The 204,334-nt window shown below is 40.7% G+C and overlaps 4 protein-coding genes and 1 pseudogene across 8 annotated transcripts in view; 2 read left to right on the forward strand and 3 right to left on the reverse strand.

Annotated features, from left to right (window-relative positions):
* The window catches only part of khdc4 (KH domain containing 4, pre-mRNA splicing factor), a 50,993-nt gene extending 13,067 nt beyond the window's left edge, over window positions 1-37,926 (reverse strand). For both annotated transcript variants that reach the window (XR_015425145.1, XM_022251106.2), the window contains exons 1-12: window positions 37,709-37,926; window positions 32,585-32,704; window positions 31,975-32,155; window positions 28,510-28,611; window positions 26,639-26,718; window positions 25,245-25,297; window positions 22,672-22,883; window positions 12,162-12,245; window positions 10,294-10,479; window positions 9,187-9,280; window positions 8,670-8,803; window positions 7,499-7,624 (exon numbers count right to left, since the gene is read on the reverse strand). Coding sequence is in view for 1 of the 2 variants with exons in the window: in XM_022251106.2 (XP_022106798.1) it covers window positions 7,499-7,624; window positions 8,670-8,803; window positions 9,187-9,280; window positions 10,294-10,479; window positions 12,162-12,245; window positions 22,672-22,883; window positions 25,245-25,297; window positions 26,639-26,718; window positions 28,510-28,611; window positions 31,975-32,155; window positions 32,585-32,595 (1,263 nt within the window). In the remaining variant the exon portion in view is untranslated. The remainder of the gene's footprint in view (window positions 1-7,498; window positions 7,625-8,669; window positions 8,804-9,186; window positions 9,281-10,293; window positions 10,480-12,161; window positions 12,246-22,671; window positions 22,884-25,244; window positions 25,298-26,638; window positions 26,719-28,509; window positions 28,612-31,974; window positions 32,156-32,584; window positions 32,705-37,708) is intronic.
* A 33,692-nt stretch (window positions 37,927-71,618) lies between these two features.
* LOC110987628 (uncharacterized) lies at window positions 71,619-99,890 on the reverse strand. Its single transcript, XM_087136786.1, has 3 exons — window positions 99,465-99,890; window positions 91,878-91,979; window positions 71,619-76,880 (listed from the first exon to the last, which is right to left on the reverse strand). The coding sequence occupies exon 3, from the start codon at window positions 76,816-76,818 to the stop codon at window positions 73,858-73,860; it is 2,961 nt and encodes a 986-aa protein (XP_086992912.1). The 5' UTR covers window positions 76,819-76,880; window positions 91,878-91,979; window positions 99,465-99,890; the 3' UTR covers window positions 71,619-73,857.
* A 7,105-nt stretch (window positions 99,891-106,995) lies between these two features.
* On the reverse strand, window positions 106,996-111,017 carry LOC147799138 (uncharacterized; annotated as a pseudogene).
* A 640-nt stretch (window positions 111,018-111,657) lies between these two features.
* Window positions 111,658-160,442, forward strand: pik3c3 (phosphatidylinositol 3-kinase catalytic subunit type 3). Of its 2 annotated transcripts, XM_022250488.2 has the most exons (19): window positions 111,659-111,893; window positions 117,782-117,970; window positions 121,850-121,907; window positions 123,362-123,447; window positions 124,782-124,992; window positions 126,024-126,122; window positions 126,822-126,893; window positions 128,773-128,877; window positions 130,934-131,212; window positions 131,408-131,544; window positions 135,169-135,289; window positions 145,346-145,513; window positions 146,617-146,733; window positions 147,701-147,967; window positions 148,577-148,711; window positions 151,469-151,800; window positions 152,213-152,303; window positions 157,275-157,400; window positions 158,423-160,442. In XM_022250488.2, exons 1-19 carry the CDS (start codon window positions 111,823-111,825, stop codon window positions 158,435-158,437), a joined length of 2,679 nt encoding a protein of 892 aa, XP_022106180.1. In that variant the 5' UTR covers window positions 111,659-111,822; the 3' UTR covers window positions 158,438-160,442. The 2 variants fall into 2 exon arrangements, with proteins under 2 accessions (XP_022106181.1, XP_022106180.1); XM_022250489.2 differs by lacking the exon at window positions 117,782-117,970 and having other exon boundaries at window positions 111,658-111,893.
* Window positions 160,443-166,238: 5,796 nt separating this feature from the next.
* LOC110987622 (arrestin domain-containing protein 3-like) lies at window positions 166,239-202,002 on the forward strand. Of its 3 annotated transcripts, XM_022250490.2 has the most exons (8): window positions 166,239-166,480; window positions 166,737-166,859; window positions 178,509-178,643; window positions 184,850-185,085; window positions 189,180-189,362; window positions 190,353-190,553; window positions 190,891-191,017; window positions 199,797-202,002. In XM_022250490.2, exons 1-8 carry the CDS (start codon window positions 166,438-166,440, stop codon window positions 199,967-199,969), a joined length of 1,221 nt encoding a protein of 406 aa, XP_022106182.1. In that variant the 5' UTR covers window positions 166,239-166,437; the 3' UTR covers window positions 199,970-202,002. The 3 variants fall into 3 exon arrangements, with proteins under 3 accessions (XP_022106182.1, XP_022106183.1, XP_022106186.1); XM_022250491.2 differs by lacking the exon at window positions 166,737-166,859; XM_022250494.2 differs by lacking the exons at window positions 166,239-166,480; window positions 166,737-166,859 and adding an exon at window positions 167,020-169,171.
* Window positions 202,003-204,334: the final 2,332 nt, after the last annotated feature.

Raw genomic sequence — 204,334 nt, forward strand, 5'->3', positions numbered from 1 at the left:
CATTATTTAGCCTGTGAGGCATTATTCAGCCTGTGTGGCATTATTCAGCCTGTGTGGCATTATTTAGCCTGTGTGGCATTATTTAGCCTGTGTGGCATTATTCAGCCTGTGTGGCATTATTTAGCCTGTGTGGCATTATTTAGCCTGTGTGGCATTATTTAGCCTGTGTGGCATTATTCAGCCTGTGTGGCATTATTCAGCCTGTGAGGCATTATTTAGCCTGTGTGGCATTATTTAGCCTGTGAGGCATTATTTAGCCTGTGTGGCATTATTCAGCCTGTGTGGCATTATTTAGCCTGTGAGGCATTATTTAGCCTGTGTGGCATTATTTAGCCTGTGTGGCATTATTCAGCCTGTGTGGCATTATTCAGCCTGTGAGGCATTATTTAGCCTGTGTGGCATTATTTAGCCTGTGAGGCATTATTTAGCCTGTGTGGCATTATTTAGCCTGTGTGGCATTATTTAGCCTGTGAGGCATTATTTAGCCTGTGTGGCATTATTTAGCCTGTGTGGCATTATTCAGCCTGTGTGGCATTATTCAGCCTGTGAGGCATTATTTAGCCTGTGAGGCATTATTTAGCCTGTGTGGCATTATTCAGCCTGTGTGGCATTATTCAGCCTGTGTGGCATTATTCAGCCTGTGTGGCATTATTTAGCCTGTGAGGCATTATTCAGCCTGTGTGGCATTATTTAGCCTGTGTGGCATTATTCAGCCTGTGTGGCATTATTCAGCCTGTGTGGCATTATTTAGCCTGTGAGGCATTATTCAGCCTGTGTGGCATTATTCAGCCTGTGTGGCATTATTCAGCCTGTGTGGCATTATTCAGCCTGTGTGGCATTATTCAGCCTGTGTGGCATTATTCAGCCTGTGTGGCATTATTTAGCCTGTGTGGCATTATTCAGCCTGTGTGGCATTATTCAGCCTGTGTGGCATTATTTAGCCTGTGAGGCATTATTTAGCCTGTGAGGCATTATTTAGCCTGTGAGGCATTATTTAGCCTGTGAGGCATTATTTAGCCTGTGAGGCATTATTTAGCCTGTGTGGCATTATTTAGCCTGTGAGGCATTATTTAGCCTGTGTGGCATTATTTAGCCTGTGTGGCATTATTCAGCCTGTGTGGCATTATTCAGCCTGTGTGGCATTATTCAGCCTGTGTGGCATTATTTAGCCTGTGAGGCATTATTCAGCCTGTGTGGCATTATTTAGCCTGTGTGGCATTATTCAGCCTGTGTGGCATTATTCAGCCTGTGTGGCATTATTTAGCCTGTGTGGCATTATTTAGCCTGTGTGGCATTATTTAGCCTGTGTGGCATTATTTAGCCTGTGTGGCATTATTCAGCCTGTGTGGCATTATTCAGCCTGTGTGGCATTATTCAGCCTGTGAGGCATTATTTAGCCTGTGTGGCATTATTTAGCCTGTGTGGCATTATTTAGCCTGTGAGGCATTATTCAGCCTGTGTGGCATTATTCAGCCTGTGTGGCATTATTCAGCCTGTGTGGCATTATTCAGCCTGTGTGGCATTATTCAGCCTGTGTGGCATTATTCAGCCTGTGTGGCATTATTTAGCCTGTGTGGCATTATTCAGCCTGTGTGGCATTATTCAGCCTGTGTGGCATTATTTAGCCTGTGAGGCATTATTTAGCCTGTGAGGCATTATTTAGCCTGTGAGGCATTATTTAGCCTGTGAGGCATTATTTAGCCTGTGAGGCATTATTTAGCCTGTGTGGCATTATTTAGCCTGTGAGGCATTATTTAGCCTGTGAGGCATTATTCAGCCTGTGTGGCATTATTTAGCCTGTGAGGCATTATTTAGCCTGTGTGGCATTATTCAGCCTGTGTGGCATTATTTAGCCTGTGAGGCATTATTTAGCCTGTGAGGCATTATTTAGCCTGTGTGGCATTATTTAGCCTGTGAGGCATTATTTAGCCTGTGTGGCATTATTTAGCCTGTGTGGCATTATTTAGCCTGTGAGGCATTATTCAGCCTGTGTGGCATTATTCAGCCTGTGTGGCATTATTCAGCCTGTGTGGCATTATTTAGCCTGTGAGGCATTATTTAGCCTGTGAGGCATTATTTAGCCTGTGAGGCATTATTTAGCCTGTGAGGCATTATTTAGCCTGTGAGGCATTATTCAGCCTGTGAGGCATTATTTAGCCTGTGTGGCATTATTCAGCCTGTGTGGCATTATTTAGCCTGTGTGGCATTATTCAGCCTGTGAGGCATTATTTAGACTGCCCATGTGCATGAGGCAGACACCACCCTGATGTCATGAGGCCGGATATTAAGACTGTGGGTTTCATTGTCCAGAGAGGTCAGCCATTCAGGGTTGGCAAACTTGATGGCTGACATGGCCCATCTGCTTAAAGTGTCTCTGATTGCAGTCGAAGGGGCTTTACTGAGGTAATGAAAAGTTGAGAAAGTGTGCCTCTTTACTTCTAAATCCTGGCCAGATACCATTCAAGAATTCGAACAGGGCACCATGGTTTATCATCAGTAGACCCGAAGTGATTAGTGATGTATTCTGCTGTCGTAGATTTTGCCATTTGTGTGGCGTCTGCCCCTTGCAGCCATTTCGGCAACTTCATCAGACAGGCCTTCTCCCTGCCATGATCACTGGACATATTGGCCAGCAGGTCAAGTGGCGTTCTGCTTGCTGCGGGTACAGAATGTTGGACTTAGGTTGATGGAGAAGGTCTGGTAACATTTGGAGATGAGCAAAACCTGATATACATGTAGGAGTTGGTCAGCCGAGGAGACCGGGGCTGGTAAGGCCAGAGCGGAGTGATGAGAAGGACTTGGCAATGTTCTTGCTCGATTTTGGACAATATTGCTGGAATTTATGGATATGAGGGGAAAGGCATAGCCGAGCATCCCTTCTCAACTGACAGGAAGAGCATCTGATGCTCAAGCTTGTGGGTGAGGGAAACTTGAGCAGAACACTGGTACATGCAGTTGGGCATTCTCCGCTGAGGCAAAGAGGTCAATACGTGGTCTGTTGAATGCCTTCAAGATTGACTTGGCCACATTGTGGTGCAGAGTCCACACTGTTGGGTGGATCTTCCCTAGAGAGAGAGAGTGTCAACAATGGTATTGCTGGTATCCGGGATATGGGTTGCCTGTAAGCCAATCCTGAAGTCCCGTGCTCAGAGAAGCATCTGTCTTGTCAGGAGAATGAGGTGTGGAGAGTGCATGCCTCCTTGGTGGTTTATGTATGCAACGACTGTCGAATTGTCAGATCAGATCAGGACACATTTGTGTTTGACAGCCGTGCAGCAGTGACGAAGAGCCTTGAAAACTGCTTGGAGTAAGCTCCGTTGATTATAGATAATTGCTGATCTTGATGTATTAGTGGCCCGATATGGATAATACTAATATATCAAATTGTTTCTCTGCTTTTCAAGCTCAAAACCAATGGCCAACACCTTTCATGGTTAGGCAGCTAACCAATTGGTTCTAGCCGTGATGCATGCAATAAGTGGCATTTGGGAGCTGTTTTAATAAAAAAAAATCAAAGTCTGCACACTGGCGCCCAAGGAGGAACATCAAGCACCAGCAAGGTTTGGCGACTGTAAATAGATAGTTGCCATTGCTGTGGAAAGCAATGATTTCACAAGACGTGAGTGTACTGGGGACTCAAAATACTTAGTTTGTCCAGACCCATTTGTTATAGGAGTGGTTCCCCACCAGATAACAGTCCTTTCCTTTTTTTTACTTGCCCTGACTTTCGTAGTGTCTCCCCGTATGATAATCCCTAGAATAAACACTGTAGCTTTTAGATACCAGTTGTGCTAGAGCATGGGGCAGACACAGACCAGCAGCCAGCGGGAGAACACTTAGCTCTCACTACCTCTCCTGTTCTATAACAAGTTTTCATGTCCTACGCGTTGGCACCTGTCACAACCGCAGGTCAACTCCCATCGTGCCCGGGGACCCTTACTGGTTTGTGCTTTGCGTTCAACGGTCCGAATGGTTGCAAGTTTTTTGGTTGTAAGTACCAGCACAAAATGTGCAAAATGTGCTCGTTTGGGACACAGTTCTCAAGCATGCTGAGTTCAAGGCAGCCACAAAACTTCCCCGAACAATTAGGTCAAAGTTGAGCAAAGAAAAGTCACACACTGACGCGGGTCCGGGCTATCAATCAATGGGCAAACTCAAGGGATCCCGAGGGGTGTCCTAGCCCACACAGCCAAAGCATACAATTCGCTCTCCCAGCTCCAGTTATTGACATCTTTACTTAGTAATTATGATAATGAGGTTGACAAGGAATGGCAAATGAAAGTAACTGGGAGAAGGTGGACACGCTCTCCAGTCAAATTCGGGCAGTACTTGCAAAGCCAAGGCAACGCTCATTGCGATTCAGTCTATGGTTGGATCGTTCAATTTTGTGTGTAGGGCTATTGCACCTGGCCGCACGTTCGTAAGGCGGCTTATTTCTTTAATGAGGGGCCCGACTCGACCTTTGCATAGGGTGCGTATTACAGCAGAGGCAAAACTTGACCTTTTGATGTGGCTAACATTCTTGTGCGACATCACCCTCCCATTGGCAGGGGGCTGGGAATCTTCGGACACACTCGCATTTTTCACGGATGCTGCCGCAACCATAGGCTTTGGGGCATATTTCGGGGAAACGTGGTAGCAGAGTCGGTGGCCGCAATGGAGAGCTTTGCCCCCTCCTATCGCCCTCTTAGAACTTTACCCTTTAATCGTTGCTGTGCTGGCATGAGGTCCTCTTCTTGCCAATCACAAAGTTATCATCCAGTCTGATAACATTTTGGTTGTTCATATGATTAACGGTCAAACTGCCCAGGGAGTTGAGGCTATGCACCTGATTCGCTTACTGGTCTTGGAGAGTTTGAAGTTTAATATCGTATTCAAAGCCTCCCACATTCCAGGCATATTCAATGACAAAGCTGGTGCCTTATCTCGTTTTCAGATGGAGCGCTTCTTCACTTTAGTCCCGCAGGCCGAGCCAGAGATGACTCCTCTTCCACCACTTCCCCAAATTTAGTAGGGTTTGAAATGCATAGGTTAATGCAGCTTGCTTTGACTCGCAACACACATAAAGCTTACACGTCAGGGTGGAATGCTTTTCACCGTTTTCTCCAATCCAGGACTAGTACTCCAGTCAATGACCCACAGTACATAGGTGAATTCATTGCGTGGCTGTCCATCCAGCAATATTCCCCAGCGACAATTACAACATACGTTGCAGGTGTCAGTTGTCACTACAAGCTCAATGGGGGAGCGGACCCTACAGATTCTTTCTTGGTTGCAAAATTGCTGGAAGGTTGTAGACGCGGGGTTCGCGTCGTGACCGCCAGATCCCCCATATCACTGGCGTTACTCTCGAGCATTACGCAGATATTACCTGCAGTATGCTCATCCCTATATGAAGCGACGCTTTTCCGCTCAGCTATGCTGCTGGCGTTCTGCCGTTTCTTAAGGGTTTGTGAGTTTGCAGCGCATTCTCGGTCCAATGTGCAGGACTCGGTTTTGTACATTTCTGATCTTCGCTTCCTCAGGGCGGGGAGGGAGTGATTCTCTCCTTCCGTCAAACAAAGACAAACCAGCATGGCCCCCCCGCAATTTGTTCATGAGGGCAGATGGACTGATGCTTCTCTTTGTCCGGTTCAAGCGCTCCACTCGCTCCACTCGTACCTACAGTGTCGCCTTCGAGCACCAGGTCCACTTTTTTGTCATATGGACAGCCAGTCCCTCACACGCTATCAATTTAATAGGGTGTTGCAAATGGTGTAAGTAGGCTGCAGTATTACCACTACCGATCCCACTCATTCCGCATGGGGGCGGCTTCAACGGCCTTTGAAATGGGTGTTCCCTTCGCTGATAAATAGCGCATGGGTTGATGGTGTTCAGATGCACTGGCCACCTACCTCCGCCCCTTTCCATGGGCAAACTTCAGGGCGTGTTGAGCATTGTTGTGTTGATTGGATGGGCAGCCAATAACATGGGTGTCCCATTTCCTGTTCAATGGTGGAGAAGGAGTGGAACAAGCATACACGAATAACCACAATTGTTGAACACCATTAGGGAAGCGTGCATCATCGTCGTTCACATTGGGACCAATGATTTAGTGCACCTCAACTTTTTTGGACTCCAGCAGACGCTGGCTATAATGCTGGCGGAATGCAGGGAGCAGTTCATTCATACTGCCGCAGCTCTTTTATTATTGTGCTTAGTCCCAAAAATCGAGGCAACGAACCACTGACCACAGTCACAATATCGCAAGCTAGGGATCAGTGTGTTGGAGCACCCCCAATGTCATTGGTCAGCAGCAAATCTTTATCGCACGGACGGGTTGCATCTCTCTGGAGGGAAATGCCCTTTTTCTCCAGAATCTCCGCTGTTGCATTTTGTCCTTGCTGTAACTTTTGCGTTTGGAGGCAAGGCTCCTTCTTCTGTGGGTCGCGTTACGCGCGAGTGGCAATTTACGGCCCCAGAAGAGGTCGAGCTCCATTGTCCCATATTTTGTGTCGCTCAATTGTTTAGTTCCCATGATGTGCCACATGGACAGATTCAGGTTTATTGAATATAGTCCATATATTTTGCTGTAGATTCATGGCTAATGATGTACCACACGGTCTATTCCCCTCTACAGGTGCCAGTGGAGGGAACTAGAGTTTACCACATTTGCCATGTGATTTTGTAAAGCTTCATTATTGTACACAGGTGCCTAACAGGTTGCATGTGGCGAGAGACACACACACAAAATAAAACTGCCTAGTTGGTGGGCCTATTCTGTCAGGAGTTTCAGTATAATCATTCAATTAACGTTTCCCCTTCAAGTTGGAAGTGAGCTGGATGATGGAGTTGATATGAGTTTTCTGTAGTTTACAACTTAGAAACTGTTAAAAATTGTAACGTGATATCTGTTCAAAATGTGATCCTGGTTTCACTGGAAGTGTGCCCCAAGATGTGCTGATTATTCCCAGAATGTGGGTGCGCCTTGAATCACACTGTACTGGGCGCTTGGATAGCAACAAACTAGAGCAAACACATTTCTTTGGATATCTGCTGGGTAGACATGGTAGAAGGCCTTGCTAATGAGCCCTTCCTGTGTGCATGGATGCATGACTGGTTTACTGTTAAAGGAAAGCATCTGGAACAGGGACCATTCTCACATGTGTACACTGGGGATTAGCAGAATGGGAGACCCATTCCAGGCAACTGAACATGTCCAAACAGTCACAACAATTGTTAGCGTAACGCTGTAAGTTGTTGAAAAGGCTGCAGGTTTCTACATGTAGAAACTGATGTTTACATTTACTCTAAGGAACAGTTAACAGGAGAAACTGTCTCTTACATGCATTGAATTACGGCCTGCCCACACATGTCTACACATGCACACAAACAGGGATGGACAAGGACGAAACAGTTCTCATACTGGGGTGTGTCCCTTCATCTTCACTGGTGGGGCATAATAAACACTACCAAAGCAACCTGCAAACATAGCTGGAAAGCAAGCAAACCGTTTTACCTGTGCACTGAGTATTTGTTGCTGTTCATGTTGTCGCTGGACCTGCTGCTGAATGGTTTCTTGTGGAGCTAACTGAGTTGGTGGTGGTACCGGTCTTGGGATGGCAACTTGCCGCACTACCAGTGTCTGCAGAGTTATTGAGCAAATTACAAATTACTCTGCGTAGTTTACACTGTTTTGATTGTCACTATTTGTAATTACATAATGTGTAACTATTTCATACTGGAGAGACACGGGTATAAAAATATGCTTTCAAAAAAATCTGGATGTGTAGTCCCAAAAGAAATGTATCTAACGTGGACCTCAATACATGAAGTTATAAATGCAATAATACTGTGAGCATAAACATAACCACCAGGTTTTTATGAGGACTAAACATAATGGTAACGGTTGTAAATGAGACACCAAAATGTGACATGGCAATAATGACGGATTAAATTGTCTGTAATGACTGTTATAAATGTCGTTTGATTTTCTCTGTTGTGTTTGATGTTGTTATACCTTCTGAATGCTGAACAACTGACAGATCGTGTATTTTGTAAAGTCATTTTACCTAATGGTAAAGTTCATAACATGTAGCGTCCTGAGCGGTTACGAGTGTGCACGCTGATGCTGCTTTATCACCACCAAAAGTTTGCCTAGTTGCCCAAATCAAATAAAAATAACCCATCGGTTACTTTAGAATGCCCAAGGAATCTGCAACTGTTGCCACAGCCTCGTACACAGTATGTATGGGCAACATGCACATGAAACGTTTCCTACAACAGGGAACAAGGATGGGTCATGACCTTTGTCATGTCTTCACACATTGGTACAGCTGTTACGAGTGTGACAGTCAAAATTTACAGTTTGCAATCCAAGGAATCTTGAGTCAATCCACTGCCATTGCACGATATTTCTTCATTAGAAGCCATTCTGTTCTGTTTATTTGGCAAACAACATATATGTGCTAACAAACCGACTTTTGGACAGTGACATACATGTACATGTATGACTATGTACAAAAGTCGCTCGGCGTCCTTTTTTACTAAAAACCATTGTTTTCATCCAGATGTCACACATTTGGAAACCAGTATCATAAACGTGTACACATCGCATCACTTTGAACATACATGTAGATTTAAAAATGCCAACATGTCTGGTTATACCTTAGACAATCATTTACATGTACCTTTTGAACTGGAGGTTGATCTACTGCTTGTTGAGGAGCCACTGGTACTTGGAGATGAGGGTACATTATCCCTGCAGAGGTGGGCATGGTATAGACTACCTGGCTAGACTGGGTAGCAGGTATATTTGGCACACCTGGAATGCAACAGAAATTATATATTAGAAGTATACCCTAAGAAATATCAAGCAAATCTTGTACAAATGACTCTCATGAGTCAGCATTTGTGAGGTAAAACTGTAAACTGTTGTAGTATAGAGTCAGAGTTTTCTGCCATAAAAAATCCAGTGGCCAGTCTGCTAAGAAATAATCCCTGGGTCACGTGGTGGAAAACTGATTTTCATTGGTGACAGGAGCCATGACTTTTAGGAAGTTACATGTACATGTGTTTAATTTTCCAGTCATTGAGTCCCTTTTTGTGGGAATATTTTAGGCCAGATATGTATAGCAGCACTCTTACAAACACATAATTTATACTCATTTAAATGCTTATGACAGTAAACATTAGATAAATTATCACCTTGTTGGGTAACAGTTGATGGTGTAACCATGCGGATAATGGAACTAGCAGGTGTAATAGATTGGCTCTGGTGCTTACTATATTCAGTATGAATCTACAAGACGAGAATATAAAAACACAAAAACATAAAGCTACCGCAAAACCACAACTGATTACAACGACCTCAATGGGGTTTTTGCACAAAACTATATTAACGAAATACAATGACAGTTCCCTAATACCAATGAAATAATATTAATGCACTTCCTACAACATTTTGTCCGTCTTTGCTATGTCTGTCTTTAAGGTACACCATGACACCAAACTGGCAATTTTGCCAAACCAACATTGGTGTTTGAAATACTGGTATGTGCCAATCCATGGTCCTGTAATGTAATTTCACACGGGGGGACACCAAGAACAATGTATAGTCTAAAAAAATACATCTTTCATGATCAGGTAGGGCAAGGAAAACACTAAACTGACTTCTGTATTAGAAGTGAATTTTAATTTCTCGTCATTTACTTCAGAGAGATAAAATTTTATGCTTGTGTTAATCAAAACAGTTGCCACGGTACAAATACACAAATAGCCACTTTACAAGCTTATTATGTAATTTTCTTATTTACATAGAGAAATACATGCAGCTTCCCATTTCTTCTTCCTTGAACCCTCACCACTGGAATTTAATATTCATTTTTAATGTCCATTCCTTCTATTGACAGGTTATCCTGTTAGTTCACAAACATTTCTAAATTAGCGGAACTGACCCAGCCATGTACATATTGTTTACACATACTGGCTGTCACCCTGCTCTGTGTAACAGTGACGTAGTTTTTTTTTAATTCAAAGGTCAATCCTACGAGTACATGTCTTAGCCTTAGAGTTTCTAATGTAAGAACAGGCCTACCATATTTACAACTGGTGAAAGTGATAAAGAATGTGCTCACAATATTTATGTACTGACGTTCTTTTTAAAACTTTTCCAAGATTTTTTAATTGATGGACATTTGTGAAAAAAATCAATTAAATCAGAATTTATGATGGGAAAAGAAAGTGAGAATTTTCATTAAAACCTGGATATGGTTCCATTCCTATAACATGCGGAAGGTAAAGGGTTCTACTCACAGTTTGTATAAGGTTTTCACACAACTTTTTGGCAGCAAGGACTCCTTCTATTTTTGGATGGGTAATGTAGATGTATAAATTCTCAAAAGCTTCTCGTCCTGATGTCTGCTCTAAATATCCTGATCCACGTCCACGTAAATAAACATTAGCACCAGTCTCCGAACGGATGTGCTGTAGAAATGATCCCTAAGAAAAAAAATTACTCCAATTGTAAATCACATGAAAGCGTTGTCATTGTGTGAAGTAGGGTCAAATGAATTTCAAAAATTCAATTTTTACGGAGTAGGCATCAGATGGGTAAATGTTTGAAGAAAAATATGCAGTTCCATCAGCAACAGAGAGGGTGACAGAGATCCCTCATGTGTAGGGGAAACTGCAAACCCCAAACACAGTGTTTCAAACACATATCATGGAACATGAGATTAAAGTGCAGTTTTTCTCCATAGGTTTTATGTATGTTTTTCTCATCCATCTGACTGACACTATATTAGGTGCATTTTTGGCCACAAGCCCAAGAGGGTGTAAGAAAAAAAATGTGACTGTGATGTCATCAGGCATCATGTGACACGAGATTAGAGGTGACTTTTTCCCATAGGTTTGGTACACGTTTTTTTAAAGCCAAAAATTTAAGCACTGCTATCGATATGACCATTTCATGTTAGAAGCATATTTTGTCGATGCCCCTTCAGTGACATGACAATGAAGGGGTAAACCTCAATTCTCGATATCTTCTGATGTCTATTGGGTTCAAATCGTGAATGTTTTCTAGTTGAAACTTGGCAAGGACACAGATTGAGACATGTTATTTGTGAAAATTAAGTAAGCAAAGCTGAAAAGTGTGGATAATTTCAGAAATTTTGTGACATCATGATGAAATCACCCTGTGATGTTTTTGTGACCCCACCGGTACCTTTTTGTAGACCCATTTACGAGTATGTTGGGCAAATGTGTTTTTCATGACTTAAGAAATGCGGAAAAGCCCAATGTTCTGTTGTAAACAGACACAGCAGCTCTTGTTTACTTCTTCTTCTGCTTAACCAAAAGCTTTTTTACTTTGCACACAGTTTTTCTATGCAGCACTTTGGCAAATTTGTATTTGCAATGTTGTATCTACAACAAAGTTATACCATTGAAGGACCCTAATGTGTGGATGGTTCTACAAAAATGCATCATGATGATGTCATCACACAATGTATTATTGAGTTTTAATGTTTATTTCTGCCCACTGACGCTGTACACATTTCAAGGCACCATTTTGGTCGTTGAGCATTCTTCAGTTTTCAAAGCCACACCAAGAAAAGACTTTAATGAAATGATAACATGAAAAAGATGATTAACTGATGACCCCATTAAGTGATTTATTATTGATTTTTGAATATTCATTTTTCCCTGTTGACTTGTAGACAGATTTCAAGCCGCACTTTGATCAGTTTTATAAATCTGATTGAATTCTTACTTAGCAGACCCTTAGACAATCATCCAAGGATGGTCCTAGAAATCTGTCACGAAGACGTCATTAGGGGTCACGTGACATGAAATTAAAGGTTCGTGTTTTTCTCCATAGATTTTGTACATGTTTTCCAACAGCCAGACTTTGGCACTCTTATCAATTTAACTGACTTCATATGTGACCTGTCATGACAAAATGAGCATGAATTAGCTCTGATATTAGCTATGCTCCATGCACATTATGAAATCTGCATGTATTGTACATGTAGTTATAAATACAATCTGGTGGTCAATGCATTTTAAGTGTGTGAGTGGCACACTTTACTGCTGATGCAATACAAGGTGCCATCAAAAGCACAAGCATTGATGCTTGTAAAAAATGCAAACATTACTTGCATGCCTGAAAAAAGTAAACTTACCCCTGGACCTAAAATTTTGTCACGAACACCAAAAGACGGAGGCACATGTTCCAGGCCAACGAAGACCTTTTCTTGGATGTAAGACTAAAAAATGAAATTGAGGTTACTTAAATATTTCAATGTATCACAGAAAAGAACACAGATATGATAAGCATAAATGTATATGATAAAAAGTGATCACATGGTTAGATCAGATGACAGCCATTAACAAGGGGGGGGGCAGAACCCAAACACCATAATTTCACCAGTATCTTGTCTCAGTGAGCTTGAAAATTAACTCAACCACAGAAACATATCAAACAGTAAACTACTATTGCAGGAAGGGGCTTATGGTCATTGGCAGACAAAACTGATCCCAAAAGGACCAGATACTGTACATGTACTTGTACAAGTATCTACTTAGGTCCATTTGTTAGGATGGTAGACTGCATGAACTAGCTTAACCCTTACCCTTACATTCTCACATAAAGTTGAACCATCTGGAATGGATTACAACATTTCTTCATCACAGCACAATTTGATATGCATTATCAATGCTGCAATCACACTTTTAGGCGGGGTACTGAATAGTACACAGACTTGTCCAACTATCACTGACTAGCAAGTTTAAGAGCTCGCCCTTCTCTGAACAAAAGTTCAGCCCTCTACCCTACTGTAGTTTATTTTGGTACATTTAGGCTACACATACCCATATACCGTATGCATGTACAGTATCAATGACGGGTATGTTTATCCCATTTATTTAAATCAAACTTCCCAAAATCCACAGGGATTTTCCATTCTACCAGCAAGTAAACACTAACCTCTGTTTACCTACATTTGCATATCAAAGCGCATGCACAAAGAAACCTTGATGAAAGAGTCACCCAAGCCATACCCTCTCCAACCACTGCATGTCCCCCACAAAGGGCTGTGTAAAACAGAAAAGCATCTAGTGGTTTTTTCAAACTGGGGAGGGATGGTAAATGCCAAAAATGGTAGGAATTTTTTTCTGTCCTTAACTAAAAAAAATTGGCACAATATCTTTTCTCCGGGTGGAAGAAAAAAGTTTGGTTTAAGATTTTATTTTGTTATATTTTTTTCTTGTATCAAGAAAATCTGTTACAATAATTTTCTTATTAAAATTGTCTAGAGAGTGACACAAGAAAAGGTGTTTTCTTTTCTTGAAGAAAATTTTTTTTGTTCAGTTAAGTTTTTGTGGGTTGTTTTCTCACTGTCTGCAGTGTTTTTCTTGGGTAGCACAAGAAATGATTTCTCGACAACTTTTTTTCTTAAACAGAAAAGAACTAATTTTTCTTAAATTTAGGTTCTTTGTGTTATTTGAGATGTTTCAAATGTTATAAAACATGAAAGTATTTCTCAACTAAAACATTAATCATACCAATTTAAGAATTCTTGGGGGAAATGCAATTTTTCTGCTATGGAACAATCTTTTCTAAAGACAGAGTTGATTTCATAAAAATGTGCAGAATAAAAGGCAAGGATTTAATTTCAAGTATTTTCACAGCAAATTGTGATAAATAGTGAACAAATGTATTTCATTTCAAGTTAATAGGTACATGTATCTGGTTAATTGTTGACTCCTTGCCATTAGCTCAGCCATTTTGGGTTTCAAATGAACAAGGCAGCACAGTGTATAGTACTTTGTTTCCAGAAATAAGGTGCTTGAAAGCTGTTTGGAATATGGTGTGGCTCATTGGTGTTTTGGAAAATACACATATGAAAATAATCATTTGACAAACTCATCACTTAACAAGGCTGGTCAAAACATAAATTAGCAGGTACAGTATGCACTGACTTCGTGGCATTTGATCTGAATCATTTCATCATGCACTGCACATATGGATAACAATTAAAAGAAATGAACATGTTAAAAGCAAACTTTGAATTTCAAAACCTACATGTACTTTTCAGCATGCTTTAGTTCTGTTCTTCTGTTCATGACAATTCAAAGGTCTATATTTGTACCAGATTTCACATTTAGTATGTAGCTGTCAACAAGAGCACAGAAAGTGTTCTCTCAGTCATGCCTAAAGAAGCTTGCATGCAGAGTTCAATATGTGTGCTGAAAACCTACTGTAAACAGATTTGCAAGTTTTGAAAAAGCAGATTTGAATCTTATATAATTTTTAATCTTTCCAGTCCTAAAACATCCGAAATAATTGGGTTGAAAAACAACCATCCTAAATCTATGGTAACTAAATTCAAACATAGCAGTGAAGATAACTTTTGAATATACATATACCTAATATTTTCTCAAAGCAAGAATTTTTCTTATTTAAAGATGCATTACAAAAAAAATGCAATTTTCTTAAAAGAGGAATCATATACTTGTGGTAATAAATGCTCAATATTTTGAGAAATGCATTGTTGCCAATCCCTTTGGATTTGGGAATTCCATTACAGAAAGAAACGCCCCTCAGTTAAAGTGTTTACCAACTGGTACATTTGTAGAATAGCACCGTTATCCAATTATGAGGGAGGGAAGGGACATTGCAGGGTTATAAGGTCTAAATAGAACCTACAGAAATGCGGAAAGGTTGTTTAGACTTTCCCAGGAGCAGCCTATCTACAGTAGTTGCGAGTAGCTTTGTGCGTTTTGTAGGCTGCTGATTGGCTGACCTCCTGGAAGACTCTCCTACCCATAAGTCTTTCAGCTTGAACCACACCTTTCAAGTACATGTGTAACATGATATAGAGGTGGTTGGGTTCTTCCAGCAGGCCGCTTTCATAATATCTGAAATAGAAACTCCAAGCAGGTGGACCCAAGAGGTTGACATGCTGCATGTCTTGCAGGCTTTATGGTACATTTCAATACTTGATTATCATCAGGATTTGTTATCATTGCCTCTGAAATCAATTGAGCAATCATGGTCACAGAGGCCGGACGATGTGGCTGGATAGTTGTGATGAAAAATTGCATGATATCACCTTGCTATGGCCTAGTGCAAGCAATGACATCAAGCTTGGCATAAGGTTAACTGGGGGAGAGATGTCAACCGACTGATTCTCTGTTAGAAAATGTGTCTGTGGAATAAAATACGCACCACCTGGTTCCAAGCAAAATGACCTGGTTCTGAGGCATGGAGCTTACTTATTTGTCGAGCTGTTACAGAAGCCAATAAAAACACAGTGTTTATGTTGAGCTGGTGAAGAGAAGAATTCCCTGCTGGTTCAAAGGAAGCCTTGGATAAAGATGTAAGAACAGAGCCCAGATCCCAAGAAGGGATGAGCTTCTTGTTTGGGGATGGTTCTATAAATATGCCTCACAGCAAAGGTGATATTAATGAGTTTGAAGAGAGTGTTGAATTATTTTAGAAATCCTGATGGATGGCACCAATGGCTGGTTATAACCTGATAAAGGATATTGGAAGAGTGGTGTTGAAGAGGTGAAGGAGAAAATCCCCAACAGCAGTTACAGATACAGAATAGGAATCAATAGCTCTTTCCTTACACCACTTGCTAAAGTGATGAAGTTGACTATCATAAGTTTGTCTGGTGGACCCACATCTACTCTTGGCTGACAAGGCTGCAGCTTCCTCTGAAAGGCCAGCTGATGAGAGAGGGATTTTGATAGCATCCAGGCACAGAGATAAAGAGAGGTTGGATCTGAATGTACATGTTGAGACCTTGGTTGAGTCAGGTCTTGGTGGTTTGGGAGCATGACTGGACGAACAAGCAGGGTAAGAAGACGAGGGAACTAAGGTTGTTGAGGCCAAAATGGAGCTACATGCATGAAAATGACTCTATAGACAATTCTCTTTCTATCTTCGTTAGCACCCAATGTACCAGAGAAATTGGCAGGAAGGAATTGGCATGAATTCCTCACCAGTTATAGCTGGCTTGGAAGCATCCGCTTTCCAAACCAGGAGGTGAGTGTGTCAGGAGAAAAATGTCGCAAGCCAGTGGTTCAAATGAGATGCAAACAGGTCCAAGTTGAGAACTGCTCAAAGGTAAGTTGGTGGTTGAGAAGGCGACAGGGAGGACTTCTCTGTACTAATGATGAAGCCCAGTTCAAGTGTTATTAGGATTGTTGAGGGGCCTTGACTGTGTCCTAGAAAGTAGGGCCAACTGTTAGCCAGTCATCCAGATACACGAAAAGGTGGACATAACTCTGATTTCAGAATGCTGCAAATGGCTCGGTGATTCTGGTGAAGACCTGAGGGGCTGTGGTAAAACCAAAGGGTAGGCAGTGAAATTGGTATACAGTCTCCCGATTTATAATCTGAAGGAACCTGTGATTACCTGAGTGATGGTCCTGAGTAATGGAAACATGAAGATGGCCGTCCATCAGGTCAATCAAAGTTGCTTACCAACCTGTTGTGAAAGACCAGAGAATGGTTGAAAGTGTCTCTATCCGGAAGTGCTTTGGTTTGACATAGTAGTTGTATAGCTGCAGGTTGATAATGGATCACTGCTCCAAAGATTTCTTTGGGGCGAGAAAGAATGTTAAGGTGAATCCCAGGGCGATTCCTTGAGGGAGAACCACAATGGCATTCTTCACTCTCAGAGGAAGGATTTCCTGTTCAAAGCAGTCCGGTGAGTGGGATCTATAGGGACAGGCATAGATCATTGAGGAGGCCAAGGGGGGGGAATGATGAATTCCAGACAATGTCCTTATGAAATTGTCTGAAGGACCCAGCTGTATGAAGTTATGTGAAACCACTGGTGACTGAATTTGCAAGACGACCACCATGGACTTGAGGGAAGGGGGATGAGTACTGTGTAGCCGTCAGAAGCCCTTGTTGGTCCGCAACCACCGAGAATTAAAGGGATGCAGATACATGTACATGGGGGACTGACTCTTGTAGGAGATGAAGACTGGCCTGCATCCCTCTTGGGTCTGTAACATGAACCTTGGTTAAAAGAGATATTTCTCGGTCTCTTCCTTGGAGCTTGGAAGGAAGTAGAAGGACATATGGCAGAATGCTGCAAGTCCAACTTGTTTTCCGTCTTGCGAAGTTTGGCTTCATGCATCATGGTCTCCTGAACTTGATAATTTGATAGCTCCTTCCCAGAGGAAGATCTAAGAGGTGGTCCTTGGAGAAACAAGATGTCAAGGACAATGAAGCATCACAGCAGGGAAGTTGAAGCAAAGTATAATGCAAATCCCCCGCAGGCAAAATCCCACGCAGTCATCTAAAAAATGAAACATCTCCTGCAGGTTACTTCCATTCATCAAGGAAGAATTTTGATGACATCTAGCAAGAGCATCAGACAGCAGTGGGGAAAAGGATGCAATCTTGGCCCCCTGACTCATAAGGCTGTAAGCTTTGTCAAAAATCTTTGTCTCGGCATCGAAGAACTGCTTACCGAGGTGAGGATATTCATGTCAAAGCAGACCCATTTCCTTTGATGACAAAGTAGGAATTGCAAAATACATTTCTGAGTGAGATTTAGTGGTAGAAAACAGGGCCTTCATACGGAGCTTTAAAAGTGAAGTTGTCTGTTTTTCCTAAATCTGTTTCAAAGCGTCATTCATAATATCTACACACATTCAATCTATAGGAAAAGTGGGTTGTTTTGTTTTGGATACATTGTACTAAATGCCTTCAGTAGGAGGGTCAAGAGGGCTGCACTGGGGAGGGAGAAGGAAACTGAAGCAGCTCACCCACTTCTGTAGAAGACAGACTGGCCTGCTGAAAAATGGAGAGGCCATCTTCGTCGGTGGATCAGGCCTGTTGCCAAGGGGAAGCTGGTCACCCATCACTAAAGGTATAAGCATGAAAAATATGTTTTGTTCCTGTGATGTGGCCTCACTAGCTGATACTGTGGCTCCCCTTCATGTCTGAAGCTGGCGGTGGATGGACAAAAAAAGACAGAGGCCTCTGAAGGAGATCGAGTATATTGACTCCTATGTGTCAACCGACGAAAGCATGTGTACATGGTGCCAGAAATCCCCCACCTGAAATGTGATGATGTCGATGGTGGTACTGCCCATGACCTCTGTGATCAGATTGTGTTGGCTGGACTACTGACTGACCACATGGCATCAAGCACAAGACCCTGCTGTCCCACATGGAGGTCGGACTCTGCTGCTTGTATGTGCTCTCGTAGGCTAAAGGAATGTAGGATTTCCAAGGGAGCAGTGCTGGCTGTGAATGGCTGATGGCCCATCCTTGTGGAGTTTCCAACTGATGAACCTGGCAGAGTAGTCTTGGTCACTATGACAGAAATATCATGCTTGGAGTACACATCAGGCTTGGAGGTACCAGGTGATTTACCCAGTGCATGGCTTGAACTTACCAATCTATGTCTCGTTTTGGCATTGTCCGCCATTATTGAGCACAGCAAGATTCAGATACATATAAGGGGCCATTTAAAATTGGTGATTTTTAATTTCAATTTTTGAGAGGGTGGGTCGAGGAAAAGTTTTGAAAATTCAAATTCACTTTTCATTGAAAAAACAACGAAAAACAAATTGATCTTTTGATGGCCATGAATAACACGCACCATGCCAGCATTCCATAAGTGTGATCTGTTTCAACTTTGTTGCAGTTTATGGATAGAATGGCCTGTGTATCATGTACGGTATGAAATTCCATGGGTGAAGGTGTTTGTTAATGGCTAAATCCGCACCATCATATGCCGACTCCAATACAATCACGCAAAATGAATGCACAGGTCCACCTGCACCTTTCAGCATACATGGCATAATCTGACCGCAAACATATGTACGTGTCATCTAAAATAAATGTTCCTTAAACATTTGTGTTGATGAGGGCGCATGGAATCGGATATAAAATGGCTGTCATACATGTAAGTCAGGCATGAGAATGGGCATCAAGAAAAAACCTGAAAATAGTTTGTGATGGAATAGATCGGGGGGAGACTACCGCAAGTGGAGAGCGTGAAGCACTTATGGCAGAGGGTCAGGTGCCTGCCTAAGGGGCCTGGGGGAAATGTTGGATTGTATATGCTCTGTGGTGCAATCTGAGGCCATTCCTGGTCCCTTTGCCACTGATTTGTTGAAGCAAAATGTTTTCGATTGAAAGGATATTTGTTTATCGTACTTAGCTGCATGCTGTATCAATGCTTTAGCTCCGCAAGTACCGTACTTGATACAAATACAACACCACTTGCACCATGCTTCCCCCCCTCTTGTAAAGCTTGCAAAAATAGTCACCCACCACGTACATGTACTCATCTTTAATTTTTTTGCCAGTAACAATTTGCCACATTATGACCAATTCCACTTGTTTTTTTTACTGATTTGTCTATCTCTTTTGGATTGGTAGCTCCATGCTCAACAAACTTCTTTCCTTCCACCATGATCTCAATTTTTTTCCGACTGCATGTGCACGTTTGTATGTGTACGTACAAGTACGTACGTGTCCGCATGGCACTTTGACATGCAGCAGCCATGAATTGACATCTCTATGAAATACGGACTCATTGGTAGCATTGCGCATGTATATGTATGATGATTAGGAGCATGACCAGTCACGTAAGAGGATGAGTCAGATTTTCATGTGACACCGGGCATTCACGCAAAGGTGCTTTTGGGCAAAACGACCGCGCACTAACGTTCACTGGTTCCCTCCTTTGGTTACGTAAAGAGAATTCAATTTTTGTGGGAATCTGACTGCAAAATTAGTTCCTTGCTTCCTGCCCACATACATTGCGAGGGGTATTGCTTATACCCTGTCCCAAAGCAATGTGCGAATTGAACCATTGCCAACGTCCTGGCAAAGCTATATGACATCACATTCCTTAGCTTTCCTACTCAAATTAGAAAAGTGCAAAATGTCACTGGGAATAAAGGGAAAATTTGAGCACCAAGTGGTCAACCAACATTTACCCCCTTACAACTCATCCTTACTTTCATTCCTTTTTTATGATGAACTCGAAGACCACAAATTTGAAGGGAAAAAAACCCAGAATTACGGTTAAACCGAAAAGATTCCCATGCCTAATATGTGGTACTTTGCAACTGTAGGCTTTCAAACTTTCACACAAATGTGAAGAAACTTGAATCGGGCAAGTTGTGTGAAAGCATATGAGAAGTATGCAAAATAAACATACAGTTTACAGTTCACTAGTGGTGTGCAAAATTATTTGAACACAGCACATTTTATAGGTATAATGTACTACAGTTCCTTGTGATGAGATGGCAATCAAGACAGCATTAACAGTTTTTATTTCTACCATCAGTGCTTGAATACATGTGCAGAATTATTCAAATACCTGACATTCCCAAAGAAATTAATACTTAATCCTTTAAAATGCCTGGTTTACATTTTTTTACCTGTATTAAATTTTTTTAAAGTAATGGTGAGCATAGCTCTTTTTAATATATTAATGTACTTCCCCCACTGTGTTCTACACATGTAGTTGGTAAATGGCATTCATTTCTGTACCTTTTACCCTTCCGTCTGAGTACTAAACACTATTTGGTTCTAAACTGTTCCAACTTAGATTCATCAGTCCACGGGACTTTACACCAATTTCCCTTTGTCAAATGCTTGTTTCTTTCACTCCATTGTTCTCCTTCAACAATGGCTTCTTAGCTGCTACTCTGTCGACAAGTCCTTTTCTATCAACCTGTGACGAACAGTTGATGAAGAAACTGCAACACTATCAGTCAGTGTGCTGTTGAAATTCTCTTTGAGCTTCTTCTCTGGTCTCCAAGACTTAATTGATTCACATGCCTCTCCAAAAGTTTCTTCTTCCTATCTCTCCCCTTGCGGTTTTGGCATGAATCCGTGACCTAACACGTGTCCAAAGAGTTTGAGCTTGAGCTGCATTTTCAGACGTATGTCTCTGGTTATTGATCAGTAGCTCCCATCTGGCATCATCAAGAGGGTCTTTATTCTTGCCCTTTACTCGGTTTAAGTTCCTTCTTTGCCCTTGCCATGTTCAAGCCATGGTGATCTGTGCTCTGGGCTTTATGTACCCTTTCCCCAAACTAGGAGATTTTCAAAATATATTTACAATTTTATGCCTACTTTCTTCACAAAAGGTTGCCGCTGATGACCACCAAAGCTTGCCTGTCTCCTGATGGCGGAGAGAGCATACTATCTGAAACGTTGAGTATTCTACATCTTATCAGAACTAAACTCACTCACAAAAGAGAGATTTTGCATGGTGCTACCACAAACCTACATGTATTACATGTACCTTTACTTGCCACCTTCACCATAAAACCTAGAATCTCAATTACCGGTAAATAAGGACACAAAGAACACTGCAACCCATTTGGATGAAAGAACTACGTGTAACAGAATACAGGTAACTGTGAGAGATGAACAAATAGCTGGTTACTAGGGTTGTCTGGATATTAGGTACATGTATGTCCATAATTTGAAAACATTGCTAAAATGGTTTATTTCACTAAAAGCAACTTAATTGAGTCTCAGTGTACCAAGTGTTCAAATAATTTTGCACACCACTGTATTTTCAGCACTTCAGTGAAACCGGATTTCCTGTTTGACCATTGCTGGGCATGCTCTTGAACGGAGCAATGGCCGGCCCATATCAGCCCATACACCGCTGCGTAGTATCACATAAATATTTTGGTGTTTAACTGGGACATGATACTCGGCCTTGAAAATGCTGTAATCGAGAGTGCTACAGCCTGCTAAACTTTACACCGTCTATGGGAGAACAGTCACTTATGCAAAAAAAAGAACTTTTTATCTGGTCACAGCACTTCATTCAACATGGCCGCACCATGCATGCTACAAGTACGTTTGTCTATATGTAAACACTGGATGAACAAAATTAGTTTTTTAATTGAAAATGGGGGGAGGTGGGTCAAAACAATTTTGATAAAAATCATTGAAAATTTTGAATTACCCCTAACTCTATGGATCTATAGCACACGCTACATGCACACTGTACATGTTGCTAAAAAAAACTAGGACAAGTTTTTGTGTTGCACAGCCCTTTGTGGGGGACGTGCAGTGAGCTCAGGGGTGCAGTTTGGGCAACATTTTCAGTAAGTTTCTTTGCACATGAGCGCTGATATGCAGATGCAGGTAAACAGAGGTGAGTTATTTTCTGTAATAGCTCAGGGGTGCAGTTTGGGCAACATTTTCAGTAAGTTTCTTTGCACATGAGCGCTGATATGCAGATGCAGGTAAACAGAGGTGAGTTATTTTCTGTAATAGCTCAGGGGTGCAGTTTGGGCAACATTTTCAGTAAGTTTCTTTGCACATGAGCGCTGATATGCAGATGCAGGTAAACAGAGGTGAGTTATTTTCTGTAATAGCTCAGGGGTGCAGTTTGGGCAACATTTTCAGTAAGTTTCTTTGCACATGAGCGCTGATATGCAGATGCAGGTAAACAGAGGTGAGTTATTTTCTGTAATAGCTCAGGGGTGCAGTTTGGGCAACATTTTCAGTAAGTTTCTTTGCACATGAGCGCTGATATGCAGATGCAGGTAAACAGAGGTGAGTTATTTTCTGTAATAGCATCGGACTTCCACAACTCTAAAAACAGATATCAGAGGGGCGGTCTTTCTCTAAAGATGCAAGAGTTGGTAGAACATTGTAAATACAATAGTTACCCCAGTTGGCACTGCTGGTGTGGGTGTTGATTGTGGAACTGTCATAAGAGGGGTTTGGTGCTGTGGTACAAATGATCCTCCAAGGAGAGGTGGTGCTGAGGTTACAGCTGAGGCAGGTTCCATCTGTCCAAACAGTCGACTCTTCCCCTTGCCCCTTCCCTTTGACTTACTTATACTTTCATCAATAATATTGCGGATTCTTTGAACAGCTTCTGCAAAAAGCAGAGAGGACACATGTACATGTGTTTAAGTTTCTCCTGTATGCTCAAAACAATATTTGTGCAAACATAATGATAAGTATAGGGTTAATTTTTTCAAAAACTGGGCGACATATTGCTGAAAAACATGGATTTTTAAAAATGTTCAATTAAAAATAAAATATTAATCTGGTACAAATATTACAGAAAGAGTACAGTACAGGTAGGACTTTTAACCAACATGCAAACACAAAATGTTCAATATACACTGTGTTGTTTTTTGCATACATTTTTTCAGAGTAGCATTTACGATAAATGTTGCTCTGAAAAAAATGTTTGAAAAAATGTTGCTTGTTGTTTTTTCTAGGTTGACGCAGATGTAACGAATTTGTTTTGAGGAGAAATGTCATTTATTAGTGACGGATAATTTTTTTTAATTTAAGGAAGTACAGTTTGGTCAAAAAGTAAAACAACATATACATATGTCATTTATATTACTGAAAATTAGAAATCGCACTCAATATACCAGGTCCACTGATGTCTGTGAGTTATGAATATGCAGCATACTCTTCCTTTTTTATGATTGGTGGTTGTGATGCCACATGTCTACATGTACATGTAATTTACATATGTATGCAGCAAGATAAAGGCAGCATAATAAGACACAAGCACTTTTATTGCTGAAATGTGTGCTCACACTTCTTTCCACGCACAGTGCATACGGCATTGCACTGTACAGTTCCTATGCCATACATTTCTTACGGTCAACACACAATCCTTGGCACGAAATTTTGGTCAATTTGCAAACTGGGGTTTTTTGATTGGTCATTTTCGGTCCAAAATCACCAGATTCCTATTGGCCCAATCCCTTAGAATACATCATGATCGGAGAGAAGAAAACCTTCAGCAGTCCTTCAGCTTTAGTGCTTTAAAATCAATCAATGCCTTCAACTTCGTCATGTGCATGACAATTTTAGACCGTTAAAAATTGCATTTTGAGTTGACAAATCATGAAGCACTAAAATTAGCGTTTATTACAAATTTATAATCAACAACTATAAAAGTCACATGAACAAAGGATTTTTAGAGAAACGGCATTCCTTGAGGGGTTGTTTATGGGATGTGATCATTGAATCGCTGTACAATGTAGCTGTGGTGTGCAGAATGATCTATGCCGCACAAAAGCACCAGACTACGTGTGTGCACCGCCGGCATGCATGCATCCTTTCACTGTCAGGCCAAATGATATGACTAATCCACTGCACATTGCAATTACATGTAAGTTTTAATGACAAAAGTCCTCCCTTTAACTGGATTTCATCATGGAAGAAGGTTCCCTCATAATTCTGAATAATGCACAGAGTGTACATGTAGATCATGTTTGTTTTTTTTTCAATTTTAATCAGGCAAAAAAGTTTTGTTGTGTCGTTACGATGGGCGATACTGTTATGTTTGATTGGTTGTTTGATTGAGGGCATTTTGTAATTATTTGTTTCTGTGGGTATATTCTGTTCATTTGCTGTGATTGCAAAATGTGATGTTTACAATGCAGTTCAATCATTCCTTCATCTACCCTATAATAGCTTTAAATATACATGTACATGTACCGGTACATACAATTTATATGGTAGTGTAGTACAAGAACTCTGAATTGAAATAACGATCTCAGTCTAGAAATACATGTTTCAGTACACATGGCATCAACACTAAAGAACCGGCAATGACCCAAAGACTTTGGGGCATGAAGGCAGAAACTACAATGGAATTAAGGGCTTGGCCATTTATGTTTTGAGCCATTTTCATGTTTTTCTTTTTTCATGAAATATAATGAAATAATACATGCAGCAAATAATTACATTCAGCAAATGCACTTTTCTTGTGATATGAATTTCAGGGCTACTGTATACAAATCTAAAGTTGTTCCATTGTCAAATTGTTTCTATACCTGTAGGTCCCTGTAGTGTCACACTCAACTTTCATCCGTGATGCTACCTCAACAGTAGAAGAAAGTCAGAATCAAGCTGTAGTATGATGACTTGGATGCCATTATAGATATGCCACATAAATTCGGATTCAGAAATATTTTGGGTTTAAACAACTCACTTTTGAAAGCCATTTCTGCTGAGCGCCATGGCTAGCTTTTGTGACAGGAATTTCTGATGTAATTTTCTGATGTTAAAATGTCTGAACATTAGCTACATTTAGTAGTTTTGCTGAAAGGTCCTCCACTGCACTCCTTGAGGGAAGTACATGTACATGTATATGCACAGCTGACTGACGTAAGGTCACACCATAAGAGTTTAGATATACATACTGGTACATGTACATGTATATTAAAAGTTCAATCTTTGATACACATGTAAGGTGGGTACTTACTATCCACGCAATCCTTATTCTGCCCCTGTACACACAAATATAACGGTCTCTCTCTGTAGTTAAAAAGTGTAAAAAGAGTAATCTTTAAGTTGCATGTAAGAGTTTTAAAATGCATGTTTGCATACATTTATATTGCAATAATTAACCTTCCTTTTAAATATCATAGGATTGGAATGAGGTACATGTACATTTGGTTTGGAACATGAGTACATACATACATGTACATGTAAGTATACCGGTACTGCAACTTTCATGGTTGGCAAGATGTCACTATGGCATTTTAATGCACCGCAAAGGGGAAATACTATGTAGGAATGCACTAAACCTGCCAAATGTCTGACCATGAGAATAATAGAATAGCTGGTTTTGGCTAGTGCTGGGATGAAAATCAAAAGTTTCAAATAATCAGAAACAAAAATCCAACCTCTGAATTCGAATTTCAAGACCGAATTTCAAAACAGACCCCTTCCCCTACAAAAATCCAGCTTTTTGAGCATCTGAATTTCCCCGTATTAGGTAGACATATCCAAAGAAAGCACTTTTTGGCACTAAATAACCTCTTCTGGAAAAGATCATTGCTCAGCTCAAACATGAGACAATAATCTTTGATACCTTGTCAGTGTTTTGTAAACTGTTGCTTTCATTGATTGTACATGTGTACCTGTAACAAGAATGGACGGAATTTCTATATAGCAGCCATGCCGTAGCTGGTATCATCAAAGAAGTTTAGCCCTGATTTGTGTGGTGACGCACAAACAGGTTTCTAAGGTTATGGAATGCCACACACTACAAACCCATGAGTGTGTGGCGGAAGGCTGGAATAGCACATATATTTGCAACTACACTTGTCGGCATGCAGATTGTATTTTGATTGTAACCTGCAGCTCTACAACACTGCTCCATGTACATGCACCAGTACATGAAAAGAAAACCTGGCCTTGTTTGGGACAGGATTGTCAGGGTTGGGAAACACTTGCATTAGCAAGGTGTTGACAGCAAACCTCCCGTCTGCTGCAGTTATGCAGTTCTTCTAAAAATTTCCAATTGTTTTGTCTCAGGTTCTTAAGATGCTGAGTATTAGGTCCAGCCAATAAGCCTTTTGCAAGATAAATTTGAATAAAATCTGGTAAACTGAGTTCTTTAAATTCACATGAACAAACATGTAATAAATTGAATTATCCATTAAACTCACAAACTGACAAGAGGCGTATTACAAAGGCTTCAAGAATATGCAGCATTACATGTATAATGCCTAATACAAAAATAATCAGTCTCTGAGTATAATCTGCATAAGTTGTAAACTTGCATAAATTCTAGATGCATGAATTTGGTATTCATTCCTGGATTCATCAACTTAAAGTACAACAACGATTGAGAAGAGTATGTTCACTTACCCCATATTGTTCTTAGCTCTGTCTTCATATGACATGAACCGTCCTCTAGTGGAAACTGCAGCACCGCTCATTTTACTTATCTGTGTAACACAAAACGAGTTCTGCAGGTTATTGAGGCTTTTTTAACAAGGATCACTGAAGGTTACCAAAAGCAAAATTTTGAAAAATTCTGGTTAATGAAAATGAGCATGCACATACACATGTATTGACAGGATACCGGTGTATGTCTGTTTGCCATGTTACAACAGACGTTCAATATTCAAATAATGCTAGTTATCCTCAAAGAGTATTGAATGAGGTTACCACATGTAACTGTAATGTACATGTAATTATCCTTCGAACGCTTTACCTTAAAATCACCAATTTACAATGACACACTACCATCTTGGTGCCTTCCACATGGCATGCATGGTGAGGGTAATTTTGAAAATATGTGTACGTGAACATGTTTCTACATGGCAAAGATTTGAAAAATAACTTTGGCAAACTTTTTTGTATTCGTCTCACTAGATTACAGCTACAGGTACCTACATGTACATGTACATGTATGTAATGGTATGTTTGTAGCACAATCCCTCAATTTGTTCATCATGACCTGAAATTCCTGCTTTTATTTTCAAAAGTACATGTACAGTAGCTCACTGCTCAGCAAAACTATTTTGGGTAACTTTTGACACACCCAAACTTTTGGCGATAAACTATGAAATACATTAATATAATCATAAATTCTTCCAGAGAACTTCACCAATTTAAATCTCATTTATTCAAATTAACAATCTAAATGGCGATTTAAGTCAAACAATATTTTTCAATCATTGATTTAAATCAACATTTAAAAATTTTTTTAAAGGTAAAGATGCTCCAATTTTGTTTTTCCCGAACCGATTTACATTGTTTTTTTAAGTTTTGCACATTTTGAATGGCAAATCCCCTTCTGTGAGCCCTTCAAACCCGGTACACATACAGTACATGTAGCATTGATAAGATGCATGGGTGCATATGTGTGCATTTAATCTGGGTTGCCAGAATTTGGGGGTTCAATTTAAACCTCTTGTTTTGTTTAAATCAGCTTTTTTGGATGTATGAATTTAAGGATTTATAATCATGATATCTCATCACTTCATTTAAATTTCAACCTGTGAATTTAGCAAAGTACACCTACATGCACATGAACATGTACTTTTTATCTCCACAGGAAATTCGTTGGGATTAGAAATGTTGGTCATTATGCAGTGAAACCAAAACCAGTAACAAAAAGTTTTTAATAAAGTGAGTTTAATATTAAGCCTGAGTCACCGCTCTATTAGTAATAAAGGTGGTGGATACAAACCTGTTGTAATGAGACTGCTTTTTGTAGCCATTAGGACAGGGTAAAATGCGATCTGTTTGCCTACAAATATAGTGTGTAAAACATGTACATGTTTTGCGTACATGAACATGTTGTTGATGGCATTTTTTTTCACTCACTGGTCCTTAACTAAGTTAAGTGGAAGTCTCTGATTAAACAAGTTCCTGTGAAAGCTGGTTTTGTCAAAACGTAGAGTCTGGTTTATAACCAGCTACAGTACTTTACTCTTGGCACTGTATCTCTGAAGAAGCTACATGATGAAAGTACCGGTACATAAACATGTACATATACATGTAGGTGCTATACTGGGCTTAGACAACATGGAAGGTGGTTAATAATTCCAATGAGATTTTAATCATATCCCCTGGTTTAAATTTCTTTTATTTAAATCCCTTTGTTTCATTGGTGTCGGGGGGGTGCTCTCCATTCCATATCTTGCTTCAAATGTGCAGTCAACAACCTCTTTAATCACAAATTAAATAGTTTTCTGTGAAAAAAGGTAACAGGAATTTGATGAACTTGCCTCTTCTTGGGTAGAACCACGAGTCAACATATTCCGGCACTGTAATGGAACATCATTTATCTCCACCTCTGCTATGATTGGCTCTTCTTTGCTTTTAAGTACCTAGACCAGGTTCAAAGTGATAAAAGATGAATATCTATGTATCCAAATATTTATTTTTTAACAGTCTTGGAAAAAGTAAATGAATGGGGCAATTGACAGTACAGTTTGCCACCAAGAGGTTGCTACAGAGAGGCCATTAACAAAAGCATGGCCACCTTGCCACAATTTGAATTTGAGCATGGTACATGTCCATCAGCAGGGGAAAGGATCTAGATTATATCTGCTACTCAAAATACACTTTTGGATCTTCTTCCCTGACAAACATCAGGAATAATTCAAGTTACCCTTTAGCAGCTGGCAAAATACAATTTCCTACAATGCACTGCACAAATGGACTTTCTATGGCAACCTCTCGATGGCACAGTGTACTGTGAAGCACCCATATTTGAATACTCATTAAAAAACAGCCGAGGGTGCTTTCAAACTTTGACCTCTTGGCTCTTGAAAAATCATACATGAAAAAAACCTGTCCAGTCTCACATGAACTTACAGTGATAATTTCCTATTCCAGAGGTTGCAGGTTCAAATCCCGCTCCAGTTGATTTCTTTGTACATACCGGTAATTGATGCTGTTGCGCACTCACAAACCTTGAAGGTGAAATTCTAGTGCCCCCCATGTTTTATGCTTTCTTGTTGCCTTGCATTCCCAGGGTCTCTTATTTAGCTTGGCTACATGTATGCATATGGAAATGTCGCAGAGATGCTGATTTTGTATTAAGTTATTCATGCTGTATTCTGGTGTGATCGCGTGTTCCTTCACTCCTTTGTGTTTTCTCTGCTCAGTATGACATGTTGGAAATTCCCCCTCCAAGTGGATGGGCATGGTACATGTACATGTATGTAAGACTCCCTAGAATGCTAACATTCAGTTACCTAAGACTTTGTAACTGTCAGTCATTTTCTGGGACGATTGTGTAATCCCTATTTGCACCTGAAATTACACTTTTGTACACGTGACTTCTTATTCTGTATTTCACCTTTTCACACACGACACTTACATGTACATGTACGTGTACATGTAGATTCTTGCACAAGCCTCTAGCAGGAAGTCATGACCCTTTGAGATGGAAGTTCCCATTGGTTGAGCAGTTCAACGATACTCATATTTTATTAATTCTTAAGCCTTTAAACCCTATAAATAGAGCAAATTTTGCCTAGCTCGTCAGTCAGGTGCGACGAACCAAACCCTTGTTGTGTGCAATGAAACCTAACATACACATGTACATTGTACATGTAGTGCAGCAGTGCATAGTGCGGTTAGACCCTGTGGTAATTCCATCAACTAGCCCAGCGTGCTAGTAGAGCAAGCTGTAGCATCGTAGCAGCCCGTCATCTCCATGTCTGAACTGCTTGCAGGGCGAGACACCCGTGTCCTCGCTGCTCTGGTCCTCCCTGTCTTTACACTGAGCCAATGGTGCATAGTCCGGCGATTCAATCACTGTGCTCATCACATTGCAGTCTGAGTGGCAGTGCGGTCGGTACATACATGTACATGTACCGCTGGCCCCATCCAGCTGTTGTTTGTCACCGTGGTGGCCTGGGACAGCCCCCACTACGGCCCAATTTTTGCAATGCAATACACCAGGATTAATCCCACTCTGTGTGACTTGGATTTCCTATGGTCTCACCAAGCCATAGTTTATATTCAACTTTGTCTCTATAACTTTGCCCCTGATGAGTTGCACAGTTATATGTACATGAATCTTAATTAACAAGCTACACCTTTGAAACCACTTATGAACGTAAATGGAGCAATAGAAGAGAAGTGAGAGCAACAACCCAGCCGTACAGGCTCACTGTCACCCAACCCCTTTGCATCCCATGTATCTTTAATTGTTGACCCCAAATATCACATCCTAAATGAACAATAGTAAAAGTGCATGCTACCACAAGCCTGATATTTAAGGAATGCAACAACATATTAGCATCTATTCAGTTTCCCTGTATGGTTGTTACATGATAATTTCCTAATGGGCTTTTGCACAGCTGTGTGCAAAAGCAATTACATGTACATTTGTTCTGATTTTTTTCTTGAAGAGTTTCTCCCTAAAACCCCATTCACTTTCTGTACATTTTTTCTAGGTGCCACTCTGGTCACTTTGCAATATTGGATCTTCATCAAAGTTACACCAATGAACAACCCTTATGCATAGATGGTCCTCAAACAACGTTGTCACGGTGATGTCATCAAGTGATTTATTATTGATTTTTCAATTATTTCAGCCCCTTGAGTTCGTACACATTTTCAAGGCACATTTTAAATTATCATCAAAGTTACAGGTACAGCCAATAAATACCTTGATGCAAACATGATGCCCAATTTATGACATCATGATGAGGTCATCATCTGATTTTGTATAGAATTTTGAGTATCTTTTGACCATTGACTTTGTACACGGATTATGGAAGCCTTTTTGGGCCACTTGGCAATCTTCCATCTTCATTAAAGTTACACAAAAAATCTTAGACATGAAGAATAAAGTAGAACAACATCATCAGGATGCAACTTGGGCTTTGACAAAAAAACAAGAAATTCTGATCTTGACAAGACTTTGTACAGTGTTTTTCAATTTTCAATGGCATAAGTGTGAAGTGTAAAACAAGGAAATACGGGTGTAAGCTCATCCTAGGAAAAGCTGCATGCCTGCATCATGATGACATCATCAGATGCAATATAACAAGGGCTTCATTTCTATTTACATAAATGCAAAAACTTGAAGATAAGTAGACAATGACCTTTATGCCTGCATGTCAGAGTGCATGTCTAATCAAGTTAAAATCATGTACTGTGTATTCACTACATGCATCCAATGCTGCAGATCGCTTAAATCTCAGCGTCATCATAGATTTCATTGTGCCACCCAGTACATGGTTGTCGAAGCAAGTACTGGTACATGCAATTCAATATTGAAATCGCAGACTTAATGACTGCTGTTTGATTCTCGCCCATTATACATGTAACTTCTTTTTATTGAACCAAAAGTGTTTCCTGAAAAAGATCTATGGTGGCTGATCACTGCCATTCAATTTTCTCTCAAACTTCATTATTTCCCCTCAATCACATTACAAATCCAAAATCACTTACCTCAGGCTATGGAAATTGAAAGTCATTTCCTATTTCAAAATCAAGTTTCCAATGTAAATGGTATGTTGAAAATCATTTGTAAATGAAAACCTAAATACATTTGCCACAGGTCTAAAACTTAATTGACAATTTGTTTAACTAATCATTGACGAATGCAAAGTTTTTCTGATGGACTTTTCCCCAATGTTAAACATGATTTATTTTGTCATTATGATATCATCACGTGCCTTACTAAGGAATTTTGAATGGTCATGCATGTATTACAATCTAAAGTGTACCTTTTGTTTGGGTGTTTGCTGGGCAGATGACACCACAGTTGTTGGTAGTTTTAGTTTTCCTTTGGCAATCAACATGGCATTAATTTTTGCAGCAGCTGCAGATGCAGCCTCAAGACTTGACCCATGATCACCAGGCTCATCCTCTGCTTTGGGTATGTCCCACTTAGATTTGCGCTTTGTTCTGTGAAAAAACACACACACACACCAACATACAATAAACAAAAACAGAAAAGAAACTTCTTGTAACTTCTTAAAAGAGGATTTGACAGTATCACTTACATTGAACCTGTACATGTACATGAGAAATTGCCATTTTAGAAAAGAAAGTGTTTCTCATTCATTAAATTGAAGCATACAATGTCCATGCACATACTTACATGTACATGTATGTACATGTATGGACGAAGGAATATTTGTACAACTCTCTACACTAATACCAAGAAGGTGATATACCAGTACATGTATGCTACATGTTTAAGCAATATTGTCTGATCCAGTTACACTGCTACACATGCAGGACATTTTCTTATAGCATTCATTTGAAACTGACATACATGTACAATTTATGAAATAAGAGCTCTGACCACAAGAGAGTTCTATATATACTTACTCTGTAGTCATTTTGTACTGGTAGTCAGTTACTGCCCCTCAACTGATTTTGGTACTGCCAACATACCGGTAGTCAGACATACATGTATGTGCTCATGGCAGGTGCAGCTTTAATGTGATCCTGTAAAAATTGGGTTAAAATTTCAAATTCAAATTAGTTCAACTAACCAAACAAAACTCTTGCCTGTGAACGCACAAAAAGTGATCTGACAGAGTACCTTAACCACTTCGGACCGGGGCATTTTTCAACGTTGAGGATGCTGGGCCGGCATGACTATCATTTTTTCCGTTTTCAAAATCCTTCAACAATTCATCATTCCATTTAACAGTCGTTTATAGCCGCACGGAGTAATCTTCAGGCACTACTCTAAGTTGACAGGTGACCTTCATTGACGCCCGAATATTTCAGCCAGGCCTGCAGCCTTGTAAACAGAGCCCAGATTGTGCGGTGTTATACAGCTGTCTTTTGTTCACGAACCTGGCTCAGTGCACTGCTGACCTCTTTTCAATAGGGGCCAGATTAGCATGCAGCGGTGCTGTGTGGCTCATCGCTGCGGTGGTGGAGAGCTTTTGTCCCCGGTGGTAATCCGCTTGCTCTAAATACCCCAAACCGTGGTATACGGTTTCAAAATAACGCTGGATTATCACCACTTTTGAGAGTGAAAAATACCGGTCATGCCCAGCAGCCTGGTCTTTTGTTCGGAGTACGGTCTTTTGTTACAGGGCCCTGTTTCCTTTGTCCGAGTTCGGAGACCCCGGCCACACATATAAACCATACGGCTCCGATCCCGGAGTCCCCGGCTGGTAGTGGTTAAATGTAAAGCTTACTTGCACATGTATGTACATGTACATACGGGAATGTGGAAGCGTGAGTAGAGCCGCATGCCGCCGAACAATGAGCCTTTTCACTGTGTAATTCAAAGCGTGCAGAGCACACAGGGCTGCAAACCGAGAATTTGCGGTTTGGTAGGTGGCTTTCGTGGTCAAGTGAGGCTGGAATTCTTGGAGTCGGCTTTCGGAAAAAAATTCCCGTCGTCAAGGGGTTAAACTACATTTTCATTGCACGTGAACACAGCTGTACCTGTAAAATGTTTCATACCAGAGAGAGGTCTGACAACAATAAGGTACCAGTACCAAGCAGTAAGCTCATACCAGAGAGAGGTCAGACAACAATAATGTACCAGTACCAAACAGTAAGCTCATACCAGAGGGAGGTCAGACAACAATAATGTACCAGTACCAAGCAGTAAGCTCATACCAGAGAGAGGTCAGACAACAATGATGTACCGGTACCAAGCAGTAGGCTCATACCAGAGAGAGGTCAGACAACAATAATGTACCGGTACCAAGCAGTCAGCTCATACCAGAGAGAGGTCAGACAACAATGATGTACCGGTACCAAGCAGTAAGCTCATACCAAAGAGAGGTCAGACAACAATAAGGTACCAGTACCAAGCAGTAAGCTCACACCAGAGAGAGGTCAGGCAACAATGATGTACCGGTACCAAGCAGTAAGCTCATACCAGAGAGAGGTCAGACAACAATGATGTACCGGTACCAAGCAGTAAGCTCATACCAAAGAGAGGTCAGACAAAAATGATGTACCGGTACCAAGCAGTAAGCTCATACCAAAGAGAGGTCAGGCAACAATGATGTACCGGTACCAAGCAGTAAGCTCATACCAAAGAGAGGTCAGACAACAATAATGTACCAGTACCAAGCAGTAAGCTCATACCAGAGAGAGGTCAGGCAACAATGATGTACCAGTACCAAGCAGTAAGCTCATACCAGAGAGAGGTCAGACAACAATAATGTACCGGTACCAAGCAGTACGCTCAGTGCAATGTATGTAAAACTTTTAACAGGAAGAATTCCATAGAACGGTATCACTGAATTTCCCTGCGAAGACGTATCAGCCATCAGAAATTGGTAACATGCCCTAAAAAGTATAATTTAGCAGGGAAAATATCAAAAGCATATACATGTACTTAAGAACAGAATTATTCAGACCAGTTTTCATAATGTCTGTGGACAAGATGTTGAGTGATGTCAAGGTATAAGTATGGGATTCTTTCCCTGTAAAAGCGTCTTTTTGTAAAGTCACTGTGAACATGGTTGAATTTACCGTGAGTCTGTTGCACTCCTACCTGTGTATGTACATGTACTGGTACATTAGGTTGTACATGTACTGTATCTGATCCGTAGGCCTACTTGATGTACATGTACCGCAATTATGTGGTAGTGCACCACCAAATACATCGTAAGTTGTCAAGGATAGACCATTTTTTGAAGTGCATTCTGGAAAATGGTGACAATTTCATTCACCAGCTAGGTGGAACTTGAACTCCTCATGCTTGTCTTTCAGTATTTTAATTGTATTTCTAATGGCAGTATTAATTAATCCTTTCTGTTGCAAGGAATGGCTCAATTTATCAAAGTTTTTTTACAATTTATCTACTGACATACATGTACATATACCCTCAGATACAAATTGTGGCAAGGCAATCATGCTTTTGTTTACCATCAACTAGAAAAATGACCTCTGTGTGTTAAGCTCTTGCTGGCACACTTTATTGTGAATTGCCCCAATTGGAAAGTTTAATGGTTGTGCAGATGGAATCAAACAGAACCATTGGCCACTTGTTTTGTACTTTTTTAATTGGCATGGCAGGTGTCAAATTTGATCAATTTACTCCCCAAAACTGATCATGAGTACCACTGAAGTCCCCATAGCTTGTCTTTGGCATGTTTGGAAGCACTAGTCAGCCATTATGAAATTTAGAATTATATTCATGATTGGGAGCCTAATTCTCATCTATTCATCATCATATAAAAGTCATTATTTTTGCTACATGTACGCATGTATTCACCAGGCAGAACCAGATCAGCACACAAGTCAAATACTATGCTTTGCCACTATGCTATGTGTACATGAAATATATTGAACTGTTCCTGGGAAAAATTCAGTGGAATTGTTACCCAATTAAAGTACTCCACATACGATAAGGAATATGATTCAATTCAACTGCCCGAGTTACATGTACAGTTATGCTACCTTTCCCTTGCTTGTGAAATGAAGACTTGCATTTAAACACATACAAACGTGGTTTATTTCAGCTGGACAGTACATTATTAGCTCCCATTAGTACTGAAGTTGACAAACTACTGTAATTCCCTCAGAGAAAGAACCAAACCAAAAGGTTCAAAGAAACTGAAGACAGTCATGGCTCTAAGCTAAAACCAGGGTCCATGTACATGTACTTAATATGTACTGAGCAGTGTGCATATCATAGTTATTGTAGGGTATCAATGAGTTATTGCAGCACCTTTATCATGTTGAATGGTTGATGGCCTAGTGGAGGCCAAATATCACAAGAATTATCGTTTGTCATGTACATGAATGTTGTACCTCTCTTTAATTACAAGTACAAGTTCCATCGTTCTAGGAGTAGAATCCAAAATATTATAGATTTGAAATAAAATGCTTAAAATGTAATGATCCACCTGTATGTAGATTTTTAGAAGTCGTGTTACAGCTGCAGTGCCACATGTCTAATATTAACCATAGGCTAGCACAAGTTGGACACCCGTTTTAATTTACATTACAACTGATGTCCAGGATATCATGTCATTTTACCATACTGAAAAATATTAGAATCTTTTTCACACTTTGACATGTACCTAGTGGATGTACGTATACTACTGTTCACATGTTCCTTATACATGTATGCACAGTATTTCTGGAATGTACATCTGGAGATGCATATTGTAGAAAATTTATCACAACTCAATCCAATCACTTCCATCATAAGCATCGCAAACTACACAACTTCTGTGAAGCCTACACGTGCATGTACATGCATGTATGCATATAGAAACTGTCTGTCTGGTTTCCAGACCAAAAGATTCCAAACGTTAATGATCAACAAGTCTTGTGCCCAGACCACGTATAGGCAACTCATGCGTGTTTCTGGGAGGACCATGTTTCGACCATACATGTAGAGTTATTGCGGATTGAAAATCTCAACCTGTGCATTTGAAAGGAGCAGGCAGCAAAAAACTTGTGGTGTGCGTGTGTCGAGCGAAAACGGTAAGATTTTTAAGTCAGAAATATATCATTGAAGCCCTAACCGTTTGACGTTGGCATTTACAGAAGCCAGTAGGTGGTGATAGAGGTCTTTGGAATTTTTAAGAACCGTTTTCACCTTACTCTATGTACAAGCGTGGAGCGTCCAAAATTAAGAGGAATACTAACACTCCACTCAGTAGAGCTAGTAGTACGTACTACTCTACCTAGACCCGTAAACAGGGCCCGACGAATGCTCCTCAGTCGCATACTGGGCCCTGTCCCACTTCATAGGGATTTCTTTCGAAAAAGTTATCCAGGATATCCGGGGACGTAACTAAACATCCGCTTGATTTTATGAGATGAAATTGCACTGTATGTTCACTACTTACGGTGTAAATCAGCCGCTAGGTTGTTAATTTGAGGGAAAAAATTTTGCCCTTTTTTGCCGTTTTCTCACTCCGGACGAAGTTTGCCTCACTTGCACAAAAGTGACGGCTGTTTCGTCATTTTCCTGTCACGTTACAGAGAGCGAGCCATGCTACCAATGATTTGCCACAGTGTGTGACTGGACAGGGAACTAACCAAGGGTATTGCGTATTAGCTGCGACACAAAACAGCCGTAATTTTCTACGAGTAGGCTACTTAGATCGACAGGTACTCTCGCGTGCAGATCTGAACAAGATCCGTACCTTAGGTGCTGAAGTCTCGGTGCAAACCCGACAGGCTCACGTACTGGGTACCATTACTTAACGATACAAAGGAGACTGTGTAATGTACAAGTCAGCAGGTCAGGTGAAAATTCATACGGAGTGGGAAAACGGCAAAAAAGGTAACATTTTTTCCTCCAAACATGGACAAAGCATCCTAGTGGATTTTTTACAACGTAAGTAGTGAACATACCGGTGCAATTTCAGCTCATAAAATTAAGCGGATGTTTAGTTATGCCCCTGGATGTCCCGGATAAAGTTTTTGAAAGAAATCCCTATTAATCGAGACAGGGCCCAGTATACAACGGAGGAATATTCGTTGGGCCCTGTTTACGGGTTTATACTCTACCAAGGAAAGACGAGGCAGACGTCTGTAAAAACACCGTCCAAAAATACTGGCATCACTGGGTTCACCCACACGTCAGTAGGCCTGCAGTAGAGTTTTGCGGGCGGTTGGCCTTAAGACAAGTTCAGAGTCAGGGAAATGCGAATCCCGAAACGGGTATCCAGAGCAGAGATTTGGCTGCACGAACGTCTCTACCCTTTGCCAAAGGTCGTAAAGATACAGCGCCACCAAGGGGCGCTATATCGCACCGCTTGGCGGCGCTATACGATCTTTGGTCTCTGGTCTCTATTTACGGTTTCACAACACCAAATACGCTCCCATAGAAAACAGTGCAAAATCGGACCGGAATAGCGCCGCCTGTTGACTCTTGTGAAGAGGTTGGCCTTCGTTTTTTCACCGCAAATTCAAGAATATAGCCAGAAGATCACTTTTTGTTTAGCCATGATTTTTTTATTCGCCTTTCCCCGAATATACCCCAAGTAGTAGTAAAACTATGTGCTCAGCTCTGAATGTAACCGCCCGGCTCTACCCAAAACAGGCCCGCAATTTGGGGGCATTTTGTGAAAGAAATACCCCGAACTGGAAACTATCAGTCCCTAATTCGGGATTCATCAAAATATTTCTATGATCCCTCCCGATTATGGCATATGTCTTATTGTCAAAACTCCGAAGGATCACAGAATATTAATGAGCTCGCACGCACTGAGACCATTTCGTGCATGGAATGCACCCCTAGAGGTGCACTGAACTAATTCAAGCTCCATTGAAAATATTGTAAAATCAGCCAAGTTTGGAGCCCCATGGCAGGAAACTAGAGTCCCTGAGGCCTCTCATACAAAACAATTAAAAATTCATTGGTTAACCTACTAAAAATTGAAAATCAAATGAAATCTGAACGACCAAACAACACACTATCAGCCCAAAAATCTCACCGCCACCCCCACCCCAAAGTGAATGTTCCCAATCGTTGACGACCCTTTGTCAAGAATCTTAGCTCAGGCATCGCCCACGGATATAAACAGATATGACGCAAAGGTCAGAGATTACAAGTTGAAAGCCCGGATGTTTTCGATTTCATTCCCTTACGTGGTGGACTGCAATGCAGCCGAGTTCCCTATAGTAATGAGGCAAACTTTAAAAAATCTCATAAAATTCAAAATCAAACAAAAGCATTTTGAAATGCTATAGTTGATCAATTCTTGTAAAGCAACATTCCTTCTACGTACACACCCGTACCATCAACAAGTAAGTTGTGTTAACTTTGTTGTTATATGTCAGTGCATGATGGTTGACGGTTTACGTTCAAAAAGCCCACCTACCCGACCGGGAATAACCGAACATTAACGGTACCATCCGAGCATGCAGAATGTAGACAGGATGACTTCGGAATATTTCGGCTGTTTCCGGAAAACTGAAGGAATTCCTCCAGTCCTGATCACGTGACATTGGGTGATACCAGACCCTTGATTCGTCGGGTAGTCAGAATCATCGAGTCTGGTATCCAGACTAAAGTCTTTTAAGCAGCAATTTTTTTTAATGACTTCCCTCACCTTTCGCGGGCTCTTCTGACAAATTTTCAATCACATTTTGTCTGCTTTTCCCCCAGATGGATGCCCCTGAATCTACTAAGGTAATCCTGGCCCACACTTAAACAATTCCACAATTTCTTGACCCACACAGACCCCTCTTTTCGAAAGAATCTCCAGTGGTACTTCAAGCGCCACCGCCTGGCGGAGAATTTTCCTTAAATTGGGACATGACACCCTAGGCCTAGACCCAGACGAGACATGTTACGCCCCAACTACAGCATAAGTCCCAACTATACTTGAAACTGGCCAAAATATATAGTTTGGGCCGTAGTCCACTAATTCAAGCCGCATTGAAACAGCGTAAAATCGATCTTGTTCAGGGCTCAATAACATGCATATCAACATCACTGGGTTTTCTGAAACACATATTACATTATTGTCTGGTCCTTAACCTTGCAATTTCTTTTCAATTTTGGTTAACCGATTGCATTTTTACTTATTCCTGCCAAACAAAAATCCCCCCGATGAGGGATTTTTCTGAAGTCTGCTTACAGCCATTTTTCAAGCGGCAACCCCCAACTTTCTACTTGGCCTACTTAGGACCATTTTTCAACCGTAATTTTTTTTAGCTATTGTGCTCTCAGATGAATGCCTCGAAACCCAGGGAGTTTATCCTGGCAAAAATTTACACAATCTCACCTTTTGGGATACTGGGGATACTGTGGGGCGGGGGCTAATGCTTATGAGCCGGCCAGAAATTCTCACCGTAGACTGCACCCATTATACAGTACATGATAGTGCTATAGTTGGGCCGGCCCAACTACAGCACGCAAGTCATTTTGTTTACATCAGAAAGTCGTGCTGGCAGAAATAAGCTTTTATAATGAATTGCCATATTTTAGATGAGTTTATATTAGGTGTGAGATGCATAGACTGAGGAAGGTTGAGAAACTGTATACAGAGGAGATTGACCACCAATAGTTGCACCAGCTCAACTGCAGCACTATTAGTTGGACTGACCCAACTACAGTTAACAGTTAACCATAGTTGGGACAGACATATAAAACGCGTAGACCGCCAGCTGGTCCTATTCAAAACCACAGGGGTTTTGCGAACGGAAGCGTATAATATAGGACATGACTGAAAAAAAGGCCTGCTAATTCGCCCGGACTGATTAGTATTTCACCCGGGCGGATTACTATTTCACCCGGGCGTATCACTTTTTCGCCCAGACTGATTAGTATCGGGAGATAGGCCATAGGGTGTATATGTATCGATTACTTTTTCCGAGGATGGGCCATAGAATCATCCCCCACTTTTTCGTAAAAAGGAAAAAAAAAGATTTTTGAGTACTTTTTCATTCAAAATCAATTGCAAATATTCTCATGAAGTGTGCCCAGGGTTTTGCTTTTCAGAGGGAGGGGGAGCCACAGTTTTCAACGGTATGATCCAGGAATGGGGTTGGGGGACTCAAGGAGGCAAAATGATTTTTTTCCGACAAGTCGTAGTCCATTTTTCTTTGGTCTGTCCCCCGCCCCCCAAAACAAGGCTGGGGTGGTTTCCGCCCACTCGACATTTTTCACACTAGCCTCACAGTGCATTCTTCACGCATTGGGTCTTCCAGACTTTTTAGAGTAACCCTTTGCAGTAATTCTTGCACCTTTTTTGTGAGAATCGAGCATACTGTTTTCGCGTGGTGTTTATTTTTCCGCAGCAGGCCAGTCAAAAACAGTTTCATGTAGTGACTGTGGTGTATTACCCACTTACTACCATCGTCTTTCTTTACTTCTACCAGTCCGACCGTCAGATCTAGGACCGGCATCCTTTCATCCGCATAGTTTTCCGGTACATCAGAAGTTACTTGGATGTATTGTGTTCATGATCGGTTATTTCCTCCATGACTTCTTTCCCAGGCTGCTCGGTTCGCTTCTTCCGACATGTTGAACGTGTTCAGTCACTACATGAAACCAATGTAATGCAAGTACGTAATTCACACAAAAAAGTGCTGTGAGCCAAAGAAAGAGAAGGATGGACATTTTGGTCGACGATCTAACCAGAGTCATGAGAAATATCTCGGAGGACTATGGACAGGAAAGAACAACCAGGCATATACAGCATTACATAGACAGAATGCAGTTCAGTGGCTACATGGAGAAGGAGCAGTTGGAGATCTACCGGCGGGCAAAGAAAATAATGGAGAACAGGGGAAACAACACGGAGAGGGTTCCTTTCTACCGATTGAAAACATGGCGAGCAAAGGAGAGAGAAAGCTGGACAAAAAAGAAGAAAGAGCACCAATGGTTCACTAAGAAAGGCAGGTACGAGGCCGTCATGTTTGTTGAAGCGACACTGGAAGGTGTTCTGGCCAAAAGGACCCGGGAAACGGTGAGCCGGCAAGTGGGCCTTAAGATAAAGATTGTGGAAAAAGCGGGGAGTAGAGTAAAGGACATCCTGACGAGGTCAAATGCATTCCGAGGGGACAGATGCCTAGGTGATGAGAGCACGGTGTGCCAACAGTATACAGAAGAAAATGACAGTGCAACCAGAGCGAGGTGATATTCCAGTTAACATGCAAGGGTGTAAAGAGAGATACCTTGGGGAAACGGCAAGATCACTTGGGGAAAGAGTTCAGGAACACGTAAGGGGGAAGTCATCGGCATTATTCAATGCTGTAGTCAAGACCAGGCAGTCTGAGACCAAGACTGAGACCAACAGACCAAGACCAAGACCAGGCCAGAAAAAGTAACCCAAGACCAAGACCACATTTGTAAATAAATGGATAGAAATCATCTCTGTAGGCCTACATTGACACAAAACTGTGAAGATGGGCCATAAACTACAGAACGACACGTATGAGTTAGTTTGACAGAATTGTCCTGGAATTTAGCATTGTTTTTTGTTGTTACTTTGCAGTTTGAATTCTTCAATGATGCGTTTACTTTTGACCTGCTCTGAATGTCGCGACATGCATATACTGCATGCAATCAATGCAACCTGTTTTATTTCTCATTCATAAACACTGGGGAGTTTCCCTTTTTGCCTGGTATGGCAGGCAACACATGCATGTAATCCATCTGTGTTAAGTGTTATGACCAGGTTCACAAGGAGACAGGCCTAGTACTTTGGGCAAGCAGGTGAGTTTGAAAAACATGAAATATCTTGAAGTAGGAAAAACATTTACATGCAACAAGTATAAAAATAATGGGGCCTAAATAGAAATAAAGAATGAAAAATAATGGCACTTCATAATTTTATGCATTTCAGCTCAATTCATTTTAAAATGATAAAATTAAACTAGTTTATTTCCATTTCAAACTAGGGACTGTAGTGCAAACATGGCATTACATACATTCCATTAAAAATCAAACACGAAACAGTTTTTGATTGTTTAAGCATTTAAGCCTTAAATTTAGATTTTTTTAAAAATTTAAACAAACATGATGGCTGGAAGATCATTCCTAGAAGTAGCCTGGTACACGTACACGTACATACTTCACGGGGTGATGGCAGCGCACGTGTTCGATGAAGGCAGACGTTGTGTTCCTGCTTTATCGCTGATCATGCTAGTTTTTCGTGCAAAAATACACACAGCGACATCGTTTTTGCTCCCTAGGCTGTTTTGACACCAACGTATTCCTTGCGGTAGTTGAATGCATAATATATGGTTGCCGAATTGCCGGACAAGATAGCCGGAAAAGACCTTCAGTAGTAGAGAAGTGACAGTTCTGGATCACACCCCTTTTTCACCGTTTTTATCAAAAACCCTTGTATAGGTATACAACCAAAAAATCTCAGGGAATCTCTTAAAAATCTAAAATTCTAGATTTTGTCACTTTTCCCTGGGTACCTCATCGACCCCCCAAAATAAGGGTGTAAATATTATACATTTGTGTCAAAATCTCTTTTATTTGCCGCTCGAACCTTTTGACCAGCCGGTGCCGCTCGTTCTCACTCGCCCGAAAAAATAAATGGAAGATCAAACTAGAAACGTGAACAAAGATATGATTATATTGCAACCGTCTTAAGTAAATGCTCTTTGTATAAATGGAAGAACAAACTGGAAACTTGAATTGTTATTTTTGCAAAGACGTTATTAGTTCTCAGAGATTGACGGATTGTTTAGATTGCTCTCGTTGTTTTGCTTCTAAAAATTTATATAACTGCGTCAAATGTAAGTTGTGTAAGAATTGTCGCCATTGTAAAGATTGTGTTAGATGTAAGGGTTGCGTCATTAGCATCAATTGTGGTAGATGTAAAGATTGCGTAGATTGTTTTAATTCGTATGACTGTAGTTATTCAACCGCGTTGAATGATTGCGAGGACTGTCACAATTGTAACAGTTGTATCAAGTGTTTTGGTTTGTATCGATTGTACTTGTTGCGTAAATTGTGTAGAGTTGCATGGGTATAATTATGTAGCGCTCGTAGATGGTAAGTTTAAAAAGCTGAGACCTGTGCGAAAGGGGGAATTATTACCCATTTCAGCTACTAAACTTGACTCAGTTCTATATAAACGTGGGTTCATTAATGAATATGACACAGATCTAAAATTATATTTTAAATAAAAATGATTAAAAAATTTAACACAACCTTATTATAAATAGAACATGTATATCGTCTCAATGATCACAACGCTAAATGACGGCAACAAGAACCCAAAGATTACTTATGGCCCCCTTTGACCCTAAAAACCTAGTCATTTTAAGGCCTACAAAGAATTCTTCTAAGATTCTCTATTCCCACGATGGAGAACAGAAACGATTGTTAATTAGGCTCGAAGACCCTTGTTATGGTATAAACCCGGTTTACAAATATGGTACTAAGGAACCTACTGACCAAAAACAAATTTGTTATCAACTGTCTCCCAATACTGAATCGCTGCTATTACGTATAAATGAGGCGGTTTACAGGCATTTTGAAGAATTAACGGACGAAGCCCTGGAAGAACTCCCCGTGATTACGCGTAACTCTTTTAAGGTGTCTCAGAGATTAGACGACATACCCGATCAAATTAATTACTTAGTTAAACCGGCTTTTACCGATAAAAGTAGGATGTATGTTAAGATCGCCTATGACGCCACTTTGGTGGATAAGTCATTTAAAGAAATCGATCACGCTCTTTTTGCTAACAAGAAATGCGAAGCGATCTCTTTGATCTCTCCTAAGGACATCTATCATGGAGCCCACGGTTCTCTGTCTTGCGGTGCGAGCGTTAGGTATAGGGTCATATCGGCTATGCTAACGGTTGAAGAAAAACCTTATCTTTTGGACGCGTTTGAGTAAAAGCGAGTTGCTTCTCAATTTAACCTCGGTTTCCCCGGGGTTAAATTTTTTTTACTTTAAATAAATAAACTTTATATAAAATGACTGATGCGGAGCTTTGCCATTTACTTAATCTAAAAGAGGTTCACATAATCGGAGCAAGAGCAAAAGATCTCGCTACTTGCGATCACCAAATAGTTGAAATAGACGAAAGATATGTGTGTAAACATTGTAATAAAGTTTTTGGGTGGATCGCCCGTTTTGACGCTGCAGAAGTGGGAGATCGGTATTACAAGCATCACGTTTGGAAAAAACCCAAGCCGCCAAAATCGAGAAAAACGTTGCAGAAGTATAATATCTGTTTTCAAAACGGCGAAGCGGGTGAAATAGAGTATCGATTGAACCAAGTTTTAAAAGGTAAACCGTTGGAGGCTTTAATCGCGGTCTGCTATCAAGACGTCGTTAAAGAAACCGAGTCTAAAGTTAAAGAACTTTTTCAAGTCTCGGGTAAGCACTGGGAAAACGCCGTGGAGAAGTTTAAAAATAGTTTAATTTAAAATCTATTAATAAAATGGAGAAAGATATTGAGACACATACATTTCACTTGACTAATAATCCACAGACATTTAAACTAAAAAACGAGATTAAAAACGAAAAAGGGAGCAAACGTATCTGCGCCAAAAACATTCAGCTAGAAAAAAAGTTTTTTAACATTATGGGAGAGACAGAGATTGAGTGGAGGGTAAAAGAATTATCTAACGAACCCGGTGATGATGGATCAATCAATCAAGCCTTGGTGCAAAAATATAGTGATCTATATATAGGTGAAAAATATGAAATTGAAAAACCAAGTTTACAATTAATAGATGTTTTTTTTGGATTTATTTTGCGACTCAAAATTTTTTAAGACACATACAAAACATACACTTTAAATTGGGAATATAATGTTAGACCGAATAAAAGTATATAAAGCACACATGTTATCTATAATAAGTGTAATAAAAGACAATATTACTGATTTTTCTTCTTTTTATTTTGGTGTATATTAATAAGCCTTTATATTTCAATCTATTATCTAATGATAGTTTACGACAAGAAATGGAAAAAAAGTTAAAACCTTCTTGACAGCGGTTCTTATGAAGACGAGCTTTTTGTAATACAAATGCTAGATGACTTTTTTTACCCAAGAATGCTTACTTGAAATAGATGTAAGTTTGATCATTCTTAGTCTTTTCAACGACACTAGCGGGCATTATACACGCCCTCAATCAAATTTTTGATAGATTAGACTATGCAAACCATCTAAAGGGCGGGCCACCACCGACAACTGAAGAGAAACAATTGTTCATTTGGGATACTACGTCTTCTACTGTACAATCTATTTTAAAAGGCCAAGCAAAACCCATATTTAACCAACTTTACACAAAGCAAGCGTTTGAGTCCACAAGTATCTCTGGATTGACTGGTAGCATCACCTTAGAACCCGGGTATTACGGAATCGACTGGTTTGATTTTATTTTAAACGCCATTCCGGGCGTGAGTTTTAAAGTATACGAAAAGTCAAAATCGGTGACTTTATTCATTTTTGACCCTTATTTAAAACTAAAACTAAACACGCACGTGGGTCAATTGCTCGGCCTGCCTTCTGTTGAATTACAAAACTTTTTTATATACAAAGGTAAATATGACATCGATAGTATCAAATATCTGTTTATACACTGCGAGCAGCTCGATCCAAATTATAACTTTTATGACGGGAAGTCTTCAACTGTACTCAGCACCAGAGACACAGCTCTATGCAATTTAGAGGTAAACCCAACTTGTAAAAGGCTCGTAGATCGGAACATAGACGAACTCACCTTTTCTTTAAAAAACGACAAAGGTAAGTTGGTAAGCGATGAAGGAGATGGAATTTTGCTCGAGGTGAATATCGTTTAAAAACTCTTAATTATAAGATGACGACTAACGTATACCCAGATTTAAGTAAACACCCAGAGTTGACTGAAGCGAGCGGAGCAAATGAAACCAACATTTACAGGCTAAGAAAGATCGAAGAAATTAAATCTCAAATCCAAAGAGAACGCGACGCGAGGGAAAATAGTTACAAAAAGATCAAACGACTCTTAACAGCGCTTGGATACGTAGAGTATGGCGTAGAAGCACTGGGTGCCACATCGGCAGCTGTGGGTATTCCCGCTATTTTGGGAGTGATCACTGGTCCCGTCGGGCTCGTGATGGAAGGAATCGCTATCGGCGCGTTTGGCGCTTACGCGATTCTAAAGTATGCATCTCGTAGACTCACCCACAAAACTAAAAAACACGACCAAATTCGAATGTTGGCAGACGCTAAATTAAATACCATCGAAGAATACGTATCTCACGCGATTGAAGACGGCGACATATCCCAGGAAGAATTTGCCCTTATTTTATCCGAGCTGAAAAAGTTTAACGAGATGAAAGAAAAGATTAGATCGCGTACGTCTACAAAATTGGAAGAAACTAAAGCTCACAGCGAGCAAGAATTTGAACGTCGAGTCAACGAAAGAGCAGAAGCGCTAGCGGCGGTTTTAAAAAAAGATCTTATGAAAAAACTTGGCGAATAAGTTTTACAAAGTCGGTTGGGTACAAAGAGAAACCACCCGCGTACCAAAACTTGACCCTTCCAACGGCACCTGTAAAAGACTGGTGAAGATTATTTTTAAAAATCTTTTAAAATAAATGGGAGGTAATTTTAGTAGTTTAAATATTTTAGTAAACAAAGACAATGCCTTTACAGCCGAGTTTCCAAATTTAACACACGCGTATAAACTACCAAAAGTAACCACGGACGAAGTGGTAGAACGCTGGAACTCAGATCCATTGACATTTTATCAAAACCAATTTAATTTTGCGGTCTATTGCGCGACAAAGGCGAGCGGTGTGGGTTCTGATTTATTGTCTAGTCACGATCCATATGTCTCGGCTTTATTTAATTTTCACTTGTATTATACCGTACGAAAAATACTTCGCGACTGCGTGATGCCCAATTCCGAGCGACGACGTATTTGACGTGATTAACAATAATTATGACCATCGGAAGTTTACCGACACGTGCCTTTTATACGGAGTTGACCCAGACGTGAACTTTAGGCAAAAAGTTGATCTTTATACAAATGGTCTTGGTACCGCTTATTATTTTGATCGGGTCGGTTTGATAGACACGGGTGTTAGACAGTGGTTACCCGTACCAGGAAACGATTATACTCCAAAATTAGATGCAGACGAGGTAGACAAAGACTGGACCGCAACAAATTTAGGTCTCGGGCTAGGCGCTACAAAGCCTAACCTTTCTTTTGTGCACAAAGTCATGCAACTCGGTTACTCTAAGGTTGACTCTGGCGTAACGGCACAATACGTAGTAGAATATATTTTGCAAGATCCAAAGGTTGCGACTACCGGATGGTGGGGTTTTATTCCTAAAAAGTCGCGGTTGACTGACGTGGGAATCACCAAGGTAAACGAATCAATTCGAGCTTACGTCTACGCATTACTAGGGGCACAGGCGCAGACCAAGACCAGCGTTTTGACCACCGGCACCGGACTAGACGCGCGACGGCAATTTATTACAATTGTGGAATCTTTAATTAATTCAGATCCCAATCTCGAACAGTCGATCGATCAATATCAAGATTCGCTACAGTACGCGAAAACGCCGTTGAATTTCGTAGTTGCCCCCGGTTTGTACCTGGTGCCCTCAGATATGGACTTACGCGTCGGAACGTTTGAGGGGTATAACAATAATTTACAAGTCGCGACTGCGGATATGAAGACTGGATACGTACCGAGTTTAAATAACGAAGCTGACTTTAATGAAGAAGAGGAATTACCAGAACCAGAAGTGTTACCGAGGAAGCCAACTGTAAAGCCGGTTTTTAGTAAGCCTTTAGACGTCCACAACGCAGGAGAAACACAGACTCCAAGGTTTTTACTTAAACGAAGCGAGCGAAGCGAGCTGCGACCAAAGGGAGCAACGGGCGAGAACGTTTTGAATTAGAGCAAAAGAGAATATTCCCTCCTAAATCTAGGAAGGAATATTTTTTTTCCTTTTTACCCATTCTTTTGTACGTACGTCAAAAGCAAAACACCCGCGCCAACAAACAAGGTCCACACGCGCTCCGCCACCCATCCAACCGCTTTACTCGCCACATTAAAAAGCCAACTCAAAATGCTACCGATGACCCCGGGCAAAGCGCCTAAAGCCTTCAACCCTAGTTTCTTTAACACGTTGGCTAGGTTCCACAGTTGCCGTTTGATCCAATCGGTGACCCCGCCTTTGGAAGGAGGAGCTGGCGTTGGTTTAGGTGCGGGTTCAGGCGTTACGCTAGGAGTTCCAACAGCTCTAACGCTGGCCACGATACTACTAACGATGGTACTTACAGCTAAACCAAAAGCCGTTAAGATGCTTACGATCGTGACGCCTTGCTCTCTAAATATCGTTCGAATCTTATCACCCAGGGTGTCATCCGAATGTAAAGCGTAATTAATTAAATCTGTAACTCGCGATATTTGACTTTTGAGTTTACCGTTTAATATGTCTCTTTGAGCTTGTAGTCCTTCGAGTTGATCGTTTAATTCACGTAAACGACCCGAATCTTCAGAAGTCTCGAGTCTACTTATTTCTTCTTGAATTTCTGTAATTCTAGCTTCGTTTAATCGTATCTGTCCTCTAATCGTTCGCAATTCTTTGTCTAATCCTAAGAGCTCTCTATAGTTTAATCCTTCTGTTTTAACGTTTGTGTCCTGGGTGAGCTCTTCTACGATGCCACTAACTTGGTCGGCTGTTTTGGGAAGAGCTTCCATTGGAATGCTCTCTGGTTGAATGGCGTTTAATTTTGATTGTGCTTGTTTAATCTTTTTCTGGTAATCCCAAAAACCGAGTTCTTTGCGAATAAATTTTGATCTGCTAAATCCAGCTTTTTTAGCACGCTTTGCTATGATATCTAGTTCTACAAATTTTCTTGGGTTGTCTTCGTCTGTAAGTAATATTTTACTGGCCCCTATTACATTTTTATAATATAGACCTTCTTTTGGGGTTATTGGATTTGTCTGGCTTTTTGTAATATATTCAAAATTTTCGTAAGCGGGCTTTGGTATATCTGATCGACCTTTATCTTTATAAAAATTATAGAAATCGTTAACTTTGGGATTACTGATAAACATCGTTCGACCCTCTTCTAAAATTTTGCTCATCGTTGAAGGTGCAACAAAGGACGTCTCTTGTCGATCTGGAAATAAGGTATCATTTACAAAATCTTGGTCAAGCTCATTTTCTTGATCTTGATCTTCCAAGAGAGGTATTTCCTCGGGATCGAATCCTCCTTCTGCCATTTCTTTTATAGTATACGTTTTATATTTTTTTAAGCGGTGGGTAGGCTCGCGGGTAGAATACCCTGAGCTACCAACCAACCCTGGGTAAAGAGTGCGCCGCTGGACAAAGCGGTTAATTTTAATGCATCTTCGGCGGACAACTTATTTAGATCTGGTGGTTTAATTTTAAATAGCTTACTCGACAGCATAGCGTATCCGAGTGAGATTCCTGAAACAACTGCGCCGTGGTAAACCGTATTGGCGATTCCGTTTACGTCGATTGATTTAGCGTTACTCATATTTAATAATAAGGAACTTTTAATCCATAACCAAATCTGGTTCTTTAGCTTTACTCGCTTCTTGCTTTGGTTGAACGCTAATTTGTTGTGAACTGGTCGACTTATTTTTCCAAATTAAGTAAAGAACCACAACACCAGCGATACCCAGCCCACCAAATATCAAGCTTCTGTTTTCAAAGGCCGTTTGGGTAAAGCTAGATTCTTTTTCTTCGTCCGCTAGTTTCATCTTAACGAGTTGTTGCTTCATCTTTTTGTTATGTTCCGCCAACTTCTTACCTTGTTCTACGCGCTTCGGATTTTTACTTTTGGTGATAGTAACTGACTTAACTACCTTCTCCGGTTGACTCACTTTGTTCTCGTTCTCGCTGTTGTTCTGTTGCTGATTCGCTTCTGTTGGGTTCATCTTCTTTTATAATAATAGAACTTTTGTTAAACTCCAGGTGTTTTGTTGTAATCAGCATAGTTGTAAGTGGAGACAAGTACACACCGTACTTGTAACAGACCTCTGTAAGTAAATGACCCATCGTTTGACTGATGATCGGGTCGTCATTTAAATCCTTAGTCAACGCTTCTTCAGACTTTAAGTTGACGTTGAATCCGAGTAGATCGATCGGAGTAGCTATTCCTAGTAGGCGAGAGTACAAACTTAAAATCGAGTGACCGAGAGTTTTGACAATCTCTTTACCAAACTTAACTTCGTATAAATTAAAAAGCTTTTCTTGTTCTTTGGGTGACATGGCTTCGATCTCTTTTATCGAGTATTCTTTTCCGAGATACTTCTTACTTTCGCCCGAGGCAGCTATCGCGCAGAGGCGGTCCTTTACGTTTGAGGCCGATTCGTTTGATTCGCTTTTTGATTCAGTGAGTATAGATTTAATATCGCCCATTTAATTATATACGTTTTAAATTTGTTGACCGTTTATTTGAAGCAAAGGTATTCGTAGGTATAATAAGTTAAATTAGCTGCGATAACTAGCTGGATAAGTAGTTGAACGTATTGTAGCACGGTTATCATTTAATTATAGCAAATAGAATTTAGCTATAACTGAGTTGACGTAACCCAGTTATAGCAAAAGGTAAGCAAAAGACAACTAAATTTAACTAGTTTTATAGTGATGGTGTGAGTATTCAATCTCAAGATTATCGCTCTTTTTAGCTAAGTTACATTTTAAACAGCAAAGCACACAATTTGATTTAATGTGTCCAACTTTGTTGTCTAATCTTTCAATAGTACATAAATCGTCTTTGTATTCTAAAAATTGCATTTCGACTTTGCAATCTGGGTAAAAGCACCGCGGATAGTCCTTAATTAACCCACGGCAGAAATCTGTGTCAATGAAATTATTGGGGTCAAATCGATTGTATTTTTTGTCCTTTTGTCGAGCGCTACGAATCCAATTTCGTATAGTTACTTTGATTGGACAGCTACAAATTTTACAAAATTCTCTATTTTTTTTATGTTCGCATATACCTTTTCCACCACATTCAATGCAATAATATCTTATTCTACCATGCTCGCAAATCGACGAGCCATTACATTTAGCGCATTGATGTCTTAGCCTCCCGTGCTTGCAAATTGACGCGCCACCGCACTCAATGCAACGAGATTTTTGTCTTCCGTGAGGACACTTGTGTAATTCTTGATTAGCTCGTACTCTAGCAATACAATTGTCGCAATTCAAATTAACTTTACCAGTTCTTTGTATGGAGAAATTTGACAAGCTCAAGAGGCAACGACATATTTTACATTTCTTTTGACTTTCGATCATATTATTTGACAAACGTAATTAAAATTTTTTTTAGTTTTTATTGAATGTGATATGATGCTGGCGGTTCTGTATTTAAAACCAATTTGCTAAATTTAACGTTACGTAGATGCCTTTTAATTTCTTCTCTCTTTTCATCCGGTACAACGTCGTTCTCGTCCAAACACTGATCAAAGGACAATCTGTCTTTACAGTGGAATATCGCTGTCCAGGCAGTGTTTTCACGGAAGTCTTTTAAAACTGAATTATACTTTTGCGTGAGTAGCCAACACGAATGGAGGTAATGTCTACCGCTAAAGGCCATTTTCGACAACGCGCAAACTGAACCACTCTTAGACCTCTTCCGATACTTAATAAACTGATCGGCTGCACAATCGTCGATAATAAATAATGTATTTACACCATCGAATACTCTCTGATAAAGTTCTATCGCCTCGTTTAATTCTAGTCTTTCCCTATCTAAATCACAAAGATAAACGTTTTCGTCGGTGTACACCCACAGTCGTTCTAAATACGTTTTATTCTTAAATAGCGTCGGGCATATGATCACGATAGCTTCAAAGGTGAATCGGTATTCTGTCTCTAAAAGATTTAAGATCCAGTTAGTCTTCCCGCTACCCGTCTTGCCCACGATTAAGGCACAGTGGGGATTCTTAAACATCTCGTTCTCACTTCGTTCCACTCGCTCGTTTTCGCTTTGGTTCATTTAATTTTAATAAACTAAACTTTTGAAGTTTCCATCTTCCACCGTGAGTTGAGAGTCCATCACCAGGAATACGTACATCGTCAACGGTCCCGCAGTCTCGGCCGTTCGTTCCATCTGTATAGATATGTCTCCTCCTCCACCGAGAGGTCTGCCCGATCCGTGAGCAGAATTGTCGTCAGAACTTCGGAAGTCTAGCCATAGACCGTACTTGTCTTTTAGATAGTCGGCCATATCTACTCCCAACAAAGATAAGTCCGAGACGACCCCTCTAGCCAATTCTTTATCCGAGTCTCCGAAATACTTTATAACTTCGTTCCAATGTTGATATTCAAACAGACCCTGCGAGTACAATTGATTTGGTTTTCCTTCGACTGTGACGACCGTTTTAGTGATGTGTGGATTATAAAATTTTTGCGGATCTTTGATCGCCGGGTCTCTGAATAAAATCAACACCCCTTTCAAGCTCTTGATCGTCTGGTCTATGCTAATGTTCCATAGCGTATCACTCTTGTTTACCGCTTGCTTCTTCCACGAGTGAATCCGGTCAAAAAGGTAATACATCGTCTTCTTATTTCTCAAGGTTTGGGCCAAGTCTCGGTTGGTGACTACCTCGTATTCCAGGGTCAGATCTGAAATTTGATATTCAGCCGCGGTATCTGACGAATTAACCACTTTGTCGTGCCTGTTAAAAGTTAGTTGATACGTTAGAGGCTCTTTAAACCACGAAGGATAAAATGGAGCGTGATCTGTCAACATAGGCGTGTCTAGTGGAATCGCGTACCTGTTTTTAAAAGCGTCGGCAATTGCTTTGTCCTTACCATCGTTTGCGGCAGCATTAGCATCGCTAGCTCCTAGACGTAACTTAGCTACATTTTCTTTCTCTAGTCCAAAATACGCCATATTTTTGGTCTGTGACAGGGGCAACCAATTGTCCTTGAAATTGTGAAATACGTCCGCGTCATAGTAACTTACGATTTTATTTCCCTGGAGACTTATATTTATTTCCGACACCAAGTTTCTCGCCACGTTGTTATAGACCGTCCTGTTGTCGTCCGAGGCACCGTCGAGATCGAGTTTAAAGGCGAGCTTTGCAGTACCGGGTACCATGACTTCGTCCATACCTAAGGAGGGGAATTTTACGTTTAACGTGTGACCCGCGTCTACGGTACTCGGGTTGTGCGTAATGGTGACTTCGCGCCGCTCGCCTTTGATCGCGCGAGGAACTTTAAGTCTGCGACTCGGGTTAAGCTTTTTGGTGTACATCTTACTTTTAATATATACGATTCTTATTTTATCATTTTAAAAAGAAAAGAAAACACGACTAACGTTAAACCCGCTGCAAAAAACAGATCTTCATATTTTTCACCTTCTAACATATGGGCGATTTCGTCGATCTTTAGCTGAGTTTCTACCTGTTCGGTTTGAATTTCGATTAATTTATCTTTAACTCGCTTTGCTTCGTCCTCCCTTCGGTCGTCCATCACTATTTAATTTAACCTTATTTTAAAAATGGCTAGTGTTTTAATGATGGTTGGAGGAGCGAAAGTAAACGCCTTAGCATTCACAGGCTCAAATTTTTTATTTAGCAGTTTATCAAAAAATAATGTTGACGAAGAACGAAAGCGTCACGACCTCGCGTTAGAGCAACTGGCGCAAGCAAAACAAGAGTGGGAACAAAAACGCGTACACATGCTAGACTTTTTGAACGAACGAATGCGACAAGAACGCGCGAGTCAGCAAACATTTGTAAACGTGGACGAAGCGTTGCGGGCTTATTCAGAATTAACCGGTAAAAATATTACCCCGTTACCACCAGAGCCTACTTTGTCCGATTTTTACGAGCCTTCCGAAGATCAAAAAATTCGCGAGTTTGTTTGGATTATAGGTGGAACTGCGATAGTCGGGTTGTTGGCTTACCGGTACTCCCTTCGGTCGTAGCTCATACGCTTAACTTTAAAAACTAGTATTTTTAAAATGGACCAAACTTTTAAAAAACTATTTTATAGTCCACAGGGTTACTGGCGAGGAGAAAGTGCTGTCGATCGTCTACACGAAAAGACCGGTGCAGACAAATCAGTTATTAGGAAGTGGCTAAAAAAGCAGGCCGTTTGGCAAATATATTTACCCGCACCACATTACGTACCCAGACCTACAATGTTGCAATCAGAATCGGTTGAACCTAATTACGCGCATCAAATGGACATACTTTATTTACCCTGGGACCGAGTTAAAAGGAAAACGTTTAAGTACGCTTTAACCGTGGTAGACGTGGGTTCGCGGTATAAAGAGGCAGAACCGTTGACCAGTAAAACCGCCGAACAAGTTAGCGAGGCAATAAAGAAGATTTATTCGCGATCACCTTTGACGTGGTCCAAATTCGTAATGGTAGACTCGGGATCTGAATTCAAAGGCGAGTTCAAACGGTTAATGACAAAAAATAAAGTACAAATTCGAGTGGGTGAACCTGGGGTACACAGATCTCAAGGAATCGTGGAAAGGTTTAACCGCACTTTAGCCGAAAGGTTATTTGGCCACCAATACGCTCAAGAAATGTTAAACGTGGGTGTGCGTAACGTGGAATGGGTGGTGCGTTTGCCCCAGGTCGTGAAATCGTTAAACGAGGAAAAAACGCGTTTAATCGATGCCGTTCCTGCAGAAGCCGTCAAATCAGACCGAGTGAGCCAAATACCGAGTACACCTGTAAGAACTACCCAAAGAGAACTTCCTCCAAGTGTATTAGTTAGGTACCTCTATTACTCGGGCGAGCAAGAGGGTGGCACCGTCAGAAGGGCAACAGATCCGATATGGTCCGTGGACGTCTACCAAATTGAAAAGCGAACTAGTCAATTTAAACGGGTGAAAGGCAAGAGAGTCAAAACGGGCCCAACATTGTACTATTTATTAAACGGACCAAATAGGAGTTTCGTCAAAGAGGAACTTCAGGTAGTACCCGAGGATACCGAATTACCGCCTGATTAGCTCGTAGCTCGCTTATGCCCGTAAGCCAACGTATCGATTCCGTTCGGTAATATGTAGCGCTTTGTGTCCAACGGCGATAAACTAAGTTTATTTTGTGAAATGGTGAACACCCGATGTTTATCCGATCTAAATAGTTGTTGTTTATTGAAATGAGAAACCCTTTCAAATAGGCATCTTTTATACATCTCGTGGGTCAAGCTTTTCTCAGTTACTACTTTGGAAACCCCTTTCGCCTTCTTTAAAGAAAAGTACTCGCTTCGGTAATACTCGCTTTGCTCGTAGCTCGCTTTGCTCGCTTCGTAGCTCGCTGGCGCTCGCTTGTGATCGATAGTTAAGATCGAATACATTTTTGGTCTGATACAAACGGCTTCTAAAATTGTTTTACCGCCAAACTCGTCTTTCATTTTGCCTATGACTTTCTTATTTTTGACGCTGTAAAGCGGATGACCCGGTGGATAATTACTAAAGTCAAACAAATGGCGCTTTTCGTTTAGGTAACCAGTTAAATCGTCAGAGCTTTGCTCGATTTGAACTAATAGAGAATCAGTGTCCGTATAAAGTAGGTTTACTTTTTCACCAAAAGTTGATTTTAGTTCGTTGTAGTAGAAATCATACATCAACGTTTTTGAGATATCGAGAATACTTACACCGCAATAGATTGGCTTATTTAATTTTGTTTTGGTTCGGTACATCTCCACAAACGAAAGCTCACAGTCCTCAAATGGCACCGTCGATTTATAATTCGGTTTATACGTTAATTTTTTTATATTTTGCGGCGTCTTGTTTGTCCCTTAGGAGGTGGCCGTCAATTCGATGTCTCACATTTTCCATCGTCTTGCCAAATACCGAATTGTTCATCAATTTGAAAAAGTCCTTCTCAAAATCATTTTTTGCTTTCTTGCGCAATTCGGTGTTTTTGTCAATATAGTTGCTCATCCAAGGCCATTGTTTAAACGACATCACCCGGTGAACTTGTTTTAAGCAAATCCCGAGTTCGAGATATTTTTGCAATGTACGATAGTGAACTACATATTTTTCTTTAGTGTTGAGAGTGCATACGAGTTTGTCGACCGAGGTTGGCGGCTCACCTTGGCCAATTAAATTCTGTTGATAGACCGAAAACCATCCCTTTGATACAGCCATATTTTCAGGCGCTAGTGGAAAATCATTGTGGGCGTCGTGTAGGTGTTTGGGATACTCTAAAGTGACTTCAAATATATAGCCTACGTCCGACTTGGGTGATATCCTAGTGATATTTTCTTTCGTAAATTTGCCTAAGTCTTTGACCCACTTAAATTTCCCGACCGGCAAAAACTGAGACATAGCCCAACCATATAGATTATTTGCGTCTAGGTACATGATCTGTGACTCCGGCTTATCGGGGTCGTAGTCGGGTAGTTCTGGGCTATTTGCCTTTGCATATCGCTTTGCACCCACGCTCGAAATACCACCTCTTTTTGCCCTTTCAAAGAACAAGTGCTTGTCAATGTCTGTCAATAGTTCCAATTGTATACCCGAATGCTTTAAGAGGGCGTCCCACGAAAGGCCTGGCGCCGTATAATAGTTGGCCGGGTCAAGGCCGTAGTTCTTCTTGCATACCTTCCGAAAGTTTTCAAATACACCCGCTAACAATAGCACGTCCGTTTCCACATATAGGTCGTGGTAGTCCCCCAAGTTTTGACAGCCAAAGGCTTCCCATACTGTCTCTGCACGAGCGTATTCTTGCTCGGTTATCCCTCCCTGCTTCAGAGAACTATAGAAAGCGTCTATAGGCGGTAGTTGTCTCTCTTGGAACCGATCAAAGGAGTCTATATACTCATAGGGGTAAATTCCCTTTTTCAAGAGTAAACTCGTCCTCCCTTCGGTCGTACCCGCTGCGCTTTTACTCGCTAGAAACCTTTCACAAAGTAATTTAAAATCATCTGGTGAACAATTTTTAACCAACCGATCTAGCGAAGCCGCCATAAAATGAAAGGAGTCCAAAAATCTGAGTTGGCCAAAAGAAAACGAGATGTAGTTCTCGGTATTTTTAGCGATCAACTTAATTGATTTCCCGTAAAATTCGTGAGCACCCTGCATAATCAAGTGCGCATCGTATTTCTCCAAGTTGTGTAAGATCACCGGAATAGGTGTTTGGTCGGGCACTATTCTTAACTTGAGATTACAACTAGCATGCGCTGGGCCTCGGTACTTCCCCGTCACGTGACAATGATCGCGAACTTTTCTAAAATTGTTGATGGGCTTTTCGCAATCTAAACATTTCCACTCTTTGAACCCAGCTTCATTTTTATGACAGAAAGCAATTTTTTCTTCTTTTGTCTCTGGTGGTTTTGGAATATCACATTGACAGTGAGATTCATCTGCTTTTGCTCGATCTATCAACTTTTCACAGATCCAACATCTATTACATTTTTCGTAAATTTTTTGTAATTGATCGTTCCAAATCAATGGCTCTTTGTTTTTAAACGTTTCGTTTATATTCTCCGTTTCACAAGAAAGTGACCCTACAAAATCAACAGCCGCGTCTTGACCTCTATATGTTTTTCGGCTAGTACAAACTCCATCGCATCTAACGACAGCGTACGAGTATCCACAAGGCCTGTGAATCTGTGTTTTAACCGTATTTGTGTCTGCTGGCGGTAATTTTTCTAAAACAGACTCAAAATCGGCGTAAATGACAAAAGGCGCGTCTTGCTTATTTTTATATTTTTTGAACTTGAGTATATTCTCGCCTTTGACTGGCATTTCAACTTTACATGTAGGAACGTTTAAGCCTTGGCAATCTTCTTTGTGACTGGCTAACTTTTCTTCAGTTAGGAAATGTGTCATGCACTTGAAACACCAGTATTTTTTTACCGTTGTGTTTATTGATGTCACCCGTCAACCGAGAAAAGTTTTTAATCCAACAATAATGGTTCTTCTCATCCTTGTTAAATAAAAGTAAATTAATCGGTTCTTCTAAACGCTTGCTTTTGTGGAGAATGTAAATACCGTCTTTTTTGGTGTAACCAAACACATTGATCGCCAAGTTATTTTGCGATTCGATACGTGGAATTTGTGAAATCGGTGTTGGAAAGCTTATGTTTGTAAAATTTAGACTGTCTGCTTCTGACTGATAAGTCGAAGGCCGCTCCTTATTTATTTTATATTTTGGATTTGTTTCTAGCTGACTTTTGACTCCGTCTGAATACAGCTTCAAAGCTGCTCTCAACGCCCATCGAATACATTCTTGATCTTTATTTTGAACGTTTATGATTGCTTTTTTGTCTAACAGTTCCTTAGGCAACGGAATGTAAGAAGAACCGACTGGATTATATTTAACCACGTTGATATAAAAAGCGATAACCTTGTCAAAGATCCAACCCGAGCCTTTTTGTGTATGAGCCTCCACCTGTTCGATTTGTTCTTCGCGTTGCTTAGCAAGTGCATTTTTAACGCCGGCTTTACTCGTTACTACGTCTTGATCACTCTGAAAGGGAAAGGTGCCATAGTCAATCGTTCCGTCAAGTTTTTCCAATCTAAACTGCACTTTAAGATGTGTTTGTAATTTATAACTCCCGATTTCTTTGAGTTCGACTAACGCTGTTTTCTCTATCAACTGCTTGTAAAAATCAAAAAAATGTATTAAATCGTCTTCATAGAAGCGAGGAATCAACTCCCAATTACGAAAATTATCTTTAAAACGCCATATACGTTTAATGTCTACTTCCTCGAGTTCTTGAGGTTGTGTATAAGCTTTAATAGCATCAATAAAGTCCTGTTTGACATATCTGTCTTTGTTTGCATAAGGAATATTATATTTTTGTACCGTTTTCAACAGCTGCCGATATGACTGACGCGGGAGATGCCTAAATTGTTTTTGATCCTCTCTGATAGCTTTTATTAGTTCTAATCGTGTATGATATTTGCGTCTAGGTGGTGATAATGAGATCTTATACCGTTTAATAAATTCTTCCAAAAACGCCTTCTTAAATCGAATAAAGTTCGTTAATATAGGTCGATGTTGTTGATAGCTCATGTCTCTTTTTATATATAGATTTCTAAAATTTTTATCAATTTTATTCAACATGTTTTTTTTATACTACTATTTTATATAAAGAGCATTTATTTAAGGCGGTTGCAATACGCCGTAAGTTAGTCAACCGAATTACTCGTGTCTTTGCAAAAATAACAATTCACGTTTGTAGTTTGATCTTCCATTTATACAAAGAGTATTTACTTAGGACGGTTTGTTTTTCTTCTCGCGAGCGGCGCCGGGGCCAAAAGGTTCGAGCGGCAAATAAAAGAGATTTTGACACAAATGTATAATATTTACACCCTTATTTTGGGGGGTCGATGAGGTACCCAGGGAAAAGTGACAAAATCTAGAATTTTAGATTTTTAAGAGATTCCCTGAGATTTTTTGGTTGTATACCTATACAAGGGTTTTTGATAAAAACGGTGAAAAAGGGGTGTGATCCAGAACTGTCACTTCTCTACTACTCCTTCTGGTTATCATGACATCAACGACTTACGCACCACTAAGGCAAACGCACGCGGCGGCACACGTTGTGCCATATACCCAGCAAGAAATGAGACCGAGGGGTACCCCCCCACATGTCCAATCCCTAAACACATTCCAGACTATTGTTACTTAACACATCCCCCCAAGATGTCTGAAAGGAATTCCCCAGATTCCTGTGAGACAATGACCAACACAAAGCAGGGGGGGGTTCTCTCCGTCTCATACCTTGCTGAATATGTTGTGCCAAAAAACGCTTTCACGGAATGGTGTCTCGTTAGTGAAGTTTGAGATCAACAAACAGTGCATAAATAAGCGTCTAGTTACCAGACCACGCAATATGACTACGGGTTCACAGGTACCCCGACTACAACAAATCACATATCTTCTACGGCTGGTAGCCAGTGACAATTATTTTGGGGGCTGTCACGCGCTATCTTCTTCCTGGTGCAAGCTTCAACTTTGCGTGTGCAAGTTTAACTGCCAGTGCAAAAACTGTAAACTTTGGCTGCGCAAGTTTTGACTTGGGTGCTGATGTAATTCGCGCAAAGGATGAAGTTTGCGCATGACATGCTACTGCCAGCTGTAGCCACAACGACCGGTGCGACATAGGCCTGCCATTACGGAGAGCTGGTGGGGCATTGAAGATGGCCGCTTGCTGTCATACAGGCGAAACACTCTCTTCAGCTTTGCGCGTACTAAAACGTCTTAAGATGGGTAGATCAAACCCCCGTTATCCCTGAGATTTATTAGATGAAGATCTAACTTGGGCGCAAGACCGGTCGGGTGTTACACAAGGGAAGAGTCCATGCACTTGACTTATTGGAAGATGAGCTATTGTACCACTTCAGAAGTTGTCTATATGCGTGTCCGTTTTGTGGAGGTTATGGAAGAGTATTTTGATATAACATGAATTTGCAAACATTAAGCCACAACCATTTTGCAAGCATCCCCAACTGCAGGTTTGTGAACTTTGACTGGATTAGTTGAACCTTGTCATGGGGAACACGTCGTTTCTTTATCAGACTGCGAACGGTGTCCTTCACAGATGCAAACTTGGTTGTTAACAGGTTTGTCTTCTGCAACTGTTTGTTTTTCTTCTCCAGCTGGGCAATGCGCCCCTGAGCTTCCTTAAGAGTCATCGTTTTAGGATGACTGTATGCATTTTCAGCCATCACGTGCTCACTATAGACCCCTCGTCGGCTGGAATCAGAGACGTTCTTTTTCGTTGGCGGTTGAAGTCCAAGCTCGAGAGTAATTTGGCTGAAAAACGATGACCGTTAAACAAACAACCCAACAAACAAACAAACAAACAACCCAACAAACATTTTGTTTCATTTTCCAAATGAACCTTTATTGCAAAGAAAAATAATGACAAATACGTCTAAAAGTAAAATAAGGTTCAAGTGGATTTAAAAAAAACAAAATGTTAATTATTTACAAAAATAAATGAGAAAACATCAACATTTTTGACAATCAATGAGTAAATAAATAGCTCATGATTTGTGAGAGTCATAACAGAAAGAAAATAGAAATGAAAATTGAATTATTTTAAGCCATCGTCAAACTCAGGGCTCTTGTGACAGCGAAGACGGATGGCAACCAATACAATTAAATTAAGCAAACACAAAACAGAAAAGCATCTTCAAATCAGCCAGGTAATTTTGTTATCTGCAAATGTGAACAGGGTGTTGTTATGGTCCCACTTGTTTAAAAACGAACCAACGTTGTGTTTCATCGAAAAGTAGTCGAAGTCAATAAAAATTTTACTTTTGATACGATGTTTCCACGCAATGAGGGGATCGGCGGATGTGGAACGAGAGTACAGAAAGTAAATGGTTGCTTTTAGGCTGATTATAAAAGTAGTTTGCCAGATTGTCCTTTGAACGACCGCTTTTGTGGGGAAGAAGACACCAGAAGAGGTTGAAGTCCTGAGTCAGATCCGGGAAAAGTCGACCCAAAAGGCAGTTGAGAAGGTTACGAGCAGGCTGGATGGCACAACACTGAATGAATAAGTGTAGAATTGTTGCCCTTTCTGCACACCAGAGACACGACGGAGAAAATGTCTGGGTTGATGTGGTGTAAAACCGGAAGGCTGGGTAGGAAGTTGTGCAGTAGACGATACTGTATGTCGCCCTCCTTCTTCGGAGAGGGTAAGTCATATATCCATTGGATTTTCGGGTACTCTGGGATGACTTGATTTTCGTGCCAGTAGGTGTGAAGCGGGCTCTTCAGAGGGTTGAGCTCCTCGTTGACGATTTTATAGATAGCCTTTGAAGATGAGCTTGTGGCATCGATGTCTGGAGGGAAGTGGATAGTGAGCAGAATTTCCGAAAAAGCTGGGATGTTCTGCAGATTGCGTCGCAAGAGTCGCAGACCGGAACGGTTAAAGACTTCCGGAAAACTGCGTATGAGAAGTTCTCGTGTCTATGAGTTCTGTGTACAGAAGCGTGCTTGAGGACCTTCGCAGTTGGTTTTCTGGTTGGATGTTTTCCAGTCATTTCCATCTTTCGGAGGAAAAGTCAAGCAGGTCTCCGATTCTACGAACCCCACACGACCGAAGACGGGGACAGAGGGGATGGTCATCTTTACCAGCACATTTAAGTAGATAGGAGGAAATTAATGGTAAATTTTAAACAAACTGAGGCAAATCAGGCAGTATGATGATTTTGGCTCTCGATATAATCCAAGCTTGCAAAACATCACTATAATAAGTAGGCAGGTGGACAAAAACCTTTGCATAAAGATTAAGGAGAAATAATTGCTTGTCGTAGTTGATTCTACAGTTTTGTCGTAGAAAATGAGAGTTGAGAGTTGGCGTGCATAAGAATGTCTTTTATTAAGATGATATTATCATGAATAGATCGAGCAGGAACAGTATAACTTTGGTCTGGATGAATTATTTCTCCTTTCTATTTGTCCACCTGCCTACTTATTAACGCTTCCGATGACATTTTTTAGCCGATCAGCAATGATTTTGGCAAAGATTTTGTAGTCTGTGTTAAGTAGAGAAACTGGGCGCCAATTAGAGATATCTAACAAATCTCCTGTCTTCAGAAGGAGGGTAATAACTCCCCTTCGGCAGGAGACAGGTGGGCGTCCAGAAGAGACAGAATCGTTGAGAACTGCCATTATCCTTTAAAACGTTCCAAAAAGTCTGATAGAACTCGGTGGTTAGTCCATCCAGACCAAATGACTTGTTCAGATTTAGGTGCTTGACTGCGTCATCTATTTAATCTGTTATTATTGGATTATCGCAGTCTTCAGCGTCACTTTCACTAAGTGTGGGTAAATTCTTAGCCAGACAATCTAAACCACTCGGGTCAGTCTCAGCCTCGCAGTACAGGTTTCTATAGAAATTCCGAATGTGTTGTTTTATTTCACAGCGGTCATCAAAAATGTCGCCGTATGAGAGGCAAATTTTCGAAATAGTTTTGGCGGTTGAGTTGGATTTTTCTAAGTTGAAAAAGAAAGAAGAGCAAGTGTCGATTTCTGTAGTGAGCTGGAAACGTGACCTTACAAGAGCTCCTTTAGCTTCGTGAATATAGCATTTATTAAGGAGATCCCTCTGTTCTTGAAGGATTTTTTGAGTGTCATGATTGGAATCAGGAAAGCTCTGTAATTCATCAATGGATTTCTGTAGGAACACATTTTCCCCTTTTCTTACTGGCAATTTCAGCTCCGTACATTTGTGAAATAGACTTGATGCGAGACTTTTCCATGTCCCACCAAGTACTGATGGAAGAGAAGTTAGATTTTTCCATTTGCCAATTTTTCCAAAAACGTTGAAACATTGTTTTGAAGGACTCATCTTGAAGCAAGGCATTGTTAAAATGCCAATAAACACTCCCCTGTTTCCTGAAGTCAGAAGAAGTTATCTTAAGGCCAACGGCACTGTGGTCTGAAAGAGAACAATGGTGAATATCACATGAATCAACAGATGACTAATAATTTTTAATGGGCGTCGAACACCCCCCCCTGTATTAAGCGTTGCTAAGGAGAGTGTCATGTGAAAAAGAAGACAAGAAGAAAAAAAGTATCATGGAATAAGATGAATGGGATCAGTTGGATCCAGGTTCCTGACGAGTTTGCGAATTCTCTGTTGCATGGTCTTCGTCAGCTGGGAGCTGTTCCGAAGTGGTTTTAGCTGTTTGACTAGACAAGGATGTCGTTCGTGAACTTCCTAGCAACGTCGAGCGGTTTCCGACGAGACGTGACGCACTCGAGAAAATCGGCCGTCTCCTCATTTTTCAATGGCCCTTTTGAGAGACTTACACTCACCGGCCCGTCGTCATCTTGACTCCAGTCGGAGGAAATTGACTCTTGGTCACTTTCCATTTCCGGTTGAGATAGCTGTGTTTGTAACTCCAAAGACATTTGACTGTCATCGAGGACCTGGGTGATATTTTCCTCTGTGTCCATTTGAGGTGGATCACTTTGTTTTCTCAATTTTCGTTGTGGAGAGAGTGACTTGAGTGGCACAAGAGGATTAAGAATGTCGTCTTTTGGTTTAAATGGCTTGTGTTTCCTTTTTGCTACTTCCTCAGTAAAGAGGGGGGAGAAACTCTAGAGGGTGCTGGGGGTGAACCCCAGATAGAAGGAATGTTAGTGCTATTGGACTCATGTGAGGATGGTGTTGTAGATTGCGCAGAGGAGGCAGTATGTTTTGGGGTGGTGATTTGTTTGGTCGTACACGTAACTTCTTTTTCCTTCTCTTGCCTTACTGGAGATTTTACTGCTGGAGGCGGAGTGTTTGGTTAGGTAGATGGCCCTTGAGGTTCACGAGTGTCTGCGATTCTGTTTGCAGCGAGTGAAGATTGATTGTGATCGGTAGTGTTACGTGTACTGTTTTTTGGTGGGTGTTTGGGATCAGATTTTTTGTTATGCTATGTTTTTGCTAAACATTTCCAGTTTTGATGGGCTTTTCCCTTACTTTCCTATGCTTTAGTCTTTCATTTGCCGAGTCGATCTTTGCTTTGCTTTATGACAGCCAAGGGGCTCATTCCCCTCTCAACCAGTACCTTCAAAGTAACGGAGTCAGAGATTTGGAAGAGAAGCCAACATTTTAGAAGGCATTTTCCAGGTTTGCTTGGATTTCCCTTGACTTTTCTCTGCTCCAGCCTTTCCTTCGGCGAGCTCATCTTTGCTTTTTTTTATATTAAAGCCAATGGGCTTATTCCCCCTTTTCCCAGGCTCCTGGCTTTTCCGCGGAGCCAAACTTTGTTTGCTCTCCCTCTTTGGCTAATGGGGGCTCATTCTCCCCTCACCCTCTCCTGCCTTTCGCTGAGCCAATCTTTGATTATTTTCATAGCCAGGGGGCTCCTCGCGCTTTAATATAATTATACACACATAAATATACATGTTTTTTCTTATTTTCAATTTCTACGGTATTTGTTACAGTTTCAAAACTCACTTTTCTAAGAGGGGGTTAAAACTGCTGTTAAAACTGTTTCAAAGTGAGTGTGCAGGCATGGCATACATAGTGTGGACGTCTGCACAAAAGAAGTCCACATAATGTAGGATATGATGGCGTTGTGTGGACTTGCACACGTCCACACAATGTTTTTCCCTATCTGAAAAACAGTTTCCGGGGCTTTTGGGGGTCAAGGTTATCCGTGGCAAAATTAAGAGGAGCAGTCCAGGAATCATCATCGAAAATCCAGCTTGAAGGAGTTATCCTAGTTGGAGAAAAAGGAGCATTTTCCTCAAGTTTCCTTAACCACAGGAGAACAAAGGAATGTCTACACTTTGTATGTAAAACAGGTATGTGTGAGAAAGAAAATGTTTCCGTGTCTTTCAATTAAATATTAGCCGCAAAACCCTAAGTAAACAACACCAACAAATACAAGCAATGATGCCGGGACCGAGAGTAAGGCTTTTAATTTGTGCCTCCAACATCATATTCAATAAGTTCGAAACTGTATATCTCTTTTGAATTTGTCCCCTGACACCCGAAGCTGAATCTGCCCCTTAAGCCCACTTCTTGAAGAAACATTGCCTTTCACTTCTTCCTTTCGGGCGTATCCCTTCATTTTATTTATAAACCTTAGCCACACTTTTTTAAGAACAAATATGTTCTTCCACGCTGTAAAAATTCTATTGCCTCAATCCCCCTTTGTCCTCCAACGATTGTTGAAATGAGAAGTATTACCATGTTTTCTTCAACATCATTCAATTTTTTTATAATTATATCTTATTTCCTAATATGGGCCTATGTGTTTGTGATCTGTCATCGCTTTACCACGTATAGAGTATGAACATATTTACAGCTTTGATGTTGCAAAAAAACAGGTTTCTTGAGGCCATCGCTTGCAAAGCTCCTTGTAACTGCCAAGTCAAAACTGAAACTTTTTTCCCGTGCCACAAATTGCACACCCTACCTTGAGTCATCCTTCTTGAATATCGAGGGGCCGGTTTTGTCATATAGGTCTATTGCCCCCAATTTGCTATCGAGCCGTACTACGTGAACTCGCTTACTGTCTTCTAATTTCTCCTGACCTCACATCATTGGGTCGCCAAATAACTGCCCACTGTCAGCTATTATTTCTCAATTATCATAGCCTCTTAGCCAACCTTTACTAAAATGGTGTCTTGGCCAGAACATTTGCGACTAAAGCTAATCCAATCCTAAGCTAAGAACCACTGTTCACAACACCATTAAGCCACGGAAATATGGAAAGGCTGCGTAGCACCGTGATCAAAATATCGACGAGAATATAATATCAAATCAATTCTCTGAAATATGTGATTGCCGAGCTTTCGGTGACTGAGTAAGCAGATTGCCCTGAAGAAGGTACTCAGTTACCGACAGCTCGGCAATCACATATTTCAGAGCACTGATTTGATATTATATTCTCGTCGATACCATTGAGCCACACACGGCCAGTTATCTCTTGAAAATGCCCTTCTACTTGTCGATTGTTGGGTATTTAACCCAGGGACCTGTCTATCCATTTGGTAGTTCCCATTTCTCGTATATACACACCATTATTATTGTTCATTTATGACACCATAAAACACTTGTGTGCCAGTGTTTCAAAAGATTTCGCAAGTGTATCACACCGGTGACCATCTTTATAAAAGTATTGCACTGAGGCTTTCCCACAGTTCTACATGAAAGTCTTCCCACTTCAATGGGCCCCAAACCGATCATCATAAAATGGTGTGTGTGGCAATTAAAACCTGCTTGCAACAACGTCACTGAAGTCTGAATGCCCCTACCAAACTGAGGAATTTGATTGATAATGCATATGCATTTGAGTATTAAGCACAATCAGGAAGCCCAGCTAAATCTGCAAGCAGATGTGCATGGCACAAATCAATTGAACAACGCAACGACTTTTTGTCCTATACGTTCCCCAATCCTTGGTCAAAGCAAGGGACAAACCAAAGGATTATGCAGCCTCCTATAGTGGTTGTGACTCAGAAAAGCACTTGCCATAGATCAAACAATAAATTCAATGCAAAATAATACCCAAGGAATGCACACGCTGACGCTGGCTGTCCTAGCTACTCCATACCTACGCAAATGCACTATTCTATAACGCAAGCAAAATGGTTACAATTTTCCTTCACTGAGCCTGTAAAGGCTGCAAACCCTAACCCTTTAGGTTTATATTCCGTGTTTGTTATTGCATCAGCGTTAGCGGCAAAAGCCAAATATGCCCCCCCAAAAAAATAAATAAATAAATAAATAAGAAATAAAAAAAAATTAATGCGTTCCGCCAGAGACCCTATTCGCCCTGAACTTTCCCTGCCTTTTCCCCTAAATCAATCCATCTTGGATTAGAGGAGCACCGTCGAGGAAATTCGACCGGGTCCTTCACTTCGTGTGATATTTTATACATAACATGAATTACCCTCACCTAGCCTGAATCATCTTTACCTAACTAGTCATTAAACAAGGTCATAATAAAGTGAAACATGGAAAATGTGTTTATGTCGTCTTTGATAGGTCTGCTGTGCTGCCCAGCACAACTTGCGAAACCCTGTAGGGCCACCGAAGGCCTGCACACATAGAACCGCTACAGTCGATTTTCAAACTACTCGTTGCTTATGTAAGACCTCTCCCACAAGGAAGCTTCCACGACGATAATCTCGGGCTTGGGTGGTGGGTTCCTGTACGATGTGGGGGGGGGGGGTATATTAGCCATGCCCCCAGCGTGGTATGTGATAAAAGACCATACATGCACATGGACATACACAGAGTCAATATTCACCGAAATATAAGGTTGTATTTGTCGGGCCTCTGACAGCGCCGCGCCCACCGATATTAACAGCGGCTCCCCTCGCAGAAAGCAAATAGCGAGCCAAATGAATGAAATCTGAAGAATATTCTCTTGTAAATACTGAAACGCCCCAAGAAGATGAAAGGGGGTCTAACAATGGTCTAAATGCCTTGCTCCCTGGGCGTTTGAATTCAAAGACCAAATGGTGTTTGGATATCTCCTACTCTCTGGATTTAAATAACCTTCCTCTTGGACCAAATCTACCTCCACCACAGAGGGAGAATGAACCATTAACCTCATTCACAAACGATTGAAGAAATCAAACTTTTGCAGAAAATCAAGTCATAACTTTTTACTATATGAAAAAATTCAATTCTTCCCGTAGTCCGTTGGAATAAAAACCCGAACTGTACAATTTATAAACCCAATTTTTGGCTCACTTGTAGCCGCTTCTTCAGTGAGTCTGCAATGTATCAATCTTTGCTTACATCGCTCTTCCAGCGTCCATGACGCTTCAGACAACGCTCACTGATTTGGTTATTGGCTACTTGCGTCACTCACCCTGATCTAAGCGAATGTAAGACTAAATTAAAATCTGGCGCTACTGAAGCTTACATATTCCTTCCCCACGTGGAGTGGGTTGGGTTTCTTAGTGATACTTACTCCTGCCCAGCCTACATATTCAAATTTCCTTAGTGCAAATTACAATTCGCTGGTGATATTCTCAAAGTTTTACACACTGAACAAATCACGATTGAACCAAACGAAAGTGAAAATATTGCTAAAGCGAGACCGTAGACAATAGGTGTAAAAAAATGAATAAAAAACCCCACAAAAAACAGGTTTACATTGTCGGTTTCGAGTGAGTTAGTTAATAAGAAAATGGTCAGTTATTTCTGGCTTGTTTTCGGGAGAGAATCGAAGCCGAGGACTTAGCCATCATCCAATGAGAAAAGGTTATGTTGACCAGAAATGCGCACATTACCCTTCTGAAGCGACGCCATTGTTCGGCCGCGCAAAGTGCGCGATGTCCTATCCACTCTATCCGCCCGAGCTGAAGTGCACCATCAATCGGCGAAAGAAAGACAGGTGGTTACCAGCGGGTTCTTGCCACGGACGTATATAAAAAAACCTGGACTTGCAACGCCTTTGTATGAAAAAGAAGCCAACCAGCGGCCATTTTACCGAGCCGAATACAAAGGCGTGGGTTGGCTCCCTACTATTGACGTCAGGAAGAACAAAGGCGGGCATTACCAGGAAAGCTTTGTATTCGGCTCGGTAAAATGGCTGCGAGTGGATTCAATGACTCTATAAGCTGATTAAGGGCATTGCGAGTCCAGATTTTATTATACACGTCCGTGGTTCTTGCACGCGTTCTGCGTGTATGCAAAGACCATACATGCTGCAATAAATTAGTTGTGCGAACTAAGCTTACTCCGCGTCAAACGCGCATATACATGCGCGCCCCATGACGCGCCTATAAGGTGAATACCGTTGATCCCCATATTGGGCGCGTTCGATTAGCTTCCCTGAATACACCAGTGTTACACCAAGGGAAGCCTCGAAATGAGGCTAATCGAACGCTGCAGCGTATTCTCCAAGGCATGCTGGGAAAACGGTCAAGTCCCCGCCACGTTCCATCATGTACGTCCATGCTCGAACAGTCCATCCGTGACGTCACTACACCCGGACAGCCTCCAGAGACGTTGCTCGCCAGCCGGAGTAATGGTGCACGTGGCTGACACCAGGGCAGGCACGAAGATCACGTGATGGCTAAGCAAATTCTTTCGTGTAAGTTTGACTTACACGTACGTGTAAGCTAATCGAACGCACCCTTATAATTATGTCTGTTGTTGATGGGCGTAAGCGCGCAACTTTTGGAATACGTTTAGGACTCGCTTTACGTTTATGTACATGTATGTTCCATTGATTTCCAATAGACTAAGTTTAAGCCTTTACCATACCTTTTTCCAATCAATGGTGTTCGGTGAAGCATATGATTATAGTCACACATTACACAAAATAAGTCAAATTAACCCACTGCTTCTAGATTTTTTTTTCTTGGACAGTTAGTTATTAAGCGACTCGAGACTCCAGTCTCGGACTCGGGTATTAAAGTGACTCGCGACTTGGACTCGACTCTGATGGCTCGAGTGCAAGGCACATTCGGGGTATTGTATCAATGGTTGCCACGTACCGAAATGTCAAGGAATTGAAACCTCTGGTTTCTCAGGTTGCTGGAAGTTTGTTCTTTTAGAGTAAATCACGTTTTTGGAAGTAATTCTCTTCTTTGTTCATTATTCACAAACGTCGATTTTAACCTGGCAAGTTCGCTACTGTATTAAGAGCGCCTTCTAACAATCTGGATCTGCGAACAGCCGCAGTTTTGCTACACTCGTGGGGTCATATAGGGATGGACCCACATTTTGCTGGGGGGGGGAGGTCTATGAAGAGTGGGGTCCTTTAGGAGGGGTTGGCCTTGGGCTAAGGTTTAACACTGATCTAGTGCGAGCATTTTGAACCCATTCGCCGACTTGTGCAAATGATGTACATGTAAATATAGTCCTACATAGTCCGTCGGCCGGTGCGTAGTACGCGGGGTAGGTGTGTACAGTACATGTACACGTTCATGTATATTAAGTAATAGCATTGGTGTTAGCAAGACAGACAAGCTTTGCGTGTGTAGCACACACCACTAGCACTGTGGGGGTAACTTTCTACAAATGCATGTATTTATTAACACATACGAAAGTGTTTCCCCGGGCAGTTTACAAACAAACCCTGGTTAGCGATATAAGATACTCTCGAAGATATAAGACACTCTCGGCGCCTTTAGAAAGGGCAGCTGGCACAATTCGAAGCGGAAATTTGTCAACCTCGGAAGGTGACCGAAGGGCATAAACGCTGGGGTGTGGGGTAAGTCCCCCCCCCCTTCCAACTTTTGATCGGGGCAAGGGGCTACTGAATGATCCCCAAACTTTTTTGAGGTGAACAGAAAATTAATTTCGAGGAATTTTTCGGACTTCCAACAACCAAATTGTATTCATCAACACTGAAAAAGGGGAGAGGGGGCTACGCTGTTTTGACGTAACTTAGGTTCAGGGTGTAAAGTGTACATATCACAGATGTGCAATTTTTTAAAATTTACATCATCCCATATCCCTCCCAGTCCCCGCCATATGCCACTGGAAGTGATGATCTTTGAAGGGAAATTGAGGACATCATCCTTGAAGACATCAGACCAACCCTAAGTTTATACAGTTAGGGATGATAAACCCAGGCTTTAATTGAGTGCCTGTTTTGGAACAATTTGGCATTTATTATTTGATACAGGTTCTCAGAACAATGAGTCTATTTTATACAAAATGCAACTTATCATTAAAATAAACGATAACAAAGATGATCGAAAACAATTATGAAAGGGCCAAAAACCTCATTTCATTTTATCCATGGGAAGTAAACGAAAGGCAGCACTTAAGGCAAACAAATAAAAAAAAAAACAGTCATGATGGTACCCTGCATGTTTTAATTCAAAGTGGATTGTGAAAAGTTTACTAATTCAGTTCCATTACTCACTGAACACTTATGCAGATGGGCATTTCCTCATAAAAGTTGCATCAAGTCACACCGTCAATGACATTATTAATTATTATCATTAATAGTTGTAATTGATGAACAAAAAGGTGTTTTACAAAAAATGAAAGTGGAATTAAAGGTACAAGTAGTGGTACTACTTAGCATTTTCAAGCTTTTTCAAAAACCTCTTTTTAAGAATTGGCTTTAATGATAAGGTCGGTAACACTAACAGTGTGATCACGTGTCCACTTTTGTGTGGAACTGCCTAGACGACAATGAAGAAAAAGGTAGAAAAAGAGAAATGTACTCAACTCCTGTTGCTGCAGTGGTATCAACGTTGGCACATGTTTATAGTGTCGGTTATCTCTAATCAACATGACTTCTAATGTTTGATCACAGGCTGCCTTACACTAAACTAGCGAATATATACAGGAAAGGAAGCTGCTACCAAAGAAACTTTTCGTTGCCACATAGCTGACAGCTAGGGCTTGCCTACATTCATTCACAGCTTCTGAATGAAACATGCATTGGTATAAGTCACACACTGTTAAAAAGATTGCAGCCATCTATGTTATCCGTCCAAATCTGCAATATCCACACTAAATACACAATTTCTAGGAAAAGCCCGCTGCCAGCAATCTCTAGTTCTGGAGTGATGTTATCATTTGCTACTCTCACTTACTGTGAACAATTTACTGATGCTAGACATCTCTTCATATAAAAGTGACAGCTTGTTATTCATGCAAATTGAAATACAACCGTTTTCGATTCAATCTGCAGAGTTCAAGGCTCAAATTATATCCATCATGTTTGAGTCAGTGACCAGAAGAATACATGTATTTGGTTCAGACACACCAGTCCAAATCATGGAGAGAAAAAAATCATTTCATGTCATGACATGGTTTCTTAATTAAACATGTACACGTACATTGTATACTGTATTCCTAGACCAAAGTTGCTTTGAATTACAAGCATTTCCAGTGAAGACTAAAAGACAGCCCCAAAATAAATAATCAAAATAGCCAATACATAAATGAAATATTGAAATAATTCATCGACAGGAACAAAAAGAGAAGTGTATCATTTGCGTACTACCTTGCCTGGAGGCCCTGGACTTGATTAAACCACAGAAAGTCAAGCTGTACTTAATTAGAATTATGACATACTGCATCAGTAAACTTAAACCTTGATAAGCACACGCTGACAACACAACAAGATTATGCAGAGCAAATTCTAAAATCTCCATTTTCCTGCTTTTCACTCTACCTATAATAACAGTACTACATGTACAAGCATTACCTGAACAAAGCAATTCTGTACATATATACCAAGAAAAGACTGAGTAAAGACACCGGCACACTAGCAAGTCTAGCTTTCGTGAGATCATCTACAAATACATGTACATAGATGTCAAAATTCCCACCTTATGGTACACATCATCCTCGTCTATTTGGAACTGTACATGTACATGTACTTGCAAGTAACAAATGGTCTACTGCTGTCACCTCATACAAGTGCAAAATTCAATGGGAATGTCCACTCTGAAATGTGCTCATATACAAGTAAATGTATCTATACACTAAAACCAACAGTTTTTGAACAAACCGTACAAGTGAAACAAGCATGGGCAAACTTCCACAAAAAACAAATACACTTATGGCACATGCCATTATTCCAGAAATATAAAAAAGCCATACATGTAGTTTACAGTACTTCAAATAATTATCTTACAAATACATGCAAGGGTGCTAAAAAATCCAGTCAATTCTCAAAGAAATTGTTGACATGCTTCACAGAGGTACCGGGTAACTACCATTACAGGCTAAATTCGTTAACATTATTAAACATTAAAAAATAAAAAAAAGACAAAAAAATCAGACACATAAAGTGCTTTTAATCATAAATGATCATAACATAGGCTGTTTCAAGCTATTTCACCTCCAGATTTTCTCAAAATGCTATCAATTGTGAGGCTCTCTAAATATATGGGTGATAAATCCATACTTATCCCCACAATTTCGACCGCAGGTGTGGCACTCAAATGGATCATTCCGACCATGCCATCCCATGTGAATGGTATGCATGACCATATCAAGAAATATTATACCACAATGGGTGCATTTCAGATTGCTTGATATTTTGGACAGGCAATCTGCACATTTCTGTTCTGAGACTGGTTCTTTCTTTGAGGCAGGAGAAGGCATAGTCTGAGCTTTGGCCTCTTTAACTTGATGTGTATTATTCTTAGTTGGATTGTGTGTAGCTGATACACTTGTGTGGACTGATCCCTCTGAGCTTAATGTACTCGGGGGACGATCTTCAGCAATCTGACTGCTATCTGGCTGTGAAATTTCCACTCGCACATTGCCAGCAACTGACTGTTTAGAAGAATTTGATCTGTTTGGACTCGCTGCAGCTGGGGCTGGATATACATTGACTGGATGTGGTTGTGGGCTAGAATCCATGATTTCTGACTCATTAGGCACCACCTCCTGTCTATCTCCCTCTTCGTTCAGAGTGTCTTCATCATCTGCTTGAACTGTTGCAGTGTAGTCCTCAAATGCCAGACGCTTCCCACGATGTTTGGTTAGGATGTGCTTTTTGATGTTGGACTTTTTAGTGAACCTCGTAGTGCAGTACACACAACCGTGAACACCTTTCCCAAAGTGCTTTTCCATGTGTGTGTACAGTTGAGTAAGATACTTGGCTCTAAATGAACACCTGATACACTGGTACATCTGGGCATTGTTATGATGCTGCATGTGAGCTTTCAGAACAGCTTGAGAGGAAAACAATTTCCCACACTTTTTACAGTCAAAGGGTACGATATTAAGGTGTTTACACATGTGTCGGACATAAGAATTCCCTTGAGTAAAGCTCTGGCCACATTTATTGCAAGTCATTGTTTTAGGCAGAGCACGCTTCTTACCTCCTGCCATTTGTTCTTTCATTTTGTCATCTTGCAGTCTGTTTTCTCTACCACTTGCCAATTTCTCTGCTAGTATTTTGTCTGCAAGTTTTGGGAGTCTAATTTTCAGTTTAAGTTTGGAACTCTGCTTTGCTGCAGCTGCCAGTGCTTCTTTTGAGATAGCTTTGCTATGAAAGGCAACCACATGTCTTTTAAGAGCTTCCCCAATCTGAAAAACTTTTTCACAGATGCCGCACTGAAAGCTGAACTTTTTGCGTTCACGATGTGCTCTCATATGACCACATAGAGATGTCACTGCCAGGAAACATTTCCCACAATTTCTGCATTTATATGGGTTTCCACTGGCAGTTGCATGTAGCAATTTGATATGGCTTAGGCATTTACAAAGGGCAGGAAATACTTTGCGGCAAAGGGTGCATTCAAATCTTTTTCTCCCGCTTGGTGCAAGACCCTCTTTCAGGTAATTATATCCAACCATATTTGGGCCAGATTTCTGACAAATGGTACACTGACATTCTTCGAAGGCAATTTTGACTTGTTTCTGTGTGCCACTTGGACCAGCAACATCTGAATCTACTTGTAACGCCTCAGTACTTGCCTCTAAATCTTGGTCATCAACACTGCCTTCTCCCTCTTTTTGATCTTGCACAACACCATGGGTCATTTTGTGCAATTGCAACAAGTTTTTTCTTGCAAAGGCTCTGCCACATTGATTGCATATGAAAGGTCTGTTACTTTCAGGTGACTGGGAAGCAGCCCCTTTGCTTTCTGCAACTTCTGTGGGAAGTTTTTCCCCCTTATGGATTGTAATAATGTGATTGAATAGATGGTTTTTCTGAGTGAAGTTTCGTTCACAGTACTTACAATCAAAAGGTCGCTCATTTGTATGTTTTCGTAAGTGCTTTTGAACATCACGACTACTTACTGCAGTGTAATCACAGTGTGGACAGGTGGCCATTTTGTTTGGCTCATGTACTTTACGGCGATGATACCAAAGCCCACTTGAAGAGGCACCAACGAAGTCACAATCATCACAAGGGAATCCTACACCCCCCTGTCTATGTTCAAGAGAATCATCATTACCAACAAGCCTCCCAGGGCTGGGGCCTCTTTCAAGCATTTGGCGTAAACTTGGTGGCTCTTCATCGTGGTCATCAAGATGGCCATTCCCAGCACTTCTGTTCTCAATGTCAACATCGCCTTCACTGCTGGGCCTACGGACTGTACCTATCTCACTACGGGACAACATCATATTTTCATTAGAATCTTCATGATCCACCCAGGTGCCTTCCTCCTGCTCTAATTCACCATCTGGCTCAACATCAGACAATGCCTCTGACTTGATGATAAGCTGGCCTGGTGTCAAATCATGCTTCTCTGCAGTAGGGGACTGGCTTCCTTCATGGGATGGAGAGCTATCATCTACTGGCATTTCTTCACTATCAACAGGTTCGTCCATGGAGAGAGCATGGTACTGTTCCATGTGGGCATAGTACCTTTGCTTATAAACAAATGTCAGACCACAAATTTGACAGCAGTGCCATTCTTTTTGTTTGTCTTCTTCTGTTGGATGCATCTTCTTTTGGTGGTACCACATGCTACCATGGCTTTTGCATGTGAATTCACACTCACTGCACTGAAATGTGTTACCTGTGGTTTCATTTCCACTACTCCCTTCAGTTTGACGTCCTTCTTCCATAGCTGACAAATCCTTTTTATGGACTTGAATACAATGTTTTTCAAAGTTTTTCAGTGTCTGGTAGCTCCTTCCACAATCAACACACTTAAAATCTTGGGGAAGTTCACGAGTGTGTTGTTTTGCATGTGCCCGGAATTCTTGTACAGATCTCGTTGCAAAATTACAGTGGTCACAAGTGCGCCAAGGACCCTCGTACTCTAAGCCGTGGCGTTTTTGATGTTGGGCAAGATAGACTGGGGATGTAGCCAAGTAACCACACAGGTGACAACTAAGCATAGCATCACCCCCACTCATACTGAGTGAGGGTCTCACTGCAGAAATTGCCCTTTCTTTGATGTGTTCAGGTCGTCTGACACCTGTTGGACGAATACATACAGTACACATAAATGTTGACAACTGATACCAAATGTCCCTTTACGGGCCAGTATGCTGGGGGGAGGGGTGGTTCAAGTAAACCAACATTTACAGGTGTACAGTACATTGCGATTGAAAGTCAACACCAAAATGGGAAAAGTTTGTCACATTTTTTCTCTTCCAAGGGAATTCTTTTTCATTTCACAAATTGTGAAAAAGTGTGCCAAAAGTGGGAAAATTCTTCACAGATTTTCCCCCCAAGTGGGAAAAGATTTTCAAGCTTTTTCCCACAAATGGGAAAAAATTTTCACAGATTTTCCCACAGGTGGGAAATGATTTTCACACATTTTCCCACAAGTGGAAAAGATTTTCACAGATTTTCCCACAAGTGAGAAAAGATTTTTGCCCTTTTTCTCACAAGAGGGAAAAAATTTTCATAGATTTTCTCTGGTAGTAGGGAAATAATTTTGCAAGCTTTCTTCATTTAGTAGTATTTGTGCATGTACATGTAGACATCAGGAAGTTTTTGTTCTCTGTGGTTTCAAACATGTGCATTTCTGAATATGGAAAGTGGAGGAAAATCAGTCTGACAGAAAAGTTCTTCAATTCTAAGGAATATTCACATTACTCGAGGAAGACAGCATTAAAATTTCAACACAGTATGTTTCTCGGTTTTGAGCAAAATACAATGCAATAGGAGAAATCAAGGCTGGCTATGGTGGAGGTTGGAGACAAGCACTGAACACCGAACAGCTGAATTACAATAGATTGCTGTTATAGCGCTCTATAACACGTCTTATATTATAAGTTATAAGCGTTTAAAAATTAACCCATGCATGGATGCTCAACATGTGCACCGCATATGTGCACATGTACATGAACATGTATCTACATGTTGTCATGTACATGTATGTAACTTACGTTTACATGTATTGGCAAATGTATGTACCGTGATTTCGAAATAAATGCCTTGTATCCGGTTATCTCGACGTTTTCGTGACGCTGATAACAAAAAATTACCAAATCTCTTCAAAAACCGCCACAGGACCTTGTGCATGCCGCACTGCATAGCAAAGCACACACTGCATCTACACCTATCGCGACATCCTGACTGCTACTGCATGCCCATTCATGGATAGTCCAATCGCTGACTTTTTCCAATAACCATGTGACCACAGAAAGTAACATGTCATCAGAAACCTACGTGAAAACTGGCCCGATATGTCACACCAAACACAATCGGCGAAAAGACGAGATTTGCTCATGAAAATACACGTACAATTTAAGCAGTTTTATTTGTCAATTGTACGAAACCTTTCGTTAACAAAATACTGCATGTAGTATTTCATTGTTGATTTTTGTGTGCCAAACTACACCGCGAAAATAAATAAAAAGTGGGCAAATAACCCATGTCGCTACAGCCGAGCAAGTGAAGTTTATTGTATTACACACATTTTATGTGGTTTGTGACTTGATAACTTGGGGACTCTTGTTTAAAATAATCACTCAACATCCAGACAACTTTTTAAACATTTATTCTCCAACATTGACGAGTGTTTATCTATAGTAATCCAAGAAAACAACTGCGCCACGCAAGCGCAGGTCGCCGTAGAGAGCACATCCCCGTGATCGCACTGCATGGCCAAGACGGCTCGGCCGAGGAAATCGCTACTAGACTACAACAGCACACTCCACGTGGTGAGTTGGCCCGACCGGCCCCAAGCACAGCGCAGCCTGCGTAATGGACTCTTCACTGCATAATAGTCATGCACATGTGGCAAGTGTTGAGCATTTTCGCTGCACAATGCTTCTCGTTTTTGCAAGTTTCCGCATGATTTTCGGAACCTTTCGCACCGCTTTTCCAAAATTTTCACACTGTTTTCTCACACTGTTTTTTCCTCAATGTTTTCGCGAATGTTTCACGCCGTGTTCACAAACGATTTGCACTGTTTTTGCATGATTTTTGCCCTGTTTTCGCACGTCGTTTGACCTTTTCGCATCCGATTCGCTGCAAATTCGCAGGGGGGAAAAGTTGTAGTCAAAACGCGAATGTGAATTCCTTTCACTTTTTTCCCATTCTTTTTCGCAGCGTTAACTTTCAAATGCAACGTACTGTATATGAACACATGTACTGGTACACTGCAAGTAATGCATCGGAACATGGGCTGTATACGTGTATGCCCAAGTTCTATATTACAGTGCATTTTTATGGTAAGCAGATGGTACATGTACATGTACACTGTACCAATACATAAAATGTACATGAACATGTACAGTACACATGGTACATGTACATGTGCATGTGCATTTTTTACTCCTTTTCTGTCAGCACACTGTACAAAATCATTAGAGCCCGGCCCAATTTCTAATTACAATATTCTGTAATAGGCGGGGGTTTATATTTCCTTTTCAATGTTTGCTAAACATGAACAATAATATGCAAATACTAGTACATGTATTGCAGGTTCCTCAAAATATGGACCATTAGATAATGTTCAACTTTGGGGGTTTATATTTCCTGAAGTGAACAGCAGTGAATTAATTTCTTATGTTTGATGTCATTGCTGATATCTGGAACAACGATGACCGTGTCAACCTTTCAACTTAATTGGAGTTACTTAATTAGAGTCTCGAACGTTAGCAATTTTGAGGGACATGAACTCCCTGTTAAAATCCGAGCAAACAGAATTGACTGAGGAGTGATAATCCCTGAGGTTATTTTACACAGATGTATATGTGGTGAAAGGTGATAATATTTACACATATCAAAACCATAATTACGAAATTAAGAAGGAGCTCTCACAATCAATCGGGTTCAGAAGTCAGCAGTCCCGAATGTCATTCGATTCTGTCATTAGTGTCAAAAAAATCAACTGCAAAAAAAGCGAGTAAAATCCATATATCGATGTACAACACAAGCTTTAAAAAAAGAGTGCAAAAAAGCACCGCCAAACCATCATCATTTTACGACTGGACCGATCACATTTTCTTCAAATATGTTCCCGAAAACTGCAGTCCAAAATACTCATCGTGGCGATTTTGCGGTTTCTATCAATCTCTCGCGGTGACGTTAGAGAAACATTTTGCTACATTGTGGCCTGTTTGACCTTTGACATCAACCCAGATAGTGCGCCCTCTTTTTTATTCGATATTCATGAACCCCTCCACGGAATGGCGATGTTCCACGATTTTTCTCTTCGGAACAATTTTTCTTAAAAGAAAATCCGTCATTCTGAATAACGTTCGCGGAAAAATAACGTTCGAGACATAAAATACGATTCAAGATGAAAAGCCTATGCTCAGAGTTGTTAATTTTAATTTTATTTTCAGCAAAGTTCTCCCCAAAATAACCGGCAAAATGAAAATCGCGCATGGAATTTTCGAGCACTACATGTGACAGCATTTTCGGTATTCTCGAACATAATGCAGTTTCTGTCAAAATTATCAAACGTGATCAAAATTCTGTCAAACATGTAAAATATAATATTCGCAATAAATATATTGTACTCATTATAAATTTTTGATGCAGCCAAACTTAAAGATAATTTTTGGTGGTCGAAATATACAAGACCTGGCAAATATGTTGGTATAGTGAGAGACAATGAAGAGAGCCAAACTTTTCTCATCATTTTCTGTCAATTTTGAGCTTTTTTTTTGTGGCTTATATTTTTTTAAAGTTATTTCTTAGGTGCTTTAAAATACATAAGTCGAAAAATATACTGAATTCCCCTTCTTGTTTTTGAAGTTTTGAAATCAAGTCCTCTGGTGTAAACACTTTGACATAAAACTTTAAATGAATTCAACTCCATTTGATTTGCACTAAGCCTAAGAAATACCAAATGGCCACCATAAGTACTTATTATGCCTAATTATCCCCATATAATTATTTTTATAAATCTGAAGGTGCTAATTTGTATTTTACATGATCAAAGTCACTCTTTTAGAAGTTTTGAAAAAATGACAGCCGAAGTTGCATTTTGGTCCATTTTATGAAGAACATGCCGTATGCACATGCAAAATTGTCAGAAAAAATGACTGTAACTACACGTACCGGTACATGTAGATCATAAAGCTAAACTACCGATACATGATGTACATGTACACATGTATGTACATGTATTTCTACCAAAACTTTCCTATTATGTAAAGGTCTAAATGCAAATTAGTCTTAGCATGCAGTGTAATACCCCCCCCGAAACCACTGAAGCATGTCTCTTTGAAGATACACATGTACATTGAATATCTTGTCTGAGGTATCAAGATGGGTGGTAGGCTGAAGACAAGTGAGGCATCAAGGGATATTAGGCAAAACACATGGAAACAAAGCTGTACATGTACATATACCCAAACATGCGTGCCCAACTATCGGGTAAACACAAGAAACAAAGTCACGCTTAAGTGGTTCCAGGGGGGAGTTGTGCACTGCATGCTAAGGCTAATTTGCATTTTATGAATGAAGGAATCAACCACTTCTTCAAACGGTGGTGCAAATGGTAATACTGTACATGGTGAGTCTTGACGAAGAGGACAAAATGTAATTGGCACATATATACACGTACATTTATACAGCACACATAACATTTCCAACTGGTTTGTACTTTCCTACATGTGCTGTACAGTCGACTCTCGTTATTACAAAATCGGCTGTAAGAAAATTCCAGTTACATGTATAACAAACACATACATGTATCTGTGGTCCCAGCAAAAATGTGCACATTTCTATGGGGAGAAAACTTGTTACAATGAAATCCCAGTTACAACAAATGTTTTGGTGACTACGTTGAGTAAAAGTTACACACTCAAAATATTCTACAAATATATTAGAGGGTCCTGAGAGCCATGGAACTGGGGAATTGAAGAAATATGGCACCGAACCTCTGGCCCGGACTCTGGGCTTCCAATTCTGAGCAATTTGGATGCAATCAGGTCCAAAAGTGGCACTACGTGCATTTAGCCATTTTGCAGGTTGATGCATTTTCCAAATGGCTACTTTTCCTTGCAGTGAAATTTCCTTCATTTTAGGGTGGTCTACTTTGGGTGAGAATTTCTCAAAAATTGATTGGTCAACCCACTAAAAATTGAAAGCTGAAAGAAGACATGTCAATTATCATTTTTCTGTGCAGCCAGAACACCTGTGAGAGTTGTATTTTTTAAATGTTTGTGAAGTATGGGGATTTATTACTGCTGTCAATGTGAAATTATTTGCTTCAGTGCACCCCTGAGATCCCTTTATAAGGGCCTGTGTAAGCCGACAAATGGTGCGCCATCTTCTGGGATTACTAGACCCAGAGGGAGTCGAGCAAAGACAGTGATGGTGGCTACAGAGGACATAAAACAGAAGAGGCCCCCCCAGAAAGTTACAAACGGCAATGCCCACGTACCAAACCTTCGTTTTGTAAAGTTTAAAAAAAAAAATTTCTGTGAATGAATTTGCAGAAATTTTGATTTTTTTGACTTGTGACTGTAAAGCTGCATTCGTAGACAATGCGTGCGATGTACAACCCTGTTTTGACCTGGTATACGTACATGTACATGCACTGGTTGCTGCATTTCCAAACCTTATTTAGTGATGGTTCGGCACTGTGGGAACCAGTGCAGCATTGCTTCAACTGCATTGCGCACGTGTTTTCACCACCATGATTTGTAAACGCTCTTATAAATGGGTTGTCAAAGATGCTTTTCATGCAATAGAGTCACAAAAACCTTTCATTGTAACAGCAATTTTGTACAATACGATTTCCCTCAAACAGATTTTCTCCCAATAGAAATGTGCACATTTTTGCCAGGACCAAAGATGTGTGTTTGTTATAACTGGAGTTTTGTTATAGCCAAATTCGAGACATACCGGTAAGAGTCGACTGTAAATGTTCATGTTCACACATGTAGACGTATATCTATTCAACTGATTTACCATCTTGTACGTGTTGTAAGGCCAAGATAAAGTACAAATACATGTGTATGTACTCAGTAAAATGCACAGCAAGTGCCATTCACTACCGGTACAAGATCTACAGGAGCCCAGCATTTGAGCATTTTCATGAAACACAGCTGTGCTCTAAAATTTACAAAGATAGCCAGGGTCATTAATATCACCTGTTTAACCACTTGTTGCCAGATGACATTTAAACACACAAAATTTTATCACATATCTGTTCCATAAAGGATGTGTACACTCGTTTAAGAATTCCTAAATTCCAACGGGATCTTCCATTCTAGTAAGAAAACACTCATCTCTGTTTACCTACCGGGGTACATTTGCATATCTGCATGCATGCGCATCAAACCTCGCTAAAAATCACCTAAGCCACACCCTCCACGCCCACTGCATGCCCCCCCATACAAGGCCATGTATATGTAGCACTACCACTCGTCCTAGCTTTTTTGGTTTTTTGTTTTTAGGTCTCTCTCCCAATTTTCTTGTCTTTTTTTTTTAACAGGGAGGGAAGGTAAACAGAGGTGAGTGTTTTCTTACTAGAATGGAAAATCCTGTTGCAGAGTAGCACTGTTATATTACACTTTGGGAGGGAAGGGACATTCCGGGTAACGAAGGTCTAAACTGAGCCCATTGAAAAATGAAAAATATTGTTTAGAAATAACGGTACCCGGGGAGCTGCCTATCTACAAGTAGTTGTGAGAAATGGTAGCTTTTCAGGGTGTACAGTCTGCTGATTGGCCGACCTGCTTGAGGGCTTTTCTGCTCATGAGACCCTCCATTTGAAACACATCCTTCAGGTAGTATAAAGTAAAGGTGATTAGATTCTGCCAGCAGGCCATTTTCATTATACCCGAAACAGAAATTCTAAGCTGGTGGGCCTAAGATGTTTACAAGCTGCATATTTCATGGGCTTCCGATTTTGATCCTTGAGAGGACTTACACATATTATTTAGGTGTGGGCAACTAATGAATATCAGTAGTCGTGGCGACTGTCAATAAATAGTTGCGACTATTTGCATTGTTTATTTATCGATTAAAAAAACCATGTCCACGGTTGCATAACATTAAACGGGGTTAATTTTGGATGATGTCACACTTTGCATTCTACTTTTTCATTTGGACAGTTGGACTTTTACGCTGTCGTGAATGAAATATGAGGCTGTTTTTTTAAATAATAATTTTTTTGTCAGAATCGCTTGTGATATTCTTTCTTTGTTTCTCTGTTTACTTACTACCACTTTTTGGAAGAAAACCTTATAATCTTTCCGCAATGCGATCAATAACTTTGCAGAGGTGAAAACCACATGCCATTTACAATTATTATGCATTCAACAACATCCAACTGGTGCCCAACCCGCGACACAGTGCTACGATTGCAACAATGAAGGACAAGGACCAGTTTATGGCTGGGTGGAGGCGCTGAATCGGGCTGGGTCCAGATGCATACTGCCTTGGGGCACAAATCTGTGGTGTAGCTTCGTATTTTATACAGTTGATTTTAAGAAAAGTTGCTTTTATGTGGCTATGCAGCATTCTGTCCAATAAGTTTAAAACTTATCGGACGAGGAGGATCATGGCTTTTATGACACTGCTTCTTTTCAACAGTAAAGCAGTCATTAAAGGGGATGGGCTGTGCTGGGAAAATTTCTTGTGAAACATGCATCAACACATATATCACAAACACAGTGTGACAAAAATGCACTTTTCTTTATTCATCCCAGGATGGCAGGAACCATTTCTGTGTGTTTGAGAGGAAGTAAGTGGAACTTGTGTAATTTCAGTGATTTTTCAGTGGATGAGTCAAACATTGTTAGCTGCACAAACTTCCAAGAATGCCCAACTGTTTACAGAATAATTCCATCATAATATGCAGAAGCCATCCATTTTAACACCAATGCTATTTAATGTGTTGTTTCTCTTAAATTCTTATGCGACTTGTACAGTGCACATGTACATGGCAAAACGTTATACGTATGACATGCACACTGTCATTGAATTGGCCCATTGTATACATGTAGCGGTATGTGTGCCTGAAATTTTACACACAAGTTAACGGTGTACAATCGAACACGGTTACTACGAGCTCAAAGGGACTCTCCAAAAACCTTGTCTTATGGTGAACCTTGTGTTATACGTGTTGACACTTATCCCATTTATAAAGCGCAAGCCTGGCGTCATGCACCAGCAAGCATTGCTATACACTATGGCAATGTACATGTACTGCATGTATGTACTGTACTGTACAGTATAAACTGTATGCAGTGGATTAGTATTCGGTGTACATGTACCAGCCTTTAACTTTTTAATAAACTTTAACTGTATTTATCAATATGATTCGAATGAATAAAACTAAGGTTTTGAACACGCCTTCTTGTTTGACGCGACAGCAGGGAACAGTGGTATAAGTGGCCGGCCGCACAGCGCGGCGTGGCAAAGCACAACCTGGAAACTGGTACCCGATGCTGCACTTAAAAAGGAACCAAAAAAGAGAAATATTTTAATAAATTTTAATAAAACCCCTTGGAATTGCATCTTTGGGTTTCAATTAACCTTATTTTAAATTTTTGATTTGCAATTTTAACCCATATTTTGATGCTTTTTTGGGGGGTTTAATGCTAATGCATATTTGCATATTCATGAGCAGAACTATGATGTCATCCAAGGCACTGAATCTCAATATTGCACTGATTTGTGCACAGAAAATTTATAGATTTTTTTAACTACTGCTATATGGCAGATTTCTTTTTTTTTGGCAATTTATTGCTGTGTAAGTATATAGCAGAAATCCTTTTCACAGAAATGTTCCCAGATAGCAAATTTGGAATTACCATGTCTTCCTGGATTTACAAAGCAAAAATGCCCTCACTTGTCCAGAAATGCTTGGTCAATTTTAATGTTTGAAAAAGTACACCGTTCAGTTCACGTAACTCAAAAAAGATGTCAAATAGTCTTCATACATGTACATTCTCACGGGGAACATCAGAACAGAGGACAGAGCTGCAAACCACCTACGCACCTGCAACAGCTCAAAGGAAATGTCCCGGATGCTGCATGACCATGTACACACAGAATGCATGTGCACAAATGGTGAGCGCTGTCATATCACGTGCGGACAAGATCAGTGTTGACGTATCTCACAAGTTAAAAGGCTTAAAGTTTTATGTTCAAAAATACCTCCGTAACGCGAACAATGCCCACACCATTATATCCACCATTATATCCATTTATTTTGAAGTTTCTGATTCAAAAATCCGCCTCCAAAATGCTTCAAACGGCGTTGAAAGTATCGGAAGTCTATATAGGGTTAGGAGTCTTCACTGTCAAGTGCATTTCTTTTCTCACGGGGACCAGTTGAATACACATTGCATAAACCAACGTTACCTGAAACTGTAATCCTTGCTTTCAAGCTACATGTACTGAAGTCCAGGAAATTGTCCTTTGGCAGACTGTTTCATTCCAGAGTGGTGTCATGAAGCTCTGAATGTGAGGGAGCCCATGGAAGCTTCCAGTGCACATTTTGGTGCCGAAGCTACCAAGAGCAGCACCATCAACTCCAAGTCCTCTGATCCTGATTTTGACAATCTTCCTTTTGTCTGGGGTTCAATCCCCCCTGAAAGGAAGAAATGGATTTTTGACAAAATGAGGTTGAGATTGCAGGTTGTCTCACGTCGTAAATGGGATTTAGGGCACACAAAAGAAGCTGAGCACCAGATCAACCTTGAAGATGGCACTCCATTTTGGGAGAGATCACGAAGAGTGGCCCCTGCTGACTTCAAAGACTTGAGGCAACATCGGCAGCAGCTGTTAGACAACGGTATCATCAGAGTCATGCAGCCCATATGCTTCACCGATTGTGCTGGTTCGTAAGAAAATGGTAGCTTGCGGATGTGAATTGACCATCGTACACTCAACACACGCACAATCCCTGATCAGTATGCTGTCCCACTCATACAGGAGGTGATTGACTGTCTGAATGGCAGTAGCTGGTTTTCTGTGATCGACTTGAAATATGGTTTCTATCAGATACCCATGCATCAGGAAGACAAGGAGAAAACAGCGTTCATCTGTCCTTTGGGTTTCTACCAGTCACAGCGTATGCCTAAAAGTGTCAAGGGCGCACCAGCAACTTTCCAAAGGTTGATGGAAACTTGCATGTCAGGTATCAACATGACTAAAGTACTAGTGTACATGGATGATCTCATCATATTTTGGTCGATCTCTAGACCAGATGGAAGAGAGACTTATGAGGGTTCTTGATCGCCTTGCACAGTTTGGACTGAAAATGTCTCCTTAGAAGTTTTAACTCTGTTGTAGGTCTGTGAAGTATCTTGGACAAGTGGTCTCAGAGAAAGGTGTGCAGACCAATCCTGAGAACATGTGTGCTCTGGAGACATGGCCGAGACCTTTGAATGTCAAGCTTGCAGGTTCGATCATTTCTTGGTTTTGCAGGCTATTTTCCTATCCTTATAGGCAGACCAAAGCAACAATAAGTCCATCTTGGTAGTGACTGATCACTTTACTAGATATGCCCAGGCATTTCCTACTAAAGACCAAAGGGCTTGCACTGTAGCTACGGTCTTATGGGAGAACTTCTGTGTTTACTACGGACTGCCCTAACGTCTCCACTCCCACCAAGGGCATGATTTTAAGAGCAAGGCTGTGAAGGAGTTGATGCTTCTTCTACCATAAAGTATCAAGAAATCACGTACGACACCCTACCATCCCCAAGGTGATCCTCAGCCAGAGCGCTTCAACTGTACATGTACTTTGCTGAATATGCTCCAAACCTTAGAGGATGAGAAGAAAGCCAACTGGAGTAAGTATGTCAGTGCATTGGTCCGTGCATACAATTGCACAAGCATGACAGCACAGGTTTTTCACCTTATTTCCTTCTGTTTGGCAGAGGCGAGACTCCCAGTGGATTTGCATCTCGGTGTGAACCACGACAGGTTTTCCCACAGCGACCATGTCCAATATGTCAAGGGCCTCAGAGAACAACTAGCGAGGGCATATCACCTGGCAACCAAAGAGTCGGCTGAGTCGGCTTATGTCATGATGGACGTGTGCAAGGAAATGACTTGACAGCTGGAGATCAGGTTCTAGTCCGAAATCTTGGTCTAAAAGGAAAGCACAAGATTGCCGATCACTGGGATTCGACAGTTCACTTAGTTGTAGACCGGATCAGTCCAGCTATGTCAGTCTATCGCGTCAAACCAGAGACTGGTGATGAGCGTGTCCGAACCCTACACAGAAATATCCTGTTGCCCATCGACTATCTTAATGGTGAAGAGTCCCACCATTCAGGCACCAAACCAAATCATCCCGTCACGAGAGCCACAGCTAAGGTTTCATAATGTCCATCTGATTCGTCAGGGAGTCCAGATTCCAGTGATGATGAATTGGTTGTAGTCATCCCCAAACAACTGCTGCAATCCTGACTTAATGCAGAGGCCCCAGAGTTTGTCCCTCTGACACAAGTGGGTGAACCAATCCCAGAATATCCTGCACCTTCTTGTGAGGAAGTTCGTGATGTTGAGGAAAACCCATCCTCTGAACAGCTTTCGTCTCCTTGTGGGGAAATCCTGGATGACATCGAAGAGCCGTCTAGAATCCCAATGGCATCTCCAGTGTCATTGAACCTTTCCCTGCCTGACACTGATTCAACAGAGGCGCCCACAGCAGATAGTCCTGTCATTTCACCAGCACCTGTTACCTCTCCATCAAGTGCTCACGACAATGAACAACCTCCTCAGCACATCCCTGATGGAGTGCATCCTCCATTGATTGAGAATTCTCAATCAGGCAAACCTGCCGCAAGTCCAATAACTACTCAGCCAACTATTACGGACACTCCTACTCTTTAGTCGAGTTTTGTTAGACGGTCAACTCGGGTGTCAAGACCAAGATGTAACCCCGTCCCAAGAGGAGGTCTTTGGTTACAATTTCAAATTTTATTTCTTTATGATTATGTTTTCCTTTTGCATACTTAAATTGTTCTTTCCTGGACTTTTGACTTTTCCACTGGTAAGCTGTGTTCCAGTGTTTAACCTTTGATCTATTGCCGATTCCTTTTGTCAAATAGCCTGCTCTTCCTTCAGTTTATCTTTAATATTCCTGCTTTCCTAGGAGATCACAGGATGCTCTTTGTATCCACTGCCTTTGACTAGTCTCTGACTAGTACACTAGTGCGTACACTCCCAGTAAACTTTTCAGGAGATCAGCAGGGTGTTGGAACACTTAGTCCCTAGTCGTTGTTCATACCTTACTCAAGCTGTGAAAGCCATGAACTTCTGCTGAGTGCTCATCTGCCTAGATACTAAATGACCAATCAGTATTAGGTCATGTGTGACATTTTAAAGCTGTCCAATGAGAGCCTGAGCTAGTCATGTGGGAAGGGCATTTTCTGGGTGGCAGTTTGCCCCACAGTTTTGGCAAGCCTGGCATTCCAAACTTTGACATTGTGTTGACTACATACCTGCCGAATTTTGTCTGCGCTCTGCACTATTTTCCTTTGGACTGGAGGACCTCAAAATCCAAGTCTTTCCCTTATGTTCAGGAGTCTTGGCTGTCTATCTTAGGTATGGTCACTTTGAGTTCCTACTTATATCATTTTATACTATTGTGTACCTTTTCTGGGGTTTAGTCATTGCATTTTTCACTATGACTCTTACAAATTGTAAAAAGAAGTGTACCGATTGATTTTATGAAGTCTGGACTTTGGGATATTTTGAGAAGTCCAAGCAAATTTATGATGTTGAAGGTTTTGGTACATGTATCTCGTCATTTCCACTAGCCAGTAATGTTCTGACACTAGATCCAAAAGAGGTGTTTCCCCAGAAAGCTTTACTTTTACGTTTAGTTTAAGACGTGTTTAGCGAATTATTTGAGGTGGTTTGAGTGTACTTTCCAATCACTTTGACTTATAACTTAGTGGAGGCTGGGAATAAGTTGTGCCCTTCAATGCATTGAGAAATATGAGCAGATTTTGAATATACAGTATGTGTGCATGTAAGTCAGGACTCATCACCCATCACATCCACGGTGTAAGTGACAGACTGACTGTAGTCCTAGAGTTTGGACTGATGCTTTTGTAATGTTTTTCCGATGACTATGGTCTATTTGAACAGGGTTTGTGAATATTCAATAGATTCTGATGTATGTTAAATTCATCAGAAGTAAGATATATAAATTGTCTCTTGGTCAAGCCTTAGATTTTGTATTTATATATATACCTACATTGTATATATAACCAGTCTGATTAAGAATTGGAGCTTTCCTGGATTGATTCCTATATGGTACCTCATGATGTGTGGGACTGAGAAATGTATTCCCAGGGAAATCCTGTCTTGTTTTAAGATTTGTTCTAGGTCAATGCCTCAGATATTTCTCTTTCATATAACGGTTTTGCCCTTACCCAACGTATATTTATAAGCACTGTATGCTCAGTGCTTGTCCGAGAGCTTGCGAAAAAAACCTGACAAGCTTACTCGGATGGGACTCGAACCCACGAGTCAAATGAAGCAGCGGGTACCGCGAACTATCAATATACATTGGGTAAGGGCAAAACCGTTATATATAATTAACATCTCCCCAACGCAAAAATACATCTTGAAAATAGTTCGCGGTACCCGCTGCTTCATTTGACTCCGACCGGCCAGCTGACCCCGGCAAGCTCGGTGGTCGAGTGGTTAAGACATCTGCACTAGTAAGCAGGAGGTCATGGGTTCGAGTCCCATCTGAGTAAGCTTGTGAGGTTTTTTCGCAAGCTCTCGGACAAGCACTGAGCATACCGTGCCTATTAATATACGTTGGGTAAGGGCAAAACCGTTATTTATAATTAACATCTCCCCAACGCAAAAATCTTGAAAAACGGGTATTTTATTGTGAGGTTTTCCTACACACTGTACAGCTACTAAAGCACGTAACTCATAGAAAGTCGGTTGCGTTGGTCTGACCCTGTAAATGTGGTTATATTAGTAATGTGGCATGGACCACTATGCTCTCTATCTTAGTTACTGGACTCTATGTTCTGAAAGAGGGTGCCGGACGGGGGTTTCTGTAGTCCACCTAAAGAGCTGTCCCCAGGCCTCTCTGCCACCAAGCAACATATATTGTGACTTGCAGACACAGCACAAGTACACCAAGGCATCTGCAGTACTAATCACCAGCATCAACCTTGCAAGATCCGCAAGTATTCTTTTGCGTTACATTTCTTCTGCTGAACTTTGCCCTTCACTTTTGCCGACTGCCTACACTACACAACGGACTCCTGTCGTCCCACCTTGAAACAACTCGTCGCAACTCATCTGTACATCTAGAACATAGGTGCCAAATTTTTTTTCTTGAGCTCAAAGTGTATTTTAACTTAGCAGGATCCTGCATTTTCTGTAAACCTCATATTTCAATTTGTGGCCATCTGAATTAGTGTTCCCTGCATTTACTTTGTATTTCTCGTATTGATTGGCTCGGCCGTTTCCCTCCAATAAAGCAAAATCTCTTTTGTATTATAAATCTTGAATTATGTGAAGTCAAGAGTTTTTTCAAAGGGAATTAAAATAATATGAAATTTGGTTCCTGCTATTTTGAAATGTGAACCACGGGTTACACATGGGTACCAAAAACATTGTACTCAGACATTGAGAGGCCATAAAAGAAAAATCATTTTCCTTTGCTTGCCACACAGAGGTCCTAAAAAGTTTTTCAGCTAAAAAATGATGGGTCATATCAGATGTGCTGTGATACTAGTACTGTAGGATTTGGCATGGACGTTTAACCAGTTAACATGGTTAACATCAGATTTTCTTACCTGAAAAAGCTGCTAGGGACAGGATTTTACCTGTATATTCTTTGACCTTGCAACTATGCTTGGACACAATCAAGCACAACACATTAATATGTGAACCGTGGAAATGAAGAAATTCATTAAACGAGAGTACATGTACACATTATGGAACAAATATGGAAAATTACATGTATGTGTGTTGACATGTCATCCGGCATCAAGTGGTTAACGACTGCATGAGTACATTTAGATGCAAGTCCAAGGATGCAGTTTTCAACTTACCAGAAAATCTGCACTGAAACGACTGATACTGTAGGTTCTGCACACAAAGCTTTCACGTACATGCAGCTATGGAGTTCCACACAGTGGCACAGTATCCCACATCTGTCAACATAACAAAACTAAGTTTGCATGATAAATACCCGGTACAGTAGAAATGGACAGTACAGTATACTGAACATGAAAAGGAATGAAAAATAAATGTATGAAAATGCTACACTCTCAAGATGGTATGACTAGCTTCCCAGAATAAAGATATTGACAAATGGGAAGAGTCACCAACCTACATGTAGGGCTAGGTAGCCCCTTTGGTAGAGCACTGCTATGGTATTCCAGAGGCGCAGTTCAAATCCCACTCATCTTTATAAAGTTTATTAAAGGGGAACCTCCAGCTACATTTGTACACTGTACATGTACAGTGTATTGCACTATACGGTAGGGTTTGTAGACTACATGTGTCACATGTATGATTTAACAAAAAGGTACAGTACATAAAGTACATGTGTATGTTCATGTACATTACTGTTACACTGAACAAATGGGAGAGATCACCTGCTAGATGTGTTAGGAGTGTACATGACATGTACAGGTACAATGTACCAACCCTGTTTTCAAAGCGCAATATGGTTGTGCATGTGCATGACATTTTCTTCGGTCGATTTGGTTGACTTGACCATGATAACACGTCCTGTTGTGTGAGTCAGCCCCCCTTAAGCTGGCACCATACAAGACCATGCTGCTCATTTTGTGGGACACCCCGTTCAGGGTTACAAAAATTAACTACATGTATTCAATTACGTGTTTTTTCCTCTTGTGTGAGGTTTTTAATTATGAAAATACATGATTTGACCTGTTCTTTGACATGTACATGACGTGGTACTTATGTTTGGTAAAACATGTGCTGATGATATTCCAATGCATGGCATTGTGAATCCCATCCCATCTTGGCAATGTACACAACACCGATATTGGAAAACATCGCCAAAGTGAATTGGATCACACCATTACGGTGTAGGGGTGCACTCTTAGAACAATTTACATGTACCACCATTTCATGCCTGTTATACCTTGAAAATTAAAATGAATAAAATTCGATATATTGATATAAAAACCGACATATCGGTATCCATGATATCGGCCCAAATATGATATCGACGGTGCCTATCAAGTACATGTATGAGTCCAAGTCAAGAGTCACAATGGTCAAGTCAAAGTCCGAGTCATAAGTCACCTTTGTTGTTGTATTGGGAACACATGCAGAAATGAACAAGTTTTTCCTTTGTAGAATTTGCATTCTGCACTTGATCTTAAATTTGCATTTCTCTTAAATTTGATGAACCCCAAATTGACCACTATTGGAATGGATGCCAAGACTGATCTTCGTGTTTTCACATGCGCACAGACCGTACCAACATTAGATCGTCAGACCTCATAACCAGTTGCAACTGAGATTCTTTGAATAGCAATAACGGTACATGTGATTTGAAGCTTAGCTCGGCAGGGAACCAGTCTGCATCCAACAAGAATAGTCTGTTAACAAAGACATCATTGTGTATTAACCCTTGACGACGGGAATTTCTTTCCAAAAGCCGACTCCAAGAATTCCAGCCTCGCTTGGCCACGAAGGCTACCTGCCAAACTGCAAATTCTCGGTTTGTGGCCGAGCGTGTTCTGCACGCTTTGAATTACACAGTGAAAAGGCTGATTGTTCGGTGGCATGCAGCTCTACTCACGCTTCCACATTCCCGTTGCCTCTTTTCAAAGTGGGGACTATTGTAAAGCTGGTGATTATGATGCAAATTCAGTCTTTTCATTTCTGGGCTACACACAAAGGCCAATCACCGTAGAGTCGACTCCCGTTATTACAAGCTCGGTCATCACGATAACCCGGATGCAATGAGCATATTCTCCCAGTTCCGAACAATTTGTGTTCATTGCTATGGAGAAATATTTGGTTATTACGTACGTGTAAGGACACAATACTGGCCAACAAAAATGGGACACATAGGTAAAAATTCAATCTAGTGAAAAGTGTTTAATTTACTTTTAAATTATGACAATGGACCACCTTCTATCAGAAAACAGCAATGGGAAGATAATCGGCCCAAGAAATTTTCTTCCGTGCAGTGCTTTCTGTAGAGGGGGGCCTCATAAGTTAACGTTGGTTACGGTGTCCACTTTGCAGTCAACCATGCAATAATAAAAGTCAAAGAAAAACAATGTGGAGTTGTATTGTTGTGGTTAAGCTTTTCCTCCTTTCTGAAAGTCATCTTTAAAAAAAATGTTAATTGTTACTAATTTTACGATATCTTAATAAGGTGGACACCGTAACTAACGTTAACAAGTGTACTTTTTCACACACAACAATTTTAAATGATTTGCAGTTTGATGACTTGAGGAAAACAGCTGGTTGCGAAGCTTGCAAGTACTTCAAGGAGGACATTATCATTGACAACCAAAGAACAGATACCCTCAATTTCAAAGATCTTTGTCCTGTAGTTTAACGTTAGTTACAAAAATGACACGGACACCAAAAATTTCGAATCAAAGCTAACATTTCATGTGACAAGTTTATTGTGACTTGCTTTACTGGAGCCCTCAAGGTAGTTGCCTCACCTTCAGAAAATTGCCTATGTTACTATGTGCAGGTGTTAATACATGCACATGCTTTTTCATTTCTTGGGAGCATCTCTGTGATCTACATATCTGATAAGCCACTTCAGCCTATTTTTAAATGCCCTACATGTATATGCATGCAAGAAGGTTGCACATGAGCTTCACAGAAGTTGAAATCTTTGACATTGTGAACTTAAGTACATGTATGTATATTTAAATGTGCACCATTTGCAACATTAAACAATTCTGAGGAACAAGTAAATTGAGTCAATGACTATTTTATTTTTCACTCTAATCTTGTTTCTTAAAAACTGTATTTCATTATGGAGGCTATACACTGACGATCCCATCTGAAGAACATGGCACATCTCATTAAATGAATTTCAAATGCGACTACAACTATATCCCCTGGAGTGAGCTGGCGATCGGCAGGCTCTTGTGGGGTCCTGAAATTACAGAAATGGCAACAGGAATGGTTGAAATCGAATAATCTTTGATTTAATTACTACTAAAGCTTCTTTCACAAGGACATGTGAATCTACAGACATATAATCTGATCCAACCATTGAATCTTTTTCTCCTTTCTGGCTTCTGAAATAAGATAGAAGAAAAATAAAATTTAAATAGAACAATTTTTTTAACATAACCGGCAGTGGCTTGATTTGTAGAAACATAAAAAAAAAACTCTAACAAGACCCCAGGGGTTCCACAAAGGCAAGTTCCCCTATCTGTGTAAACATCACTTGCCTACGTGTTACATCAACTTCGCTCCATTTACTTTTAATTCACTGCGAACTCGCCCCCATACTATTGGATGACAAATGGGGCGACTTTTAATACGAATGGGGCGAAGTCGAAAGTGCCGGTGTGTAACGAACGTGAAACACTGATGATTTCTTGAACTTGGCAAGGCTATTCTTTAAGTTTGTTCATTTTTGTGATGGACTTTAGCTTAAAAAGTGTAAATTATTTGTCTTTTTGCGATTTCAAGCGGGACTTCAGATGTTTACTATTTTTTTCTTCCGTTCGTTAAACATGGACACGATTCACACGAAACCATCCAAGCGGTCCGCGACAAAGCCCAAAAATCACCCACTGACTATCCATTAAAATCTTCCCTTTTACAATGCCATCTGACCTCTTTTCACAAAAAAATACAGAAAATAAAATCTATTTAAGTTGATACAAACCTTTTGGCTGCTCTTTTTCCGGATATTGGCTGCTCTTTTCCTGATTGTTGGAGGGAAAGCTGTCACGCGCAGCAACTTTCTCCGTTCGTTACACAGAGACGCGAAAGCGGCGCGCGGTGGACACGGTGCTTAAAATAGCTTTATCTCGGAAAAGACGTAATCGAGCCTAAAACACTTGACCTTTAGGTCATCCATGCAGGGTACCATTGCACGTGTACGACCACTAGTCAGACTGCGTTGATCACCAGTTAAAACATGTGGACATTTTACGTTAGTTACAAAATGGACACGAAAATTATCGCGATCGATATGCTGATGTTTTCTCATCCTCGAGGGTAATTATGGTCTAGCACACATTTTACACGATGTTTATTAAGCTCATTTCGAATAAAAATGGCTTTTACAGGTAAGGGTGAGGCTTGTAAATGATGATTCTGGCCCTTTTCGTCATGGTATGGTGTGGTGGACACGATGTGAAACGAACGTTAACGCAGGTTCAGCTGCCATTTTGGAGCGTGGATTTATTTATTTTTTTTTTTGTAAAGGGCCAAAATATTACTTCATTGCTTAACTCAAAAAATATGACCATTGTGATAAAATACGTGAGCTATAAGTAAAGTAGTTGAGTTCATTAAATTTTGTTCAAGCAATGTCCCATTTTTGGGCGCCATTTTGAACTAAAATTTGCTCTTCAACGTGAATAAAAATTATAGACTCGCATTTACACTGAATTATTTATCTTTATTTATCTCTCAAATACATGTACAACTATAATCTCAAGCAAACATAGCTTGAAAATGGTTACATCATCTGATAAATTAAAGTTCATTTTTTGCATCATGAAAGTTGGCCAGTATTGTGACCTTACACGTACACGAATATTGCGAGACTCCGCCTACAACGATTTAGCCAACCCCATACAAGCAAAAGTATTGTTCACAATATATATTGTTCAGCTTGCGAAAAAATTCATGAACTTACTCAGGTGGGACTCAAACCCACAACCTCCTGCTTACTAGTGCATATGTCTTGACTACTTGACCACCAAGCTTATGGGGTCAGCTTGCCGGTCCAATACAGATGAACCTGTAGCAGTGGGTACTGCATATTATTTTCAAGATGTACATGTACTTTGCATAGGGGAGATGTTAATTTTAATTACCAGTTTTGCCATTCTCCCATCTCCCTAGTCTAGCCCCAAGACTGGTTTTACTGTTTCGGCCAGTGCACCGTACGTGCAGGCAACATGTGCTGGCGAGCACAGCCAAATACTACTACCAGAAGAGGGCGCTATATTCATAAGAGACAACCCGTCAGAAAACCAGTCTTGTAGAATCTGGCAGGCTTACTTAAAAATTCTGAGCATACCTCATGCACTAAAACTGCTACGAATAATTGCTCATGCGCACTGCAGTCTGCATGGCGCGCAGTCTTCAGCAGTGCGTACTGGTATTATTATTCATGAACTTGAGAGCGTGACGTACACATGCTCGGAATTTTTCACGTAAGCCTGCCAGATTCTACAAGACTGGTTTTCTAGCAGGTTGTCTCTTGTAAATATAGCGCCCTCTACTGGTAGTGCTATTCGGCTGAGCTTGTCAGCACATGTCGCCTGCACAGTGCACCGGCCAAAATGGTAAAACCAGTCTTGGGGCAAGACTACCATCTCCCCTACACAAAGTACAGTGGTTATATAGGTTATATATTTGTATAATTTTTGTGGTACATGTACATGTAGTACGTGTGAAGCTATTCAAAGAGCTTAAATGATGTAAATGATATCTCTGTGGGTGCTTTACTTCAGGAGATATGGCTGTCCAAACAAAACAGATCAAGCTACATTGGACATAAGTTTGTTAACTCGTATCTCAAAAGCTAGGTGGCCAAATGACATGAAATTTGGGTTCTCGGGTTTCTCATGGAATCCAATAAGCACACCGCATTCGGTTTCAATCTGTGCCAGTCAGGTCCAACAGCATGTTGAATTTGACAAGGCATGACCCAGTATATGCAGTACCAGACTACCATGACTTTCGTATGGCAGTCGTACTAATTAATGTCAACACAACGTCAACACGCGTCAACACAAGATAGTAACGTCACCACACTGTCAACACACCCAAATCACGTTATAAGTAAACAGAAATGCAATTCGATAGCAATATAATGCCTAAAATACAATTTGGCTAACAACAGTGGGCGATATTTGGGGGAAAAAGCCATTTTATTTTACGAAAATAACACCCTCCGCACAGCCATGAAAGACAGAAGCCATGTTACCTCTCGGTCAGACTGACCATACCATTACGCTACAGGGGGTCACCTTTATACAGTAAACCATGGTACGGTCCAAACGCCGTAAGAAGGCAAGATGGCGGCAAACAGCGGCGCTGCTCAGAGACAATTTTTTCACTTGAAATGTAGTAAAATGTAAACTCGATTAAATATAAATTATTCCTAAGAGTATACATTACAGTTCGATATGACTGTTTTCAATGCATTTTGTAGGTGTTCACAGTGTGTTGACGTTACTATCAATGTGTTGACGCGTGTTGACTGTGTGTTCACGCTGATTAGTACAACCCTCGTATAGGCCTAGGTAGACAACATGTAGCGACTCCTTTGTATAATGTACAATGTACACGTGTACATGTATGCAGTGCTGTATGAAGAATACTAAAATGAACAGCCACTGGCTAATAGAAAAAAAGTTAGCCACCAGGTTTATTCTTGCACATATCACACACACATTTGCAAAATACCCAGGTTACAGTGTACATGTACATATTCAAAATCTGACACTGTACACTGTCGCACTGTACAGCGCTGCAGGGATTGTATACTTCGGGACAACCAGTTTTTTGACATTTTACTCTTGCAAAACTGGTAAGTCCCCCCTAAAAGAAAGGCAACACTCTCTTTATTGCACTGACCATATCTTTTGGAAATTTCAAATTGTGAGAAAATGTGACTTTTTCTACTGATAAACCATGCAAATTTGAATTCACCATGTGTCGTGTTAAAACAGTTTCCCCTCAAAATTTCCCTCACAAGTCAAAACCCTACCCTTTTTTGACATTAACCCTACAATTATTGAGCATGATGTCAGTCATCTACCAAGGTCAATTCAAAAGTTAAAATGTAACTCTCCCTTCTATTACAGGAACAGGGTCCCCAAATTTATAATTCCTGTATGTACGTACTTAGTTACAGTAAGGCAGACCTTTCTCTGATAAAAATGTATCTAGGTCTTGGCCTCGAACTTATTCACAATCACAGTGCAGTGCAATCCTACATGAACACATACAGGCCTACATGTACAGATCAAGATCTTGTAGAACCGCAGACTGGCAGGGGTCTTGGCTTACGAAGGCAGTATACTGTAGCTGATAACCCCAAGACGCGGAGCGGTTAAACCTGCAGCACGAATAACGCGGACACATGGTACGGCGACATGAATGCGGTGAACATGGCACAGACCGTACCGAAACACAAAGACATAGCCTAGATCTAAGCGTACATGTACATGAGGTGCCAGTTGGACCTCTAAGTTGGCGTACGTACATGTACGTACGTCGTCATGCAGTGGTGAATCGTATGCACAATGTACTACTGCAGCGAGTCATTGAGTCTGCTTCAGAATCAAACTAAGCCAACTTGGACCGTTCATCCGCAAAGGCAAAACACTCGAAGACCTTGCTAACCCTCCCTGCAAAATACATCAACATTGCCGTTGATTGTTTCCCTTCGTGGTGATATTAACAAGACCAAATGAAACACTTACCATCAAGATGTAAAATTGGTGGAAAGCTTGTGACTTCTTACTAGGTGGACCGCAAGCGCAGCATGCATAGCACGCCCCAACCAACAGACAAAGAGCTGTAAGCTGCGCTGCTGCATGCTGCTAGTTCCGAAGCTAAGCTCGCTAGACGACCGTTCATGGATCATCCCACATGCATACAGTACGTGCACGGCTCTCTGTAAGCTTACTCTCCAGGCTCCCTGAGCTCTGTGGCCTCAAACGCACGGCTCACAACCAAATGCAAATAAAGGCCTTGTCCAAATCATTTTTGTGGCTACGGCTTAAATTCTACCTTGAATCGCTCTCGGTAAAGAGCAGCCGTCGTAGCCAGTAAAGGCGATTTCTGATGCGGCCTATTATTATTATAATGCTCCAAGTCGAGGCCACCGATCGCCTTCCTCGCGTCTAGCTAGCAGGCGGGCCTGGCCAGTGAGCCAGCCGCGCCGCGCCGTCGAGATGTGACGTGGGCCAAGCTGCATTCACAGGCGTCCAATCGAATCTCGATGTGATGCTGCCGATCTTTTCCGGGTGCAGGGTTTGGACAGTTGGATCACTGGTATTTTTCTTGGTGGCAATCCCACGTGCAGCTGATAGCTGGCCGTATCCCATAAAAACTAATGGTGTATTGAACAACTATTGGATGCAGAAAGAAGCCCCTTTCTACACAGCTATGCACAATCTTCACACTATTAAATAACTGAAGGCGTCCTGTTGGCACCTTGAAAGCACATCCTATCCATACACCAATCATACCAAATTTCATTAAACTGTCCTGGAATGCTCCTATATCCATAAACGAAAGGTTGTTTTTGCAGAACCTCTCTTAATTTGTGCGGTGAGAATCCCTTTGCACCATGACTGCCAGCATCGCTTAACAGTTCCTGTCATAGTTCGATTAATGTCTTGCCGAAAGTCATGGCCTTCGAATGTTCGCAGCATATTTGATATTGAATGGTAACGTAGGCCTGAAAGTACATGTACATGTACGTCCAGCTTTCCCAGTGCTGTGTAAAATATGGTGTTCCATTGTAAAAGGCATGTTTGTGTGGTCTTGATGCCTATCACTGTGGCCTGCCATTGAGTGGGGGAGTGGCGCCCGGCCCACGTATAGCCTATTCAGAGTTGTTGAAGACATAGTCCCATTAATTACCAGACTTAATTAACCTTAACTGCCGACCCGTCTTTGACATTCTTGCGTACTTGAGGCCCCTTTCCAAAATGTCGCACCTCTGCAGATGTTCTGAGCCCTAGGCTGTTTTTCAATACTCGACTTGGGCTCCGTCTTTGGCTTCAACTGTTTTTTTTACTTCCTGACTTTTGTAAGCGCAATAGTAAGTCTGATGGTGCCACAAACATCAAGTAAGATGCAAAAGAGCCAAATATTACAGTACTTCAATTTAAGTTAAACGCTTCAGGCCCACAATCGGGGATTTGATTTCCTACACGAAGCCTGCGACGGAGACGATGTTGAGTATTGGAAAACGGCCCTAGCTGATGGCGCTCTGGCGAGGATGTACAGTACATGTGTAGTCGGTAGGGTGTACACATGTACATGTACCACTAGTAATACTGCGTAATGGTGCACTTCGTCGTCTGAACAGGCACAACCATTTTGAAAACTATATAAGGGAAAGCGTAATAATCTTAAAAGTCAAGGGCTTCTTTAACCAAAACTAACTAAGCGCAACTGGGATAATTTCCAAAGAATTTGCATATGTGAATTTCGATTAATTTAATTTTTTTAAAGGAACCTATCCGCTCTGACCTGAAGTGCACCCCAATCGGCGAAAGAGACAGATAGCTACCACGCGCGGCGCTATACAATCTTTGGTTACAACAGAACCGGGTTCTTGCATGCGCGTGTTCGAGTTCGAATGGCCTGTGAGTCCGGACACGGGTTTCTTGCTCTCGGGCTCGAACGGCGGGAACACGACTCAAGAACACTGTTCCCGGAACAGGATCACACACCACCTCCTTGTCAGGAGAACACGAGAAAATCGTGATTTGGATTTTTGGACAGCTCCAAAAAGCAGAGAGATGGCTTCCAAAGCCACAGGCAATGGGAAGTTTTGCCTAATTAGCATTATTATTTTCCATAACACAGCAATGAATGTTCCTGTTTAAATAGAAAAGAATTCTGCCCATCCAACATTAACCCTCGAATAACGTACATGACCACCGCCATGTTGCTTGCCACTAACTACCATCAATAACCGGTTGTTTATTCCCGGCGTTCGAGCGGCCAACCCACGAGTAACAAATCGAGCTGTTCATGAACATGCGAGCGAGAACAGCCACCTGGAACGCAACGACTATACATTCCGGAATAAATTTGTTGTGCGTACTCAGCGTGCTCCGCGTCAAACGCACATATACTTGCGCGTCTAGTGGTGAGCTACAGCTTGTGAAAGGACCGTCAATTTCATTTACAAAAACGCCCTCTTTTGTTAAGCTCGGAGCGGTAGATAGTCTGGTTCCCTGCCCAAAGATTCTCGACGGGTGCAGACCACTGATTCAAGTGAGAATTCCCGGCCAGCTCATTGGCATTAAAAGTGCCCCATAAAAGGAGATTGTTTTGCCCCCAAAATGGTGAGATTGTGTAAATTCTTGCCAGGATCAACTCCCTAGGCCTTTATGCTTTCATATGACAGCAGAATGGCTGAAAAATACGGTTGAAAAATGGTCGTTAGTGCCCGAGAAATTTGAGGGTTTCCCCTCCTGAAAAATGGCTGCAATCGGACTTCAGAAAAATCACTTTTCGGGGGGGGGGGTGATTTTGTTTTGTGGGAATAATTAAAACTGTAATTGGTTAACCCACAAATAATTGAATAGAAATTGAAAGACTAGGGACTAGACAATAAATTCATTTGTGTTTCTGAAATCTCAGGGATGTTGAAATGCATGTTATTAGGCCCTGAACTGTGCTGATTTTACACTGTTTTCAATGGGGCTTGAATTAGTGGCCTGTACCCCGATGACCCTTGGCCTTGCTTGGGTCGGGCATAGCCCACAGATATAAATAAATATGCCAGGAGTCAGAGGTCAAAAGTTGAAAGCCCGGATGTTTTCGATTTCATTCTTTTAGGTGCTGGTTTCAAATTTAGCTGAGTGTTCCCCTAACGAGGCGCACTTGAAAAAATCTCAGAAAATTCAAAATCATACATAAGCATTTTCGAAATTCTTTTAGTTGATCAATTCTTGTAAGGCAACATTTTTTTCCGCATGCAAACAAGTAAATTGTTTGTAACTTTGTTGTTATATGTCAATGCATGATGATTGTTGACGGTTTACGTTCAACACGCCCACCTACCCGACCAAGAATAACCGAACATCAACGGTACCATCCGAACATGCAGAATGTAGACGGGACGACTTTGGAATATTTCGGCTATTTTCAGAAAACTGGGGCCTGGTCACGTAACATTGGAGGAAACCGGACACTTGATTCGTCAGCTGGTAGTCAGAATCATTGGGTCTGGTATTTAAGCTAAGTGGTATGCCGCTCCGAGCGGAGCAAAAGAGGGCGTGTTTTTTTCTACTAACCGCATATTTATGGTCTGTCTTATTGTAAAAATCCCGTGGGATCACAAAATATTAATGAGCTCGCACGCAGAAATAAAATGATTTGGTGGAATGCACCCTTTAATATCACCTCGGGGCCGGTTTCGTTGCAAATATGGATCAAAACGAAGAAAATCTATCCAAAATATAGAAACCGATTCCAAAAATTGAATACGCTTTCTTGTTTTTCTGAAGGACAAATACAGTTTGGTGATTGCTGTTGTATTGATGTGTATGGGGACCATGCGGGAAGGACGTATTCTAGGACCGGCAGAACAAGTGTCTTGTAGGAGATGCCAGGGCTGAGGTCGACGTACAGGCCTGCGATCCGCCAAATGAAGCCCAAAGTCCTATTTGCTTTTGAGATGACTGTATCTACGTAATAGTTCCAGTTTAAGGTGTCATTGATTATTACTCTAAGATACATGTAGGTGGTTGTGGTATATAGTAGGCCTAAGGCGAGAGCCATGACGAATGTATTCAGGGAGAGAGGTTTTCCTTGAACGAGACACGTGCATGACTGTGGTCTTTCGAGAATTTAGCTTCATAACGTTCATGTCACACCATGTGGCGATTTCATCTAAGTCTGCCTGAAGGGCGTGTTCATCAGTAGGTGACCGGATGGGCTGGTAGATCAAGGTGTCGTCAGCAAAGGGTTTGTGGTCAGATTATTGGTAATGTCATTTAAAAATAGTGTGGCGAAAATCGCCAGGATGTTTAAATATTTACAGACTTTGAAGGGAACGGTGTTGAGATAAACCAACCTTAGTTGAATGTCATGGATGCTTAAGTTTATCTGGAGACTTATACTAAAGTAATCACATATCTAGGTTCTGGTCTTCCACGATTTCTTCATGTAGAACACTCTTTATTACGATGAATTTACCACTTGTTGCAGTCGACGGTGATCGTACATGCTGTACTGTAGGCCTACTAAGGCATTATAGTCATGCGTATTGATGAGTTGTTACAGGCTACTGAAGACATCTGCACTAGTAAGCAGGAGGTCGTGGGTTCGAGTCCCACCCGAGTAAGCTTGTGAGGTTTTTTCGCAAGCTCTCGGACAAGCACTGAGCATACAGTGCTTATTAATGTACGCCGGTTGGATACGGGCAAAACCTGTTATATATAATTAACATCTCCCCAACGCAAAAATACATCTTGAAAACATGTTGTAGATGTCGTTGAACTTAAAGTGAGTAAATAGGTAGTTTCTCGAACGTACGCACTGAGATTGTAAGTGCAGTTGGTTTAGGCTAGCTAGCCCGGGGGGGGGAGCGGATTAGTGTAGCGGTTCTTTCCTCGCTTTGCACCAATGAGGCCGGGTTCGAGTCCCGGCTTGGCCCAGGCTTTGAAGTGCATTTGGTTTCCAGTCCATCCTCTCGCAGGTTTTCTCCGGGTACTCTGGTTTCCTCCTGCCTCTAAAACTGAACCTTCTTCCTAACTTCGTAATGTGATGCTGGATAATAAAGTGTATTATTAAAAGTACAGTTATTGGCACAAAAAGCCTGAAATGCTGAAAGCGCCATTAAAACAAAACAACAACTAGTTAGCTTTTGAGGAGTTCCTGGGTGAATGCCGTGGAAGCAAGATCAAGAGCAAGGATCATTATCACTGATCTCTACACTGATCAGTGGTCATTATGAGGGGAATCTGGATCACGGTTCACATAATCTACAATCAGGCTAGGTGTGAACACGTAACCGGAACAGCAACCTGACGGCACCTTAATTTGGCTGCTTGTCCCGGGGTGGGAGCGGCCGTGTATTCACACACACCAGGGCGGAGCATTACGTTCTCAAATGAAACGTGTCAACCTTACGTTGTTATTGTAATATACTGCCAAATGGCCATCCTCACCACACCGTGAATTAAATATGTGCTACCGTCGTATTGTAATGTAAGAGAAGTCGATGCTCACGACACACTGGAAAGGACTGATGCAACTCTACTTTTAACTATTCCGTAAAAATAATAGAGGGCTGTTTCACTGACGTTCAAGACTTCTGAAAGATTGTGGCACTAAATCACACGGATAGTGTCATTTCAGGGTTGAGAGGAACCCTTTCAGTCTCAAGTCAAGATTTAACGACCGTCTTGTTTTGTCCTAGTAAGAATTCCCCTGAAAGGTTGGCACCCGGTAGCGCGGGCCAGATTCGTTACATTTTGTTGAAGAGGAGCGGGCCAAGTACACTCCCCTGGGGCACTCCAGATGTTACAGGTGCCCAGTCCAAAAAATGACCTCTGTACATTACCCGCTGCTTCCTGTTTGTTAGGAAGGACTTAACTTAAGCCAAGACCAGGTTTGTCCATGTTATTCTGACTGGCCACTTTATTCAGGAGGGTATGGTGGGCATAATGCTGAAGTCTAAAAAATGATGTCTATACTTGGTGGGCGTGGAGTATCAAGGATCGATGCCCAGTCGTTTATCCAAAATAGGCCCGCAATTTGGGGCTTTTTGTAAAAGAAATACCCCGAACTGGAAACTATCAGTCCCAAATTCGGGATTTATAGAAATATTTCTGTGATCCCTCCTGGTTATGGTCTGTCTTATTGTAAAAGCACCCATAGGCACAATGAGGCGTATTTTATTCTTTATTCTTAATTCCTTTTATCAGAGAATGATTATTTATCATAAGTGTAGTATACGTTTTGTATTTATTTCAATGATTAGTTTGGAGATCGAGCCCCTTTAACAGAAATTATTTCTTTTGGGCAATCCTTCGGGGGCTGATTGGAATATTCTTTGGAATTATTATTTTCTCGTCTTATTGTGTTTGTATTTGTTTCTTAACTCGTTCTACCCGAGAAATGAAGTAAATGAAATGAGCACGCTAAGTATGCGTCATGTATGGTCTTTGCGAACACGCAGAACGCGTGCAAGAACCGGCGTGCACCTATCTTTCTTTTTGCCGATTGGGGGTGCACTTCAGTTCAGGGCGGATAACACCAACCTCTTGTGTTTAGTTTGGTATGATTACCAAAGTTCAGTCGATTGAATCGGGCGAGTTATTCTTGCCATAAAGCTGCGAATTAAACCACTCTCAATGAATGCTACCTCAGTGCCTGTGGTTTTGCCATGTCCTTTCAGTTCGATGGGTCTTTATGGGAAGTGGTTGTCAGTGCCACATTTACTTGATCATGAACTTCACTACTCTGGTCCATGACCTTCAGAAGTTCGGAAACCAGGGACAACAGCATTTAAAATCTGAGTGAACCGTAACTGCTTTTAAAATAATGCACACCTATTATGCATTTGTAAGGCCTACAAGATAAGATCAGGGAGGTCCATGAGAAGAGCTACATTTTCGTCACATGGCCAGATCCCCTCCGGAATGGCTTGCTGATGCTGCATACTTGCCTCACGCGTACAAAACTACATTTTTATGCTACTTCGCTGCAGCGCTCATACGCTTGACAAACAGTTTATTTCTAATGGACTCAGAGATCACAGAAGGCAAAAACGAAGAGTACGAATTTGCATCTCAGAATTTTATTGAAGCGTTCATGGGAGGGGGCCGTCACAGAGCGGCTGAGTGCATTTCAACTCTATTTTCCGTCTAAAGCCGTTGTTCCTTAAAATAATTCCAACTGAAGTTTATACATTCCGAAATTGAAAATTCAGATTCACTGTCGTTTCAGCCTCTAGGCCATTCGGGTATCTCCCGGGTGTGTCCAAGGTCTTCCAAAGTTTTGTTTAAACATAAAATAAGTCCAATCAAAATCAAACCACTTTCGTCTCGGTCCTCTAGGCCCTTCGGGTATCTCCCCGGTATCCAACTCCATTTCAAAATTTTACAAACATTTACATAAAAAAGAAATCAAACTTAGCGAAAACAAAAGAAAATCAAACCACTTTCATCCCAGCCCTCTAGGCCCTTTGGGTATCTCCCGATATCCACCTTCATTTCAATATTGTTAGAAAAAAATTACATAAGAAGAGAAAAAAAGAGAAAAATCGAACTTAACGAAAACAAATCAAATCACATAAAAAGAAAATCTCTTCAAATGAAAATAAATCTTTGTCACCCGACCGTCTAAATCCTTAGGATGCCAAAAAAACCCAACAACATAAATCCAACGATTAATTGAAATATAAACATGGTTAGTGTAAAAGTATACCACTTAGAAATTCATCGTTACTAAAATTAATGTATTTATTTTTGTTTATTTGTTTATTTATTCTTACTGAGAGTACGTATCTGACAGGATAGTATTATAATTTCGTACTTCATACAAATTAATCTTTAAACAGGGGTGTAATCATTTAAAAGAGAGATGTGTAACTCGTATTAGTTTGACAAGATCGTGGAGGAAATGTCCAATCTCTGTGCCAAATCTCTATGAACATGGGCCTATCTGTTTTTTTGCTACACTAGTTTTCCATCGACCATGTTGCATAATACAGTCTTTCGAAATTCCTTTACTTGCAAGGTGCGATGCTCCTCCAGATCTGAGGCTATGGAGGCCATGGGCTTTGGGTTCTTGAACCCCTATTTCCTTTAATTTAAGGCATCTAGAAATAATTCACTACATCTGGAATAGTCGAGAGCTTTATATGGTAAAGGTTTATAAGAAAATACTTGATAGGTAAGAAAGAGGGGTGAAAATGTACGCATCTTGGCCAGTATTAACTCCACATTCATACATGTATCTTGATAACAAAGAAAACGGGGAATATTTATCATGCGAGTGAACTAGATAAGCAGTACTTCCTTCCCTAAATACGTCAGTTTCGGGTCGGGGAATAAATATACTTAATCCTTTATCAAGCGGTAACAAAGTTAAATGAATGGCTTTTAGCTGCGCTGAACATCAGTGCGTATTTAAGAGAGACATAAGTAGCGGTCCTTAGTTCTATCAGTTTGTTATTTTCACCACCAAGTTTGTTTATGATAGCCTTAACTTGATTTAATGACAATGGGAGCTTCTGTTCGGGCGGCTTATAAAGATTCTTCCTACCACTTATACCGATTTGTTGTAAAATGGGAGCATCCATGGGGTTGGGGTTGGAGTTGACGAGTGAGTGTAGCCATCTGAGAGAGGCGGCTGTAGAAATAAAAGAACTATCTAAGTTATATTCTGACCTTTTATCAACTATGTATGCTGCAATGATTTCATCGTGGACAGGAAGAATAATTTTAATTTTAAATTTTCTCAACCAAATGAAAAATTTTCTACATTTATAAAGGTAAGAAGTAATTGTTCCGTCGGCCTTCGCAAATATTGTGCGTTGAAAAATTTGCCTCTTGACGCCTTGCAAAGTGAAGGGGAATTCTTTCCAAAATGGTTGATTATAAATAATCTGTCATGCCACAGAAAAAGAAAACACGGTTAACTACATTGGGTAAAATCTAACTTAATTGCTCATATAACTCCAGAAAATTCAGAGGAACCTAGAAGGGAATTCTTATTCCTGCCTTGCTCTAATAAACCCTGTCCTTCGAATGATAAGAACCCTGTGACCCATGCAACTAGACCAGAGTAAAGGCCAAAATACTGAAGAGGGCCACCATGGAAATACGAGAGTTCCCTTGCCTTTGCATGCGTGTATATGTTTGAGAACGGAGGGAATGAGAACTACAGGGGGAACTAAGAAGCAATTTGCTCCTGACCAATTTTGTGCAAAAGCGTCTACTCCGTCAGTGCCAGGATTCCAGAATCTCGAATAAAATCTTGGAAGTTTAGTGTTGTTTCCACACGCAAAACAATCTATCGTAAAAGGACCCCATTGGTCTGAATCTGAAACAAACGATTAGAGATCATTCACTCATCTGTATCTATGAGTCTGCTGACCAAATCCGCTTGCTCGTTTCCGTATCTAGGGATCCACTGAACTTCTAAGCTAATCTCATTCTTTAAACAGGTCTGGAAAATACCTAAAGAAAGATCCTGTAAGTCCGCTTTCATGCTGCCCGCTTCAATAATTCTAGCTGCAGACTATCAGTAAAAATATTAAGTTGGGAATTTTGAATGATTGGCAAGAAAGAGGTGATGGCAAATAATATGGTGTTCAGTTCTCGCCAAGACGAGCTTTTTTCTAGACTCGGCATCTGACCACAGTTTATGTGCAGTATCATCACCATATAATGGTGTGCAGCGTCACACCATATAATTTTGCTTATAATATTTAAGGTGAATAAATTCCTGACGTTTAGAGTGACAACATTATCTTTCCAAAATTTTATCCCGTTACTGCGAGCCAAATCTAAGCATATAACATCATCTTCATCTGAAGCAAGTGCAATCTTTATCTGACAATTCCTAGTCCACAACCGAGTTAAGTTTCCACACACTGGACTTAAGGAAATAATGTGACTAACAACAGAATGCAGTTTGCGGATTGTTGTAGAACGCGCTTCTTGGATCTCTGATACTGTTCTGATTCTGTTCTCCTAGGCAGCACCTTCAGCGTATCATCCTTAGTGTTCCATGTCATGACCATTCAACAATAGTGGGAGGATCCCATTTGCTCTTTTCTACATTGTATATGAATCCAGCTCTTAAAAGGTCAATCGTAACATGTTTGGATACTTGTTTTGCGAATGAAAAATCAGTTTCTGTGCTATATATCTACATGATGGTAGCCTGGTTTCAAATCAAAAGTGAAAATGAAGGCGTCTTTCGAAATGTCCTGCAATCCTATTTTCCAATCATCGAGCTTGAAGTGTGTTTTCTGGGGAAAGTTGTTAAGTCTACTCAAATCCAAAATTAGTCTCTTTTTGCCGGAGGCTTGCTGAGCTACTGATAGAAGACTAATGATATGTGATGCATCACATCACGGTAATTCTGTTAGAAGACTGCAATTCAAGGACAGATTTAGTTGCAAAATCATATTCCATTCTAGCAGATCCACGTTCAAGAAACGTATGGGATGGGTCATCAATGAAAGGGATCCTATACCCTTCGTTTATAACCGATTTGACCATGACAGAGGCTCCAAATAAATGACCAGAATTCAGAATGGTTGGCTAATCTGCCTTTGACAGCAATCTGATCTGAATCTAAAACACATGTATGTGAACTGTAATTTCACCGTACCCCTAACACATCACTAAACTTGTCTTCCAGATTCTTAATGCGAACATCAGGCAGAAGATTGGAATGCCCCTGCGGCGGTTGATGATCTAGGCCCGGTATTTGACGCACTTGGGGGGAAGGGGTTACTGTATTTACTGTTAATATCTCCTCTTATCTTATAACCTTTTAGTCGTCATCATACAAGTTTGTACTGATAATTTTTGTCGTCAGTTTTTGTTTTGTCTTTATGTTTTGTACGTCGTATCTTCTTTTCGATAGTTTGTTTTGTTTTTGTTTGCTGTCTCATAATTGTTCGTGTTGTCCTTGTCATGTCTTCTGTTTTAAGGGCGGTTTATACAAGCCTCTGCTTGTATCTATAAGTATCTAAATATCTATAAAAGTTATTCTCATCCTCATTGCTAATTTCAATGTACTAAGTTTCTTAAATTTCTGATGTATTTTCTTAAGCTTATTTATTTTGTCAATTTCTACGTACCAACGTCTCTTAATTAAATGTAATGTTTTTAAAGAGTATGGAATAAACGTTTTCTTGAACTGAATTGAATTGAACTGTGCGGCGCCGCCATTGAAGTCAGGGTGCAGTGAGGATGGGTATGCAGCGATCTGAGATCGTTGGATGATGGGGGCTTGCCAAGGGATGTTTCTAGCAGGGAAACTGTTGTATCCGATTCCAAGAGCTGCTCTCGCTCTCGGTCTGACACGGGAAGAGAATGGCCCTGTGCTGAACGCAAGGGGGTACTGCTTGGCCCAATGGCCTGGCAACCCGCAGCTGTAGCAAGTGTCAGCATTTGACAAGTCTGAGCAAAAAATAACAAAAAGAAAACAAACAAAAAGAAGGCCCCCAGAAAAGAAAATTTAAACCCAAAATAAAAGCTAAAATTAAAAGCAGAATAAATATGCGAATCCAAATTAAACAAAACGAAAGAATTAGAATTAATATAACAAAAACCACAATAACGATTAAACGCAAAATATTGACGATCGAGAATCTAGGTCGACTTGGGGTGGGCGGGGGGGAGGTTTAAGGTTTTGTCAAAATAATCTTTTAATTTCTCAAATAAGGCTTCAGTACGAAACGAGTTTGACCGATCTTCTCGAGACATTTTGTCGAACGACGCTATTTATAGTGGTATGAGTCGCAAGGTTTTATGAAAAGGCACTAGTACACATGACAATAAGAGCCAAATAGGATGTGCCTGATCCCGTGACTACGACAAGGGAAAGATGACGCAGTGATCTGAACGTTCAAAAGAATCAAACTGAGGCTGCATCCGAATCTATTGTCTAGAGCTAGGTCTAGGTCTTCACTCCATTACAAATGCGTATGGATGCGTAGAAATAGACCTAGCCGTAGCTCTGGAAGCCCGTTTCGGACACGGCCTTATTAAACGTACGGTCTGGCATAATGTTCCGGCCAGCATGCTAGAGGGCGCCATAACCACAGAGCCCACATTATTGTGCACGAAATGGGATAGCCCCAGACTTGGGGCCAGTCTACTGGACTCCCTCCGTACACGTACAAACACGGAGAGAGTCCAGTAGACTGGCCCCCAGTCTGGGTCTAGAAATAGGATAACAAGGGACTACACTTGTCGCGTTGAATCCAGTATATAATAAAGGTCAGTGGTCGAGTCCACTCACCCCGGCTCGGTGAGTCCATTATGAGCGAGTGTCGGCAGAGTGTAATCCGTCGGTTGCTTGCAAGATTGAAGAAATTTATGCTCGGCTAAAATCGACATGGCAGATGAGTTTGATAGATTCTACTATGTGTACAGTTGTGACCTGAATGCCAGTGTGCAAATCAAAGTGTAAGTTGATCACAAGATCATGAAGATTAAGCCTACGGGGCCCGGACAACTCTTTTTTTCAGGGTAGGGCCTTATGTCAGTCATCCCGTGGAGGATTCCTCCATGGTCATCCCAACACTAGAGCTGGTAGAGAGTCTGATTTTTTTTGCACCACTTGTCATGTAAACAAGCCAAAGGATGACATTTCTAACTGCTTAGAGTTGTGCTTATTGTAAACTTAGTGTTGTGTCATGGCCTGGAAGCTTTCGAGTCAACTCGCACCTTGGGCGACTTGCACCTTGGATGACTCGTGCCTTGGATGACTCGTACCATGGCATGGGCAACTCATACCTTGCTTGGACGTACCTTGGGCATGTTGGGCAACTCGTAACTTGAGTTAAGACCACTCGTACCTTCATGTTATCAGTTCAGTTGTAACTTTCTTCCTCTGCCTTTTCAGCATGTTTAAGATCAGATTTGACAAACATATCAAGGAAAAATCTTCATAAATCTCCTGGAGAGATCTCAAGCGCCAGCATGATTTGTACACAAGTCAAGCTGGTAAACGTGACAGATGTCAAAAAACCTGCCCGTTTACCAGCTTGACTTCTTTATTAACTTTCCTTAGGGGGCTTTACTAAACTGGGGGAGGGGATGAACATGTACTTAATAAAACTTGTTGTCTTGATTTCTTTTGGAAATGTCTCAGGTCTTGTTTTTTAATTTTTTTTGGGGGGGGGAGGTGGTTGCCTTCCTTATTAAACTTTTTTTTTTGTGGACAAGTTACAACTGACATTATGTCATAAACTTTGAAGTAAATGAAAACCTGACATCACTTCAACATAATGGTGGACTGCACGGTGAAGATTCTGAAATGCATGCAACAACGGCTGGCCACGTCGACTAGCGTCAGTTGCCTGACCGCGCATGATGTAAACGCTTCTCACGTTAATGTGATTTTCGCATTGATGTCACCCCACCGGTGTGTAGGGAAGGCAATGTAGCCAAAACAGCAAATTAGGTGATGGACACATGACTAAGAAATCAAATTATTTTTCAAGCTAATTAGAATAATATGCTCTGAGCAAGCTCTGATTTCTTTGAAGGTACAAATTGACTCATACGTGAAGGTACGAGTTGCCCAAAATGCGGCTTGGCAAAGGTTTGAGTTGGTACAGTTACATGTACGTTGAGTTGATGGTACGAGTTGTCCAAGGTACGAGTTGACCTGTTCCCACCTGGAATAGCAGTGTTTTTCATTGTGCCTTGTGATTGGCCAAATTTAATTTGGAACTCAGCTCTTTAATTGTGACATATTTCAACACATTTCCATAGAAATGTCGATGAAAACTTTCGAGAAAGAAATAAATCTGAAAAACTAAAGTTTTTCGCTGTGCAGAACTATAACAATTATGACGGAACATGGAGGTACATGTAGAGCTCCATGTGCCTCCATGGACAGAAACATAATTGCAAAATAATTGAAAAGGAAATGGTTTGAACAAAAGAGGCCAATTACATTGAGATCACCTGAAAAATAATCCCAGACCCTAACTTTGCAGGGTCAAGATGCACCGAGGAAACAGTCTCCCAACGAATATGGATTCTTTAGGAAGAATTGAAAAACGTGATTAAAGGGAAAAGAGAGGTCAGTAGGAAGAGGCAAGTTGTTCAATACTCCAGATTGCTTCATATGTTTTTTTAAAAAAACGCTTGGCAAAAAAGGGACCCAGACCAAGTGAGGAGCTCGCTTTATTGACATACTACCTCACAAATAAAGAGAAAAAAAACAACATTGAAATTTGCACTAAAGTTCAAGAATATTACAAGTAAGAATTGAAATGAAGTCACATAATTTTTTGGTAATTTTTACCCTTCCTTTCCCGTAACGTTATGATGAAATACAAATGCATCATAATCTCAGTTGTCCGTTCCAAACTGAGGTGATCGTCTCTTTAAAACTGTGGTAGCCACAGGGTACGTGTTCCTTCCAGAAATCTCAATTACTGTCAGTAGAGGGTGCCATTGTTTATGGAGAACAATAATGATGTGCTTTTGCTAATGTGTCCATTGTAAAACGTCTCTGTGGCCAAACTGAAAACCCATGAGGACTCTGAGTATAGCAAAGATCGTATGGCGTGGAGAACTTCACCGTGAATACACGTAAACGTTGTAATCTCATGGTTGCCATTTGAGCAAGCGATACGCCTGCGCAGTGCACATTAAAGCGCAGGCGCCGTGGCAGGCATGTTCACCTGGTGCACCTGCGCCTGTGTATTACTGTGAACTGCACAGATGTATCACTTGCTCAAATGGCGCCCGTGGGATTTACACCTTTTGGGCAGAGTTATCCATCTTGCGCCTTCGGTGCTGTACGATCTTTGGAGTACTGTACATAAATGTAAGTTCTGAAGACTTACTAAATTGTTTTAATTGATGTGATTGAGAATAGATTGACAGTTTTCATTGCTGTCTGGGTCGTGTATGGTTTAAAATAACTGTGCAAAGCCCCTTTCACAGCTCTAACCCCTCAAAAATATTGACACCCCTTTTTGTTTGAATTGTCCGGGCTCTAAAAATGTAAAAGAAGTGGTCAATGAGTATGGAATTATTCCCTACAGTGCATTAACCCTAACAGTCCTCAGTCCTCCAACAGGTGAAGGACTGAGGACTGTTAGGATTAAGAAAGTTTTGTTTCTTCCATTGGAAGGAGTTTCTCTGCTTGCATTAATATTTACACCCCTAAGATTCCTAAAGTCCTTTGGGATATTAATTTATTTATTGGCAGTTGATATTTAGCCTTGCCAGTGAATTTAGCAAAGCAATATTTAGCCAGACACATGTGCAGTATCTGATTTTACTATATTACCCAACCCAAATTGGTTTGGGACCGCAAAAAATCTTCAAAAATAACTATCCATATGTGTTCAGAATTAAATGAATGCTTACATGTACATGTAGCACAAGCGTCATCTCGGGAAATCTTCATGCAACAGTTTTCTGTTTTAGATGTTCAAGGTGTTCAAGGGTAGTACATGCATGTGTATTTATGCCCAATTTTTCACCTGTTTTTCCTGAATAGTTATTTTTAAAATAACTTATTTGGTGTTCCTGACCAATTCTGGAGGGGGTATTGAAGTACCGGTAAATCTTTCCAGCAATTCGTACTGGACAAATCTTAGTCTGGTTGAGGAGCAAAAATACATGTATGGCAAAAATGTGAATTTTGCAAGTTCTAAACCATACATACGTGTACATGTACGGTACCTCAATGCAATACTGTAAAACTTAGTATACACTAGTGATAATGTTTTTCTCTCTCAAGTAGAGGTAAGGGTGCTACAGTTTACCGGTACATGTACTTGTACTTGTACTTGTACTTAAAGGGATAAACACGTAAACTTTTTGTGGCTTTATAAATTATTTTTGTATTTAGTTAAATGGACTTTTAAACAAGCTAAAAACCAGTTTTCAGAGCCCTACTGGGCACATGTGAGTCAGCCTAAAATGTCTAAAATACAAAATGAGCTGTTTCCACGGCAACAGGCTATGTACATACTCTACATGTACATGGATTTAAAAGGTCTTTTGTTTACTTCTACTCCAAGGTCCTTCAAATGAATCCTAGTGAGCTTGGTGTACCATACATGTACCAGTGTACAATGTATGTACAAGCAGGTGAATAGGCCCTTTGAAGTCTTTGATGAAAAGCAAAGGGCAACCCGTTAATTTTCGCAACAGAAAAGTATGTATAAAAAGTTGGAAACATTGCAGTGTATTAACAATTTCCAAACAGATTATTTGGTTTTTCTTTTTGGGGGGAGGGAGGGGGAATAAAGTTGGGCCAAAGGTTTCCATGCCAAGCGGTACATACATTGTACATGTACATATAGTTTATAGTAACTTGCTCTCATTTTTATGCTTACTAAGGTATAAAACGGCAGATTTCACGAAACGAAAAATGCCTGTTTTTGGAAATGGAAAATGATAGACTCTTCCAGGATATATGGTACATGTAGTAATCCAGTAGGTTTGCCCAAGTGGCATGGGATGAACCCTTGGTATGCCTTATGTGTATGTTCTTTACCCTGGCCTAGACCAGGTTGAATAATATCTTTGAAATATGTAAGGGCTGCGTAGCACCGTGATCAGAATAACGACAAGAATATAATATCAAATCAGTGCTCTGAAATATGTGATTGCCGAGCATTCGGTAACTGAGTAACTTGCCCTGAAGAAGGCACTCAGTTACCGAAAGCTCGGCAATCACATATTTCAGAGCACTGGTTTGATATTATATTCTTGTCGTTATTTGGATTATATCTTTGATGGGCTTGATCAGCCAATCTGCATGATCGCCTGATTGCTCTGCGTGATTGGTTAATCCTGCATGAAATTTCTAACTTGACTTCTCTTTTCAACCTTTCACAGCCATGAATTAGAAAAGGAAATTAGCTGATGTCAAAATTACTGAAAAATCATGCAGTAAGATTTCCAATTATGTAAGGGTATTACCTGCCATGTAATTGGAATTATATTAGGCCAAGGAGGAGAGACTCACCATGTATTGTTGTCCCTAGTGGTAGGGTTTGCACCACCCTTTGAAGAAATGGTTGATTCCTTCATTTGTAAAAATGCAAATGCCAAGCCCCCCTCGAACCACTGAAGCATGTCTCTTTGTAGATTGATGTATGTATTTGTCCTGTCTGAGGACAGTATGGGCGGGATGCTGTAGAAAAGTAAGGCACCGAGGGCGGGAGGTGAGTCTCTCCTCGGCCTCATATATGGCAGGTAAGACCCTTACACAATTGGAAATTATACCGGTATTCGTCCTCGTTGTCAAGACTCACTTTGTCACACAGTGATGCCGAAGACAGGATTGCTCTTCCATATTCCTCTGAAGATGGTACATCTCGCTTGTAGAACTTGGCAAAGGTTCTCACTGACAACCAATCTGCCAGGAGTAAAATCTGGGCTGTAGAGACCCCAAGTCTAGCCGCAGCTGTAGTCGAAGCAGCTCGAGTGGAATGTGCTTTATGATGTGAGACATCAATACCTGCAGATACCATCACTATTTTCAACCATTGAGCTATCATGGAAGAAACAACCGGATGATGGGGTTTCCCAAAGGACAGAAACAATCTTGTTTTATGTTGATTGCTTATACGCTGCAGCAGACATGTGTGATGAATGTAGCCCTCCAGAGCAGAATAAATGCAGATTGCTGGATCTGCTGGAAATCAAGCCAAAACTATGTGTACCGTTACACTAGGCAGTGGTCGATGAGTTGATGAGCACTGAAACGGGCTGACTAGTGCAAATTATACAAATGCTGTAGTGCTTCACTGTCCCCCACAGCACATACAGGTGTATTTATCATACATGCATGTACCGGTATACGAATGTACATGTACATGTATCATACATGCATGTACCGGTATACGAATGTACATGTACATGTATCATACATGCATGTACCGGTATACGAATGTACATGTACATGTATCATACATGCATGTACCGGTGTACGAATGTACATGTACATACAGGTACATGTATGATTTAATGTAGTACCGTAGTGGCTGTACAATGTGTCCTCTACATGTACATTGTAAATGGCACTTTCAGCTATGTCAGTCATGGGAACGATCAAGTTATGTACATGTACCATACTTGTACCCTGTGGGATATGCCATTACATGTACATATGTACTTGTATCTCTGTATGTGCAGGAAGACCAAAACCTGAAAACACTGGCACATCACACTGTGTTGGCATGATTAAACTCAGCAAAGTTAACTGCATGAATTCTTATATCTATAAAATAACATAAAATGCACTCATTGGTATCCTACGTGTACATGTTAATCATAATTTTCGTCTTATGTACATGTATTTTGCTAAGCAGTGGAACGCTTGAAGGAAAGAGAGATAGACTGTCATACAAGTCTCTCATTGACGACCCCCAACTGCGGTTTTCTGGGCTATATGAGGACAGGTGCTCTGATCTGTGTGTGACTTGCCAGGTGTTTGCTGATGGAAAGCCCCTTACTCTGCCTACAAGTACTTCATACAAAGCTTTTATCACCAGGTGGAAGTAAGTACCAATAAATGTTACATGTATGTACCAGTATGATGGTTGCTACATGTACGATGCATGTATACATGTACATGTATTTACCCGTACACCACACACATGTACATGTACATCCAGATGCACATGTACGTGTACATGTACATGTAGATTGGGATCCTTAGGTAAGCAACATCAAACCCAGCAAGTATGGCTTATGGGTCAAGATGCTACTGGACCAACAAGCCAAACTTGCTGGGTTTGATGTTGCTCACCCAAAGATTGTAAACATTAGTTGAAGGTCCAACTTTCTCCTTTGATCCCAATGATAATACATGTAATGTGAAAAAGTCACTTGTACATGTATGTGTTAGTCAACTGCAGTTGACAAAATACAGTGTTTATTATTTACACGTACCAGTTCATGTAGAACGTGGAACTGTACTCATCATCCAATATTCAAGACTACTACTATTAAACATAACTACTGTAACAAAATTAATTTCACTCTAACATGTACATACATGTATGCGGTACATGTGGCAATATTTATTAGGGCATCATGATGATGCCTGACGCAGAGGTGTCCCACATGTCCAAGGGATTTCATTTTAAAATCAAAGTACAAGCACATGTATTGGTACATGTACTACTGTCGTACCCAGTATGTGAAGGTACATGCAGACTTGTACGCGTACTTCCATGAAGTAGAATGACCTTTTTCCATTGACTCTCTTCTGTTAAAACTGTGTATTCTTACATGGTGCTTAATACCCTACCAGGTTGCACGTTGGTCTTGGTAGTCAACAACTGGGATTCTAGAAGAGAGAGTACACATACATTTATGTGTGTTTCTGCAAAAGCCGCTTCAATCTTGGGGTTGAGATGAGGTGTGAGCAAGAAGCTGTACCCCCAACTGGTCCCAAGAGCAGCTTTATTTACATGACTTAATGCATACGACATCTCACACCTTTTTGAGTCTCTTATACGACCGGCATATGTCCTAATGGTCTGCTCAAATTTGTGGCCGCTTACCTTCATGATGTGTCTGTCCTTGAAACTGACTTCATCAAGCATCGTCACTGATGTGGCACGAACGGAATGATTTGTGTATGTTTTGGATAGGTCACTTTCATGAGATGGGGTACATCAGCGAAGCAAGGATGTTCTTTCCCAGTGGAGCATTTACTTACCAAATTTGGTCATTTTCCTTTGCATTGGGGTGCTGAAGTTGCCACAGCCATTTGCACTAAGGATTAAGTTTGCTCACATAAAATTTGAAGCTTGCAACAGGGCAGAGTGGGCTGTCTAAAAACAAAAAATAAGCAGAAAATTAATGAATAGTTTGGCTGTAATTTCATAATCATATTTGAGGGCATCTCTTAGAAACTATTGTTTATGGACTATTTCTTTGGCTTCCCGAACTGTCATGCACTGTGACGAGCATATTTTATAAGGTTTCAGAGTTACAAAATGGTACAGTAATTGGCCAAATAGTTCATACTCACCTGGTCTCTCAAGCATGATGCCATCGGTAGCTGCATAGTCCTGGTACATGTAATCCATGAAGGTGTGGATTTTGTGATGTTCTTCAACAACTTGTCGCACACATTGTCCTTAAGATGTTTTGTCCACAATGAAGTGATCTGCGGTCATGTCTGTCAGATTTTCTCTTCCACATCGGCACAAGAAAAGAATAATATGGAATAGTACACTGTACATGTACCTTTTACCAGTGAGCTCACTTGTTTGTTACATCAAAGTTACTGTGCATTTTATGAATGTCATGTTCTTCCAGGGGAGGGTGAAATCGATTCACCTTTCCAAACCCAGATTTCTTCATCTCAGCTTGCCGGGCTTTACATGCACTGTCTGATCTGAAGTTTAGATCTTAAGTGATGTCAATGTTCTTGTGTTTCCTAATATACTTCTACCTTGCAATACCATAACGGATACTTGAGAAACCATTCCTGTGGTAAGAATTGCCATCTTTCTTGTTCATGTTTCCAAAGAAATCCTTGAACAAACTGTCCATTTCTGCAACTGCAGTGGTAAAGTCTTGAATTGTGGTTCCCAAACTGTTCGACCACCATGTTCAGTGTTCCTCTTGGTGCTGGTGCTGTCCTGCTCCAAAATTAAATTCCTGATTTCTTTCATTTTTTCTAGGAGGCGACCTATTTACAACGTATTTACATGAAATTTCGATGAAATAGAACAGACGAGAAATGACAACGCGTGGAATATAAACAACAATAGTTGTCACTGCAGAAACGTAGTTAGAGCATGTTACTCATGAACGCATGAATGAAAGCCGCAACCTGTGAGTACAGGTGCGGTACATGTACATGTACCTCGGTCATGGCGAGAGTATAGAGTACATGTACATGTACGTCGGTCATGGCGAGAGTATAGAGTACAGGTACATGTACCTCGGTCATGGCGAGAGTATAGAGTACAGGTACATGTACCTCGGTCATGGCGAGAGTATAGAGTACAGGTACATGTACCTCGGTCATGGCAAGAGTATAGAGTACATGTACATGTACCTCGGTCATGGCGAGAGTCTAGAGTACAGGTACATGTACCTCGGTCATGGCGAGAGTATAGAGTACATGTACATGTACATGTACCTCGGTCATGGCGAGAGTATAGAGTACAGGTACATGTACCTCGGTCATGGCGAGAGTATAGAGTACATGTACATGTACCTCGGTCATGGCAAGAGTATAGAGTACAGGTACATGTACCTCGGTCATGGCAAGAGTATAGAGTACAGGTACATGTACCTCGGTCATGGCAAGAGTATAGAGTACAGGTACATGTACCATGGTCATGGCAAGAGTATAGAGTACATGTACATGTACCTCGGTCATGGCAAGAGTATAGAGTACATGTACATGTACCATGGTCATGGCAAGAGTATAGAGTACATGTACATATACCTCGGTCATGGCAAGAGTATAGAGTACATGTACATGTACCTCGGTCATGGCAAGAGTATAGAGTACAGGTACATGTACCTCGGTCATGGCAAGAGTATAGAGTACAGGTACATGTACCATGGTCATGGCGAGAGTATAGAGTACATGTACATGTACCTCGGTCATGGCGAGAGTATAGAGTACAGGTACATGTACCATGGTCATGGCAAGAGTATAGAGTACAGGTACATGTACCTCGGTCATGGCAAGAGTATAGAGTACATGTACATGTACCTCGGTCATGGCAAGAGTATAGAGTACAGGTACATGTACCTCGGTCATGGCGAGAGTATAGAGTACAGGTTACATGTACCTCGGTCATGGCGAGAGTATAGAGTACAGGTACATGTACCTCGGTCATGGCGAGAGTATAGAGTACAGGTACATGTACCTCGGTCATGGCGAGAGTATAGAGTACAGGTACATGTACCTCGGTCATGGCAAGAGTACATGTACATGTACCATGGTCATGGCGAGAGTATAGAGTACAGGTACATGTACATGTAGTATACAAACAAATTTGTAACTACAGCTGTACATGTACTGGAGTACCTCAATCTTTTATTTGAAGTTTTTGATTGAAATAGCCCTGATTGAAATGCCCAAGTACACATCCACAGTCTTAAAGTGCATAAATTATGCAGGTTACATTAAGAAGTACCGGTACTCATTGTACCTGTGTACATGTACCGTCCATCCAGTGAGTTGTATGCATTTTGAATATGAATGAAATGCAGTGTAGTCAAACATGAATGGTTTAGGGATGTATTTTATTATATTTATAAATATATTTTAAAACATTGTATTGATTTGTACAGTACTTTTGAATATTGTTTTATAGAAATGGCCCTTCAGAAATGAATGTTAGATGTTTTGAAGTTGTCTTTTCAAATTTTCAAAATGTTCAAATTTCTCTTTGTAGCTGGAATGAATGGCTGACACTCCCAGTGAAATTCAATGATCTACCACGAACAGCTGTGGTGAGTCAGCTTGAGAACAACTTGATGCATACAGTAGCTTTGTGATGCTACAGATGCAATGTGAACACTACATGTACATGCAATATTTAGTGATTTGACTTCATGTATGCAACATGCATGATCTGCATTTTAATGCGAACTGGGACCTTGGCCAAAGCAATATGGTAGTTTTACTTAGACAAATTGGTTTGCGGGTACACCATGGGATCAATCTCATTTGGGCAAGGTGTGGTTCTTAAAAGAACCGTTGAGTGTTAACTCAACGTTTCGGCATCCTCTGGCCGTTGTCCTCAAAGCACACTGGCTGAAATTTCGAGTTAACCACTTCATGCCGGGGCATTTTTCAATGTTGATGATGCTGGGCCGGCATGACTATCATTTTTTCCGTTTTCAAAATCCTTCAAAAATTCATCATTTCATTTAACGTTTATAGCCGCACCAAGTAATCTTTAGGCACTACTCTAAGTTGACAGGTGGCCTTCATTGATGCCCGAGTATTTCAGCTAGGCCAGCAGCCTTGTAAACAGAGCCCAGATTGTGCGGTGTTGTATAACTGTCTTTTGTTCACGAACCTGGCGTAGTACACTGCTGACTTCTTTTCAATAGGGGCCAGATTAGCGTGCAGCGGTGCTGTGTGGCTCATCGCTGCGGTGGTGGAGCGCTCTTGTCCCCGGTGGTAATCCGCTCGCTCTCAATGCCCCAAACCCTGGTATACGGTTTCAAAACAAGGCTGGATTATCACCACTTTTGAGAGTGAAAAATGTCGGTAATGACCAGCAGCCTGGTCTTTTGTTCGGAGTATGGTCTTTTGTTACAGGGCCCTGTTTCCTTTGTCCGAGTTCGGAGACCCTGGCCATGCATATAAACCATACGGCTCAGATTTCGGAGTCCCCAGCTGGTAGTGGTTAACACTCACCGGTTCTTTTAAGAACCACACCTTGCCCAAAAGAGATTGATTCCAAGGTGGATCCGCAAACCCATTTCTCATGTCGCTTCCACCATGCAAAGCTTCAAATCTTACTTAGTTTCACTTAGATTTTGCTAAGCAGCAGAGTTGTCTCTTTGTGCAACTCTTGACAGATCAACACACAGACAAGTTCTTGTTAGAGGGTACATATACATTTTAACGTCTGTTGAATATCAAGGTTGAATGTTCATGTAGTTGCATGTGCATGTATCGTAAGATACAAAAATGCACAGCATGTAATTTTCAAAAGTGGGTTGGGAAGTGAGAGATTTTTCTCCTTGTTTTAATTTGTTCATCATTTGGCATCAGTTTATTGAGCCTTTGTGTCGATTGTGCATTATTGTAATTATCATAATGGCACACAGTCAGGACAAGTGTACATGTACAGGTAGAAGTGGATATGACATACTTATATTTGTGAATATTCAAATTGAAACCCTGACTGCTACCGGTAAATACCAGAATATCCCTTTTATGTCTTCTGCAGCTTGTTTTCACCATCTGGGATGTGTATGGGCCAAGAAAAGCCCTAAAAGTTGGAGGCACTACTGTTTCTCTCTTTGGAAAGCATGGGTAAGTACATACATGTACATGTACAGTGTAGTTGTTCCAGATCGCTAACACTGCTGTCTGTCAGCTTGCTACACATGTACATACACACTCAATTACATATACACACACCTGTAGCTGTTTGGGTTGCATTTGAGTACATGTACTGCTAGCTACCTTGGCATGAATTGATCAAATGTTTACATGTCCTTTTGTGATTGTGATGCAAGTAAATGTCAAAGGTCAGTCAGTCAGTGGATTTTTAACTTCTACATGTAGATAATCAGCTTTCCTGGCTTTGCTAATGCAGCTGGATAGTGCCAGACACACGTACCGTAGTTGCAATGGGTTTTGGGGTCTGTTCTTCACTGTAGTGTTATTGTTGTTCACCATGGTGTTATTAGGCACTTGATGTTACATGTACAGGTATACATGGATTGCGGTTGAAACTTAACTGGTGAAAACGACTGGGAAAAATTGTAAAAAGAATACCCATTCACATTCACAGGTGAATTTCCTCCCACTTGTAATAAAAAAAAGCTGTGGAAAATTTTCCCACTGGTGAAAAAAAGTTGTAGAAAAATTTCCCACTTGTGAATTTCTTTTTCCTAAAGGGGAAACGTGTTCCTCCTTATCGAGTTTCACGTTCAGTTGCAATGTACTATACATGTACACCTACCTGTACACCTACCTGAAAAAAGGATCTGTTATGGATGTCCAGTTTGAACTTGAGAATAATGTTTCAGCTGGTCATTCCATAAGGTTTTGGCAGAGTTTGTGATGGTGTCCTTAGTACATGGGTAACTTTTACCATCTGCCATGACCTGTAGAGTGGGTCATTTACTCTGTAGAAATAACACAAACCTCTGTATTCAGTCTTGCAAGATGTATAACAATGTCAATTTGGAATCCACATGCAGGGAAATAGCTGTTCATGTTTATGTAACCCATGTAACAACTGACACTGTCACAAACTGCCCCAACTTCATGGAATGACCCAGCTACGTGTACCATACTCTGAGACTCAAACTACACAGGATTGGCTCATCTTGATCCAGGGAAACTTCTTGAATTCACTGTGCCGGTAGGTTGTCGGTTGTGATGGCCATGCAGTGGTGGTTACTGGTCCGTCATATATGGCAATTCAGTCTGGTTGTACCTGGGTACATGTAAATTTAGAAATAAGGGTTATTGAAATCAGATATCCTGGTCCCCATGGTCAGGTGCATGTATTTGTTTAACCCAGTTTGATCTTGATGATGCTGAGTGAGATGTGTCAGAGCCACAGTCTCTCTCATAAACTAATTTTAAAATTTCACTGTTGCTGTGTTTGGGTTTTTGCTTTCAATCCTGGACAGGACCTTTCGTCAAGGAATGCATGATCTGAAAGTGTGGCCTGGCGTGAAGGGGGATGGTAGTGTTCACACAGCCACACCTGGGAAAACTGATGACAGCAGAGAACAAATGTCTTCCCTGAGCAAGCTCACAAAGAAACATCACAAAGGCCACATGCTAAAAGTGGACTGGCTGGATCGACTAACGTTTAGAGAGATTGAAATGATCAATGAGGTTAGAACAGCAGTAAAAATACATGTAGGTTAAGAACACCTAGGTGAATAGTGTCTCAAGGCCATGCTGGCAGGGAAAGGCATATACTGTAATTAATAGATACGCAAGTAGCAATATACAATGTACTGTGCAAGAATTGGGGATGTCTTTTTGATGTTCAGTGACTTTAAGCTGTAGAGGCATACTGCATTTTCCTTGTTCCCCGTTGTGTTTGTTAGCCTGTACCTTGTGTGGACCTCCAAACTGAAGAAGTCCAGTGTTGTGGGTGAGACGTTATGTGGTCTCACACACGCCAAGTCAAAGGTCAAGGTCGTTTAATGATAATAACCACAGAATTGGGTGTATCAACTTCAAAAGGTTGGGGGTATCATTGTTTTCCTATAAATATAGAGATGGTTTCCCAATGGGTACAATTTCGTAATCTCAAATTAAATTCATGGGTTTTAGTCATGGGTTTAGCAAGGCATTTGTGTTTAACAAATCATTCTTATTGTTCACTGCATGTCAAAAATATTACATGTTGACCTCATGTATTGCCCACAGAAAAAGATCTGTGACTAGACCAGTAGTCAAGGTGTTTAGAAAATGGAGTCACAAGACATGCTGCTCTAGTCACAATAGTTTTAGTGTAACCATGTACATGTGCAATTGAGAAGCCCCCCACTGATGGTGGAAAGAGTGTGTCAGCTGCTTTGCAGGAAATCCTTCCATGGCTGGCTACTGTGCACGATACATGCAGACTTTAACAAATTGTTTCTGCAATTGCTACTTCCTACTGTAAGTGTTACTTGTCATCTTGGTCAGACTGGCTTTTACATCGATGCAGTACACATGTACATGTACAATATGCTGTGCATAAACTTGTATTAGTAGTATGGTTCCTCACCAGTAAGACATTCATGACATGAACAGCCGCAGTATGTTTTTTGAAGTGTTTTGAACCAAGTCAGGTATTGTGTAGAGTTTGTGCTACAAGCACATTTTGCTATTTTCTAGAGTCACTACATTTGTTTGATGTTTCTCTGACACAGAGGGAAAAGAGGGACTCCAATTTTATGTACTTGATGATTGAATTCCCGAAGGTACACTATAATGGCACTCATGACTTCTCCATTGTACACTATGATAAGGTAAGGCTTCTGTTTCAGTCTTACAGTTGACTGTTCCTAGAATTGACAGAGTTCATTATTACAGCAGATTTATTACTGACCCTTAGGTACTAGGCATGTTACTGTGTTGTGTTTTCAGCTGTGCTGAGAAAAGTGCATTTTCCTCTAACCACCATTCCGTAGGAGTTGATGAAAACATTGTAGCACTTCTTCATTCCAATCAATTGCGATTTTTAAAGTCATAGCACTTCTTCATTCCAATCAATTGCGATTTTTAAAGTCATAGCACTTCTTCATTCCAATCAATTGCGATTTTTAAAGTCATAGCACTTCTTCATTCCAATCAATTGCCATTTTTAAAGTCATAGCACTTCTTCATTCCAATCAATTACTGGTACATACCAGAACACATACATGTAGGCATGCAGCTTTTCCACAAATCAAATGATATCTCAATTTAACTTCTGATGTAGTACATTTATGCCACCTTACAATGCCATTGCACAGTCTAGTGCAACTTGGAATTTCTTTGTTACTGATACATTTACATTGCATGTCTGCTTGTACAGGGGTCTTACAAAAGTGATTACTCAGTGATGAACCCGGGCCTTACATCTCTCAATCATCAATATCATTTAACCTGACTCTGGGTGAGCCTGATTACTGATACCCTTTGACCTTGTGTAGGGAAAATTATTTTCGTTCTTGTTTATATTGCAGGATGCTGAGGAAAAAGTTATAATAAAGAACTATGCTGACATTGTTACTGTTCCTGATCCTGAAATGTTAATGGTAAGTATTCAACGGTGAGTTGTGTCAGTGATCCAAGTAAAATCATATATGCTACAAGAACGATGGTAATCAGATACGTGGACAGTACATGTACATGTATGGTTTTGCACTCTTTTTTGAGTGCTTCATTGTAAAGTTGCCATTGAAAACTAACTCCTGCGTCAGCTGTAGGAGGTGTAAATATCCAAAAGTAGACATTAAGCGCCATCGATATATCAATATTATTGGTATGGGTTTGATATTGAAATCGCTGATGCTACCTTTGTTATTTGCTAATATTGATTTATCGAAAATGTCAGATTTGAAGAGATATCAAAAATATAAAAACTTCGAAAACATCGATATTCATACTGAGGAACGAACTTTAAGAAAAAATACGGAAGTGCATCTTCACCCTGCCATAATTTTACCTAAGCCATGGCTTACATTGGTTCTCACACTTAATGAAAAATGTCCCTGTAGCGTGTACTCTGGGTGGCTTATACGGCAACATTTGAAGAACAAATTCAGTCACATATCACAGTCTCGCACTCAATCATTTGCGTACACTTTGCCTCAAAAATACATGTATCACAAAATTCATCCTCCAAAACAGAGAATTATTTGCTAACCAAATGTACGTAGACTAGCACCAAATGCTGATGATATTGCTATGCTTGGCAACGTGTATCCCATCCTATTTACAATGTAGGTAACATACGCAATACGGAAGTTAGAACATGTCGCCAAAGTGAATTTGATCACACCTTCACGATGTAGGGGTTTACCCATAGAACAATTTACCAGCAATTCACACCCGTTATAATACCCTGAAAACTAAAATGAATAAAATTGGATATATCGATAATATCAATATACATGTAAAAAAAACGATACATCGGTATTGGCCAAAATTTTAATATTGGCGGTGCCTAGTAGACATTACTTTTCATTTTGCGGTTTGTGACTACAGCTCAGCTGTTATGTGTGCATAATTCTTCCATAAAGTTGGACTTTTTTGACAATGATACCTTTTAAGTGTGTCAGTTTCCATGTGTGTTTGTACTCATGACGTTTCGTGCTAAAGATGTTCTGAAAATCTGTAGGAAATTGATATAAAATTGAAGTATGGCTTCTTGGTGACAAACTAGTGGTAACGGAATGTAGAAATTTAGATTCCCATTGAATATGAGTCTCTGAAAATCATTCAGCCATGTCAACAGTTTTTTCATCTAGGATGTCATTATTGCTGTACACTTACTTGACACTCTGTGGAGGTGTCAGTGCAGGTGATAGTCCTTATCATAAAATAACTTCACTGTTTCTGCCGAGGTGGTTACAATATCTAACAGCTGTAATCATAGACCAACCAAGGAAGAGAGCTTTGTACATATGAACGTACATGTAAAACCCCCCAGCAATGGCAAAACTTTTGTGCTGTGTATTATTCAGTGTTGAGAAGTACAAGTATTTTGTTTCACAGCTACCCTGGTAGCGTATCATTTCCACCATTACTCAGGGGAGGGGTATGTCTGAATATACATGTATAGTGATTTCCTGCTTTGATGTGGTCCATGCATATTGTGGGAAGCCCACCATAAGTGGAACTCTTAATGTGAACGTATTTGCAGAAAACAGTAAGTGTAACAATGCATGTCACAACATGAACACCTACATGTACATGTAATGTACATACATACAACTACATGTATGGTCAAATAGAATACACTTCTCCTTGACTCAGCTTGACTTACATGTAGCATTGTTGGTTATGCACATACTGTACACGTACGTATATTGGGTATCACTTTTGATTCAGCTGTCTGATTGAATCGTAATTAATCCAGTCTTTAGCATGGCTCAACATATTAACTCCTGGAATTTTAACAAATTTTTGCAGGAAAATCTTGTTGAGGCCAAGCACCACACCCTTGCGAGAAGTGAAAGAAGCTGTCTAACTGACAAAGATCTCAAGCCAAATGCATCAACAAGAGATCAACTCAATGTTAGTTAAATTCTATATTGCTAATGCTGTTTTTGAATCCGTTCTTACTGTTACATGTTCTCAGGTTACATGCGTGTGTGTGTGTGCAATACTGCATATTTATACAGGGTGTCCACATAAAAGTATAGCGAGATAAAAATTACTGTAATACCAAAACTACTTTATATATGGGAAAGAGAAATATATCTCTAAATAGGGCAGAATGCCCTCTTTGCAATGGTATACAGCTTGTGATGTTATTGACACAGATGAGTGAACAAACTAGACACACCATGGCCAGGAGAGAACCACTGACGCCCAGGTCGGCCGACCGGGACGCTGTTTCGCCCCGCTTCAGCTTGATGGACTGCAGGTCTTTCGGCATCCCTTTTCTGTTGGCCTTGACGGTGCCGACTACATTCAACTTCTGGTTGTGAAGTCGTCGAAACAAATCGGGACTGCTGAAAGCCCTTGCTGCTTAGGTCATTCACCAGGTCCATCACCACTTGTGTAGTTGCTGGGAGGTCTCTTTTGGCCGGTGTAGATTTTGAAGTTGTAGCAGTACCCGGCGGCACTCCCGGTGCTCTGGCACAACCTGTACATCTTGATGCCGAAGCGGGCCCTCTTTCTGGGGTTGTAGGTAGCGAAGCGGAGACACCTGTAGAACTTCAACATGGAGTCGTTGACGGAAATGTCCCATTGAGGAGCGTAGACAGTGGCAAACTTCTGAGCAAGATGGTCGACGACTTGGCGCACTTTGAAGAGGGGGTCGGTGCAGTCCTCCGGCATGGCGGTGTTATCGTTGAAGTGCAGGGACTGCAGGATGGCAAGGAAGCGATCTCGGGGCATGACGGACGGGAATAGGCTCATCTTCAGTAGTGGGTCGGTGGACCAGAAGCTATGAAGGGTGGGGTGCTTCGCAATGCCCGTCATTATGCAAAGGCCCAGAAAGGCCTTCAGTTCTCTAGTGTTCAGATCAGTCCATGATCGCATGTGTGCTGATGTCGCAGCGGGCCTCTGCATACCGTTTGGTCTCTCTATCTTGTTGTAGAGAACGTCGTCAAAAAACAGCTTAAAGGCTTCGATTGTCAATTAGGCAGAGCAGTGCAAAGATTCATGATATTGTCTTGGTGATTGGCTGGCATGGCACAAAGATTTGAACTCTTTAAGGGATATTGAATTCCCCAATATGCCAGTGAGAACGTCCTGTATGATTTCCAATATGAAAAAAAATATTTTGATATCAATGAATATTGTCATATTGAAAAAGCCTATTGATCATCTGAAATGCCCTGGCTTCTGTTAGGAATGCAGATCATTGTGCTTTGTGTAGCACTGTATAGAAACTTACACTATAAACTTAACCACTTCCTGCCGGGGTAGTTATCAATGTTGATGATTCTTGGGCGGGATATTTATCATTTTTTTGTTTTCTGAATTCTTTAAAAATTTTCAGCCAGGCCTGCAGCCTTGTAAAAAGATCCCAGATTGTGCGGTGTTATATAATTTTCTTTTGTTCACGAACCTGGCTCAGTGCGCTGCTGACTTCCTGTCAATAGGGGCCAGGTTAGTGTGCAGCGGTGCTGTGTGGCTCATCACTGCGGTGGTGGAGCGCTTTGTCCCCAGTGGTAATCCGCCCACTCTTAATTCACCAAACGTGGTATACTGTTTCGAAACAAGGCTGGATTATCTCCACTTTTGAGAGTGAAAAAATGTCAGAATCCCTGGCAGTAAGTGATAACCATTTAGATCGATACATTCTTATTTCCTCTGTGGAACCTGGTCAGACTTTGTATTTTTAAATAGGACCAAACTGTCCTGTAACCAGTAAAGAATTGTTGGTTGGCAATGATCAGAAGTCTTGCAGACAGATGAGAGTGATTGAACCAGGGGAAACAAATGATGAATTTTGCTGGAGTGCACCATGACTTTTAATATCACCTAAACACTAAACAGGGACCAAAGTGCTTGAAATGTGCATTTACTCCAAATTTGCTTAAACTCTCTCTATGCTTTTGATTAATTTAGCACTTGATGTTAAATAACATTCACTGTATTTTATACGTTTGTCTATCAGAGTATAGTTGCCTACAATCCAACAAAAGTACTGTCCTCTGAAGAGGCTGACCTTGTGTGGAAATTCAGGTTCTACCTGACCAACCAGAAGCCCGCATTGACAAAGTTCCTGAAGTGTGTTAACTGGGATGTTCCCCATGAGGCAAGACAAGCCCTTGAACTCCTGAGGAAATGGAATCCCATTGATGTTGCTGATGCCTTAGAACTACTGTCGCCGCAGTTCAAGAACCCAACAGTCAGGAAGTATGCTGTTAGCAGACTCAAAGAGGCTGATGATGAGGTAACTGATAATTTCATCTCTTGTAAGACTTGCTGATCAAATCAAGAGAAAACCTTACTATGCCATGGAATCTGTTATTTAAGTTAGAATTGTATTAGGTTGATGAATTCTTGTCAGTTTTGGGATCTGGTTAAATCACTTTTCTTTTTGAATGATGACTTACATGTAGTATTCTGTACCCCTCTGAACATTCAGGAACTGTTACTGTACCTTCTGCAACTTGTGCAAGCTTTGAAATATGAGAACTTTGATGACATTAAAGCTTCACAGGCACCAAGTACAGGTCAGACGGTCCTTTCTGGATATGCAGAATCCTCTGTCCAAAAAGAAAGGTATGCCATTTGTGACAGTGTACAGTGAACAAGAAAAAATGTAGACCACTAGAAAAAGTTGGGAGATAAAGAAGAGCAAATGAGTTGGGAAGCCAAGGCAGACTTGGTTGGCACCCAAAAAGAACATCCAGTTTCAATTCGCATGGCTTTTATCAGTTGTAGTCACAAAAAAAGTTGAACAAGACTACCAAGTGTTTGCCAGTCTGTTGAATGTCATTTCTACAGCATGTAGGGGGAGTAGAAAATTACACCCATAAACCAACAGGCGTTGATGCTGGTGTTAGAGACTTGTCAATACTGTTAGCATACATGAAGATGTTTCAACATATGTTGCTTACATAGTATGCAAAGGCTGCAACAACGTGAGTTATTCAAAGTATATCTTATGTAGGTTTGTCTGTACATACATCCCACAAATATTTACAAATACGTGTAGTTACCTAGCACACATGATAATACCAAGCATGCTACATTTTTTAAAGGTTATATTCAGTACTTTGCAAGTTTGCGTGCAACATTATCATGCAAAGCCGACACAAGCTAATATCAATTCTTGATATATCAGGTGTTGAACTGATGCCGTTAAAATCCACTGAATTATACATTATTGGAATATAAACTGGATCATCAGATGAGTCATTGAGTTGCTGTGATGCAATAGAAACACTAGCTCTTGAGTCCGACTTTAAAAAACTTTGCATGCTGATGACCACCACTATGGTTTTCAGTTGGGTGTTGGCTTCAATTCATTGGTTTCACATTCCTATAAACACCAGGTATTGAACATAATGCTGGTCGGTGGCCAAATGCAGGTCAAAACGTCTGCGGACCAGTCAAACCCTTGTAGAAGTGGTCTGGCAGACCAGTCAAAATAACAGAAGAGGGGTGCCGGCAGCATGTCCTCTTATTTCTGACACATAATGCACGTGACTGAGTGTACATATACAGTACATAATACCAGCATACACGTGTATCTGTGTGGGCATTTTTCAGCATGGCTCAAAGCACAAGCCTTGTGTGTAAACAGCATCCCTAGACCATCCTGTCATTTTGTTGCGATTGGTTGCCAGTGAAATATCAATATTCATATATATGTGTCAGTGGGACTTGTTACAGCCGTTCCTTTATCAGCGGAAAATTGACCAATAATCTCATCTATGACTTGCAGAAGTACACAGTTTACCTTAAATTTGTGGCTTAAAATGTTATTAAATTTTCTCTTTTTCTGATGGAGGGTTTCATGACAACTGGTGCGGGGCAAAGTTCTTGTGTCATGCATTATCATGCAGTTTTTACATGCTCTGTGCATTGTTTTATACAAGATTTCACAATTTTTGGACATAAACTCATAAAAATGTCAGTATAACACAAGTCTATAATTGTCCAAAGGGGCTCTTACTTAGATTTGATCTTTGACAAGACCTAAAAGGGCCAACTCACTCCACAAACCTTGATATTTACATTTTGGTATGCCAATTCATTTTATGCTTCAGGAAGTTTCAGGCAAATATGAAGGAAAAATTATATTGAAAATATGCTTATGCAAGAAAAAAATGAGATTGCATCGAGAGGCTTTGAAATGCATCAGAGAGCCTCAACATTTCCAAATTTTCCTGGGGCCATCATGTGGGCCCCAGACCGTACACCGTATGCTTCACTTTGCAATTTCAGCTATTTTTAATGCTCCACTCACACCTGATATACATGTAGCTTGAGGAAATTTCAGATTTTGGTGCAAAAAAAAATAGAGGACCAGTCAAAACCTTGGCCTGAGGACCAGTCAAAACCTTGGCAGGCCAGTCAAGATGTGGCTCTACTGGTCTGGTTGCCATGTAGTTAAAAAAGTTATTGGAAACCCTGGGTAACTGAATGCCATGACAATTCAGAAGAAACCAATGGATTTCCCGGCTTGCACAAGGCTAGTTCCAAATTTAATTACACAACACACTGAATAACAAAAGAATTACTTTGACAACTTGTATACATGTACTTCACAAAAGCACTCTGGCAGTCAGTGGATATTCCTGAAGAATAACAAAACTAAGTGAAAGGAAGAAACTTGTGAGTCCAACATAACCCAACCCAACTTAACCAAACCTAACCCAACCCCACAAACAGTTGAAATAATCTCCAAGCATCCTTGAATTCATGTCAGGCTTGTGTGCAGTCATACCATGATTGCTCATGACAGATGGACCAAGGGCGTTTCCCTGAAGCTCAGAAGATAACTTTTTTTTAATTCTCCTGAGAGATCTGTAATAGGAAATATTAACAGCATTTTCTTGTAAGTAAGCATTGACAGAAGTAACTCAACATAATTTTTCAAGATGTTCTCACTGTGATTATCCTGATTTTGCATTGTTAACCCTAACCCCAAGGGTGTATGTAAAATCATATTGAAATTAGAGGATTTGGGACTGTTAAGGTTAAAGTTGTGTTTACTACCCTAGAGCCAATGATTTTCCGCTATCGTGGAAAATGGACAGACTTTGCAGAATCAACACTTTGAAATAGAAATCACTGCTGGAAGCGGAACTTGCAAATTTCCCTCTTAGAATGGCTTCAAAACTAAGAAAAACTTTCCGCAAAGAACCACAAATAAATGCCAACCAAACCCTTTTAAAATGCTTGCTTTTAATAAACAAATTATGCTGGAAACATGTTAAATTGTACCACTCCACCACATGATTAGGTCTTCCGCTCCGGTACCGATACTTGCAAATGCTGTGGCATTGCGTGAGCCTCAAGCGGGCAGCGGCAGCTACATGTAGCACAGCGGCATGGTACAGTACATATACACAAGTGCATTGTACTAGTATTGAAATCAAGTTCATACATATACAAGTATGCTTGTTGCACGTGTGGAGAATTCAGTCTGTGAATCCACATAGATGCCTTGAAACAAGGCTAGTACCACATGGTGAAACGATGAAATCGCGGCATTTCTTGAATGAAATGAATCCTAGTAAGCTTGGACTGAATGGGTCCTCAGAAGTGTTCAACAAAGAGCAAAGTTTTCAGTCGTAAGCATGCATTTTAAGGCTCAGATTTAGTGTTAACTTTCTGAATGTTTTTGCACTTCTGCCAAATAAAATGGCGGGTCGATGTCCAACATTAACATATTGTGATCAACGACTGTTGCATTCAAGACATACTCTATGACTTCACTGTACATGTACACTGTACATGTATTTAAATGTAATTTGATTTTATACATTCGGAGTGACACATGAATTGTCCGTTGATCAATCGTAGCAAGTTTTTGACAATCGCTTTGGTGGGAAGTCATGGGGTGGGGGATACCATATTTTTTGTGTGGATTTTTTCAACTTTTTACTACAGGATATATTTTTGAAAAGTGGGAAACATTGCAGAGTATTTCCAAATAATATGTTTTTTTTCTTTTGTTTGGGGAAGTACATATATGATTGGGTTTCCATGCATAGTTTTAAAACTTGCTCTCCGTTTTCATGCTTAATAAGGTACAGAATTTGAATTTCTGAAGCAGAATTCGGGATTTGGTGAAACGGAAAATACCCATTTTTGAAAAAGAACATAACTGGCTCTACTGTTCTATTATTTTTATGTCTGTGAACTAAAGATAATTGTATATACTATCCACAGTTCTAAAGGCATACATGTACTGCCACATCCTCTTGCTGAAAGTCCTGATGTTCCCACTTCAATAGCTGTGCAACCAGCAATCTTGTCTCAAGATGGACATGCTAAAAGGAAAGATGAGGAAGTAAGTCACATACATGTATGAGAACACATGCGCACATTCTCATGTGTACTCAAGTGCACATGACAATATTTCATGGCATCCTGCAGAGAACTGCAAAAAATTGCCTCATTCTTGAATTTGTGGCCTGGGTATGGCACTTGAAAGACATGCTTATAGTGGCAAGAAACTAGCTGATTTTTTTGGCTGGTCATATTTAATTCCAACCTAACTTTTGTGGTTTTGGTTCTTCATTGTGATCTTGATTGTAAGTTATATTGTATTAAAATAAAAAATCAGAATTAAAAATAAAAAATCAGAAATAGTCTCTGTTCAGCATTAAATGAACATGTTAGTGAAGGAAAGTATACAGCACACAAATATACAGTGTGGTTGTAATATTCAAATGGAAGTATATGGACATGTACTGCTAGCTGTAGGCTGACAATGCAAATGTCACTAGAAAAGGAAAGGGTACAGTGTACTGTATTGCTTTCATTTAACCCCTTGATGACCGGAATTTCTTTCCAAAAGCCGACTCCAAGAATTCCAGCCTCGCTTGGCCACGAAGGCAACCTGCCAAATTGCAAATGCTCGGTTTGTGGCCCTGAATTACACAGTGAAAAGGCTGATTGTTCGGTGGCATGCAGCTCTACTCACGCTTCCACGTTCCTGTTGCCTCTTTTCAAAGCAGGGACTATTGTGAAGCTGGTGATTATGATGCAAAGTCAGTCTTTTCATTTCTGGGCTACACACAAAGGCCAATCACCATTTATACAAGAGCCAGGGTCTGCCTTCTTTCACCGTATTCGCTTGAGCGTGGGCCGAGAATAATAGTTGAAAAGCGGGCTGAGGATCTCAATTTTTACGGCGGCTCTAGCCACATCCTGGCGCGAAGGGTTAAAAACCATGCAAAACGATAAACGGGGCATTCAATGCAAGATTTGTTGAAATTGGCTTAATTTGAGATAAAATTTTAACATGGCAATGTTTTTGAAGTTGATAGTAATGGTAACTTTGGGCTAGGCTATACACCATGCTACTGACGTGCTGAACTCAAGTAATCAAATTGTTTAAAGTTCGGCACAGGAATAGCACAGTTTGGCTTAGCAAATTGAACTCGGTATGGCAAGCCCTTTAGCTTGACAGGGTATGTCGCACTATCATCATTCCAAATGGCAGTGATGTCACTAATGTGTATGTGCTGGAATGGACACGGTGACGCAGAGATGTCTTCCCCTTCATTTAATGACTCAACTCCAAAGGAGCAGGTGAAAACTGAAATAAACACATGAATACAAGTATTATTTATATTGTAATTTAAGAAAATACACCCCTAGAAGACAAGACAATTGGAAGATGGAGACACTGACAATAAACACATGCCCAGCAAATATCCAATAAGTTCAGTCAACAAATAAGTAAACCAGCAAGAGACATAGCAAATAATTACATGAAGAATATTCCAACGAGCAAAGCACCTTAAATAATTAGCGAATGTAAGCAGGCACGATGTTCAATTTTAGACGTTATACATCAACCACAACTTACAAATCATATGCGGGGTAAGCATCCCCAAATACACACAGTGGAAAATAACGACGTCCTATCAGCACTTAAACCGGGATATACAGGAGCTTCAGGTAACAGCAGTATTCTGGTGGTGCTAAAAAAAATAAACGTAATATGAACAAAATAAACGCTAAGAACACATGTCGTTACTAGTAAACCTTATTGTACATACATAGGAACACGAGAACATCGACAAGCTATAACGGAAGGCATGGGCCTCTATACAACTTAATGCGACAAGCGAGACCTACGATATCGTCACAACATTACACTGCACATAGCCGAATATAAATTATAACACAAGGCACAAAATATGGGAAGAAAAAATGAACAGAACTCACAGTCTTCACGGCTTCCAACGACGTGACGAAGACTGACACGAAAAGAAAGTTCCCGCACTAAATATACCCAAGGAGTCCAGTACACACGAGAAGCGCATGCCGCAATGCCATTGGCTGAATAATGCGACATGACCCAGGAATTCCATGCAAATTAGCTAATCGTGAATAATAATACATTAAGAGAATAAAGAAGCATGTGACCCGACATTCCTAGGAACAAAACTGAGCTGGAAGGGACATACTATTCAAATCAAGGAACTAAATAGCGTCGGAGAAAATAACCCGATGACAAAACTTAGCGGCGACGATAACAAGTGACATGACACCTCTCTATTTAAGTTTGGCATTGAGCACAACTGCAGCCCTATTGCTGTACTCATTTTAATTTTAGCTTTTGTTTTAAGCACTTGAAGTCATAATGAAATGAAATTCATATGCAGTGATGGAAATTACCAGGCTTGGTTGTTGCAGGGAATTACACTCCAAAAACACTAGCATGGACAATAACTCGCCACTCATGTGAGCTCATTGAGAGCGCATACTGGTAATTATACCTCCATGGCTGCAGATTTATTCAACAGTTGCACTGGAGAAAGGAACAGCAAGTTTACATGTTCTACATGGCTGTTTCAAAGGGTGCATCAGATGCGGAGAATTTCAAATAAATGGCATACTTTCCAAACGTATTTTACATGTAATGTGATATTTGTCTTCTGCTTTCAACCTTCCCTAAACAGTCGCTAAATATGCAAATTCCTGTGTGTCTGATTCTATTCGCTAAAGTTCTGATCAAGTGTAGTTCACCCTCTAGTCCATGATGCACAGCGGAGCGGCCAAGTTTTTGTTTTGCTTCCACGTTTCTGTGTTACTCTGATCAACCGTAATGTATTGTAATAAATGTACATTCAGTATTTTGATGTACATGTATTTTCTAGTTTGATTTGTGCATTTTCTTGTTTTGGTGGTATTTTCTCTTATATGTTTACTGTACATCTTACAGACTCGTTGACTCTACGTTACTGTACTACAAAGTGATACATACCAGTAAGGTCAACAGGGTGACCCTGGGATTGTTGGGTATTCTACGAGGTGGTGCGAGCAATTTGATTCCGGGCGCCACTCCCCCTTATAGACCGACAGGAGTTGGTCTGCAGAAGATCAAGTGGCATACCATGCTATACTTGTGATTCTGCACTAATTCCTGCTGGCAGTACCATCCTCTGTCCAGTTCAGGGTTAGCCCATGCCACACTTCAAAGGTCTGAGTTGTATTGCGTGTGAAATCAAACACTCAGTTCCCCAACTTTACCACCGAAGCATCGCAGTCAACGAGTGGCGATGCACTCAGGGTTGAATTTTCCCCTGCAAGCTGGATCTGGGCACACCACCAACATGCGTCCCATTTCCCAAGCATTTCTACCAAGCAACATTGGCCAACAGCAAGTTCTCGACCATCACCTACAGGGGTCTACACTGGTCTAACAGTATGGCTCACAAGACCACACATCAGGACAGCCCCACGCCTCCCATGCTGTCTATACTGGCTGCCTCACCCCTGGTGCCATCGTCTTCAGACATGTTTTCAACTGGTGCATCTTGGTGTGACAGAGATGCTAATCCCTCTCAAGCCAACACCCCGTTGTTGTGGCCCCTACAGAGACAGTACTGGGCCTCACGGGCACACCACAACCAGCGCCCGGGCAGCAGAACCCACTGGCCTCCTACGTCGTCGGGGCTTCTGAACACAGTACGTCACTCTGTCTTCCAGCTACCTTCTGGGCCTTTGTGGGAAGACTTATTCCAACCCTGCAGTCCTCCAGCCTTCTCCTGCTCTACCTGAACCTCAGCCTGAGCAAGCCTCCAACCCCTCACCAACTCACCAGGCCTCAACCACTGGCTCTATGACCAGTTCACCTGTGCGTAAGAAACGCAAAGCACTCCCCGTCTTCTTCCACAGGGTCCAAGTGCAAGAAGTCTTGCTCCTGCTCATGGCAGGACGTCTCTTCAGCCGACATTATGGGTCCATATACTCTTGGAGACACTCTCCTCAATAGCCAGTCACCAAGAGCCTAACCCTGCTCCCCTGGCGACTGCTCCAGATCTAGACCCTCTACCACCAGAATTTGATCCGCATCCACTGAACATCTGATCTTCTCATGATGGCTTCGTCTCCTCGACCTGCCTTGGTTCTGGTGCAAGCTACAGCTCACATCCTGCTTCAGCCCCCGGCCACTCAAGCTTTCAGAGGTAGGCGTCACTGCTCCGATTTTGGAACTGTCGGCAGGTGACTTCAACATTTTTTGCAGGGTCTTGGGAGAAAGTCAAATCTGACAGCTTGATGCTTGTGACCATTTGCCATGGATACTCACTCAAATTCGGGAGCACCTCTCCCTCTGTACCTATCCTCCACCCGACTTCAGTTCTTTCCAACAGAAAAAAGCGAGAGGCACTGGAGTCTAAGATAGACTCTCTCCTACAAAAGCCATCCGCACTGTTCCCAAATCTTGGGCAAACAAGGGCTTCATCTCAGTGTTCTTCCTCACTCCAAAGAAAGAACTCAACAGTTGGCAACCTATTGTCAACCTCATGCCTCCGCACGGAGACTTTTCGGACAGTCATCTAGTCTCTCCCGATTCCTTGCTGGGCCTTTTCCATAGACCTGAAAGATGCCTACATGTACCTCCACATTCCGATTCACCCACAAAGGTAAAAGTACCTACTCTTCCTATAAGACAGGAACCTTTACGAATTCACAGCTCTTCCCTTCGGCCTCTCAACCTCACTTAGAGTGTTCACAAGGATTGGCAACATCGTTGCTTTGATGACTGGCTCATCATCGGCAGATTATCCAATGAGACAGCGGTTTCCACCCACCTTACTTGCTATATCACGAACCACCTAGGCTTTATGATCAAGTACAAGAAGTCAAAACTCACCCCAACGCAATATCCGACATATCTAGGGGCAGCTATCAACCTTCAACAGGGTATAATCTCACCAACGACCGAACACATCAACAACCTTCTGGATTGCATGAGGGTCTTTTCTATTGAGCAGTTGGCTCCTGTTTGCACCTGGCTCAGCCCCCTCAGATTGATGGCCAGGATTATGGCCCTCATTCCCCTCTGCTGGCTATACATGCGTCCACTACATCTTCAGCCCTAGCTCTCTACAGACTGAAATAGAACTCAATCAACCTCCACGTCCCCATGTCAAACTTCATTCACCCCCATCTCCAATGGTGGCTAGTGAAAGGACCCTCTCCCCTGGAATCCCCTTCCCCAGGGCGAATCCGGAAATACCAAAATTTCAGATGGCTCTTATCTGGGCTGGGAAGCTTCCCTGCCTCCACTTCAAGCATCGGGTACATGGGACCATCACAGGCAAGAGGGTCCTCATATGCTCAGACAATTCCACTGTGGTTTCATACATCAATCATCAAGGGGGCATGCACTGTCCTCGCCTATGCCTCCTCCTGATGAGACAGATGTTCCTTTGGGGCTAGGATCATGGCATCGACCTCCAGGCAACCCACACCCCGGTGTCAATAACTCCATGGCAGATGCCCTCTCTCAGGGGAAGATACATCGGATGGAGTGGACTTTCCACACCAGCTTGATCGAACAGATCTTTGCCAAAGTGGAAAAACTGAACATCTACCTATATACCTCCATGGAGAATGCCCAACTGCCAGTGTTCTGTACCAGATTTTACCACACACAGGCTTGGGCGACAAATGCTCTTCAGGTCAGCTGGGTAGGGATGTTGACCTGCACCTTTCCCCAAATATCCCTGATACCAGTGGTAGTTTCTAAATAAAAAAAAAGTGGTGTGGTATTCTTCTCATCGCCCCCTTCTGCCAGCCATGGTTCCCATGCCTAACCAGATTCCTCGTATGGGTGCCAACAGTCTTTCCCACTAGGCTGGATCTACTCCACCAACTGAAGTCTGGCATTCTTTACCCTCACCAAGCATCCCTACACCTGACTTTCTGGCTATTGTCAAACATTCCTTCCTGTCAGCAGGACTTTCTGATGAAGCTGCTGAGATGGCCTCAAAGAGCCGACGCCAATCTACGAGCAGCATCTATGATGCCAGATAACGGCATTTTACTTCATGGTGTTCAGAGCAAGGTCTCACTCTGACCAACATTTCTGTGACTTCTACAGCTGATTTTTTCATGCACCTATTCAAATCAGACCGACAAATTTCAACCATCTGCAACTACCGGGCGGCCATTGAGGCTGTACATGAGGGATTCCCCGACAGTTTGACTATGTCTGACAGTGATGCTCTTAAACACCTACATGTACTCCGCGGAATGTTTCTTAAGCGTCCTCTTACAAAGAGACTATTACCTTCCTGGGACTTGTCAGCTTTTCAACTGCTTGCTGGTGCCTCCCCCCACCCCTTTTGAGCCTCCCAGCAATGCATTGTTGATTAATTTGATGGTGAAACTGGCACTCCTATTAGCAGTTACTACCTCGCGCCGTGGAGTTTCTCACCAAGAACCCGTCGGTGTCCTTCCACCCTCCTGACATACATGTATGTGTACCAGACATTACTAAGCACACTGGGACTCCTGGCAACAAACCATGGTGCCCAGTGTGAACTCTTATATGGTACCTAGCCAGAACTAGAGAGCTCAGAGGTACGACATCGCAGCTCTTCATTACTACCATAAAACATCGCTGGTCAATGCGAAAATGTTACTTTACACATTAAGACGTTACTTCATGTCTGTGTAAAGTATCAGCTAAGACCCCCCCAAAAGTCTCCGGCTTCTGTTCACCGTGCATGTTGACGTAGACCTGCGTGTCGGCAAAGTAAAGAATTTTTTTATTTTGCATAAAACGGTTGCCAAAAGCCGCCAAACTTACTTGATCAGCAGGAATTCTGCTACGGAATTTTAACGTGTTTTCAATGGGTGGGAGAAGGAATCCCCCTTGGCTTCCATTCATTTCAGTCGGACACTCTTAACAGATGATGTCATTCGTGTATCTTTACACGAAGGCCATGTCGGAATCAGTTGGCTGCGGCTTGATATTGTGCGTGATTCTATGGGAACTGGCTGTGGATGCTGCCAAATACTTCGTGTAATTTCTGGTCACTTGTCAAACTCACTACCCAGGGGGTGAGTTATGCCCCTCAGTATTTTGTCAGTCCTGTCTTTCAGTCGTCATTCGTACGCTAAGTTGAATGTTAAACGAAGTGGTCTTACATCCTGCTTACGTATACAAATTGAAAACACTTTTAAACAACAAACTATGAGGAGCCAGTCTATTTCAGTGTTGGTGAGGCAGTGGCAGTACATACGCATGCAGTGCATGAAGTGGACATGGACATTGCGTTATGACAATGCATGTAACAACTCATGCATCGTCACTTGCCAAGAGCAAAGGTAGATTAGAGTGAGAGATTTTATTTTCGGAGCTGCATTTTTCCCCCAATATTTTATATGCAACTTGTTTGTTATAAGCTAAAACAGAAAACAATGTGCACAGTATTTCATTTACCTAATGAGAATTTTGTCTTCATTTTGACTCTGGAGCTGAACTGGTTTGATTTAGTTTTTTCATAAGCCATTTGACGTGCAACTTGTTTCCTTTAAGCAAAAGCAGAAAACAATGTGCAAAGAATGTCACCTCATAAAAATTTCATTTAAATCTGGAAATTGGAGCTGAACATTTATATTTCACATTTAATTTTTTCATGGTTGTGCTACTGTATTTCCAACAAACTCAATCTTGCCAAGAATTGAAACCTTATGTTTGAGTCAGATGACTGAAACCATCGCCTCACGTCTTATTTTATGGTCTTTTTATTAATTCAAAGTTGTTAATCTACACTTCCCATGGTAACAAGGCCATGCACTCTAAAGTACATGTATATGTGCATTCATCAATCCTAGGGGAAAAAAGAGAAAAAATTGTTAAGGTCATGTGACACCTGATGACGTCATTATCACATGAGGTCAGTATTTGCCTAAAGCACTACCTTTCCAAGATATCAGCAAGGTTTGAACCCAATTGGACGTACATGTACACTTCACGAGATATGGAATTTTAAACAATGCACATTTAATGTCACATAACTTGTCACAGGATCACGTCGTCATCACATCTAGTCAATTTTTTTCTAAAGCACTCCCCTTCTTAGATATCTGGAAGGTTTGAACCAAATCGAATAAGTACTTCACGAGGTATTGTGCTTTGAAGAGTGCCCCTTTAATGTCGTGTGACTTGTCATCTGATGACGTTGTCATCACATAAGGTCCATAATTGTCTAAATCACTTCCTTTTCAAGATATTTGCAAGGTTTTGACCCAATTGGGCATATATTTCAGGAGATATAGAGTTTTAAATAGTGCACCTTTAATGTCACATGACTCGTTTGCTGATGACATTGTAATATACAAATATTGTTGGGGGGGGTTTGTCATCCTCGCTTCATCTGTGTGAAGAAGTACACCACTTATGCGCTTCATGCAGTTGACTTCAGTGTTTTAGCTGTCATCTAATGAACAATTCACGCTTCAATCTGTTACGGTTGATTTTTTACCGAACTTTGAAGAATAAAAGAACTCTTTATCATAACTTCTGATCTAATGATGTCATTGACCCAAATTTCACATGTGTTAACTGGGTGAAGATCATCGTCTACAAGAATTTCCAGGCGATTCGGACAAACTTCACCACAGACATCTATTCAAAATTCATTTTTTCAGAATTTTTAATGTGCCGCTAGAGGGCGCTTGACAATTACGTGATGTCATCAGTAGATTATTTGAAGAATACTATATACCCCAACAGACTAATACCGTTGAAAAAACCTTTAGCTGTTACTACTTGTACACAATAAGACTACTTCCAGAAGGAAGGGTCATGTGATTTGACCCACACGAGATGGATTGAAGATTTTACTCTGGCACTTGCCACAAACAGAATTTTGTGGGAGACCACGGTTGATTTTATATGGATTTTTACAACATTAACGTGATACTTAAATATTCAAACTTTAATAATAAATCACTCAGTGATGGCATCATGACGTAATTATTTTAATATTTTCTGTGCCTCCAGGTCTTTCCTTTGTGCGTCTTTCCTTTGTGTAACTATGAGGACGACTTAAGATCACTAAATATCCAAAATTGGGCCTTGAAAATGTGTATAAAGTCAGTGGGCTGAAGTAAATATTAAAAATTCAATAAAAAAATCACTTGATGACGTCATCGTTCTGTGCACGTCTTTGAACTAAGGTCCTTCATTGTTCCTTCCAAAGTTGCAAAAGGACCGAAGTCGATGGCAGAAGAAACGTAGACAAAACAAATGGGCTTTTGTAAGAAGAGGAAGAAGAAGAAAGAAGAAAAAAAAAGAACTAAAAGAAGACCTTTTTTCTCAAAATTGCGAAATGCCAAAAAAAAAGTCGCTTCACTGCACCACTTTTTGACCAAGCCTTTGACCAAAAACTGGAGTCTTTCTTGGCCTAAGCCCTAATTTTTATCGGCATATTATCCAATAAATCTCGGTAGTATTAGAGTACACACAAATTATGTACATGTACTGACTGATGAAGAAATGCACAACTCTGACATGTTAATACATGTCTTATGAGTGGCATATGGTGCTACTGTTGTGTTATCTATGGAGGAATAAAACATAGAAGGATACTTCCACGCTATGACAGGCATGATATTGGAGGAGGTTGGGGGAGTGTTGGGTATTTCATATTTAAGTCTACATTTATTCAGTCTTAAGAGAAGAGTTAATGAGCAAAGTGGCATGTCCATGTGGACAAAGTGGGAGACAGGGCAAGTTGCAAATGGATGAAAGGGCAAGTGGGTATAGTGGCAAATGGGCGAAGGGGTAGATGGAAGAAGTGGTAATGGCTTGGTAAATGGGTGAAGTGACAGCAAAGCCGTTGTCGGTGTAGGGGCAGAGCTGAGGTCAGATGAGGGGGCTATTTGTACAAAAAAAAAGGAACGATGGAAGGAAATAATGGTTTAAAGCCTTGGTCATGGATGCTGTCCAGTAGGAGCCTATTTGCCACTGTTAGTGCTACAGTTACGTTACCTTATCAACTGGGCCAGTATTTTTCATTGCTTCAATATCCCATTTACATCAGCCATCACAATTTCATTACGTATAAATGATTATTTTTTCTTGCAGATGGACCTAGCAACCTTTCTAATTGATCGAGCCTGCCACAACTACTCGCTAGCAAACTATTTGTACTGGTATTTACTAGTTGAGTCCGATGACCAAGACACTGTAGACACCAGGGTGACTCAGATGTACCAGATGGTGCTGAAACGATTCAATGTGGCATTAATCAGGGTAAACCCTAGTTACTTCAAGCTATATGTACATGTATGGTGCCTATGATGCCTACATTTAAGCTGAAAAACTTGAGATTGTCATAAATTGTATACTCTACTTTATCAACTAGCAGTATCCTGTGACAAAATTCACATGAGGATGATCAGAGTTTGGAATTACATGTATACAGATTGGATTAAAAGCCTTGTGATGTTCGAGTATAGATGTACTTGCATAATTTTCAAACAGCAAATGAAAAGAATGGGCACAATGAAAATATTGGACTTTGAATCTGTTACTCAGCCACTTTTACTCAAGTATCTAGTGGATTTTCGCAATCTCAAAAATTTGAATGTGCCATTCATATTTTTCAAGAAGTACTTTGCATCTGGGAGATGTTAATTTTAACTATATTGATAAATCATAAACACTGCATACTCAGTGCCTCTCAGAGAGCTTGCAAAAAAATTCACCAACTTACTCGGGTGGAACTTCAACCCACGACCTCCTGCTTACCAGTGCAGATGTCTTAACCACTCAACCACTGAGCTTGCTGGGGTCAGCTGGGCAGTCTGAGTCAGATGTAGCTGTGAGTACTGCAAACTATTTCAAGATGTGCTTTGTGTCATGGAGATGTTAATTTTAATTACCTGTGTTGATTAACACCTCTTCCATGCAAAGTACATCTTGAAATAGTTTGCAGTACCCATGGCTACAGCCGACTTGGACCAGCCAGCCGACCCCAGCAAGATTGGTAGTTGATTGGTAGTTGATGTCTGCACTAGTACAGTAAGCAGGAGGTCATGGGTTGGAGTCCCATCCGAGTAAGCTTGTGAATTCATTGCAAGCTCTCAGACAAGCACTGAGTATACATTTTTTACGAATGTACATGCACCTCGGGTAAGGGCTAAACCCGCAATTAAAATTCATATTTTTGTCGAATGTTTTTTGGAAATGTACCGAGGAGGGAGGGTAAAAAGTTCAAGGATTTGTACTGCAGGGCAGGTAGTTCTGTCAATAACCACCTGACATCAGTACATCAAGAATCAGTGGTAAAATGACAGGTCACTGGCCACCAGACTTCATGATATGTATGTTGAGTATTTTAATTCTACTTTTAGGAAGGGAATGAAGGACTGAAGTATCGGACTCTGTTGATAAGACAACATGGGCTGACCAACCAAATACTGAAACTCATGAAGCAAGTTGCAAGAGAGAGTAGTAACAGAAAGAAAAAGGTAGGCAAGGCTAGGGAAAATTGGTTCCTTAGAAAGAAATAATTTTGTCGAAACATTTTTAGAAGCTTTTCAAAACTGGCAACAGGTATAATGGCACTTGTTGCTGGAGTATGTGCTATGTGTTTTTATAAAGTAATTGTACAGGTAGTTGATTCTTTTGTGTGTGGGGGGCGTTGGAATGGTGGGCGTTGTGCCTAGTTTTTCTAGGTTTTGGTGCCGTACTTGAAAGTTGAATAGAAGAGTAAGATTTAAGTGCTTGCAGATTTAATGTGCTGGGTTCATATATTTTGATTTGTGTTTGTAAGTTGTACATGTAAGTGTAGCTTAAAGTGAAGGTCAAGGCAAGAGCCTGAACATGAGAGGAATTGTGAGTAAATCATGAAACTGATGCACATATACTTTTGAAAACTCTGTTTTGTTTTAGTGTCATCTTTTAAAAGCAAACCAAATGTGCTAATGCCCTATCCTGGACTCATACTGGACTGCAGCACTCAGTACCTGTTTGCAGCAGTTATTGCTAGTTTGTTGAGTCATTCTAAAATTTCAAGAGACAGTGCAAACTGAGCAGGACATTCTGTTTGCCAACTTTCTTTTAGTTGCTCACATTGTACCAAACTGCATGACGGTGTACCAGAAGTCAGTGTACCAAAAGTGTTTCCATTTTGTGCAGAGTTTGGCACAAGAAGGTAAACCAAGAATGGTAAACTACAGGAAAATGAACAGAAAAATACACAGATGTGAAACGTCACAATTTTTGATTCCCAGTACACATAATAAGGGGGAGGTGGCTCCCTGACTCCTCACTCATGCATCAATACTCAACAACCATGATGCTAATCTTCTACTAATTATTCAACTTTGAAAACTGACCATGCAACTGGGATGCAAATTGATTTCCCATCACACATTCATATACCAGTATGTATGGTGCATTATACAACATTTGATGTTTTTGTTATACTATTAGATTGAACGTTTGCAGCTTCTTCTCAGTGACTCAGAGAGCACCAGCTTCAGCTTTGTTGCTTTCGATCCTTTGCCATTGCCTCTGCACCCTGAGATAAAGGTTAATGGAACTGTAGCCAAGAAAGCATCCATCTTCAAGAGTGCATTGATGCCCAGTAAGCTGACATTCAAGACAGTGGATGGAGCAGAGTACACAATGATCTGTAAGAGTGGTGATGATTTGAGGCAAGACCAACTCATACTTCAAATGATAACACTTATGGATAAGGTGGGATTATTTTTTGGACATTTGTATCAGATTTTTATGCATATGTGTTATTTCGATGCTCCCAGGCATTTTAATCGGGAGTGTTATCTCCATATGTATGCAGAATACCACAGACAATGCTGTCCTGAAAAAATTACATTATGCCAATTACTAACCAGAGCCAGGCCAGGTTCATTGAAATACATTAATACAATAAAAACATACAGGGCTTCGGACCCCTCTATCCCTTAGTTGTCCTGTATTTAAATGGATCTAGATCTCACACTCACATCTAAACATCCGGGATGGCATTATTTTGTCACTTCAGTGATCAAGTTAATGACAAATAATAATGGGAACAAAAAAATCAAGCTTACCTTTTTGTGACTGAACAAGAAAAGTTAATTTATGATTTTTGTTCTGTTCCAGCATAGTTTTTGCTGGCTTTTGCTGTTTTCCAAGTTTCTTGTGTTAACATTGTGTGGCCTATGTACTGGTACATGTATGTTGGGACTTATAATTGCAACTGCTTGTTGATGATTCACAGAACAATTTTTTTTTCAAAAGCAGATAATAGTATTAAGCAAAGTGGACATGCTAAAGCATCTATTTTCGATATTGCCCTTTCAGCTTCTGCGTCAAGAAAACCTTGATTTGAAATTAACACCATACAGAGTCTTAGCAACAAGCAGCAAAAGTGGCTTGCTTCAGTTCATTGAGTCAATCCCTGTAGCAGACGTCTTGTCAAATGAGGGCAACATACAGGTATGTGTCGGCCTTCAGAAATTTACCTACAACTTTGTTCATGCATGGGAATTATCTTGATGGAAGTAGAAACCAATTTTACAGTTAAAATATCATAATGAGAACAGTGTAAATTATTCAAAGAAATCAAGAGATCTTGCTACAAATGAGCAGGTACTGGACAGAGACATAAAGCAGTTGTATGTTTTTAACTTTCTTTTTGTCTTCTTGCTGCATGGTGTCCTTGTTATATGGGTAACTTTTACCATCTGCCATGACCTGTAGAGTGGGTCATTTACTTTCTAGAAATAACACAAACCTCTGTATTCAGTCTTGCAAGATGTATAACAATGTCAATTTGGAATCCACATGCAGGGAAGTACCTATTCATATTTGCAGAACCCATGTAACAATTGGCACAAATTGTGCCCCAACCTCATGGAATGACTCATCTATGTATTCATTTTTGGTATGAGGTTTTTAGATATTTTTAATTACTGTGTTTTCCGTATCTTATGTTTTAAAGTGCTTATACATGTACGTGTGTTTTGTCTATCTATTTTACTCAATTTTTAATGTACAGTGTATTTGAACATACTTTTTGATGAAATGTGCGCTTTATAAATGAATAAATTATTATTCATAAATACTTCAGACAGTTTCCCTATTAACAACGTGGAACTTGACCATGTATTAACATTGTTGTGATAATGAGATATGATAATGCCTGCTGTGGAAATCATGCACTGGTACCTGGATCTGAGACAGTGTACTCCATCCCTATTGGTCATGAGTCTGCATGTGATGCAGCACGCAGAATGGGCCAGGCACACGCCAAGTCCATATACAAAGAGATTCTGTTGGACAACTTGCAAAAGGAATACACCATAAAAATAGGTGTTCCGGAAAATTAAACTTCTAAGGGATTAAAATTAATTATTAAGGGAATAAAATAATATGTGCTTGGCTGGTCCTAAATGTGCTGAGGAGAATGGACGCAAATCGGCTCGGGCATTATCAGCATTATCAGCACCAGCCAAGCGCATATTCATTCCCATTCATAAATACCATTTTAGTCTGAGAGTCAAAAGAAGTCAATGTCTGATGGATTTCCAACGATTTTGTTCCAGAAGATTACTTTTATTTTCCCGAACACCCCCATCCAGTTTATGGTGTAGTCCTTTTGCAAGTTGTCCAATGGTATCTTCTTGTATAATATGGACTTGAAGCAGGCATGGTGCGTTCTGCGTGTTGCATCGCACGCCGACTCATGACCAATAGGGATAGAGCAAACGTCTCATATCCAGGTACCAGCGCGTGTTCAAATGTCTGAGGTATTTATGAACATGATTTATTATAAAAGGGGAGTTTGAAACTCTGCATGTTACTGTAGATTCACGTTATAGTGCTCTCAAGGGGACCTAACAGAATTGAGCATTATAACTACACATCACTATAACCGACTGGATGAACATGCAACATGTGCAGTGCACATGTGCACATGTACACTGTACTTCCATGTACATGTATAGATACATGTATCTACATGTATGTCATGTACCGGTATCAAAAAACACCACCAAATCTCTTCCAAAACTGCCACAGAACCTTGTGCATGCTGCATCGCAGCGCGCATGCATCTACACCTACCGCGACATCCTGACTGCTATTGCATGCTCATTCATGGACAGACCAATCGCTGACTTTTTCCAATAACCATGTGACCACAGAAAGTGACATGTCATCAGAAAAACCGAAGTGAAAACAGACCCGACATGTCACGCCGAATACAATGGGCAAAAAGACGAAATTTGCTCCACGAAGATACACGTAGGCTACAACTTTAAGCAGCTTATTTTATTTATCGGTAGAAAGAAACCTTTCGGTAACAAAATACTACATGTAGTATCTCAATTTTGATTATTTGCGTGCCAAACTACACCACGAGAATAAATACAAAGTGGGAATAATAATTATATCAGTGTCGCCACAGCAGAGCAAGTTAAGTTTGGTTGTTATAACCGCGCCATGCAGGCACGGCTCTCCATGGTGAGCATGTGCTCGCAATCGTGCTACATAGATGGCCCAGTGCGTGTCTGCACTCTGTGTGATCACTATACTACTGGTGTCCCAGAGGACGGCCAATCACGGTGGCCTTGTGATGCGGTTTCAAATGCGTTGATTTTCAAAGAATCTAAATTTTCAAGGTAAAGAATGCTGTAACCGGAATCATTTCACATGCTTTATATGGTTGTCGGGACAGAAAATTGTGTTATATCCTGAAAAGCGTTGTAAACATGTACATGTGTAGTTTTCTTCTGGTCATCATGGAGAATTTGAAATGAACTTATTTAAGTTGTTTTGTGTGCACTAATGGCTTCTCAGTAGTTTCATATGGCTTGTGTTTTTGTATATTAACCTGTCTGAACTGATTTCCATTGGAGGACCTGCATCCTTTTCTGTAAAGCTTTAGCTCTATACCTTTGATGTACTCTGTAAAAAAGGAAGGAATTACCAGTAGGATGTTGGTAGGTCTCATTAAGAGAGCAATTCTTTGTGTTACAAAAAGTGGGAGTGAGTTGTGGGGACAAAATTGACCCCGGTTATGTTTTTGGTCCGCAAAACATCTACCTATCCATGTACATGTACACGTATATCTCAACACGTATGTTGCCCCCATAATCCAGTAACAAGTTTGCATGCTCATTCAAGTGTAAGTACTGCATTTAGTATTTCTCCATTCGTACAGATTTCTCTCCAATGTTTTCATTACTGTAGAATTTCTTCCGGAAGTGCAGCCCAGCTGATAACAATGCTGTGTATGGTATAAGCCAAGATGTAATGGATACATACGTGAAGAGTTGTGCTGGATACTGTGTTATCACTTACCTCTTGGGAGTTGGTGACCGTCATCTGGATAACCTTCTCCTCACCAAGAATGGCAAGCTGTTTCATGTTGACTTTGGTTACATTCTTGGGAGGGACCCAAAGCCTCTTCCGCCACCGATGAAGCTTAGCAAGGAGATGGTTGAGGGCATGGGCGGAGCTTCTAGTGAGCAGTATCAAGATTTCCGGAAACTCTGCTACACAGCATTTCTTCACTTGCGGAGGTTTGTATTGAGTTACCAGATGCAAAAGAATTTAAATAAATAAAAGATGGGCTCAGTGTAATGGGACTGCCCATAATGGTAAATAGAACGTGTAACTTTGTATATTCATAAAATAAGCACTTTCTGCAAAGAATCAGTGACAAGTTGCCACAAGTAATGCCTAAATAGTTTGGTTGGGTAGATGACATAATGTATACAGGAAAGGAAGCTTAAATTAACCATGCAGCCTACAACTTTGATTGTAGGCCCAAATCAGATTTTGTTAATATCTAGTTAATAAATGGAAACAAACAAGATCCAAATTCCCAACTTTAAAGTTCATCTTTTAGTGGAAATCAGTGGTCATAATGTCAATCACAATTAACCACGGATACTCTTGTCTCATGTGTGTTTGATTGTTGTTGACCCTTAGACATTCCAACCTGATACTCAACCTGTTTTCATTGATGGTCGATGCCAATGTGCCAGATATTGCTTTAGAGCCTGACAAAACAGTGAAGAAGGTAGGTGTGTTGCGATAATTGAGCACAGAACAATAAAGTCCCCACAGATTGCCTGTGTATCTGCACAAATTTCACATTTGTTATGTGTCTGTGGTATTGCAAACATTTTGATGAATATTGTCGAATGTTTTAGAACTTTATAATAATCTAATGAAAGTTGCAGTCAGTTTTCAGAAAGTCAGCTGTGTATATCAAGAGTTAATTGTGCATAATGGAAGTAATGATGAGAATTGTCACAGCCATCAAAGACACGAGGTGCTTAGTGGAGTAACAATGAGAAATGTCACAGCCATCAAAGACACAAGGTGCTTAGTGGAGTAATAATGAGAAATGTCACAGCCATCAAAGACACGAGGTGCTTAGTGGAGTAACAATGAGAAATGTCACAGCCATCAAAGACACAAGGTGCTTAGTGGAGTAATAATGAGAAATGTCACAGCCATCAAAGACACAAGGTGCTTAGTGGAGTAACAATGAGAAATGTCACAGCCATCAAAGACACGAGGTGCTTAGTGGAGTAATAATGAGAAATGTCACAGCCATCAAAGACACGAGGTGCTTAGTGGAGTAATAATGAGAAATGTCACAGCCATCAAAGACACGAGGTGCTTAGTGGAGTAATAATGAGAAATGTCACAGCCATCAAAGACACGAGGTGCTTAGTGGAGTAATAATGAGAAATGTCACAGCCATCAAAGACACGAGGTGCTTAGTGGAGTAACAATGAGAAATGTCACAGGTTTCAAAGACACAAGGTGCTTAGTGGAGTAATAATGAGAAATGTCACAGCCATCAAAGACACAAGGTGCTTAGTGGAGTAATGATGAGAAATGTCACAGCCATCAAAGACACGAGGTGCTTAGTGGAGTAATGATGAGAAATGTCACAGCCATCAAAGACACGAGGTGCTTAGTGGAGTAATAATGAGAAATGTCACAGCCATCAAAGACACGAGGTGCTTAGTGGAGTAATAATGAGAAATGTCACAGCCATCAAAGACACGAGGTGCTTAGTGGAGTAATGATGAGAAATGTCACAGCCATCAAAGACACAAGGTGCTTAGTGGAGTAATAATGAGAAATGTCACAGCCATCAAAGACACGAGGTGCTTAGTGGAGTAATAATGAGAAATGTCACAGCCATCAAAGACACGAGGTGCTTAGTGGAGTAATAATGAGAAATGTCACAGCCATCAAAGACACAAGGTGCTTAGTGGAGTAATAATGAGAAATGTCACAGCCATCAAAGACACAAGGTGCTTAGTGGAGTAACAATGAGAAATGTCACAGCCATCAAAGACACGAGGTGCTTAGTGGAGTAACAATGAGAAATGTCACAGCCATCAAAGACACGAGGTGCTTAGTGGAGTAATAATGAGAAATGTCACAACCATCAAAGACACGAGGTGCTTAGTGGAGTAATAATGAGAAATGTCACAGCCATCAAAGACACTAGGTGCTTAGTGGAGTAATAATGAGAAATGTCACAGCCATCAAAGACACAAGGTGCTTAGTGGAGTAATAATGAGAAATGTCACAGCCATCAAAGACACGAGGTGCTTAGTGGAGTAATGATGAGAAATGTCACAGCCATCAAAGACACAAGGTGCTTAGTGGAGTAATAATGAGAAATGTCACAGCCATCAAAGACACGAGATGCTTAGTGGAGTAATAATGAGAAATGTCACAGCCATCAAAGACACGAGGTGCTTAGTGGAGTAACAATGAGAAATGTCACAGCCATCAAAGACACGAGGTGCTTAGTGGAGTAATAATGAGAAATGTCACAGCCATCAAAGACACGAGGTGCTTAGTGGAGTAATAATGAGAAATGTCACAGCCATCAAAGACACGAGGTGCTTAGTGGAGTAATAATGAGAAATGTCACAGCCATCAAAGACACGAGGTGCTTAAGTGGAGTAACAATGAGAAATGTCACAGCCATCAAAGACACAAGGTGCTTAGTGGAGTAACGATGAGAAATGTCACAGCCATCAAAGACACGAGGTGCTTAGTGGAGTAACAATGAGAAATGTCACAGCCATCAAAGACACAAGGTGCTTAGTGGAGTAATAATGAGAAATGTCACAGCCATCAAAGACACGAGGTGCTTAGTGGAGTAATGATGAGAAATGTCACAGCCATCAAAGACACGAGGTGCTTAGTGGAGTAATAATGAGAAATGTCACAGCCATCAAAGACACGAGGTGTTTAGTGGAGTAATAATGAGAAATGTCACAGCCATCAAAGACACGAGGTGCTTAGTGGAGTAATAATGAGAAATGTCACAGCCATCAAAGACACGAGGTGCTTAGTGGAGTAATGATGAGAAATGTCACAGCCATCAAAGACACAAGGTGCTTAGTGGAGTAATAATGAGAAATGTCACAGCCATCAAAGACACGAGGTGCTTAGTGGAGTAACAATGAGAAATGTCACAGCCATCAAAGACACAAGGTGCTTAGTGGAGTAATAATGAGAAATGTCACAGCCATCAAAGACACGAGGTGCTTAGTGGAGTAATAATGAGAAATGTCACAGCCATCAAAGACACGAGGTGCTTAGTACATTCACTACATGTACATAGCTTCCACAAATCTATTCATTCGCCCATTGGGCAAGACATCTACTCATCTGTAGTCAAAGTTTGTTGCTTATACATCGAATGTAGTGCTTAAAACTGAAGGGAAAAGCAAGAAACAATCTGTTGAAATGAAACTTAGCTGTGCTGAGGACTGCCACAAATAGTTCAATATCTCTTCCCATTTACAAGTTTGCAAAGAGCCATTGATTCTATCATTTCTTAAAAAGTAGCTGCAATCAATGTGTTCCCATACAACCCTCAAAATGCACCTTATGTGTCTAAGTTAACTTAATTTTCAACATTTGTTTCACTATTTTAAAGAGTAGTTTGCTGCCTCTTTGGTCTTTATGTTAATGACATTTTCGATATTCATGAGGAGAACTATGATGTCATCCCAGGAAGAAAGCCTAAATGTGACATTGGTTGGTACACAAAAAGTCCTGCATTTTAGTAGCTTTTGCTGGACCAAATGTTGTCTTTGCTGATTCATTGTTGTTTGTGTGCATAGCAATAAGCAAGCGGCAATTCCTTTGTCAGAAAGTTTTTAGGAAGTAAATTTTGGGTTCAGGGTGCAGTGTCCCAATTCAAGGAAAATTCTCCGCCAGGCCAAGGCGCACAAAAAGTACCCCCCAGAGATTGTTTCAAAAAGAGGGGCCAAGAAATGGTGGGATTGTGTCAGTATGGCCCAGGATCATCTCTGTAGATTCAGGGGCACCCATCTGGGGGCAAAGCAGACCAAAATGGGATTGAAAATTAGTCAGAAGAGCCCCAGGAAGGTGAGGGATGTCATTTGAAAAATGGTCACTGGGAGGGCTTGGCAACATTCATTTCTTGGGGGGTGAGTTTGTTTTGGGCGGATAATTAAAAAATTCATTGGTTAACCTACTAAAAATTGAAAATGAAATGAAATCTGAAGGACCAAACAACACATTGCTTTTTGTTTGAGAGGCCTCAGGGACTTCAGTTGCCTGCCATGGGGCTCCAAACTTGATTTTACACTATTTTCAATGGAGCTTGAATTGGTTCAGTGCACCCCTCACAATTTGAACAGAAAAACCTATGCAATGAACTGTATCATTTCTGGATGACATCACAGCAACAGTGCCCTCAGTTGTCCAGGAAAGCGTGGATAATTTTGAAAGCTTAAAAAAGTGCTCTTTTCAATAAATAAGAGTGTAAAAGAGTTCATACATTGAAGAAGAGTACAAAGTTGCAGAATAATTGTGTCTTAGAAATATTAATTGTGGCTTCACAATGAATACATGAATACCATACATTTATCAACACCATTCATTCCCTATGTCCAGTTACTAGGGTAAAGAGTCTTTTCTGGATACCTACATTGTGTTTTAAGGCCATGGCTGTTTGTGCAGCCAATTACCCACTGAGCTCAGGACTTAGCACAACTGGGGGCACAAGCTAATTCAGTATGCGGTACCTCAACCTGATAAAAACCCTAACCTACTTAATACAGAGCACTTGAAGGAAACACCCCATTTTGTGCCAGTTGGCTGGGGGGGTGAAAGCTGGACAGAGTTGATAGACTCATAAGTGAATTCGTTACATTTCCAAAAGTGTCAAAGAGTTACAAGTGATTTCAAAGATGTCATGTTGTGTATTCGACCTACTTTAAAGCTGCTTACTGTTTTATTAATGGTGCATTCTGGCTTTAGTTGGTTGTTATGGAAACTCCTCTGGCCTGAAAGAGAGTAAGGAGGATTTACGTCAGGTTATGGATTATCTGCTGGCATTTCAGATGAGCTTATTTGCTCTGACATGGCTGCCTAAATTGCTTATTACTTTGCTTATTTTATTTCTGGGAAGATTACATGTACCTGTACCTCGGGACCTTAGGTGTATTAATACAGAGCTAAAAAACAGTTCAATTCTTTAGTCACATTGCAAGAAGATCAAAGCCACTTTGCATAATGCACGTGTACATTATTAGTCACAATAGATACTACAAGTACATGTTCCTGGAACTTTTATAATTTGTTGTGTGCCCGGAAGAAGGTCGTAAATGCTTATGACCTTTTGCCGGGAAGCATAATTGCTTCAAACAATTTTTTCCTTGCAAAAGGACGTATGTATGCAACTGTTTTATTTTAATGAAATATAAAGATTTCTTTGCAAATTAGTTCCAAAAACATTTCCATAGTCGTTTGATAAGTTGTTCAAAGGTTCCTTTTTGCACAAATGTGTTGATTTTGTAGTAAATTTTATCCGTTTTTACTAAATAAAGAGAGTGTGGCTCTCACGCCCTGTTACCGGGAACATTTTTTCTACTGTGATCATGCTTCCGGGCAAAAGAGTTTAAGCGTGCTCACAACCTTTTGCCAGTCACACAATGAATTGCTCTCTAAACACAGACTGGTTACTTTATTCCAGCTTCAAGATAAATTTCGGCTTGACTTGACTGATGAGGAAGCAGTTCAGTACATGCAGAACCTGATTGATGTCAGTGTAGGTGCTGTTTTTGCTGCTGTTGTGGAACAGTTCCACAAATTTGCCCAGGTGACTAGAATTACACAGATCTTTGGTTTTGTTTGTTCATTTATGACATACAGTTAGTGTATCAAGTATAGCATTTTCAATTGTCCCATCAGGCATGTTACAATGCAGTCAAGAGCAATTTACAGTTTAGTGTACAGGCAAGGACCTGTGTGTGTGGTGTGGCATTATACAAAAATGATTGTGCATGCATATGTGGTTCAATTTTTTGTCTTGAAAGTCATTATTGCACACACAAAATATCAACTGGAATTACTGTACACATTTCAGAAATGTTCATGTAAAACTGCCAGTCGTTGTACAAGCAAACTGTTTAGCTCCGCACTGGGAAATAATGCTGTGTCAGTGGTAACACAACACATTGTGCATTGGTCCTTTAAACTCTTCATCCTGAAATAAAGATACTATCCACACGATATTTTTAAATACAATTCATAAATACCTGGGACAGCTTTCTATTCCTATTGGTTGGAACGCATTATACGACTGTGTATTAACATTTGATAATGCCCACTGTGTAAATCACACTCTGGCACATGGATACAAGACAGTTTGATTGGGTCTGATTGGTCAGGAGTCTGTGTGCACTCAACATGCCATGCACGCCAAGTTCATTGAAGAAGATTCTATTGGACAACTTTTGAAAGGAATATACACTTTACTATAAAATGGACGGGGATGTTTGGGAAAATGGAAGTAAAGTTTTAGAACAAAATTGTTGGAAATCCATCATATGTTGACTTCTTTTGACTGAATATAAAGGTATTTATGAATGGGAATAAATACGTGCTTGGCCGGTCTTAAACTAAAGTTTAAGGCCTTGCTCATGAGAAATAAACTACTTTGAAATCAAATCACAGCTTGAAAGAAAAAAACAGTTTCATTGTACTTTTTCAGGAACAAGCTGTGATCTAAACTCACAGTGGAATTTAGTGTTGCAGTAGGGGAACTTTTCGCATGAATAGGTTGATGTAAGTTTATTCAAGCTGTAATGTAACAAAACTGTTATTTGTTTTGATTTGCAGTATTGGAGGAGATAAGTGCTGCAGTGGATGTCTCTGATGGCGCTGTTGCATCACAATTACTGAATTCGTCAACTATAAGTGGCGAGAAATGACGTCTACATGTGCTCTGGTACAACATGTCTTATGTTCAAATTCCACTTGAGGGTGCTGTATAAGTGTATCTGTATCAAGGAAGAGAAATAAAGGGAAGTTTGTGCAATTGTACCTAAATTCTGTACCAATTTTAAAAAGTATCAAGAATTATATAAATATTAAAAAATGGATGAAGTTATGGGTTCAATTTGACTGGTTTTAGTCTGCTACTTATCCTTTCTTTCTGGAATTTCGGGAAAACTGACAGTTTGGTATCAGCACAAACAATGTGATGCAACCTACAGAAACTGCCTCTAAGAAATTTGTTAATAGCATGGGTCGGATGTGGAGGATTTATTCGTGGGAAATGTTCAAGTTTCAGTATATTTGTTTCCTAAACCCTGAGGCTTCTTGAGCATTCTTCTGTATATTCGTCAAAGGGCTTTTCCAGTCACACAGGCTCTATGAGAACTATAAACACTTAACTAAAGATAGAACTTCATACATTGAAAAAGTACAAGAATTTTGAGCAGGATAATTACCATTCTATCAGAAATCGACCAATTACCGTCCCAATTACCCCATTCTCAATTTATTCAAAATCATTTTTGACTGCATTTCCATGTGACAGATGTCATCACTATTTGCCCACACAGCTATTGTTGGTGATGGTTCCTGGAGAGTGTGCATTTGTGGCCAGGGGTGTTGCCATTTGGGGGGGTACTCATCACTTTCAAACTGATACACCATTGACAGTGGAAAGGCATCATTTCCAATTATTTTCAAGCAAATTGGGTTTTTTTTCATCACTATTACTCCTGTTTTAGTGTGTCTCACTTTTTTGTGGGGTATCCCTTTGCCCCTACCCCTTGCAGCTCCCCAGTTTATGTCCCATCATTAAATTTTCAACTGAGGGGCATTTCCATACAAAACTTAAAGAATAATTATACAATGCTGAAGTTCACAGTTATTTTGAGTAACCTTTTCTGCATTCACAAACGATGTTAGAATACTGCTACATTTGTTCTCCATTAGTTACCAGCGAAATAGACATTGAGCATTTTATAAAAGTACATGTAGTGATGGAGGCCTATTGAGTTCATGTAAATAATTGAAAATGTAGGGTGGTTTTCATTATAAATCGGAGATTGAGGTTTTCATTTTTTTTCCTGGCTGTGATTGACCTGAATGTGAATTGCATGAATGGAGAACGTGTTGTTTGATGACTTACACATAATAAAATACTTTAATGATTTATAATCTCCTAGATAAACAGCGTGCAGTCAAACGGTCGATGTTTCATATTTCTTCAGTGAAGTATTTTCATTAGGCCGCTAAGCTAAGGGCTGTATTTTTACACCTTCCATCTTCAACAACAGCAATAATTAAAGGATAGCCTACTGCATTTCATTTCGAACTTAAACAAAATACAGTAACACCCATTTAAGACAGGCGTTCTAGAGTCACGCAAAACCAAATTGAAAGTAAATTTTGAATTAATTACGGTAAAAGTTCGACGTCTGAAACAGGAGCGACCAGACGTGCTAACTAGATCGACACTTTGAGGCGCTTGGAACGACACCAGAGCGACTTGGTTTTGGACGTCGCTCTTTACATGGGCCAAACCCAATGCAAATGTACAGTATTCAGTTCGTCTGTCTGAAACCAAAATTTAATTGGGTGGACCCGAGTCACTCTTAATTCTGTTTGGTTTGGCGCGACCCCAGAACGCCTGTCTGAAACGGGTGTAGCCCCTTAAAAGGAGAAAAGAATAATAAACTTTAAAGATAGAATCTTGTAAAAGAAACTTAAATTCAAGTTAAAAGAAATTTCGGCACTATTATCCCAGACTGTTTTAGGACGCCTTTATGGTTTGGTTTCATCCATATTTTGGAAGCTTGGCTTATGAAAGCGAAGTATAGAAAGTATTAAAAAGAAAAGCATTGTTCGTCGGATGAATTCGCCGTAGTTCATTTGGTCATTGTTGATGGCCAGAACTTGACAAACGTAAGATCTGTGATCTTTTTTTCACTGTGTCATTTTTCAGCATGGAGAGACAAGACTTGTGTTGAGGTATTTAGTTTGAATGAGACCTTGAAGAAATTAAAAGAGCTCGCAAAAAATGTGTTTTCTATGGTTATCTGGAAATAACATTCTGTCTTTAAATAAGCCAGACACAAGAGGAGGGCGCTATTTGGAGTGGGTAAATTTGAAGTTTGAAGATTTTACCCAAACCAAATAGCACCCTCCTACTGCTTCCGCCATACTTGAAATAGGCTGATGTTACCTAGTATAGTGCTAATTCCAGCGCGTGATCTTTACCATTTGAACGCATTTAAATAATTTAAAAATTGTTAGTAATTAACTTCTTTAGAAGAAATCTTGCCCCAAAAGTAATTAAACTGATTCATCGAAATTACATGAAAAATCAATATCTTTTCAACTTCCACCTCAAAAATACAAAACCGTAAGATTATGTGAGTGAGGGGAGCTGAAAATGGCGTCATATTAGCCGGTTAACCTCAGGCAATTCCCAACTATGTCATACATGTACAAAAATAACATGTAACGTGTACAAGAATTGTTTTATGAAGTTTACAAAAATTTTGAAGTTCGAATCCATTCCACTCGGGTAGTTTTGGAAGGGAAAGTGGTGACTTCCCAACGTATTAATGCCATCGCAGTTCATTTGGTTTCTCTTTAGGGGTGAGGTGGCCTACTTAGATCATGTCAAAGCCAGACAGTTCAAAATGTCTTGTTAGGCTTTGATCTTGAGATGAGACCGTAGATGTATATTTGAGTCTGGGTTGAGGAAGGGGTGTGATCAGACCATTTTTCCAAAACCGTCGATAGTGGAAGCGAAGTTGGACATTTTTGCCTCTCTACTGCCGATAAACCATGAACTCGTACTTGACCTTGCATGCCTTATCCAGTTTGTTTCGCACACATCTGGATCGGGATCAGTGATCCAAGAGCTGGTTTGCGCCATCCATTAGGTGGGTTCTGGTGTCAGTGAACCAGCGACGGATCACCGATCGCGATGCAGATCTGTGTGAAACATTCAAACAAACAGGGTCATAGGTAGTGGAACTTGTTCGTGGCGTGAAATTATCACGTACTTGCGTGATACATGTACCATCACGCACATGTACTTACGTAATACTATCACTTACGTACGTGAAAAAATATTTATTCGTGATGGTAATACGTTTCCGTAAATTAGAATGTCTCAACTAGATTTTTTTCTTCGGCTGCCCTGCCGGATAGTGGCAACGCCTCTGACATCAATATACCGCACCGAGAACCGTAAACCCCTCACTTTGTTTACGAGCACGATATTAAAACGTCTCTCCCAATTTCTGATGCAGCAGGGTCGGGATGCTATTGTGGCGACCTGGAACTATCAATGGATTTGAAGGTTGCACCATCCTAGAAGCCTCAGTGGGCGTCGTTCGATCTTCCACATATAGAGCCCATGACTACACCTTGTCCCATTTCAGAGGAAGACATGGTGTCACAACTATCCCCCCCCCCGTTACCATGACATGAATTTTTGCGGGTCAGTGTTTGCTCCCAGACAACTTCATGCAGGCACAAAAAGATTCAAATATAAACCTTCTCTTAAATTTAAATAAATGTATTATAACTTACAACTAAATACTATGGTATAACAAAGGACACCAAATTAATTATCTATTGGTATCTACAAATATTTACAAAAGTCAATAATGGAGCATTTCACGTGAGACCGAAATTAAGTCTATAATAGTCCGCGTTCGCAAAACGAAGCAAGATACATAACTAGTAGAAATTTAAATGGCTCCTGCAATTACTTCTTGGTTGTAAAGAAAATTACAATCAATTAGTTTATTTAACCCTTCGCTATCGACTTAATGCTAATCCTTCACTATCAATTATTAAAACCTTACTAAAGCCGGCAATTAGATAAAAAAAACTCATTTATGCAGGGCCCACCGCGAGTAGAATACGCTTTCCGCGTCAAAGGCCGTCCCCTTGCCCGAACAATCGGCCTAAACCTTGTGCCGGAACCTCTGAGTAGGTAGCCGGGAAAAGTGTCGGCGGTGTTGCACTTGGCTAGGTTCTTGGTGGCGGTGCCAGTCGGTGTTCCAACTCGCCTACAGCCAACCTCCGGCCTGTCTGCCTCGGGCAGTTGGTAGGGCAATGGAGATCACGGTACGACACTTTAATCACTAGGGCTAATGGCTCATGCAGTCCTGGATGCCATTTGAATAATAATGCCACAGCCTAGATTAATGGCTATTGAGGTAGTGATAACATTAAATACAAATAATTGCATGTATATTGATCGCCTAATGAAACCGCTCCGAAGTTACTGGATCAAAATCACAAATTTAGAACACTTAATTTAGACCACTTAATATGTAATAAAGAAATGTTTAGAATAATACCCATCAATCAGTTTCTGATTGGAAACAGTGCATCCTCTGTGGTCACTTACATGTAAATCAACTGGAAGTGGTACATGTACTCAAGATCAGATTTATAAAACAGGAAAATAATAGAACATTTCATAAAACCTGAACCTCAAATTTACGTTCTGTTGGCAGATCAAATTCCTGACTCTCTCAGAGACCATCACCGTTCCAAGACTTGGCTTTCCGGTGGAAAATTTTAGAAATATAGCTTATAACAAAAATATTGCGGCCGTCATGTCTGAGACGATCGGTGGCAAAAAGCGCTTTTTCAAAAATCGCGGGCTGTAAGTCACATGTCAAAGGCAGTATAAAAACCCAATGTCGTATAAAATGATAAAGAGACCATGGCAATATGAATATTTATACTTACTTATGTATTATCTATTTACACGATAGGACACTGCAGGTACGAACTGTACACACAACACACAGACGTTGACCAACACAAAATTAATCGGACCTACTGAGGCGTGAAGTAGGGTTCTTGTTTGCTGGAGCAACGCTGACACATGGAAGTCTGTAAACATGAGTGCACGTTTCGACAATCCTTGCCTTGTGATTATGTTCGAAATGTGTTCCTGCATCATGAATGAAAACGGCCTGGACTACCCAACCAGCGCTGATGAATCGTTAAATTTGTATCAGACATTGAGAAGAGTATCACATTTTTCTGATCGATTAATTATGATTAATTTTAAACACAAGTGTCCAATCTTCACGGGGGAGCACTTGGCACTGTATACTGCTAAAAGCTTTCAACTAGGCTGCACAGGAAAATGTCCTCATTATACACACTGAAAAATAATGGTCCAAATCTCCACCTGTAAGCCTGTTTAGGGACACATTTCTACCTCTGGTGGTGCAGACCTTGTTTTGGGGATGCAAGGCTGCATCTGAATGGGGGCTGTTTTTATATAAACGCTCTGAATCTTCACGGATGCAGCGGTTTTTTTTCGCCTTGCTTTAATACCTGTCCACATTGTTATTCATTTTGAATCTTGTGTCCTTGTTTTTGATGACCAAGGATATCAATGTGCTCTTGTCTTTGTATGCGAATGCTTAAATAAAGACAACAAGCATTCAAACATTTCTGAATGGCGTTTTCAACAAGACTACTGTTAAACTAAACCCGTGATGGAACTTTATTCAGGAAGTTGTCAATTATTTTTGAAAACTGACTACAGAAAGTGAGGAAACTGACTGGGAAAATTCAAACTAATATTGAAAGCGAGCAAAGAAACTTTGACTGGACCGGGCTTCGAACTGGAGACTTTTGGGTTACCGTACCACTGCTCTACCACCTGAAACAGAAACAAATAAATGAAAAAAAAATCCTCTTTGTGGTTTTCACGATCGAGCCTGAAAGTCAAAGGTCACGCAGCGAGCTTCTGGAACCCTCACGCGGTCCTCCTATGGGGATTTTACATTGGGCCGTCCTATCACGTTCTAGAATTTTTGGAAGAATAATTCCTGAAACCACCCCATGAAGCACTCATGTTGGAATTTTAGCTTTGTCTTCCTCAACTAATATTTAGGAGAAGTCACCTGGAGACGGAAAAAAACGAATTTCATTAATGACCTTTCACGTCCAGCGATATCGTACCTAGGTCTCCTTGTTCATGCAAGTTTGTTTTTACCCCGGGTTTACGATTTACGATAAACAACATTGTAAAACATTGCAAAGATTAACCTACCTGTAGTCGATGGGTTCCATGTTTCGTTAATTTGACATAACGCAGTTGTTCGTAAAAGTAGATTATTGCTTTAAGTATATGACTTTATAAATCAAAAAAGTGTGTAAAATATTTTGATCTGGTTTTATTTCGGCTCTTACCGACAGACTACTACAAAATTTCAAACCGTAGATGTACGGCATTCGAGGGTAGTATGGGTCAAGCTGGACGTGAATAGTTCTGGAACAATAATTACTCATAGAAATCCACACATCCTGGCAAACTTGACATACATAATGTGCAGCTTTGTATAAGTGACTTAAGGATTTAAGGGTATTACATTAGCCATCACTCTATACACACCAATATGAGTTCATGCACATTTTTCTCGACAGCAATATAGCATTGTAACACCAGAAAACATAATGACAGAGTGAACTTTCATTCAAACAATGACGATGCTTGGAGCCGTATGTGTCTGTCAATGCTACGTCTTAATCGTTCGTGCGTGCTCAAGGCAACAGAATTGTTTTTTGTACCAACAATTTTTTTGTTCTTTCTTCGTATTTGCCAAATGTTTAGAGAAGATAGAAACATTCATCGTAAAATGAAAGCTATGCGGACGTTGTTATTTCAAAGCAGTTTAACATTGCTTCTTGTCAAGAAATTCACAACAAATTGATGACCAGTTTCGCTCGCCCATTCGGATCCCTTTCGATTTTGCCCAGGGAAACTCGAAGCTCTTGGCGGACTCGAACAAGTCGCTGTCGCTCGTAGATGACCTTTTGCTAGGCTGGCTGGCGGCATGACCGTGTAACGCACATCATTAATTGCATCCTATCTTATGCAAGAGTTTCTTGAAACCTTACGTGTGTATCAAGTACATGTACATGTACAAAAATGGATGCGTGGCATTTATACGAGATGTACCCAGAAAAAGATTGAAGGTACAGTACTTGTGGCTACGCAACGCATCTTTGAAGTGCCTTACATGCCCGACATTGGTTTATGTCGGAGTTATTTCTGTCCTTAATTGACAAGTTCGAGGCAAAACCTTTCTGTTTGTGGGTGAAAGCAAAAAACGGTGTGATGTTGGAAAAGACCGCAGGAATGAAGCAAGCGGCCGTGTGCATTACTATGAATTATTTTGTTGTGAAATACAATTCTTAATGGGAGATGAAATCTGACATGATCAGCAAACGGATTGAAATTATCCCTTGCTACAGCTCTCCCTGTGATGAGGGAAAGTAAAGTATCATCGCATTTTCATTCTCTGCTTGCGTAGCAAACATTTCAAAACGTAGATTTAAAGAACTTGAAATTTAGAATGAATAACAGCAGGAGGTTGATGTTGAGTGAAAATACATCCCACTTAGTATTTCGTTGAGGACTCCCATTGTGCGAAAACACGCCGTAATGCTGCAGGAGCACTACATCAGACATAACTGAGAGCGGGGAAAGGGTCAAATGTGGGAACATGCTTCGTGGTAATTGATTACATTTCTCGCGCCTTCTGTTATGCTACCATTACCAGGATATTACTGGTGGCCTCAGTAGAGCAGTTTGGTTACGATGCCAATTCGTGACACTCCGTATGTCATGCACGTACACATATATGTACCCTACCTTTGAATCCTCATTAAAATTTACAGAATTTAAATCCATTGCTCAACATCCCGTTACGCGACGTATCCTCGTCTAATTACCATATGCACATCACGTAGATGAGTTGGTAATGGCTCTTTGGCAATAGCCTCTGCACTCACTGCGGCTACAGTTCATCCTGATGTGAGTTGTGCTTGTCCGTGACCTGATGCTGTGTACTGATGAGCGACATATTCTGCATAATGCGAATGGTACGTGTGAATGGCAAGCCTTGGTCCTATGCACTGAATTGAAACTAGACGTTGCCGTTCATTCCGTATAACGCCTAGTTAGCGAATATTAACAGACGTTGCTTAATCATGAAATAAGCCCAATGTTTGTCGCATCGACCTTGTTTTGATGACAATACACCCTCAGCAACGAGGGCAAAAATTGATGAGACACAACTCGCAGGAAGACGCTTCTCTGAGTAGAGCAAATTTGTTCAAAGATCAGTTTCCTTTGCAGCTGTAATGGGTAAAATCAGTGGATTCCAGATCATCTTTGATAATGACCAAGAAGTCTTCAATGGAGGGGATGTCATTCAGGGTCATGTCCGCCTGGATTTGCAAGCAACTAAGCAGTTCAGAGGTAGGCCTATGCAGTATTTTACCCACTTCGTTATAAAACGATCTACTTGCAGCTATATTCTTGCATCCTGCACATTGTAATAGACTGATTCTCTACAATGTACACAGGCCATGGGGTGATAAGGAACGTATGTGTTTGGGGGCATTGAGCTATGAATAGTATGATGCTGAGAACACATTATTTTGTGTACATTGCTCAATCACGGTTCAATCATGGTTCAGAGGCCTTATGCTCAGTGGAGCATGTACATGTAAGCACTGGAGCGTGTTACTCGACCTCCATGTAATTATATACTGACAATATAGAATTTCAGGCTATTCAGGTGAAAGAGAGCAATAGGTTCAAGTTGAAAGGTTTGTGGTAGCACCATGCGAAGGAATTCTTAGGAGTATGTGTGGTTTTGAAAAGATCCGGGGGATACTCAATTACGTTTCGGACTGCGTGCTGAGTCCGTCGTCAGGAGTATGGGAGATAAGTGACCTGCAAAACATTATTACATTTCCTGTGTAAATACTTGACCAAGAAATATAGATTCCACAAGAAAACCTTTGTAATTAGTCTGTTGCATAAAGGCGGCTTTCCATATGTACGTTTTTGGGTGCATTGCGTATACGATGCGTTCATGTGTTTCATTGTCACTGACACAAAAAAATCGACTCCATTAACGTAACGCACGTGTGCGTTGCGTTCGCGGGGCGTCAAAATCGACAAAATCGGAAGCGATTTTGACGGCTATGCAACGCGTGGCGCAAGTGTTGACACACATAATGGAAAGGCGCCTTAAATTAGATTTCTTAGTCTGTTTTTAGTGTTTATCTTTCGTGTATGCATGTATTATTTTGACTTTATGTAGCTTGATGGAGCAAATAATGGTGTGGGAGATAAGTGACCTACAAAACATGATGACATTTCCTGTGTATATACTTGACCAAGAAACAATGTTTGCGTCAAACGCATGAACAAAACAAAATCATAAAAGACACGAAGGTATACGCACAGTGTTATCTACAATTTATCAGATGCATAACCAAAACTTTATTTTCCTTGCAAAATAGAATTTTCGTCCTGTTTAACCAATTTTTACCATCCCAATATCACTTCATTAGCGTCGCCACATTGCTTTTTAAATCTCCATCACACTGCAGTCTTTGTCCCTGAGCCCCTTAGTTACGCTAAGTGCTTTTCATGTTTTCTGGCAATTGCAATGACGTAACTGGAATGTGTCATTTTGAGAGACCTGTCAGTATATGTGTAGGGGGGCCCTATATTCATATCTGTCGAAAACGCTTTCCTGAGGCTTCACCCAAACTCTTCCATAATGGGACTCAGTGATTTGAATTTCAACATGCAAAACTTTGGCATGGTTCAACTTTATAAAACTAAAAGGAAGAAGGGACAATATTTTCCATCAAGTTTTACAAAGGTCTTATGGAGATTTTAAGAAGTCCAGAACTGAATTGTAAATGTATATTCATATCCGTCGAAAACTCTTTTGACTGGGGCCTGTGTGAGGCACTTATCGATTGCTTGAACAACCCGCGCAGCACTCGAAATCCAATACATAATTTATAAAAACTTAAGGAATAGTCGTCGTGTCAACGATAGCTGTGAACTGTGATGTATAGCAAACTGCGCTGAGTGATACGGATAAAAAGGGCACAAAACATTGTGGTCATGGCGTCTGTCCTGATGAGCTTGTTATAGGTACCGGTAGGTTTTTTAGTAGATTTATAGCTGCTCATGCTTCAATGCCGTATAAAATATTGGACAAAATGTCGTGAACGGTGTTTACTAAAGAGTTACACTTAACCAATCAAATCGTACATATATTGTGAACAAAACTTGATCAGGTTACAGCCTTCCCCTTCTTTCATTTTGAAATTCAGGATAATAAGAACATATTTTTTCAGGCACTGACATCGACAAACAGCTACTTTTGATTCTTGGAAATCTATCATTTAAGAGGATGAGGGTGAATCTATTCACTTTACCTTTGAAAGAGTTCAAGATTGAATATAAAACCGTTGGATTTGTGTGTACAACTTGGGCTATATAGAAAATAAATAAATTATAAAAAATAATGCTGCTGTTGACAGAAGACATGTTGACAGCTGATATATGCTATTACTTTTCAAACTTTTATCGTAATTCTTTTGGACTCATAGGCAAGCAGTCCTACATTCATGTATTGCGGCAATCTCTTTAAACTCGTGGATCACTGTGGGTTTTTGACCAGACAGCATTGGCGTAAATCGGGGTGGGAGACGTTTGAGGTGGGGGATGAGCCATTGAATCATCCCTCACTTTTTGTGGTAAGCCAAAAATTAAACCAGATTATAAAAATCTTCGGACTTCCCAACGAAAACAAATGCATACAATATCACTCTAAAACATTAAAAAGCCATAAATAATTCATTCTGATGTAAGATTCTGCGTGAATGAAATACATATAATGTACATTAATATCATTTACACCGATCTCTCTCTCTATATATATATATATGTATAGTGTCATAATTATGGTGCCATCCCCCTTTCCCGCTTTTCAAATTTCCATGGCAAGAAAAATCTCTCCCTGCCCCGCCACCTTTCCCCATTCCTTACCCCCATTTCCGACATAAATTTAAGCCACTGTAAACGTGTAGGCCTACGTAAGTGCGCATTCACGCAAGTATCCCTCGTAAAAGAACTTGGTTGCATAGCGATGTAAAAGTGCACTGACAACTCAAAACCAGCAGGGGGCATCACTTGCCGAGCGACCGGTAATATTGGTCTTAATCACCGTTATCACGAACGCTGGTATTTCATTTTATCTTAGATATTTGAACGGTAAATGGAATTCCATTGATCTTGCTGCTGAGTAAAGAACAACACTTGTCACAGATAATAACTTCAGTCTGAGAAGACACACGCCTGGTGTACGTTTCGCCATGACCAATGCAATGGAATCGTGCCATTTGTTTGAGCCGTATTAAACTTGAAGTTATACATACGAGGATGAGCTGAAGAACGGCTTATGCCTACGAAGACATTGTGGAGATTAATAACGACAGTACCTTCGTATAACTGTCCTTTCTTGGTTTTGACACAAACCTTTTAGATGTTCCTGCATAGTCACTTTTCTGTATTTGCCAGTCGTAAACTTTACCAGGAGCGTTTGACAGATCGAAACAATGTAACACATCAGTTATTTTGCGTAACGTACATTGTTTCGACGAGCAGTATCCCTTTTCAGTGATTAACCCTTTCAGTGCCATATGGTGCATGCTTGCATACTGCCCTCTACTGATTGTATGGGCATAACGTGACTTTACTATGTCAAACCAACATTAACATTATGGAGTAGTTAAAACAAGCTTCTAGAGACCAACCTAATCACTTAGTCTGCCTTTATTGATGTTTTCGCAACCAAATTTCACAAAACAAATATTCTTATTTGTTAGCACTAGCCGGAAATAGGAAATTAAGTATTCAACTGTAAAATGATATAAGAGGTCCGAACAAAAGCAAAAATTACCATCACTGTACAAAATGCCACCCCCCTTTCAATGTTGGGAGAAACTGCACCATGCTGGCTCGTTTCTACCACAACATTGAAACGGTGAGGGGAACTGTGGATTTCTAGTCCACTGGAATAAAAACCAACAAAATCTGACATTTTCTTTAAACCAAAATAATCAGTTACACTCTATTTTCTGCACCATGCTGACTCGTTTCTGCCACTATATTGAAACGGGGGGGTGGAATGTGGATTTCTAGTCAACTGGAATAAAAACCAACAAAAATTGGCAAACTGTTGACAGATTTAAGGAATCTTAGGTGTGAAATTTCTCAAAGTGTCCATTGACACACATTGGCTTATCACACGTCTAACAAATAATGCGGGTTTGGCTTCTCTGAGTTTTGGTACTGCAAACTACAGAGTTTCGCTTTTGCCTATATGCATGTAGTTTTGCATGGATAATGCTGCACACCTTCTGACATAAAAGGGATGCTCTCGTACACATGTCCGGCACCTCCACTCTTCCCTGCTAACAGCAGGCCTTGGATCAGATAGAGTCGAATGTCAAGATTGGACAGTTTACGATTGATGTTAAAACTATTAGGCCTACACACTATTCTTGCATTTAGGACGTATATGTCTAGAAGAGCAAAAATTACTCGTTACCACCACTTCACCGATCTGTGAGCATGTGCATAGTACACACACTGTTGTGATGCACAAGCGATTCCTCCCATATGCTGCTTGTACTCAATGACAGTATTTGGTTTGCTGATGTCACGATAACCTGTAAGAGCCTTTTTTACACGAAATCTGCTTATTAGTTACACTACAGTTGCCATAGTTAGTCAAGAGTGTCACACGGCTTTTATCCTACCATACAACACACAGTTGTCCTGACTTCTGATAAAGCAGGGTTTATCTCCTTCAGCCATAGAAAACCTTTGGGGGTTTGCAAGATGTGGAATTCCTTGAGTCTTGTATCGCACAGTTCAACAAAAGCCAAAGCCTAGCTGGCTTAACCTATGAACAAGAGCAGGGCTGGTGTACCAATTATCAGCAAAGATGCAGTGTCCCTGATTTTCAAACCCATCAACAAAGTTTCAACTTCACCAGGTCGAGGTACTGCTGTTGTATGATAAGCTACATTGTCAGCATTTGCCTTCCCTTGACCGATGACCTCATCAAACCAGAAGTGAGTTGAACTTGTTTGATAAATATATACTGAACTCTATCGTTCCAGAGGATGCATTTTGGCTGTGCTCAATTTTTTGTCTGACATCGTAATATTTGAAAATGAACTTGTCCGAACACATACGCAGTTGCCTTCAACGACGCACCCAGGATTGGCAGTAAATTTCTTAAACAAATGGCAGCAAAGCCAGATCCGTGAACCTTTTGCCTTGTTTTTTCTATAACGGTGTCATATAATAATTATTTACACCAGATTACTTTAATGACTTCATTCAGGCCCTTTAAATTCCCTGCACATAGTCGAGTTGAAGAAAAATTGGTTGTTGGATTCGGTTGTTGGATTTGGTCGTTGTCAAGGGCGGATCAAGAACCCCCCCGCACTTTGGGGGGGGGGGAGAGGAATGAGGCAAAGTTTTAGGTTTCCCCAAAAGTGGGTCTAGAATTTGCGTCGTGGGGTTTCGGGTCCCGAAAAAATAGATACTTGAAAAGGTGGATCCAAATGAGCCCTGGTTCCCTTTACCTTCATACTTGAAAAGGTGGATCCAAATGAGCCCTGGTTCCCTTTACCTTCATACTTGAAAAGGTGGATCCAAATGAGCCCTGGTTCCCTTTACCTTCATACTTGAAAAGGTGGATCCAAATGAGCCCTGGTTCCCTTTACCTTCATACTTGAAAAGGTGGATCCAAATGAGCCCTGGTTCCCTTTACCTTCATACTTGAAAAGGTGGATCCAAATGAGCCCTGGTTCCCTTTACCTTCATACTTGAAAAGGTGGATCCAAATGAGCCCTGGTTCCCTTTACCTTCATACTTGAAAAGGTGGATCCAAATGAGCCCTGGTTCCCTTTACCTTCATACTTGAAAAGGTGGATCCAAATGAGCCCTGGTTCCCTTTACCTTCATACTTGAAAAGGTGGATCCAAATGAGCCCTGGTTCCCTTTACCTTCCTTTTCCTTCCCTCCTTTTCGGTTCTGCTTCTCTTTCCATTTTCTTCCCTTTTCTGAACTAAATGTTTTTTCCCCCTCCTTCTGTTTCAATCTACCTTGCTTATTTATTCTTACCCCATTGCCGATTTTCATCGCCGGGGGGGGGAGGCAGTCTAAGCCCCCACCCCGCACCCCGTTGGCTACGCCACTGACTATACCCCGGATCATACGATTCAGCTTGTAGTATATTCCCGCAGTGTGGGGAAACATGCTCTCGAATTAATGGGGCATTAATCACTGTATGTTTTCTGACAGGTCAGGGTAACATAAAACTACGCAAGCTATGGTGACGGTAGGATCGCTATGCATTTGCCATAACACAAGTGATGCACGTGGTACATACCTGTCGGAATTAAAATGGCATCTCCCGGCAAGCGTGTGTTCCTACGGAAGCGTATAGGGGCCACTTGCAGATTTTTTCGAGTTATTTTCTCGCCTCGGCGAGTTAAATTGTTGAATATGTAATAAGATCTTGCCGCGGCGTCAAATTGATATCCCACCGCAGAAAATATTTCAATAGTTTCATAAGTCCTATGCAGTGCACCGTTTTCAAATGTATCTTTGGGATGAAATGCTACGAGATTTGGCTTTAGATTGCTAATTGGGACCCCAAAAAACCGATATTACATTTCAACAAAGCTTGTTCTCCAACACACAGACAACGAAATCTTATTTTATGGTGTGAATTTCCACATTCAGATAAAGGGTAAGCTGTTTTTTATTTCGTCCTACATTTTCCAATGCTAAACAAAAGCAAGCAGATTTGGAAGTTATATTTAAACTTTTATCAGTCGAAATTTATTAATTTATAGTACTTAAAATGGAAATCCAAAATAATACTTTTACAAACGCAACGCATGAAATACCTCACTGCTTTGGACGCTCAAAGCATTTAAGGTTACTTCGTGCCCTAATCTCCAAATCGTGTTCAGATGTCAATTAATATAGACTTCATCCATTAAGTTCTCGACATAAAAATATGGGAATTTCAATCCAGTTGATGAGAAAGTGTGTTAATTTTCTTTTCACCTTCACTTCATTTTTCTTTTTGCCTGCTGAAATCTCCTAAATCATAGCAGATATTAATGTTAGAATGATATTCACATCGAGGTTTGGTCCGAAATGGCAACACACATTGGCCAAAAATATGCATGGGTGTCGCCAGTAGTTTTTTGAGGGGGGGGGTCTTGTAACATTTAACTGCGGGAAGGGATTTGATTTTTTCTCAAGCAAATACTTATGTTCTATTTCATTTCAAATTTTATTTCTTTGGCTGTTTACTTTTGTGTGTGTGTTCTTTTCAGGGGCCCCCTCGCGGTAATAGGCTTATGTAAAGTATAAATGAAAAGGCATGGTAATCCTTTCAACAGGCACTCTACCAATGAGTCAAAGTAGTCTACCCCACTTGCGGATATGGAAATTCATAGCCCCAAAAGAGATTTATTTTGTTTTGGCTATCTAGTATAGTGGAAATGTAGCATCCACTGCTGTTCCAATTAGCAATCTAAAAGCAAATCTCAATGCATGTCATCCTAAATGTACATTTGAAAACGGCGCCCTGAATAGGACTTATGAAACTATAGAAATATTCGCAAGATCTTGCAGCCCGCTGCGGCGAGATACACACTCAACTATTAAACTCATTTAACTCACCGCAGCGAGATAACTCGAAAAAATTGCAAGTGGTCCTTATACGCTTCCGTATGTTCCCGATATGTCGTGTCCGCGATATTTCTTGTCAGGTTGGCACTGTTTCGTGATGGGCATGGAAAACAACCCCTGTCAGATGTACAGTACAGGAATGACTGGTCGAAGGGAACTATGATGTTCCAATACGTGACAGAACGCTGGAAGAGAAAACTGCAATTGTGAAGAAGTAATTAAAACTACATGTAGTGTCCAAATAAGGGGTTCCACTTGTGTGACATATTTTGCAACATTTCAAAATAGCTTGTGATAATAAGACCTACGTTTGTGTCACATCACTTCTCCAACATCTACCAACGCCAAAATGATGTGCCTATCAATGCCACCCCCCCCGGAAAAATGGGAGGGGTGTTCTTGATCCGCCCTTGATAACGACCATATAAAACGACCAAGTCCAGCAACCAATTTTTCTTTAACTTGGCTATATAATCAGGTGTGGATAATTGTTATATGACACCGTTTTAGGGAAAAAAGTTCACCGATCTGGGTTTGTCGCCATTTGTTCATGTAATTTGCCGCCCATTGAGTACAGCGGCCGCCCTCCCCAACCCAAGACAAAATCTTGGATCCGCCAAACGTTCGGTTTGATGACGTCACATCACTCGGAGGCGGAAGCTGAACATTGTATGAACATAGTAATGGGACAAGGCCCAAACATGGAGGAAGAAATCATTGATTTCCATACAACTAGGGATCATACAACTCGATCGAAACGAGTATTCAAAAACTGTCCCCATAGCAACTGCCAGTCTAATGACATAACAGTTTGATACATTATCCGTTGATACATCATCAGTTCTGTGGTGACACATTATCGGTTAGAGTATTTTTGCTACTGCATTTTCCGTCGACACGTGATACATTATCGGTTAGAAAGTTTACTACACTATCGGCAATTTTGGTACATTATCGGTTGGTGATACATTATACGTTGGTTACTACATTATCAGTTGTAACACCCCGTTTCAGATTCGTTCAAGGAGAAACACTTGATGTCCCATTTGGTTGGCTTTCTTGGCATATACTGTTTGAATGATACTTCCCTTGAATTTGATCATGGTCTCGTCAGGAGCAAGGTTTGGCTAGGTATGTAATTACGAAGAAACGAGGGTACTATTGTCTAAACGAATTAGCGGACTTTTGTTAGCTTGTCAGGAGTAGTGTACATATTTGGAGCTGCTTGGTTGTTTATTCAGATGGAAGAATTTGAGAATTGCCATAAATCTGTTGCGAGACGTGGTTGTCGGATAGATGGCACTGTGTACATGTCCCAGTTGCTCCAGTACGGTGAGGCCGCTTGTTGATACCCATACAGCAATGCTACAAAGGCCACCATTTCTAGAATGGTTGTTGGAGACGAACGACTTGGTGGCCCGGTGACCTCTCCGTTATGCTGTGCTCAGCATAACGATTGGTTTCAGTGACCAGTAGCTCCCACACCACTTACGAGAAACATAACTGGAGGATCTGTACTGGCATGAAGTCTGTCCATTCCTCAGAATGTGTTGCTCCAGTGTCACAGTGGCCTGTGAGAGAAACAAGAAAAACCCATGAGGTTGCTAAGGAACATGTATGGCATCAGGGTTGTACCTACTACTGCTGCTGACTTACAATCACCCGGATTATTCTGGCCGATCATTAGATGTGTAATATATAGGTAACAGCTCTAAAAAAAGCAAGTGTTTTTCAACACGTTTGCAAGAAGAAGAAATCCCCCTTAACTGTATTTGTTAGGACACCAGTCACTGTACAGGCTGAAATTAGATGTGACTGGTCAACGCGGGATGAATGAGCTACATTGAAGTCATGATTCGATTAGACTATACTGGAGCATTTATATTCACATTCCTAGTCAAAGCACAGTCCATGGCAAAAACAATTGTGTGGTTGGAAGGGATTTCCCAAGCTTTTCTTTTTTTGCCAACTTTATATTGACAAGTTTATGAATACATGTATCTACATCCCAAATCAATAATGCAACATTGTCAGAAGAGGGTGGCATGAATTGGAGTATGGAACAAAATGGAAATACATTAACGTTTTGCAGGTACTTCTCTCAAAGGGCTGGCCTCTTTCATGTCATCCAAACCCATAATGCTTTGCAAACATTGCGTCTTAGGCAAGCCTTTAATTTTTTTTTGGGGGGTGTAAGTTCCCACCCCTCGGGATTGACATCCATGAACTACACCAGAAGCTGACTATGCATTGTTTCGAACACTGATGTGGGAAATTGCGGAAATGAAGGACATCTTCATTAGACTGTTAACCTTTAAATTTGGGTGCTGTCTTCACGTATTTTCGCCATGAAGGTCCAGCTTTGTTTCGCCTGCGCCGATAATCGGGCTTCGCTGCTGCCGCCATCTTCACTGTCGTCCATAGGCCGGCCTACCGCTGGCATCGCTAGCATCGGAGGTCGACATGTCGGAGTAGCTATCGGTCAACAATTGCTTTTTCAAAATATACTGTGGGGCACTTTTAATGCTAATGAGCTGGCCCGGAAATTCTCACTTTAATTAGTGGTCTGCACCCTGTGGTATGCAAAGGGGTGTTTCATTTGTGCCTTTCGGCAAAATGGTGCTGAAAAAGATTAAAGCCCAGTGCTTACTTAAGGCCTTCGTATAGGACGTATTACATGTCACAAATGACATTTAATGAGTAGAAATTTCAATCTTTTAGCCTCTTGTATTTTCAAAATGGTCTTTTTCACACAGTTGCTATCAATGCGAGGTGTTGCTTAAACGTGCTAAACTTAAACTGTCGTAAACCGTCTAGATTGCGTATTCCGATCGTTCACTCCACAGGAAACCACCCCTATTATGCATTTCGTTCATAATTATTTAATTAAGGGGTTTATTCCACATACAGACTGATGACGTCAAAAATCTCTTTGTTAAATGCTAACTTTTATATTCCGTTTTTTACCACAGTAATCTCTTACGTTAAAACTCGTAACGTTACTGTAACGTCACAAAAAGTCAATAGTCAATATGATCTAATTTCTCAACCAAAATCACAGATAAATTATCATGGGATAACGACATCGTAAATGTTGGATGACGACATCTTGAGATAATCATTATCCCTGGATATTATCATCCAGAGATATTTAACAAGGCTGATGTCTACTTCACAACTAGTAACAGGCGGTGAGACATCATGACTTTTTATCAATCCACATAATATCATGTATGGCAATGGGAAGACAGTGCTTTATTTAAAAACACAATAGCATCTCAGGCCACCTGTGCGTTTTCAAGATGGTTTGTCATTGCACCCATTGACAAATAATGCAATTATTCCACTCTTACGAAGTCGCCATCCCGTGATAGTTATCTCGGGACGTCGTCATCCAACTGTTAGGATGCCGTCATTTTGTGATAATTTATCTCACGATGTCGACATCTTGCCTCTATGATATTGTCATCCCAAGAAAAAATATGTTAGGATCTCAAACAAGTCAGATGGCACTTCCAGAACACCGTAGTCTGTTTCTGCTTGAATTGTAACTGTTGGTAAAACAATAACGTCATCAGTAACGAAGTTCAAATTTGCACTGCTCCTAAACTTATTGTTTCAGTTCTGTATACTCGTATACACACAGAAGCATAGCTCTGACGATCTCAGTGTTTTGTTTTCAACTTAGGATTATTAATGGTGAAGCATATTTTGCAGTTGTAACTCTCAGATTTATCACTCCTATGGTCGTGATTCTCAAATTAGATTCGATATACCGCGTAAATGCCTCCTGTTTTTATTTAAACTTTTCATTGTTTCTGTTATCAATTAATTATAATCATTAATGAAAAAACTAACACAGCATTTATAACGGCCATTTCCTCTGAGAGCCATTCGAAGGCCTACCCCCTCTAGCATTTTACAGAAGTGAATAAGAAGGCCTGTGGTTGTGTAAAACCATACTATAATGATGACATTGAGGATAGGGCTTAATCTTATTTTGAAATTAAAGTTTTCATATTATTTTACTATGCCGTGATTCTTGCACTTTTCCTGTTTATTTGCTTTGTCAATCGTTCTTTTGACTTTATGTAAATCTAAAGGGACCAGTTGTGTAAACCATGTTATGTTTGTTATCGTAGTGTTTATAAACGGAAATTAATCGGATCCAGTAATTTTCTGTGATGTACAGTGTATGTGGGGCCGGCATTGGTTGTGCAGATTCCCATTCATTGCAGGATTGGACAAGAAAATGTTACACTTTCTTCGACTTATCATTCTCTTTAAACCTTTTAACATTCACAGGAATCTACATGCACTGGAAAGGTAGAGCAGTTGTTACATGGACGGAAATCGAACCTCGAGGCAAATCTAAAGTTACCGTCTTGTATGTAGCTGGAGAAGATTACTTCGACCAGTACATCACAATTTGGGGAAAGGGTATGATGACAGTGAAACCTCTTTTATTTTATTACCCATATCATATTATAGCTATTTGTGCCCCTATTAGTGGGTTAATTGTACTGTATTTTATATAATCATATTTCCTGCTGTTTTAATCTGTAAAGCGCATTGAAATTTTGTGCATTTGCGTTTATTAAAGTAATATGCTATATTAAAAATAAATCACTATTATTATTCTTATGTTGGTTCCTACAATCGAAACATGTCACAACTCTCCCTATTAACTGCTGTGGCAAAGTTTATTGGAAAATAGTGCTCTGTCGAGAGGTCATAAAGGAAAGGCAATTTTAAAGGGGGAAATTTGACAGTCAGCGCGCCAAATGGAATACATTTGTAACTCTCGCATGCACAAACACTTGGCTTTCGGATGTCTAATTTCTCACTGCTGAATGACGTAGTGTCATCCACAAGTGCAATAACACGTGAATTGATGAGTTTTTCTTTTCAACCGTACATCTCCAGTCCCTTCAAAAATTTGTTAAAGGGATAATTGCCCATTCCAACTTGAATTTGGATTTATCTTTGTGAGTGCATAAACGAGTAGGCCTACAGCCTAATTATCGAGTTCCCGATACAGGTTTGGGTATATGTTATACTGCACGTAAGCAACAAAGAAAGAACTTTGTCTGCAGAATAACTTATGATGTCGACCGTATGATGTTACCTCTTCTGTGGAGTTGTAGTCTACGGAAGCGTATAAGGGACACTTACAATTTTTTTCCGAGTTACTACCTGGGCGTGCTGAAATACCGAAATACGCGGCGAAATACTTTCTCACCGCAAAGAAATACTATCTTGCCGCGGCGATTTAGTATCTCGCCGCGGCAATTTAAATTAAGACTACGGTGTGAAATTGATATCCCACCGCCGTAAATATTTCAATAGTTTCATAAGTCCTATTTAGTGTGCCACTGATTTCAAATGTGTCCTCAGTGTGGAATTCAGTGAGGTTTGGCTTTAGATTGCTTGAATAAAAGGAGATGTTACATTTCACCAAAGCTGGGTTTCCTTAAAACAACAACAAACAAAACAAAAGAAATGTAAATCTTGAGTATGAATTTCCACATTTAGATGAGGGGTAGACTGTTTTAAATTCCTTCCTACATTTTGCAAGTGTCAAACAACATTAAAACGAGTACCATTTGCGTTTGTAGCATTTGAACAGTCGGAATTTATTAATTGATAGTGTAGGTCTTCCCGGCCGAATTCGTCATCTTCACAGTCAAATTCATTATTGTTCATTCGTATCCGAAGGATTTTTTCAGCGGGTTGCTCCCATGTTTTTTTTTTCATACGGTAGAGTCTTCAAATTCGTTTACAGACTTCCAATAGTGTACTGTAACAAATTCAATTTAGAACTAATTTCATTCAATTATTCAGCGGTGCATAACCGTCATTCGATTTCGCGCTGGGTGACTGGAATGAGAAATTCCTCCCAAAAGTTACTTTCGTGTTCGTCTATAGACAATCATGTTCGCATTTTGGGCCTTCAAACTGGAACACTTCAAGGTAAGAGAAATATACGGCAAATGAAGATGAGGATAGAACAGAAAAGGGGATCACAAATAGAAAACACGCCAGAAGCGTGTCCCACGTATTGTCTTGTGAGTGTTTATTTTTTATATATCTAAAACGAATTACATATTAAGTCTCGGTCTTGGTCTCGTCGTATCAAAGTCTCGGTCTCAGGAGGGTTGGTCTCGGTCTCGAAAGTGCTGGTTTTGGTCTTGGTCCCGGTGTCTGATGTCAAAGTCTCAGGTCTCCCCCCGAGACCTATCGAGACCACATCAAAATGTGTACCTAGCTATCACTCATGAACCCACCCACCGGCTGACCTCCACACGAGTGTAGTTTCCAAACATGGATGTAAATACGACCCCGTAATGTTCAGATTTCCAAGATGTAGAATGAAATTGATGCTCGAATGGAGACTAGTCAAGCAGTATGCAGTATTTCCAACACCGGAGATAGCCTTGGAAAGTATTGCTCAACACGACGGAGATGAGGTTGGAAGCACTGGAACTATTGTATGCAATGAGCCATTTATTTCACTAGCACACATCCGCCCATTGTTGCTCAGTGTACATGTACATACATGTACTAGATACACGTACATCTACTATACCAGATCTTATTTGGATACTTACTTTTTCTTAATTTTTTGTTTTAATGTTTACATCAGTGGGGTCACTCAGGTCTAACATGACGATTTCACACATACCAGTGGGTAATTTGGCTGACCTTTCTAACCAGTCCAGTGATCATTAAAATAGTATCACTGGTTAACTCTGACATTCAGGATTAACACTTCATAGGCCTACTGTGGTACTGGACATATCATGCCCAATAGGTTTGTATGAAACGTATAAATATGTAATACATCTCAGCGGAATTTAAATGAAAATAGGCTCGGGAGCTCACGGTTATAATTACCATAGACGCGCTAATGGTATTGACATATATATCAAAAGTCTGCAGCTCATCACAACTACATTGTATTTCTCAGAGGTAAAATAAAACGTGTCAAGTCTTGAAGAAATATTTAATCTATTTATGTTTGATGGAGTGTTGTATGTTAGTGTTTTATTTTATTCATTCGGTATAATTTCATCATCTCATGCTGCATGTCCTCATTTACCTTTGTATAAAAGGTATCAAATTTTAATGTTTGGTCTCGGTTTTGGTCTTGGTCTCGGACATCAAGGTCTTGGCTACAACACTGCATTTGCTCCCATACTGATTGCCCGTTTAAATAAAATGTAAAAATGAAACTCTCCCTGGACCTTCATCACGGATGCTGAAAGAAAAATCCTTTAGATGCAGTTTACTGATTTGCAATTTCTTTATTTTATACACAAGAAACACAATATCTCTCCTTAAAATGAGCATGTATGCTAAGATTTTTTGGATTCTCTTAAACAGTGCCTTCTTTTCTTTTTTTTGGTCACATTTTTAAAGTACTGTTTTTGCTTTCGTGTTTCATTCTATTGTTCTCATCCTTTTTAGACATTTCCCCACTTTTTTCCAGTTCTGATAAAGGCTTTTACTTCGCTCAAATTCATTGTTTTCATAACACTTTAAACAGAAGCAAAATACGAATTAGTAAATTAGTAAATTCTGCACTCTACTGTCAATTTTCTCTCTATAAGGAGATTCTTAGGACACGGCAAGAAAAAAATTAATTCGTACATGCGGATTATGATTTAAAACTTACGGATTATTATTTCGTACATACTACTTCGTACGTACGGTTTTGTAAATAATAATCCTAGGCACTGGTCGCATTCCAAATTCCGTCTTGAGGAGAAGCGTCCCCTCATCGGTAGAAGAGAGCCATGTAGTTTTGTTGGTAGGGCCGGACGCGTACACAACGCATGTAGCCTATCTCATTGTCATTCGGGAACCAGCAAAGTAGAGTCAACCCCCATCCCCCTTTACAGTGAAGCCCCCCCCCCTTCTCAGAATCCTGGCTACGCCGCTGGAAATCCCACCTTCTCTTGGTTCCGCTAGTCATGCAATGCAACATGTGGATTACTAATCCATAAATACAGTTCAGTAATCCATACGCACGTTCAGTAATCCGTACGTACGAAATAGTAATCCGTACGTACAAATAATTTTTTTTCTTACGATGTTCTAAATACACTTCCATAAGAATCTCCTGTTAGTAAACAGAGAAAAATTGGCAGTAGAATGTGCTGTCCCAAACCAGCAACTTCTGTAATGCCAATTGACAATAGTATCGACTGTTATTTAACAGAAGTTTTCAACTTCGCGTCAATGTTCTGCTCTGCCACTTTTCTCAGGAGGTCGCATCTCTACTGTTGCAGGTTGACGCTAGCTAGCTGAGAGCTGCCTACCTGTTCCCAACTCGATTCTACCACGTCGGTAGCCCCAAAGTCCTCTTTACTGCAGCCTTGAAGGCCAAGTGAGACATCTCTGTCATGTTAAGAAATGGTGAATAAGGTTGAAGGAGCTTAGCTTCAATGTTTGGGTTGACTCCATCAGAAAGCTGGGCTTTCACGTAAGCCTTGGCGTTGTCGTAAATAAGGTATATGGGGTCATCCCTAGGCAACAATACATCACATTCTGCTACTGTGTCAGCGAGGAACTCTTCGAATGTCTACCTCAGCTGGTCAGTCTCGAAAGTACTCTGATGGTGCACTATGGGCCGTTGGGCCCTCGGTGCCCGTGCACTAATCTCCTCTCCAGCATACCGGTACCTCGTGGAGCCTTGCGATGGTTGCGTCTTGTGCAGATATTGTAACCAGTTTCATCTATAAAAACGCAGTTCCCATGCTGTAGAAACCATTCTACCTATACCACCCGCTGCAGGAACACACGGGGGGAAATCCGTAGCGTCAGGTACATCTTCTGCAATCTTCAGAGTCATCAGCATACCATCCAATGCCCTCGCTATGGTGGACGTAGAAACCTCAGGATTTTGAGGGAGGTTCTCTGTGAAATCTCCTTCATTTGGTGGAGAGTTTGGAGCGGGTTCGTCTCGACAATGTCTTGAAGATGGTTGTTCATCTCTTCGTCCATCTTTGAGTGATGTGCCCCACCATTAGGAAGTTTTTCAGTTTTTCCCATTTCAATATAGGTTGTTATTATTGATCTTGCTTTGGAGGTTATTCACTGCCCTCAATTACACGACCGCGGTGTGTGTTTCGACGTTTGTTCACAAGCTCTTCCTTCAACGGCATTTTTATAGAGATCTCTATCCATGAACGAAACGTTTCCCTTCATGAAATAGTATGCATAAATTAGTCACAGAGAAAAAACTTAAAAGATTTAATATTCAATGAATAACATTGAATGAATCTGACAAACGCTTGCTGATCGATTCATGAAATTGAACGCCGAAACACATACGGCGGGAGTGTCCACGCAAATGCGAACGCTTTTTGCACTTTTTTGTCCATTTTGAGTGCTGACCATTCACTGTTCGAATAAGAAAATTGTGCAGTCGCATGCTCTTAGAATGAAATTGAATGATCAAGTTTCCTCTTTGAATGTTGATATATCATCAATCTAATTTGACTGAAACTGTCGCTAATTCGTGTAGATGATAATACGGCCGGGAAACCTACACATATAAAATGGATAACAAACACAGCACTTTTACAAATGCAAGGCATGAAATACCTCATAGCGACGGACGCGCAAAGCATTTTGGGGTTACTTCGTTTCATCCCGATTACACGTTAAGTTCTCACGTGTTATGCGTACCGAGAAGTGTCGACCCTTGTTCAAAATGTTAAATCGAACTCTATTTCAATAAGCACTCGACATATTTCCCTTCTCAGCACCCTGGGCTGTGTGGGTGGTTTGTGTCGAGTGAACGTATGGATGTGAGATCAAAGAGCCTTGGGATTGCAATCCATTTGATGAAAAAGTGCGTGTTTTTGTCCCTTTCACTTTTTTTTCATTTTTGTTTTTTGCCCATTGAAATCTCCAAATTCATATATAACTATCGAGGCTTAGTATGATATGAAATGGCACCACACACTGGCTAAAAATGGGCATGGGCGTCGCCAGGAATTTTTCCGGCGGTGGGGGGGGACATCAACCTAAAAAACCATTAACAGCGGGAGGGGAGTCCACTCCCTTTTTCTCAAGCAAATTGATAGTTTCATACCATATCATTTCTATTTTTCATTTCTTTGGCTGTTTTCTCTTTTCCCCATTTTTTTCAGGGTCCCCCCGCAGCGCTTAATTATATAGGATTATTTGTAAGTATAAATGAAAATGCACCATAATCCTTTCAACAGTCTACCTTACTTCCGAATATGGGAATTCACACCGAAAAAGGAGACTTCTTTTTGTATGAAGCAATCTAAGACACAATCTTATTGCATTCAACCGTGATGATACGACCCGCTATATAGGATTTTAGGGCTGTGAAACTATTGTCGCCGCGGCGGGATATCAATTTGAAGCTGCGGCAAGATCGTATAGGCCTAACTTGCTACGTCAAGATACACGTTCAACTATTTAACTTGCCATAGCGAGATACTTTATATCGCCGTGGCGACATAGTCAATTTGTATTTTGCCAAGCAGAGATAGTAACTCAAAAAAATCGGGTTTTTTTTGTACAGGTGGCCCTTATACGCTTCCGTATATAGTAGTCATTTTGACTGACTCCTAATGCATGAATATCCCTGTTTTCTTCTCCAGAGAGAACAGATACCGACGAATCTCGGTTGGAATTACCTGCCGGTCAACACTGTCTGCCATTTAAGTTTCAGCTTCCAACAAGACCGCTGCCGTGTTCTTTTGAAGGAACCTTGGGATACGTCCGCTACTTTGCACGTGCTGTTATTGATCGACCTTGGACGTTTGATCATGTCACAAAGAGAGCTTTCACTGTATCAGGAATACCCTATGATTTAAATAAAGTGCAGAATCCTCTGGTAAGGGTCATTATAAAGTTTTGGAAAACAAATAGTTCCATAAACTGTCTCATAAAATTCCCCAATCATGTAAAGTTCTTATACCTGCAATATAATTGGAATTATATAAGATAATGGAGGAGAGACTCACACTGTACATTCGTTCGTTGTACATGTATTACAATCTAACCGCCCTTTGAAGCCAATGGAGTAGTCCTCATTTGGTATTCAAATTTTGAAAAATGGCGCTCTTTTCTATGTGTGCCCCTCGCTTAAATGCTGGGCTGTCTTTTAGAAGCTTGATGAGCAATATTGACTGGCGGCGGTGACCTGCGACCCACTTTATCGGGAGGGTTGAAAATGCCTGCAGAAATGCACACACAAATTGTGCCTCTATTGTCTTATATAATTACATTGCAGACATTCATTTTACATAATTGGGGAAGTATATTTCGCCGATTCCTGACTCACTGCTGTCAGTGATGAACAGCGACAGGCCGTAATAAGTGCAATAAGCATGACTAATTTATAGTTTAACTGTCTGATTGATAACTGACGATTGCCAAATAAAGACTTGAAATATTTCAACACAGTTGCCACATTTCATGTGAAATTATACCGGGGCTGTAGAGGACGCAGATTTAAGACGCCCTTTAACTATATGATGTTGCCCAACTGATACTCCGTCTACAAAGACGTGTGCTGAGGAGATTGCCCGTCTATATACATTGACAGTTCTGTATAGCAACCCTGAATCTAACATATGTTGAAGAAAAGATGAACATACTGCTACAGGGACTCGAACAGGGTCTGCTTGCCTCAGAAGACACCAGCAGGCCCGTCGATTCCAAGCTAAATCAATGATTTTTGGACTGCTCCCTCCAAGATGACATGACTGTGAAGGACACTGACAGCGAAATTCCCTCTGAAGGCAGATTTTCTCTGATAGCTTCCATGCGGCTAAGAACATTTGATCTGCAAGTGGGTGGATTAGTGTTCTGTTATGAGGTAATTGAAGAAGATTCCATTTCTTTAGCAAAATGACGGGATTTTGGACAGCCATCTCGAGAAGCATGGGGTACCAGATCTGTGTGCGCCAAACACGGGCAATGAGCACAATCGTGGCCTGCTCCTCGCTACGGTAAAAAAGCGTAAGCCTTTATCTCCTTCCAGTTCAGAAATAGAGATCTAATCTCCATGCCATGGGTTCTGGCTGCCATGACACGAAGGTCTGGAGTTAGGTACTGAGTCGAGTTGCAAATAGGTCGACGTCTGGGGAAAAATTCAGTCTCCTGGGAATTTTACGAAATATCAGTGTGTTGTTAGTTGGCGTTCTGCCCACTCGTTGAATACATGGGATAAATTGTCTGCTTTGAAATTCATGGAGCTCAGTAAGTGTTCTGCCGTCAGAATGATACCACTCTGGAGATGTTTAACCAAATCGTAAGTGCAAGGTGAACAAGGTTCATCGAGCACTTTCTACACTTGTGGTAAGAGATGGCCGTGAAGCTGTCCATCTGTGGCCGCACATGCAAATCTTGGCAACCTCACAACAGTGTTCTGAGCGCAAGACAGACTGCCGACAGCTCGAAATAATTGATGTTATTGATCTTTTCCTGAAATGTCCAGCAATCCCCCGACTCGTTGATGTTCGAAGCAGGCTTCCCAACCACTCAATGATGCATCTGCCTGAATCGTCAGAACTGGAGTCTGCTGAACGATCGCCCGGCCGTTCCATGCTTCTAGGAATTGCATCCATGCACTTAGTTCGTCTCTTGCCTCCTCTGACAGGGAGACTTCTGTCTCGTAGCTGCAGTGTTCCCGCAGGGACGCTATCTTGTCTATCTGAAGGTGCCAATAGAACAACGGGGATGGAAACACTGCCTGCACGGTCGCTGGCATCTTCCCGATCAAGCTGGCGTGATCGCAGACTAAGGTTGTGCGTGCTGACAAAACCTCTGTGCAGTGGGTGACGATCCTGTTTATCTTAGGCTGATTCAGGGAAAGAGTCATGTTCTTGGAATTTAAATCAAATTGCAAGTGCTCGACTTCCTGCGTTGGTATAAGCTTGGATTTCTCCATGTTTATAATGAATCCAAAGTCCTGGAGCAGTTTGACTGCGGTATTGGTGCTGTGCAAACAATTCTGGGCTGAAGTTCCCATGATGAGAATGTCGTCCAAATAAAAGACTCAACGAATCCCTCCCTCCCGTTGTACCGATGTAACTGATTTCAGGATTTTGGTAAATGTCCTTGGAGCACTGCAAAGGCTAAAGGATAGGTAAGAAAACTGGTAAATGACTTGTTTCCAACAGAAACGGAGGAACTTGCTGTGAGTGTGATGGATTGGCACAGTAAAGTAAGCGTCCTTGAGATCGATGGTCGTCAACCAGTCGTGCGGAATTAACAGATGTTTGACTGCTCTGATGTTCTCCATTTTTAAGTGTTGATATGGCATGAACTTATTTAATAGGTCGGAGGTTGACGACAGGACGAAGATCCCTGGTTTTCTTAGGTATCAAAAACAATGAAGATAGAAACTGACATTCAGTTGATTGTTCAACAGTTATAGCTCTTTTCTCCAGCACCTTCTGCACCTCTAGGTCAAAAATAGTTGCGTGATGACTCGACTGGACTCTAGTAATAGGGACTTTACATTGAAACATTGCTGGAAACCACTGGGGAGGCAAAGCCCATGGGATGATGGTAGAGGTCGCCAGTTTGTAGCCGTGGGCAACTGAGGATTACCCCAGAGGCCCTGGTTCCAGGGCGTGGCTGGATTAAAAAATGTTTGTGGCTGTGACCAGACTGAAGCATAACCAGCCGGGTTTTCTGCAGCAGCTGGCCCGACGGGCCCCGAGAGTTAGCGGTGCCGATTGATGGTGTCGATGGTATAGGCTCCGATCCGGCTTGGACAGAAACGGCAGCTAGTTGAGGTAATATTGGTTGGGATGCGTCGCTGGATGAAGTCGACTTTGGACCTTGAATGGAGCCTGCATTAACTTTCGGGCATGACGACCCTCCACCTGAACTGCCATCAGCCCATAACGATGCTGAGGCATGGCGGTCAATCATGGGCTTCGGGCATGACGACCCTTCACCCTGACTGCTAGGTCCTTCCAATTCGCTAATCTGTCTAGTAGCGAAAGCTAAAATATCCATAGACGATGGAGGTTCATCTAGGGGTCTGGAGGGGGTAACTGGAGCCGTGGAAAATCGTAGACGACGGGAAGACATATTTCCTTTGGATCGAAGACGCGATAAACCAACGGTAAGCACTATAACTATACGGGCGTGTATACGAACGATGTCATCAGATTGCGACACAAACACACACAAAAAAGCGAAAGACAACTCAGCACTTGAGCGAGGGGCACACATAGAAAGCCATTCCTCAACTTGAAAAGGGTGCTACTCTTCGAACATTGAAAACCTAATGAGGACAACTCTATTAGCTTCAAAGGGTGGTTGGATTGCGTTACAACCAACGAATAATACAGGGTGAGTCTCTCCGGAATTGGCAAAATATAATCGGATTGTAATAATGCCAGATAAGTGCAGGTGCGATGCGTTTTGGAAAATGTATATAGGCACTAGCGTAACACTATATTCTGGCAGTGACTAGAGCCCTTAAGCCTGGATAAACCTGTACACGGGCAGTGAACAACTGTTAGACGTGGGAAAAAGACAATGGATAAATAACACAAGGAAACCCACGTAATCCCGAGGAGACCTAATGCCCAATCAACGTGTCGCTGATGTGGGATTCGAATATCCGCGAATCACAGTGATGGACAGTGAGAGGCAATGTCACCCTCATTAGCATGTTGGCTTGCGTTTTTACAGTGATCTTTGCCAAAGTAAAAACAGCATAACTCTCGGAAATGTTATGTGACACCCTTTTCAATTTACATCGGTCTAAGAGCGAAAGTTATGTACCCCCCAAACACTGAGGACACGCCCAATTTCAGAACACCCTTAATGACTCCATTGTCTAAGTTTGACTGAATTGCTATCTTTATCAAAATGTTACACATTCCAATTAAGAAACGTGTTAATGTGATATATGATATATAAATCCCATTAAATCTGTTTTCAAATGATGTTATTTTGTAGGCGCCAGTGTATAATGAGGACGAGAAAACAGTGTGTTGCCTGTGTTGTGCAACTGGACCAGTCTCCGTGAGTGCAAGCACCGACAAGAGAGCATATCTTCCAGGAGAAACAATTTACATTTCTGCTTCTTTGGACAACAGGAGCAACCGAAGCGTTCATTCACTCGAAGCTGAGCTGATTCAGGTACTGTCAAACAATTACAATACAACACATTAACTAATAGATGAATAAATGATTTGAGATGTTCAACATGTTGATCCTCAGGATCACTGAAGAGTGCAGATCTAAGATGAATCAGGGTTATAATTCCCCCATCTTTGTCAGGGGGCTGTCTGCAGGATCATCTCCCCGTGCCAATGTAAAAAGAATCGTAAGGTTAGACAAGATAGAAAATGAATGTTTAAATTCCACGTAAAATCTCATTAGAAAGGTCGAAAAGAGGGCAAAAGTGGGGCTAAGTATATCAGCATAAACAGTAACATATATGGTTTTATCCTTACCACTAAGCTATTCAAATCTATGCGTCCTTGTTCGAAAAGCAAAATGGACCACAAAATACCGCCTAAAGGTGCTGTACACTATCTATGGATTACAACAGTCCTTTTTTTGCATTGTCTCACGACGAAAATGAAGGACAATGATTTGTTTCTTGTAATGTCCAGCTACCTCGCTCCGTAGCAGCAGTCTCATCAGTCTACAATGTGTTATACATGCGTAGCTCTATGGTGTTACCATAGAGAGGGCTCTGTGCCATAGAGCTGATGTACACTGCAACGGTGCCTAGACATTATCTTTCAACACAATGCATACCGCTGAATGTTTGACTTTGAAACGTATCTCAATTAAGTTGCTCTTAGTGTTAGGAAAACGATTCTCCACGTGGATAAGGGTTCCGTCGATTGAATTTTGCCTACTGAGTGCACAAACTAAAGTGGCTATTGGTTTCCGCTGTTTAAAGAAATCTTTGAAAAGACTGAAATTGTGGCAGGTCTAGGCACATAATTTAATACTTTTATTTAATACTTTTAATTAATACTTAATTTAATATTTTAGATCTCGAAAGAACAAATAGGTGTAGATTAAGTTTTTCCAAATTTACGCACAAAGTACATACTTATTCTTCATTCAAAAATTAACAAACAATTAATTATTCTAATTTAATCCAACTTGCAGTCAGTCAATTACTATGCAAGACGAGATGGTGTGGGTTCGCCTAGTTATCGCACTACATCTCACGTTGTCACCAGCGTTGTATCCGAGGCTTGCGGATCTTACGCTTCGGCACATTGGGACAGAAAGCCTATGATCATACCACCTCTACCGCCCTGCAATCTTGAAGGTTGCAACTTTATTGACATAAGATACTATGTGAAGGTAATTTCTCCTTAGCAATGAGTACTATAAGTATGGCACATTTCATAGGCTGTCGCTGTATACGTTCATTTTCCCAGCGCAACTTAAAACCTTATGATATTTAAATAAGCACAAGAATTAATTTTGCATCTGTTTTGCACATTTGTTCCAGACGTTGGAAATAAAAACAAACAAACAAACAAACAAACACCCCCCCCCACAAAAGATACCTTTAAAAACCACATGAAATCACCAAAATACTGTTTTTATTTTGTGTTATTTTGTTTGATATTAAAGTGAATAAGAATGAGATGTAAAAGGAATACTGTTAAATAATTCCACGTGGATTTTGTTCTAGTTCACCGCTGATGTTGCAAGCACTCCATTTGACGTGGATTTAATGCTGGAGATCGTGATTGGAACTATCCCATTATCTGGTCACACTTATTGGAATGCATCATCAAACCAGCCAACTTCTTCTGCAGGTATGAGACAGTATAGTGTCGCATTGCTATTAAATGCTATCGTTAAATCGCGGTACGAAACTCAACACAACTTGTCGTTTTCAGATAGCAGGATTTTACTAGTAACTTCCAGTCCCGTGGTTGTAGGCCCTCAATTGCCAGGCGAATTCAAATCATCCAGTTTACGTTTAACGGTGAACTTCACAAGAAAGACACTCTTGCGAATCACATTCTGTCGCGGTGAAATTCTAACCCTGGTTAATACTTCCACATACAACCATATGCAGAGTCATTCTCAGCTCTGATTAACTTGTTATAAATAAACTAATGACAAAGATTTCAGTAACTCACAATAAATGCGTGGTGCGTCAAGGATTGCTATCGTAACATTCTTCCCGCAACTATCTTGAAAACTTATTTAAGACAAATACTTAGACACCAAGAACATATTGATGGTTGCCTTTATTTCATTTTAAAAGCACATAATCAAGTTCATTTGAAGTGATACATCACTGTGACGAATAAGCTGTTGGGGTTCTGAAACTTACGTCTTCGGTTAAGGACTCCACGTTTTGACAGTTTCTTCGCCTAAAGGAATTTCAGCTATAGAAGCTGGTAATGAGAGGTTGTGAACAATGAAGTGTGGAGTTATGAAAGATGTAGTTCTATAGATCAAGCTGGAGACTGCATGAGCGCAGTATAATACGGAGTGATTGGTGAGGTGTGTCAGGTGTTGGAAAGAAGCAGTGGGGAAGGCAGGGGGGAGGGAACTGGCGATCTAGAAACTGACCACTTTGGGAAAATTTCTTTTTCTCTTCGAAGTTTCCCATCCCTCCCTGGGAGATTAACAGCCGCGCAAACCTTAACCATTATTGTTTCCAATTTCATCTTTGTCATGTGCACAACTAAGTATTTCCTGAACAAACTACCGTTTTAAAGAAAATAAACTCATCCAGTTTTTAAAAACGCCATTTGAAAGTGCACACAAAGCAGTGCGTAACGTTTGTTCATAGATATAGAAATTTATTTCATATCTATGCGTTCGTTCTTTACCCTCCTGAAAAAAACACGTGCGCGGGACGCGTTTTGGACGCGACGTCCTATCCAGTCTTTATAAATGAGATCGATGGCACGAAGCACCGCATAGGCGCGCAATTTATGTGCGTTTGAAGTGGAGCATGCTGAGATTATTCTGGATTTTTTCATAGATAACTTATTTATCTCTCTTAAAGCCATATCTCCCTGTTGGAACTTACTTAAGTACGAATTTTCGGGCGTCTTCCGCCCCTCGTCAGGTGCGAATGCTTGAATGTGTCGCTGAAGAACAATCCGACGCACGTTGCGTTTCCCTCGATGAGCCGCATCGGGTGCGTTCGATTAGCTTCCCTGAATACACCAGTGTTACACGCAAGGGAAGCCTTGAAATGAGGCGAATCGAATGCTGCAGTGTAATCGCCAAGGCATTCTGGGAAAAAGGTCAAGTCCCCGACACGTTCCATCATGTCCATATGCACGAACAGTCCATCCCTGACGTCATTACACTCTGGCAGGCTCCACAGACCTGCTCGCCAGCTGGGGTAGTGGTAGCTGATACCAGAGCAGGCAAGAAGATCACGTGATGACTAAACGAACGCACTGGTGTAAGTTTGACTTACACGTGTAATCTAATCGAACGCACCCAATCTGCGGTACCCCCGGGCACGCGTCGGTGGGCTTCCAATCCCATGGAAACCTGGTTCTTCCACTGTGCATACTTGAGCTCTCTATGACTGTCAGTCCATTCCTCCTTTCTGTTCATTTGCGGTTAAAGTTCCTTAGTACGCGTTGATTTCATTACTTGTCTGAGCATCGCGTCGCCGGGGCACCTATTCAATATTTTTACCTGAATTTCCCGAGACTGCCCCTCGTGCTTCTTTTGCATGGGTTCGTGTAATGCCGATGACTTCCCCCTTCCGTGTTTCTAAACTCTTCACCAAGTGATCCTGCCGTTTCCCCAAGGTCTCTCTCTTTACACCCTGACTGGAATATCACCTCGCTCTGTTTGGATTGTCCTTTTCCACTGCTTCTGTTGGCACACCGTGCTGTCATCACCTAGGCATCTGTCCCCTCGGAATGGATTTGGATGGGATTTCCTTTACTCTACTTCCTGCTTTTTCCACAATCTTTATCTTAAGGCCTACTTGCCTCACCGTTTTCCGGGTCCTTTTGGCTAGAGCGCCTCAACAAATATGACGACCTCGAACTTGCCCCTTTTAGTGAACCATAGGTGTTCTTTCTTCTTTTTGTCCAGCTTTCTTTCCTCATGAGAGGATATTTTCTCTCCTTGAGATACTCCTCATGACCCTGTTCACTTGGCTAGATCGTTGACCAGAATACTAGGCCTAATCCTTCTCTTTTGGCTTACAGCACTATTCTTGTGAATGAAATACTTGCTGGCCATCGGTTTCATGTAGTGACTGTGGAGTATTACCCATTTACCAGCATCGTCTTCCTTTACTTCTCTCAGTCTGACAGTCAGATCTAGGACCAGCAAGCTTTCATCCACATAGTTCTCCGGTACATCAAAAGGCTACTTGGATGTACTGTGTTCACCAGATTGGTTATTTTCTTCATGACTTCTTTCCCGGACTGCTCAGTTTGCTTCTTCCTGAACACGCTCAACATGTCGCCAACATAGCGCTTGAGATATTCTAATAGAGATATCGCTATTAAGAATAGACATAGGGCCTATCTCAATACGCAGATTAAATGTTAACTTTGCACGCCATACTCCCGCCTTAGGCATGCAGAGCCTCGATCTCGATCTTTACACAAACCGACTCAGTGATTGCTGTGTAGCTGTTAAACAATGCGATTGGTATGAGGCGCCTTTTGTGCCTTTATTAGTACCCCCAAAAACGAAAATAACATGACAAAACTAATATGACGAAAGTGAAAATAATTTAAAACGAAACAAATATATAAGAAGTATATAGGACGAAACTATACATAAAGAACGAAACCAATCTACATATGGGACAAAAGTACATTTAAAGGTGAAAGGTGATTTATATAGGACAAAACTCATACATAAACGACGAAATTGATAAATAGAGAACTAAAATAATTTATAAGACAAAACCAATATATATATATAGGACGAAACTAATTTATGTAGGATGAAACTAATATATACAAGATGAAACTAACAGGATAACATTAATAATGCGACGAAACTAATATTTGTAGGATGGTACTAATATACATAGAACGAAACTAAAAAATATAGAACAAAAGTAAAAAAATAGAACAAAACTAGAAAATGTAGAACAAAACTAAGAAATATAAACGAAACTAAAAAATGTAGAACGAAACTAAAAAATATAGAAGAAACTAAAAAATATAAAACAAAACTAGAAAATGTAGAACGAAACTAAGAAATATAGAACGAAAGTAAGAAATATAGAACGAAACTAAAAAAATAGAAGAAAACTAAAAAATGTAGAACAAAACTAAAAAATATAGAACAAAACTAAAAAATATAGAACAAAACTAAAAAATATAGAACAAAACTAAAAAATATAGAACAACACTAGAAAATATAGAACGAAACTAAGAAATATAGTACGAAACTAAAAAATATAGAAGAAAACTAAAAAATATAGAAGAAAACTAAAAAATATAGAACAAAGCTAAAAAAACTGAACGAAACTAGAAAATATAGAACGAAATTAAGAAATATAGAACGAAACTAAAAAATGTAGAACGAAACTAAAAAAATATAGAACAAAACTTAAAAATATAGAACAAAACTGAAAAATATAGAACAACACTAGAAAATATAGAACGAAACTAAGAAATATTGAACGAAACTAAGAAATATAGAACGAAACTAAAAAAGTAGAACGAAACTAAAAAATATAGAAGAAAACTAAAAAACATAGAAGAAAACTAAAAAATATAGAACAAAGCTAAAAAAAATTGAACAAAACTAGAAAATGTAGAACGAAACTAAAAAATGTAGAACGAAACTAAAAAATATAGAACAAAACTAAAAAATATAGAACAAAACTAAAAAATATAGAACAACACTAGAAAATATAGAACGAAACTAAGAAATATTGAACGAAACTAAGAAATATAGTACGAAACTAAAAAATATAGAAGAAAACTAAAAAATATAGAACAAAGCTAAAAAAAATTGAACAAAACTAGAAAATGTAGAACCAAACTAAGAAATATAGAACGAAACTAAAAAATATAGAACGAAATTAAGAAATATAGAACAAAACCAGAAAATGTAGAACGAAACTAAGAAATATAGAACGAAACTAAAGCCAAAAATGTCTCCGGTTTCTGGTCACCGCGCGTGTCGCCGTACACCTCCGCGTCGGCAAAATAAAGATTTTTGTTTATTTTGCATAAAACGATTTCCAAAAGCCGCCAAACTTTCTTGATCGGCAGGTACCGCGTAATTTTAACTTGTTTTTGATGGGTGGGGCTGAGTAACATGTACGGTGAAGTAGTCCCCCTAGGCCTCCATAGATTTTAGTCGGGCACTCTTATCAGATAAAGTCATTCGTGTATCTTTACGCGAAGGCCGTGTCCGAATCAGTTGACTGCGGCTTGATATTACGCATGATTCTATGGGAACTGGCCGTGGATGCTGCCAAATACTCGGACCCCGGGCCCACGTCTGTGAACCAGACAAACGAAGTGATCTTACGTCCTGCTTACCTATACAAACCAAACATGGAACAACTCATGCATCGTCACGTGCCGAGAACAAAGAAAGATACGAGTGTGAGGACATTTTATTTTCTGAGCTGCAATTTTCCCCCAATATTGTATAGGGCCTATGCAACTTGTTTCTCTAAGGCTAAAACAAAAAACAATGTGCACAATATTTCATTTACCTCATGAGAATATAATTATTTTCATTTTGACTCTGGAACTGAATTATTTTATAGGCTATTTTACGTGTGATCATGGCTATTTGACGCCGGCATGTGATCATGGGTATAACTCGCGCCCTCTGTTGCCCAATTAGGTATAGAAGTCCTTTGCGTGTAATAGTTTATCAAACTACATAATAATCAAAAATGCACGGTGAATATAACAAATTTCAACTTTCTTAACGTCAGCCATGAAATAGTCTATTTACAAAATATCACGGGACCTACAATCCTCCAATCAAATGACAAGGATCAGCTTAGGTGTTATATAATTACTACTAATGTTATATCCACTGGCAATGGGCCTAGGCCTACTGCCATTAGTGCCAGTGTTACTCGTGTAATGCCCAACACTGGAAGCAGTGGCCTCTGGCTCACGCTTGAGGCCTACTGTTAACAACGTGGTCAATCACAATCGACATGACCTGGCAGCAACCGGCAACGTTACAGAGTGGCCCAACCATGATGAAGGGCTTTTTCAATTGCTCTTCATGGCCCTAACATTTCAGAACAACTGAGAAAGCTCTGCATCGCTTCGGAACAATTCAGAAAGCTCTGCATCATGATCAGGAGCGACGTCCCCGAACCGGTCGGTAGATGGTGCCTCGTCTTACATATTTTACATTTTCGTTCTGTATATTTTACGTCACGCCAATCATTTGCGCATTCAAACTTTTTAGCCTCATTCACGTGACTAATGGCAGCGCGTATTGTACGCGCGTTCGATCTAGTCATAGCAACCTCGTTCCCATGTGCATGATCTTGCCGCGCCATGTTGGTTTCCACCATACCTTGTGCCCCTTGGAGTCGAGGCTGTAGTCAGAGGGTTGCACTGCACTACATCAAATACGCGACCATAGAAAACAATGCGAAATCAGATCGAAATAGCCCGGCTGTTGACTCTCGGGAAGAGGTTGGCCTCCTTTTTTTCACTGGAAATTAAAGATTATGGCCAGAAGATCCCTTTTCATTTCAATTGTATGCGGGTTAGCCACGAACATTTTTTTAAATAGCCATTCCCCGAGGATACCCCCAAAATAGTAGTAAAACTATGTGGTCAGCTCTGAATGCAGCCGCCTGCCTCTATCCAATATAAGCCCCGCAATTTGGGGCTTTTCGTAAAAGAAATACGCCGAATTGGAAACTACCAGTCCCAAATTCGGAATTTAAAGAACTACATGATCCCTCCTGATTATGGCATATCTTATTCTGCAAACCTCGTGGGATCACAAAATATTAATGAGCTCGCGCGCAGAAATACAACGATTTGGTGGAATGCACCCTTTAATATCGCTTCGAGTGGCAGTAAAATGGCTTAAAACCAAAAAGAAATCTATCAAAATATAGAAACCCATTCCAAAACTGAATACGCTTTCTTGTTTTTCTGAAAAAGGATAATAAAGTTTATCCGTTGCCACTGAATGCGTCAGTGTTTTTGCGCAATGATAATCTTATTCAGTAAACAAACGCAAAATTAAACATCTTCTACAAAACTGCGGGACGCAGAGAAGAAAAACTACCAGAAAGCCTCGACCAGACGGAAGTATTGATTGGAACTTTCTAATTTCCCGGGGTGGGGGCTTTTGGAAGACCTTTTCCAATTATTATAGGACATAATAGTCAATAGGCCCCTCTAAAGAGACACAGTGTACATCGATATTTGATATTTGCCTGTAATTTTTACTGTTTTGACAACTTCCAAAGACAAAAGTGCTGATTTTCTCAGCCCGTAAATAAAAAAGCACTAAAAATAGGACAGGGCGGCCCCTTTTGGTCTAATTCCATGGACACCACCATCTTGTCTTTACAAGTTGCAGTACACCGAATACGCGCCCATAGAAAACAATGCAAAATCAAACCCGAAAGAGCACCGCCTGTTGACTCCCAGGAAGCGGTTGGCCTCCGTTTTTTTCGCTGGAAATTCAAGATTATGGCCAGAAGATCACTTTTCGTTTCAATTTTATGCGGGTTAGCCGAGAATTTTGTTTATTAGCCGTTCTCGGAGATACCCCCCAAAGCAGCAGCTGTCGTGCGCATTGGGTACCGATAAAATCCAATTGAAAAAAAAAAGTTACGGCAAAATTCATGTGCAGCGCATACGTGCACGCAGTTTTTATTTTTATTTTATTATTATCATTTTGGGGGGGGGGCGCAGAGCAAAATGAAACGCTCATTTACTGATTGTCCGTTCAGGATGTTTGTGTGTCGGCTTTGTTGATGCGTTGTTTTAGAATACAGAAGCAGATATCCGAATAGCCGTACAAAAGCCGTACAAAATTTCGAGTTTTCCATACTTTTATGCACAAACAAGGATGCGCCCAGCAGGTATCATTCTGTATATGAGTCTGCTCTCTAGTTTTTGTAGCTGTATGGCCTCCACTGACTTGACTGAGCTTCGTTCGTCCCCGTCTTCTCCCGTGGCGATTTGAATAAAGTTTCATAGTAAATCATGGTGGTCAACTGTGCTGCACCAATTTGCCATTGTGGAAAATTTGCCATTGTGGCAATTTGCCATTGTTCCAGCAAAGATGGTACATGTACAGCAAAGCTTCCATGTTCATGTACAGTCTAAGTGTCATGCATTAAGCTGTCTGTTTTTTCTGATTCTCAACATCATGGAAACTAGTTCGTGTTTCTTAATATTACTGGTGTGATTTTATTCTCGTAAACAATGCTAGCCAATGTGAGATCGTGAGATTGAGTTAATACAGGAATTCACACTGCAATCCTTATTGAGTACAGCAATGATCCCAAATTTCGGTGCACTTCTAGCCATGTAATAGACCGACATACTTAAACCTCCGCGGTAAATTGTCGTGACACTGCTAACTAAAATTCCGATAATGTATGCTCACATTTCATGCCGAGCAGAAAAGTTCAGCATTCAATAAAACACAGAAAGTTATATTGCTCTTGAGCCAAAGTTTCTTGTCCAGAATGATATTTTACGATATTAGTAGAGAAAAAGAACGGCAAACCTTAAATTTGGCCCTCCGTTTCACAGAGTTTTTCTTTGTACATTTCCTTGTGTAAAAACAAAGGACAAAGTAATATTTATTTATACTGGACCCTATTTTGAATATTACGATATATGTCGTAACATACATGTACTTAGCATTTTAAATATTAAATGGCAATATCGGCTGCATATAAATAAATGCAAAAACACAAAAAAAGTGCGCAATGTAGACTTTTTGTATAGCTTTTATCTTGACTTCAATTTCTTCAATGCGTTTTGCCTATTGTTCATTGCCCTATTGACGTGATTTTTTTAGCGCACCCATGCACAATGCGTGCACAATGCACAATGCGTGGCGCGTGCGTTTCCACTTCCGATCTAGCCGTTTATTCTTTTGATATCTATGGATCTAGTTTTTTTTTTGTTCTATTTCTGTATCTATGGTAGCAAGCCTTCGAAGGCGCACGTTTCCCTACGAATCTGTGTGCTGACCGCCAAAAAGTCACTGGACTGAAAATCCTCTTCCCTCGAAGGAACTACATGTACCCAGATGACACTACTCCATCCTATTACACAGTTATTCCCCTGGGACCTGAGCTTCCAGAGCCTACTCAAACTAGAGGGCGCCTTTTATTCTCTCAAAGTATCGCTGCGGAAAAGATTCCGCTCGTCCCCCGCCGCCTTTGAATGCACTTTTTTTGGGTACCTTTTTCGCACATTCTTGTGAAGGAAACATGTCACAGCTATGGACACGGAAAGCATTGTTTCCTCATAGATTTTAACTCAACACTATAATCCCCACTCACCATACCGTGTAGTTATGAGAGCCTCCTGTGTGCCAACATACAATGTGAGAATGACCACTTTTTGTCACAAGTTCCATTTTGGTATCGATTTTTCTCTTCAGGTATTCCTCCGACATATGAGGCTGCTATTGGCGGACAAAAAGAGATTCGTGATGAACATGACAATGAGTTTGTGTTTGGAAAGCTCGTCTACACACCACAGTATATGTTCTACCGCTACCACAGTGTCGAGGAGGGACATCCGTCAGCAATAGAAAAATCGACCACCGTATAAATATTTAGCGCTGTGAAGGCGGTGGACCAATAAGCCATTACAAGTTGCTCTTATGCTAAGTCTCCTAGGCTGAGCAACGTTTAATGAAATGGCTTCTTAGGATGCGGTGGGACATGAAACCGTGTTCCCTAAGTATCACGCGTAGAATTAAGAAATTAAGAAAGTGTACTCGACAAATACCTACGCGAAATTAGTGTTAACAGCTCTGGTAAATGCTTAAAATATTACTTTTATTCGACCATTGAAAAACAACTTGGTGTCAACTTTATGTGTATCGATAAGATTGTATCCTCTATCCGCCTGCAAACTGTTGAAAGTACGTTTAGTTTTGTACGGTATGTAATCTTAATTCAATGATGGCGGTGACGTTTGAGTTCGGAACAACTATAGTTCGCCTCATTGGTGCATCCTCTGTGTTTTTTCCAGTATGAAGACAGGAAGCGGACGCTTGCAAGGTCATAAAATATTAGAATTATTTCGACATAGAGCCATTATTTCAATATTTATTTTTATTATTTCAAACAATAAACAAAATCCGAGAATTTTAAGAATTTGAATAAAATGGACCTGTTGCACAACTATCTCCTTAATATTCCAACCAGACTGAGGTGAACTAGACGGAAACTGTCATTGCTTATTAATGTTTATTTGTACAAAAACATTAATCAAACTGGGAACAAGGGTCAATACTGTGTTTATGTGGGTCACACATTGTCCTCTGTTTTGGTGCAAGGGGACGTAACTGTCTTGAATCACTATAGGGATCCCAGAAAAGTTAGGTTGTGCTGCAGAGAAAAGTAAAATATCACCCACCTCTAACGACTGCAGTACTCGTACCTTAGGTTATAGTGCAAGAAGCTCTTAGTTCATTTAGTCAACTTAGATTTGCTGTGCTTTAATCCTTAGAGTAATCACGCAGTGGTCCTACAGGACCGATCCAACAATTCTTATCAACCAAACGGTCGCCTTCAAATTGTTAATGCTGCGATTCGAAGTTTGTAGCTTGGACCAATATTGAGTTTTTTGTTCGCCGCAGGAAAAGCCAAAGATGGCTTGCCCACCTTTATGCTATGCGGGTCCAGTTGTCACGTCAGTTATCTTCGTTACCAGTCACGGCCAGGCACAAACGGTAGCCCCGAGTGGGAACATTCCCGGAATCTCTGTCAGGTGACAAGCCTGACTTGACCGCAGGGCAAGAACTAAGACACTTTGGCCATGTTTTCATGTTATATTTGCATGTAATACGTATCTGCAACCATCGCATTCTGGCAGACTGTTATAGACGTTTAAGTTTAATCGTGGCTGTTCAGCCACGATTAAATAAATATATTCAGAAGAAATCTGTAAACAGATTTCTGACTGGTTCACTTATGCCCCATAAGTTTATACATAAACATTTTTGGCTTATTTGTCATCCAAGCCCTATAATGCCTTGCGAACGTCAAAAAGGTGTATTGCCAATACGAGATTTTGGCAAATTTTCCAAATATAAGTGCGAAGGGCTTCCTGTCAGCCTGCTCATCGCACTTCAACACTAATGTTTCGCAAATGGTTATCGAGACCATTTTGTGATGGTAACTGTGATCTACTGGGTAATTGATTGGTGTTCTTAATACAGAGCGTCCTGAAAAGAAAGGAGGAAACTATAGGGCCGGGATGAAATGCTCAGTAAATATTCTATATACTTTATTTGGAGGTCATTTTGTCCTCTTCCATTACAAGACAAATTCAGAATTTACGGTAGCCCTTTCCACCATTGATGGTTCTTTCAGAATGTTGACTGGTACTTCCCCTCCACGGGAAAATCCTGGTGACGTAAACTGAACAAGTACACAGATTCGGTTAAGATAAGTTGTTGCTATATACATGTACCTATATGTACACTAACTTTACCATCTGAAATTTTCAGTACCTTGGCAATACCTGTATTTTGAATTTAAGTGCTAATTCAGTCATATAAAAATTAGAAGTCCAATATCTTCCAATTTATCATAGTAATATTTAAAACCGAACAATAAAATTATATAATCAAAGGCATGTCTGGTGTCATAATTTAACCGTTGTCTTGTCGAATGCGAACAAAATAGTTGCAGGAAATGCGTTCGTATATTCAAGAGTAAATTCACCATTTTTTTAACTGAGGCCGTCTTCAAGATGGGCCTTTGTCAAAGCAAAACGAAGAAGTAATGCTTAACTCTCCAATCAGACAAAAGCTTCCCCTAAAACAATTCATACACATTACCTCGGTTTAGCAATATCACGGGTAGATCTAGACCCTTTCAGGGGGCGGGGGGTAACGTTGAGGATTTTGCTGCGGGCATCTTTGACAAGGAAAACCAGCACAAGAGAACCTCACTACATCACCAGAGCATTGCAACGCAATAGATACAAATCAAGACGAAGTAAAAATACAAGATTCCAAAACCAACACCAGCAGGTGGGTGTCTTTCACAATAGTCAGGGCTTTTAGTTCCTTATCCGCCTCTACTTATGAAGTACTTGACAACCACGTCCAATGCGATCTTAGGCCTACAGGAAGCATGGTATCTGACTTTCTTATTTTTATTTCTACAAAGCGCCCCTCAAGATGCAGATTCTGCTTCAATCTCACGAGGAATGGCAAGATTCTATAAAGCGGACCTGGAGTGTGTGCAAATTCCCATGCCAATGTAGCAAGTGTAATGTACATCCGTGGGACCTCACTGCCGAACAAAACAAAACACACAGCTCATGGCAGGAGCCTCGGGATTGTGGCAAGTGGATGAAGCTGAAACGCTCATACACACTGCAGACACCACATCAACTGGAACCTGGCTAAACTCATCACGAGTATTAAGCATTAGCTCCCTTACCGAATCAGAGAAGCCAAATGAAACACTTTCCCCAAGAAAATAGGTTACAATTAACATCAGTAACATCTGGTGTCCTATCCTCAGTCCTTGGTACAACGGGTCTTCTGTACCCCACGACTTCTTCCCTCTCTGCCCCCACCTCCCAATTCACTGGGTTATCCAATAGGCATAGTAGGTACTATGCCTAGGGCCTACGAAAAAGTTTAGGATCTAATAAGAAGTCATAGAGAGTTAAAATAAGAAAGGCCTATCTCCGGATATAATAAGAGCCAAAGCAAGGGGAACTTGTATATGTGCCGTTTATATACTGCGCAGGCAAAAGTAAGGACGTTTTTTAGTTTTTGTTTTAAAATCAACTGTTCTGAGATATTTTAACTACTATGGTGTAAGTGAGGTACAGTAATTTGTGTTAGCGTTAACCCATCCCTGATGATACAAATCAGGTTGACGCATTCATCTTTTATGTGTGTATGTGTTGTCTTAATATTTTTGTATTTCAAGCACACTTGATACTTTTGGGAGGATAAATATTTCACTTCAATGCATGTAAAAAGGTCATAAAATTGACATGTGGCTCAGTGAATTACAGTCATGTGCAACATTGTCGTATGAACAGTTGAACACTTCCAATTATTTATTGATTACGTTGTCTTTCTCGCTGATGTTCCTTAACCAAACTAATAAGTAATACGGAACTTGTTAGAATGGGAGACTGCAGACAGAGGGGCAGCTCATTCAGCTCAAGAGTAAAATGGTTAATGCTATGGTCGCTGTTAAGAGGGGGGGTAGGGGAATATATCTCTCACAATACACGAAACAGGGTTAGGCCTAACCCTGTTTCTTAAAATATTTTTACATAGATGCACTGAAATGAATGATGAAACACGAATTCGCTTTTTCATTACTCCCTAACCGGCTACATGTAGGCCTATCAGAACAATTTGCTGTAAAGTAGAAAGAATAAATTTGTTGTGCAAGAAGTACGTTGTAAACAAAATTGACTCGATTTTATCAAGCTTAACGGTAATAGGGGGCATATTTTGCTACTACAAGCATACTCGTGGTAAATGAGTGGGGTATTGAACTGTAGTGAGAATGTACTACCACTGATGTGAGCCAATGGGTCGTATAAATACAAACGAGCAAATGCTCACTATGAAGTATAAGAAGCAAACAGCAAAAACATTTACTGAGAAGTAAAAGCATTAAGAATAAGCAGTTGCTTGAATTTGTATGTTTCTTTTACTATTCAGCATCTGCTTGTACAAATAGTAACAAATGCTTGTGGCTGACTTCACAGCCAAACGTTTTGCACAATAGGGCTTGCATTGTCTGCACATACAGACACACACACAGTCCGGCACGGTGCTGTATCTCGAGACCTTAGCACAGTAGATAAGCACGATGGCAGTAATTGTTTTTCCAGAGACACCTTTTTTATTTCTCTCTTGTCAACACAAACTTAATAGCAATTAATACAGTAATAAAAGATTATAATACTTCAATTATTCGG

Source organism: Acanthaster planci, linkage group LG05 (assembly GCF_054643075.1).
Source record: "Acanthaster planci isolate LZ-2023a linkage group LG05, COTS_SCS, whole genome shotgun sequence".
NCBI classification, from domain to species: domain Eukaryota; kingdom Metazoa; phylum Echinodermata; class Asteroidea; order Valvatida; family Acanthasteridae; genus Acanthaster; species Acanthaster planci.

Excerpts from the sequence above, each read along its gene's own strand:
- LOC110987628 (XM_087136786.1), bottom strand. The coding sequence starts at position 76,818 with ATGAGTGGGGGTGATGCTATGCTTAGTTGTCACCTGTGTGGTTACTTG.
- pik3c3 (XM_022250488.2), top strand. The coding sequence starts at position 111,823 with ATGGCAGATGAGTTTGATAGATTCTACTATGTGTACAGTTGTGACCTG. Across the intron at positions 123,448-124,781 it reads TCTCTCTTTGGAAAGCATGG|GACCTTTCGTCAAGGAATGC; the intron begins GTAAGTACATAC and ends AATCCTGGACAG. Across the intron at positions 145,514-146,616 it reads TCAATGTGGCATTAATCAGG|GAAGGGAATGAAGGACTGAA; the intron begins GTAAACCCTAGT and ends TTCTACTTTTAG.
- LOC110987622 (XM_022250490.2), top strand. The coding sequence starts at position 166,438 with ATGCTGTGTACTGATGAGCGACATATTCTGCATAATGCGAATG. Across the intron at positions 166,860-178,508 it reads AGCAACTAAGCAGTTCAGAG|GAATCTACATGCACTGGAAA; the intron begins GTAGGCCTATGC and ends TAACATTCACAG. Across the intron at positions 185,086-189,179 it reads ATAAAGTGCAGAATCCTCTG|GCGCCAGTGTATAATGAGGA; the intron begins GTAAGGGTCATT and ends GTTATTTTGTAG.